At 42.7% G+C, this 255,343-nt stretch overlaps 4 protein-coding genes and 3 long non-coding RNA genes across 17 annotated transcripts; 5 read left to right on the forward strand and 2 right to left on the reverse strand.

Moving 5' to 3' along the window:
- The first annotated feature begins 485 nt into the window (after window positions 1–485).
- Window positions 486–20,718, forward strand: ECHDC3 (enoyl-CoA hydratase domain containing 3). The gene is made up of 5 exons (XM_082385687.1): window positions 486–885; window positions 5,667–5,788; window positions 7,183–7,280; window positions 11,483–11,683; window positions 16,870–20,718. The coding sequence occupies exons 1-5, from the start codon at window positions 716–718 to the stop codon at window positions 17,179–17,181; spliced, it is 903 nt and encodes a 300-aa protein (XP_082241813.1). The 5' UTR covers window positions 486–715; the 3' UTR covers window positions 17,182–20,718.
- A 779-nt stretch (window positions 20,719–21,497) lies between these two features.
- UPF2 (UPF2 regulator of nonsense mediated mRNA decay) lies at window positions 21,498–230,477 on the reverse strand (the record flags this gene model as incomplete). Of its 11 annotated transcripts, XR_014242608.1 has the most annotated exons (25): window positions 230,357–230,477; window positions 225,083–225,459; window positions 221,824–222,603; window positions 210,894–211,054; window positions 207,838–208,035; window positions 207,201–207,350; window positions 205,833–205,936; window positions 200,624–200,709; window positions 188,705–188,813; window positions 180,478–180,591; window positions 178,261–178,377; window positions 173,676–173,861; window positions 171,353–171,556; window positions 170,354–170,629; window positions 167,834–168,017; window positions 162,449–162,588; window positions 156,616–156,720; window positions 156,209–156,307; window positions 150,707–150,874; window positions 146,191–146,332; window positions 144,746–144,866; window positions 54,492–54,545; window positions 35,156–35,283; window positions 24,856–25,888; window positions 21,498–21,990 (listed from the first exon to the last, which is right to left on the reverse strand). XR_014242608.1 is itself a non-coding variant. In XM_082385282.1 (23 exons), the coding sequence occupies exons 2-22, from the start codon at window positions 225,439–225,441 to the stop codon at window positions 54,533–54,535; spliced, it is 3,816 nt and encodes a 1,271-aa protein (XP_082241408.1). In that variant the 5' UTR covers window positions 225,442–225,459; window positions 230,357–230,477. The 11 variants fall into 11 exon arrangements, 4 of the variants coding, with proteins under 4 accessions (XP_082241408.1, XP_082241409.1, XP_082241406.1 ...); XR_014242607.1 differs by lacking the exon at window positions 24,856–25,888; XR_014242609.1 differs by lacking the exons at window positions 24,856–25,888; window positions 35,156–35,283 and adding an exon at window positions 42,128–42,207.
- On the forward strand, window positions 54,597–98,901 carry PROSER2 (proline and serine rich 2). The gene is made up of 4 exons (XM_082385588.1): window positions 54,597–59,358; window positions 77,817–78,036; window positions 95,499–95,751; window positions 97,463–98,901. The coding sequence occupies exons 2-4, from the start codon at window positions 77,899–77,901 to the stop codon at window positions 98,434–98,436; spliced, it is 1,365 nt and encodes a 454-aa protein (XP_082241714.1). The 5' UTR covers window positions 54,597–59,358; window positions 77,817–77,898; the 3' UTR covers window positions 98,437–98,901.
- LOC309625646 (uncharacterized protein) lies at window positions 101,824–112,201 on the forward strand. The gene is made up of 2 exons (XM_082385686.1): window positions 101,824–102,743; window positions 104,080–112,201. The coding sequence occupies exons 1-2, from the start codon at window positions 102,126–102,128 to the stop codon at window positions 104,395–104,397; spliced, it is 936 nt and encodes a 311-aa protein (XP_082241812.1). The 5' UTR covers window positions 101,824–102,125; the 3' UTR covers window positions 104,398–112,201.
- On the forward strand, window positions 139,451–144,579 carry LOC309625738. Its single transcript, XR_014242721.1, has 2 exons — window positions 139,451–140,896; window positions 141,005–144,579. It is a non-coding gene; the product is annotated as an uncharacterized lncRNA (long non-coding RNA).
- LOC309625747 lies at window positions 193,448–198,015 on the reverse strand. Its single transcript, XR_014242729.1, has 2 exons — window positions 195,702–198,015; window positions 193,448–195,391 (listed from the first exon to the last, which is right to left on the reverse strand). It is a non-coding gene; the product is annotated as an uncharacterized lncRNA (long non-coding RNA).
- A 576-nt stretch (window positions 230,478–231,053) lies between the features above and the next one.
- On the forward strand, window positions 231,054–240,540 carry LOC309625707. Its single transcript, XR_014242677.1, has 2 exons — window positions 231,054–231,169; window positions 232,054–240,540. It is a non-coding gene; the product is annotated as an uncharacterized lncRNA (long non-coding RNA).
- Window positions 240,541–255,343: the final 14,803 nt, after the last annotated feature.

Consider the following 255,343-nt stretch of genomic DNA (forward strand, 5'->3'; position numbering starts at 1 on the left):
TCTGGGATAGGATGGGTAGGATAAAGCAATTTGTAAAAAGGTGGCGTCCCTAGCTCACATCATTCGCTACCTGCCGACACTTCATTTTTTCCTAATCTAGGCAAACCACTATGTTCTTGGTGTTGTAACAAAAAGGAGCAAGCTACACCACTCCTCGCCTCCTTTAAACCCTTTCATCTGGGCTTGCAAGAGAAAAACCCTCAGAGCGCCCCTGCAGGTTTAGAGTCGTTCACCCCAGAACCAAGCCCTCAACTCCTCCCGGGAAGGGCGCCAGGGACCAGGGGGCGGGGCGGCGCGGGGGGAGGGATCAGAGGCGGTGTAGGGATATCGGGGGCGGGGCTCGGGGGTGGAGCAAGGGCGGCCGGGGCGCCAGGGGAGGGGTTACGGGGGGCGGAGAGTCGGGGCGGGGCCGGAAGACTAGGGGGCCCGGGCGGTGGGGCGGGGCGGCAGGGACCCGGGGGCGAGGTGACGGGGGCGAGGTGACGGGGACGGGGACGGGGACGGGGACGGGGGCGGGGCGGCGGGGCTGGGTCCGGTCTGGGTGAAGAGTCCGGTCGAAACCTGGGCCTGCGATTCCCGACTCGGTTTTGCCCGCTGCCCGGAGCGGTCGAAGCGCAGCTGCCCGACTCGCCCCCGCGCCCCTCGGAGTGCCCAGAGCCCACGGTCCTTGGCGTTGAGCTCAGTGGCGTCCGACCCCGGCGCGTCTCTGGCCGCCATGGCCGCCGCCGCGGGCCTGCGGGCCTTGGGGGCGAAGGGGTCGGGCTGGCTCCGGCGCGGCCCGTGGCCTCTGCTCACCGCCGGCTTCTGCAGCGGGGGACCGGCCGGGATCGGGCGGCCGGAGCCGGGGTCGCGCCCCACCAGCACGCGGCAGCGGGACGGCATCAGGTCAGCAGCCCGCGGGCGTGCGGGGCTGTTCCCAGGGAGGGTGGCCGGCGGGACCCGGGAAGAGAGAGGGGCGGAGGAGGCCGGGCTGCCGGCCGCGCCACCCCATGCGGAGTACAGCGAGGCTCGGTCAGGGGTCAGCTCCGCCAGCCACGGAGCCCAGTTTATCCATCACAGGGGATCGGTCTGGCGGAGAAGTCCGACGTGGAGGGAATCCGCGGATGCTGCGTTTACAGACGTCCCTTGCCTGGGCCCAGTGGCTTTCGCGACCCTGCAGGACGCACACGGAGGATTTAAGTGGGGCTACCTGGGAGGGCTCCAGCACTGCCCCTAAACCCAGGCCAAGTCGACAGGGCAGTTGGGCTCAGCGTGGGCAGCCTTGTGGGAGGCTCCCCCGCTGCTGTACCTTTGAGAAAGCCCTTCAGTAGAGGGTTCTGTGCCTCACAAACTTGACCTGGCTCCGAGGCGAGGTCAGGAATAACCGAGCCGCTCCTTGGCCCTCATCCAGAAGTGCCCACGTGAGGGCAGGTAAATAAATAGGCTGAAGGACACAGGGTACTGAGCTCTGCCCTTTGGCTCAACAAGCCTAAAACCCTTTTACAAAAACATACCAGGGCACACACTTGAAAGTGGACGGTGGCGTGATAAAGGTAGAAGGCCCCAGCCCCATCCAGGCCTCACTCTGACGTTTGCCTGGCCAGGGCAAGAGTGCAGAGGGAGGCCTAGGTAGCATGTCTGAGTATTTAGACCTTACAAATCAAGCTGTGAAATATGTTTTCTTCTCCTCCCCTCACAAGACCTGGAAGGCTGTGTTTGAATTTACAATCCCCAGGCTCCTAGGAACTCCCCCAAAGCAGGGAGAGCCTGCAGCTTTGTTATTTTCTTCCCACCCTGTGCTGCCTGCCTGCCCCACCTCTCCACCCCTCCCTCCTGCTGCTCTGCCAGGGGCTTGGCACACAGGTCTGCAGACACCCCATGCAGCATGCCCACAATCTGTCTAATCCTTCACCCCCCACAGACAGCTGCTCACAGCCACCCTCTGGGCCTAATGGTGCCCACTGCAGAGCCAGGGAATTCCAGGGTTTCAGGTGACTGGGGCGGGCTGTGGAAGAGGGTGGTGATTTCCAGGTGGGCACATCCCAACTTCCCAGTGGACTCCTTGCTCACCTGGAGGGGCACTGCTAGAAGAGGGGCCCGGGCAGGGGCCCTTCTTGCCCATTTTCAAGGGCACTTCTGTTTTTGCCAATCTGGCCCATTTGGCATGGCAGCCAGGCAACAGAAGATCTCGTTGATTCTCCAGAGTTAAACATGAATCAGAAGGGGGGGACGGTGGGAACAATCTATCACACATGCTGGGAATGGTTTAGTAGGAAGGAAGCCCGGAGGCCAGCACTAAAGCAGAACTATGTCAGGCACTAAGTGGGTGAGCTGGAGCAACTCACTCAAGTGTCTCTTTTCAAAGCTGCTTCTCTCGGTGACAGTATTGCCGCGTAGTGAGGGCCAGCTCAGAGTTGGGTACTGTGCTCGGCGCTCCACACTCCTTATCCTAACCCTTACTACAGCCCACTAGGTAGATGACGTTATCCCCACTTGACAGTGAGGAAGTGGGTTCAGAGAGGTAACAGCCTGTTCTAGCTCACATGGCCAGGAGGTAGGGTTGCCAGGAGCCAGAGAAAGGCCCATCCGCCTCCAAACTCGTCCTCTTGCCGTGCCATCTCAGGGTACTCGCCACTTAGGTTTAAAAGAGATGCCAAAAAACTAGACGAGGTTAAAATCCACAGCAGTTGGTGGAACTGGCCGTGAAAAACAGAAATGCTCTTTTTGGTCATGAATTCAGTCAACAGATACGTGTTGAGTGTCTCCCCTGTGTGGGAATCTGGCAGTGTCTTGCCTCATGGACCTTCTGGTGGTTTACGCCGATAGGATGGCCTTCCGACAGCTCACTGCGGCATCTACAGGGACCATCTCTTGCCCCGTGAATGGAAAGTTTACACTTTTTTTTTAAATAAATTTATTTATTTATTGGCTGCGTTGGGTCTTCGTTGCTGTGCGCGGGCTTTCTCTAGTTGCGGCGAGCGGGGGCTACTCTTCGTTGTGGTGCATGGGCTTCTCATTGCCGTGGCTTCTCTTGTTGCGGAGCATGGGCTCTAGGTGTGAGGGCTTCAGTAGTTGTGGCACTGAAGTTGTGGCTCAGTAGTTGTGGCTCACGGGCTCTAGAGCGCAGGCTCAGTAGTTGTGGCGCACGGGCTTAGTTGCTCTGCGGCATGTGGGATCTTCCCAGACCAGGGCTCGAACCCGTGTCCGCTGCATTGACAGGCGGATTCTTAACCAGTGCGCCACCAGGGAAGCCCCGGAAAGTTTACACTTTTATCACCTGCCCTAGTGGTGACCTCACTCTTAAAGAGATCCTCTCTCAAGAGGGGTGGTGTTAAAGCTCCAGGTGCAAGACATCCCATGTTCTGAACCAAGGTAGCCACTGGGGGAATTCAGACGGGTGAGATTCTGAGGAGGTATTATCCACTGGGTTTGATATCCTGTGGAATGAGGAACGGAGCCATTGGGTCTCAATAACCAGTTGAACCGCAATCCAGGATGGCTTTCTGAGATAAGCAAAGGGGGAGGGGCCGGTTGGGTCACTGGGGGAAGACGCCCAAGGGGCAGCTCGGTGGAGGAGTCCAGGAAGCAGGCCGGTGAACTTGCGGGTCTGGAGCTCAAAGAGAGGTTTGAGGTGGGGCCAGGACTGGGCGTGGTCAGCACAGAGGCGGTCGGTAGCTGATGCCAGGGCCCCGATGAAGTCGCCTGGGAGGAGTGTGTGGAGCAAGAGGAGGGCCAAAGAGGGGGCGCTGAGGACCGTGGCATCCGGGGGTGAGAAGAGGGCTGGGAGCCCATCACAGGAGGAGAGAAGCACCAGAAGAACGGGAGGAGGAACGCGTTTCCAGAAGGCGAGCAGGGTCACAGCGCCACTGGGTTTGCTTCTGGCAGTTGGGAGAGTCTCGGCAGCAACAGCTCTGGTGGCGTGGGAGCCACAGAAGCCTGGTGACCCTGGGTGAACTCGCAGTTCAGAGCACTCCGGCCAAAGGATTAACGGGACACACGACACATCAAGGGCATTTGAGGGCTGGCATCTTTTTACACAATTTTGCCTGAGGCCTTAGAATTTAATTTAAGCAAATGTCACCCATGGGATGGCAGCTTTTTAGGTTTGTTATAGCAAGCACACTCATTATTTTATTGGAAGGCTTATCAGCAGTCTCTCTCCACCACCCCCAAAATATGGTTTCTGGGGCTATAAGCATATCAGCTACCAGTCACTTTTGTACTTGGGAGAGAACATATTTATGAGAAACCAAACAACGGCTATCACAGCCACCTGAAGATGGCAGCAAAACTGAAGTGGCATTCCAAAGAAAATGGTTATTCTTAATAACGCACTGAAATAAATTCAGTCATCGAAGTGGTTTCCCAGAAAACAATGGCACAGAGGCTATTTATTGAGGATCCAAGTTGACACACAACAGTGGAAATATCAGATTCAAAAAAGAATGAGGGGCTTCCCCAGTGGCACAGTGGTTAAGAATCCACCTGCCAATGCAGGGGACACGGGTTCGAGCCCTGGTTGGGGAAGATCCCACATGCTGCAGAGCAACTAAGTGCATGTGCCACAACTACTGAGCCTGCGTCCTAGGGCCCACGAGCCACAACTACTAAGCACATGTGCCACAACTACTGAAGCCCGTGCGCCTAGAGCCCGTGCTCTGCAACAAGAGAAGCCACCGCAGTGAGAAGCCCGCGCACTGCAGCGAAGAGTAGCCCCCGCTCACCACAACTAGAGAAAGCCCGCGCGCAGTAACGAAGATCCTATGCAGCCAAAAATAAATAAATAAATAAATTTATATTTTAAAAAAGCCACTTATTAAAAAAAAAAGAATGAGGAAGGCAGAAAACGTGGGCGGAGATGGATGGGAAACACATAGAAAATATATAACAATCATCTGGTGTCTGGCTCATTGCCCATTCCGTATAAGAGCAAAAAGAAGACATTTCTGTGTTTGGGCAGTAAGATGACAATCCAGGTTATTATCACCAGCACGTGGGGTACTTTAAAACAGCAAGCAGGCCTTTGAACACCAGCTTTTGGGGGATGACGTCCAGGAGGCCCTCTTGCTGCGCAGTTCTTCACTTATCACCCCATTCTCAAACAGGAATGATTTTTTTGAATTACAGGATGTCACTATAGAGAAGGTGAGACAGTGTTGTCAGATATGCATACTGGCATCTGCACCTCAGCTGCCTCTCCCGTGGGGTGGGTGGGAGGAGATTTGGGGCCGTATTTTCTCTCTTGGCTCCTTCTCTAACCTATTCTTTCTGAAGAACAATGGAAAGAAGCCAGTTGAAAGTAGCACTGGGTGTCAGACCCCTCCGGCCCCCGCCGCTGTCTTACAAACCTCGCAGCCACTCAGTCTGGGCGGTGATGATTTTGGAACGGCTGCGTCTTGCCCTTTTTGTGGAGGTGGCAGTAATGGTTCTGACAGCAAACTTGGAGAAAAAGGGAAACAACTCAAGGGAAGAGAGAGAGAGAACCCCACCTGCATTTCAGGTAGTCTCCTTGTCTTGACTTAGCTGTCACTCCCGAGAGTTAACAAACCCTCTCAATGGCCTCTGAGCGCCCACAGCTCTCTTTTCTGGGGTTTTAAAAATAGCTCCCAAATTAGAAAGGAATTGCAAAGGATCCTTACTTGTTTTGACTGGCACATGACCCGGTAATTATAAATTGTTCTTCGCAGGAGCATTGTCTTGAGCGATCCAAAGAGAAGAAACGCGCTGTCACTGGCGATGCTGAGATCTCTCCAAAACGACATTCTTCATGAAGCCGAAAGCCAAGATCTGAAGGTCATTATTATTTCAGGTATTGATCAGATGTCCATCCTCAGTGTTCTGCAGAGCCCAGAAGAGGTGTCTCAAAATTCTTTGGTTAACTAGGGCATTCCCTCATTTAATGGGAGAATTGTTTTGAAGCTCCTAAACTTGTGCATGGTGGGAACCTTGGTCCTGACACTACTAACTGTGGAAATTATGGCAAAGATTACTGTGCGGTGAAAATATGTCTTTTCCTTTCTGTTGGATACTAAACATTGCCACTCGTGGCTATGCTGGTCTTCCCATCAAAAGCAGAGCGTTGATTTCCTCATGGACCTTATATGATGGGTTTAATCGCCAATCCTTTTGGTGGTAGACTGCCTAGTCGGCTAGGACCAGGCTGCTAGGACACTCGATCGGTTTGTCTTTCAGTTCTTACCAGGCTCTCAACTGAGATGCGCAGTCTTCTTCAACGGTGCCAGAAAAGGTGCCCTATTTTGCCCAATTCTTTCCTTGCTCTTTTTCCAGGAAGAATTTTTGCCAGATTATCTGGTGATGATGGCAGTGGTATAAATGACAGCCACGTCAGTATTTTAAAGCATCCACAGACGAGTAATATGGATGGTGCTCTGTGATGCTTTTTTTTAAAAAAAATTAAGGATCAGTGTTTCCGGAGAACGTGACCTTCTTATCAGTGGTTGAATATACATTTTCAACTGTTTCATGTGGTGAAGAGAAAAGAAATAGAGCTGTTTGAGGTCAGCAGTCAGGGGGGGCGTAACCCGGATGCAGCAAAGGCAGCTCACTTCCAGACGGCACCATTTCCTCCCTTGCTGCCTGTCAGAACCGCCAGGACAAGAGGAAACATGAAGAGGTGTTACCGGCTTCTCAGTGGAATTACATTTTGCTGTTGTGGTTAATGACAACAATGACAATAGAACCACGTCCTCAGGTCCCTTGTTTATAAAATAAAGGGGTTCTCTTTCACACTTTGACCTTCCTGACTCCAGCCCCAGGGGTGGCCGTTGTCTACAGGCTAAATGACAGGGGCGCTGCTGAAGGCCGGGTGGATTTATGTGGCCCTGGGTGAGTCTGTGTACTCAGGCCAGACCAAGTCCCAAAACAAAAAGTGTGGCACCAAAGGGACGACTCTGAAAAGAGTACCGTCGCCTTGGTCACTGAGCCGTCTCCTTTTTGCAATTGTTGTTTTCACTGGTTTCCACCAGGGACCTTTTAGAAAATAGACGCCTCACCCTGCACTGTCATCATAAAATACTGGCTGTAGCTTTTCAGGCGAACTGGAATTATTCTTATCAACATCGGGCCATTAACTTTCTCTAAGTGTCCACAGCGTCCATACGATCGCTCCCTGAAGTCGTTCATCACCCCAGCTCTGGCTATTTACATCTTTGTCTTTTCTTTGCTCAACTGGAAACATTGCAGCTGAGGGCCCTGTATTTTCTTCTGGGCATGATTTAAAGGAACTGACGGATGAGCACGGCCCAGATTATCACGCTGAAGTGTTCCGAACCTGTTCTGAGGTAAGCCAGGGTGACAGTTGACATTGCAAGCCTGAGAGTGATAACTGTATTAAATATTGAATTAGGCTTCTAGTTTACAGATAAGGTCTTAAGCTATGGGACGTCACCACTGCAGAACTACTGAAACCTCTATGGTCATCGGTGAATGCTTCATCCAAGCAACTATTTGGTGTAGACTTTTCAGAAGTGACCGTGGTTGGCTTTCGATCTTGCCATAGGCCAAAGAAAGGAAAACATATGCTGCTACTCAGAGTTGCCATCTCTACCTTAAGGGGGTATGTCTTGGTATCCATGTCTTAAGTAAGAGGTAAAGGGCAGAAAGGTACATCTTTAGAGAGGAAGAACCTAAGATTATTAAAAGTTTTAAAATTTTAAACTAAAACACCTCTGTTAATGGCAAAGAGAGCATTCATAACAATAATGACTTTTAAAATTATTTTCAAACCCTTCTTTCAACTAACCTTTATAATCACTGCCTCCAAGTAGGAAAATTAACTTCTTCATTTTTACCTCTACTCCATCTTCTGTCTCTTTAACCACATTAAGGAGGGAAATTGACAACAGATATAGGGGAGGAAGAACAAAAGTTGGGGATGACTTATAAATGCATCAAATCAACCCAGATAATCAAAAATATAGAATCCAACTTTAAGTAACACATTGTTCATTTAATGAGCATCTATTGAGCACCCGCTATATGCATACTTGCAAGATACTGAGGGAAACAGAAGGAAAAAAGAGTTTCCAGCCGACCTGAAACTGGAAATCTAGTTGAGAAGGAAGACATATAAAGCAGTTTCATAACCTAACCCTAAGATTACTTCACCTAATTTCTCCTTCATACATTGACTTAGTCATTCATCTCTTTGGTTATTAATGTTATTAATGATTCAACAAATATTTAGCAATACCTTCAATGTAGACCAGACAGAAGTGAGCATCAGAGAGGGGAAGGGGAAGGTGATTGGGATACATTCTCGTTTTCCTTGCCCTTCCAGAAACCCCTTAGGAGATCAGATTATAGTTTCTCATTTCGTGGAGGGACAAACCGGAAAAGTGACCAACTTGACTTCATGGAGATGGAAGCAAGTCAGAGCCAAGACTTCAGTCTTTTGTTTCACATTAATGATGTTTATGGGACATTCCGCTGTTGTGTTTGCCAGGACTTGGTGCTTTAAAAGTTATTTTTCTACTAATACCTCGTATGTTTGGTCGAAATAGAAAATCATCATAGAGAACCAGTGGAGCCCTTCCATCCTCCCTAAACGGCCTGTTTTGGTCACTTTTCTGTGGTATCTTCATGAACTGAGATCTAAACAGCAAAGGGCCACAGGGGAGCTGAGCTTCTTCCCCGGACAAAGGCCAGATTTTCTGGAAGCTTCCACCCCACGGATGCCTCCAACTCACTGAAAAAAGACGCAAACAGGACCTCGCCCCGATGTAGTAAAATAGGAGTGAAAGTACACTGACTTCTTTAATACTTTTTCGAAGAAAATCAAATTGCCCTGGGTAAATCTGAACACCATGAACTTGTGCGAGATTTCAGTTTGCAAGTGTAATCAGCAGGCAGATTGGAACAGAATGAGCTAGGTATTTCCTCGTTCAGTTTATGCATGAGAACAGGTGATGGTAGAAAGGAAGAAATATCTGGATTGTCTCCGCATCTAAATTCTGTATCAGATTTGTCACAGACCACAAGTGCCGCATGATGGTTAGTTATTTACAAATCAGAAATGGGGCAAATTGAGAATGAGAAGAAACACCTGGTCAGGGAAGAACAAACGTCACCTTCCTCGGGCAGATGTGCGGGGCTTTCGCTGGAGGCCCATCCTGGTCTCTTCTTTTGTCCCGTTCAAGTTTGAAGGTGGAAACCCTGGTCCAGGAAGAGTCTTCCCTCCTCCTCACACCCACCACTGACGTGACAAAGGGACAGGGCCACTTGCTTTGGGAACGAGCGTAGAACCCTCCGTGATGCTGTTCAGTGAGACTGGGGCAGAGTTAAATTTATGTCCCATTTTGGAGTAGGCAGGACCAAAACAAGTACTGAATTCAGGAGGCAAAACAGGAGGACTAATCATTCTTGACAATCAAGGGATTGGTTACCCAGCTGGTGTATTAGCTAGGTTCCCTCTGTCTTTCCTGAATTGCCCTCTAACTTTATTTAAAATATTTTTTTAATTATAAAAGTAATAGATACTTCTCATAGAAAATTTGGAAAATCTAGACGAACAAAAGGAAGAAAAATAAATTACTGATACTACACCCATGATCATACCATCCAGAGAGAACTGTAAATAATATTTTGCTGTATTTCTTTTTCATCCTTTCCCATGTGTACCCATTTGTTTGAATGATCATACATGGGTGTGATTATACAGTATAATTGTATAATATCATCATAGCATTGAATGCTTACTATGTGCCAGGTGATATTTTGAGAACTTTTAGACATGTTAATTTACATAATCCTCCTGTTCTGTAAGGTTGTTACTGTAATTATACCCATTTTACAGATGTGAAGACTGAGGGATAGGCAGAAAGTAAGTGATAGATGGGGTGTCAGCCCCCAGCAGCCTCGCTCCAGACCACCATGCTGATATTTCTCTCAGAAAATTTCATTGTAATGAGAATGTAGCATTCCATTGCATTGGAATATATTTTAGTTTATATAGCCATTTACTTATTTTTGTATATTTATATTATTTATAGTTTTTACTATTATAAAATAATGATTTGGTGACCATCTTTGTCCAGACAGCTTTTTGCCCTATTTCAGATTATTTCTTAGAATTCCTAGATCGAGGGTAGGATATTTTTTAATGTTGGTGATCTACTGGATCGCCTAAGTATTTCCCACCAGCTTGTGTGGAATCTCAGCCCTTCCTAGACGACAGGCAGGAGACAGACTGTGTCACCCAAGTCACAGCCAACTGACTCTTCATACCTTCAGTTGATCAGGTGACGGATGACACTCAGAGCTGCAACAGTCTTTTCTGTCTCTGCAGTCAGGCCTTAGACGCTCTTGTGCAGCCTGCTTGCTACTATATCCACTGAGAAGCAGCGCTGCCCCTCACCTTCCCCATCCTCACGTATGTGCACGAACCCCCTATACCCTCCAGCAGTTTGGGGTGCTGGTACATATATGTGCATTCCTCTGGAGGAGGGTCATTAGCATTTACCAGATTCTCAAAAGGCGACCCCCCCAAAGTCAGGAATGTGATATCATATCCCTAAATATATAATTGGTCATTTTATAATAAAGCTGACAAGTACCAAATGTTCATGAACACAAAAAGTAAGTTCCTTAGGCAAAAGCTTGGAATCCGTGAAGGTCGTTTTCCTTGGAGCAGTTGCGTGGGAAGCAAGCCCAGGTCCCCGCCTCCCCTCCCTCCTGCCGAGGTCGAAGGGCAAACATTTATACACTGAAGTCACCATAGTAACACAATCTGATTAAAGTGTCATGGGAAAAAATGGAGAAATTAGCCAAGTTATTTCATAAGCTGCAAAACTAAGTTAAAGTTCTGGAGATTTTGGGGGGGAGGGGGGTCTCACCTGAGCCAGTTTCCAGCTCCTCTCTCTGTGCCAATGCATTTTGGAATTTTGTTTATTTTGATGACAGCGGGGTGTTCCCCACCATCTTAATGGAATTGAGAGAGTATCATGGTGGTAACTGGAGAAGTAATTACTAAGGAAATTACCTCCCAGGCCCTTTCCCACCTGTTTCAGACTTTTAACACAAGAGCTCCACGCAGGCACCTTTGGGACAGAACTGCTTGTTCCCCAGAGGTCAAAGTCAGCCCTCTTCTGCAGCAGTGTTGCTAGGGGAGTGGTTGAGGGGACAGCATCCTCACAGAAGTCATGCTGGGGGACAGACCAGGGGCCTGGAGTCAGACAGAGGTGGCTCAGACCCCATAGTTCCCCTTGCGGATCTGGTGGCCTTAGGGGGTTACTTCCCCCGTGACCCTTGGTGTCCTGGTTCCTTCCTCCTGGATCTCAGGAAGACCAAATCATACAGTCTGGCTCACCGTCGATATTTAATGAAAGTTATTCTCTTTGTGACGTCCCCTACCCTTTTCATAGAATCTGATACACTGATAGCATAGGAAAAGGGCTCTGAAAACAGTAAAGTCACATAAAATCCTAAGTGTTCACGTCGCACCTCACTCTTGGATGGAAGTGAAGCAGGTGTGTTTGCTCCTCAGGTCATGGTGCTGATCCAGAACCACCCGGTCCCCGTCATTGCCATGGTGAACGGCCTGGCCTCTGCCGCCGGGTGTCAGCTGGTTGCCAGCTGTGACATTGCCGTGGCGAGTGACAAGTCCTCCTTTGCCGCGCCGGGCGTGAACATCGGGCTCTTCTGCTCCACCCCCGGGGTGGCCCTGGGGAGAGCGCTGCCGAGAAAGGTAACTGAACTCCCTGCACCCCCTTGCTAGCTGTAATCCTCCAGTGCCTGTGAGGGTGAGTTCCAGAACTTTCTTGTTGAAAGTACCATTTGATTCAGGACATTCTGCCCAAAGCAGAGCTGGCTGAATGTACTAATGTCTCATGTTGGGAGGTTATCCCAGTGGCTGTCAGTTTGTAAATCACTGCTTTTCATTCTTGCCTACCCCTCAATACAGCTGGTTAGGTTTTTAGATATGCTTTGTTTTCATAAAGGTGAACATTTTTTGCACTCTTATTTGAAATGCAATTCAGACACAGTTTTGTTTCACGGAAAGGTTGCCCATGAGCTATAATAGCATGGTGACATATGCCAGTATAAGAGGCTAGGACACTTTGTCGCTGGCTTCCTGTTTGCCAGCAATCTCTCTCATTCCAGAACGGACTAAAAGTAGCTGATACACCAAGTGTGTCAGGTTTGCAGTGGTTGCAGGAATGTCCTGTACATGGTGTGTCAAATCTGCCCCAGAAGGAGCTGCATTGCCAGAGTTGTTCTGTCATTGCTAACCCGAGTCAAGTCCACTTTCTTCACAAAGCTTTCCTCCTTCCTATAACGTCATAAAGAATGTTTACTGAACAGCTCTTAAGTGGAAACCGGTGGTTTCCTTGTTCTAGAAAAATACATCCTTATTCTCAACTGGAAATCTGTTTTCAAAGGGGGTGCCAGAGTCATAGCAAGTAGGGAATCTAAATTGCTTTCTAGAATATATTAACCATTTTAGCATCAACTAGGAAAATTAGCAGTTGCTCATATGCCGGAGGCACAAAAGAAATGAGCGCCAAGGGAAATCAAGCCACAGGACCAAGAGGTTCAGGGGAGCACACCTGCCTTTCATGCACCTCCTCATTAGCTTTTACAAAAATGTGTGTTTGTGAGAAAATTCTGGTGACAGATACCTACAAACACACACACTTATGAAAACCAGCTGGATGTGGGCTCCACATTGGAAAAGGTGACCCTCAGAACACAACAGCTTGCTCCAGTGTCCTCAGACTCAGGGGGGTGTCTGGATCCCACCAGGATACACATTTACCTTAAATGTTATATATTCATTCAATAAATACTTCTTAAGTCCCTGCTTGGTGCCAGCACATTAAATTAAAATGCATCACAAAGTTATCGTCAGAGCTTATGAACGAAGTATCTTATAATTTTGCAAATCAAATCTCCAGGCCTTTTGCACATTAAAGGTGGTTGCTTGGCCAACCTGCCACTGTTCAGCTTTGACACCTAACATTCTGGAAGGTTACATGTTAAAGCATTTGAAACCTTTAAATCAGCCCTACTTTCCGGATAAGAATATATTCTTTCTCAGAACAAACTTTAGGACTTCCCTGGTGGCACAGTGGTTAAGAATCTGCCTGCCAATGCAGGGGAATGCGTTCAAGCCCTGGTCGGGGAAGATCCCACATGCCGCGGAGCAACTAAGCCCGTGCGCCATAACTACTGAGCCTGCGCTCTAGAGACCGTGCTCTGCAACAAGAGATGCCACCGTATAGAGAAGCCCGAGCACCACAACGAAGAGTAGTCCCCGCTCGCCACAACTAGAGAAAGACCGTGCGCAGCAACGAAGACCCAACACAGCCAAAAATTAAAAATAAATTCTCATTTAAAAAAATCTTAAAAACAAACTTTAAAAATCAAGGCTTATACTTGAGTCCCAGAAACTTACAAATTGATCATATGTGTCAAATTTTAAATTCGTTTTTGAGAAGAAAGAAGGAAAAATTTTTTTGACAAAAACAGGGCTTAAATTCCCAGGAAGCCCAGTTCTCAGAACCATGTTGCATAAATCTCACCTGCGTGGCCCCCCCAGGAGGAAAACTAGGGATTCACAAAAATCTAAAACCGACCAAAACACACCCGCCTGTCGTCAGTGCTTGGCTGCACCCACAGGGACGCATCCATACACGGGCCGCCAACTGCGTGGGTGACAGGCCAGCGTCCCCGTGCACATCCGCCGGGAAGCAAAACTAGCAGATGCCTTTGCAAAGTGTCCCGGTTGGGAAGCTCCGCCCCTTTCACACGGGTGAGGCGGCAGGTGTGGGTCGCCAGTGCCCTCTGCTGGTCACCCTCGGGAACTGCCCAGCTTGCGGAGGACGCTGCCTTTTGTCCTGCAGAAACCGTGGCGAGGAGCCCTCGGGTTCCAGCCAGACTGAGCCTGGGCGTGAATCATTTACCACGTGTGCAAAGTGTCCCCCTCCCCCGGCTTGAGTTAAATATGCATCTTCGTTGCACATATAGACGACCTGCCTGGTGCAGCTGCTCCCTCCCCCAGTCAGAGCTGGTCTCGCCCAGCCCCTCAAGCAGTGGGTACCAGGGTCAGGGGGAGCATGTGAAAGACCAGAGCCCCGGCTTCCCAAATGAGTCAGGTCTCCGCGGGAACACTTGCTTCCCCCAGTTTACCCACAGTAACTCTGTGCCTCTGCGGAATCTGAATTCCTAATTGTCTGATTAGATCAGAGTAGAACTTGCAAGATGGAGAGGATGTTAAGTGAAAGCCTTGCTACCCAGCCCGCGTGCAGATCACCAGAGAGCCTGGGAACCGGGGGTCTCAGGCCCCCCTGCCACCCCAGACCCACCGCGTCAGAATCTGCATGTTAACAGTGAAGCTGTGGCCACCACAGGCGTATGTTCAACAGCCCACCTCACGGAAGGGCTGGGGTCTCAATGACTCACCGGAGGTCTCCCGGCTGATGAAGTTAACCCATGATCCCCTGTCAGGTCCTTCCCTTCCGGTCCTGCCGAATCGCAGCCCTAATGCTGACGCACCACCAGCTAGTTCTTCTCCTACACGTGACTTGAGGAACCCCAGAGACCCCTCTGCTTTAAATAATCAGGGGCCTTGATACCTAAAGCCAACATTGGAGATTCATACAAATTTACAGGAGGAAGAAGCCTGTTAATAACAGGCACTGCATTTTCTAGGGGCCTCCTGGGTGCCCCGCACTGTAGTATAAGTTTTACACAGCTTTCTCCAATCTTCACAATTCTGCAGGAGAATGGGAATCTTTACTCCCATTTTTTCAGATGAGGAAACATACTCAGAGGGTTAAACTGCCCCCTTAAGTTCGTGTAGTTGGTAAGTGGGATTGGAACTTGGGAACATCAGACACCAGGGGTCAGCCTTGAAGATCAACCTTGGCTTCAAGCGCTTTTTGTTGCTTTTAATACAGATACTCTGGGAAGAGGAAGTATAAAATCACCACCTTGTTAGGGGGACCCTAACAAGGGTTGATTATAGAAAAGGATGAGAGGAGGTATTTTCTTCTCTCATCTGAAGTTTCAGGGGAAACAGTAAGTAAAGATTGTGCTAATTCGCCATAAAATAGGCTTTCTTTTTCTCAGGGAATGCCACTCTATTATCTAATCCGTGTGGGTACAACCCCTATAAATCAATGTGGTGCTAAATAGCATTACCCCACCAGGCAGGTAAGGACACTGATGCCAGAGAGGGCCATGAACTAGGTAGGACCAGGTAGGAAGTTGAAGGCGGGCCAGGAACCTGAGTGCCCGCGACAGGGGGTGACTCTCGTGTTCTCTTGCTCCTTCCCCAGATCGGACGCCCTGGCCTCTGCCCTTCACTGGGACTCGCTGGGAGTCTTCAGAGGCGTCTTACTTAGCAGCCCTGGATCAGCCACACCGGTTTTTAGCTCCACATTCAAACAGGCACTTCAGACATGCTTTGCAGTGACAGTGCTGTTCCTGTTCAACTATGAAATAGCCTTGTAGCTCCTGCTGCCTCCAACATATCATCATGAAATTTCCAAAACTGGACAACATTGGGATTTAGTCCTCTCCCCTAACTGTAGAGGAGAAAATGGGGCCAACATCGCCTTGTCCCTGGTGGCCAGTCCAGTCCACTGTGTGCTCCATCTGTACCCGCCTTCTGGCCTCTCCTCCTCCACCAAAGCCCAATCGCTCCGTGATACGATCTAGTCTCATGATTAAAAAAAACCACCTTAATCGGTGGTTCTAAACTGGGAGCAATATTGGCGCCAGGGGCCGTTTGGCAGTTCTTTGATTGTCACAAGTTGGGACAGGGGTACTACTGCCCAGTAGATAGAGGCCAGGGATGCCACAAACATCCTACAATGCCCAGGACAGCCCCACACAACAAAAAAATTATCTAGTCCAAAACATACAATAGCCCTGAGGTTGAAAAACCATGACTTAAGTGCTGGTGATACCACAAGCTAGTCCAATGATCTGTAACAAACCACCCTCAACTCAGTGGCTCCAAACAATAGTAATTTGTTTAGCCCGTGGAATCTGCAACTTGGACAGGGCTCAGAGAGGAAGGCTTATCTCTGCACCACAAGGTCCGTGGCCTCAGCCGGGAAGATTTGAAAGGGGAGCATGACAGCTGGGGGCAGTGGTCTGAGGGCCCGCCCGTTCCCACATCTGGCTGTTGAGGCTGCCTCTCAGCTGGGACCTCGGCTGGGCTGGTCAGGGGCACACACAGCACAGCCTCAGTGTGGCTTGGGCTTCCTCACGGCGTGGCAGCTGGGCTCCAAGGCTGAACAGCCGGAGAGAAAGAACCAGTGGAAGCCGTGTCACCTTCTGACCTGGCCTCTGCAGGACTGTGGCATCACCTCTCCTGTACTGTGTTTGCCTCCATCCATCCACTCCTTAAATCAGTCACCAGTAAATATCCTGGCACTGCCTACTATGTGCAAGGTACTCTTCTGGTGCTGGTGATACAGAAATAAACAGAACAGTAAAAAAAAAAAAAAAAGCCTCTGACCTAGTGAAGTTTTTGTGCCAACAAAGGAGATAATACAATAAACAAAATGAATGTGTAGAATATATAGTAAATGGTGGAAGTGCAAAGGAAGAAAATGCAGCCAGAAGGGGGATGGTGCTGGGGTATGAGCTATGATTTCAATAGAGTGGTGACACGTGACCTGAAGGAGATGAGTAGGGCCCCCCCCTCTCCTGGGTGCTCATGGATCCCATCCCTGGCAGGAGTCTGGGGATGGAAGACCTCAGGGGTGATGGGGGACATGGTGTTTGAGGAGCAGGTAACTGGGCCGAGCGTCAGGGTACAAACGTCTCTGCAGAGTGAACCGGGGCGGGTGGGGCCTGGGTGGCGCTGGGTCGCAGGACGGCCGGTGCCTAAATAACGGCCCCTGTCCCCTCCCACAGGTGGCCTTGGAGATGCTCTTCACCGGGGAGCCCATCTCTGCGCGGGAGGCCCTGCTCCACGGGCTGTTGAGCAGGGTGGTGCCGGAGGAGCGGCTGGAGGAGGAGACCCTGAGGATCGCAAGGAAGGTGGCCTCGCTGAGCCGGCCCGTGCTGTCGCTGGGCAAAGCCGCCTTCTACAGGCAGCTGGCTCAGGACCTCAGGACTGCCTACCACCTCACCTCCCAGACCATGGTGGACAACCTGGGCCTGCCGGATGGCCAGGAGGGGGTCAAGGCCTTCCTCCAGAAGAGGAAGCCCGTCTGGTCACACTGAGCGGCCTCATCAGAGGAACCGGGGGCCGTGAGCCCAGTGGGCAGCGCTCAGGGCTCCCCCCCACCGGCCCCACCCGTGACCTTCCGACCCCCAGATGCCACCGCTGCCTCGTGACTGTAGCAGAGCCAGCCTGCTTTTCCGGCATCAGTCACGTCTCAGTGCACGGGGTCTGGGTTACGAGCCAGCGCTCCCTGGGGAAGGGGTGACCTGGAGGGTCGGGTGCTAACGTGAGCGGAAGGGCTGTGAGCACACAAGAAAGCCCGTGTGTGATGCTCCTTCCCAGGACCTTAGGGGAGGGAACGCCCCCCACCAGGGGAGAAGGTGAAGATAAAACTGAGACGAGAAGGAAGGATTTCAGCCCGACTCTGTGACCGGAAAGGGCCCCCAAGGTGGAGGTGGTGCCGGTTGCCCACGACGGGAAACATTTCAGATCTCCACGAGATACTCTCCACTCTGAAAATCTTCTTGATTCTATTGAGAAATAATCATGCCTCTGGCTTTGGGGTAATCTTATGGGATCTTTTAAAGATTACCTATTTAGAGAGACTGGTAATTTTAACTTCCCAACCAGACTGTAAGCTGGTTGAGAGAAGAAAATCAATGAACTCTTTGATGCCTGTGCTGATGGACGTCTAGTAGGTGCCTGGTGCTTCTGTAATGAAGGTCCCTGCCATCAGGATACTGGGAACCCGGACCCTGGGCTAAACCTGAGGATAAAAGCATCAGGGAGAGAAAGGAGGGACGCAGAACACACATTCTCCCCCACGAAGAATCCTCTGGAAACATATCCAAACTCTGCTCAGCTTCTGGTAAAGAATCCAGACTAGCATCAAGCATTTGAGTTCCCCAAGGTGGTTTAGGACCTAAACATCTTACTTTCTGGCTTCTGGTCCAGTTAGGCCCCAGAAATGTCCTAGACCTCTCATCCGCCAGCTCACATCTGGGGCTGATCATTTTTTTTAAGGCCAATTTTTTTTTACCTGTGAGTAGAGTGGCCGTAAATGTAATTAGTACCAAAGACAGACACCCGTGAGGCTCTACCCGGTGGTTCTCATTCTAATCACGGGGGCAAGCAGCCCCTGGAAGGGAGGTCCCCTAGTGGGTTTCTACTGAGATTGGCCTTTTTTTTTTCTTTGCCAGAGTTTAGAAAGGTGAAAAAGAGTGTTTTCTTGGAGGGCTTCCCTGGTGGTGCAGTGGTTAAGAATCCACCTGCCAGTGCAGGGGACACGGGTTCGAGCTCTGGTCGGGGAAGATCCCACATGCCACGGAGCAACTAAGCCCGTGCGCCACAACTACTGAGCCTGCGCTCTAGAGCCCGCGAGGCACAACTACTGAGCCCGCTAGCCACAACTACTGAGCCACAACTTCAGTGCCACAACTACTGAAGCCCGCGTGCCTAGAGCCCGTGCCCTGAAACGAGAAGCCACCGCAATGAGAAGCCTGCGCACCACAACGAAGAGTAGCCCCCGCTCGCCGCAACTAGAGAAAGCCCGCGTGCAACAACGAAGACCCAACGCAGCCGAAAGTAAACAAAATAAACGTAAAAACGAATGTTTTCTTGGAAAGGAGGAGCTTGTTACTGAGAACGTTCCTCAGAAGAAGAAAGATCATCAGAGCCACCAGTCCCTGAAGCCTGGTACACACCAGCACCCCCTGTACATCCTCATTCAGTCACCACCAGAATCCAGCAGAGCGGGGCCACCATCGCCTCCAGCTTACGGATAAAGCCGTGGATGCCCTCCCCCCCACCCCCGGCTGCCCACCTTGTCGGGGAGCCTGGGCTGGAGGGAGGCCGGCCTGAAGACCTGGCCCCTGCCCCTCAGCTTTCCAGAACCCAGGGCTGGGCTAAGCGCGCCCCCTGGAGGACTTCGCCAGTGCACCGGGGACGTGGGATCTGACTATTGGCAAATCACCAGTGGAGTTTTACCACGAATCTGATAAACAACTGTCTGAAATTTCAACCCAGGCTGTGAAGGACTGGCCGTCATGATCTGCTCAAAAATAATCCGCGGGTGGGGCCCTGCGGGTTGCCCCCCGTGGGAGTTGCTGTGTGGCTGTTGATAGATCCCACAGTGAGGAGAGGGTGTTATAAACTCTGGGCTTTGGAGAAAGCTAGCAAAGCCTTCTCACACGTTCCAAGGAAAACCAAGTTGCCTTTCCAGTTTCTGTATGAGCGGCACCATAGCCTCCAACCAGGAAATCCTCTGGCCTCTAGGCTGGCTTCCCAACCTGCGAGCTGAAGTGCCTCAGGGACTCGCTATAAATCTTAATAATCGCCGGAGCAGAAAATAATCCAGAAGGAAAATCTGCTACCCAACCACCAGTGTCATATTAATTCACCCCCAAGGCAAATATAAATTGGGGCTTAATTTGCATCTCTGCTTCCTTCCACTGGGATATTGAATGAAAACTTTCTGATCACCACACAGATGACTGCTTTTGGAAAGCCTCGTGTGTTCATCTTTCCCTCTGTACCATTTACTGCTCAGGGAGCTTTGCTGAGCTCAGCCCAGAAGACCCCCCACTAGTAGATTCAGGGACTAGAAAGTCAGTGAAAGGGGCCTTTGATTCTGCACGGCCTGGGGGAGAGAGCATTCCCAAGGCCGGCCTCGGCCCCCCAAAAAACAAACAGATGGCGCGAATAAATGACTAATTTTACACCAACAAATGGGGGGGCCTGCCAGGAGATTTATTGAGCCGCAACTCTTGACAGGCAGCCCTCGGAAGGAGCTCTCTCTGCTCCCCTGGTATGTGCAAGGCTCAGAGTAGTTAAGGCATTGGCCACAGTTGAGCCAGCATCTATATGACTCTGAATCCCGTGCCTCTGACACCACACCGCAGTCCTCCCAATGTACCGAAAAGATCACAGTTCCAACCTGGAGAGACGGACGACCAACACACTCAAAGGAAACCAATCAGAAATGGCAGAGCCAAGGCAACACAGCTTTGCTTACCGAGGGGATGCAGGAGAAGCACAGATTCAACCTCGAAGAACACCGAGTTCAAGTCCGAGGATTGCCACCATCTAGCTGTGTGACGGTGCAGGTGACGGAGCCTCTTTCAGCACCCAGGTCCCCTTCTGGGACCTTCTTGTCCTCCCAGTTCTGACACTGCAGATTCTACAGCAGTGGAAACTTGCTGTGAAACCAGAAACAGGCAGCTTTGCTCAGAGAAAATGCTCTTTTACAAAAGGAGATGGGCCCCTTTCCCGAGAAGTGGTGAACAGTGAAAACACCTGATTACATTGGAGCACGAGAAATCCATTACGGAGCCTCGGAGCCTGGGGGCCACACCTGAACCTTTTTAAAATGTCCGGCTGGGAAGCACCTACAGAGTGAAATCGGCAATCATCCTAATTTTGTCTAGGGGCCCCCTTTCCTCTCTCCGTCCTCTGAAAACCCACTGCACTAAGCTTTTAAATTGTTTTAAAATATTTGACCAATGAGTGATTATTCTTTCCTGGCAGTCGTTAAGAGGCCAGAGTTCAAATCAGCCTTATTGAAGCTCACCTGTTACTGTTAATAAACTTACGAAATTTCAGTCTTGCAGGGGTTTTTCTTTCATGTTCTGGAGCCCAGAATGTATTTTTCAGGTCCCAACCAGAGGCCCCCCGAGAAGCTGGCAGGCCGTCCTGGGCCTGCAGGATGGGAGGGCCCGGCACCCTCTGGCTCCCCGGGGGAGGGGAGGCCGCTGTCCCACAGGAAAGGGGGCGGGGAGGCTGGGGGCCCGGTGAGTCCGGTGTTGTGGGGTTTATGCTCCTCTGACGTCCTCGCTGATTTTCATAGCGATGTTTCCTTCCAGGCTGCCTTTCCTGCCTGGGAACGTCTCAGCTCTGACCCAATTTGCAAGTATTTGTTCACAGATTTAAGAAATCTTTCCCTTTTCTGTTGTATGTTTTCAATATTTACCTTACCTAACTCTGTATTGAGATGGTACTGGCCACGTTTAGAAATTTCTAGGAATCTAGAAACAGGAAGAAAAATGTGTTGATCAAAGTGGAGTGTGATTTAAAGCTTATCAATGCTTCAACTGATGTAGTGATTGCTCTGTGCCAGGCACTGTTTAAGCATTTTCTGGATGTTAATACATGAATCCTCATAAAGTCTCTATGCACTAGGCTTTATGAACCCCATTCTACAGAAAAGAAACTAAAACACAAAGATACTAAGTGACTTGCCTGTCATCACACAGCCGGTAGGGGGCTAGGTCTGAAATCTAGGGGGGCCGGTTCTGAGCACGGACTCTCCCCCAGGCCACCCTGCTACCCCTCTTACTGGCTTTGAGGTGACGGCGACATTCCATCACTTTGTAGACACTTCTGTTGTGCAGGAAGCACACTGAATTGTTCTTTTTAATCACAGTCTAGTGTATCATGCTCCCTGCCCCCGAACAAGAGTGTGCGTTCCTGCAGGGCCACATCAGTCCTCTGTTGTTTATTTCTCAGCGCCTGGACACTGCCCGGCACAGCATAGATCTCCCATGAGACTTTCCGGGTCCAGCTGAATGCAGCCAGGGTGCAGTTTCCCCACACACACCCTCACCCCGTCCAGGCTTGTGACACAGACATGAGAAATTTCTTAAAATTCTCAGACCACATTTTCTAAATCAGTTTTGCAAAGTTGAATAGCTCAGCAAAACATGAATTAAATCCATGTTTTCTCTGTAGGTCCGTGGAAGTTGACGGTGTCTCTGTGTAGGTCGGTATTCAGGAGTTACTTTCGATGAATTCAGATCCAGGGTTCCAAAAAGCCCATTTTCTTTCTTTAAAGCACAGCTGAAGCATGTTTTGGCCTCCAAATGCTTACACTTCTGGTGATAGAACAGAGAGAAAATATATGGTTGGTTGGCAAGGGGAGAAGACAGCTAATTGATTTGCTCTTGACAGACTCTATTGAAATGGTTAATATGCCTATTTAAACCAAAATTGGCTCATTTGTTACTGCTGTCGTATTATTCTGATCCTTTGATAATTATCCCTTAAGTTACCCAGTCTGTCCAGTTTTCACGCATGAAGTTTCTTCAAGGCCCAGTCCCATATCAGCAACGCCGCCCGGTCCCTAAAGGAGGATGGACAGTTGCCAGGGTCACTCACTGTGCCCCTCACCCCACCCAGCCCACCCACCCCAGGGACCCCTCACACCTGTCCTCCTGCCAGTCTAGTGGTGAACCCCACACACACAAGTTACCATGTTCCCGTGAAAGCAGATTTAATTTCCTTTATTTCAGTTGCATGGATTTTTTTTCCCCTGCGTCTATTTCCAAAAGAAACAGTTGAAAGCATTTTAAAACATCACTGCATGTATTTATTGAGTCTAAACTGCAGACGGGGCTTCCGTGGTGGCGCAGTGGTTGAGAATCTGCCTGCTAATGCAGGGGACACGGGTTCGAGCCCTGGTCTGGGAAGATCCCACATGCCGCGGAGCAACTAAGCCCGTGAGCCACAATTACTGAGCCTGCGCGTCTGGAGCCTGTGCTCCGCAACAAGAGAGGCCGCGACAGTGAGAGGCCCGCGCACCGCGATGAAGAGTGGCCCCCGCTTGCCACAACTAGAGAAAGCCCTCGCACAGAAACGAAGACCCAACACAGACGTAAATAAATAAACAAAAATAAACAAAAAAAAAAATAAACTGCAGAGCACTGTGCAAGGCACCATGCGATGGTTTTTTTTTAAGACAATTCCGACCCTCCAGGAACTTAGTCTAGTAGATAAGTCATGACCATGTTAAAACTCAAATACAAAATAGCTGTCATGCACAGGAGTCAGGTAGTTGGGCTGCCTCTGTGCCCACGCCCTGTGACTCGCTGTGTCATGTGGGGCTAGTCCTCTAACCTCTACGAGCCTCAGGTTCCTCATGGTTAGAAGGGGGATGATAGTGATACCTGCCTCCTAAGTGGTTGGAGGATTAACGTAGATGAGACTTGATGACCACCCCCACCTTGTCCCCGTGACCCACCTCCATATCACGTGCAGCTGTGGTGGGCACTTTCCACAGATAACAGCTTTCCCCGTTATGAAATGAGCTGTGTTCCCACAAAGTTCATATGTTGAACTACCCCTGTCCCCCAATGGGACTGTATCTGGAACTAGGGCCTATAAGGAGGTAGTAAGGTTAAATGAGGTCATAAGGATGGAGCCCTAATCTAGAAGGATTAGTGTCCTTATAAGCAGAAGGAGAGACACCAGGGATATATATGCACAGAGGAAAGGCTGTCCACAAGCCAAGGAAAGAGGCCTCGGGAGAAACCAAACCTGCCCACACCTTGACCTTGGACTTCCAGCCTCCAGAACTAGGAGAAAATACATTTGTTTTTAAGTCCTCCAGTCCTCCAGGTGTTCTGTTACAGCGAGCAGACTAAGACCCGCCCCCAAGCACTTTGTCTCCGCCTCTGCGGTGGTGCTGGCCCTCCAGTAACAGGCTCAGCCTTCAACACAAACCCCACAGTGGCGGGGAGGTAAGGCCTCCAGGGACACCCCTCAACACAGCAGGTGGGGTGTGTGGATAACCGCCCCGGGCCCTGGCTGTCGGAGGGCGAAGCTCTCAGGTGCGGGGCTGTGTCTTCTCAGGCAGGACCGGCAGGGCTGAGCCCACCACCCATAGCACTGACCTGCTCGTTAATGCAAACTTCATCTGCTTTTCTCCTTCCTGCCTCACCTGGTCCCACGCCCTCATCTGTGCTTCCTGGGATGACCTTCCAAATAAACTGCCTTCACACGGGCCCTTGATTCGGGGTCTGCCTTTGGGGAACCCAAACTAAGTCAAGGGATAGATTCACATCAGTCACTCAGGGAACACCCCCCATCCCTCACAAAAAAGTGGAAACAAGATTTAGCCACAGAAGACACGTTACAGTGGGGCCATCTGACCGGTTGCTAAATGAACACCGTAGGCAATAAGTATTACAGGAACCAAGAGGAAAAATCAATTCTGGTTCATTCATGAGCAGATGGAATCTTCTACGTGAAGCTTTAGCTTTTCAAGCAGGAAGGGATCTCAGCGCCCTTACAAACTGTGACATCACACAGACAAGGTCTAGATGACTAAAAAGATACAGACCTAGCCAGCCCTGGTACTCAATGCAGGATGTTCTGACCAGAAGCTGGGGTGCCCTTCCTGGTGACATCCCCTCGAGACTGTCAGGGTGAGCCGCCCCATAAACAATCCAAGCTTTCCGGAAGTTTCCTTAGCAACGTTCAGGGAAAAGGCTGAGCAAGTGTGTGGTCCCCAAACTCCCCTCCCGTGGCCCCTGGAGAAGGAATTTATGAGCTGCTGCATCTCTAGTCCCTTCCTTGACATTTACTGGCTTTTTGATGAAGGTTAGAGCAATTTTTCTGTCAACAGCTTCTCATTAGGGGCCTGGTGATGTTCCTTGTGACCATTATTTTACTCGGCATCATGCCTGGTCACTGTGAGGAGAAGAGGTTCCACTTAGAAAGCATCCGTCTTTGCAGCAGCAAGGAGCTCAGGTAATCCTGCTTAAATACTCCTCCGGGCTGACAGCGCCCCGAGGCTTGTGTACTGAACTCAGACAACCAGCCAGCCTGGCGTGAACCGCTCAGCTTCTGGCGTGCTGCCTCCCCATCTCTTTATAAAGACATATTTCAGGTTTAATTCTCTGATTCTTTTAAAGATGAATTATGGAGAACTTGTTGGTGAAATAATCACTAGGACTTACTTCTCAGAGACCACAGGTTCTCACCACGAATGACAAGTCTGCCTTGGAAAAGCCTGGAACCAGCAGGTGTTGGAGGAAGGTGTCCAGTTCCCCTGACAGACTGTTTATCTCGCCCCTGAAATGCAGTGTCTGCACACGGTGATGCTTTAGGAAAGCAGCTGGAGACGTCTGAGGCTCCTGTCATTCACCCTTCATACACCCTCCTCCGCCTTCCCTGCCACCATGAATCTAGCCCGGAATGGCTATTTTTCCATTTTTCCAATGGGTCTGATCTTACATGGGTTTTTTATTCTGAACAATTTCAAACACAGGGAAAAGACGAGAGAATGTGGTAATAAACTACCATGTACTCGTGGCCCAGCTTTCACAATCCTCAGTGGATAGTTTATCAACCATCCTGGCCAATCTTGTGTCATCTGCCCCATGCCCACTCCCCCCCGGTCCCCACCCAGACTCTTCTGAAGTGGATCCCAGAGTCACCTCCTCAGAACAGAAAGGCACTGCTCTCACCCAGGAAATTCCAAGGGATCTGGGAGCTCTGTGTATGAAACCACGGTCAAGGAGCAAATATTAGGACAAAAGATGCTCCTGGTGCGCTTATCACTCAGGAAATGACAAGGGTCTCAGGAGCCCTGCGCCAGGGCCTGGGGACAGAGACCAGCATATACATGTTCTCTTATCTCACAACAACCCCTTGGATGTCTTTCCCTCCTGTTCCCAGGGATCATTTTCCAAAATAACTACCTCCATGCAGACCTGGGACTCAGGCTCTGCTTTCCGGGGGAAACCCAGGCTGAGATGCCAACCAGGGGAGGGGCCAAGGGAGTTCCAAGAATGCCAGCAAAGGGAGTCCCAGGGTGACCACCAGGCACCAGACCCTTGCTCAATTAGAATCTCTGGTTCTCAGCGCTTGGAGCTGCAGTTCCAAACTTCTCCAGCAGAGGGCAGTGGTAGCTTAGCTCTAGATGGACATCGCCACGGCCTAACTGCTGCCAGGTTACCTGGACTGGAAAATCACATCTGCTTTTTAGTCCTGAGAATAAAAGAAACATATTTAGCAGATTCAGTACTAGTAAAGTTAGTTAGATGTCAGTTCATCTGAGGCAGTGGAGAGGAAGAAGCTCATAAATATAATTGTTTGCTTTTTTTTTTTTTTAAATAATAGAGTCAGGGGACCTCATGGTGTGCTATAAAGATTGCTCCCTGCATTTTTATTCCTGGGTGGTCATCAGACGAAAGGCTCCATACCAGGGTTTCTCAGGCTCAGCGCTGTGGACATTTGGGGCCAGACAATCCTTTGTTGTGGGGTTGTCCGGGCATTGCAGGATGTTTAGCAACATCCCTGGCTTCTTTCTACCCATGAGATGCCAATATACCCTCCCCCCACTCCTTGTGACAACCAAAATTGTCTCCAGATTTTGCCAAATGTCCCCAAGGGGGTGGAGGGACAAAATCACCCCAGTTGAGAACCACTGCCCTGGATGATTATCTGGGCCAGTTAGTTTATCAGCGAAACAAAGTATTGATGCTGCAAATGAGGCCAGAACCATGATTTCAAGCCTGCCTTGGGCTGTTAATATCAAAGGGCAGCGTTTACTGAGAGCTTTTTGGGCCCTGGGCTAAGAGTTTCTGTTCTAGACCCAGGCCCACCTCGGAGCAGAATTCAGCACCCTCCACTCTCCCCAAACAGATTCAACTCTCAGAAAGCATTAAAGGAAAATGGGAATATTCCTGAAGGTGACCTGAGGAGACAAAGACAAGCCTCTTCCTAAGACTCTTCCTTTGACGTTTCTGTCCTTGACCCCAAAATTCCTTTGCCAGGCCTGGTGGGTAGAGAGGAAAATTCTTCTGTCTTCAGCCCCAGCTCACCCTGCACCCCTCACAAAACCATTACTCCTCCAGCGCACCCCATCCCAAGACTCTTATCAAAGTATCCCCCCATCAAACAAGTTTCTTGCTAACATGGAGGATTTTTCTCCATATTGTTACACCTTCATTCACCTCATTTTTATAGATGAGGATGCCGAGGGATTGTCCCCAAAATCATACAGCCAAAAAGTGATGGAAGCAGGACTTGGACTCCAGACAGAGAAGGAACATCTGTCAGGGCGCATGATGCTTTCACGGGCTTGGAAAAGTGTTTTCGTGTTCATTTCTTTTAAAATCAGAAGAATGTCATTATAAAATATAATTTAAGATTTTTTCATGGAGGAAGGAGCGCATCAAGGCATAAGTGCCTGGGGTCCCGTAAAGTCATCCTGCACCCAGACATTGTGCTCCATTTTTGGTGAGGGTGTAGCTGACACACACCTGCTTGATACAGAGCCAGTCTTGGTCCAGCATAAAACTGACCTCAACATTGGGGGAAAAATGTAAAAGTACAGGTCTTAGCTATTATGGGGTCAGTGGTATCATTTTCATAGATTCATTTATTCACTCAACAAACACTTCAAATGGCCTGCTGTAAATGAAAAGATAAAAATTTAAAATATTATTAAACTTTTGCTTTAAATACTATTCAATACATTAGTTCTAAGTTATGAAAAATAGAGATTTTTTTTTATTTGACACTAAATCCTGAGGGACCGTGGTCTCACTGGATATTTTTCCAACACTAGACTTGGGGATGGGGGGGAGTCATGATCCTTCACTCATTTTACTGCACCATCTCTGTGCCAACTAGAGGTGGGGTGATGTCTTAGTTTGCTTGGGCAGCCATGGACTGGGCAACTTAAACAACAGAAATTAATTTTCTTACAGTTCTGGAGGCTGGAAGTCCAAGACCATGCCAGTCAAGGTGCTGGCATTGTCCCATGCTGGTGAGGGCTCTTCTTCCTGACTTGCAGATGGCTGCCTTCTCAGTAGGTCCTCACATGGCAGAGACAGATCTCTGTGTCTCTTCCTCTTCTTATAAGGGCACCAGTCCCAGCGGATCAGGGCACCATCCTTATGACCTCGTTTAACCTCAATCACCGCCTTGAAGGCCCCCATCTCCAATTCAGTCACATGAGGGGGTTGGGACTTTGACATATGAATTTGGTGGTGACAATCCAGTCCACAGGCTGGTGAGTTGGTCAAACAATTTATAGCTGGTATATTTTTAGTATTTAATTGCAAGGCTGCTCTAAACAATCAAGGAGGAAGGGTGTAGTTCTTTGAGCATTCTTCCCCAAAACCTCACCTCTTCTCTGCTCCTTTGCTCCAATTAATGCAGAATATAATGACGTCATATCCTGATGGCAGTCTCTTCTTTCATGGCTGGAGCTGGTGGGTAATAGGGGTTATTTCTGTTTGGGATGAGGTAGGATGTTTTGGGTTAGGTTTGGGTTTCTTCTTCTTCCTTTCTACTCTGAGAACAAGAAAAGGCAGGATGCCTGCCTAGGAAGGGTGGCAAATTACTGTGGAAAGAAATTCTATCAGAACTGACCATTCCATTCAGCAGCTAACATTTTTCAGTAGTCTCTGTTTTCTGCTAAGCTCCACTTCTCCACAGTTGACTCTGATTCTGAATAGTCCATTTTAATGGATATACAAAAAAGAGAAATAAGATTTTTTGAAAATGTATTTAGTGGGGGCACAAAATTATACCATTAATTGCGTTTTGTTTGGTCTGATCTTACATTCCCTGAGCACATAGTCCTGCTTGGCTGAATGCCCCTCTTTCTATTTGCATAATAATTTCTTGACATTCAGATGATTCTCAGATGTTTAATCTTCCCTAACCACCCAATCTAGAGTCCTCTGGTCATGCCATCCACCACCTCCCTTTAATTTCCTTCTCAGCACCTACAACTCTGATTTTCTTTCTTTACTCTCTTTTCTTTTCCCTCCCTCTCTTGTTTATTTTTTTGCACGAGAATATAAGCTGCACGAGGGCAGGGACCCTGACTGTCTTCTTCATCTCTGTACCTCTCATTTCAAGGACATGCCTGGCATAAAGTAGGCACTCAACCATTATTTGTGGAATGCACAAATGAACGAGTGAATGAATGAATAAGATCTCAGCAAGGAGGAGAAGGCTTTTTATCTTGGTTCAGCAGTTTCTAGCTTTGCTTGGAGAGCTCTTTACAACCACTGAGAGGATTGCAAAAGGAATCAAGGCCAAGGAGAAAGAATTCTTAACAGTGAAAGAGAGAGAATATAGAAGCAAAGAAGCAAGGATGAAGCATGGGAACTCAAGAATTCCCCTCAAAGGTGAAAAACCTGTACCATGAAAACTATAAGACACTGGTAAAAGAAACTGAAGATGGTACAAATAAATGGAAGTCTATTCCATGCTCATGGATTAGAAGAATTAATACTGTTAATATGGCCATACTACCCAAAGACACCTTGAGAATCAGTGCAATCCCTATCAAAATTCCAATGGCATTTTTCACAGAAATAGAACAAATAATCCTAAAATCTGTGTGGAACCACAAAAGACCCCAAATAGCCAAAGTAATCTTGAGAAAGAAGAACAAAGCTGGAGGCATCATGCTTCTTGATTTCAAACTATACTACAAGCTACAGCAATCAAAACAGGATGGTACTGGCATAAAAACAGACACTTAGATCAATGGAACAGAATAGAGAGCCCCGAAATAAATCCATGCATATATGGTCCATTTACAACAGGGGAGCCAACAATATACAATGGGGAGAAGACAGTCTCTTCAATAAATGGTGTTGGGAAAACTAGACAGCTATATGCAAAAGGTATTGGGTTACAATATGTTTAGGGCTGGCATTATATAACATAATGTTGTATAACAAAGATAATTAATGTTTTTTGTTTTTGTTTTTAAATTTTTATTTATTTATTTATTTATTTATTTATGGCTGTGTTGGGTCTTCGTTTCTGTGCAAGGGCTTTCTCCAGTTGCGGCAAGCGGGGGCCACTCTTCATCACAGTGCGCGGGCCTCTCACTATCATGGCCTCTCTTGTTGCGGAGCACAGGCTCCAGACGCGCAGGCTCAGTAATTGTGGCTCACGGGCCTAGTTGCTCCGTGGCATGTGGGATCTTCCCAGACCAGGGCTCGAACCCGTGTCCCCTGCATTGGCAGGCAGACTCTCAACCACTGCGCCACCAGGGAAGCCCAATTAATGTTTTTTTATTAGAGAACTACTATGCAGTCACCCAAAAAAATTTTGTAGAAAGAGGCACTGCAGGAAATAAAAAGAGTATACACAAGGGTCCTACTTGTTCGAGTTTCCAAGAGTGGACTTAAAGCTATCTTCACTTCGTTAGCTCAGACGCAATTGTCAATGATTGTCATAATTTCCTCCTAGGGCCATGCATGTTAGAACCACCTGAAATGTTTCATGCCAGACCTGTTGAAGCAGAATCTCTGGGTTTGGAGGAATGCAGGTATTTGCAATTTTAACAAGCTCCTCTGTTGATCCTTATACATTATATCAAGAGGAAGAGAGAGAGACCAAAAATTATCCAGTACAGAACACACAAGTTCACATTTAATAACCCTCCTCCACTCCTGTGTTTGTTTTGTCTAGTCCTAAAGTTGCTTTTATTAAGGGAGTTGAGATACTCACCCATGAAACTTATTTGTTTTTTTAATGCTGCTTTGATTTCTCAGTCGGGCTGGGTTTACATTGCCCTTGGCGTCCTCCCAGAGAATTTTAGTGCCAGTGAGAAAATGAGTCTGCTGCCCCCTTTACTTATCCCTTCCACTTTTTGAGCACGATGTCGTAGGAGGTCCCCAACTTTAGACATCTGAAACTCAGAGTCACGTATAGAGGCACGAGTTTGGACCCTGGCTAGACTTCAAGAGCAACAGAAGAAAAGCAAAAGGAAAACTCCAGGGAGAGTGGACCTTCCCCAAGGGCACTGAGGATGCTGGCAGGCTGCAAAAATCAATTTCAATAACAGTGACAAACTTTCCAGATGATGTGTCGTATTAATGGCCATTACCTCCCTGCTTAAACTCCTGAACAGGCAGGGATTTGAAATGAGGATCTTGCAAGAAATGGACATACCTTGAAGATAAGATCTATTCTTATAAGTTGTATAGAGCACCCCAAGTAAGATACGTGTATAAAGCCTCATTAATAACAACAGTAGGGACTTCCCTGGTGGCGCAGTGGTTAAGAATCTGCCTGCCAATGCAGGAGACACGGGTTCGATCCCTGGTCCCACATGCCTCGGAGCAACTAAGCCAGTTCACCACAACTACTGAGCCCACACGCTGCAACTACTGGGCCCGTGCTCCACAAGAGAAGCCACCGCAATGAGAAGTCCGCACACCGCAATGAAGAGTAGCCCCGCTCACCGCAACTAGAGAAAGCCCACGCGCAGCAACGAAGACCCAATACAGCCTAAAATAAATAAATTTATTTTAAAAAATTAAATTAAAAGTAATAAATAAATAAAGGTCATAGTGTTAAAAAAAAAAAAGTAATAACAATGGTAGTTTAAGTTCTACTCAGTTCCAATGAGTTTTTGGTGTGTGTCAGAATTCATCAACCAATCAAGTACACAAGTGCCCACCTTCCCCCCAGAGGGAAAGTCAATAACAAGAGACACGCTGAGGGCCCACCTCCAGCTCTGCCAGCGCCTTCTGACTACTCAGCACTGCCCAGCAGGTCCCAAAGCACCAAAGAAGCTCCACTCTCACCTGCTTGACACTGGGCTTCTGCACATGATTTCAACTAATAAAACCATCCTGCTCCTTTAAATTTTCTAGTAAATGTTTGAAAACGATTGTGTATCACACTCCCTAATGTAAAGAACTTAAGGTCAAAAAAGAGAAATTACCCACCCAAGAGTCAAGTAGCTCCATTAATGGCAGGTGTAGGATGTATTCATTTATTCTCGCTGCTGTAACAAGCGACCACAAACTTAGAGGCTTAAAACAACTCAAATATATTACCTCACTGTTCTGCAGGTCAGAAGTCCAAAATGGCTTTCACTGGACTAAGACCAGGGTGTCAGCAGGGTCGCGTTGCTCCTGGAAGCTCTGGACAGAACCAGTTTCCTTGTCTTTTCCAGCTTCTACAGGCTGCCCACGTTCTCTGTCTCGTGACTCCCACCAGCGATCACATCACCCCAACCCCTGCTCCTGGCATTACATCTTCTCTGGCTCTGACCCACCCGCCTCCCTGTTATAAAGAGGCTTGTGATTATATTGGACCCACCTGGATAATCCAGGCATCTCTACCCATCTCACAATCCTTAACTTCATCACATATGCAAAGTCCCTTTTGCCACGTAAGGTAACATATTCACTGGTTTAGGACACGGACATTTGGGGGACCATTATTCTGCCTGCTACAGAGGACCAGAACCCAGGTTCCTTGACTCCCAGCCCGGGTGTCCCTATAGCTCTCAGGCTGTCACTACCCCTTGGGCTCCTCAGAGTTCAGGGTCATCTCTGAGGTTCAAGGATAGAAGCTGGGTTGCACAGCAGCAGAGGATTTCCTCTTGAAGTGGCGGCTTTACCACTGTGCACACGCCGCATACCCCTGCTACCCCGTAACCACCCCTACATCACGTCACTCCTCAGAAGGAAGGGGCTGGCCCCTGAGGTTCAGGAAGCATCTTGGTGGCTCACTGAAAAGGGCTGGGGGTGTAACGATAGTGCTGCTGACTATCGTGAGGGTACCTCTCAGGAACCTGAGTGTGGTGGGATGAAGCCCCCTGATATCTGCAAGGCCCTGGGAGCAGCCCGAGGGCTGGTACAAATGCCCACCAGCCGTGCTGATGAGAAGCCAGCAAAGAAGGGAATCAGGACGAGGAGAGTAGGGAAGAGAGGAGCAGGCTGAGCTGTGGTGTCAGTAGGTCTGTGTGAGGCCAGGGCAAAGGAGCCTGTGCTCAGGGGGACAGCGAAGGGCTGGCCGCCCAGCGCTGCCCAGCGGCTGAGTCACCTCCACCGACCACTCAGAACCCCCGCAGCCAAGAAGGGTTGGCTGGAGAAGAAACAGAAGAGGACTCCGCCCGGAAAACATGCACCAGCAATCCTGCCAGCCTCAGTGCCATAGAAATGATAAAATTCCAAAGGTGTTCCCACTTTTCTACCACCACAGGCAGAGTCTGGGAAGGCTGGGGGGCCTCAGAGAGGAGGAGCCGGGTGGGAGGAGAGTGACAGAGGGGCGTCAGCTATGACCAGGGAACCAAGCCCCATCCGCCTCCCCAGTGCTGAGCAGACTAACAGGAATACCTGCAGCCAGAGGCGGGTTTTCCTTTCTCTTGGGAAAGCCAGCTGAGAATGCGTCCATGGTAACTAGGGATGAGGGATGGAGAGTCTGCAAGCGAAGACAAAGTATCAGCTGCTCATCTAGAGAGGGATAATAATTAACCAGGAGGGTCCCCTTCGGTCCAATGACCCCAGGAGACAAGTGGCAGGGTCAGAGGGTCGGCCTCATGTGTGTGTGACCTGGGCAGCCCCCCAGGGCCCCCACCCAGAAGGACCTCACGGTTGGGTTCAAGCTCGGCTGTCACCATCTTAAACTTATTCATCATTTTGAAACCGAACAGGACCCTGCGAGACTTTCCCGGGGGGCAGACCCCTATGTCCCCCACCTCTTGTTTGTAGAAAAGCTTTAGCCTCCTAGGCCTTCCCCAAGTTCCAGAGAGCAAATTTAATCAGAGAAGTGAGAAAACGCAGAAACAAGGGAAAGCAGTCGAGCAAGACAAAATAATAATAGTTTAGCCATAAAACAAAGTCAAGGACCCTTAGTTCCTTCTCAGGTGCTACAGATAATATCCTGAGCCATGTCCTTGAGTTGTTTTGCAGATACTGAAACATCCACCAGGTGGAAACTGCTGACCAGATAGACCCCAGACCGGTTGGAACCAGAAGGTTGATGACATTAACTCCCGAAATACCACCCTGTTGCATCACCACCAACCAATCAGAAGGACGTACACAAGCTGATCATGCACCTGGGGACCCTCTCCCTCACGTTGCCCTTAAAATCCCTTCCCCTAAAGCCATCGGGGAGTTCGGGCCTTTTGAGCATGAGCTGCCTGGATTCCCTGCTTGGAGCCTGCAATAAACGCTGCACTCTCCTTCCCCACAGCCCGGTGTCAGTGGGTTGGCTTTGCTGCGCGTCAGGCAAGCGAATCCAAGTTTAGTTCAGCAACAATTTTTGAACAAGAGACCCCCTCATTTTCATTTTGCACTGGCCCCCTCAAACCATGTAGCTGGTCTCCGGGTGTATCATGTAGGATACATTGTGTCTGTGTAGGAGGAAGGGTGAAGAAGGAATAAAATGCTCAGCGTCTCACTTAAGAGGTAGATCTCTTTATCTATTCATTCAGTCAGACAAAATTCAGCAGAAAATTCTCTCCCACCCTCCTCCCAACCCCCCCATGAAGGTACATACATGTACAATCCCAGGCTTACCCCTCACACAACTGACCACACCAAACTGCAGTCCCCTGATGTCCAGGTGGGATCAGGCCAGCATTTAGGGATGCTGAAGGGTATTTCATAGCTTTTCAGGGAAATAGTCTAATGCTCAGCTGATAGGCTCATATACATTTCTGCCAGGGCTCAGGCTCTTCAAGAGAAGAGCTAAACGTCAAAACGAGTTTGAACGTTTGGAATTTAAGTTTTTTCACAGATTCAACCACCACCATCAGAATAAGATTTTAAAAACAAAGACGAAAGGAAGGTAACACTATTTTTTAAAAGGTGAAGAATAATTTCCTTATAAGATGGTTGCGAAATTTCATTAAACTGCACCTAGGATATTGCCTGTGTATGTAGAGGCTAAATAAACAAATGTTAATTCCCTTATTCCCTTCAAAGCCCCTCTTTGTACACTCTTTCTTCTTTTCTTCCAATCTTGCTGAGTAAGTTACAGCCTTAAGCTGCCCCTGCCCCTGCGCCTCGGTTACCTAACGTGATGGGCTGAATCATAACAAAACTCCTATGCTGAAGACCTATCCTCAGTACCTCGGAATGTGACTGTATTTGGTGTTGGGCCTTTAAAGAGGTGGTTATGATAAAGTGAGGCTGTATAGGTGGGCCTTAATCCAACAGGACTGGCCTCCTGACATAAGAGGAGATTAGGACACAGACAGGTACAGAGGGACGACCACGTGAGGACACAGGGAGAAGACGGCCATCTACAAGCCAAGGAGAGAGGCCTCAGGAGAAGCCAACCCTGCCCACACCTTGATCTGGGACACTGAGTCTACAAATGTGAGAAGATAAATGTCCATTGTTTAAGCCACCCAGCCTGTGGTACTTTGTTGTGGCAGCCTGAGCTGACTAATACACCTAACATCATCCGAGTTATGGTTCTTGGAGAGGAGCAAGCCTACACTGCCAAGAATGATGAAAACTCTCTTACCAGGCAACGCCTTGAAGAAGGGAGCACTGCTCTTCAGGAGTCTAGCTGGGTGCCTTCCACCAGGTGTTCGCTGGGTGTCTTTTCTCCTGGGAGTTCATTGCCTCCTTGTAAATAGAACCCACTGTCCCCTGAGGAGGGAAGTGGGGGGTGTATTTGGGGTCATCAGTCACTCATGCCAGCCCAACGTACCCAAATGTTCACATGCTCCTGGGCCCTGTTCCAACCTCAAGAGAAGGCCTTTCTTGGTCTTACAAGCCCTGAGCAGCAAAGCACACATGGAGCCAGTCTTCTGCCCGAGGACCAGGCTGAATGAGCCCCCAAATTCTGAATAAACTTCTGGTCTAATGGGCTTTACTTGTGTTCCCTAAGGAAGTTACAGACCAAGAGTTGGAAATGGAGGAGGTGTCTTAACATTTGGGTCTTTATCATTCCTGGCAAAATTATTTGGAGCCATGAAATCTGGATCAAGGCAGGAATGTCCAGAAGACCTTATTATACCATTCCTGAAAACAAACACTTCCACTGAGTTTTCTCATTACCAACACTGTGTTAAGCACTTCACATACATTTTTTTCTCCCAAGCAAGATTTCAACACAAAGGAGCCAGCCTGCATTTAGAAAAGTACCAAGAGTCAGGCCTGTGTATTTAGGGTGTCAGGGAAAGAGCTTTTCCAGGGGAGCAAATGCTTTGTCCATTACCATGTCCATTGCTTCTCCCTGGATTTGCTCCCATGTACCTGGATTCTCAGGTATTTAATGGCTCCTTTCTCCTGAGCCCTCTCCCAACATATATTATTTAATAATATTAGCTTTTAATTAATGTGTCTACTTATACCCTGTCTTGTTCTGCAAAGCAGTTAAGGCAACTCATAGACAGATATACTGCATATGGCAACTAGCATTCATCGATTCAACATAAACGGAGCACTTCCTATATTCCAGGCACTGTGCTAGGTCCTGGAGAAACAGCATTCACGTTCTACCGGGCTCTCCTGGGTCTCTCCTGCACATGTGCATAGTTTCCCAGCCAGCAGGGATGTGTGGAGAGCCCATCTCAACCCTTTGGCTGTCCCATTCCAAGATTTTCTGTTAAATTTGTAGCTGGTTCACCACTTACCCTAATCAGGAGCACATTCTCAAACTTGCAGAGATGTGTTTTCCCCATTTGTTTCCTGCCAAGTTCTCTGTTGCTGTCAGTGCTATAGCTTTTCACCCTCTGCTCAAAATTGATTTGACCCCTTTGGCAGTAAACTTGATATTTTTTTCTGGTCAGCCCCTTGCTGATAAAACAGTGGACAGAACTGGGAAGAGGGCTGGGATGGAAACAGACCAGACAAAAGGGCTACAGACCTGTTCTTGCCTGAAGCTGTATCCATTTTTCATGAGTAAATGCTTCTCAATTTGTTATCTGCCTTTGGCCAATTTCCAAAGCACAGAAATGGTTGATTCTGACAATACTGTCCAGTTTCATACTGCCTGGGGAGGAGAGGATTTACTGACCATTTCATGTCATGATAGCTGGAAGTTTGGCCTCTGAAGTTTGTTTTTTTTTTAATTTTTAATTTTGATGGGGCACAAATTTCCCAGTTTTCTGCTGTTTCCACTGTCCCTATGGTCCTACACTTGTTCTGCTTCATTATCCGCCTCACCCTTGAAGGCACTGAGCTTAGGAATTATGATCCACAGTGGTGACACCTAGACAATGTCCTAAAAGTGCAATGGAATGTACAAATAGTGCTCAGGCCTGTGTGCTAGATTCTCTGGAATATAAAAGCATTCAAGAGAAGGTCCTTGTCTTCAAGGCCCCAAAAATCCCGGGGGGAGATGGGGAGCATGGATACAAAGAGATAACTAACAATGCAATGGCTGGAGTCCACCTTAGGCACAGGGACGGACTTCCCTGGGGGTCCAGTGGTTAAGATTCTGTGCTTCCACTGCAGGGGGTGGGGGTTCCATGCCTGGTCGGGGAACTAAGATCCTGTATGCTGCATGGTGTGGCCAAAAAAAAAAAAAGCACAGGGATGTCCTCTGTAGGCTGGGAAGGACAAGAAATGATTTCTCAGGTTTAGGACATACAGGCCCTTTATATGATTTGTCAGGTTTCTTGTCAATTACTAAATATTACTTTGGTACTTGGAATGAAATTATTTTCATTGGAGGGAATAAACTAGTGCACCTTAATAAAGAGAGAAGAGTTTGGGAAGTGGAATACTAGGGAGTGCTAGATGTCACCTTGCTGCTGGTGGAACGTGGATAGTAAACAGAATCCCGTGCCCCAGCTCTGCCACTCCCGTGCTGTGAGATTTGAGAAATTCATTTCTGCATCTGTGCAATGAAGAAGGGGTGGGGAAGTGGTAATCATTTTTGGTTCAAATGCCCTGTGCTTCTAAGGGAGGACAGAACCTTTTTTCTACAATCTCTAGAAGATATGATTATGTTTGTTCCCATGTATCACAAGGATTAGTCACTAGATTTGCCCAAAGCAATGATCCCCAGAATGGTTAAGCAGGGTTTCTGAATGTTTTAAAATTTATTTTAGTAAGAATATTTTGAAAACCTGATGAAGTTATGACATCTTTTCTAGGCGAAAACATCTTCCTAAACATACAAAACGTTGCCTAGAATCACAGGGAACTGACACCCTCAGGTTAAGGACTCTTGAGAGAAAACAACGAAAAAGAGACCATGATGAGCTTCGAAGCCCTGGATTCAGCTCTGGCTGTTGTAGGCTTCTCATTCTTTTTAAAATAGTCAAAGAAAAACCAAAGTGAAGGTCTGAATTAAAAACTAACCTAGGAAGATCTGTTGTAGAAAATGAAAATTTTTCATCGCTGAGAAAGGCAGACTATAAAGAACAAGAAAATCTCACTCTTCACAGAATCCCAGGCCGAAGGGAGGAATGAAAAATTAAAGGCATTAATATTTATCACAGCCAGAGAAGGAAAACCTGCAGGAAATGATGAGCACGGCTGCAGCAGCAATTATAACCAAAGACAGGAAACTAAAACAGGAAGCTTATCTCATCAGTTAATTTCAATGCAACACTACAGGGGGGGTATTTTGGCCAGATGCCTCAAAGGAACCCTTAATCCTTCCACAGGAGTATTCAGAGATCATCTGGCGAGTTATTAATGCTCTCTCAACCTCTTCTCTTTGCCCTCTCCCTTTTGGAAAGTAGAGAAGGAATCTAGCTAGGTTAAGCGAGCATTTTTTTTTTTGGCCATGTTGCGCAGCATGTGGGATCTTAGTTCCCCGACTAGGGATCAAACCCATGCCCTCTGCAGTGGAAGCTTAGAGTCCTAACCACTGGACCGCCAGGGAAGTCCCTAAGTGAGCATTTTTAATTTCAACTCCTAGAACATTACGTTGTGTTCATTTTGAAATCATCTTACAGAGAAACAGCCTACAGGCTAAGGTATAGATGTGTCTGACAGAAGAGAAGAAGCAGAGTCCAGGGGTCCAGCAGGGCCATGGGTTTCAGACTCACTGCTGCTTCTGCTGCCCAGGGCTGCCTCCCAGGTCAGAGGTCAGAGGTTAGAGGTTATCAAACACCCAGGGCAGGGACTCCCACGTTCTGCAAAGTCATAGGCACCACTGTCATCACCTGCTCCCAATACTCCTGCTGTATTTACAGGCTCCCTAGTCACTCAGGGAGAACGGCATCCTGCAGAAGGACAGAAACCACAGTGCAGAAGGACTCTGGGGACAAAAATAAAATGCAGTAACTTGTGCGTTGTTCTCTTTCAGGTCAGTGCTTTTTTGCTATTTAGAAGTCTGCTGAGAGACACCCCTAGCAGTCCAGTGGTTAGGACTCCCCGCTTCCACTCCAGGGGGCGCAGGTTCGATCCCTGGTCAGGGAACTAGTATCCCACGAGCCGCTCTGCACAGCCAAAAAAAAAAAAGAAATAGAAGTCTGCTGAAGCAAGCAACATCAAAGCACCCCATGTCCTTAGTCTCAACAGACTGTTCTCCGCACCCAACAGCGATGTTTTGAATACTGAGTCAGATCCTAATATTCCTTCAGAATCCTCCAGACAGACCCCACCTCTCTCTGAAGGTAATCAGAGCCCCTGACATTGTATATGAGGCTGTGCTCCTGGCTTTCTTTCTGACACCCGCTCCCCCAGTCCCTGCACTCCAGCCCACTGGCCTCCGTGCTATGTCCTGAGTGCTCTAAGCTCACTCATACCTCAGGACCTCTGCACACACTGTTCCCATGTCTGGAGAGCTCCTTCTGAATCCCTCAGTATCTGCAAGGCTCACCCTCACTTCTTTCAGGTCTCTGCTCATACGTCACCTCATCAGAGAGGCCTTCCCAGCCATGCTACCTAAAATAACAGCACTTGTTCATCCCTCCCTTAACCTTCTTTACTTTTTCCATAGCACACATCGTTACCTGGCATTCCTATAGATCCTCTGTGTTTTTAAATTGTAACCTTTCGAATGGGGATTTTTTTCTTGTTCCCCAACTATATCCCTAAGACCTAGAATGTGTCTGACAAATAATAGACATTCAATAAATATTTTTGAATGGATGCTATTGGTTATTCTGCCTAGATGGGTGTATAATGGTATTAACTATCTTCTTTTTAATAGTGAAATATCATAATACAACAGTGCATACAATGCGTATGTACACTTTAAAGAATAAGTGCGCACCCATGTATTACCACAAAGTGTACCAATGATATATTCTGAGGTACCAAAATAGATCTTCTATCAAGTTCAAGTACTAAATTCTTTCCCGTTATCAGTCAATTAGAATTCTCTTTGGTGCAGATAGCAGAAAAGCTGACCCAAAGTGGCTTAAACAATAAGGAAATTTATCATATAAAGTCTCATTTAAAAAATCCATAGGCAGATACATGCACCCCATGTTCATAGCAGCACTACTCACAATAGCCAAGACATGGATCAACCTAAATGTCCATCGACATATGAATGGATAAAGAAGATGTGGTACATATAAACAATGGAATACTACTCAGCCATAAAAAAGAATGAAATAATGCCATTTGCAGCAACATGGATGGACCTAGAGATTATCGTACTAAGTGAAGTAAGTCAGAAAGAGAAAGACAAATGCCACATGATATCACTTATATGTGGAATCTAAAATAGACACAAATGAAGCTATCTGCAAAGCAGAAACAAACAGACGTAGAAAACAGATTTGTGGTTGCCAAAGGGGAGTGAGGTGGGGAGGAATGGACTGGGAGTTTGGGGTTAATTGATGCAAACTATTACATATAGAATGAATGGACAAAAAGGTTCTACTGCATATAGCACAAGGAACTAGATTCAATGTCCTGAGATAAACCATAATGGAAAAGAATATAAAAAAGAATATATATATGTAACTGAGTCACTTTGCTGTACAGCAGAAATTAACACAACACTGTAAATCAACTATACTTCAATTTTTAAAAATTCATAAGTAGAAGGAGCTTTAAGCACTGGTTGCTTCAGGGTTTACAGGGTGTCACCAAGTATTGTTTTGAGTCTTCTCTCCATTCTGCCTTCCTTGGTATGAGCCTCATCCTAAAGCTGACTCACTAATGGTGGCAAGATGACTGCCCATAGATGCAGGCTGTGTGCTTCATCTTTCATGTGCAAGAAAGAGCATCATGAGCTAAAGATGCTGAGAGCACTCCGATTAGACTTGTGTGGGTCCATTGCTCACCTCTGGGCCAACCACATGCCTAGGGGAATGCAATGTGCTCACTGGCTTAGCTGAGATCAAGTGCTCCAACCTTGGATCCCCAGGTAGAAACACATGAATCCCTGAATAGAAACCAGGGACTGTCGGGCATAGAGAACAGACTCGTGGTTGCCAAGGGGCGGGGGGGGAGGGAGGGATGGATTGGGAGTTTGGGATTAGCAGATACAAACTATTATATACAGAATGGATAAACAACAAGGTCATACCATAATAGCACAGGGAACTATATTCAATATCCTGTGATAAACCATAATGGAAAAGAATATGAAAAAGAATATATATATATATGTACACTGAATCACTTTGCTATACAGTGAAAATTAACACAACATTGTAAATCAACTATACTTCAATAAAATAAGTTAAAAAAAAAAAGAAATCAGGGACGATTGGAAAGGTGTAATGCAAGCTGGGATGGCATACACAAATGTCCACTGTACCTTTTTCACCAAAGAGTAGTTCAGAGCCGATTTTATCCAGCTGTAGACATATTCTAGCAAGCTTCCTATCTGCTCTCCCAGCCCACAGCAAGTGGACAGCACTCGAAGCAGATAGATTGACAAAAACAGGCAACGGCACCAAGTAGACACAAGATGCCTAAAAACATGATCATTCAGCCACAGGGCAAAAAGACCAACACAGCAGCCCAGTGATACCCTCATTACACCTCAGTGTGACAGGAATGGTATGATGACCCTGAGGGATAAAACCTTTAAGCTGTATCCAGTGGACAATGTTTAGGAAGATAAAAGGATGTTTAATGGATTTGGAAGAGATTCTATCAAAACATTAACTATTAAAATGAAGACACTCAAAGAAATGTTTCGGTTCTCCCAAACGATGCCAACTAAATGAATGGCTGTTAGCTATAATTATCAAAATTATAGTGAGATGAGAAGCCATACTTTCCACAATTTGGCGGAATTTCTACCTATTACAGACCTATTATTAAAAAGAAAATTATAACAATTTAATGAGCAAAATGAATGGGTTTTTTTTTTCATAAAAAGCAATAAGTAGTTCCCTCCAACCTCAAAAGTTAAAAAGGGGAACTTAAGTCTCAGGTCACTGTATTTCCCACTTCTAGTAAGTATGTTGGAGCTGGCAATTTAACAAATACTTACTGAGAACCTGAATATTTTTTTCAACTTGAATGTTCCTGATGGTTTTTTGAGCAAGGAGGCAATGGCTAGCACGACCCACAGTTTTGCACATGGAAAATCAAGACTCTAAGTAGTGAAATAACTCACTTTTGGGGGAGCATTGAGTCCACTCAACAGGAAAACTTCCAATATTGTCCCTGTGTTGGGCCATTGATTGTTTTAAGGTACTAAAAACAAAAACGAGAGGAATCAAGATCTGAGAATGAGTAAGACACAGGACTCCGTCTGGGGACGCCACACTGAAGATTTTGTTCAATTTTTCAACTCAGTTTTGCATCCCACGGTCCATAATTTTTTTCTTTTCAATCTTCTCCTTCTTTAACCAGGGCAGCCTTAAGAGCAGAAATGGCCAGCAGTCCCCAAAGTGATATAATCTGAGGGCTACCTAGGAAAGGCCTTTACTCCAAATGTTTTCTCCACCACTATTGTGAAATTCCACCAACGGAGAGCACTGCGGGAGGGACAGGTATTCTGCCAACTTCAGGGGTCCCCTAATACATTGCATATATTCCTGGGAGATATAACAAGACCCTGGCGGTCAAGGCCCTGACCAATGAGAAACAAGTTGGGTGGCTGGGCAAGGCGCGGGTGAGCGTGGGAGCTGAAGCTGGGAGCAGAGGTTAGACGAGCTGATTACTATTGTCTTAATCCAGCCTGACCTACAATTGTCTGTCTCCACCCCCTGAGGCTTCCTCCCTAATCTAGAAGAGTCCACTTTAGCTCCTGTCATTTCAGAGCAGTCCCTCAGGCTCCAGGCTGTGCCTCCCTCTCCTGGGCCTTGTGCCCGCTCCCCTAACAGCTACGCCTCAATACACCTGTATCGTCTGCTCAGGATGCCCTGACACAGTAGCACAGCCTGGGGGCTTCAACAGCAGAACTTTATCGTCTTATTGTCCTGGAGGCTGAAGGCTGAGATCAAGGTGTGGGCAGGGTTGGTTTCTGCTGAGGCCTCTCTTGGCTTGTGGACAGCTGTCTTCTCCCCACATCTTCACGTGGTCTTCCCTCTGCGTCTGTGTTCAAATATCCTCTTCTTATAAGGACAGCAGTCCTATTGGATTAGGACCCACCTTAGTGACCTCATTTTAACTTACCCCTTTAGAGGCCTGATCTCCAAATACTGTCACATTCTGAGGTGTTGGGGGTTAAGATTTCAACATGTGAATTTGGGGGGTCATAACTCAGCACACAACAATACCTGACTTTGAAGAGTCCCCTCAAAGACCCTTGACTCCCATCCTGAAACATTGCCCCTACATCCGTTTCAAATTTATCAGAGCAGGTTTCCTAGATCCAGGATTTTCTAGTCTGAAGTTCCCCTGGAGAACATTAGGCAGGACACAGTGCCTTTAAATTGGGAGACCAACCCTGCAGGCAATTCATGGGTTTCTTTATTTGGTCAGAATTAGAAGTGGGTTCTGCAGGGGTATCTTGAATTACCCACAAGATGACTTTTAGTCTGGATTGGGCATCTTTGGTGATGGGCACCCTGTGACTTTCTGAGAAGCTGTAGACCCAGGTGAAGACTATCAATTAAAGCATTTCAGAATTAAAAGGAGAAATTGCACCACCATGGAAATAAAACCAAAAGTCCTTGTTCCCTCTGCTGGTTGAATCCTAGGGATTACGGAAATCCGACGCTGGCAGTATTAGCCCAGATCTTTGATGGGGGCCACCCCTCTGGCTCTATTTCACGTTTCGTCACCTGGGCTGCATACCTTTCAAAGAATGGCCTTTAGTCAGGGTTTGCAGCTCTTTGCCCCCCAGGCTGTAGGAACAGCGTCACTCTGAGGCCCCTCATGAAAAGCAACTCCAGGTCTTTCAGTCCTTCCTTTCTGGGCTGTGTGACTCCACCTGATTCTGGGAAAGAGCCTCGCATCCCCCCATCCTCCCCCCACGCCTCATCCCACCACTCTCGCTGCTGGGCTGGTCTCAGAGTCCAGAGAGCAGGAGGTAAATTCTATACGTAGTGACATCACTCAGTGGCTCCAGCAAACGGCAGTGTCCCCTCCACGTCCCAACTCCCGGAGCATCCAGGACCAGACAGCAGCCTGACACACCCTCCTTGAATCAGGGCCTCACAAAACACTATCCCAGCAGCCTCGAGGCGTTCACAGACACGGCCTCAACTCACCCTGGAGAGAAAGCTTCCCATGCTCTTTCCATTCCCCGCGAAAGAAGGGAACGAAATCCCCTCTCCTAGGAATCCTTAAAAATAGGTGAGAGGGGCTTCCCTTGTGGCCCAGTGGTTAAGAATCCGCCTGCCAATGCAGGGGACACGGGTTCGAGCCCTGGTCCGGGAAGATCCCACATGCCGCGGAGCAGCTAAGCCCATGCGGCACAACTACTGAGCCTGCACTCTAGAGCCTGGGAGCCACAACTCCTGAAGCCCCCATGCCTAGAGCCCATGCACCACAACAAGAGAAGCCACCGCAATGAGAAGCCCGCGCACCGCAATGAGAAGCCCGCGCACCGCAACGAAGAGCAGCCCCCACTCGCCACAACTAGAAAAAGCCCACGTGCAGCAACGAAGACCCAACGCAGCCAAAAATAAATAAATAAATAAATAAATTTATTTTAAAAATAATAATAATTAAAAAAATAGGGGAGAGGTTCATCTGTTGTAGCTGGAGGATGCGTGAGGCCGAGTGGAATGTCTCCTGGGGCCTGGGGGATCCTCTGATCCAGAACCCAGCCGTGTGGTTTAAACAGCCCTGGTCACCTCCACAGGGAACCCCCAGGATGGACCATGAACCGTCTCCTCTGTCGTGACTGCCTGGACGCTGTGCCCTGTCTCCTCCTCAGCGCCTGCACTCTTACCACTCAGCTATTCCAAGAACACTGGCCCTGCATTTTGTTCATTATAGTGCATCCCCTGAGGACATGATGCTCTGAGAGGCTAGCGCTCTGGCCGCTCCCCAAGCTCCTGTGGGCCCTCGTGAGGAGCAACACGCATCAGTGACACAGGACCTAGCCCGTCTCTCCCTGCAACCTCCCACCGCATCCTCTCCTCCCACTGGTTCCATCACACCTGCTGCCCTCTGAGCAGTCATCTTCTTGCTCCCTTCCTTTGGCCGCCAACCTTCTGCCTCTGCCTCTTGACCCCTTGTCTCTTCCTTAACCCCCTTCAATTCGGTTACCATCTACTCCAAATAAGCGGTAATTTTCAAAATGGTGTGTTCCATGCGCCAGGGGCTCAGGGGGAGGAAGGCATGGGCCTGGCCCCTAAGAGATCAAAGATCTTCTGACCCACTGGTGAATGCTCAGTTAGATGGGGGTAGAGACAACCACGCCGCCAGGCAGAATGTTTCAAGTGCTATAGAAAGAGAAAGAAAGATGGAGCTTCCTTAAAAATACTAAAAATAGAGTTACCATATGATCCAGCAATCCCACTCCTGGGCAAATATCTGGAAAAGATGGAAACTCTAATTTGAAAGGATACATGCACCCCACTGTTCACAGTAGCATTATGTACAATAACCAAAACATGGAAACAACCTGTGTCCACTGACAGGTGAATGGATAAAGAAGATGTGATATATATACACAATGGAATATTACTCAGCCATAAAAAAGAATGAAATAATGCATTTGCAGCAACATGGATGGACCTAGAGATTATCATACTAAGTGAAGTAAGTCAGACAGAGAAAGACAAATATCATATGATATGACTTACCTATGGAATCTAAAATATGATACAAATGAACTTATTTACAACACAGAAACAGACTCACAGACATAGAAAATAAACTGATGGTTACCAAAGAGGAAAGGGGGGCGAGGGATAAATTAGGAGGTTGGGATTAACATACACACACTACTATATATAAAATAGGTAAACAAGGATCTACTGTATAGCACAGGGAACTATATTCAATATCTTGTAATAACCTATAGTGTAAAAGAATCTGAAAAAGAATATGTATACGCACACACACACACACACATATATATATAACTGAATCAGTTTGCTGTACACCAGAAACTAACACAATATTGTAAATCAACTATACTTTGATTTAAAAAAAAAAGAAATATATATTTACGGCAAAAAAAAAAGAGAGAGAGAGAGAGAGAGAAAGGAGGAGGTGGGGATTTTGGGGGGACGTGCAAGAAATCTCCATGAAGGAGCCACACTCAAGCTGAGCTTCAAGGGCCAGCAAGATCTTTAAGGGTCCAGAATGAGAGCAGCTCTGGCAGATTAGGGCGCAGGTTCAGGAAGCATTCAGGCCACAGAGGCAGTGAGGGTCTGAGTGAGGAGGGAATTTGGGGGCCAAGCAGAGGAATGCAGTGCCGAGGAGGCTGGGCTGAGCTTGGCGTGTGTGAGCAGGCCTCTGCTGGAGGAGCCTTTAGCGGGCAGCACTCACACATCACAAACAGGGGCTTCGCTCCAACTTGTCCACTTATTAGCAATGAAGGAATTGAGTCATTATTACAATAGATCCCCAGGTTCTGTTATGCCACGCCTCATGGTCCTGTCCCACTTGTGAAAAAACAAAAGGAGATAGTTCAGTGGCCTCATAGTGAGTAACTGACTTCAGCATCTTAACAAGAGCAGGGTCAGAAGTCTCCATTCTGAGAGTGGGACTGACATATATACACTAATATGTATAAAATGGATAACTAATAAGAACCTGCTGTATAAAAAAATAAATAAAATTAAGAAAAAAAAAAAGAAGTCTCCATTCTGATCTCCCACGAAAAATGTACAGGCTTGTGCCCAAGTGAGCAAAGCCTGGGGAGAGGGGCGGGTCTCTGAAGTCCAGGGGCTGCTCCAGCAGGATCTGAGGAGCCCCGTGCCTTCCTACCTCCACCCGACATCCACGGTTTCCTCCCAGTTTGTCTCCTAAGAGAACTGGGTCATCACTTCACTATCTGGAAATGGCTGCCAAGAGGGCTCTGTCCCCAGAGGACAGTATTCACGGGTGACACGGAAGGCCTTCAGAGAGCAGACGGTGCCCAGGAGATAGTGATCAGACCCCAGGGCGGTGGTCAGCCCACAGCTGGCACTGACATGCCACACAGCCTTGGCACCCGCGGATGCTACAGTTCCAGTTACCAGATACTTTTTCACTTATTTAAAGATGTCCGGGGGCTTCCCTGGTGGCGCAGTGGTTGAGAATCTGCCTGCTAATGCAGGGAACACGGGTTCGAGCCCTGGTCTGGGAAGATCCCACATGCCGCAGAGCAACTAGGCCCGTGAGCCACAATTACTGAGCCTGAGCGTCTGGAGCCTGTGCTCCGCAACGAGAGAGGCCGCAATAGTGAGAGGCCAGCGCACCGCGATGAAGGGTGGCACCCCGCTTGCCACAACTGGAGAAAGCCCTTGCACAGAAATGAAGACCCAACACAGCCATAAATAAATAAAAAATTTTAAAAAAAATAAATAAAGATGTCCGGCCAATGCCACCCTACAGGTATGTCTTCGCTGGGCCAGAGGACAAAGGCTATATTTTTTAAAAATATATTTAAATAGCTTTTTATTTCCCTAATCCAATGTTTATGGCTTTCTTCAATTGTCTGAAAACTATTTTGCCAAAAATTACAGTGTGTTATTCTATTACCATCTTATTGTAATAATACCCTCCTTTTATAACCACTCCACCTGTTGGGCAGTGTCCCTGAATTTGCAAAGGCCTTTTCCTGAAGAAGGCCACAGATGGGGGAGCGAGAACCATGTCCTTCTGCAGGTTCTCTTGGGGCCTCAGTTTCTCCTCCTGAAAATGGGATATATAATGTCATCTAGTTAATGAATTAGTATCTGAAAAATATTTTGAGATTGAGGTGTGAAAACTGCTATAGGACCAGAGCTATAGATGTAGCTTTTAAGCCACAGAAGTGGTCTTGTGTGTAATCTGAATATTCTTAACGCACAAAAGGAGCTTACAATTTAAAGATATCTTTTAGTAAATCCGTTTATGAAATGAAAAATTGTGTAGCCCTCTTAGAAATGTCTCAAACATTTGGAATTTCTTAATACAACATTTTAACGCAATGTTAAGTCAGAGTGGCTTGTTATTTGTTCTGCCCTCTGCTGATTAGATCAGATGAATTTAGCTCTAGAGTCAGACCTCAATGGCTTCAACTATTCAATTTATGAATCTAAGCAGGCCTGTTCCTCTTCAGTGCTCATAAGCACTTCTTCCCAGGAAAGGAAGGGGAAGGGAAAGCCAATGAAAATTAATTAATTTTGCTATTTTTAGTAAATGTGGGAAATGGGCTGATGGGAGACAAAACTCAAAACCTATTATGGAGCTGTTTGGATATCAATTACCCCTGTTCCCCTCAAATAGATGCTGGAAAATGGGCATATTTAGATACCCTGTTGGGCATAATTATTCTCCCACCATAATACAGGTTTGGCAGGGATGGGCCATCTGTCCTGCCCGGGAGAGTCAGCGTGAAGCAGACCGCGTCCCTTCCCCAGCCAGCTCTGCCCCTTACCTGCAGGGTCTTGAATCTATTTTTGTCACCTCTGTCAGCCTGGCTAAGGGCTTCCAAATAAAACCGAAGGAAGACGTGAAGATGGCAAAAAAAAATGAAGTCTGGACAGCATGAGCCTGTAGCCTTACCTTTTTGTAGCTTCTGTGGTCTTGCCTGAATGAAGGGCTTTACTCTGTGCTGGAGGAGGTGATGCCTTAGGTAGGTTAGCCTTACTCGTGGAATTATTGTTTTGGATTTCTTTGGTACATGGAAGCACAGAATCTTTTCACAAGTTTATAATAGTACTTTGTATTTGGCATTCAGTAATTCTTTATGGAACACTTCGGGAAAATGTTGTGGCACGTTCCATCGAAATAATGGATTTTTATGTCGTTCTCAACCTTTAGCTGAGACACAGCTTCTATTTTGTTGTCGTCCCTGTAGCCTTCCCTCTCAGTGTCTCCTCAGCTGACTCCACTCAGATGAATATTTTATAAGACAAGATTTCCACATTTCTCATGTTTATGACTATTCCTAAAACTCTCGTAAAGTTTGTACTTTCCCCCAATACTAATTTAATAACCTTGAAAATAGTCAACAGTATGAGCACAAATTCCTTAATTGGCTTTACAGAGAGAAAATGCATGAAATAGTACTGCTACACCCGGTCAACACAGACTCAGGAACGGCAGCTCTGGTGAAAAGCAGAGAGCAGTGGATTAGAACAGCCACTTTGTCACTTACTACACAAGTGAGATTGAGCAAAGTCACTGAACCCTTCTGAGCCTCAGTTTCATCTGTAAAATGGGAATAATCACTGTCAAGAGGATCAAATGTGTGTGAATATGTTTTGTCAACCATGAAGTGGGATAAAGATGTAAGGGTTCTTATTATTTATACCCCTGAAATGTGAGCAAGAGGGGCTCCAGGCCTTTTTTTTTTTTTTGGCCGTGCCATGCAGCTTGCGGGATCTTAGTTCCCCGGGCCCCTGGCAGTGGAAGCACAGAGTCTTAACCACTGGAAATTCCCTCCAGGCCTTCAAAAGAGCTTAAGAAAGAAGGTCGGGATCTGAGAGAGAAGATTATGAGCCCAAAAGATGAGGGCCAAACACTTAGCATGAAAAACACACGTCACTGGTCCCATAAGGATGCTAACATGTATGAAGAACAGGCACCTCATGCCCCAGGTCAAGTGTTGTTTGTGAAGATTCTATAATCCAGGCAACTCCCTGGCCTCCAACTTCCTGAGGTCACTCTTTCACTTAATATCAAAATGAAATGCAGTTGGGGCTTCCCTGGTGGCACAGTGGCTGAGAATCTGCCTGCAAATGCAGGGGACACGGGTTCGAGCCCTGGTCTGGGAGGATCCCACATGCCACGGAGCAATTGGGCCTGCGCGTCTGGAGCCTGTGCTCCGCAACAAGAGAGGCCGTGATAGTGAGAGGCCCGCGCACCGCGATGAAGAGCGGCCCCCGCTTGCCGCAACTGGAGAAAGCCCTCGCACAGAAACGAAGACCCAACACAGCCATAAATAAATAAATAAATAAAAATGAAATGCAGTCATTAACAGCTGAATCTAGAATACTCTCATCTATTTCTCTAACATATCCAAGAGCACATGGGTTTGCCTTCTCACCCACACTGTCACCGATTTCCCTGCTTTCCTCTGACTCCAAACCATTAACTCCCAGCCCTGCTTTAACCGTCCTTGCTTTCCTGAAATCATGGGATATGACCCTTTCCGTTCCCCCAAAGCACTGCCGGCGTTACATGGTTTGGGAGCAGCAGAGAGAATTACCACACGGTGTGCAAACACTTCAAATCCAATGTCAGACATCGCTGCGCTCTCCAAGTCCCATCACTTTCTACATAGAGAATGTTTTATATCCACATCTCTCCATAGGCCCTGGTTTTCTTCCATGTTTCTAGCTAGCCCTCCCCACCCCCATTCCTCTAGACTCTTCCATTTCCTTCTTCAGGATCCCGACCCCCTTCTTGAGATACCAGTGGATTACTCCTATTTCTGTATCAGGCAGAATGATTTAACTTTTTTGTGTGTGTGTCTATACTTCTCGCAACTCAAGCATCCTAAGCAGAGAGCCTCACCTTTCACAACCCAATAGGGATGATGGATGGATGAATGAATTTAAATTTAATGAGATGCCCAGCAGACAATTCCAAACAAGGTTCCTGACCACAGTGAGAGGAGGCACTCAGTTTGTTAAATGAAATAAATAATGCCCAGAGGTGAAGATTGTTCAGGTCATGGTCATAGAAGCCATATTTGAGACCAGGGTGATGAATGTCTTTGCCCAAGGAGAGCAGAGTGAACTCTGCTAAAGACTCAACTTTGGGAATTAAATACTTCTATTTAATGGACAGTCCAAGCTCCTAGATGCCTGTAAGCTGGGACGAGAACTCAGAGAAGACAGCTTCAGAACAGTCGTGGGAATAGAACCTGGACAGCCAGGGTTTAGGAAGTGAATGGAGGTGGAATGAAGAAGGCAGTAAATGTATTTAGGCTGCTGCACTCTTACGTGAATCATTTTCAAAGCTAGTAAGCATTTTAAGAAAAAAAACTCTATTCCTGTAACTGGTTTACAGAGGATTTTCACCTTGTTGGGGACGTAAGCACGGAATGGTTTCATTGCTGTCAGCAGCTGCTCTCTGCTGAATCCCCATTTCCCACCAGCGATCAGATTGGCCAGATTTAATAATCTGCCTAAGATTTTGGGTTATTAGACCAGTCTCATTTTTGTATTTAAGATTCAATTCTAATTATTAAACGACGATGACAAAGAAAATAGCAAGTGTTGATGAAGATGTGGAGAAATTGGAACCCACATACAGGCATTGCAGGTGGGGTGCAGCCACTGTGGAAAACAGTATGGTGGGTCCTCAAAAAGGTAAACATGGAATCACCATACGACTCAGCAATTCTACTTCTGAGTATGCACCCAAAATCACTGAAAGCAGGGACTTGAACAGATTTTTGTGCACCCACATTCACTGCAGCATTATTCACAATAGCCAAAACATGGAAACAACATAAGGGTCCATCCACAGAAGAATGGATTTAAAAAGCATGGTCTATACATAAAAAGGATTATTATTGAACTATAAAAATGAAGGAAATTCTAATACATATTATGACATGGATGAACCTGAAAACATACTACGTGAAAGACGTCGTCACAGAAGGACAGACACTGTGTGATTCCATTTATATGAGGTCCATAGAGTCGTCGAAATCGTAGAGACAGAAAGTAGAACGGTGGTGCCAGGGGTGTGGGCTGGGGCATGGGAGTGAGGATTTAATGGGGACAGAGGTTCAGTTTGGGATAATGGAAAAGTACTGCAGGTGGATGATGCCGGTGGTTGTACAACATTGTGAGTGCACTTAATAGCACTGAACCGTACACTTAAAAATGGTTAAAATGGTAAATTTTATGCTATGTATATTTTACCACAATTTAAAAAAACTTTTTTTAAAGGTTCAGTCCTAGGCATTCCATCTCAAACTCAGTCGCCTGGCCCATCGGCCCCCCAGCAGCTTCCTGGTTCTGCCCTTGGGGTAATGTATGTTCCCGCACATAGAGCCCCAAGAACTGGAGGGTCCCCTTCCACACGCTTGGATGGACTTGGAGAGTGGGGTGGGTGTAGCTGCCCCATCTTCCCTCCAGGCTCACTGAGCTTGCAGCCCTTCAAGCCCGAGGGAAGGGACCGCTCTGAAATCTCCAGCCTGGCAGGTCACAAGCCTTTCAAGTCTGTCCCCAAACCTCAGTGGGAAGGACACACTGTGCCATGCTCCTTGGCTCCCAGAATTCTCACTGTGACCTTCTTACCCCGCTCAGCTCCTCGTGGCCTGGGCGTAACTACGAGGTCACCCTAGCAAGAGTCTAATTCCCCGTTTTGCTGAACCCCAATCTTTATGAGTGATTGTCTTAGGACTCTCGCCCTGACTTGGCTGTGGGGATTAAAGGAACCCCTTCCCCTCTGTGGCAGGCAGAATTCTAAGCTGGCCCCCAAGATTCCAGCCTCCTAAGCATGAGTGGAGCCTGCAGATATGATGGGATGTCACCTCTGTGATTATGTCACATTATGTGGCAAAAGGGATTCTGTGGATGTAAAGTCCCTAATCAGGGACTTCCCCGATGGTCCAGCGGTTAAGACTCTGCGCTCCCAATGCAGGGGGCCCGGGCTTCGATCCCTGGTCAGGGAAGTAGATCCCACGTGCCACAAGGAAGAGCCCGCGTGCCGCAACTAAGACACGGCGCAGCCAAAATAAATAAATAAATATTTTTAAACAATAAAATAAAGTCCCTAATCAGTTGACTTGGAGATGGTTAGAAAGGAGACTGTCCTGGGTGGATAGAAAGGGAACACAGCCCCGCTCCAGTCTCCTGTTACAGCCTCCCACCGTGAATACTAACTGCATCTCCACAAAGCTTAGGACCTGCAAGCCTCTTCTTAGTTTGGAAATGGGGCTGGGGGTGTAGCTGGCAGTAGGGCCAGCTCAGAAGTGTTGACCGTCAGGAAGTCCTGAGAAGCTGGTTAGTTCCTGGTGACTTCCTGAATGGGGAATGTAAGAGGTAGGTATTTTGGTCCTCAGGGCAATTTTAGGACAAGAGGGGAAAAAATCCCACATTTTATTACTCCCAGTGAACGGTAGCATTCGGTGTGATTTCCCTTTTCTTTTCCTATTGTGATTCTCTGTAGGAAGAGGGTTATTTTTTTCTTTAATCCTATTTAACAATCGAGAAATTGAAATAAGACATTTTAAGCTTATGAAAGAATTGCCGGTTTGATTTTCCCCATCCTTTCCTCCACCAGTATTGCAACTTGGAAATACAATTGAGACCCACTGTCTGAGCACCTGGTGGCATCCAGGTGGCACTGAACAGAGTTACTGAATCTGTAAGCTGGGGACAGACCTGGGCTCCACGGTCCCACTAAGTGGTTAACGAGCCTGCTCAGAGATTCCTCCGTTGCTCTGACTGTGACACTAGGCACATTTTGCTCCCTCAAAATCAGGGAATTAACATCCTTAAGTTCAGGGTCACCTCAAAGAAGAAGTTATGTCTTGGGTCACAACGGAATTGTATAAAAAAAAAAAGTCAGCCCTCAAACGTAGAAATCTGGCGTAATGAAATCTTTTAACTGAAATGGGTTTAGAAGAATTCAACTTAGCAGAAGGTAACACAAACTACAAACGTTAAGTATTCCAACGCCCTGTACTCATCTCTCCTTCCAAATGTCTGTGACACAAACAGAACTGGTTCTCACTGGGTCCCGGCTCTTACCTAAGACCCACCTGAGGCCAGTTTCAGCCCATATTCAAATCTCCTGAGAATAAGGTTCACTCCAAAAGCACTCGTGAGGAGTGGAGGCCTTAGTGAAGCTTGTGGGAAGACGGACAGGGTTAAAATACACTTGCACAGGAAACTTCCCAAGGCTCTCCTGTCCCCCGGCTCCCCAGACACCGCAGGTGCCTGGAGCCATTTCCAAGACCCTGTCGGCTTTGCATACTCCATCTGTAAACCGAAAGCTAGCCAGAGATCAGCGAAAGCGAAGCAAGTTATCCTCAGCCAAATTTCAACCACCCCTGAGTCCTCAGGCTTATCTCTGGGGGGATACGGTTCACTTACCATTGTTTTATTTACAGAATCACTTCTATTTCATCTGGGGATTAATAGATGGTTGGTGACTAACCAGTTTATCATTTGAGTCTTGTCTGCATCCCACCAAGCCCTCCTGGACCATAAATTCCCTGTAGACAGGGAACTTATCCATACTGTTCACTGTTGCATCTCCTGGATTTTACCCCTAGTAACACCTGGCACAGAAGAAACCACAAGTAATTTCTGGATGAAAAATGAAGGGCTCCATACGTTCTCTCTTCCTGTTTGGACCTCAGTCACTTGGCAGGTCCTAAAGCGTGAATGAACAGCACTGCTTCACCAGGGATCTTTTTAGAACCTAGCTTCTCTTTCAGACTCTTATCATTGAGTTCAGATAAAATTATTTACCATTTTCTTCCACATTTGTTTCTTCCACATGTATTTCTCCTTCAGAATATCGACCTGGAATACAGACAAGGTAGCATGTTATCTACTTGCTTTCAGGAAGTATGGAACCACTGTATTATCTTTTAAAGTTTTTCTTGAAGTTTGTCACCAAAAAACCCCCAGGTTGTAATTTCCTCATTTGCAGAATAATTATTTCTTTTTTAAAATCAATAAATTTCACTAGCAAGTCATCCTTGAAGTCCATCAATCTCCTTCTCTTCCCTCCTTCTATTATCTACCAAATATTTATTGAATGTTTGACATAAGCCAGACTCTATGCTATGCACATTGGCATTTATTGTCTCAAAAAATTTGTATTAGTCTGTATTGATTTATAACAGTAAATATAGAACCACAACAGAAAATTTGGGACATATACAATACTATAAATAAGAATCACATAATCACAGCCAGAAAGAGTAACTGTCATCCTTTTGATATATTTCCTTCTAGTTTTTGAATATATACATGCATTTTTCCAGAGCTGAAACAATAGTTTACACACAATTTTGTAATGTTCTTTTTTCCCCTTTAACAATATATTTAGGTATTTTCTTATGTTCATGAAAAATACCTCATTTTTAATAGCTGCATAATAGTTCACTTAAACTTCCCCCTAATTTTGGATTTTTTGGTTGTTTCTAATTTTCTGACATTACAAAAAAGGAGACAGTGCACAAATCTTTGTGCTCATTTCTGATTATTTCTGTAGAATCCCTAGATATGGAATTATAGGCCAAAGTATATAAACATTTTTAAGGGTCTTGAAATATTTCACAAAATCACTTTCTCGTAAAATTATATCAACTTCTGCTCCCACTATAATATATAAAATTGCCCATTTCATTGCACTCCTGCCAGTACTGAATGTTAGAATGTTTAAATCTTTTTCTAATTTAATAGATGCAAATATTGCTTACTATTTTAATTTTTTCAATTACTGGGTAATCCAAACACTTTAAAATATAATTACATATACACACTAATTGTTTTTATTTTTTCTTCGAGGAAATTTTGTCATTGAGTTATTAGAGTTTTCTTATCAATGTGTGTGTACTCTTGTATTGAGGATAAAATGAACTGTCAGGGCTTCCCTGGTGGCGCAGTGGTTAAGAATCCGCCTGCCAATGCAGGGGACATGGGTTCAAGCCCTGGTGTGGGAAGATCCCACATGCCGCGGAGCAACTAAGCCCGTGCACCACAACTACTGAGCCTGCGCTCTAGAGCCCGCAAGCCACAACTACTGAGTCCACGTGCCACAACTACTGAAGCCTGCGTGCCTAGAGCCCGTGGTCCGCAATGAGAAGCCCACGCACCAACGAAGAGTAGCTCCCGCTCGCTGCAACTAGAGAAAGCCCGCACACAGCAACGAAGACCCAAGGCAGCCAAAAATAAATAAATAAATAAATACAATAAAAAAAAAAAAAAAGAACTGTCAGATTTGTTCTGTTTTCTATTTTCACAATATTTTTGGTTGTCACAATTTAAAAATTCTTATGTAATCTAGTCTACTGGTGATTTCCTTTATGATTTTTCTATTTCTTTTCTTCCTCCATCTTGAGATTACATAAATATTTGCCTAAATTTTCTCCTAGTTTTAAAGTTCTTTAATGTAGCTGAAATTTCTTTTAGCACATAATGAAATGTATGAGCTCAACATGATTTTTTTTCAAATTACTAGCTTTCTCAAGTCCATTTATTGAGAATCTGTCCCTTTTTCATTTATTTTAGATGACTCCATCACATATTAAAATCTACAGTATATCAACACTGGCTTTTTCTGGCTTATCTATTCTATTTTATTACCTATATCATTCAATATCTACTAATATTCTATTTTGATACTTTAAATTATTATTTTATACTGTTTAACAAACAGGGAAATTTCCCATCTGTTTCTTCATTTTCATAATCTTCTTAACCCTTCTCATCTGCTACTTGTTCAAGTAAACTTTAAAATAATTTTGTTTTAGCCTCCCAAGGTAGGTGTTAATAGCTTCATTGTACAGTTGAGGAACTGAGTCTCAAAAAGAATAAATAGCTCAAGGTTACACATATTCTAAGTGGAAGAGGCATAAAGCAAAATCATGTCTTTTGACATCTCCTCTTTCAGCTCTAAAATGCTGTAATTTTTAGTAAACTCAGGAAGCTTACTCGCTAACTATTCTTTCTCCTTTCCTGTCTACCTCCCTCTAGTGGTCATTATAAATATTGCAGTTTCTCAAGCCAATTTTACACAGTAATTATACAATAATAATTATACATTTAGCTTAAATATTTAAAGTTTACTTTAAAAATTTTAACTTAAACAAAGTAAATAAGAATAATTGTCTAATATTTTGAGCCATGTATCACCGGCATTTTCTTAGCAAAGACCAGCCTCAGAAGAATTTAGTAACAAGTCGAGTGAATAGAAAGTAAAATTTTGTCAATTTCATGGATTTTTAAAGTAGTAACAACAGCAGGTCCAAAGACCCTCCAGATGTTTCTTCGTTCTTTTCTCCATTGACGTTATCTAAGTACTTTTAGGAATAACAATCTTTAAATTCCCCCTCTAAGCCGTTTCTTGTTTTCTTACCTCACTTTATGTCCTTTCTCACCTTCTAGTGCCTTTGGGTAGGTTCAGTTGGCACAGAGTAGGGCAGGGGTGCAGGAGGTACTGGAAGGCAGCCTGAGCTCAGGTACTCACGCTGCGCCCTGGCCAGGTCTGCACCGGCCCCGTGGAAGGGCCACCTGTTCGCAATTCCCACAAAGATCGGGTACGAGCTAGCAGGGCTGGCCTCCCCCCGCTACCGCCTTGGTTGAAACCTCAGTCTCATTTTCTTCCCTGTTCATTTCCTGTCCGCCACACCCCCCCACCCTTTTTTTCTTTTTGTGCCTTTTTCTTTTCCCTTTCTTCCTTCCTAATCCCATCATCCTTCAATTTCTTCCTCCCTATCTCCTCTTCACCTGGAAGAAAAGATACCGTGTAAAATTTAATTTGTACACACAAGATAATGTGTACATTAAAAATGTTAAAGCTAAAGAACTAAGCTACACATATGTTTATACATCATAAAAACTTAACCAAGCGAAAAGAACACTACTAAAAAGGAAAAGTAATTCTGGGAAGCACTTATAATGTCTTTTTTTCTTTATCTGAATTTGTGAAAAACAGGGGCTGCCTATATTACCTCTCACCTGTGGCTATTTAATACTATTTAACTTTTACTAAGCCAATTCATGATACATGCATTAGTGTTTAGCTATATGCAACAAAATTTAAGAGAAAAAAGAACATGAACAGAAAGCTTAGGTCCATTATTCAATGAGGATTAAGGACTGACAGAATTGATTCTCTCCTGGATTTGGTTCAGAAAGAGGGGAATAATAATGCTTGCCTAATTAACTAGTAAGTGCGGTAGATTAAAGTGCTTTGTAAACAATAATTAAAGATACAGGGAGGGGCTTCCCTGGTGGCGCAGTGGTTGAGAGTCCGCCTGCCAATGCAGGGGACACGGGTTCGAGCCCTGGTCTGAGAAGATCCCACATGCCGCGGAGCAACTAGGCCCGTGAGCCACAATTACTGAGCCTGCGCATCTGGAGCCTGTGCTCCGCAACAAGAGAGACCACGACAGTGAGAGGCCCGCGCACCGCGATGAAGAGTGGCCCCCGCTTGCCACAACTGGAGAAAGTCCTCGCACAGAAACGAAGACCCAACACAGCCAAAAATAAAATAAATAAATAAATAATTTAAAAATATTAAAAAAAAAATACACATACCTTTAAAAAAAAAAAAGATGCAGGGAGTTAGATGAGGCCAATGTGTTATTAGTGAAAAAGTTTTCTTCCCTTTAATCAGGTATCTCCTCCTGGGAGAGCAAAAAAATGATATAAGGACTAAAGAACTGGGGCTCAGCCCCGAGTGCCACCAGTGACTCAGTCATCCTGTGCCACCAACCACTTCCTTAGTTTTCTGTGAAATGGGGATAAGCACAAACAGCACTTTGCAATACGGGTTTTATAATGTCTGCCATCTGAGTATATATCAAACACTATAATTAACAAAACCCTATAACTCTTGTTTTCTCCTTTCCTACAGAGTTGTCCCACCCCATGGAAACACCGGTAGCATTAACTTCCACCAACTTACAGAAGCCTTCCACAACCAGCTATTAACCTCAGTGGATATTTCCACGGTGATAAAGAAGAAATGGCACCAAGGAATGGGGTCAAAACCTCTTGGACGAGTTTCTTCTCCTTTCTGAACTTCAGTTTTCCTCCTCTGTAAAATGGGGATAAGAAATTGGGGATTGTTCTAAGGATTGAATGAAATAATGTGTGTGTTAAATGCCTTGTCCAAGGGTAATAAGAATTCGATACGTGGTAGTCATGATTGTCATTAAATGTAAAATAACCTCTCAAAACGGACTAAGGAGGGGAAAAAAATGTCCCGTCTTATTCAGAGCTTCAAATGCAAATCCCTATTTTTCCTCCGAGTGTTTAACTCAGAGATGGGGCTGGAGTTTCCTCAGATCGTCCGCAATTCAAACCTCGCACCGACACCGAGAGGCGGCTGCGGGGCGGCGCCGGCGCGGGGGCCTGTCCCTTTAAATGCCCCGGGCGCGCGCCGCGTGAGTTTGGGGAGGGAGCAGCCGAGACCCCGTCGGGCGCGCGCACGGGCGCGCGCGGCGGGGCGGCGCAGAGCGCGGGGGCGCGCGTAAGCGAGCGCGCGGCAGGGCGGCCCGGGAAGGTCTGCGCGGCGCGCGCGGGCGGACAGGCGAACGGGCGGCGCTAGGGCTCGGCTCCCGCTTGCGGTCCGGGTGGGCGCTTGCTGGGCTCCTGCGAGGTGAGTGCGGGCTTCTCGATCCCAGACAGGGTCGGAGGGCGGGAGGGCGTCCTGGCAGCCGATCCCCTCGTCCAACACGTCGGTGAGCCGGGCGACGTTTGCAGCCGGTCGGGGGAGATCGGGGCTCTGGTGGGGTCCAGGGCGGGAAGGGAGATCCCCTTTGCTAGCGAGCCGGCTGCCTGCGCTTCCCGCGCGTCCCTGCGGGTGCCCTCCCGGCGGGGATCTCTTCTGCGCGCTCTCCCGCTCCTCCGCATCGCGTCCCTTGGAAGTTAGGAAGAGCTCTGGCGCCGTCCGAGGGGCCGTCGTCGACCCGGTGGCCTCCCACCCGGGAAACCCGGGGCCTCATTCGGGATCACGGGGGTCCGCGTGCGTCCGGCTCGGGGGCGGTGGGGAGGACGCGAGGCTTTCCGACTCCGAGGTTGTCCTGGCGGCGGGCGAAGGTGGTCCGTGGCACGGTTCTTGCTTTTCGCGCAGAGAGGTCCGGGTTGTCCCAACACCCCTGCCCTGTCCCCACCGCTCTCCCCGGAGCCCCACTTGCCGCCGCAGACGTCGAACTCCCAGGGCGCTGTGTCCCTTCCCCCGCGGAGAGGAGGGCGGGAGCCTCATATTGGCAGGAGGTGGCCGAAGCCACCTGTTAAACTTGGGTCCTGCGCAAAGTGACCAGTAGATTTTCGTCCCCACCCCCGCTCCCCAACCCCTGACCCCCAACAGGTAACTGAATCACGCGGGAACATGTAGTGTCAGCCGGTGAGCAGGGGCGGGAGGGATTAAAAAAAGAGAAGGCCATGTGGCCGATGTAACGCAAATAAAACAAACTCCAGAATTTCTCCAAAGCTTTGAAAGTTTCCCAGTATTGTTTTACGGAGTCTAAATTTAAGCACCTAGCCTTTTATTTTTTTATTTTTTATTTTTTTCTTAAACCGCAGGAACTAACATCAGAAAACATTCAACTCTTTGCCAGGACCTACTTGGTGCAAAGCGAAAACTTAAAGGAAAATGATTTTTGTGTCTTTTCCCCCTAAACACAGTAGAACATTCAGGTCTGTTGCTGGAGACTATAGAAAGAAGGTTCCTCTGGCTCCAATTTTCATGCAGAACAATTTTTTAAAAATCTACATTTCTGAAAGATATAGAAACACCAAATCAGATATAAGTGTAAACGTGAGGAAAATGCTCAGAGGAGAGCCTAAGTTTATTAAAGATGCTTTTCTACTTTTTTTTTTAAGCACTACATTCTTACTGCTCTAGCATGCACTGAAAAGTCTGCCCTCAAAGCTCAGTGTCTGAATGTTACAGATTGTTTTTCTAGGTGGAGGAGGTATTTTGGTTTATGAGGCCAATGTGGAAATACAAACAAATGCCCTGTTTACTTGGGATTGGGCGGGAAGGGTGGAAGTTGTCTAAAATCTCTCTTGCCAAACTTGACAGCGTATGTATGGAATCTTGTGTATTTTCTTGCTCAGACCAGTAATAGCCATTTTAAAGGAACTGGGTATATGCCTTGGTAACAGCACTTCAGAGCTTTTTTTACATTTTGTGGGGGGGGGAAATTTTGGATACTGATAATTTAAAAGTAACACATTTTCTCCATTACTAGAAATCAGAAAGCCAAAATCAGATAATTTAGAGAAGGCTGGAAAGAGGAAAGATGCTTTTAAGAAAACGTGCGGGTGTTTGACACCACGATGGCTCCCTTTGTGGCGGAGGGCGGGATTTGCTTGTTTTCGGGCAGGCCCTGCGTGTTCATTAATTCATTCAGCAGTATTTTCAGGCCTGTGTGACCACCTGCAATGTGCTGAGTGCTGAACTAGTCAAGGGACATACAGACACATCTAGATAACAGCCACACGGCCCAAACAGATTAAAACCAGATCGAGTAAGCCTTCATCAGGAGCTGAAGATACACCTGGCCCTGGTTCCAAAGTTCTCAGACACCTTAGGAGCCTGTGGTTGGCACCCTGTGTTGATTGTCAAGATCATCTCAAGTAACTACAGGAGACAGAGCTGAGCCTTGAAGCCTGGGGGGAGAGAGGGGAAAGGCTTGGATGGAGCAGAACTGAGAACAGGGCATCCTCTGGAACAAGAGTTCAAGTGCGTCTTATCCGCTTGGTTGTGGATGGCCGCCAGTAGTGCCGTGGCATCCTAGAAGCATCCCAGAACCTGAGCCGCTGCCATCACTGGTGGAAGGCGGCTTTTCGTTTCAGTTTCCACTGCCCTCTCTGGTGGCAGTGTTGTTGGCTTCCCTGCTGCCTGTGTGTTCTCAGGAGGATGGGCTGGGCAGCTCTACCCCTGGGACGCTGCAGCCTTCCCCTCTTGAATCTGAGTGGGTCCAGCTTCTGTTCACATTGACACAGTGGCGTCAGTACAGTGCAGTCACTGTAGCCACCTCTGTAGAGAACCACCCTGAAGCTGCACTTCTCAGTAACTCCGTTGTCCCACTCCCAGACCCGCAGCATTAATCTTGAATCCTGTTTTGAGAAAGTAGGTGCTGGGTTTAAAATCCGTGCAGTCAGGATCGGTAGCAGAGGAATGTGTAGGGCAGAACATTCCGCCTTATTGGTTAGGGATGTGATTGCTCCTTATGAATTCGTATCTTCAGACTGGATATTTCCAAAGACCCTACCACTGGAAACACTTGGTTCTCTCTCTTTTTTTTTTTTTTTTGGTAGTAAAATACATATAACATTGAATTTATCATTTTAGAGTGTACAAATCAGTGGCATTAAGTATATTCACATTATATGTGTTTGAGAAGAATGTGTTTTCGTTCATTTTGTTCTGTAGAGGTCTACAGATATCCGTTAAATGAACCTTATTAATTGCATCATTCCTCACTAACTTTGTGTCTGCTTAACATGTCAGTAATTGAGAGAGGTATATGAAAGATCCCACTAGAATGGGATCTTTGTCGATATCTCCTTGTACTTGAGTTAAAAAATATTCTGAGACTATTTGTATAAACAGCTTTCTATTTTAATATCTAACAGTATGCATTTGTAAATTTATATTGTTAGACATGCAGTGTCTAATAGGAATTGAATTTTTATCATAACATAGTTACTTTTATCACTAGTGAGGATTTTTGCCCTAAAGTCTATTTTGTCTGATGTAGTATAGCCAGAAGTGATCTTTTAATTGTTGCTGTTGTTAATATTTGCTTGATGTGTCTTTTCCCATTTTAAAAAATTTTCTTTCAAATATCTTTACTAAGGTATAATTGACATTCAGTAAACTGCACATATTTGAAGTGTAAAAAGGTACATTCACAATGTTTTGCAACCATCACTACTATCCAGTTCCAGAGCTTTTTCATCACCCCAAAAGGAAACTCCATACCCATTAAACAGTCACTCCCTATTTCCCCCCTGCTCCAGCCTTGGCAACCACTAATCTGCTTTCTGTCTCTATGGATTTGCCTTTCTGGATATTTCATGTTAATAGAATCATACAGCATATGTCTGGCTTCTTTCACTTATGATGCTCTCAGAATTTATCCATGTTGTAGCATGAATCAGTACTTCATTCCTTTTCATGGCTGAGTAATATTCCATTGTAGGAATGTATCACAGTTTGCTTATTCATTCATCAGCTCATGGATATTGGGTCATTTCCACCTTTTGGTTATTGTGAGTAGTGAAGTTATGAGGAATCACCAAATTGTTTTCCACGGTAGCTGCACCATTTAACGTTCCCACTAGCAATGTTGGAGGTTTCCAGTTTCTCCACATCCTCACCAACACTTATTATTTTCCATGTTTTTGTTTTTATTGCCACCCCAGTGGGCATGAAGTGGTGTCGATTTGCATTTCCCTAATGACTAATAATGATGAGCATCTTTTCATGGGCTTGTTGGCCACTTCCAGATTTTCACTGGAGACAGGTCTATTCAAGGACTTGATTCTCTTTTGTATTAGCTTTTATATCACCAGCATCTTGCATGTAAGTATAGTTATTTTTATAGGACTTGGTTTGTATAGTGTGTACCTTCTCAAACCCTCATTCTATTGTTTTGGTTTTGTTTCTTTCTCTGCTTTCTCTTTCCGGCTTCTGCTGCTCCTTCCAGGAGACCAGTTGTCTGACTAGTGCTTTTTTAATATTTAATATTCTACCTATTTTAGTTATTGGTCCGAAGGCCTGGGCCATTCGTCTCTTCATTCAGCAGTATTTGTAGGCTGTTGGGCCACCTACCATGTGCTGATCACTGAGTCGTCATTGGAGATATAAACCTACTACTCCTCATACGCTTCTCTTTTGGATGTTTGCAGATTACATTTTATTTGTTAAAATAACTGATTCATAGAGCCTGGCATAGGGAAAAAGAGCAGTACTTAACTCTCTCCACCAGAAGTTTCAGTACCAAATAGCCGTGTAACCATCGGGTTCACCACTTTACCTTTGTGGACCTCGGTTTCCTGGTCTGTAAAACTGGGGGCAGGACTAAATGACTTCTCAGGCCCTCTCAGACCTTGAAACTGGAGATTATACATTCACTATTCACCACAGCTCTCCCTTACAAATGAGTGTATGTAAAATAGTTTATTTTGTAAAACTTAAAGGAATTATCTTGTGTGGGGAAAAAAAAAAGATGCCTGTGCTCCTTTATACTAGACAGGTGAGTTTGGTCAGTTGCTGTTTTCCAGAATGGCACATTTGACATTTTTTGTGAAGATTCAGAGGGTCTGAAGAGCTTTTGTGAACATTTAAGTTCCTTCCATGCTGGGCACAACTGGGAACATAGAGGTCAATGAGTGTGGTCCCCGCCTTCAAGAATCTTGTGATCTAGTAACAGAGATATAGGTGTCAAGTGGGAGTCTATCTCAGAGGCCCACAGGTCTTCAGGGAGCGGAGGACAGAGGTACCCTTTCTTTCAGGAGGATGTAACGGAACCGGGCCCAGAAGGGCAGGATAGTGGGATGTCAGAATGGTAGAACCGTGGCTTTGCTCATCATGCCAAGAAGTTTAGCCTTGAGTTTGGGGGCATGAACCGCTGATGTGTCGCGAGTGGCCTGTGTTCTGCTGTGGACGAGACGTTTGTCCACTGAGGCAATAATTTGAGTTGAGCTGGGGGTTGAGGGTTGAGGAAGGGAGGATAGAATGATGAAGGAGATAAGACAGTACAGACAAGGCGATGGCGCTGAAAATGTCCGATGTTGAATAGAAGTTCTGGTGCAGAAAAAGTCCGAAAAAGCATTCTTCTGGAGTGGAAACCTAAAGCCTAAATCCAACTCTTTCTGACCTCAGTTTCCTCACGTAACTTGTCCTCCACACGTACTAGAGAACCAATGAATTTGTGGTCTGAGCTCCTGCTGATACAGGCAGCTTCACTTCATCAGTCAGATTGTCTGTAAAGTGTGTGTGAGGTGAACCTGTTGTGTATTTTTCCCCCCTATTCATTCCTTTGTGATTTCAGAGGTATCATCTGAGGAAAAGCATTTTAGTATCAATGTGTAATAAAGCCATACTGCAACCAAAATTGCATTTCAAGGAACACTTCGCTCTTTTACAATGTTAATTATCAATTCAATTCCAAAACTGTTAGGTTAACCATAGAAAACTACCTATATTCAACTATTTTTGACCTACGCCAATGGCAGCTTCATACAATTCAATTTACTAACTGCGGGCCAGGGGTCTGACCCTTCCCTTCTCAACCGCTAGAAGAATGTTGCCGGGAACTTGAAAATTCACATAAAAATACAGAGTGTTCAATACTGTATTTCCTACCGAATTCTCATGTCAGTCTTGTTTTTGTTTTCCAAAGTGGTGAGGAGCCGGACAGCTTCAATAGCCAAGAGGTCTTTGTCAAATTTTGAGTAATTTGAGTAATTATCAAATTCCACTGTTGATTCATTTAAGGTGCTGAGCTTTCAGAGAGGCTGATAGGGGGGCCTTGAAATGCTGACATCAGTATCATCTTAACTGTTGGTTAGAGTCATCCAGTTTTTTCAACAAACATTCGGCTGTCCACATTTCTTTTCTTTTTTTTTCCAGTTTCTTAAATTGAAATATAGTTGATTTACAAAGTTGTGTTAGTTTCAGGTGTACAGCAAAGTGATTCAGATATATATATATATATATATATATATATATATTTTTTTTTTTTTTTTAAGATTCTTTTCCTTTATAGGTTATTATATAATACTGAGTAGAGATCCCTGTGCTATACAGCAGGTGCTTGCTGATTATCTGTTTTATACTGGTTGTCCCCATTTTTTTTTTTCTGGCCACGCCCCACACCTTGTGGGATCTTAGTTCCCTGACCTGCACCCCCTGCATTGGAAGCACGGAGTCTTAACCACTGGACCGCCAGGGAAGTCCCCCATTTCTTGAAAAAGTTCTGAAAGCCCCTTGTCTCTTCCCCTCTATTAAAACTGGGTAGGAGTTTGCACCCAAGGGCCTGGATTTGCAGGGAGGGAGTTGAGTGCTTTGTTCCTGGGTTGCAGGAGGTGTCCAGGAAGAGGGAGGAGAGAGACTCTGGAGATGCACACACAGGGCTGGCAAAGAGATTGGGGAAGAGGGGGTTCAAAGTCTGACGCAGTGGACTGACCCAGCAGGAGGTCTTGCGGGAGGTTTGCCCCCCTCGGGTTTGGATTTAAATCTGTTCAGCCTGAGATAAGAAATGTAAATCAGATCTTGGCTTCCAGTCTAACCAGGTGTTGTAAATACCAGCGCAGGATGAACATGCTCTCGGCCAGCTTTATTTTTGCTGTGAGGAGGAATGAAAAACTCAGCTAAGAATTTTTTTGAGCTTCTCAGAAGAAAGAAAAAGCATTATAAAACAATAAGGTATAATTGTTATGACAAGTAAGAAGGTCTACATTTTAGCTCCCGGGAGTAGGGCATAGTGCATGCTCTGGTGATGTTTGCTGAATAAATAAAGAGAAAGCACACAAGCTTGTTTAACGAAACAAGAGCAACTTAAGCTGGGATCTTTCCTTTGATTTTTTTTTTTTTTAATTTGTTAAACAATCCAGAAATGCAGTAGGCATATAGAATGTAAATTTTTTTAAATGAGCCAAAAATCAAAATTTGAAGTGTCTACCTTTGCAAACATTTCATCAGATGTAACTAGATTTTCCTCCTGTTGATGCTTTTCTGTTTGCTTCTTCCTGGGTCATTACTTTTTGTTATTAGTAACAAAACTCAAATCTGGTCAAGGTTTTTTCAGGTGAGGATTTACGTTGGGAAAATCTGATTTCCGAATCTTCTGTTCAGTGGTAGTACACTGGTGGTGGGAGGCTTCTTCCCTTGGGGCCTGTTAACCAGCCTACGGGGCTGAGGCCTCTGCTGTGAAAGTGTTTGCTTACCAGTAGGCCAATCAGTTACTTTCATGTGGCATACGGCCTTAAGTAAATTAATTACTGCTTCCTATTAATAGTTGAAACTATTCACAATTGAGAAGATCTGAAACCAACCTTGTTTTTTACATTGTTCAGTAAGAGCTTTTCCAAAAATAACCTCTAAATGAAAGCATGCTAATTCTTCTGGAGAAGTAAAACTACCAGCCTTTGAAGTGTTTGTCTTTAATACCCTTGAGTGCCAGTTAAGAGTTTAAGGTCCTAAGTTCTTGCAGCAGACATTTTCAGAAGTAAGGGAAAAAACCATTCAGAGAAAAAAGCGAAGGAAAAGGAATGCTAAACCATTGACCATGTCAACCGTTTAAAACGCCAGACAAAATTAAGCCTCCGCCCCCAGCTCTCCCAGCAACAACCAGCCTCTACCTGAAAAAGATTTCCCTTTGATGTTCTGTGCTGGGATCCAGTTCTAGTTTGCTAGTTTGCTGAGTGAGTATTTTTTGGAAGCATTCTTTTCTTTCCAAGGCTTTTGTTTTCTGGACACGGAGAAAGAGCCCATACTAAAGAATAGTTACTACTTATTTATTTTACTTCAGCTGTTTATTTGTGTAGAGGCCCATTTTAGAAGTTAATGTTGGTCATGGTTACACCTGTCCATGTACACGTGTGTGCATTCATCCTGATACTTATCACATGTTAATATCGGGAAGCATTACTGGCTTAGTGTGTCCGACGTTATTGGTGCCAAGTTTGTAACAGATCATTATTCGTGTTTAAAGTTACTCCCCTCCTGCTCCACATTTGCCCTTGATTGGAATATAAAGGTTGACTGAGAGTAATTTCTCATAAATTTCAAGGCTTTGGTCTCTGAATATGATAGAAGGATAAAGGACAGTTACTGCAACATGGTTAACATGTCTGAAACAACTCCTACGTGTTCAAACTTTTCTTCTACATCAAAGGTCTGTTTTAAGGATACTCTCATGGTTTTAGAGTTTTAAAATATAAATTTTGTGTTCATAGCAGCACTATTTACAATAGCCAAGACATGGAAGCAACCCAAGTGCCCATCAATAGATGACGGGATTAAAAAAATATGGTATATATGCAATGGAATATTACCCAGCCATAAGAAAGAATGAAATACTGCCATTTGACGCAGTGTGGATGGACATAGAGAGTATTTGCTTAGTGAAATAAGACAGAGAAAAACTAATACTATATGATATCACTTATACATGGAATCTAAAAAATAATACAAATGCATGTATATACAAAACAGAAACAGACTCACAGACAGAAAACAAACATGATTACCAAAGGGGAGAGGGGGGAAGGCAGGGACAAATTAGAGGTATGGGATAAACAGATACAAACTACTATACATAAAATAGATAAGCAACTAGGATATACTGTATAGCACAGGGAATTATAGCCATTATCTTACAATAACCTATAATGGAATATAATCTGCAAAAAATACTGAATCACTATGCTGTACACCTGAAGCTAACACAATATCGTAAAGCAACTGTACTTCCATACAAATTTTTTTTTAAAATAAATAAAACATAAATTTTGGTTAAGTAAGAAATACTAAGTCAATATTTTGGGATAAATATTTTCCAAAATCCTGTGGCTATAGTTTTAGAAAAAGAGAGAGAGCGCTTTGCCTGCAAGTCTAGTCTAACTGAGGAAAAGGAATTGCGAGCATAATGAAATCTGACGTGATGAGTTGTATCAGAGGGACAAAGGTGGCATCATGTGGTTAACACGTGGTGGAGAGTAAGCAGTAGGTACTGGACGAGCCAGGCGAAGGGCAGCATCCCGAAGGAAGGCTAGATGGGGTGTGCCATCGTTCATGAGCCAGGCTTTGAGGATGGGGAGGAGAGGGACAGGGAAGCAGTCCAAACGTGGCTCACACCCGAGCAGAGCCTGAAGGAGACCCGGCTGGATAAAAGGGTGCCTATTGTGGGAATAAGTGTGAAGAGACAAGGTGAGGCCAGATTCCAGACACACTTTAAAGCCCTAAGTTCTTACAGCTCCTTGGCAGGATTGGTTAGGAAAATGAAAACGGTGCCCACTTTGATAGGCCTGTGGTCCCAAAAGGAATCCAGAATTTCAGAAAGGTTAATTAGGTCTTTGCAATTCACTGGTGAATGTTGCACTGAATCTTTTTTTTTAAATTATTATTATTTTTTAAAATTTTATTTATTTGTGTTTGGCTGCATTGGGTCTTAGTTGCTGCATGCGGGCTTTCTCTAGTTGAGGTGAGTGGGGGCTACTCTTCATTGCAGTGCGCAGGCTTCTCATTGCGGTGGCTTCTCTTGTTGCGGAGCACGGGCTCTAGGCTCGAGGGCTTCAGTAGTTATGGCACGTGGGCTCCGTAGTTGTGGCTCATGGGCTCTAGAGCGCAGGCTCAGCAGTTGTGGTGCATGGGCTTAGTTGCTCCACAGCATATAGGATCTTCCTGGGCTCAAACCCCTGCATCAGTGGCAGGTGGATTCTTAACCACTGCGCCACCAGGGAAGCCCTGTTTTATTTTTAACAAAGTTTTTGAGGGCAGAAAACTTGGAAGAAAATGAACTACAGGACCCCAAATGACTTTTACCTGCCTACCAGGTCAGCTCTGTACATTTGTGTCTAAATGTGCATCTTTGGTACTGAGAGGGATGGGAGGGGCCAGAGACTGTCCTTTATGTGTGAAATGGGAGGTGGGACTGAGAGTTGTGTTGCATTATCAGGTGTGTTGTCATAACTAGAGCACAATCATTTCTATGGAGTTCATCTATAAATTATTTTTAGGGGGAGAAATGAAATGATTAATTTAGTCTAAGAATTTTATTCAAGCCGTAATTAAGTTGAATAGTAGAAAAGAAAGAATATCAGGACTCCGTTTCCTTTTAACTTATGGATTAGGTTAATAAAACAATATAAAAGAGTCTTGGCATCAATTACAGCTTCATCTTCTAGGTAATTTCTCATTATAAAACTCATTTTTGTTAATGCACATGACTCCCATAAAAACAAGAATGAGCAGAGAACCAGACAGAAAACTATAGAAGCTATAGAAAACTATAAAAGTAGGACCCCTGTCTTCTTTGTTTGTGTAAATCAGAGCAAAGTACATCAGTACGTGTTCAGACAAACAAAGGTTGTCAAGAACTGCCAGCATTAAGGCCAACAATGGCTATTTTGTGTTTTCTGATTATTTCATCTAAGAGTGTGTACGTTCCATGAAAAATGGCTTTCTTTACTTTCGCCCACTGCTTAACCATAGGAAAAGCCCATGAGTGGTAATGAGCTGTGATGACTCAGAAACAGTTCCCACTGGGAAGCTCCTTCATTTTTAATGTCCTTGAAGGTCAAGAAGAACATATCTTTTTGAAAGAGGCTTGGCTGTTAAATCATCATATTGGGATTTCTCAGGATATAGTCTTCAAGGTAATTTCTGTCCTAAGATTCTTTTTCTAGGTTTGGGAACAAATCTTCCCAACATTCCTGTGAATGGAGAGTGAGATAATGAAAGACTGGGATGTAGGTTTGCACATGGGTCTGGCCCTTGTGGATGGCCCAATATGAGAAGGGGGTGTTTTTAAAAAGCTCATTTCTCCTCCTTTCCCAGCTAAGCTGTGCTTCTGCTGACTGTACCGTAGCTGTGGTGGTTCATAGTGGTGTCTAGACAGGAGTCGGGGTCTCTAAGCCTGGATCATAGCCCATGGGGTTCAGAACCCTAAGACCCAACCTTTCTTTCCTTTTGTGAAGCGTTTGCCTTGGCTGTGAGTTGGAGCAGTTCTCTTTTTAAAGTGTAACGCAGACATGCTAAGCAAAATTAGTTCCGCATCACTTGGTTAAGGAGGATCATTTTCCCCTTCATTTTCAGAACTGCAAAGACAATAATCACCCTTGTGATTTTGTTTAGCATGTCTGCAGGGAATCTAAGTCTCAGAAGACGTGATTCCCTTCCCCCCACCAAGTGGGACAAAGCTTAGTAGTTGAATGTAAGGGAACTTATCTATTTGTTCCAGTTTAGATTCTTAGGTAAATTGGATCTGGTCAACCTTTCCCTGGCTAATTTTGAGCTAAATTATGATCCAAGAAAAGTTTAAATTCAGGGTTTCTCCTTCCTAGTTAAGCCAGACCGCCTTCAGCCGTTCCCTCCTAAATTGCCCCAGGGTTTCTAGATTATGGGTGTCTCCTCTGCTTCTCTCATTAAATCCAAACTCATCTGTCCTGTGTCATCTCCTGAGATCTGGACTTTTCACAGTTTCCCAGGTGATAAAATGATCTGATAAATCATTATTATTCAAACCTGCAGGAAATCTTCCTTATTGTTTTTCGGGCAGTAAGATGTGTGTAAGAAAACAGTGTCGTGGAGCAGACCAGGTGTAGACTATAGTACAGTCGATGTGTGCCCCACCCCCCATCCACCCATCCGCACCACTGGGATGTGTCCCTGGTTATGGATGTAAAATACAGTGCTGTGTGTGCTTTAAATGTATACACATGGATTGTGCTGCACTCCATACATTTCAAGATCCATCCACACCATCGTCCAATTGATTGCTTCTGACTGATGAACAGTATTCCATTGTAAAAGATTTACCTTGTTTTTGCTTATTCTTGGAGTTCATCTTTTGTTAAATCTTTTCCCAAGTAATATAATGTATATATACATATATGCATCTTTATTTTATGCTATTTTTAATTAATTAATTAATTAACTATGGCTGCGTTGGGTCTTTGTTGCTGCACGTGGGCTTTCTCTAGTTAGGGTGAGCAGGGGCTACTCTTCGTTGCAGTGCGCGGGCTTCTCATTGCGGCGGCTTCTCTTGCTGCTGAGCACCGGCTTTAGGCGTGCGAGCTTCAGTAGTTGTGGCACGCTGGCTCAGTAGTTGTGGCTCCCGGGCTGTAGAGCGCAGGCTCGGTAGTTGTGGCGCACGGGCTTAGTTGCTCTGTGGCATGTGGGATCTTCCTGGACCAGGGATCAAACCTGTGTCCCCTGCATTGGCAGGAGAATTCTTAACCACTGCGCCACCATGGAAGTACAATTTTATGCTATTTTTTTTTTTTTTTTTCTGATGTGGACCATCTTGAAATTTATTTATTTATTTATTTTTGGCTGTGTTGGGTCTTCGTTTCTATGCAAGGGCTTTCTCTAGTTGCGGCAAGCGGGGGCCACTCTTCATCGCAGTGTGCAGGCCCCTCACTGTTGCGGCCTCTCTTGTTGTGGAGCACAGGCTCCAGACACGCAGGCTCAGTAATTGTGGCTCACGGGCCCAGTTGCTCCGCGGCATGTGAGATCTTCCCAGACCAGGGCTCGAACCCGCATCCCCTGCATTGGCAGGCAGATTCTCAACCACTGCGCCACCAGGGAAGCCCTTTTATGCTATTTTTAGTGGTATCTTTTTAGTTGTTGTTTATGGCTAGTATATAGAAATTGATTTTTTTTTTTTTTTTTTGTATATTGGTTTATCCCCAGTGACTTTGTTAAACTCTTACTGATTCTAATAATTTGACAGAATTTTGGAGTTTTCTACAATGACCGTAATTATCTGTGAATAATAACATCTTCCTTTTCAATCCCTATACATTTTTTTTCTTGCCTTATATGTGGGTTATGACTTAAGATACAATATAGAACAGAGGATGGGATGGTGGTAATGGGAGTGGTTTTAATGTTTTGCCATCAAATATGATGTTTGCTATAATTTTTATGGATATCTTTTATTGGGTTAAAAAAGTTCTCTCTTCATAATTTGTGAAGTTTATTTTTAAATTATGCATAATATTAAATTCATCCAATGCTTTTTGTCATCTATTGAGATGACTGTATGATTTTTCTCCTTTAATCAATTAATGTTGTACTGTATGTTGGAAAATCAACGTATTCCAACCTTGCATTCTTGGGATTAAGTCATCTTGGTCATTATTTGCTTTCTAGATCCAGCTTACTAATAATTTGTTTAGGACTTTTTGTATCTATGTTCATGAATGACAGCAGCCTATAATTTTTTCTTCTTTATACATTCTTGGGTTTTGGCATCAAGGTTTCAATAGCCTCAAAATGAGATGAGTTTGTTTCTACTTCTTCTCTTCTCTGCAAAAGTTTGTGTAAACTTACAGTTATTTGTTTCTTGAATGTTTCATAAAACTCTAGTAAAACTTTCTGGATGTGCTGTTTTCTTTGTTGTAAGATTTTTATATAATGATTCATTTTCTTTAATGATTATATGACTATTCAGATTTTTTCTTTTATTCTTGGTTTTAGTTTTAAGGAGATCTTCTCTTAGGAATTTGTTCATTTCATCTATCTTTTCAAATTTACTGGCATAAAATTGTTTATAATACCCCCTTTTCAATACCTGTGGCATCTATAGTTATGTTTCCCTTTTCATTCTGATATTGTTTGTCTATTTGTTCTTGATTAGTTCTGCCAGAAGTTTGTCAATTTTATTAGCATTTTCAAAACAATAAATTTTGAAATTTAGTTCTCTATTGTATGTTTTTCTATTTATCTAATTTCACATTCTTTTTTCCCCCTGTCTATTCTGTGTTTATTCTTTTGGGTTTTTTCTAATTTAAACATTACTTGCTTGGTTCATTAAATTCCAGCCTTCTTTTCTAACATTGTAAGCATTTAAGTGATGTTTTAGCTACATCCCACAGGTTTCAATATGCAGTATTTTTATTATCATGTAGTTCTAAATACTTTCTACTTTCTAATAATATTTCTAAGAGTTACTTAGAAATATAAATTCCTAATGACATGGATTCTTCTGATTATCTTTAGGTCACTGATTTCTAATTTAATTGCTTTGTAGTAAAATAATGTGTTTTCTGATAACACCAGTCTTCTGAAATTTGCCGAGACTTGATTTCTGGCCCAGGATGCCATCAGTTTCCATAAGTATTCTATGTGAACATGAAAAAATATGTATTAAGAAGTTGCTTCACTTAGTATGTTGTAAATGTCGCTTAGATCAAACTTGTTAATTGTGTTGTTTAAATCTTCTTTATTCCCAGTCTGCTGGATTTATCTATTGTTAAGCGTGGTGTGCAGAAATCTCCCACTATAATGGTGGGTTTATTACCTCATGTTATTTATCTTTGAGGTACATGCAGGTAAATCGAAATTTTTATCATTTTGAAGTAATCCTCTTTGTTTCTAGTAATTCACTTTTGCCTTCGTTTCCTTTGTATGATCTTACTGTAATGATTCCAGCTATTTCCTGTCCATCCATTTCTCCCTCCCCACAGGCAGCCTTTGTTGGAATTTTTCTCGTGTATCCTTCCAGAAGGATTCTATGCACATCAAAGCATAAACATAGATATTTTTCATTTATTTCCCTATACACATGGAAGTATACTAGACTCTGTTCTGTCCTTTAGCTCTTTCCACACTCCAGAATGTGTCCTGGAGAACACTGAGCGGCCCCCTCCTCCTTTTAAATTGCTTGTCCTGATTGCTTTTAGGTTCTCCCCTCTGGTGCTGTCGCCCTCCCAACTGTTGACAGAGTCTTCTTTCTCACCTATAAATGTGATGCTGCCTCTCTCCAGGGCTCCCCATCACCTGTGGGTGAAGTTCAAGATTCAAGTCCCTCCTCGCTCAGGTCCACTTCTCCGTGTGCCTCTATTTGCACTTTCTCCCTTTTCCAGCTCGTTCTGTGTTGTGCTTTAGCTCATTTCAGGGCTTCACCCCAGCCACTCACGACTTTTCAAATAGGCCATGTGTTGCTTACTCTGTTTCTATGTTTGGAATGCCCAGCACGGTTTGTTTAAACCTGAAATCTCAAACATCTCTTATTGCTGGCCTTTCTGAAAGTCTCTGAGCCCTCCGGGGAGTATGGGCACCTTCCCCCTGCTCCCATGTGCCCTATCTTGGCGCTGAACACGGTGATGCATCCGTCCTCCATTAGAGTTGGCACCACGTGGCAGAATTCCTTGTGGAACTTGATGAAAATGCACATGCTCAGCTGTTACCCCCACAGATGTATTCAGTAGATCTGGTTCTGACCCATTGCTGGATTAAGTTCCTCTGGGGAGGAGATGCCTCTTACCCATCGGTCTTTCTCTAGTACCTGGAATCTGCCCCATGTGAAGTAGGAGAACAGTAAACATCAGAAGAACATGCTAAGACTAGAAAGGAATATAGGGTTCTAAGTGAAGCAAGGATTGATTGATAGGACGAACTTTGATTCTGCAGCCTGTGGGGAGTGGGTTGAAGGTGATTGCTTTTAGGAGAGTGGTGACATCACAGTGGTGTTTCAAGATTAATTCATCAGAAGAATATGGCAAAAGGATGGCCAAGAGTGGAAAAAGCAAGAACAGTCAGATGTGGTAAAAATGGTCCTGAACTCGGGAGGGGGACCAGAAAGGAAGTGGATCCAACTGACATTGGGCAGAAAAACTCAACAGGGCTGGGCAGCTGGTTGGTTATGAGTGGCAGGTACAGGGAGGGGTCAAAGATGTCCCCAAAGCTGTTTGTGTGACGAGGCTGAAAGCCACTGTGCCTGAGGATGGGTCTTTGACAAGATGACTCATCTCTGGGGTTTGGTGAATAGTGGAAGGACCTAGCTCCTTGGGCTGCTCTGCAGACCTGACTGTGGCCATCTGGGACTTTGACGGATTGGGGTGATAGTGGGAGGAGGGCTGGATGTCTTCCATCCAGGCCATTCTAGGTCTTTCTGGAATGTACAGGGGAGGATGAAGAGGAGGAGCTGCCTTCCTCTCTGGCTCCAGTGCACTCACTTTGGAGGTTCCCTTGCCCCACCAGCTCCACCAGTTCCACCAGCACCATCAACTCAGATGGCTGCTGTGCCCTGACCGGCCATGCTCGGCAGACAGAGATTTACCAAGACTGTAGATCACTTGTGACCTTCAACCTTACCAGAAAAGGATGTTGCTAGTAAATACCGAGCAACAAACACAGGAAGCCTAAGAGAATAAACAGAAACACGCACACGCGGCTCTAGTTTCCCTTCGTGGCGCTAGCTTGTGGCGCCCCCGTAGTGAGCCTGCTCTGCGCCCTCTGGGAGAAGTCGGTTTCTTTATCTATGGAGCCCTCTTAGTCTGACCCTGGCCTCCCTTTTCTAAAGTGCACTGTTAGCAAGCACAAAAAGTGAGCCCTTGTTTGGGCAAGGAGACTAGATACTGTGAGGTGGTCATGACCTCACAGACTCACGGCTCTGGCCGCTCTGTCAGACGGATCTGCTCCTGCTTCTTCATCTCACGCTCTCCCCTTTCCAGTGCAGACCTTGCCCACCCCTGCTCAGAAATCCACTCGCCATAGTGGCTCACCCACGCAATTCTATATTTTTGGCTCATGGGGAACTAGGACCAGGGAGCCCCTGGTTCTCAATTCCTTAAGAGATGAAAGAAGATTGACAGCTTGAGCCTGTGAAGGATATTGAACCAAGGTTTCCACTTTCTCCCCAACAGACTCTGCCTTCTGGAGAATTCTGATTAGCTTCCTCATCTACTTTCAAGGGAATAATTTGTAGAAGTCTAAACACTACAGTTTTACAGCATCAGAATAGCTTTTAAAATGCTAGTAGCACAGGAGAAACACGTGCTCTTGGATGGTGTAGGCAGTTACCACCCTCCGCCCCACGGAGGGACCCATGTGCTGTCTCACTGCACAGATCCGGAGCCAAGTTCCAGGTCCTGCCCCACCGAGCACACGGTCCCCCGGGTCCCTCACTGGAGGTGAATCAGTACCTCGCTTCCCATGTTTCCTCTCACTGTTGTCAGGGGAAGACTCACTGCCCGCCCCCCCCACCCGCCCCCCAGATGGCACCTATGGTGGTTTTAGCTCACGTGCCCCTCAGGATTCTTTAGGGGCTCATAAGGCCACCTGGTGGTGCTTTCAGTCTAGGGAGGGGTGAGCATCTATTTCCTCACTTGCTGTAACATCAGGTCATATGTAATGGACAGGAGGTATATTCCCTTATTCCCTACTAGCCTTCTTTGGTCTTCTGGAAGGTTTTGTTGAACTTAGTTGTCTGTTGTTCAGGGACTGAGCTGAATTTCCTGCTGGAACAGTCAGAGGACTGTATGAGACTAGGGCTCGGGGGCGGGGGGGGAGGACAGTTTCAGTGTCCTTGTTCCTGAAAGTGGGAACATGAACTTCCCGATGGTATTAACTGATGGGACCTTAGCATTTTATGTAGAAACTGCAGTAGCATCATGGCCTCCAAAGAGTCTGGAATTTCAGAGATGTCAACCAAACTTCCATTAGTAATTTGTTAGCTCTTGTCACTTTACCTCAACTCTGAACTGTAACGAGGCTGGAAAGGGAACCATAATGTTGTGGTGTCTGAGGCAGAAAAGAATAGAATTTATAAGCAGTACAGGGAAAGCCTGAGTCTGAGTGTGACGGAGCGTGAAAGTACAGACCCGAAGAGCAGAGGACGGCGCCAGAACATTATTTCATCAAATTTTCAGCACCAAAGAAATTTTTAGTACACCCATCTTTCCTTAAAAATAATTCTTACTACTACTCAACCATAAAAAAGAATGAAATAATGCCATTTGCAGCAACATGGATGGACCTAGAAATTATCATATAGTCAGACAAAGACAAATATCATATGATATCACCTATATGTGGAATCTAATATATGAACTTATCTACGAAACAGAAATAGACTCACAGACATAGAGAACAGACTTGTGGTTGCCAAGGAGGAGAAGGGTGGGGGAGGGATGGATTGGGAGTTTGGGGTTAGCAGATGGAAACTATTATATATAGGAGGGATAAACAACAAGGTCCTACTGTACAGCACAGGAAAATATTGATATATTCAATATCCTGTGATAAACCATAATGGAAACGAATATAAAAAGAAATATACATGTATGTATAACTGAATCACTTTGCTTGTACAGCAGAACTTAACACAACATTGTAAATCAACTATACTTCAATAAAAAATAAAATAAAAATAATTCTTACGTCTTCATAATGGAGAAGGAGATAAAGGAGAAATGGAAATGAGCATCACCAAACAAGTTGACTTCAGGGGTCCTAATTATCTTAGTCCTAATGGTCGAGGCTGTGCACCAGCCAACTGTATCTCGTGACGCCTGTTCGTCCTGGGGGAATGAGGCCTTCGCTGTCTGAGCTCACTAACCCTTGTCACCTTGTGCTTACTCCTCCAGAGGTGACCCACTACTTAGGCATGGGACACCGGCCCCTTCCCCACTTCCTGTGATTGAGCCAGCAGCTGGGGTTACTGTGGGGATGCCTGTTCATCACCAGAAGTCAGACTCTTGGGAGATGGACCCTGACTTGTTGCCCGGCTGCAGGCTCGGTGACCTGAGCAGAGGGAGCAGTCTGGAGAGTCGGACCAGCAGCTCTCGTTCCAGAAGTCTCACTCTGGTGAGTCCCTGTTTCTCTGGTGCTCTGTGTGCTTGAATGTTAGCTGATTTCGCCCCCCTGTCAGGAGTATCTTACAACATCCTTTTGGGGTAACTAGCTTGACGTCTTGGAATACTTGCTCTCTGAAGCGGCATTTCAGTGTGAATCGTATTAAGTTTTGCACCAAATCCAGAGCAGTGATAACTTGGCTGCTAAGACCCAGAGCACGCAGTGCCTGAAGGTGGCCACCAGCCCAGGCCAGGGCACCTGCCTTTCAGGTCCAATGACTGGAAGAAGGGAAACACCTCACAGGATAACATCAAATTCACTTTAAAACAGATGTTTAAGTCCTTCACAAATATAAATGCTTTCCTATCCCTTTCTCTCGGCATCCAGACCTTTACATAAGTGTCAACAAGCTTTGGGAACTTTCACAAAAAGTCTTTAAAGTTAAGAGATGATCTTTTGGCCCTCCCCACCCCTCAGGGTATTCACCTTTCGGGATGGAGACCTTCATATTCATAGAGGGAAGGACAGGAGAGAGTCCACCTTGGATCTCAATAATAATGGTCCATTGTTCATCTCAGCCCATCTTCAATGGGAGCACAAATTTTCTAAAGATACACCGATCCCTAAAATTAACCCCAGCTATGCTGAACATAAGAAAGAAGTGTACAGAGGGCAGTTAATAGTAACAATAGAATTTTATAGGCTCCTACTTGCATATTTTCTTTTTTTCAATCACCATGGTAAGTATGTAATAGATATTATTTGATTCGCCAAAGGAAAAATATATTATAAATTACTCTCTGAATATCTGAGAATCTATAAATCCTTAAGAATAGAGAATTTGGGACTAATTTTTTAATTTAAAAACTGTATTTAAAGAAAATGTTAGGGGCTTCCCTGGTGGCGCAGTGGTTGAGAATCTGCCTGCCAATGCAGGGGACACGGGTTCGAGCCCTGGTCTGGGAAGATCCCACATGCCGCGGAGCAACTGGGCCCGTGAGCCACAATTACTGAGCCTGCGCGTCTGGAGCCTGTGCTCCGCAACAAGAGAGGCCGCGACAGTGAGAGGCCCACGCACCGCGATGAAGAGTGGCCCCCGCTTGCCACAACTAGAGAAAGCCCTCGCACAGAAACGAAGACCCAACACAGCCGTAAATAAAATAAATATAAATAAAATTAAAAAAAAAAAAAAAGAAAAGAAAATGTTAAAAGAATAGGTAGAAAGACATACAGATTAATACTCCAGTCATTAGTGGGGTCTGTTCTCCAAAGCACAGTTAGGAAGCAGCTCTGCTCTGATGTAGAGGGTGTTTCTAAAGCATGGCGTGGATAACTTAGGAACCATAGTCTAAAGGGCTGCCCTGTGTGCGTGGGGAGGGAATAAAGTCGAGAATGGTCGTCAGATGACCTCGGTCTCTGAGGAAATGGGTATAGTGCATTATGAGTCAGTGCTCGAATTATTTTCTTGCCTTTCACATTCATTTTCTTATTGAACTTGAGGCAAATCTCTTAACATCCTTTGTACCATGGTCTCTTTTGATAGAAAGTTGAAGTAATACCTGTTCTGTCTCTTCCTGGGAGAGACCATAACCCCAGGTGTGTCAAGTGCGCTGAATTTGAGGCAGGAAAGTTGCTACTTTTCTATCTCCATTGTAGTCATATAGGGTCCATTCTTCACATGAACCAACTCGTACCCACTCTCACCACATCCTCTGTGGTGGGTCAAACTTATATACTCCAAAGACAGAAAGGACTTGATTGAGCTCTGCAAACCCGTCCATGGAGGACTGCCTTCCATCTGTTCTATGTAGGTGATTTATCCCTTTGCTCAAATACTGAAGCACTGTTCTTGGAGGTGAGGACAGAGGCAGAGCTTGCATTCTAGTGGCTGTGGTCCACCCTGACAGAATAGGCTGCAGATTTGCTTCCCCAGGCAGCAGACTCTGAGATGGACAACGTTACAGCACAGGAGGCTTATTAGGGCTGTTCCTGGGCTCAACATCTGGAAGGAAGAGGAAGCAGGATTTGGGCAGAGAGAGAAGCTGGGCTGTGAGGCAGACCCGACAGAGGCCTTAGCTGTTCCTCAGGAGGCCCTGGCGCTGCTGGGCCGAGAGTGGAGCCTGGATACCCACTCTGCCATCAGCCCTGGGATGGGGACATCCCTGGAGGGAGGCACGACCTTGACAAGACAGTTCCTTTCAGTTGGAGACAGTTCCCAAAGGGGACTGAGGGCCGCCTGCCAGCAGCATTCCCAACAGATGGGGGACCAGGTCCTTCATCCCCAGGGTGACCTGGGGGGCGCACCACACTCCCTACCATGAAGGTATAGGAGAAAAGGAACAGAGCCTTTTAGAGGGACCGAAGGCACCAGAGCAGCTATAAGATGTCTGAACTAGAAGAAGCGAGACTGAAATGAATTCGGGGAGTTTACAAGAGACCACCATATAAATACAGCTCTTCACAGAGTGTCCGTCTAGGCAGGTGGGGTGTTCATTCCATCACCTGGCAGATTTGGAGAATATGCATCATTTTGACTCTTTGTCAGAACGTCAGACCCAGGAATTCATCTTCAGAGGCAAAAGCTCTTCTTTGAAAGGAAGTCTACTAAGTTTCAGCTCCAGAGTCACAAGGAGAAATGGTTTATTATAAAACTCTTTTATCATGGATGTATTTTTTGGTAAGATACGAGAATTATCTTTAGGTTCAAAGACAGAAAAGACTATAAATCTCTTACACATGTAAATCTCAGGAGGTCAGGATGGGCGAGGTGAGCAGTGTTATGCCTGTGAGCCACCTGTGCTGGAAGGGCTTTGTGAACCTTAGTGCTGGGCTAAGTAGGTTCCACAGTGGAGTCGAGTACAGATCAGAAGGACGTTCCCCAAGATATTTATAATTTCTCTTAAGTCCTTCCAGAAATCCGTATGCATTTTTCAAGTTGCTTTCTTTACTGATACTAATCAGTATCCTGAAAATCGGCTCAGAATAGTAATAAACACAGGATACTGGAGACATGCCCGGGTTCAAATCCAATCGTGCCTCCCTCTGGAACCTGGGAAAAGTAACTTAATCACTTTCTTCATTAGTTATTTTCTTCATTAGTTTAAAAGGGTGGGGAGTGAGTGGGATAATAATTCTTCCTCAAGGGTTACCCGTAGAGATGAAATGCCCAGCATCTAATCAGTGCTTCCTAATTACTGGTACAAGCTCCTGTGAGTGCCCTGTTAGCCCCAGGTAGAGAATAACTCCACTTCATCCTGCCCCGTCATCTTGTTTGGATCTATGCTTTCCCATCTGTCCATCTCTTATCAGTAGCCTTCTGAATTTCCTTCTTTGACCAGTAAAGATGGGATGGTAAAAGGCAGTCTAAATTTGGGGAGGGTCTATATGTTTTTATTCTAAATCCTCAGTCTTTTTATGACTTGTCTTTTTAGAACGACAGTCAACTGTAGTAGTTTCCCCACTCCCTGACCTCATAAAAGATTTGTCAGTAACAGTGTTTTTAGGCCTCCAGATTGTATGGGATTAAATGCACCCCTTGGAGGGCTCTTTAAGTAAAAGATAGTTCCAATTTATAGAAGTGTGTATTTCTTTTAAGCAACGGTTATTTTTAAAAAGAAGATAAAACATTAATGCCTAAAGTTAAATGAGAGTATTGTAAAGTTTTTAAACACTAGTTGAAGTGTGGCCTGGAAGATGACAGATCTTTGCTTTTTAGAAACCTTTCTCCTGAGCCGGTACAAGTTAAAAATTAAAATAGCTGCTTAGGTAGTTTTGTTGTGGCTATCCACATGGCCGCCGTCATGACCCAGGCTGTTCTAGGAGGGTGAAGTATGTGAACTTTTTATCGCTCAATAGGCTAGTTGTGGTTGTGTACGTGTATTGTTTTTCTTGTAAGGAATTCTTCCTCTGAACATTTTCTAGCAATATGTATAGCTAGAACTAGAACAAACTGTCCAGAACTTCCCTGGTGGTGCAGTGGTTAAGAATCCGCCTGCCAATGTAGGGGACATGGGTTCGATCCCTGGTCCGGGAAGATCCCACATGCCGTGAAGCAACTAAGCCCGTGCGCCACAAGTACTGAGCCTGTGCTCTAGAGCCCGCGAGCCACAACTACTGAGCCCACGTGCCGCAAGTACTGAGCCCACATGCCACAACTACTGAGCCCATGTGCCTAGAGCCCGTGCCCCACAACAAGTGACGCCACCGCAATGAGAAGCCTGCGCGCTGCAACGAAGAGTAGCCCCGGCTCACCGCAGTTAGAGAAAGCCCACACGCAGCAATGAAGACCCAACACAGCCATAAATAAATAAATAAATAATTTTTTTAAAAAAAGAGCAAACTGGCAAAATCCTTGTATACTTGACTAAGAGGGTCTCTTTTTCCTTTGAACTGTAAGAAGGACACCTTCAGTACAGTACAGTTGGTAGTGTAGTTCTGGAACTTACCACCTCGAGAGGTGATGGGGATTCAAAATAAAAGGTTCAGGAAGGATTTAGAGACATTCATAAATGATAGCTCTTTAAGGTGACAAAGGAAGCTTTGGGTATAACGTGACATATTCTTAAGCTCTTAAGGCCAATATCTCAGACACACATCTCATCAAACATCTGGGGTGCACTGCCAGGGACCAGTACTGCCTCATGCCAGGATCCTTAGGTTCTTCTTCTGCACATGGTCTGAAGCCTGCTCTGCCCTGCAGGCACCCTGAAGCTTCCTCCAGAAAAGAATATGATTTAACTAGCTGAAAAGAGGGGATGCTCTTAATACCCATAGGAATTAAGGAATTTCATAATGTGTGTGCCACTTTGAGGGTGGATTGGAAACAGCCCAAATCCCCAAGCGTACTTCCTATTCATTTTTATCTCTAACTTGGGCAAAACCAATGATCCAAATTCATTGCTGAGTTTTTGGAGATTTGATATTCAGTGAACTGTCTTGAAACCCTGCCTGGTCCCTTAGCAGACAAATCTTATAGCCCTCAAGTCACATAATAAGCCTGTGATCAGACAGCGGTCGTCAGCTCCTGATCATCCCTTCCTTCTCCAAAGCCTCTGAGGTCGTTTGGCCTCACCCATAGGTCGTGGAAGAAGAAGGTAAAGCAAGCGGGGGCGAAGCCGTCTCCATGGCTGGCTCCGCCTGAAGTCTAAGCAGGACACTAGGAATCAGACATGCTTGTCACCAGACAGTTTCAAGGAGAAGACACAGAACAGAGGCGTGGGAAGGAGAAGCAGACTGGCCAGTAGTAACCACATTGTCCTTTCGGCTCTGGCTTCTTCCCCAGATTGAACCCAAAACTTCCTGGACAGAGCAGCTATTTTAAAACAAAGCTAAACTGCTTTGAGGAGAGTTCAATTCAGTAAACATGCAGTAAATGGCTGCTACATACCAGATTGGATAGGTGATGGAATAAAACTCGGTTTTAATCTTTTTGGGAACTCACAGTTTAGTGACACGACAGCCACGCCGAGCTCTGGGACGTGTGACAAGCTTATGTGGGGTCTCACGCACGACACCACGCGCTTAAGGCGTTTCCGTCTCAGTCGGGACCGCTTTATGACCTTGCCAGTTCAGAGAAGTTTAAGGCGGCCAGGGAGCCCAGCGTTGTCCTTCAAAGCCATGATTCTTTCCATCTGTAATCAAAACTGCACACATATCTCATCCCCTGCGGGCTTGTCTGTGTCTCTTTCCGGCCACAAGTAGAGGTTTACGTTAACCATAGTGAAAAATTACAACAGGGACTAGTTAGAAATAACCCTAATTAAGCCCTTGTAATGAAACCGTGGGAAAGGCCACATGCACTTATGGTCTTTCTTATGAGGTTGCCAAAGTAAAGCGTGGCATTCACAGGGGGGTCGGAAGCACAGAAGACGCTGATTCCTATTTTCTTCTCGCTACGTTGTGTTTCAGCTCCTGGGGAGCGTCTCTCATCACCTTGGGTTTTTAAGTCAATAAAGCCTTGCTCAAGTGTCAGGGAGATCATTTCGGTGTTTGTAGAAAGAGAATGTAACCATCAACTCACATTCTGCCCGAACAAATACCCAAGGCCGCCTACCTGGGAGAGTTGGGGGTTAAGACATCTTGACTCATCTCAAGAAATATTTTTAGCCATCATAATCTTTCTTAAATTTTCTTTCTGGGCTTCCCTGGTGCACAGTGGTTGAGAATCCGCCTGCCAATGCAGGGGACACAGGTTTGAGCCCTGGTCCGGGAAGATCCCACATGTCACGGAGCAACTAAGCCCGTGCGCCACAACTACTGAGCCTGTGCTCTAGAGCCACGAGCCACAACTACTGAGCCTGCGTGCTGCAACTACTGAAGCCTGTGTGTCTGGAGCCCGTGCTCCGCAACAAGAAAAGCCACCACAATGAGAAGCCCGTGCACTGCAACGAAGAATAGCCCCCGCCTGCCACAATTAGAGAAAGCCCGTGAGCAGCGATGAAGACACAACACAGCCAGAAATAAATAAATGAAATTAATTTATTTAAAAAAAATTTTTTTTCTTTCTTTCTTTTTTTTTTTTGGTTGAAGATATAGATAAGTTCTGCTGGTTCTTTTTTTTTTTTTTTCCTCCTTCACAAGGAGTTACCACTGTTGTCTTAATCTGCCATTAAATCCAATTTCTTTGTTTAAAAGAAAAGCAAAACAAAAGGAAAAAAGCCTAAGAACTGAATTAATTCAGTGCCTTTTTTAGGCGGGGGTTATTTTAGTATGAGTGTTTTAAGCCTTCGACTTTTTTGTTCAGCCAAACAAACAAAGGTTTTTTCCTCTCTTCCATTTGCCTATAAACAAATCTCCTGTCCCACATTTGTACTCCCATAGGTATGTCTAGGATCACTGACTTTTATCACTGCTGGTCACATTTGTTGTAAGAGTTGGTCATCCAGCCAGGACCGTGTTCCTCTCAGAGCTCCATCGGGACTAGAGGGACAATTTTGCTGTCATCTTTGCAGGACAGGATAGATGGCACCAGGCCGGGACTCTGTCCTCCTCCTCGTGGGAGACTTGTTCAGCGTGCGTTCCAGTTACGGCAGTAGATTTGGCGTTTTGAATTTCCTGGTTTGAATACATTGGAAATTATTTCTTCACCATCATAATACATAGATTAGGGCAGAAATGCAGTAGATTTGGCGTTTTGAACTTTCTGGTTTGAATACATTAGAAATTATTTCTTCACCATCATAATACATAGATTAGGGTAGAAATGTATGTACTCCCAAGTTCTTGAAGCAAAACAGTGTTTCCCTGAGAGGCTTGTAGACATCACCTGCAGTCAGCATGGTAGGTGGGGTAGCACAGGTGAGGGATGGTTTTCTAGACCGTTCTTTTAGCATCAGGATATTTGTAGCCTTAAAGAACTTCCCTTTATTCCACATCCCAAATTGGCGCATTAAAAACTTCATTGATAGAAAGGGAATTAAAAAAAATTTTTTCTGCTGTCAGCCTACTACCTTCCAAATAATAGGGACAAATGTTCGTTCTCTTCCATTCACCCCTTTCCAAGAAAGCTGCTATGTTTTCTTATCTTCATTTCCTCTCTGCTTAGTTCTTTGGGAACTGAGTTAGCAAATCTCTCGTCCAATAGCACCAGTGGTCAAGCAGGGCCCACCCTGGCCAGGGCACCAGCTCTCTTCCCTCCTCACATGGGGCCACTGGGCCACTGCCTTGCTTTTTTTTCTTAAATATATTGTAACAGCTTTATTGAGGTGTAATTCACATACCCTGTGGCTCACCCATTACAGTATGCCATTCAGTGGTTTTTAGTAGATTCACAGAGATGTGCAACCATCATCACAACCAAATTTAGAATATCTTCATCACCCAAAAGAAACCCCATGCCCACTAGCAGTCACTCCCCGCTTCCCTCCAACTGCCCTAGGCCCTGGGCAACCTCTCATCTGCTTCCTGGCTCCATAGATGTGCCTGTGCTCGCTGCCTTGCCCTTCAGGCTCTGCCTCTTCCCCGAGGCCCACGTCTTCCTCTTTAACGTCCCTGCCTGAGAGAGGCAGTGGCAGCATCTCCTGGGAATAGAGGTGTAGACAGGAACTCTCTCAGCCAAGGGCCATGTGCCCCTTTTCTGACCCTGAATTCCTGGCTCACCAGCCCTTGGCACTGCAGCTTTTCTCTGTTTCTGCTTCCTTTCCTCTCCTAGGTACAGGCAGAGTTGGGGTTCATTTGGAGGGCAGCTTCTTGTTTGGGGAATTAGGCAACAGAGTCCACAGCGTGTTTGGCCCCGCCCCTTAGGTCAAAACTCAAGGCCAGGCTGATCACCAACAAGTCACCTAGCCTGTCCTCCAGCCTCTAACGCTCGAGAGACACCTTGGATAGTTGACGATGCAAGAATCTGAGTCTGCCAGGACTTGGGGCTCTGACCGCTGACCGGCCTGGTTAAAACTGATCTATGGGGACTTCCCTGGTGGAGCAGTGGTTGAGAATCTGCCTGCCAATGCAGGGGACACAGGTTCAAGCCCTGGTCCGGGAAGATCCCACATGCCGTGGAGCAACTAAGCCCATGCACCACAACTACTGAGCCTGCGCTCTAGAGCCCGCGAGCCACAACTACTGAAGCCCGCGCGCCTAGAGCCTGTGCTCCGCAACAAGAGAAGCCACCGCAACGAGTAGCCCGCACACCGCAACGAAGAGTAGAAGCCCCCGCTCGCCGCAACTAGAGAAAGCCCACGCACAGCAATGAAGACCCAATGCAGCCAAAAATAAATAAATAAATTTATAAAAAGAAAGGGAAATAAGTAGAACAGAACAGAAAGCAAGCAGAGAACTGGTTCTGGCCTTGGCCGCTCTACAAAATAGTTGTGCGACACTTGGAAAGTCATTACATTGCCTCTGCACCTGGTTTTCACACCTTCAGGTGAGGGAGCTGGACTGATTGATCTCGGTGTTGCATCTGTCAGCCCGTGAGTCTTGTAGTTTGTCGCACAACATAAAATGGTTGAATAGGAGCTTCCCTTTCTAAGCTTATTTTCCAAATGAAATCTTATGTTGGGACTCCTTGCTTTGAGGTTGGATTGGACGTGCGGGGTTTATATACCCCATTCTCACTTTTGCCACTCACTTAATTGGGAAATGGGCGTGTGTCTTAAGCTGATGGCATGTTACAGGTCAGTTGCCTATTTAATTCTACTGTCTGTCTAACCAAAGAGGAATCATTATACCCAGCCAAAGTATCAATAGATTATCTAAAATCTTGGGAATAACCCTAGTGAAACACTGAGTTGGGAAGGTCAAAGTAGGAGGTAAAGGGTAGAGAGCATTAATTTATTTCCCCAAGATGTTTAATTCAACAAATTGTTGGGGCTAAGACTTTTTTGGTTCTGGTTGTTACCATTATCACATCACCCTAACAACATCCATGGTGGATGTAATTATTAACTAGAGGGATCTTTGTCATGCTAAGAGCCCTACTCATTTTAGACTTGCAGGGTTTTTTGTCGTGGTGGTGGCTGAATCACCGAGCTGAACTTCTCTGCATGGAGAGAAGAAAAACGCAAAATGTCTTAGGGTGACTCTGGGAGGAGCAGGGTTGGTGTGGTGTGTGCTGAATGATGGGCACAGGGTAATCTAGCGAGACTCAGGCTAGATTAAGAGGAAAGAGGAGGAAAGAGGAGGCAGGATGCTCTGTGCCACCCGCCAACCCGCAATAAGTCTAGAAAAGTCACAAAACGAGTAGCGTCGCTGGATTTTTTATGAAAGTTTCGTGTTCTGGTGTCCAGAGGGCCAAGACAGACCTACATGGTGAGGAGGCAGCTGACACTGCGGTTACAGTGACTGCATCCTGGACACGAGACAAACTCTCAGCTCTGTGCAGAGTTCACAGATGCCTCAGACATGGCTCTTTCCTCTACATATAAAGTCCAGCAAAGGTGAAATGCATGAGTGATGAACAACTACAGTAAAAAATAGAATTTTATACGAAGAGTCGATTCTTCCGGTTAAATAACCCTCAACTCCATCTGCTTCTCTCTGTTCCCATCACCATGGCTCTACTTTAGGTGACTTTTAACTTTTGTCTAAATTGTTTCCATATTCAGTTGTCCATACTGTTTCCTATTTTCCACACTATAGCCAATGTGATCTCTCCAAAATATGTATCTAACTACCCCTGGTCCCTTTTTGTTTAACTCTCGCCCACTTCTTTTAGATTACTGACAATCATTACATCTCCAGAGTTTTTCCATATCAGACCCCCTGCCCCAAAAGTGTGAATTGACACCCATACTATGTTTTCCTAACTCACCACAGTCACCTTGTCATAGCCATTTTGTCTACTTTCTTGTCTGAAGCCCTCATTAGACGGGCTAAACCAGACAGCAAGAACATTATTTACACCCTCGTATATACATTGCCCGATGCTTACTAGATGCTCAAATATTTGAATTCATGATTCAGTGGGTGCTATGGGAGTAGGCTGGAGGTGTGGTGACATTTAAATTGGACCAGGAAGGACAGGTGAGATGTGGCTGTGCAGTCGTGGGCATTGCTGACAGAGAAACAGGTCTAGGAAATAGCAAGTGATTTGATTTGATTATAGGGCAAGAATTAGCAAACCCCACTCTGTGGACTAAATGTGGCCCCCCGCCTGTTTTTGTAAATAAAGTTTTATTGTAACAAAGCTAATAAGCTCATTCATTTACATATCACCTGTAACTTTCACACTGCGTTGACAGAGTTGAATAGTTGCCACCACTAAGACTGCAAAGCCCCAAATATTTACTATCTGGCCATTTACAGAAAAAGTTTACCAGGCCTGCTATAGAGTATAAAGGGGAGAGGAGTAGGAGTGACATTTAAAAGGTAGGTAGGGGCTTCCCTGGTGGCGCAGTGGTTGAGAATCTGCCTGCTAACGCAGGGGACACGGGTTCGAGCCCTGGTCTGGGAAGATCCCACATGCCACGGAGCAACTAGGCCCGTGAGCCACAACTACTGAGCCTGCGCGTCTGGAGCCTGTGCTTCGCAACAAGAGAGGCCACGATAGTGAGAGGCCCGCGCACTGCGATGAAGAGTGGCCCCCACTTGCCGCAACTAGAGAAAGCCCTAGCACAGAAACGAAGACCCAACATAGCAACCAATCAATCAATCAATAAAAAAAAATAAATAAATCTTAAAAGCAGAAACCTACCATTTAAAAAAAAAAAAGGTAGGTAGGGTGGCCACCGCTCGCCGCAACTAGAGAAAGCCTGTGCGCAGCAACGAAGACCCAACACAGCCAAAAGTAAGTAAATAAATAAATAAATTTAAAAGGTAGGTAGGGCCAGATCCTGGAGTTCTCAGAATGAAGTGTAAACCCATTAGTCATATATTCTGTAGACATGAAGGACTTATAAGATTTTAACCCTGGTTCTTTTGTTAAAACCTATTCCTCTCTTCTTTGGCTCATTGCTCAATAAAAAGTATTAAATAAGGAATGCCTTGTGCCCATTTTCCCCTGTAGTATCCTGCTACTCTTCTAATGTCCCTTCACACGGATCCTCTTATTAGAGGGAAAAATTGAAGTTCTTAAGGGCTACACAACTGCTAGATATGTAAACTGATAAACTTACAGAGATCTAGTTAATACGAAACTGTTACAATTTGAACTGGAGAAAAATTTTCCTTAAAATCACTCTGTTCCCTCCCCCCCAGCCCCACCCAATCTCAAAAGAAGTGGAACAGAAAGATATGCCACGAACTAAAATCTAAGGGCACACTGTTTCCTAAGTTCAAACTTAAAAAAGGAAATCCATACAAAATCTGATTATAATGAAAGGAAAATTATCATCTGTCTTGTGGATATATATGCAAAAATTCTAAACAAAATGTTAGCAAATCAGATTCAGTGTTGTATAAAAAGGCTAATAACATCACAACCAAGTTGGACTTATTCCAAGAATGCAAGGTTGGTTTAAGAGTTGAAAATCAATCACCATACTTCAGTACATTAACAGAATAAGGGAGAAAATTGTGACAACTAAAATTGTCTCCAGACATTGCCAAATGCCCCAGGGAGGGTAAAATCATCCCCAGCTGAGAACCACTGCAATAAATGAAGAAAAAGCCTTTGACAGAGTTCAAAACCCATTCATTATTTTAAAGACAAACACACTTAGCAAACTAGGAATAGAAGAGAGCTTTCTTAATCTGATGAAGATCATCTTTTAAAAACCTACAGCAAACACTGTGCTTAATGGTGGAATATTGAAAGCTTTCTCCCCAACATTGGGAACGAGACGAAGATGCCACTTCTGTTCAACTAACTGGAGGACGCTGGTGGTACGATAAGGCAGAATGAAGAAAACGAAAGGCATGAGGCATGGAAAGGAGGAAATAAAAACCTCTCATTTATAGACACCACTGTTTATGTAGAAGACCGAAAAGCACCTTCAGATAAACTATTAGTACTGTGCAGCAAATTTGTTAAATTTGCTTATTTCAAGGTCAGTATATCTTGTATTTCTATAGACCAGAAACATTTAGAAAATGTTAAAAGTGATGCCATTTCTAATAGCATCGCAAAACATCAAATACCTTAGGAGGAGAGATAACAAAATCTGTAAAATCTCTACACTGGAAACTACAAGATATTATTGAGAGAAAATAAAGAACCGGATCAAGGCATATCAAACGTTAGTTCATCAGTATTACCCAGAGGGTCTGTTGAAAGAGATTGAAGGCCCAACCCCTTAAAGTTTCTGATTCAGTAGATCTGAGATGGGGCCCAAGAATTTGTATTTCTAACAAGTTCGCGGGTGCTGCTGCCACTGCTGGGTGAAGGACCACACTTTAAGAGCCCCTAATCTAAATAAGTATACCATACGGATAGAAAAAATATTGTAAGACATCAGTTCTACTCAACTTGAAGAACTTCCATGGAGTCCAATCAAAATCCCAGCATGGGTGTGTGTGTATATTTTTGTGTATATGGAAACTGACCAGCTGATACTGGAAATAAAAAGGGCCAGCACAGACGTAAAGAAGAACAGCAAAACAGGAGGGCTTCAAACTTGGGACATACTATAATGTTATAATTAAAATGGTGTTTTATCATTGTACAAACAGACAAGTACACAAATGAACAGAAAAGAGAATCTAGAAACAGATGGACTCATGCACTGTCACCTGATTTACAACCAAGGGGACCTGCAGTGGGGAAACGATAGTCTTTTTTTTTTTAATTTATTTATTTGGCTGCATTGGGTCTTCGTTGCTGCGCACAGGCTTTCCTCTAGTTGTGGCGAGCAGGAGCTACTCTTCATTGCCGTGTGCAGGCTTCTAATTGTGGTGGCTTCTCTTATTGCAGAGCATGGGCTCTAGGCACGTGGGCTTCAGTAGTTGTGGCACACAGGCTCAGCAGTTGTGGTTCGTGGGCTCTAGAGCGCAAGCTCAGTAGTTGTGGTGCACAGGCTTAGTTGCTCCGAGGCATGTGGGATCTTCCTGGACAAGGGCTCGAACCTGTGTCCCCTGCATTGACAGGTGGATTCTTAACCACTGCACCACCAGGGAAGTCCCAAAACGATATTGTTTTCAAGCAGTTTTGCTGGAACAGTTGGGTATCATTGTAGGAAACAGCGAATTGTGACCTCACACCATACACAAAAGTTCATTCCGATGAATTGTAGAACTAAATATGGAAGTTTAAAAACAACCGTGCTTTTAGAATAAATAAAAGCAGGTGGATATCTTCATGACCATGGAGTAGGTAGTGGTGTCTTAAATAGGACACAAAAAGCTCTAAAGAAAAGACTGATACATTGTACTACACTAAAATTAAGGACTAGTCTCCAGAAGACCCCCATTAACAGAGAGAAAAAGCAAGCCACTGGGTAGGAAAAAATATTTGCAATAAATACACCCACAAAGGATTTGTATCAAGTATGCATAAAAGAACTCCTACAAATTATTTCTTTAAAGACAACTTGATAGAAAAATAGGCAAAAGACTTGAACAGGCACTTCATAAGAGGATCTCCAAACAGCCAGTTAAGTATTATGAGGAAAAGAATCTCAACACTGCTGTCTTCTTGGGAATGTACTGAATATCAGAAGGAGATGCTACCACATGCAGGGCCATGCACCAACCAGTGTGTGTTGGTCCAGCCGCTTGCGAGAACTGTTAGGCTATGTCTACCAAAGCAGACACGTATCTTATGACCCAGCAGTTGTATATAGGTATGTATTGCTTCTCTTCCCAGCAGTGTTCTGTTCTGCTACCTAAGCCATGCTGTAGTATCTCTTCCCAGCAATATTCTGTTATTCCTGTTTACTGAACCCATGCCATAGACAGTCCCCTTTTCCTGAGTCGACTTCCTTCAGGATTCAGCTAACATGGCCAAGCTAGGTTGAGAAATTTGCATGTGTTCTTGTGCTAATCATCCCCCAGACAAGTATATACTGTGCCTGAAACTAAAGAAAAGTCTCTAAACCTCTGGACACTGCAGGCTCTGTGATGGGCCTGGATAGGTGGGCATTTGAAGACCTCTCAGATGATGGTATGAAGTGCATTATTCTATACCACATGGACCAACTCTTAGTCACCTTTGCTTCCACTATATTTTTTCCTGTTGTTTTATCAAAATTTATTTTCATCGTAGAGACTCAAATACTTTTATAAGGTTTAAAAAAAGCATTAGTCTTACTTGTACCCCTCCCCCCATTTCTGACTCACTGGAGGCAATGACTTTTAACTCTATCCTGTTTGTTATTTACCTTCATTTTCCCCCACTATTGACATTTTATCCTTTCAGTACTTTTTGTATTTGTGGATATATGAAGTATGCATATATTGATATTTAAATCGAGGCAACTCTTGCTTATCTGCATTTTTTTTTCACTTAACATTATATTCTTTGGACAACACCATTTAAAATGGCTGTATAATATTCCATCTGTGAATGTGCCCTGATTTGTTCAACCATACCTTTATTGTTGGACATTTTAGGTGGTTTCTCATTTTCTTGCTACCATAAATACTGATATAATTAGTATACCTGTGTCTGTGTGTGTGTGTGTTGCTATAGAGGAATTGACTCACAGATACATGCTTTGTCTCATAACTTTAGTTTTTCCTGTGGTTGATAATTGCTTTGGTTTTATTTGCTTGCTTTGTTCATGTTCTGTGTGGCCCCATGGCTTGCTCTGAACTAGGCTGGTTGTTCACTGCACAGCTGACATCCTGGGGACAGCACCGTTATCCTGGGGTTCCCTCGCTTTCTCTCATTCTCTCCTATATTCTGGCTCCCAGGTTTTTCTTCTTGGTTCCTCCCTTGTCTAGGGGAACAGCCCTACCTCCACCCCCCTGCAGTAGCTTCCTGAGAAAGGCATGCATGGGAGATCTGCTGGTTAGACCTTGTGTGTCTTAAAAACACCATTATTGGGACTTGCCTGGTGGTGCAGTGGTTAAGAATCCACCTGCCAATGCAGGGGACACAAGTTCGAGCCCTGGTCCAGGAAGATCCCAATGCCGCGGAGCAACTGAGCCCGTGCGCCACAACTACTGAAGCCCGCGCGCCTAGAGCCCGTGCTCCGCAACAAGAGAAACCACTGTAATGAGAAGACCGCACACGGCGACAAAGAGTAGGCCCCTCTCACCACAACTAGAGAAAGCAGCAACGAAGACCCAATGCAGACAAAAATAAATAAATTAAATAAATAAATTTAAAAAAAACCCAACACACCATTATTCTACTCTAACTTTAACTTGATTATGTACGAATTCTAGTTCTGAATTCATCTGGAATTTTAAAGGAATCACAACATTGTCTTCTGGCTTCCAAAGCTGCTGCTGAGAAGTCTGTTGCTGTTCTGACTCCTGATGTTTTGTTATGTGACCCGTTTTCCACTCTGGGAAGCTTTTAGGATCTCGCCTCGTCTCCCATGGCTGAAGTTTCAAGGGATGGGCCTTGGCATAGGTCTGTTTTATTCCTGTTCATCAGGTTATTCTCACGACCCTTTGATCTGGAAACTCACATCCTTCTGTTCAAGGACATTTCCTTGAATAATTTTACTTGTTTACTTTGATCATTTCTTCCCCTCTATTTTTCCTCATTCCTCTTTCTGGAACACATTATTCAGATGTTGGCCCTCCCACTCGTATTCTCTAGTTTTCCGCTTAAAACAATTTTTTTTGACTTTTTATTGTACTTTTCCGGTTTCTCTACTTTATCTCTAGGTTTCTGTTTCATTTTTTTTCATAGTTTTAATTTCTAAGAGCTCTTTTCTGCCTTCTAGTTTTTAAAAATAGCATCAGATTCTTGTTTATGGTTTCAGTCTCTCCTCTGATCCCTCTGACGATGTCCATGATCATCTTTTTGGAATTTTCACCATCCTGCATAGTTTGTTTCTTGTAAGTTGCCTTTTTTTCCTTCTTATCTTGTTTTGACGTGTCTTTCATGTTAAAGGTTTTTCTCAGCTGCTTGGTGACCATTAGCTATATGAACACACTTAAGAGTAGAATGTTAAGAAACTGATTAAGAATTCTGTGCTGGGGTTTGTTGACTGACGCTCATGTCACTGGTAGAGTGGTCTTGCTGAGCTGTTTCCCTGGGGAGCCCAAGGTGTCCACCTCTTGGCTCTTGGACCATTCACTTCCCCAGAGAAGACCCTTCCAATCCTCTGTCCAGAGGGTCAGTTTGATTCCCTGACTCCCAGTTTTCAGTACGGTTCTTTACCACGAACTTGGCTTGATGCCCCCCGGTTTTACCTTCTTTAAGAATAAACATCTAGTTTTCTGCCTGGGTGACCTGATGGCTTCTGAAAGAGACTCTCGTCCAGTTCTGCTCTTTTAAATGTCATCTTAGCCAGACTTCCAGAACTGCCCAGCACCTCCCCGACGCTGTGCTGAGCCTTGTGAGGGCTCTCCATGCCACAGCAGGTTGATTCCGGCCCCACCCCCAGCTGCTGACTAAAATTCACCTTTCTTGGATCCTCTGAGTCAGTCACCACCTGTCCTTCTGCTGTCTACCTTCCCAAATGTTGTTGCTATCACCTCATTTCCTATTCTATTTGTTTTTGTGACTTGTATCTTTAAAAAAAGATAAAGCCCATTTTTGTTTTAGTGAGGTTTCTGGAGGGAGAGGAGATAAATATGTGAGTTCACTCCACTGTCTTTAACTAAAGATTCCCCCCATTGCTATTACGGGGAAACCAAGCATATCTGTTAGCAGTAAGTTGAAAAGACCTCTTCCAAGGAGATACTGAAGAATTGCTTTCTTGTCATTGGCTCACGAGGAACAAAAGTGTCTAAGATCCGTAATCTGCTACACCTTTTGGACAACCTTCTTTCTCATGCAGGTCGAATGGTGAGGGACACACAGGCAGAGGTGCGCCAGCGGGGTTGCCTGGGTGGTGCACTCTCCCCAGACGGGAAATTGGAGGGTGCCGTGAATTCCACCCCAGGCTCTGTATTGATCCCTACATTGTTGTGGGGTTTTTTTCCCTTCAGTGAAACCACTGTTGCTTTTATTCCTCATGTCCAAACCTTTTGTACAGGATGATGAGAGCCTGAAGTACCTCACACATGAGGAAAAGGACGTCCTCCTGTTTTTTGAAGAGACGATTGATTCCCTGGAAGGCGACTTTGAGGAGCAGGTGCTGTGTGATGGTGATGCTCAGGGCCACTCTCCGCGGTCTCTGGAAGAGAGCGCTTCTGGTCCCTCCGAGCCAGAGGATGTCGTGGACTTAGTGCAGCTGGGCCCTGGAGCCGGGGAACCCGAGAGCCCTCGGGATGTGACGGAGGCAGCAGGTGAGGACCAGAGAACAGGTCCCCCACCTCTGACGTGGCTTGTCGTGTGGTACCAGACACAGAGGCCCTCCTTTCTGTCGTGTCCTCTGTGTTTCCAGCCAGTATAGTAGCTCGTGGGGCTGATCAGATTTTTGTAGGGTAGAAGCATCCTCTTGGTAGTCTGATTGTCCAACCAAGTAGGTGCTTTCATGGCATATTAGGATGAAAACACATGGAAGGGAAATTTCAAAAGGGCGAGAATAAAGAATGAGACTAATTGGGGAAACAAACATTGCATACATGGATAAAAGAAAAAAGAAAACTGGAAATGGCTTCAGGAAACAATCCCATTCTACAAAGAAAATATACAAAGGATTTGTACTTTAGCCTTTGAGGTTGAATCTCAATTCTTGTGCAAGATTATACCCCTATTCCAAGGTGGGAGTGTTTGAACTGCAAAGTCAGTTGGTTCAGGAAAACAAAAATGACCAGAACAAAAATTCAGCTCAGCATCTGCTTTGTAAAGTTTGCTTGATTCAGGGTGGCATCAGAGGAGAGGTATGCTTTTTGCCCCTTGAGTTCTGTGATAGAACCAGAGGGACATGGACAAGGTGAAAACGTTCTTCCAATTTTTTTTTTTTTTCCTGGTTGGAAAAGATATTGGAAATGTGGACAAGGGGATAAGGATTGGAAAAGATGAGGGAAAAATAGGAGGGAAAATATCTTTGCTCTGTTGACTACAAAATACTTCCATTTGTCACAAGCCTCTAGAAATATATCCCCACCCCTTTATTTTTTGTAAGCAAGGCTGTGTATTACACAGAATTTCATGTACTATTGGTTATATGTTCCAAATATGGGGCTGAGTTTGCAGCCAGCTCTTCAAAGAAGAGACTTAATATGAACTTCCCCTTTTTATCACTTCTTCTTTGAAGTTTAGTTCCTAAAATTAATTTGAACCACTGATCCCTTAAAAATGTCAGATCATATAATTGTGCCAAGGAAAACATTTTTTTGAAAGTAAGCCACTTGCCCATCAATTCTCTAACATGATGTTTTCATAACAATTTTAAGTGCCCACTCTGTGGCAGGCGTTGTGTGAGATTCTGAGGATACAAAGATAAATATAATACATAGCTCCCAATTTTGCAGCAGACACGGGTGTATAAATACTAGTGCAGAAAAGTGTTAGGTGATCTGTGATCACGTATGTTAGGATATAGTAAAGAATCATACGCTGGTGTATTAAACTGTACTGGAGGCTGTCAGGAAACATTTCTGTTTCTAGAGGAAAGTGACACATCCAATTATCCTTCATCTAGAAAGACCTGAGGGAGGGGTTGGTGGGTACCACAAACTTCCCAGCCACCATTACCCCTTTGTAAAATCCCCCGTAAGGTAAGCTGTTGTTTCCTCCTGTTACATGTCTCAGGATGATGGCTCCTTAGAAACTTGCTTTTACCGTATGCTTCCCAGGTACTGACTGTTTCTGGCTTGCACATCTTTCACCACTGCTAATTCATTCTTTCTCGTCAGGTGATTATGAGAATCATATACTATGTTCTCTTTCGCTAGTCCAGGGAATAGGGTAGAGGGAGTTTAGCTTACAAGAGGTACTGTTGAAATTGGTATTGAATCCCTTTGAGACTTTTGTAGATTCAGTGAAAAGGAAACGTGATGCATTTATTTCTGCATATGGTGGTAGCTTATGAGGATCCTTGCTACTTTTCAGGGGCTGGCGCTGTTGGAAAGGAAGACACCCGTGTCCTCAGGAAAGAGGATGCTGAGAAGTCTCCCCCCCCAGACCCCCCAGGTCCCGAGGCCCTGCCCCTGCCGCCTCCCTGCCCTGTCCCCGCAGCAGCCCCGGCCCACCCCGGGAGAGAGCCCCCTTCTCCTCCAGCAGAGCACCCCAAACTGGCCCGCTCGGTCCCCACTCCGCTCGTCATCGCCCAGAAGATGTCTGAGAAGCTGGCAGGGAACGAAGGGCTCTCGCCCACATCCCCGACCAAAGAGGGCAGGCCTGCAGGATGGAGGACGCTGACTTCCGTGGCCCCTCGACACGGAGAACACTCGCTGTGGCACAGACACGCCGCACAGCCGGCGCCCAAGATCCACCGCTTCCCAAGCAACATCAGCGTGACCAACAGCGCGGGGAAGGCCTTCAATAAGACCATCTCCAAGGCCGCGGTCAACGTGCAGGAGCGCAAAGCCCAGGTCCTGGCCAACATCAATGGGGTCTCCTTCCTCTCCGTGGGGGAAACGGAGGACCAGGCCCCGAGGAGCGAGCCCGCCGAGCAGAGGAGAAGTGTCTCCCCGGAGCAGAGCCAGCCGGGCCCGGCCCGGGAGGCTGTTCCCGCGCGGGCAGGGGCGCACGGCGGCCAGCAGTCCAGAGGCGTGCAGACAGAACAGCCCCTGCCGATGGCCAACGGCTTCCAGAGCCTCCACGACATCCTCAAGAGCCATCCCGGGCCCTTTGTCTCTACAGGGAAGACGGTCACCTTCCGTCCGGACCCGGCCCTCCCCAGCAAACTTGCGCCCCGGCAGCCGGACTGCGGCCAGGACGCCAGGAAGCGGTCGGGCTCGCTCCCCCGGGCTGTGGGGTTCAGACCCCAGGGCATCACTGTCCAGTTCTCGGGCCGCGGCTCCACGGAGGAGGCCCGTCGGGAGGCCCTGCGGAAGCTCGGCCTCCTGAAGGAGAACTTGTGACGGAGAGTGGGCCGCGCTGGGGGAGTTAGGGTGACCAGGTACGTGTGGCCGAACATGGATGTGCGCATGCGCACAGCGCAGTAGCAAAGCCCGGACTGCGGAACCCCGTGGAGGACGAGCGATGGGGGCCCAGGAGTCAGCGGACTGGCTGCCCCGCTCTGGCCCGCATCCGAGCTGGGACATACTTCCGAACGAGAGCGTCCCGCACCACATCTTCCCGTTTCCAAGAGCTCGGAGAATAACCTTGAACACCTACAGGTTTCAGTGATTTGTAAATGCCTTATGTGTTTTGGATCTAGGAGGAGGGGGATTGGGTCTGATTTTTTTGTTATTGAGTCTCTAATCTAACCTTTTATCCGAAGTGCATGACACGAAAGCCACTTTAGATCTCTCATACTCGTTTCTCTAAGAAAGGGACCGTTCCCTCCTTTCCAACAAAATAAAGAAGTGCTTGTTCAATTTTCATAGTGTCTTAAAATACTGTTTTGGTTTTTTGTTTGTTTTTGAAAGGTGAAAGACAGTATGTTAGCCTAAATATGCCTTTGTTTCTTGGTCTAATTTGGTTTGCCCAGGTTTTTTTTTAATTGAAAATTGAAGCCTTTAGAGTATGATTTACTGTAACGTTGAGTTATGGGAGTGGAATGGAAAGGTTGAGTTTGGAAAAGGTGGTAGTTTTAAGAAAGTAAGTCTCATCAGACTACAGAGTCTGTGTTACTGGGAGATACATATATGAGCATGTACTGTGTATATACATGTACATAATATGTGTTTATAGGTACATATATGTTATATACAGATATAGATGATGTGCACACACACATTCATTATTACATATAAACTTCTTAAAACCCTATTACATAACTACAGGATGCAAGCACTTCCTATTCTTTTGATACACAAGCCATCTCAGTATTGAGATAATGACACAGGAATTGTTACTTCCTAATAAGGAAGTCTTTTAAGGACACATCTCCATAACTTTTCAGGGAACCAAAGTGCTTTTTCCTCAACGTGTTCTGTTCCCAATTAAAGTAATAGTCCAAATAAGCTTCCAACTAAGCAAGAGTGTTCCTTTGTTAGTGAAGTATGCTTTTAAAGATGTCATTTATCACCTAATTTTAATTTATCACCTAATTTTAGTTTTGCATGTTCCAAGGTGGCTGTTAAACAGAAGAAACAAAAGATTCTTAACATCCCCCATGTTCTGTGAGCAAGATCTCAGGATTAATTTAAAAGGGAAAAAACAGCAAACTAAGTTACACAGCATGAAAAGAACTGGTTTTGTCCCAGACAATGTCTTACATGCTGAGTTGTAACCACAAGCATTATTATCAAAACTATTTTAGGCTGGAGTCTAAAACCTCTTAAAATAGACCCGGAAGGACCACACTTGAAAGTCACACCCTTTTGTTGTATGTCTCAGCCACTGTCACAGAATCTGTTTCTTTCCTGTTGAGTATTATTTAAACTCAAACTTCTAAATGTGCTGTGAAGGATTTTTTCATAGTATTAATTTGCCTTGTAAGTTACATAAAATGATTGTAATGTTTTCCTTAGAACGACAGTATTTAGTGTCTTGCCCAGGCCTTGTCCTGTTGAAATAATCTCATAGATTCTTGATGGTCTTAATTTAAATAGGTGCTTTGATCTTACAGGTTCTTAAAAATAGTCTTTATTTTACTCCTGTTTATGTTGGATTTGTTTAAAGGATTCTTGGGCCCTGTTATTTCCTTTTTATATAGCGAGATGCCATGTTACACAGTGTTTAAAAAGAGGGTCTTGATATGGCTAACATTTTAAATATCCCGTATATTTGAGGATTCTTTCTCTTTTTCTTATCCTATGACTTCGTTGTGATTAAGGTGAACTTGACTATATGTTAGTATATTTGTTCTCATAATGGCATTTTTGAAAAATAAATTTAGAGATCTTAAGTATAAGCAACTTTGTTTTTGCATTTTATACTTATTCTCAGGTATTTTCTTTTAAATGGTTATATCCTTTCCTTCTGTTTGTTCATAATCTTTTCTACCTACTTATTCATAATTATACTGACTGTTACTCTGGCCATTTCTTGTGCCCAAAACCCTAGTAATTAAAGCCATATATTTTGTACAAGGTTCAAATTATAGCTGCTAATGAACTAACCTATATTCGTATGTATCACCTTAACAAAAACAATTCGTTTTCTGAGGGGCATTTGTTTCCTTGCAATAACTCTGTGATAGGACGTTCTTAAAGGGTCATCTTCAAGGGAATCTTAAGGACCATATGTCAAAGCAAACTTGTAACAAAAAGGAAAGATGAATCTTAAGTGCTCAGTTTGTTTTTTTTTTCACGTGATGCTTGTAAATCAGTCCATTTTAGTCTCCATTAAGATAAAGATGAAACTCTTTACCTTAATACTTAAAATCAGGAAAAAAAATTCTCCTCTGCTTTTAGGCAGGTATGTTCAAATGGCCAAACCAGAGTCTCCTCTGCAAAGGGTAATGCCCTGCAGTTACCAGGGTAACAGAGTCTGGTCCAGTGCCCTCCTCCTCCTCCTCCTCTATTTGGCTAGCGTGCGTGCTTATCTTCACAAAATCGGTAGAATTGTTGGTCTTCGGTTTTCTCTCCCCAGGGTCATTCTCCTCTTATAAGGCTTGTGGGGGAGAAAAGGCAGAGGTGCGGGTGTCCCTCCAGTGTCTCTGAGTCTCTCAAGATGCATAGGGCTCCCCCAGAGCTGCATTCTTGCTCTCCTCCCCCCACCCCCTGACTTCAACAATACAGGATTCTTTACTCAGAGTTCCTGATGGGTACCTCCCAATGTAGGCTCCCCATTTGAAACAAGTTTTCGTGAAGAGCTTCATGGAGTTGATAAGTCAGGCCTTATGGAACCCTGAGGATTGACTGACCTTTTTATTTGTAAAAAAAAAAAAAAAAATCAGAACTGTATTCTCTGAAATAATGCCATTTGCAGCAACATGGATGGACCTAGAGATTATGATACTAAGTGAAGTAAGTCAGAAAGAGAAAGATAAATACCACATGATATCACTTATATGTGGAATCTAAAATATGAAACAAATGAACTTATCTATGAAATAGAAACAGACTCACAGACACAGAGAACAGATCTTTGGTTGCCAAGGGGGAGGTGGGGTAGGGGAGGGATGGATTGGGAGTTTGCAATTAGCAGATGCAAACTATTATATACGGAAGGGATAAACACCAAGATCCTACTGTACAGCACAGGGAACTATATTCAATATCCTGTAATAAACCATAATGGAAAAGAAAAATACAAAGAATGGTATTCTTTTTTTACTGAATTCCCACAGCTCTGGCTGTGAGGAATTTGACCTTTCAGAGGATTTGATGGTTATGTTTTTTATGCAGATGATCTAAGAAATCAGTTCTTTCTGTTTATTCAAGAGGAATGAAGAGAGAGAAACAAGATAAATATGAAAACAATTTACTCTTATCAAGAAACTTTTTCTGAAACGTTTGTCACCAAGTCACCATGTCCTCTGAAGGAGCAGAGGTAGTTTTTCGGTGTTTTCTTCCCCCCACCTGTGATCCAGGAGGAAGGGGAGGCGCGTGGGGAATGCTCACCTGTGTGAGGTTTGTGTCTTCATTGAAATGACAAGTCACCAAACAGGTTTTGTTTCTTCTCTTCACAACAAGGCTCTTTTTCCCTGCTTCAAAGTATGGGGAACGAGTTCCCATATCCTTTCCTAATCTACTCGCTGGACAGGCCCCGCTTTCAATATCTGAGAAAAGAGAAGGCAGGGCTGTCAGCTGCCGAGGCCTGGGAAAGTCGGAGCCCTGCTTGGACCCTTCCAGGGCGCGCCCCGTGCCTCCTGCTCGCTGACCACGTCCTCTCCTGCGCCTGCTGGCCCTCCCCGGCCAGAAGCACCCTCTTCTCTAGAAGAAAAACACGCTGTTGGGGAACAAATCCACCTGTTTGCATGAGAAGAGGCTGGGCCACAGGATGGTGGCCAAAGGGCACCTCCCATCCCGCTCTTTTCAGCATAAAAACCTTTGTGAGTGATGGTTGCAATCCTTCTAAAATGTCTCTTGACTCAAAAAAATATAATAAAACTCTTTCCTACACATTCCAAATTCGTAAGACTTCAGAGATGCCAGTCACTGCTGTCACCAGCAGGCTCCGTCTCCCTCCTGCTTACTGTCCTTCTAGCGGGGGCACGGATGACCCCCGGAGCCCAGTGAGGCTGCCCCACCAGGTACAAGCCTGGCTCTTAATGATGTACTTCAGCCTCGCGTCTTATCATCTAAACTGCATGAACGTCCTCTTCAAAAACAAGGTAAGAGGGGGTAACGTGGTGGTTTCCAGAAATAACCTAAGAGCCTGAACGCCAGACAAACCCAGTATTCTCTGACCTAGGTGGGCAGAACCATAAATCGCCCTAAGGAGCGGGGGGTGCCCAGGGAATCCTGTGATCCTGGGATGCCCTCTGCCTCCTGATTCCTTGGCAACCCCCTGGATCTGTCTGCCATAGGCCGCCACCAGCCCTCCTGCTTTGGGGGGCGCACTAGGGTCTAGGAAGCCGCCCTGTCTCCCGGTTGAGTTCAGGGTAGGCGTTACTGATTCTCACTGCTTCTTCAGGATCCTTGAGGCCAGCTCTTTCCCCAGCTGAGCAGGACTTCTGAAGTTCGGGGAACGTTTTGTAAACCCATCCTCGTTTTGAGGAGGCCCCGGGTTTACTTTCTGGGTGTGGGAGCCCCTAGCTTGGTGGCTTAGGCTCAGGATTCTGTGATGCACCGCCCCCCACGTCCGCCCCACTGCCCGCCCCCAATAAAGGCGGCCACTGCGATGGTCCGACCAGGGCTAGAGGTAAGAATTCACATTTGGAAGCTGAGGTTAATGGAACTTAGTCATTGATAAACAGGTCACATTTCGTAAACTTCAACCTCCAAGTATTTGTGCATGAAGCAGAGCTGCCAAGGGCAGTAGTAACCTAAGTTCTGGAAATGCCTTTAAGGGGTGGGGCTGAGTCAACAGGGACTCCATGTGTCCAGGGAGCTGGCAGCTCGAGCACGTGTGTGCCCGAGGGCTTCTCAGTGGCTGGCTGGCTTCTGCCCTTGGCATACTCTGCCGCTTTTGTGCGGCTAGACTCCCTTTGAGTATTGAGACATGCCTAAGAGGCTTGCCCTTGTTACTAAAGATGCTTTCGGGCCTCTGTGGCCTTTAAAGATATTACATAATTCCTCATGGAACCATATCCCTGACAAGTCGCTGTGATGGCTGTGCTACAAGGGTCTCTTTGGCTTCTAACTAGTTCTATTGTGCAACCGTTTCCTGGACCATTTATTCAGTGTCTAAGCATTTTGAATTTGGGGAAAATAACCTCTGTCTTGTGAAGACAAGTTCAAACAGCAGGAAGGTGCAGGGAGGACTGTCCATGCAGGTAATGTGGTAACAGCCGAGGTGCCTCACCTTCCCCGGGCTTGGTTTCCAAACCCAGAGCTCTGGCCACATGTGACCGTGCTCTTCCCAGTTCCCTGTCCATGTGTTTGTGAAACTCTGTAAAGCTCTTTGTTTTATCAGTCCCATCTTAATGGCCAAATGAACTGAATGAAAGTGTTTATAAATGTGAAACAAGTTACCTGAAACTCGTTTTCTTTTTTTGTGAAGCTTAGGAGGTGTCCCAAGTGGTACTGAATGTGACAGACACTGCGGGAGGTGCTAAACATCACTTAGTCCTCGTGACCACGGGCCCCTCTCCTCTTCACAAGGGCCTCGTGGGGGCCACGGGGGCCGCCCTAGTTGTGCGGGCTGCAAACCCCCTGCTTCCCCCACCTTCTGTGAAGCCACCCACGCTGTGCCGGCCAATGCCGTCCACACGCCCACCCCCACCTTCCCTTCTCCCGAACACCTCCTCTTTCGCTCCTTCAGCGCTTCTCCCCTCCCTCCCTGGCCTGCCCTCTTGTGCCCGTCTCTCACGATGCTCATCCTGATTTGTACTCTCGTTATGTTTCAGCCCATAGGGCCGGGGCTTGTCTCCGGGGATGAGAGGAGAGATGGGTAAGCCTGTGTTGTTTGGAAGTCAGGCTTGGTGGAAAGAGCATGCCAGTGGGCTGCGTGGGACCTGAAAGAGGAAAGTAAGGCAGGTGGCATCCCTGGGCCTCCCTGCCTCCCTGCCAGCCGGGCAGGGGTGCCTTGAATCACCACGTGTGACCTCTGCCTTGGGGGATCAAGTTCAAAGCAGGTCCTTTGGCTGCATCCCTCCTCCTTCTCCCTCCCTCGGGACTTGGTTCTGGAGCCCAGAATTGCCAGGGGTGGTTCCAACACCCCCCGGCGCAAGACTCCCACGCACGCGGCTGAGTGAGTTCACTGGCGTAACTGCCCATCTGCTCCCTGGCAGTCCTTTGAAGTCATGCTTGTTACTGGAAAGGCAACCAGGCCTCAGGGAGAGTCCAGGACCTGGCTCCACGGGGCTCTGGGCAGGGCGGCCGCCCACACCGGCCTTGGCCTCGCCCCCGCGAGAGGCCACCAGCTCAGAGTGGGGAAGCCTCGGTGCCGCTGGGGTTGGACTCTTTCACCACCGTAAATTCCCAGCCACACTGCAGTTGGGACACAGCTGCAGCACGAACTGGTGGTCTCTCTCCAATCGTGTCATAAGTTATGACACTTCTGCCAATACTTATAAATGGCATTCTTGAAGTTTTTGCCTACATTTTACTGGGATGTGCCTGCTCTCAGAGAACTGAGCATCTCCTTGCCTTGGGAGGGTCTACACTTCATCTAATAATGTTGCTATTGTTTATTTTTTTGTAAATTTCTTCTAGGAATAAATCCTTTCTGTGACAGTTCGGGCCAGATTTTATAATTGCTCAATTCGATCTTTTAAACCAAAAGTTTTTCTCATCTCAATCATCCACCTCACAGAGTCTTGATTCCTAAAGACCATTGGCTGTTTCTAGAAATCAGATCCACCTTCAAAGGTATATTTTGCTCTAAGTGTACCATTCAGATTCCACACTGACTCTGGCCACGCTTTACAAGGGGCAGAGACAGCTGACAGGGCTGAGTGTGTCAAACTCGCAAACAGAAGAGACTAGAGAGCCCGTGAGAGTGACCCCAGAGGCTAAGAGCTATCACAGTAGATAGTTTTGTGTGGCCACAGAGATCACACCACGAGAGATTTCCACTCAACACGGGGAATTCATAGCATTAAGAGCCGACTGAAAACGGAAAGAGTGGTTGGTACACAGGAGCATGAGCGCCCACCTCCGTGGAGGTGTGCAGACACGGGGCAAGTGCCCTGCAGAGGAAAGCGACCAGAACTGCACTCAGCGGCACTCCTTCCAATTCTGAGATTTCATGACGGGTTCACATAGAGCAGGCTTTGTCATTATCCTGACCTGACCCAGCCCTGCAATTGCTGTAAGACTTAAACTCCCTCTCTGAGCCTCACTTTCTTCATCGGAGAAAACGGGGTGAACCGTAATCACCTCATAGGGTTGTTGTAAGGAGTGAATGAGACCACATATGTTAAGTACCACACACCACCATCATCATCATCACCATCACCATCATCATCATCACCATCACTATCGTCATCACCATCATCACCATCACCATCATCACTATCATCACTATCATCATCATCACCATCACTATCACCATCACCATCATCACCATCACTATCGCTATCATCATCATCACCATCATCACCATCACCATCACTATCACCATCACTATCATCATCACCATCACTATCATCATCACCATCATCACCATCACTATCACCATCACCATCATCACCATCATTATCGCTATCATCATCATCACCATCATCACCATCAAAACCACCACCACAAAGGCGGAACGGGAATTCCTATAGAGCTTCCAGAATGGCTCTGATCAAGCCCAGCAGCATGGAGGGGTGAGCAGGTCCTGGCCTCACAGCCTGGTTCAGAATCTACCATTCACTATGGTCCCATTCCTACATGCAGTCCAGTGGTTACTTCAGTAAAGGAGTGAGTTTTAGATTTAAATTCCACTGCCTATTGAGAAACAGGGTTTTGCCACTTTCTAAAAATAGGTCTCCAGTTTATTTTCCTTCTCCAGGGCTGGGCAGGTCTGGCTTCCTGCTTAGAAACACATGGGAGGACTCCCCATCCAAGCTCACACTTTTCCACGTCTTCTCTCCTCTCCCTGCAGAGCTCCTCTCAGAGCTGGGCTCCCCCAGCGCCCCCCAGGGCCTCCTCCCAGAGGAGGAAGTGCCCGGCCCAGCCCAGCACGCGAAAGGCTCCAGGGAATACTGGGGGATTGTGCAGCCAGGGTCCCTTGGCTGCCACAAGGCTGCCGAGGAGGAAGTGCTTTTTCTGAGTTGCCGGGCTGGCCGAGCCCTCGGACTTTCCGTCCTGCCCAGCACACTCCCAGCCAGTCCCCAAGGAGGGCAGTGGCCTCGCCAGCCAGAGCTTCCAGAGCAGCCCCCACAAGGTAGGTGGAATGATCCAGGCCCCAATTAAACCTGCCTCAGGTCAGGAGGCTCCCAGGGTGGCCCCCCTTCCTCTGCAGCACCACCTCCACCCTCCTCCACGTTCTAGGTGGATGGGCCCAGTAGCTCTTCCTCAGGCAGCTCTCAGCCCATATTGCTCCCAGTCAGTCTCCTTCCAGGATGGAATGGTAGGCCCTCTCTCCCTCCCAGAAATGTCCTCCTGGGGCCTTCCCCTGCAAACTCAGCCCCTGCTTCCTCCAGCCAGACCCATCACCACCTTCTCAGGACTCCTAAGGCGGTGGGGATCTTCGGACGCCACCTGGTACCTCTTAGGGAGGGCAGCGTTCCATAGGAAGACCTGGGCTTACGATTCGACTTCAGCTCTCACCAGCTGTATGCACTTAAGGTGGTCAGGTGAGAGATTTTGAAAGACTAAATGAGATAATGGGTGTGCAAAACTTCCAAAAACTGTTAAGAGCAATATAGTCTAGGGCAGTGGTTCTCAAAGTGTGGTCCTCTGACTGGCAGAATCAACATCACCAGGAAATATGTTAGAAAGGCAAATTAGCAGAGTCACCTCAGATCTACTGAACGAGGAACTCTGGAGGTGGGACCCAGGAGTCCGGTTTGAACAAGCCCTCCATGTGATTCAGAGGCCTGGGCTAGTACACAGAAAACAGGCTCCGTCTTCTAAGGTGCACAGGTGGGGGAGTGAGCGGAGATGCAGAAGAGGTGCTGGACTGTGAAATCCTGGAGGGTAGGGACCATCCCCAGTGCCTAGTGTGGCATCTGGCACATAGTGGGTGTTCAGTTAACAGCTCTCACACTGAATAGGTGTTTGAACATTAAAAGACCGGAGGAGCTCTGAAGTCTTCCAATGAGTATATGTTACTTTTAAATTTTAGAAAGCAGGTGATCCTGTTTGAGGGAGAGAGACAGAGACAGAGAGAGACAGAAAGAATAGTAGACTTGGGCCACTCTCTTGGTCCTGCCCAGGGCGGCCACGGGGGAGATGATCCACAGGAACCCTCACCTAGAGGGGCCAGGCCACGCTTCCTGCATCCTTGCCACGCGGCTTTGGGGTGTCCCTTGAGTGTATCAAGTAGTCACATGTTGGTCGTGATCACCATCCATTGATTCATCCTACGAGTATTTGAGCACCTACTACATGCTGTCCCAGGGGCTGAGGAGACAGCTGTGAGCAGGGCACACCCGGTGCCATCTTCTCCAGCTGGCAGTACAGGGAGGAGACAGACAAGTAAGCAAGGTAACTGCAAGAATGCAATATTGTAAAGTGGAAGTCCGGGGCCCAGGGACAGAGGAGAGGGCAGTGATCAGGGAAGGTGGCCAAGCTGAGACTTGAAGGGCACGCAGGGCTCACAGGACTACAAGGGGAGCAGTGTTGTAGGCCGAGGGCACTGCCGGTGCAGACCCAGAGGCAAGTTGGGACTAAAGCAGTTAGGTGGGGAGGGCACCGTGAGGGGCTGTCGGTCTCCACAGTGACTGGGATGAAACCTTGTGTGAGGCGGGGCCTCAGAGCAGGGGAGGCAGTCCCTGCCCATATGGCCTTGTGGTCTAGCAGTCATTCAACAAACACAGGGCACCTATCCAGGCACTGGGGACACAACTGCACAGAAACAAAGCACAACACACACCCTGCTCTTGAGGAGACAGAAACCACACAAAGCCAAGGACAGTGCTTGGGAGAGAGGTAAGCACAAGGCATGGGCGGAATGCCTAACAAGGAGAATGGGCAGGGCGGAGGAATGTGAAGGCGCTGTCATCGCCAGGCAGGAGCGCGCTCAGCCCTCACATCATCCCAGCCACTCAGGGCTCTGTCTTCAACCGGATGGTTCCAGAATCCCGCTTTGCAATCAAAGAAAGAGGAAATTGCCAAGCCCTCACAGGAGGAACAAGACAAAAAGAGTACTATGCTCTGCTATGCTACTACTCTCCTCTAGGGCACGTATTCTACTACACTATCTATACTATACTATACATAGGATGCTATGCTGTAATAATACCATACTAATAGTAAACATATTCTATTATACTATACATGTTATATTATACACACTCACTCTACTATCTAAATAGCCTAATGCCTGACACACAATCCACACTTAATAAATGTTTGTGGGGACTTCCCTGGTGGTGAAGTGGTTAAGAATCCACCTGCCAATGCAGGGGACACGGGTTCGAGCCCTGGTCCGGGAAGATCCCACATGCCACAGAGCAACTAAGCCCGTGTGCCACAGCTACTGAGCCCGCGCTCTAGAGCCCGCAAGCCACAACTACTGAGCCCACATGCCACAACTACTGAAGTCCGTGCGCCTAGAGCCCGTGCTCCGCAGCAAGAGAGGCCACCGCAATGAGAAGCCCGCGCACCGCCACGAAGAGTGGCCCCCGCTTGCTGCAACTAGTGAAAGCCCGCGCGCGGCAACGAAGACCCAACACAGCCAAAAATAAATAAATAAAATAAATAAATTTTAAAAAATAAAAAATAATAAATAAATAAATAAATAAATGTTTGTGGAAGCTAACGCTTCTCCAGCTAACAACAGGGAGCCCTGTTTCTTCTGCTTGGCCTTCAGGGACTGTGAGATAAGAAGAAATATATATATTGGTTTCTGCCCCCAATTCCTGGCACAGAGTTCCTAAAACGCTTGGGATTTCCTGGGTGATAGCAGTGTCCTTTGTTCCAATGAGGTGGCTCTGGGTGGGCTCCTGGATGGGGGCCGGTCACCAGAAGGACCCAGCCATGATTAGAAGCTTGGAATTTTCAGCCCCGCCCTGCAACCCGCCACACCCCATTCTCCAGGGAGCGGAGAGGGGCTGGAAACCGAGTTGATAATCGATCATGCCTATGTGAGAAGCCACCATAAAATCCCACTGGGCGACTGGTGAGTTTCCAAGCAGATGAGCACAACCACATACTGGGAGGGTGACACACCCCAGCTCCACGGGGACAGAAGCTCCTGCGCTCGGGACCCTCCCAGACCTCGCCCTCCGTGCCTCCTTATCAGACTGTTCATCTGTATCCTTTAATCATAAAATAAACTGGTAGAGTAAGTGTTCCCCTGAGTTCTGTGAGCTGTTCTAGCAAATAATCTAATCCAAGGGGGAAGAGGTCATGGGAACCTCCAGTTTGTAGCCAAATCAGACAGAAGTCGTGGGTAACCTGGGGACCTACTACTTCTGATTGGCATCTATAGAAGAGAGGGGGGTCTCATGGGACTGAGCCCTTACCCTGTGGGATCTGACACCCTCTCCAGGTAGACAGTGTCAGAATTGAGTTACATTACAGGACACCCAGCTGGCGTCACAGAGAATTGCCTGGTGGTGGAACCCCCCTGCCACATCTGGTTTCAGAAGTGCTGAGTATGATAGCAGTGTGCAAGTAAAGGGGGGAACATAGGACGAAAGAAATGAGGTTTTTCCCAATACAGGGCCCAAGTTCTATGCCCTGAGAAAGCCACTTTTAAAGCTGGTTCTCTCTCCATCCAAGTACCAGATCTGTCCAGATAATTCAGAGGGAAGTGGTAAATCACAGGCCGGGGACAGATGCTTCGGGTGAAACGTCAGCCAGGCTAATGACAGTTAATGGAGACTGAAGCCCAGACACCAGCCATACCTGCTGATCCTCTAATGAAGAAGCAGGCCTGGTGGGCGTGCCTGCTGGGCTGGCTGCCTCTGGGGGCCTCATTGTGAGTGGGTCCCAACAAGTCATCCTCTGAAACAGGACTTTGAACAAAACCCACCTCGGATTCACACTATTTCTGAAAAAGCGTTTGGGAGAAATGCCTTGCAGGGGGTGGGAACAGTATGTATAGTGAAAATGAAAATGGCGCTTGGCCCAGCCCTGCCACTAACAAGCTATTCAACCCGGCCCAAGTCACCTCCCACGGCTCCATTTCCTCATTGTATTAGTCAGGATAGATTAGGCTGTGCTGTGGTAACAAATAAACCCCATGATCTCAGTGGCTTAACAAAAGTTTCTTTACTCAAAGTCACTTTGTGGGCCAGGCATCCCTCCTTGTCACGTGGCTACAAAGTCAGGAACACTTGGTCTCCAGGGGCCCCGAGCAGGGAAGGAAGAGGCATCTGGAGGGTCTTGTCTGAAAGTGGCTGACATCACTCCACCACATCACCGACTGGACTCATCACGGGCCGCACCCCACCGCGGAGGCCAGGAATGCAGCCCCTCCCCAGGAGGGGGAAGCGCACAGAGGGTGCCTTCACTGCTCAACCGTTAAATCCACGGATTCAGTCATCACATTTCGGGAGGGGCCCCTAGTATGTGCCAGGCATTGCATCAAGTGCGGAGCTACAGAGATTTCCCTGTCCTTGTGAAGTTCAGAAGGCAAGACGCACAAAAGGATGCAGTGCTACAGTCCCACACAGGTTACTGTGGGGCGAGCAAAGAGGCACCTGGCCCAGCCTGGGCAAGGAGTGGGCAGCCAGTGCAGGCGAGGGTTCCAGGCCAACTCTGAAAAACCGTGTTTGCTGACATATACATATTTGTGTCTGTTACAAATTTAAGTGATGTAAAGGATGTATTAGCACACGATTTACAAATAATGCTTAAAATACACAATACAGGCTCACCTCGGAGATATCGCGGGTTCAGTTCCAGACCCCCAAAATAAAGCGCATGTGGCAATAAAGTGAGTCACACGATATTTTCGGTTTCCAAAAAAATATACCACATATAAAAGTTATGTTTACACTATACTGTAATCTATTCAGTGTGCAATAATGTTATGTCTTTAAAAAAATGCACATACCTTAATTAAAAAATACTGTATTGCTAGAAAGCGCTAACCATTATCTGAGCCGTCAGTGAGTCATACTCCTTCTGCAACAGTGACATCAAAGATCACTGATCGCAGGCCACCAGAACAGACATAATAACAATGAAAAAGCTTGAAATACCGCAAGAATTACCAAAATGTGACACAGAGACAGGAAGTGAGCAAATGCTGTTGGAAAAATGGCACCGATAGACTTGCTCGATGCAGGGTTGCCCCAAACCTTTATTCTGTAAAAAAAATGCAATATCTGCAAAGCACAATAAAATGAGGTCTGCCTGTACCCCACACTGTAAAGTCCACACAGCCAGATGGTTCTCACAGGACGCACCCAGATTTTTGCCAAACCCTTGCATTCAACCGCGATTCGACAAATGGAATTGCATCCCCATCAGCTCTTTCCCCAATAAATGTATGGTCCTCAAATCTGACATGTGATCTGGTAAACAACTTCTCGCTTTCATATGAATTATATTTATTAAACTGAAAACTTTTTTGACCTGAGTAACTTCTTGGCTGAATCAGATAACTGTTCTCAAATGCTGGGAAATAGTCCCTCCGTTTTCTGTGTTATTCAAAAATGTCATGGCTACGGACACAGTAAGCTTTTCTTTGTTAATTAATTAATTGATTGATTTATTCATTATTTATTTATTTTTGGCTGCACAGGGTCTTAGTTGTGGCACTCAGGATCTTCGTTCTGGCATGCGGGATTTTAGTTGCAGCATGCGGGCTTCTTAGTTGTGGCATGCTTAGTTGTGGCATGCAAACTCTTAGTTGCAGCATGCATGCAGGATCTAGTTCCCTGACCAGAAATCTAACCCAGGCCCCCTGCATTGGGAGCGTGGAGTCTTAGCCACTGGACCACCAGGGAAGTCCCTGGACTAAGTAAGCTTTTAAGTTTAATCTGCATTATTAACATTTTCCTTCTTACGTCACCTTCTGAAGTACCAACAACCAACAAAACAATAATTCCAGCCCTGGTGTATAGCACTGGCCAATGTGGATGGTGTAATTACTCCCACCGTGGACAATCTCCAGCTACCACTCTGACGTCATTGAAGACACAGTCGGGAAGAAATGCAGGAATCACTGAGCCTGTGGTATTACCACCAAACAGACAAAGTGGACATAAATATCATCAAAAGCATAGAAAACAGTAATGTAATCAGGGACTGATGAATTTAGAGTATTTATTACCTTGTTTAATTGTAAGTTCATATCATTTCACTTTAAGATGATGACAGGTGAGGACTTCCCTGGTGGCGCAGTGGTTAAGAATCCGCCTGCATTGGCAGGGGACACGGGTTCGAGCCCTGGTCTGGGAAGATCCCACATGCCGCGGAGCAACTAAGTCCGTGTGCCACAACTACTGAGCCTGCGCTCTAGAGCCCACGAGCCACAACTACCAAGCCCGTGTGCCACAACTATTGAAGCCTGCGCGCCTAGAGCCCGTGCTCCGCAACAAGAGAAGCCACTGCAATGAGAAGCCCGCGCACCGCAACGAAGAGTAGCCCCCGCTCGCTGCAACTAGAGAAAGCCTGTGCGCAGCAACAAAGACCCAATGCAGCCATAAATAAATAAATTAATTAATTAAAAAAAAAAAAAAGGATGATGACAGATGACCTGAAAAAATCCCTGAATATCTAACAGTCAGTCCAGTCAACCAGGAGAGGCTGGCTGTGGCCCACGACCAGAAGCAGGTCAGGGAAGACAGGAGGTCTGCCTGAGCTGAGTGAAAGCAAGTGTTGCTGGTATTCCAGGAGGAAAAGGAAGGAAGACCATGCAGTCCTGGGGAGGGCATCAGTTGGGTCAGGGTGGTATGAGGTGACAGTACTGGGGCAGGGTGATCCCATAGCCTCGCCCACTGGAACCAACCCCTTTTATTTTCAAAAGCGTCTCGTGTGGGATGAAAATGATAACAGGTGAAGACCTGTAGCCCTTTCGGTCCCCATGTAACTGAGCAGGACCTTCTGGGGCCTTCCTGGGACAGACACCCCCCCTACCCACCACCATGCCTCTTGTTTGTAGAAAAACTTTAGCCTCCTAGGCCTTCCCCAAGTTCCAAAGAATAAATTTAATCAGAGAAGTGAGAAAATGCAGAAATAGAGGAAAAGAGTCAAGCAAGACAAAATAATAATAGTTTAGCGAACATCAAGGACCTTTAGTTCTTCCTCAAGGGCTATAGATAATATTCTGAGCCATATCCTTTGAGTAGTTTTACAGATACTGAAACCTCCACCAGGTGGAAGAAGTTAAATGTATGCTGCCCACAAGCACATAGACCTCAGACCAGATAGACCCAGAAGGTTGATGTTGGTGACTCCTGATAACCTCACCACCAACCACTCAGAAGAACGTCCACGAGCTGATCACACACCCGCAACCCTCTCCCTCACCCTGTCTTCAAAAACTCCTCCCCGAAAGCCATCAGGGAGTTCGGGCCTTTTGAGCATTAGCTGCCTGGACTCCCTGCTTGGGGCCCGCACTAAACGCTGCACTCCTCTTCCCCACAACCCGGTGTCAGTAGGTTGGCTTTGCTGCGTGCGGGTGATGGGGCCCAAGTTTGGTTCGGTAGCACCCAGAACCTCGGTTTGGAGCAGGAGTCAGCAAGGAAGGGCTGGTGGGCAGAGAAGCCAGGCTGGAGGAGAAAGCAGGAGGGAAGGAGATGGTGGTGGGGAGAGTGGAGGGCACGTGCTGGGGGGCTAGGATGACAAGTGAAGGTGCGGGGCTGGCACCTAGAGACAGTTTCTGTTCGGGAGGGGCTGAGCCCTGAGGCCCCCAGGGCTGGGCAGGCCGGCCTCCCCCAGGGGAACCCGAGCCCGCGTGCCTGTTACTCACTCTTGGTCTCACCAAGCCCGCTGAGAAAGAAGAAGGGTAAATGCAGGTGAAATTCAAGCGTTTGACCCCCAGCTTTCTGACAACAAGGGAGAGGTGGGCAGGACCAGGGGCAAAAGGGGTGCAAATGCCCCGCATGGTCGATCTCCCGTAGGCGGCTTGGAATTCCCAGGGCAGTGACTCTGAGGCTGCGTTTGTGGTTTTTTCCACAAGCCAGTTCATGTCCACCTCACTTTCTTCCCAGCCAGCAACCCTCCCAAGTGCCGAAAACGCTAACCCCTCCCAGGCCCTGCCGTGCTCTCATTTTCTCCCCCATGGAACAGGGGATGGCTGGCCCTTCCCTGGGGACAGAGCCAGGAGGCAGCACAGGGCCCAGGCTGCAGCCTCCTGCTCCCCACCCCCTACTACCCGCCAGCAGTGAGCCCTGCGTGAGCCTCTGGGTGAGCAGTGCAGGACGGATGGTTCCGGAATCGAAATGCTCTGAAACCTTAAGAGTCTTTCAAACCTTCCCTAAATAAGGCAAAGAAGTTAGGGAACAATATTTGGCCTTGAAGCAACAGGGGAGGATCAAGGGCTCTTCAGGCTTTGGGACATGTGACTTGTGACTTTCATGGCAGCGTTTTATAAAGAGAGCTTAATGGATGGATAATACATTGGAGTGTTGTTTGGGGACTCTCTCTGTGCCTTTCTCTGTGTAGATAGGTGATAGACAGAGTAGATACATAGATAGATAGTTGTGATGGATGACGGATGGATGGGATGGATAGATAGAGTTCATAGACAGATAGATAAATAGATAGTTGTGATGGATGATGGATGAATGTGATGAATAGATAGATAGACAGAGTTCATAGACAGATAGACAGATAGATAGATAGGCAGACAGAGTTCATATATATGGACGAACTTATTTAATCCTCACGTCAGCCCCGTGGGGTGAGGCAGGTACCACTGGAGCACAGCTAGGTAACTTCCGGAATCCCTCAGCTGGTAACTGTCAGAGCTGAGATTCGAGCCCAGGCAGGGTTGTTCTTCATGACACTGACTGCTTTCCCACCCAGCATCCTGCGCTGGTCTTTTCTCACCCCCTGGGACTCACAGGAGCTGGAAGTCGTGGTGCACGTGGCCTTGGACCCAGGGTAGGCCAGGTGGTGGGGCCCACAGTTTAGACAATCTGGGGGCCCCTCCTTAAGGCAAAGACTACGAAATGGTGATGACTAATCGCACAGGCTTTGGATGTGGCCATGCCCGGGAGGGGCCCTGGGTTTTCAGCTCTGTTGGCCTCGTGTAAACGGGCCTCTGCCCTGGTGACCTCTGGGGCTGTCAGTCTCCAATTATCTGTGCGAGGGATTCCGGGATTCTTTCTGTCACTGGCACATTGTGTGTCTCTCTTCTGGGAAAGAGAAATGATAGCCCAGGAGGGGAAACCACACAGGGGTCTGAGGGAAAACCCCCAATCACCCGGCATCCCCTCAGCCCACTGCTGAGAGGAGCGCCGGAATCCGGGACCCTGGGTGGGGCCCCGTGTGTGGGCCGCTCTCAGCCATGCAGGCCCGAAGCTGCTGGCACCGGCCTGCTTTCAAAAGCATGAATAGCCAAGGGGAAGATGTGGAAAATTTCCTGCCAGACCTGAAGGTGGTGGGATCATTAAAATGTAACCCTCTCAAGGTCACGCGTGTGGCTTGAAGCCCAGAAGGAGGAGAGGACCAGGTTCTCTCCTGAAGGCTGTAAACGACTCTTCCTGTGAAGAGGAACAGACGGGGTCACAGGTGATCCAAGCCGGAAAGCCTCAGTCCCCAGGGAGTCCATGTGAGGGGTCAACTTTGGTTTCTAAGTCTCAGAAATCGTCACCCCGGCTAGAATGTTCTGTGTTACCAAAGGCTCTCCCTTCCCTCACAATGTCATCCAAGAGCCACAGGGTGGGGCTGAGCAAGGCTAGGTGTCTGTGCAGGTAGGGGGCACAACGCTGGTGAGGAGGAGGGCCACTGTGGGGTAGGTGGTCCAGCGCAGGGCCTCAGAGCCTGGGGGAGGTCGGGAGGGGGTGGCATCCTCAGGGGGGAGCGGTGTTATGATGAGAGGCTGGTCACATAACGGGAGTGACCGAGGAGGTCGCTATGTTAAGGACAGTGGGAGCCAGCTCTCTCCCCATCTGAGAAGGTGCTGAGAAAACTAGAAGGAACCCTTTGGTGTCAGGTCGGAATCGGAGATACTGGTGTGCCCTTGAGGTATTCAAGTGATGTCGACAGAAGCAGGAATAAACACAGATGTAACTGCGTGCAGATGCACGTGTGTTTACACACACATATGTTCCTGAGCTCAGTCCACGGACACTGCAGTATCCACGAGTCCACGTGGCGCCCAGGCACCATCGGGAAAGAAAGAATGACTCATGACACTTGTTAGAGAAGGGAGGTGAGCCACTCGCTCCTACAGTGGGGGATGAACAGACTCAACTCCACCTCCAATGAGGACCAGTGGCGGCTTATATCCCAGGAGCAGAGTGGGGGTCAGAGGACGGAACATCACTATGGGGAAACATCAGGGGTGTTCAGGCTACATCAGCTCAACACAACTCTTGCTGAAGGCAGGCTGGGTGATAGGAAACCAGGTTAGGGATGAGGAATTTGATCACATAGTGAGGGTGGCCAGATAGCAAGGGGGGCTATTTAGGTAAACTGACCTAGCACGGTTCTTGCTCAAACTGGATTCTCCAAGGACAAAGAGGGAAGCCCAAAGTCGAGCCCAGAGGAGAAGGCTCAGAGGAGCTTTGTCACCATTCATTCTTCACTAAAAAGCGTCAGGGCTCCTGGGAGGAGTGGCCGGCTCCAGAGCTTGGGACTGGAAACCACAAGATGCGCCTAGAACATATGCTTGTGCCAGAAAGTGAGGAAGTGAGTGCTCAGAGAGTGATGGGGACATGTCAAAAAGACATAGAGGTCGGCTTGAACGGGCTCCCATGGACCAGATCTGGGATGATTTGAGCATCAGGATAAATAATGATAATAATGAGTCATAACCCACTGGATGAAATAGGAAACCACAAGTCCACGTGTATGTTAATTGATTAATTACATTAATGAGTTATATTTACCTGTATATTTAGAATTAATTATTAACCATAATTATTTGATGAGTAACTGGTTAGGTTACATAGTTTCAAAGTATTTCCCCACAAAACACTTAACAATTAGAAACGAAAACTAACATCAGTGGAGAAGCTCGGCAGACAGACCTTAATCAGGGGTTGGGTCGGTTCCATCAGTGATGGAACAAATGGAAAATCGTGCAGCAATGAGAACAGGTACCACTTCCGTTCCTACCAAGATTTAGACCCTGAATCTAAGCATGAGGCAATACCAGAAAACTCAAACTGAGGGACAGTCTATAAACAACTGAGTCTGTGATGCTCAAAAGCGTTGAGATCATGTAAATCAATAAAAGACTGAGGAACGCCTCCCAGGCAAGGAAATCAAAGAGATGCGACCACTAAATGGGACACAGGATCCTGTACTGGACCCTTTTGCTACAATGGACATTACTGGGAAGACTGGATGGTAGGAACAGGACAGACTGACTTCTTCATTTGATGGTGATGTTGGAGGAGAATGTCCTTGTGTGTAGAAAATACACACCAAAGTATTCAGGGGTATGGCCATCATGTCAGCAGTTTATTCCCTAATGCTTCTGGAAACGTATCTATACCGTACTTGCCACTTTTCTGTAAAAGTGTGAGAGGTTGTTTCTAATGAATCAGTCTTCACAGAACTGCAGTTCTCAGAGATGGCAAGGAACTCAAGAGATCAGACAGTCTGGTCCCTTGCCTGGGGGCTGGAAGGGTTTCTTGCCCCCGTTTCGCAGACAAGATGGTTGCGACAGAGCAGGTAGTGCGATGGGCCTTTGGTCGCTCATTCCATGAGTGGGGCTGGAGGAAGAGACAGTGGGGAGAACAGCGCGGGGCGGCCACCCCGCACCTTTCCACGGAGCCCCGCTTCCACTCTGACCCTGCATTGCACCCTGGAGTCCTTTTCTGACCAGGAAATTGCCACATGGAAAGCAGGACAGAAAAACATAATAGGAGTTAGGTGTGCACTTGATGGTCAGGGCTCAACCCAGACGGCTGGGGAACCTTCTGCCCGTTTTCAAGGTCCTCCCAGCAAGAAAAGCTCCCGCTGCAGCCCATGGGGGAGAGCTCTGGGGAGAAGGAATCCCTCAGGAAAAGCCTGCTCCGGGAGACAGGTGGATATTACCTACGAAAGGACAATGAGACAAAGACATTTATTTCAGGGGAGGCGTCTCCGGAAGAAGCAGGCATGGAGACAGGAGGAGACACACGTGCTGTCCGACGGAGGCTGCCCGCGCCGCTCTAGCCCTTGACCATGAGAGACCGTCCTGTCTGTGCCTGGAGGGGTCAGGCCCCACGAGACCGACTTCCCCTCACTGCACCCGGCTCACACGGAGCTGGACGCCAGAGTGCCGGGCTTGTCCTTCAGAAGGAGAAACAAGAAAAGCTGCTAAGGTCTCGTGGCTGGGATGTGATAGCACAGGCGGGCTGGCTCTAGAAACACAGATGTGACACCAGGCTGGAGATTCTTACAGCATTTTCCCCTAAAGTCAAACTACTTGAGACATCAAATCAAAGAGGGCAGTCATCTTTAGAAAAGACAATCTGCCTTAAGCTTGAATAGAGTTTTCCCAGGCAGATGCCTGGGGACAGCAGGGATACTGCCCTCGGAGGCCAGGCTGAGGGGACAGCTGCACACATGCCTGGCAGCTGCATCCCTGCCTTCGTTTTTTGGCTGAGCCACTTGGAGCATCCTTCTGTACGAGGGAGGCACCATGTGGCCTCAGACACTGGGCATTCAGGACCCCTTTGGCAGAGGCCAGAGACGTGGGAACTCAGAGTCCTGTGTTTAAAAGCCCTGTGGCCTGGAGGGCGGTACAGCACGGCGGTGAACTATACGGGCTCTGGAGTCAGAACTCCTAGACTCCAGTCCCAGCTCCAGCGTTTATGAGCTTGGGCCTGTGGGGGGGTCACCTGGTGTCTCTATGTCTGGGTTTCCCAGCTATAAAATGGAGATCACCATGCCTACGGGACGGGGCGGGAGAGCCACAGCGGGCTGGTCCTTGTGAGCACCAGCCACCCCTACTCCTCCACCTCTCAGGGCCTCCGCTTCCTCATGCGTGTAGGTGAGGAAACCGTTCCCACGCTGAGCAAGGGACATGGAGGGTGAATGTCTTGCATCTCTAGAAGGTTCTCTGTGTATGTGTGTTCTCCTTCGTTTCTCTTCTCTGCTTTCCTGGGTCTGGCTTCTCTACATATAGGAGGGAGACAAATGATTATCCCCACTTGCCCCCCAGAGAATTCACACCAGCTCTCAATCCAGAGATGGGTCTGCGAGGGCCTTACTGGTCTGTGGGACTTTCCTGCCCTTTATGCTGTGTTGTGGCCAATCGTGACCCCCGTGACTGACAGAACGCAGCCAAGGACAGAGGGAGGTGGGAAGGGTGCCTAGTGCACGCTAGAATCAAAGGGTTTGGGTGGAGATCAATAGCCCGGGAAGCCCTTCAGGCATCACGAGGAATGTCATCACCATCAGTCCTGGAGCCCACGGGTGCCGAGGGGCACTGAACGGAGGCACGCTGGGACACCAGGGGATTTCAGGAGGAAAGAGGGGGAATTCCAAAGGGTGACGCCAGTGCCCCCAAGGGCGAGGTCCATCCTTGCCCGGGTTCCAGAAAGCAGTCCTTAACAAAACACTACTGTGTCTATTTCCTTATTCACCCATCTCACCATCAGCGTGATTCATCTCATTCCTCCAACTTCCACTGACATTATAACATTGGGAATCTTCAGAGCAATCTCACTGCAGCAAAAGTCATCAGAGAGCAAATATAAACTTTGGAAAACAGAAGCAGATTCTCTCAAAAGTCAACTGCTGTGGCTTTGACTTTGAGACAGCTGGACTCTAGGGAACTTTCCCCCTTTAGAGATGCGGGGCGTATGTGAGGCAGAGGATAGAGGCAGAAGGAGGACGGGGTCCGGGCTGCTGCAGAGCTGAGAGCCTTCACGCAGCTCCCCAACTCTCCCTGTCCAGCTCTTCTGTGTGACCTGCTGGTGGTGGCCCTCTTCCCCAATTTCCAAGCTTTCTCCTTTTTCTTTCATATTCTCAAGTCCACCTTCGTGCTCCTTGTAGTTTTATTTTGTCCTTGTAGCCTGCGCTCTTCAAGGTTTCATGAACAGTTTTCACCTGTGATTGCTCAGAGCTTTACACCTGGTGCAGTCATGTTTGTACTTCTTAAAACTTTTAAACCTTTAAGTAAACACGTGCTCAGAAACACAGGGCAATCTGGTGGATGCCCTAAAAGCTCTGTGTAAGGGTAACATGGGTTTTACACTTATACGAAGTCTAACCCTCATCTCAAAAATATTCTTTAAATGTACAGAGAAGCATGTAAGTCTCGTAGAGCAAGACTTACCAACCTGTCGACAAGATGGTAAATGACCGGGAGGGGCTGTCCTGTCATCACCGATGTTCCCACAGTCCATGGCTAGAGTAATCAGGTGGGAACTGTGCTCCTCCGAGCCGTGAGGAAACAAATTTAACTGCTGCATTTAACTACTGCAAATTTAACTACTGGAGAGTAGACTCTGTTTTGTCTTTAAAATCCAGGCAAATTTTTCCTACTCTATAACACACCTATGTTTATTTTCATAGATAATTGTTTTCTCATCGTCGAATAAAATGGATGTTCCAGGGCGGTGCAGCGGGTTATCCTCCGGCTTTGTCTGCCCCCCCCGGAACATCACCAGGTATCCCCAGGGATTCATGATCCCAGTTTCAGAAGCCCAAGACTGAGGCCATGTGGAGCTTGTTAAAAGGATAGAGAGAAAGGCGGGTGGCAGAGCACTGAAGGGCTGCCAGTCATTTACACTGTAGTCTAAATGCACTCCCCTTTCCAGAGGAGAAGTTTCAAGGTCAGGAAAGAGGAGCAAGGAAGAGAGGTCCAGGATGTGTAAGGGCAGCAGAAGGTACAAAGAGGAGGGAGGAAAGCTGGGGTTAGCAAAGTCAGCCTTCACCTCTGCGTCTGGCCCAGGGCCAGCCCTGATCCTCTGACATCAGTGAGCAAGCATTTGTAGCATTTGTCACACACCTGCTGGCCCCAGAACATTCCATCCTGAGGCCCCTTGTCAGGAGAGGGCTGCGTGGAAGCCCCAGGGAGACCAAGACCCGCTGGGACCTGGCTGGGAGTTCAGGCCACAGTATTGATCAGCCCGGGAGAGCCTTTCAATCTCCAGGCACCTCTGGCTCCACATTAATTCTCAGCTTCTGGGCTGCCCAGGGCCCTGCCCTTAGGGAACAGGAGGCCCTGATATGGGGTAGCCAGACCCACCCAAAAGGTGACTTCCAGGCCAGGCCAGAAATGACATCATGCTCCCAGCGGTGAGAATTTACACTTAGGGCCCAGAGGATGGGTTGCCGGAATGTTCCCTGTGCTGTCTTCACTTCCGGCTGCTACACTGGCTGCCAGCTACACACCCAGTTCTCGGGGGTCTCGGGAAGGGGCTCAAGCTGAGATTAGAGCAGCCTGTCCCGTGCATCGCCGGGACCCCAGAAGCCCTTTCAGCTGAGGATGACTTTGGGCCTGTTGGGAAGGGAGGGGGCCTCCCTGACACCCCTTGGCTGAGTTTGTGACGGGAGAGGGCACGGAGTCCACTTATTCGAGCTGAGTTTATTGTTTAGGGCCAACAAGGATCCCTCAGAGGTAAGACTGTGCCATACAGTTTGAGCCTGGACCCCCTCACGTCCAAACGCAGACTCGCTGTCTTCACTGCTGAGTAAGCAGCGGGCATCTCGGCCTCGGGCGTGATTCCACCTCAGGTGGGCTGCGCTCTGACCAGTACCCGGCAGGAGTTCCCAGGCTAAGGTCTGGACGTGGGTCACCTTAATTCCTTCTTGTGACAAACTTGTGCAGTAGTTCCTTTATTATCTCTGCTGAAGGCTGAGGAAGCTGAAGGTTAGAGAGGCCAAGGTCCAAGGTCACAGAGCCAGCAAGTGACCGGGCAACACTGGGCACAAAACCCATCTTCTGATACCTGCACACCCAGTGCCCTGCAGGTGGGATGAGGAGGCTCCAGGGACACACAGGCTGGTGAGGCTGCGTCCCCACGTCCGAGGTCAACTGGCCAGGTCAGGGGCACCACGCAAATATCCTGTCCCCAGCTAGGTAGATGTAGGTCAACGGTTTACAAGAGCTCATTAGAAGGGGTTACAGCCTCCATCCCAGCAGCCCTGAGATCTAAGTGACACATAGAACAGGACCTGAGGGCCAAGGCGAGGTCACACCCTGCTCGTAGAGGCACCCTGACCCCAGTTAAAGGAGAGCCCTAGGATGGGAACAGATTCTGCCGCTTCAGCAGGAAGCAGGGCCTTCCTCCATCCACAGAGGCCCCTCTGGTCTTCAATGCACTCATTTCTTTAGTAAACCAGGTGCCAGGGAACGAGGGCTACGTGCCCACTGACCGCTCTTCCCAAATCAACAGTCTCCACCCAGGGCTGCCTCCCAGGGCCGTGGGGCCAAGTGTTTGAAGCTGGAACTGAACCAAAACCTGGGTCCCGCCATCACTGGACGTGACACCCCCTCCCTCATTCCCCTCCCCTGCCCACTAAGGGTGGGCACGGCCAAAATAAAGCCAGCCAACCCCACCAGGCCCGGCGGTTCCTCCGCTGGCCGGCAGGTCCATAGGGGATGTGGCGGGGGGGTGGAGCATGGGCGCCACAGAGCATGGTTTTCTCCCAACACAGTAACAGGTGCCAAGAGGTGTGTGTTCTAAAAGTCTTGGAATCTCTTTATAGAGAAGGTGTGGTTTATGTTAGCTGTGGCTGCACAGGCTTGGGGGCGAGCGGGGACCTCAGCAGCAGACAGCAGCCCCCTCCTCCCCACCTCCACCCCACCACAGATGCCCTTCCTGACTCTTCCTTCTCCAGGGGGCTACGGCTTTATTACACGGAGCCAGAAAACATTGCGCACAGGTCGCAATAAGGCTGTACTAAGAGCAGGCCTCTCCAGAGACGGTGTTCTCCCACCACAAGTCAGGAGTGACAGTGCTCAGAGAGGCAAATGCTCTTTTTGTTACCCTACAGGACAGGTCTCAGAATTCCCTATTTTCCTAAAAATGGCACTTGTGGGTCTGAAAGGGATTGCCCAAATTCATTTTTCAATGAAGACATCATTTTCTCAAAAAAAAAAAAAAAAAAAAAGCCTTTTGGGTCTGGGTCAGTACAGAACGTTGTTATCAGGGGTGGGTTGTGGAGAGATTAAGAGAGAGAGCGGGAACTGACACAGAGCAAGCAGGCCAGGAGAGCAGAAGGTGGACAGGGAGAGGATGATGGGCCTCTCAGCCGGGCTGCGGCCGCTCCTCCCCTCCCCCAGCCCCAGCCTCAGCCCCTGACCTCCAGCCCAGCCGGCTTCCCACAGCTCCTCGCCGCTCTGCTCCGGCCTGACCTTGCCCACCCAAATGCTGGCCCCGCCTGCAAACACAAACAAGGCCACTTATCTGCATTGCCTAACCAAGGTAAACAGCCCTGCAAGGGCCCAGGCCCTGCCCTCACCCCCAAGGTCGGGCTGCTGGGCCAAAGGTATGCAGAGGGAGATTTTTTTCGGTGACTATTTCCTGCTGGCAATACTTTTGGATTCAAGTGGTTTCGGTTGAGTAGTTCCCTAATTGTCATCAAAGAATCCTAAGTCTAGGAGGAGCTTGAAGCAGTTATAAGTCCATTCCCCTGCCCCTCTGCCCAGCTTTCTGCCACTTTCAGAGGAAGAAGCCCCATAACTGCCACTGGCCATACTTGGCAATGACTCCCCACTTTTTCAAACAGGAAGCCTTTCTGAGGTCTGAGCTAAATCCTTCTGGTTTTGGGTGGGCCTATTCCCCTCTGCTCCTGTCTCACATAAACAGAGGGCTGGTTCCGGAGGGCACGCCTCCACAGGCCTCACCACACACCCTCAACAGCTAGAAGACACTGTCCCTGCCCCCACACATCTGGAAGATGATGGGCCTGACTTCCGGTTCTGGCTATGCTGCCAGCCAACTGTGTGACCTTGAGCAAACCACTTAACCTCTCTGAGCCTCAGTGTCCTCATGGGTTAAAATAAGGGGGCTGGACTAGAGGGTCTCTTAGGCCCTCTTACCAGTGATTTATGTCCCCCTAAATTCATGTGTTGAAGCCTCAAATAACCCCCAATGTGACCTTATTTGAAGATAGGGCCTTGAAGGAGGTAACCAAGGTGAAATGAGGTTGTTAGCGTGGGGCCCTGATCCAACAGGGCTGGGATCCCTATAAGGAGAGGAAGAGACACTAGAGCACCCTTTCTCACTCCCACAGATGCACACAGGAAAGTCCGTGAGAGGGTGGCTGACTGCAAGCCGAGGAGAGAGGCCTCACCAGGGCCCGGCCCTGCCAACGTCTTGACCCTGGACTTCCAGCCTCCAAAACTGTGAGAAACAAATGTCTGTGGGACTTGGTTATGGCAGCCCAGGCAGACAGGCCCTTCCCCTCTGCCATCCTGGAGTCAGTAAGATGGCTGGAACCCCAGTGGGAAACTCAGCAACTCCCAGTCCCTGCCTCTGGGGGTTACGGGGGCTCTGTCTTCTATGTCATCTCTGGCAGTGAGTTTCGGCTTCCACAGCATTCTTTCAGGAGTAGATCTTTCCCATCTTTCACCTGCCCCCAGACACCACCCCAATCTCCTCAGAGCCCATGAGGAGCTGAAGGGATGGGGTATCAGAGAGAGAAGGGGAGAGAGAGAGGGTGTGTCTGTGTAGGGGTGGTGACTCTGTTTGGCAGTGTCCCTCTCCTTGTGTCTTTTCTCTCCCTCGTCCCCACCTCCAGCTCACCTCTATGCCGAGCACTACTGCCATGTCTGTTTGGTGACCTCCTTCCCAACCTCGCTGGTTGCGTCTTTTGGCCCAAAGAGGCAACCAAGGCCTTTGGCTAACAGACACCCATCCTCTGGTTACGATCTTAAGTAACACTCCCTTGGTCCACAGCCGGCCACAGTGCTCTAAAGCCAGGTCTCTGGCTCCCGCAGCCCTGAGACCTCTCTGTGAAACTGAGCAGGACCCAGTGGAGCCCTCCCGGGTACAAAAACCCCTCCATGTACCCCGTTTCTTGTTTGTAGAAAAAGGCTTTAGTCTCCTAGGCCTTCCCTGAGTTCCAAAGAGCAAACTCAAGCAGTTACTAATTAGGGAAGTGAGCGAATGCAGAAACAAAGGAAAAGCAGATAAGCAAGAAAAGTAATGACAAGAGTTCAGCTATGAAACAGAGTCCTAGTTCCTCCTCAAGGGATACACATAACAATCTGATGCACATCTTCAAGTTGTTCTGCAGAAACTAAGACACACCCAGCCCCCGCCCCCAACACACACACAAACATGCAGACCCCAGACTGGCTGGAACCAGAAGGCTGATGATTAAGATTCCTGAACCATCACTCTGTTACCCCGTCATCAACCAACCAGAAGAAAGTCCACAAGCCGCAACCCTCACCCCAAACGTCACCTTTAAAACCCCTCCCCTGAAAGCCATCAGGGAGTTCAGGTCTTCTGAGCATGAGCTGCCTGTTCTCCATGCTTGGAGTCTTGAAATAAAGGCTGTACTTTCCTTCACCACAATCCAGTGGTGAAGACTGGCTCTGCTGCACCCCAGGCAAGTGGACTCAAGTTCGGTTTGGTGCCATCTGGAGCACCTCTTGCATACCTGGAGCCCGAGCAGCCATAGCAGCATCTCCCTGCCTCCTGCAGGCCCCATTTAGCACCCTCTCCTCCACATCCACAGGTTCTCCTCTAGCCCGTCACAGTGACACCCCCAGCACCCCCTCTTCTGCCTCCTGGTGGAGGTCGTGGTCAGCGCCCCACATCACCAGAGCCCCGGGTGGTCCCCACTCGGCTGGCCCTTCCATTTCCCTCTCCTGCTCAGTGGGTTACAGCTCTGGGCTCTGGAGCGCAGCCGACTTGGCTTCATCCAGGCCCCATTAGCTGGGTGACCTCAGGCAAGCCACCAACCTCTTCAAGCCTTGTTTCCTCATCCTTACAGAGGGGACCCCTCCCAGGGCTACTGGCCTGTGTAAAGAAAGAACTGAGCACGGTGCCTGGGCACATAAGCATCCACAGACTCCAGTCACGGTTACGGCCTCGGAGAGTGGGCCCTGTGCTGTGGCTGACCACACCCTACCCATTGGGAGACAATCCTCAGAGAGGTGGGGAGACACAGCCTGACCTTGGGCACCTGCGTAAGCTGGTTCTCCAACCTTCCCATCAGTTCTGAGAGCCATCTCAGAACTAGTGCCATCATAACCAAAGCTAGTCCCTATTGTTTGGTGACCAGGGACCCCACTGCACCTCTGGAGCCTCCGCTGGCTGAACACCACACCCCATCAGCCCCAGGCTCACAGCCGTGAAACACAAGCACCACACACTGCCCGCCTCCGGCTTTTGCTTGAGTGGCTCCCTCTAACCGGGAGAGCCTAACTGGACTCTTCTTTATCCAAGTAACTCCCACTGCTCTTCAAAAGCTCTCAAGGGTCCCCTCCTCAGGATGCCCCTCACCCACCCACTTCTTCTGTGCTCACATAGCACCTGCACACATAACACAGTTCATCAATCCCACTGGGATCCCTGCAGGGGAAAACTGGATCTTCTCCATCCTTCCCCAGGGTCTGGAGCATAATATGTATCTAACAAATGTAAGCAGACGGTGGACAGATGTTGGGTAGATGCATAGATGGGTGGATAGATGGATGGGTGGGTGGGTGGATGGATACATGGGTGTATGACAAATCACTGTCCCTCTAGTTGCCCCTGCTCTGTCTCTCCACTGAGTAATTTCCGGGCTAATCTTCCTAACAGCCGGCTTGGTTCATTTCATGACCCAAATACCTTCAGAGGTTGTGCACTGCCTGCCAAATACAGTTCGAACTCCTCAGCCTGGAATCTGGCCCCCACCTACTTTTCCAGTTCTGCTCTCCTTCCCTCCCACTGTTCTCCAGCCAAATCATACCAGACGTTCTCTACACTCTTGCGACTCAGGGTGACTCTCTGACCCGCGCATCAGCCTCACCTGAGAGCTTGTTAGAACTCTCAAGTCTTTTCCCAGACCCATGGAATCAGAATCTGAATTTTCACAAGACCTCAGGCGAGTCATGTGCATATGAGAGTTTGAGAATCACAGCTCTAGGGTGTCCCCAAAGCTCCTGCCAGTCATCTGTCAAAATCCTTTACATCATTTAGGGTTCAGCTTGCCTATGCCCCCCCTACTGGTAACAACCCCCATCCCACTTGCCCTAACCACACCCCCCTACACACACACACACACACACACACACACACACACACACACACACACACGCTGTTTCCTTTCTCTGAAAGACCATAGCACTTGGTTTATGCCTCTCTCATCCCAGGGATCACATTGTTTCTAAAGTATAAGCATTTGAGACTCATCCCTCTGTTGTAAATTATAAGTGTCTGGTGAATAAGGACCTTGTTAGTCTATTTCATGCCATGCCATGACTCAAAAGATGCCTTGCACCTAGCAGGTATCAGACAAATGCATTAAATAAATGAATGGATTAATGAAGGTCAGGTTCCTAATATGGGATGAAGGTCTGCAGGATCCCCACTGGTGGCAGCTGCCCCAGGCATCCTGGGGCAAGAGTTTCAGGTGCTTGCTCCTGCCTTTCTTCCCTGGAACATTTGGGAGCCTCTCAGTTTGCCTGCCCCTGCTCCTCTGGAGTGACGGGGAGTGAGATGCAGCCTGTGAGGGCACAGGACCCTTAGAGGCCATCTGGCTGTCTCATTTACGGGCGTGGTGGGGAGGGAGAGGAGGTCGACCTTGTCAGGGAAGCATAGCTAAGCCTGCAACAGCATCAGCAGTGCTGAGCCCGTCCTCTTCAGCTGTCAGTTCCTGCACTGGAATGTTGGGACAAACTCACAGACTTCCTGAGCTCAGTGAGCTCATCTTCCTCCCAACCCATCTCCTTGGGAAGCAGATGCCCTCACCCACCCCCCACCCCCCCTCTCAGGACCCTGGTACTTGGTCAGTATGTGGTGCTCTCTGTATTATATTACATGGTTAAAAACAGAATGCTTTCTCCTAAGATGAGGAGCAAGGCAAGGATGTCCGCTCCCACCACTTCTACTGGTTACTATATCGGAGATTCCAGACAGTGCAATCAGGTAAGAAAAAGAAAAGACATCCAGATTGGAAAGCAAGAAGTCAAACTGTATTTGCAGATGACATGATCCTGTATAAGGAAAATCCTAAGGAATCCACTAAACAACTACTAGAACTAATTGGCTCAAACAACATCACAGGATACCAGACCAGTGTAAAAAAAACAGACTGCGTTTCTAGATATTAGCAATAAAAAATCTGAAAACGATATTACAAAAACAATTCTATTCACAGTAGCTTAAAAATAATAACGCCAATTCCTATGGAAATCCCAGCAAGATATTTTTGTAGACAGAGACAAGCTTATTCTAAAATTTATATGCAAAGGAACTAGATTAGCAAACAAGCTTGACAAAGAATAAAGTGGGCGGAAATCACTCTACCTGATATCAAGGCTTACCATAGAGCTCACCAAACAGTAATACAGTGTGGTATTAGCGAAGCGACAGACCCAGAGATCAATGGAACAGAATAGAGAACCCAGAAATAGACCCACACGGTAGGTTCTGTGGTTTTCTCGACAAAGGTGCAAAAGCTACCCAATAGAGAATGACAGCCTCTCCAACAAACGGCACTGGAGCAATTGATCATCCATAGGCTAAAAAAAATCCTAAACCTCACACCTTACACCAAAATTAACTCAAAATGGATCATGGGGGCTTCCCTGGTGGCGCAGTGGTTGAGAATCTGCCTGCCAATGCAGGGGACACGGGTTCGAGCCCTGGTCTGGGAAGATCCCACATGCCACGGAGCAACTAGGCCCGTGAGCCACAACTACTGAGCCTGCGTGTCTGGAGCCTGTGCTCCGCAACAAGAGAGGCCGCGATAGTGAGAGGCCCGCGCACCGCGATGAAGAGTGGCCCCCGCTTGCCACAACTGGAGAAAGCCCTCGCACAGAAACGAAGACCCAACACAGCCAAAAATAAATAAGTAAAATAAAGAATTATTAAAAAAAAAAAAAAAATGGATCATGGATCTAATGTAAAACGTACAACTATTAAACTTTTAGGAAAGAAGGACAGCATAAAATCTTTGATATCTAGGGCTAGACAAAGAGTAGAGTTATCAGACATGATAACAAAAGAATCATCTATGCAAAAAAAAGATAAGTTGGATTTCATCAAAATTTGAAACTTTTGCTGAGCAAAAGACCCCTTTAAAAGGATGGAAGGCATGCTACAGATGGGGAAAAATTATTTGGAAACCACATATCTGACTTATATCTAGAATCTGTAAAAGAATTTTAAAAATTCTCAAAACTCAAAAACACAAATGCAATAAATACACAAATGTTTGGCCCTGCTTCTAATTAAATTAGAAAGGCAGAAGACATGAACAGACATTTCACCAAAGAGGATATATGAATGGCAAACAAGCACATAAAAAGGTGCTTAACATCATTAGCCATTAGGGAAACGCAAATCATAACAAGGAGATACCAGTACACACTGATTATAGCAGGTAAAATAAAAAAAAAAAAACAGTGATAAGACCAAATGCTGGCAGCAGTGTGGAGCAACTGCATCTCCCCTACATTGCTGGTGGGAATGGACAATTGTATAGTCACTCCAGAAAATAGTTTGGCAGTTGTTTCTTAAGAAACTAAACATGCACTTACCACATGATCCAGCAATTATACTCTTAGGCATTTATCCCAGAGAAGTGAAAACTTACATCCATACAAAAACCTGTACATATGCTAAATTATACACCTAAAAATGGTTACAGTGGTAAATTTTATGTATACTTTACCAAAATTTTTTTTAAAACTTGTACAGGGGCTTCCCTGGTGGCGCAGTGATTGGGAATCCGCCTGCCAGTGTAGGGGACACGGGTTCGAGCCCTGGTCTGGGAAGATCCCGCATGCCGTGGAGCGGCTAGGCCCATGTGCCACAGCTGCTGAGCCTGTGCTCTAGAGCCTGTGAGCCACAACTACTGAAGCCCGCGTGCTCTGGGGCCCGTGCTCCGCAGCAAGAGAGGCCACCGCCATGAGAGGCCCGCGCACCGCAACGAAGAGTGGCCCCTACTCCCCGCAACTAGAGAAAGTCCATGTTCAGCAACGAAGACCCAACACAGCCATAAAAAAAAAATAAAATAAAATAAAATTTAAAAAGCCACCTCTTTCTTAAAAAAAAAAACTTGTACAGAAATATTCATAGAAGATTTATTCAGAATAGCCTCAAACTGGGAACAACCCAAACGTCCTTCAGTGGGTAAGTGGTTAAACTCTGGGACATCCATACATTGGGGTACCATTCATCAATAAGAAGGAACCACATGCACCAACTTCGGTGGATCTCAAGGGCATCATAGATCCATCATTGATCCATACTGTGCGGTTTCATTTACATAACACTCTCAAAATGACAAAACTACACAGATGAAACCAGGTTAGTTATTTCCAGGTACGATGACTAATTTTATGTGTCAACTTGACTGGGCTAAGGGATGCCCAGGTTGTTGGTGAGCCATTATTTCCGGGTGTGTCTGTGAGGGTGTCTCCAGAAGAGATGAACATTTGAATCAGTGGACTGAGTGAAGATCCTCCTCCCGCATGTGGGTGGGCATCTGCAAGTCCACTGAGGGCGTGAAGAGAACAACAATGTGGATGGAGGGGCACCTGCTCTCTCTGCTCGAGTTGGGACGTCCATGTTCTCTTGACCCCAGACATGGGTGCTCCTGGTTCTCGCCTTCTGACTCAGAGTGGGTCTCAGGCCTTCAGACTTGGGATGAACTGAAGAACTGACTTTCCTGCTTCTCCAGTTTGCAGATGGCAGACCGTGAGATATCTGGGCCTCCGTAATTACAGGAGCCTACTCCTATTATAAAATATCCCCATATGCATCTCTTTTTATCCTTTTGGTTCTGTTTCTCTGAAGAACACTAATACACCAGGGGTCAAGGAGTAGCACATAGGAAGGAGTTCCTTTGTGGTGCTGGAACATTTCTGTATCTTGATGGTGATGGAGTTACACAAATCTACACATGGAATCCCATTCTGTAGAAACACACACACACGTGCATGTGTAAAAACTTGTGGAAACTGAATGAGGTCTACAGTCTAGTTACCAGTATTGAACCAATGTCGGTTTCCTGGTTTTGATATTGTACTATCATCATATAAGATGTCACCCCTGGGGGAAGCTGGACCAAGGGTTTGCAGGACTCGACTATTTTTGCAACCTCTGGTGAGTCTGTAATTATTTCTAGATAAAAAGTTTTTAAGAAGTAAAATGGGATTAGGGATTCTGTAGTTATTTTAGAATTCCTCTCCCCGTAACACCCAGGGTGGCCTGGCTTTCATGCACTGGCTCTCCATGCTTGTTTGCAGGTTAGAGCAGCAGGCACGGAACACCGCGGGAGCTGGTGCAGAAACCCCAGTGGACCATGGAAGGGGCAGGACACCAAAGTCACACGTTGTTGGCTCTAGGGACCTAAATACACAGATCTTCTCTCCCACCCTCCGCCGCTCCTAAGGGAGTGACCAGATGGCTTCCTTCCGAGAGGGGCCGTGTGGGCCAATGGCACCTTCCAGTTCCTACCGCAGCGGGCAGTAGAGAGGAGGGAAAGAGAGGCCCAGGGTGGGTGAGGTCTGCCTGGCGCTGAGGCTGCGGGAAGCTGGGGGCTTGCAGAGGAGGCCCGGGCCTCTGGGAGGGCCAAGGGGAGGCTGCGGCCAGGCAGCCCCAGCCTGATCCGGGTGTGCAGCCACCAGCCCTGGCGCCTCGGGTTTCTCTCCAGAGTCTCTCAGAAACAATGCAAAGCAAACAAACAGAAGTCAGATTAAAAGGAAAGGAAAATCCAGGTCAGGCAGAACAGAGAGACATCCGTTTATAGTCGGCCCCATCCCACCAGTCTGCACGGGCCCGGCGGGAGGGTCCCCTTGCTCCTCACCCGGCCCAGGCCCAGGGCCTGCGCTCCAAAAGCACAGCTGGACAGCACTCCTGGAGAAGAGGCCCCGGGGCCCCCCTCCACTTGCCAAGGGCAACGTCATGGCCTCAGCTCTCTGGCCGAGACCTTTGCCTGCCCCCACCTGCAGACAAGGAAGTCTCCAGAAACCAGGTCCATTTGGCAGTGGCCATTTTCCCCGGCAGTCTGTGAAAACATCATGCAAACCCTCGAAGGGAGGTGGGGGGGAGCCTGCCGGCAGCTCCAGCTCCGTGAATGACAGCGCCTGGGGACGGGCTGCACCCACCCCCTCCCTCCCTCCCCCCTCCCTCCCCCCTCCCCCCCTCCTTCCCTCCCTCCCTCCCCCCCAGGCCCCACCACCACAACCGTGCAGGCCAGGACATCCTACCCGCTCCCACACCTACCCATCAGGCAGCCCTCTCCCCTCTACTTGGAAATCTGCCCCCTCTTTCTGCCACCACCCCATCGTCTCTTGGCCAGGCCCTGGCCATACCCTGCTCCCAGGTCTCCCCAGTTCTACTTTAGCCCCTACAATCTGACCTCCACTCAGCAGCCAGATGATCCTGTAAAGTCAGAGCAAATCAATCGTATCACACCCAGAAGAAAATCCACGCCTCCCTCTGGCTTACGAGTCCTCTCTGATACGGGCCCTGCCTCTCAAAGCTCTGCGTCCACCTCTCACTGGTTTTTCCTTCCATTCCTCAAGCAGGCCATGCTCGTTCCTCCCTCTCTGACCTCTTGTCTGGAATGTGTATCTTCCAGAGGGGCTGATCCTTGCCATCTTGGGGGGTCAATCTCGAGGGGCCACCAGTCACGGCACCTCACCCTGCACAGCACTTGGGCTGCAGTCCGGTCTCAGGAAAGCAGAGACTGGGAAGAAGGTTAGAGCACGCGATGCTCATTAGGGAGCACGCTTGGGACCAAGAGCCGTGGAGGGGAGCCAGCAGGACGGGCAGAGGGGCAAGGCGGCTGTGATGTGGGCTTCACGACAGCTGGACTGGCCCTTGGGTTGTCTGACTTGGGCCGAGGATGCCAGACCTTCGTGCTCCTGCTCCATCAGCCCTTTCACGTGGGCTTCCGCAGGCCCCCTCCTGCGCCTACAGCTAAGTCCATCCTAGAAAAGGGCCTTCGGCATTGCAGTATCCATCTCAGCTTCTCTCATTTTGGTATTTTTCTTAATTTTTCATTCCTATGTGTCTCTCCCTCCAAGAATGGAAACTCCATAGAAGCAGGATTTGCCTTGTGTGTCACTGGGACGTCAGCCTAGCACGTGGTAGGTGTTGAGCGAATGCTTTACATTCACGACCACCCTGGAAAATTCATCATTTGATTCTCATTGCACAAATGACATCAGTGAGGCTTGGGTTAAGAAACTCACCCAAGAAGTGGCAGGAGCAGAACCCCGGGTCGCTCTGTGTGGCTCCCCCGCCAGCGCCGCCCACCTCACCAGAATCAAGGCAGGGGCAGCGCCATGATGGCCCCAGGCTGACATGGGAGGCTGCACATTCTGTGCGTGGCTTAGAACAAGATTATAAATTACTGGGGGATTTGGGCCATTCCTTACAATCCCTCCTAGGCTCGGTGTTCAGTCAGTGGCCCCCATGCACGCAGAAGTCATAGTGAACCAGCCCTACGTGCCCTTCTGCTACACACACAAGCAGGTGGTCAACCTGATTAAGCTGAGGACAACTCTGCTTTCTCTTTTCAAATCCGCTGCCTGTTCTGCTCTGTCCGCTTCTTCTCCATTGCCGATGCCTCCTCAAAGAAGCCTGGCAAAAAATCCCACCTTCAAGCACGGAAGTCCTGTTGCAGACATGGCAGGGGAGGTGTTTGGGAACGTGGCCACACACACTTCCTGGGGTGGAGCAGATTCCCTGGAATTCCCGTAGTTCGGGGGAAGCACGTGTTGAGCACCTCACAGGGTCCCCCAGTCCTAGCCTGGTACTCCTATCAAGGGGCTCTGCATGCCTCTTGCAGAACAGTTGCTGAGCACCACCCTCCAATTAACCTCATCCCCCTGCCAAGGGCAGGTGGGCAGGCAGAGGTCCCTTTGATGAAGCTCAAGGAAAGCATCTAAATTAAATCAGGGATGAGGGGACAGCAAGGTTTCCTAGAGGAGGAAGGCCAGTAGCACAGCCGGGCAGTAAGGAGCGCACATTTCTGGCAAAGGAAACGGCATATGCAAAGGTGTCATACTAACACTAGCCACCATCAGACAGACCCTTCCTATGTGCCACGTGATGAGCTAAGCACTTTACAGATACCATCACTTAATTTCACAGAATTTTTCACATTTCTTGTCTGTCTCCCCTACTAGAACATCAGTCCCACGGGGGCAGTGATTCTTTCCCCACCTCTGTATCCCCCATGCCTGGTATACAGGGGTCAATCAATCTTTCTCTTCTCATGGTCGCCAAGTATTCATCTAAATGTTTAAATCCATGAATCTAATCAGACTGACTATACAGTATCAATAGGAAACCAAAGACAGGGTAATAGCATGAGCACCTGTACACATACATGCACACACTCAGCAGAATTTGAAATGCTTTCCCCAGTAACTACAAAACTAGAGCTGCTTCCAAGGAAACAAACATTTGAGTAATAATCCAACCATTTCCAAAGTTACTCCTCCAGAAAGAAGAATTTCTACTGAGATAACAGAAGATGGCTGACTGTCCCTTGTACTTCGTCCAAAGGTTTAAAAAAAAAATTGCATATAAATAAAAATGCCAAAAACATGATTTTACTTATAGCATGCTAAATATTTTAAAATTGATTCTACCTCCATTCTGTTTTCATTCAAAACAAGTCTAGGGAAGAGCACTAGACAGAGCTGGGGCAGCTATATCCTGGTGCCAGCCACACAGAGTGAAAGAGATGCTTTAATGAGAGGTTGTACAGACAAAACATTTGGAGTTCTTTAAAATCCAAACTTTAGAAATAAACGTATAGCTATGTGGAAAACCTCATGTTTAAAATCTGAGAACCCCAATTATGGATAACTGAGTGTAGGAAGTGCCCCCCACCCCAGGTAATTCTTAAGGCTCCTGCTTGAGCGGCTATGGTTTCACAGAACCTGCCCCCTTGACCACAGATCCAAGGATGGACCAGCAGATCTGTGGGTATGCAGACTTGGTTGCACTGTCCATCAAGTTGTTTCTGTAGCTGCAAGATTTAAAACTCAGGAGCTGTTGGCAGCCAAGTTTACAACGAGTGTTATGGACTGAATTGTGTGCCCCCCCCTCAAAATTCATAGGTTGAAGGCCCAAGCCCCCATGTAACTGTATTTGAAGATGGAGCTTTTAAGGAGGTAACTAAGGTTAAATGGGATCAGAAGGGTGGGGCCCTAATCCAATAGGACTGGTGTTCTTATAAGAGGAAGAGACACCAGGGATGCAGAATAAAGGCCATGTGAGGGTGCCAGCTGCAAGCCAAGGAAGAGAAGCCTCACCAGAAGCAGTGCTTGGGCTTCCAGACTCCAGAACTGTGAGGAATAAGTGTCTGCTGTTTAAGCTGCTGCTTTGTGGTATTCTGTTAAGGCACACCTGAGCAGACTACAAAGGAGCAGAACGCACACACACTGGAGGATCCTGATTGCATTTAGGTATCTTTAAAGCCCAACAATATTCTCATGTTGGTTTCAAACTTTAGGATCCTTACAATAATCTCCTGTGAGTTTAAGTGAATTCAAATTGGGTCTCTTTCATTTGCAACTAAATGAAAGAGGCTTCTGGATAGCTGGAGGTTTACCCCCCATCCCCATCCAAGCACACAAAATTTTAAAACCATTTTAGAAGGGAACCTGAGATACATTTCATCTCTTCTTTTTATAAGAAGATACTTTGTCTTAAAAAAAAAATTTCCCAGGTTTTCCATTATGAGTATTCCAAAGATATTCTATGATATGGCTGGAGTTATTAGGAAATCTGAGGTCTACACCTCTCTTTGCTGTTGGCCTCACCACTCTGGGCCTATTTCCTTTCTACAACAAGTTATTTCTGCTAATCACAAAAATTCTGATACCGCCAATGACTGATCTCACTACGCTGAACGTTAAGTCACCACACTGCTCAGGATGACTCCCCATCTGCAAACTGAGTGTTTCTTCCAGGACTAACATTCTACATGTTCCAGGATTACTACCCCACCAGGTCTCTCGGGGTCCTGTGCCATGCTCTCCCCTTTGGTATTGCCGTGTCCTGCTTATGTGGTTTGCCTTTTCTAGTCTGGCTCCTTGTTGGGCTCTTCCAGCTGCTGTGTGCTATCTGTCCAGCCCCCGGGTCTCACACGGGTCAGGTACTGTATGGGGCATGAGCTCACAGGGCCTGGGCGGCTCTCATAGGCAAGTGCAGAGACTCACCGGGAGAGTGACCCTTGGGCTGCCCAGAGGCCTTCTCAGCTTATTTGTTCCCCAAAAGGCATCAAAGGATCAAAGGGAGAAGTCTGACAGCAAACATTAGGTTTGTTCACATCTTTGCTTACCTTTGGTGGATCACAAGGTAGGGGAAAGAGGCCAAAGACTGACCACGTATGAGAATCAGTCTTCTCCAAAATCCAGTAGGCTTTCCCCCTTATTTATGTTTTTAAATATAAGCAAGCTCCTTGGTGGTTAAAACAGAACCCATCTTACGTGTCACTAATCTTTCGGTCACCAGTAACCTCTCTCTGCTACAGAAATCTAACGGAATAAAGCACAGTGCTGCACACCATCTTATTTGGTCTACTTTCTTTATGGTTACACCTGCTAGTGACCTTGTTTCTTCTAGATGAAAGATGAAAAGTGAATGAAGGTGAATTATCACAGCTGATTTTCAGATATTCTCTGCCTTGTGCATGATACACAGCAGAATTACCCCTGGTTCCCTCTAACAATTTAAACTTGGAAACAATATAAACATGACAAAACTTGTAAACCATTCTCCTCAACACCGAATAGCAAGGAATAGTACACAGGTCAGCAAGGAAGATGGCGATGAGGGTTGGAAAATAGGGTTAAGAGAATTAAGTCGAGTTTTGAAACTTCCTTCACGCCTTCTGGATTGTCTCAGCCAGCCTTGGAATAAATACCTGGAAAGAAATTGAAAACGATGGTTCTCGCAATTCCCTTCTGAACCGCCTGCCTTACAGAGGGGTTTATCAGCCCTGCGGCACACACGTGGGTAAGATCATAAACACCACCCCAGGCTAGACTGTGCTGTGCCAGCATTTTCCATCATAACCAGCTTCAAGCCTGCTCTAAAAATGTTTATTCTATTGGACTCCACTGGCTACTTTTTTTACTGACCCCAAAGGTAAGTTAACTCAGGAACCCAGGAAAACAATGCAAGTAACAGATGCTAAAGGGAGAGCAACAATACTAGTGAAATGCTAAAGAAATCGTCTCTGAGACTATTTTATAAAGAACAGTGATGACCGTGGAAGATACTGATTTACCCATTTAATAGGTTTCCAAAACCCAAACCAAATAAAACACAACCACACCAAATCTAAATTACAACACTTTATTGCAGCATCGGCAAAGGTCAGATTTCTGAAGCTGGTGAAGATCGGGCAGCATTTCCATGTGAAATGTTACAACTTTACAAGTTTTGTTTCTTATTTAATTCTACATGCAGAAACTGAAACATTGTAAAAGAAAAAATGCAAAATAGCTAGAAAAAAAGATGTAATCAAGTTGTAGCATACAGATGTGCTCTTCAACTAAATTTACTATGCCTATTGGAAAGCAAACGAAAGACAACTATCCTAATAAATTAACAGATTGCCAGAAACAGACTAAGAATGCTCATTTCTACTTAGTGGGGGGAAAACAAAACAAAAGAAAAGAAAAACAAAAGCAAAATAAAAGCTCTACTGTTTCCATACTTTGTTTAGAGACAGAGGCTGTAAACCCATGAAGGTCAACAAAATCTCCGGATCCCCTTCTCGCTGTCCTTCGTCCATCTTCTGTGACATCTGCCTGGCACGCTGTCTGTTTTCAATGATACTTACAATGGGCTCAACTATCCCTGTTCTTAGGCTGGTGTCAGACTCCCCTAAGCCATCTGGGTACATGCTTTGTACACTAATCGTCTTCACATTTTCTTTTTACCCTAATAGGCAATGTTACATTACCGACTATGATGGATAAAACTGATTTTTCTCCCTCATCCCTTGTTCCTCTTGAAACAAATTCCTAAACAAAAGCCTTCCTGGTGGATTATCTGGTATCTGGATATCTTTCATCATTTTGTTGTCCTGCATGTAAGTTTTCACTAGAAGATTTTACTGCTTGCTCTATACTTTGCTACTATAGTCCTGGAGCCCCCAAATGTATCTTCTTCCAACTTGGGATGTTCAATTCAGAGACACTGTAACTCAAATCAAGTTTAAACTCAAGTTCATTTCCCCCATACCATTACCATTACAACCGTTTCTTCTTCGGCTCAGTCATCTCACTGACGCTCTTCTTGGTGTAACTGCTCAGGAATCAAGTCAACCATCTCATTTCTTGACTGCATTCTCAAGAGAAGATGAACCCTCACGTGATTTCCATTACAAAAGGCCTTTTCTGCCTTATCTGGAAGCGTCGGCTTGTTCCGGTGTTGGCAGAGGCTGCTGTTTCTGCCTCATGGCCCCAGCCTGTCCCAGGTTTAGATTCGCAACTCTCTAGACCGACATGCTGAGATGTGTCCACTGCTCTCATTCAATTGCTGGAGGACTCCACTATCCACAACATCAGATACAGGACCTAATGAAATGACACGTGCTGCTGGATCAACGTCTCCTAGAGGCACAAACAGGGCAATGTTAAAGAACCAGGACTGAGGACGACCCTCCAGCAAGAAAAGGCCCCTAAAAAAGGCCCCAGCCACTATTCACTGACGTCTGCAGACAAGTCAGTGCTTTTTAAAGAGCACACAAACTCCTACTGGACTAAGACACAACAGGGGCCAGAGGGGCACTAAAAAGAGCAATTCTGATGCTGATCAGAAGGGGGTGGTCCCAGTAGCTCTCCTGCAACTACTTTCTAAGATGCTGAAAATTCATGGTTTGTGTCATGGTTGAACGGTGTACCCTCCAAATTCACATGTTGAAGTCTAACCGCAGTACCTCAGAATGTGACCTTATTTGAAGATAGGGTCACTGCAGGTGTTATTTGTTAAGACGAGGCCAGACTGGAGTAGGATGGGCCCCTGATCTAGTGTGACTGCGTCCTCGTAACAGGAGGAAACCCGGACACAGACACACACCCTGGGAGAACGCCACGTGAAGATGAAGGCATGGGTCAGATGGTGCTGTGGAAGCCAGGGGAGGCCAAAGATTGCTGGCAAAGCACCAGAAGCCAGGAGGGAGCCTGGAGCGGATTCTCCTCTCAGCCTCAGAAGGAACCAACCCGGCCCTGACCTTGGATTTCGGCCTCCAGAAGTGTGAGGCAAACCGTTCTGTTGTTTAAGTCACAAAGTTTACCACGCTTTCTTTTGACAGCTCTAGCAAACTCATACAGGTTGTCTCTCACAAGGCAAGTTGCATTAGCAAGAAACTTTCAAAGAATAAAATGCAAATACGGAAAAGTCTATTTTCAGCTGGATACATCCGTAAGTCGTGCAGAACTGAACTGAATGGGAAAAGGTCAGTAAAAGAAGTATTCTCTGAGAGAAAGAAACAGTTTCTCCCCTGATGTCAAGACAAAGCAATGGTCTAAAACAGAATACTTTAGATAAACGCAATGAATGACAGGAAAAGCGTTCACAGTCTTTGATAAATAAGACACACTTATTATAACCCCTTGCTACTCAGAGTGTGGTCCACACTCCAGCAGCTTTGACATCACCTGGGAGCTTGTTAGAAACTAATCAGAACCAGCAGTTTAACAAGAGTCAGGATGGTTAAAATAGGTATTTTAAAGTTTGAGGAGCGCAGGTATAATCCACACAAATTTATAGCATATAAACCGTATTAATATTAACACTTGCCAAAGATGCTGAGTTTCACAGTTTATTCAACACTCACAGGGTAGAAGGCAACCCTGTCCTGCACTACAGAACACCTTGGTAATTGTGTTACTTAGAGTGCTACTGCCATTTTAACTCATTATAAGCAAATGTTTATTCCTTGTTAGAGCATTCCTGCCCAGGGAGAAGGACTGAAATTTTAACTTACAGCCCTATTTCAATCCTGATTAGAAAATATAAAAATCATTATAATTAATGTCTGGGAGCCTTATCAAAATCTACAGGTAATAAAAACTTAAAACTGCTTTAATAACAGTTTCCAAGTAAATTTCCCTTTATCTGACATATAATGTCAACAATTTAATAACTTTTAAAAAAAAGTACTAGCCAAGTTAAGAGTCAAATTGAAAACAGTTTCTCAGACCTCACTCACAGAACCTCCCTCTGCCTCTTTCCACAGGACTTCAGCACGCAGACACCCGAGGACCACGGCTCTAGATGCACAGGTTCCTACTGAGTCTGGCCCAGCGTTAAAAATAGAAGAAAATAAAGAGGAGCCAAACTACCAAAAGACACCACCCCATCATCTAACATTCTTCCACATGACTACATTTCTTCACTTAAGTTTAAAAAATAGCAAAGAACATTTGGTACTTGAAAGGCTCAAAAACTCACTTTTACACATTTGCTTGTTCCTCTACAATGTTCATCCGAACCTGCATTTTAAAAGCACTGGCTTTGAGAAGACTATAAAACCATAAGACTTTACAGAGGGTCATTTTCAAGAGTGCTGGACAAGTTAGGATTTTTTTTTCCAAGTCATTATTTTAGGAAGAGATTTAAAATAGTTTGTAAAGCAAGTAGCTCAAGAGTTGGGAGTCTCACAAAATCAGGAAAACAAAAGGGAATGACGGTGCTAGGGAGCATAACACAGGAAGAAAGTTTATTAAATGACTAAGCATAGATTCTTTTGAAGTCCCTCTGTCCATTCAACAAATATTTACTGGGCATCTACTATGTACCAGGCACCAAGACCTATGGAGGAGATAAAATGGAAAGCAAGATAAGGCTTCATGTCTGCCCTGAGTCTTCAATCTCCTGGCGGATGGAGACAAGCTAGCAGGTGACGAAGCACAACAAGGTCTGGGGAAACACAGTGAGCCAGGGCAGCAATGTCAGGCTCCCGAGTTTCAAGGGGAGACCTGACGGAGGAGCAGGAGTTATCCGGGGAAGAGTCCGAAAGGGTTCCAAACAGAGGGAGGCAAAAAAGGGCATAACTAGAAGAGCTAAAAGGCCAGCTGGGTGGAAGTAGGGGAAAAAACAGCAAGAGGTAAAGCCAGTAAGGGGAGTGCACCCCCATCACGCAGGGTCGTGTTAACCAAGTGAGGAGTTGGGACTTTATCCCACAAGCCACGAGGAGCCACTGAAGGGTTTAAGCACAAGAGCTCACTGCTAGTCAGATGGCAGGTTTGCACTTGAGAAAGAACACTGTGGGGAGAGCAGAGAGGATGCATTGGAAGGGGTTGAAATTGGAGACTGAGAAGTATATCTGGAGGCTGCAGGCAGTAATCCAGATGAGAGGTGACAGTAGCTTGATCTAGGATCTCCGTGGCGGAGGTGGAATAAACAGGGCCAGTGTGAGAAAGCCATTTACCAGTAGAATCAGAGTATTTGTTAATTAACTACACAGAGAGACTGATGGAGAGGGAAGAGTCAAAAACAAAACCTCCTTCTCTAGTTTGGACAACTGCGAGGGCAGAGCTTCCGTTCACTGGGCTAGAGAACAGAGGAGGGGAGAGGATAGGGAGGGGACACGCTGAAGTCGAAGTTCCCGGGAGACGTCTAGGTGGTTGTTCAGAAGACAGCAGGTGCACGGTCAGAAACCAGAGTGGAGGCTTGGGCTGGAGACCTGGCTGGTAACAGAGCCACGGGAGGGGACACCTCCTGCGAGAGCGCTCGGCGTAAGCGAGGAGGGCCAAGGACCAGCCTGAGGGGCACAGGTATTTCCAAGAGGAGGCAAGGCCACCCTGGAGTCAGGAGACAAGCAGAGGAGGCAGGGAGGGAAGAAAAAGACCAGAAAGGACAGCAGAGCCGCAGAGGTCATGGGAAGAGAGTGTGCCGACAGAAGAGGGGGGCCCACGTGCAGAGCGCTCCGAGACAGCCACCCAGATGGCTGAACGGAGCACTGAGGCGGCCCAGGCCAAGGTCAAGGTGTCAGGGAAGGGGCGGGGAGGCAGATGCACAGTGAGTGCGAGGTGAGAGACAGCCAGCGTGGCCAGTTCCAAGTCTGGCTGACTGCAGGGCTGGAGGGAGGGAAGGAAATCAGAAAGGTAACAAAGAACTTTGAAAAACGACCGAGTAACTGGTAGCAAACTAAGAAAGGCACATCTCTGTGTTCATATACACAACTATAGCAGCATGTTTAAGTTGATATATCTGCTTTCCCATATTTTTATTCCATACTCCTTGAGAAATGCTTGGTGCTTAGACTCTCCATCAATGATTTTTTAAATAAATACATGACTAGGGCAAAATTAGCTGTCAAGTACCTGGACCTGGTTTCTCAACTGGACTATAAGTCTGAGAGTAAAGTCTCTGTCTTCTACTTCTGAATTTTCCACAGTGCAGGACTGAACCCATGGAAGGTGCTGGATGAAATGTAAGCTAAGGGGAGCAAATCCTACTGCAAATAGTAATTATGTAGCAAATGTCATATTTATTGATTCTGTAAAGTCACCCAAACATTGAAAAATTAGGAAACGATGCTACAGTTACCATATCTAAACTGAGAAAGGATTAGGGATTAATAGAAACAATGCTGTTCAGAGATGTTAGGCTGCAATACGGCCGGTGAAGTTGATGAAAAATGTCAAGATAAGAAAGAGGGAGCAGACATTACCAAGAACACAATGGTATATATTTAAAGCTACTCTAAGAAAATGTAAAAGGAGAAAAGTAAAATTTCCATGGCCTCTTTCTTAACCTAGCCGGTTCCACATCTTAGCACAATAAAAGGTATTATTAAAGGACTTTAATGAAGGTCGGGTAATTTAAAATAACCTAGTATCTTATGCCTATTGTACATCATTTGTCACGTGGATTTCTAAAAAAAAACAATTACACTCAATAGCTGTTAAAAAACAGATCCCTAAACTGTCAATGACAAACCAATTTCCTAAATTGCAATTTGATTAGAGTTGTCTGAGCATATCGTTCAAAGAAAAATGTTACCGGGAACACAAATATACTCAGTGAGTAAAGACACAGGCTGGAACATCTGCGTTTTCTCCAATGCTACTACTCTCCTCAGTGGACCATTTCTCTATCCCAGCACCTCTTTTCTACACCTGCTCGCCTGTCTCCAACAACAAGGTGACAACATTTGAGGGCTGCTGTAGAGCCTCAGTCTAAACACTAATACCCCAAGGAAAACCAGTAAGAGCACAAAGCCTATGTCACTTTTGATAATAACCCAAACACAAGACAGAAAACAAAGTTGATAGGTACGGGTCTTTAGATCAGATCCCAGCAAAACTTTCAACAACTTTAAAAAAAAGATGAGTGAGGTCTTAGGCAATATCTAAGAAGATATTAGGCAATATCTTCTATATGAAATACCTTACAGAGTTTTAATTATTTCACATTAAGTAACTCAAGTTTAAGAAGAACTGGCATAGATCCCAGTAGGATATTTTATAATTTAAAAACAAACAAACAAAATACCTCAAAACAAACTCAATCTGCATGACTGAAAGTCTAGTAACAGGTTTTGAGTTTTTGTAAACATTATGATTACATAACACTGGCTTGAGAGATTCTAACAGAAAGCCTGTGACTTCTCTCAAACTAATCTATAACTAGTCCTCAAAAGAGAAAACTAAAAAATCCAAAGAAGTCCACTCAGAAAAAGTGAAAGCCAAGATTGGTGTGGCTGAAATTAAGATTAAAAAAAAAAAAAAAAAAAAAACTATTTCATAAATAGGTTTTCTTTACTCAAATATCTACAACTCAAAGACTTTTCTATTTTGCTAATCATTGGGCTTTGATCATTAGGTATAATCCAGAACTATCTAATTTGCTCACATGGACACCATGAAAAATAGCTAAGGCAGAAATAAGAGAGACCGTCCTACCTCCCACCAGTCTTAAAGATTAGATCTGCATTAGGCGCTCCCTTTGGATGTTGGTAACGAGGCCGCCGCTCCCGATTGGTGTTTGCTGGAGCCGGGCGCTGGGCAAGAGACTGCAGCATTTCTGGAATTAGGAGCAAACAGAAAAGGCATTTAACGTTGGTAAATGTACTCCCAAGAAGCAAATAAAACCCTATGGAGATGAAGTTTATTAGTACTGTCAGGTAGCTGACTAAAGAATAATAACCATTATATGGACTAAAATGATTAAGAAGTACAAGAAGAGCAATCAAGAGAGGAGACATGCTCTTGAGTATCATTTAACATCCAACGCTCCCTTTACAGTCAATGTGGCCACGACGTTAAGTGTTGTGAGGCAGTGAAACAGTGTAAGAAGCAGTTTAGTACAAAAGCTATGGGCATGGCGTTTGGAGCCAGATAATATTAGCTCAAATCCCAGCTCTGCCACATACTAGCTATGCGACTTTTGGTTCAGTTTCCCAAAATGTAAAATGGGAATAATAATAATCACTTATCTCATAGAATTGTTGTGAGGATTAAGTGATTCAATAAAGTACATAAGTGTCCAGCCATAGTAAGCACTTACACTGAGTGTTACCTACCATTATTTATTATTAAGAACATTGGGTATCAACTGAATTGGAAGAGAAGATTCTAGAAGTGGGATTTAAAGATAGAAACCTGGGACTTCCCTGGCAGTCCAGTGGTTAAGACTCCACGCTTCCACTGTAGGAGGCACGGGTTCGATCCCTGGTCGGGGAACTAAGACCCCACATGCCACGAAGCGTGGTCAAAAAAAAAAAAAAATTAACAAAAAAAAAGATAGAAAACCAACTATTTATTTATACAACAATCTCTTGCACAAAAAGCAGTCTGTGAGTATAGCACTATACAGATAGCCATGTTATGGCTCTAAAATCTGGATGCCAGGGGAATGACAAAAGGCTGACTTATGAAGTGTCAGTGGACTCTATATGTAAAGTTCCAGTTAATCCAAGTGTGCTGGGTATGTCTGCATAAAACCGGAATCCTAACTTGATGCCCGCAAATCTGAAGGAACAGAGGGTCCTCGAGACCAGGATTCTCAAGTAGACAAAAGAAATGACATTTGTTGAATAATAATTTGCTTACAGTTGACTGGCAGCAAGAAGCAATTAAAACTTGGTATTATATCACTTGCAAACATAGCTCTAACAGTATAGAACCTAACTGAATTATGGGGGAAGCAAAATATGATGAAAATTACATTAGTGTTACTTTACAAAATAAGTGAGAGAAAAATAAAGACAGAATGGAATATAAAAAACAATCAACTTCTCAGGCTAAATATATACAAACATGACATGAAAAGGTGCAGAATAAAAACTTTGATGTTCTGTACTTTAAAAGCCCAAATTTCCACTTCCATCCTGAAAAAGATTTGATACCTTGATAATCTTCTTGTTCTTGCCGTTCATTGATATCTAGTGTGAGCTTTTTCATTCTCATCCTCTCTTCCTGTTCTGCCTGTTGCTGGTTCCAATGATTTGCAGCAAGTTGGGAAGACATGGGTACATTAAGGATCTTAAACTGAGAAAAAAAAATAATAAAGAAATCAAAAATGGCTTGAGAAAATCAGAGAAAAAAAGATTTCAAATAAATTAGTAAGTAGAATTAAATGAGTTTAGAAAAATAATAATCTTTCCTTCCCTAATAAGTCAATAAAGACAGCATCATCTAAGAACGTAAACAGACAACAGTGTTACTCTACTGGAGACAAACCCATTAGGGCTGGATGGGAAGTGAAGCCATCAAGTTCAACCTCCAGGAAAAGCAGACGTTCCTCTTTTTTGCACCCTGTTTGGGAGCACACATCTAAGCAACAGGGGATCATTTTCCACTGTACAGACCCTATTACATATGGCTAACTATCAGAAAGGGTTTTATACAGCAAGCTGTAATCTGCAGCCTTTTCATTTCTACCCTCTGGAATCAGTTCTGCCCTCCTGAACTATATACTCTAGTCCACCTTCAGGCTTAACAGACCTTCATATTCCAAAGATAGCTGTGACACTGGAAAAGAGAAAGAGTTAAGCAACTGACTGATGAGATCTATTTCTCTATTATGGGGGAGAGTTCTTATCTACGGAATGGTTTGTTTTTAGCAGGATGTCCCTGTTTCAGGACTGTTAACAAGTATTAAACTATAATAAATATATTGTGCATTTGTTTAAAACAATCAAAAAGTTCTTTAAAACATTACATAATGGCTCTATTACATTAAAACTTTTGCTTTAATGATCAAAACATTTTATTTCAATTCATTATTCTAATTCACAGACATTTAAATATAGAAAGAAACTATCAACAGTATTATCCTTTCTTTTCAACTACTTACTTCATTGGTGCAAATTTTTCTTTTCCTACTGACTACAGAAGAAAGTTATTTCTGGGCACAAATCCGGTGCACAAAGAGATCTTTCATTTAAAAACTAAAGATTCCTATAAGGCTACACATTTCACATTTCTAAAAAAACCATTGCACCAGAAGGGCCAACGCCCAAAAGTCAAATAAAGAAATAAAAATCAGAACAAAATATACTTTCTTCTTCAGACCACAAAATAACAGTGATGTTTCTTCAAATAATGTTCCTAAAGTTGAACATTTTCCAAAATTCCAAATAATGTTTATGAGTTGAAAATTTACTTAATAACCAAGTACTCTGAGCTCTCATTTCATGTTTGCTAACATTTTAAAAATAAAGTTCAATAAAAATGTTTCCTTAAACAAAATTTCACGTTTTAAGAAATAAGGACTCACTCCTCATTCTGAAGCTATATAGGTTACACACTATATAATCTATCCACTTTGAACCAAAAATATTTCTTCTAAAACACAGACATATGGTCCTATGTTGACCCATACAATTTAGAATTCAAGACAGCTGAAATGAATTTACTTTTCAAAGCTTCAAAGTTTCTGAAGGTAGGTTTTAATTTTATGCCTACACGTTCTGAAAAGATCAAATGGGGTGTGCAAATTCACAGGTATAGTGAATTTTCATGTGTGCCTCCGAAAAGGGAGGGATGAATGAAGAAAACTGATTATTTACTGTTGTGTAATTTGATCTTCACAGAAAGATATCCCTAAGGCTCCTTTTAAATAAGAAAAATCAAGGCTCAAGAAGTGTGCCAACGTAGTACAAATGTTCAGGAGTTGTACGGGAATAGGAACCAAGGCCTACTGAACTGACGTTGCCACGTACTGCCCTTCACAATTAAATAAAAAACAACCTTCCTTTTTGTGCCAAGAAATCTGGTGATGAGGGGAGAGCGAGGGAGTGGAAAAGGGAAGCTGAGAGCTTTTAAAGAAAAAGAAAATGAATCAGACCTACAATGTGATGACTGAAATAGAAAAGTCTACTCAGAGTACTAAGTCATCCCTAGAAAAGAAAATAAAAGCAAAAACTCTGGGCTTTGAGAATCCTGGTAACCATGGTGAACTAGCAGTTCCAAGTGCTGAGAAGAGCAGTTTTACAAAGATCTCACTCCAACACCAAGTTTAGGGTCTTGATCAAAAACAAACCCTTATTTTTCTAGGGACTGGGTGGAGGATGAGGGAGAGGGGAAATGTGAGGGCTCATCTCTGGCCTGAGGGTGAGAAAGGGGGGGAACTTTCCTAAAAACTTGATAACCCTAGAACCTGCGACGGAGGAAAGTCCTATTGACTAGAAAGGAATTAGTAAGACAGTGTCTGAAAAAGATACAGCAGTGCTCGGAATCGAAATCAAAGTTAACTATTTAAACATGACTCATGATGGAAACCCTGTTCCCAGCCCTCCATTCTGTGATCCTAACTGGTATTCAGTTTTCATATCTCAAGACTTATTTGCACTACAGCAAAATAATGGTATACTGTACAACTTTGATCTTTTGAGTAACAAGATATTACCTGACCAAAGCAGAGATAAAAAAATTAAGGTAGGCATCATCTCCTGGAGGCTGTGCTGGGAGGGAGGAAACAGAGCATCCCTGCCCTCACAGAGAACACCTCATTCCCGGTCTTCTCCGGTCACTCCCGCAGCGGCTGTCTCCCTCTCATAGCCTCCTCCTCACCCGGTCTCTTCTATCTTCTTACCTTGCTTTATTTTCCAACACAGCACTGTCTCCAACCTGACATTATTTCTTTATTGTTGCCTCTCAATACTAGAATGAAAGCTCCCAAGAAAGGAAGGACTTGGTTGACTCCTGCATTTCTGCACATGGAACAGTACCTGGTATGTGGCAAGTCAACAATAAGTATCTGTTAAATGACTATTTAAATGAATGGGGGAGCCAGGTGCTGAACCTGTCTGTGATAAGCTGTGGTAGCCACTGTATTTCATAGACACTTCCATTAATTATAAGATGCACCATTATTTTACATACCACTAAAACAGAAAAAAATGCTGTCAATTATCCCAAGAGTCCACCAACTCTAAGAGGCGGCTTGATTTCAGAAATATTGAAGTGTGGAATTTTTTTTACAGAACTGGTAATATATGATGTATCCTAGAGTTGTATCTGAGAGCCAGGCTCTATTTTCTTCAGGGCACTTTTCACTATCTGCAAATATATTATGCTGTCTCTCTCCCTCAGCTGGGTTGTGCATTCATGGGGCCAGGGGCTGCATCTTGTTCATCACTGTAGCCTCACACTTAGGATGGTATTTGGCACACAGTAGACAATTAATATTTGATGAGTGAATGTATGAATCAAAGTGATAGCTTAGTAGTCAGGGAAATGATTTTGAGGGCCATCTGTGAGATAAGGGAAAGAAGGAAGAGGTAATTTAAGGAGAATGGAGGAGAAGGATCAGGGGTCAGAAAACAATGATTTTTGTTTTTTTCCCAAGAGAAATCTTGGCAAGTGAGCATTTTCTTGAGATTATCTGCCCTCACTCTCCTTTCCTTTCCCACCCTGAGCTTACACATGAAACCCTTCTACTGAAAGTCAAGGTATTTATATCTTCTAACAAATACATATGATTTAAATTTTATTTATTTATCTGGCTGTGTCGGGTCTTCGTTGCGGCACACAGGATCTTCGGTGAGGCATGAGGGATCTTTTGTTGTGGCACACGGGCTTCTCTCTAGTCGTGGCATGTGGATTTTTTCTCTTCTCTAGTTGTGGCACACAGGCTCCAGGGCTCGTGGGCTCTGTAGTTGTGGCGTGCGGGCTCCAGAGCACATGGGCTCTGTAGTTTGCGGCACGCAGGCTCTCTAGTTGAGGCGCTCGGGCTTAGTTGCTCCGCAGCATGTGGGATCTTAGTTCCCTGACCAGGGGTTGAACCCGCGTCCCCTGCACTGCAAGGCAGATTCTTTACCTCTGGACCACCAGGGAAGTCCCTGATTTAAATTTTAAATGTCCTTTCCATTAAAAAATATCCATTCCATAGAAGTCAGATGTGTCATTTGTACACATAATAGATAAAATTATTTCTACCACTGAATATTTATTTATTTATTGGCTGTGTTGGGTCTTCGCTGTTGCACGCAGGCTTTCTCTAGTTGTGGCGAGCAGGGGCTACTCTTCGTTGCAGTGCGCGGGCTTCTCATTGAGGTGGCTTCTCTTGTTGCAGAGCATGGGCTCTAGGTATGTGGGCTTCAGTAGTTGCAGCACACAGGCTCAGTAGTTGTGGCTCGCGGGCTCTAGAGCGCAGGCTCAGTAGTTGTGGCACACGTGCTTAGTTGCTCCGCAGCATGTGGGATCTTCCTAGACCAGGGCTCGAACCCGTGTCCCCTGCATTGGCAGGCGGATTCTTAACCACTGGACCACCAGGGAAGTCCCTATCACTGAATACTTTAAATGTTTCCAGTCTTTCCCCTTGTAAGCAAAAGAGAATTTAGAACCTATAAAACAAAGTTACTGCTTACACTTGATAACTAACAACCAACTGTGAATACACGGCAGACAGATTCTTACCTGCTGTTTATTGCCTTTTCTGGTTAACATGACAAACGGCATCGTATCTGCAGACTCTGCCTCTCCCTCCCCACCACCGAGTGGGGGCCCTTTCCTCAGCTGGCTTTTGAGATGCAAGGGAATGGCAACATCAAGTTGGTGCACTTTAACAGATTCGCCACTTCGTTGCTTAAAGACAGAAATGAAAAAATGTAAATAGCCCAATACATTGCAAACAATTCCTTCAGTGCTATATTTCTTAGAGCCAAGTCGTCCTTCTGAAACCAGAGTCATCCCCCACCTCCAAACCCTTACACACGCCTTGGAAGAACCATATGATTTGGCTCCTATTGATGGCTCCAGCCTCTCCCAAGCTCAAACAAACAATGCTGTAGGTTCTCCTGTTTCCCTGTTCCTTGAGTGCACTTGTCCTCTCATTCACATTCACAGCACACATCTTCCTTTGTAGTTATCATAGGCCATAACTGCCTGCTTATCCATGAGATGTCCCACCTGACTGATGGGGCTCATCACTGAACCCTTTCCCTGGCATTCTATGGTGGTGCTTTACATACAGCAGGTGCCCAATTAATATTTAAGAGTGAATGGAATCTATTAATGTTCAGATTAACTTCCTGCTTATTAATATCAATTATTTTTTAGCATTCACACTGCATTTATCAACCAATTATTTAAACAAACCTTCACCAATGACTTACTACATGTTAGGCTTGGAGATACTAATATTAAAAAGACAGTCTCTACCCTCAAAGAGCTCATAAACTTGTTAAGTAAGAGAGAGAAATAAATTAATTACGATTCATCTGGGTTGTGTATAACGTGTGTTGGGGATGGAGTGACCACATAGGCCTAGCTGAGAGTGGGTGGGTGCTGAGATTTCACAAAAGGTTGAATGAAAATGGGACATTTGAGAACATTAAGACTTCACATGACTTCTTCCAAGCAGATGGTAAAAGAGCAGTTTGAGGGATATGGAGGGAATTTAGGCAGGGGAGGAATAGGCGCAAAAGCAAGGATGTGAAACAGCAGTTGCATTTAGGGAACTGCAAATAATTTTCTAAGTCTGATGAATGGAGCACGAATGAGAAAAGAGCGGAACATGACTCTTCAAAGCTAAGAAGGTAATGCGGAAAGGCCATGAAGGTGTTAAAACTGCTTAACGCTATTTAAATAGTCTTTTGATATAGGTGCCATATATGCAAGAGACTTGCAAATCAAGCAAAATGGTAATAAAGGTGTAAGGTTTTATTGTTTTGATTTCTAAGTTCCAATTTCTTAGAATTTGCTTAAAGTTCTCCCAGGTTCATAAGATTTATAAAGACTTTTTATCAATACTTAAAATTTGAAAGAATCATGTTAGATGAATCTTGATTTGTAAATTATCTTTCTTTCCTGATTACAAAATTAACATACTCTCTTTGTAAACTATTTCAATACAAAAATATATTACCGGGCTTCCCTGGTGGCGCAGTGGTTAAGAATCCGCCTGCCAGGCAGGGGAAAATGGATTCGAGCCCTGGTCTGGAAAGATCGCACATGCCGCAGAGCAACTAAGCCTGTGCACCACAACTATTGAGCCTGTGCTCTAGAGCCCGCAAGCCACAACTACTGAGCCCGCGTGCCGAAACTACTGAAGCCCACGCGCCTACAGCCAGTGCTCCACAACAAGAGAAGCCACCGCAATGAGAAGCCCACGCACTGCAACGAAGAGTAGCCCCCGCTCGCTGCAACTAAAGAAAGCTTGTGCACAGCAAAGAGCCAACGCAGCCAAAAATAAAATTAATTAATTTATATATATATATATACACATATTACCAAGTGCGTCCATACCAATCCCTCCAGCTACCCCCCTCAGCCCGACTCCAAGATGCAACAACTATTAACAATGGGTCATGTCCTTCCAGACTTTTTTCTTGCATATATATACATATATAAACATATACTATATACACATGTAAACAGGAGCAACCATGATGCATATTATTCTATACTAAACATACATGTTTTTCTTCTTTTTGATTCAATATCTTGGGCATCTAGTTGAATATATACAGAGCTAATTATAGGGGTGTGTCTTATTTATTTTATTGGTCCTCTATTGATAGACAGTTTAGACTTTTTTTCTATTACAATGTCACATCTTTGTGACATTATATTTAACTTCATGCACTTGAGAGATTATTATTAAGGGTACTTTTTTAGATCAAATGGCATGCCCATCTGACAGGTTTACCAAATTTTCTCTAAAAAACACTGGACTCATTTACACTTACCAAATATAGATGTTTGCCCACACTTAACCACAATAGATACTGTCACTTTTTAAATCTTAATATCTGATGATCTGATAAAAAGGCCCTTCTTAGTTTGCTTATCTTTTGATTGTCAGTGAGCTTTAGCACGATTTTGCATATTCTTTCCAACAACAACAAAATGAGTCATTCATCTTTTCTCGTTAGTTTGTACGATCTCTTTGGTATAGTAGAGATACTGACTCGTGTTGTGTCGGCTATAGACTTTTCTCCCCCCTGGTTTGTTATTTCTTAAAGGTTTTTATGGCATTCTGTGCTGGAAAGTAATGTAACAAATGGTTGATAAGAGACTATACCACTCACTACCCTTTCACCTTAAGCAAGTTTTTTTGTCTTTCCAAGCCTATTTCTTTAAGTGAAACATGAGAATATGAACAGCATCCAACAGCACTGTATGAAGAATAAATGTAAAGTCTTAATGCAGTGCTCAACAGTTTTCACAATTATTAAGATTTTTTGAGAGATTTGCAATTAATTCTGGTGTGGAAATAAAACAGAAATCCAGCTTTATTTTTATTGACCATTTGTTGAATACACCATTTTCCCTCAACTGATCTGAAATGTTAACTTCATCATGATTAAACTGCCATGTTCTGAGGTCTATTCTGGACTCTCCTCTGTTTGATTAATCTATCTATTCCTGCAACAACCTACTACTGTATGTTTAAAGTGTTTTAATATCTTGTATCTCGACTCACTCTTCATTTTCTACAAGTCTCCTAGCTATTCTATTTGTTCTTACAGATGCTTTTAGAATAATTTTGTTAAGTTCACTCTGCATTCATGTCCCTGTTCTTCTCTCCCCCCGCCCCCACCCCATCCCCAAATGCCCCCCATGGGACAGAATTAGGACTGCATGAAATTTAAGGACCTGATTCATGAAGAGTCAATGTCTTCACGATACTGCATCTTCCTATGATTTTTAGCAAAAGGAAGACATCTGTACAACTGTTCGTTTGGGGTATTTGATAATGATTTAAAATCAGTGCCTAACAGAGGATGAAGTTTTCTCCAGTACATAAACACAAATGCAAAAATGTGAATTCAAAGTTTCCTCCTCTCTGATCACATCCTCCCATCCTTCCAGATCACTTCTTCAAGAGTGCTCAATAAGCAACGATCACTGGACCACATCAAAAGCTCCCATTCCTCTGACTTCCTCAGCTGTTCTACCTCATTTCTAAATGCTGGGCTCCTCAGGGCTCAACGCAGAACCTGCTCCTCTTCTGTCTCCACACTCTACATCTGGGTGAGTCAGTTATTGCCATGGCTTTAAATATGCTCTAACAACTGCTCCGTTTATGTTTCTCTTCTGATCTCCAGACATTTCCACTGACACCTCACAGGCTCCTCAAACTTAACAAGTGGAACTCGGGCTCACTCTCCCGTTCCCTGTCAGAGACCAGCCAGTGGCCCAAAAGCTAAAAGACTTGAGCGTCGTCTTTGACTCCTTGGGCCCCACACACTGCTATCTAATCAAGCACCAAATAAATCCAGTTCATTCTACCTCCTTAACAGCTTTCAAATCCAGACTTCTGTCCATGTGCTCTGCCACTCTCCTAGACAGATGACCATCATCTCTCACCTGGGTTACCACCACAGCCTTCTAACCACCCCCCTGGTTAGTCTCCCTGCTTTTAGTCCTATCCCAGTCTGAACCAGCTCCTTAAAGGACCAGGCCACTCCCAATTACCTGTTCTCATGCTGTGACCCACCCACAGACCGTGTTCTATTAATACTGGCCTTTTTAAAGTTTTTCAAACACAAGTTCTTTTCTGCTTCAGGACCTCTGACACACTGTTTTCACGTTACCCTAATTTTTCACCCAGATGACTCCTCTGTACCTGTCTTGTCTAAAAGTCATGCTCTCAGAGATGCCTTCTCTGATTATCTTATCTAAAGGAGGCCCTTCCTTTACTCTACCAAAGCATTCTTTTAGTTCCTTAGCACTTATAATTTGAAATTACATATTTGTGGTTAAATATCTACCTCCCCCAAAAAGTACATTCTCTGAGAGCAGGAACCAGGTCTGTTTTTATTTACTACTTTATACTAAGCCTGAACAGTGCTAGTCACACAGTAGGCCCAATAAATACTTGCTAGACAAATGAATGAATGAGTAAATCGCTACTGACTCATGTAAGATAGGAAAAACTTCTTTAAGGAGTTAACTGTTTATTACCTCGTCAAAGGGATTATAATGATTATGTTTTATTTGATGATGTGTGCTCCTAAATGACATGAATATAAGGTTTGTTTCATAAAGTAAGAGTTTTCTAGATGTATGAAGAAGCAAATTGGCCTGTACCGCTAATTTATACATTATCATAGCTTCTGACCTTATCAGCATCAGTGAAAGTAAGATCCAGTATTTCTTCTCTAAAGGATTATTCCATCGGCATCTACTCCATAACATCCTCTATCTTAAAAATAACCCTCTTTTAACTCTGACCTTCTCTAGCTACATCCCCATTTCTCTTCCCTTTCTAGAAAACGTCTCAAGTCAGCTCTACCTGTATCCAGTATTTTCACTTCCTCCTTTTCCATTTCCCACTGAGCCCACACTCCATCGGGTTTTCACCTACCATTCCAACAAAAGCCCTCTTCTCAAGTCACCAAAGGTTAAAACAATAGCTATATATAGGACTGAAGTAAACAGTCCATGGGATTTTCCCTCTAACTACAGAAAAACATAATTACCTAAATCACCAGGAAGATGGAGCTTTTTATAAAATCTAGTATCTTAATATCATGAATACATTAAACAATTAACATTTCTTTAAATATCAAATGACCAATTTCCTCTAGATATTTATATACAAGTTATTCAAATTACAAATCAAACTTAAGAATTTACTAAGTTAAATTTCCCCAAATATTTATCTTCTGCAGTTTGACTCCTCAACAAACTGCAAGTGAGGGGTTTTAGAAATAGAGATATGACTTCAGAGAGAAAAGGCGGAGGGTGATACAATGAAGTCACTCTGTTCCAAGTCTTATTACATTTTTTCCATTCTATTTTCAAAGAAATGTGGCAAATCAGGATGTGGGATGCCAGAAGTATTGGCAGCTTCAAACTGTCTAACTTAGAAAAAGCTGCTGCAGAGGTAAATGTTTTAGGTAGGAAACACAATCAAATGTGCTGCAGTATTTTGTATCGAATATTTTGGATTAGAGCAACAGTTAATACCTGAAGATTTTCTAGCATCATTTTATCCAGAGCTTGAATGAAGTCTTCATCTTCTACACAAGGTACATGTTTGAGTCCACCTCCTTTAATCATTACCTCCTTATAAAAACAGAAGAGAAACAAGAATTCAGACCAGAAATTCTAACTGTAATATCTTGTATGGCAGAACCTTTTGTACTGATAACTTTTTCAACATAACTCAAGGAATGAGTGAGCAATATAACATTATTATATATTCAAAGAACTTTTTAATAAAGAAAAGTATTTAGATAGGAAAACAAATTAAAAATGAATTTCCAAAGAAACATTATTTCAATTATCACAAAAACTAAAACTTCAGTGGCTAAAATTTAAATACTATGAAAATAATGCACAATTTCAAAAAGCGAATTTTCAGCCATACGTACAGTATTTTCTTCATCAGTTTCATTCTCCTTATTTGAATCCGTGAGGTAATCTGTATTCTCTTCCTCTTCTTCCTCCCCTTCATCGTCATCATTATCAGAACCCTCCTGAAATTGTTTAACATTTGTAGAAGATTAAAACATTTTGAAAAACATTACTAATTTTACATGCCTTATAATGATGTTAAAATTTCTGTATAATTGTTTATTATTCTCCGATTTCAGCCTTTTATGCAGTCTGGCTAGAATGGTAGGGCGAAGTCAGCTGGCAACATGTACTACATACCAGTAGCTGAAAACCCATTTCACATTTTCCACTGATCTAGTAATACAAAGATCCTTTGTAGAAACTCTTCCTTGAATTCCACAAGGAACGAGTTTCCTGAACCTTTTGTTATTTTTCTCCTCCCTAACTTGAGATTGATTTTCTCATAGTAGTTCTTTAATACCCATCTAACTCTGCAATGAAAGTTGACAATTCAAATTTAACATCGTTACCATTTGAAAGCAATGACACTACATTTTATAAAGCACCTCACTGTATATAAAGCACCTCAGTTTAGAAAGTGCTCTCACAGCATTTTGTTTGCTCTACCTAATTCTGAAGAAGGATGGATAAGCTTTATGGTCCTCATTTTTATATGTGAAAAAACTAAGGCTCAGAAAAGTTAAGTGACTTGCCCAAGGACACGTGCTTTATTAAGCAGAAGAGACAGACATTCTGACTCCCCTTGCTGGTGGCTTTCAAGTACTACATCTCTCCATCCTCTCCTGTCAGTGCCCCCAGCATCTTCTTCTCTCAGCCAAAATTCCTTTTCAAATGGAAGATTGGGCAGAACTCCAGTGAATTTTCAAACAGGCACAAAAAACCCAAAACTATAACCAAAACCAAAACCAAAAAAAAACAACCACACAGGGGCAGCATTCCATCTGAGTATCCTTCCAACACAATTCACTCCCACTCTGTTCCATAGAAGTTTTTTTTAAAAAGACTACACTAAACCCAGCTGCTTCTCATTGTGCCAAGAGAAATAAAGTGAATGAGAAATAATTCCTAAGATAAAACAAATGATTTAAATTTGTTATAACACTTCTAGTATACACAGCAATTGATTTTAAAAATCCAAACAGTGCATTATTACTTACTATAGAAACATTTGAAAACTTTTAGAATTTCTGAAGTGGAAATAGTTGAGGAAAATACAGAAAGGCATTAATTTTTTTTTTCAAATGCATTAACCTTTTCTGACATAATTCTATAATTCAAATTTAAATTTGCAATAGAAATGCTCTTAAATTGGCCCTTGGAAAAAATTAATCATTTCTTAACACTTGAAAGATGCCTCCTATTCAAAAACTAAGCTAAAACGCATTAACTCTTTTCTTTCACCATTTTTTATATTGCTCAGGCATAATAAAACGGATTAACTTTTGAAATTAAAACGCTGAACAAGAATCTCCCTGTCCTAATCCCATGGTCATAATAACCTGTGAGGTGAGGAAGTCAACAGACCACATGAGCTGGTAAGGAAAGCAGGTGGTCAGCACAGCAGAAGTCAAACTGTCCAAGTTCAAATGCTGGCTTGCTAGGACCTGGGCCAAATTATTAACGTATCTGTGCCTTATTTATAACCTAACTCATAGGGTGCCAAGAGAAATGGTAATATGAACACAGTGACCACGCTCAATAAATATTATTGCTATTACAATAATAAATCTTGTACTTTCTCTAAAATGCTGCAGAAAATTAGAATTTTAGCAGAAGAACATTTACTTCATCTTTAAAGTTACTTTTAATTTACCCAGCTGATACTGAGAAGAAAATATTCTAGTTGTTATGTGCTAAGAATAATTTCAAAAGGCCATATGGAGCTTGGAAGAGTTGTGGACCAAGATGGAAAAGAAGAGTACAACTTTTCTGAAGAGTTCCACTCCAGCCCTGTTCTTTCTCAGTCAAGGCAAATATTTATAGAATATCCTACATTGTTCTTACTACTTTATAATCGACCCATCTTCTCTCTTTAAAAATGTTCTCCTCCCTATGTTTGGAGGGTACTGGTGGAAAAGGATGGTCTCGGGTGGGAGAGCAAACAATTCCAACTCCATTTCCTTAAAGTAAACCAACCATTCCCTTCAATTCTCCTCCCAGACAAGGCTCATGAGCCATCCTATTGAACATTTTGTTTTTCCACTTAGCAAGCACACATATATTATGTATAATATCCACTTCGCAACCGGAAAAGAAATAGTTAAAAATGATACAATTTTAAAAATTATAAAGTTCACTTTTGAAAAGGAGAAAATGCGTTTAGAGGAGAAAATATAATACATTACAACTATTCAAATGAGAAATTTATAGGAAAATGAGTCACTCTTTAATGTCACATTTACTGAGGATGTTTAATTTATTAGATTCTTTACCTAATTAGTGTGGTAGCAAAATCCAAAGACAGCCATAAGATTACTCTAAAAATACAAAATGGAAATACTCTCTCATTTCCTTTTGTTGTTATAAAGTACTTAATAAGTCAATTTAAATTATATAATTGAATGTTTCTACGACAAACTCATTTTTTAAAAAAGCAATATAGGGACTTCCCTGGTGGCACAGTGGTTAAGAATCGGCCTGCCAGTGCAGGGACACGGGTTCGAGCCCTGGTCCGGGAAGATCCCATGTGCCGCAGAACAACTAAGCCCATGTGCCACAACTACTGAGCCCGTGTGCCACAACTACTGAAGCCCACGCGCCTACAGCCCATGCTCCGCAACAAGAGAAGCCACTGTAATGAGAAGCCCACACACCACAACAAAGAGTAGCCCCCGCTCGCCACAACTAGAGAAAGGCCGCATGCAGCAACGAAGACACAAGGCCAAGAATTAATTAATTAATTAATTTTGCTTTTTTTAAAAAAGCAATATAGCAATGTCCATCTCTTACACAGAAATCAATTATAGAAACATATTCCAGTTCTAAATTTTTATCAATTTATTTATATCTACTTTAGGGGAGTGGTCAGGTTGGAAAGAGAAAGTGCTGGCAATACTGTATTGTATATTTGAAATTTGCTAAGAGTAAATCTTAAAAGTTCTCATCACACACAAAAAAACACATTTATAACTATGTGAGGTGATGGATGTTAACTAAACTTATGGTAATCATTTCCCTCTCTCTCTCTCTCTTTTTATATATATGTGTATATATATATATATATATATATATATCAAATCATTATGTTATATGTACACCTTAAACTAATAAAATGTTATATCAATTATATCTCAGTAAAACTGGGGGAAAAAAGTGGTAGCAAAATAACAACACAAAGGTGCATTTCTACTGCCTATAAATGCTAACCAATTATAAAAACCATACATTATTATTTATGCTGCCCTTTTACACAATAATTCATTTTTAACTAACAGCAAAGCTATTTGCTATGTAGTCAAATCATACGAAATGTTCATTAATAGCTACAGACCTTCAGGGCTAAAAAAAAAAAAGACTTAGGGATTTCTACTTCTAACTGTAGAAAATCTTAATTACCTTAAATTACTGGTCATTTTTAAAAATTAATTAATTAATTAATATTTATTTTTGGCTGTGTTGGGTCTTCGTTGCTGTGCGTGGGCTTTCTCTAGTTGCAGTGAGCGTTGTGGTGCACAGGCTTCTCATTGCAGTGGCATCTCTTGTTGCAGAGCACGGGCTCTAGGCACATGGGCTTCCGTTGTTGTGGCACGCAGGCTCAGCAGTTCTGGCTCGTGGGCTCTAGAGCACAGGCTCAGTAGTTGGGGCGCATGGGCTTAGTTGTTCCTTGGCATGTGGGATCTTCCCGGACCAGGGCTCGAACCCGTGTCCCCTGCACTGGCAGGCGGATTCTTAACCACTGCGCCACTAGGGAAGTCCCTATGGGTCATTTTTCTTTCATGCTAAATGAAGCTTTTTAAAAATCCAGTTTATGAATCTCTCTTATGAATGCCTTAAATAATTGACATTCCTTTATACATTAAACAACCCATATCCTCTAAACATTTGTATTCTATTTACTCAAGTAAATCAAAACTTAAAAATTTAATAAATTCAATTTCCATAAAACACTTAAATATTGATTATAAATTTAAACTTTTTCAATATTTAATTAAAATCATACTTCTAAATTATCACACTCTCCTAAATGCTTTTAGCACCCAAGGGACACAAAGAAACCATACACATGATATAATTATAAGCTTACAAGGTGAAAAAGTGCTAATTCCATGGTTTAAATTTTATATTCATCAGTATTTTATTGTTATTCTTATTCATCCTGCTTTTTATTTTCTTAACTTTCTAATTTAAATATATATTAATGTAGACAGCATAGCATAAGGAACCCTTACCCATTACACAACAATTATTAGCTAATGGTCAGGTTATAGTTTCTTGTATATCCCTAACTCAATGCCCAGTCTACTTCCAGGTTATGAAGCAAACCCCAGATACTCTATTGTTTTAGGTGGAATTTTTAAAACTTAAGCAGCTTTAGAAGAAAAAAGGAACGAATTAAAACTATTAGGTTGAATCATATGTGAAAATGACATTTTGGTAGGTCCGAAATGGTAAAACAGTCATTTCATATGGTTTGGCCTAACAGAGTCGTAAAAACAAAAGGGCGCGCTGATGATTATGGTACATGATGATTTTCAGATTTCCTATACTATCAGATCTGGGAAAAAGCAAAGTTATTAACATCTAGTCCGCAATTTTTTCATAAAATCTACAGGTTAAAAAGTCCACACTCAAAAGTGAGATTAAGGGGACTTCCTGGTGACCCAGTGGTTAAGACTCTGTGCTCCCACCGCAGGGGGCACAGGTTCAATCCCTGGTTGGGGAACTTAGATCTCACATGCCACACGGTGTGGCCAAAAAAACAAAAGTGAGATTAAGAGGCATAGCAGATTGGGACTTTCCCAGTGGCGCAGTGGTTAAGAATCTGCCTGCCAATGCGGGGGACACGGGTTCGAGCCCTGGTCCAGGAAGATCCCACATGCCGTGGAGCAACTAAGCCCGTGCACCACAACTACTGGGCCTGTGCCCTAGAGCCCGCAAGCCACAACTACTGAAGCCTGCGTGCCTAGAGCCCGTGCTCCACAACAAGAGAAGCCACTGCAATGAGAAGCCTGCGCACCGCAACAAAGAGTAGCCCCCGCTCGCTGCAACTAGAGAAAGCCTGCGCACAGCAACGAAGACCCAACGCAGCCATAATTAAATAAATAAAATTTAAAAAAAAGAAAAAAGATACATAGCAGATGAAACAATTTTTTGTCTTCAAATTGCTTATTAAATAAAAATCCTAACCATAATGATGGATACATGTCATTATACTTTTACCTAAACCCATACAAAGTACAACACCAAGAGTCAACTGTAATGTAAATGATGGACTTAGGGTGATTATGATGTGTTGCTATAGGTTCATCAGTTGTAACAAATGTCCCACTTTGGTGGGGGATGTTGATAATGGGGGGAGGTTGTGTGAGTAGGTACGAGCAGGTGACATATGGGAAATCTCTGTACCTTCCCCTTAATTTTGCTGTGAACCTAAAACTGCTCTAAAAAAATGGTCTTAATAACAGTAATTTTTAAAAATCCTACGATCAGTATTTTCTTACTTGTAAAAGAAAAAAAAACCTCTTAATTAATCCAGCAGTTTTATAATAGATATATACTACTAGTTACATGTACTCTAATAAAACTAAAGAGGAAATCTTATTTTATACATTAAAGAAAGTCTTGGCTCATGTAATCAAAATACTCTTTTACAAATGTACCTATTTTGCTATAAATAAAAGTCATCACCTCTTCCTCTGGCTCATTCACTTCACTTTCATTTCCAGATTGTTCCTCTGTTTCAGCTCCTCCTTCTTCTTCTTCTTCATCCTCTTCAAGATTCTCTCCTTCTGTCATAGAATCTTTTGAGTCTTTGTCATTTACTAGGCCTTGAAGTGAGGAGAAAGTAGAAAAAGACAAAAAAAAAAGATAAAGGCAAGTTTTCCACAGTGAGTATTACACCACTTAAAGTATGTATTAAGATAATTCAACAGCCATTTGCTCAGAATAAAATATGAACAGAATTTAAAGCTATTTTGAGAACCATTTAAAAAACTTAATTAGATCTTTATTTCAACAAAGGAGCACTGATACATTTCTTAACCACTAGCCAAAAAAAGAAAATTTTTCTTTCCCTTTCTCAGAGCTTCAAACTGTTTATCTCAGTCTCAGATGAACAAAGGCAAACAGTAGCAGCACATAAGGTGCAGCTTCAGCCACATACAATGCAACCTTGGTCACACTTTTTATCAAACGATATTTCAAGAATCTCTAAAAACTCAAGGATATAATAAAATTATATCGCTTTAATGGAGAAGTCACATTTGACTATCAATTTGAATGTCTGCAAATTAAGACTGAGGGAAGGAGGCAAAGCTATATGGTGACAGATCTAACAGCTGTGTCACCAAAGAGCTTGTTTTTTTCTTCAGTAACAGCGTGTTCCTCCAAAGGGAATTCCCTGGCTTGAATCTCTTTCCTCCTCCTCATGTTCATCCACATTTTGCTGCCTAGTCAACTCTTCTTTATTATCATTTGAGTTCCAAACTACTCTCTACTTTCAAGATGCACATACTATGGCCTCATCTGATCGGACTTTTCCCCACGCTCCCTAGTCCTAATCAAGCCTTTTCCTGTAGTTGGGGTAGACTCTTCTGTGTCACAAAGTACACTACCTTGCATTCGTGATCATCAAATTGCTTCTCCATATAGAATATCGTTCAATATGCACTTTCAAATCCTATACATTCTTCAAATTCAGTCTAAGTTTCACTTCCTGCATAAACTCACTGAGTACTACTTTTCCTCCTACTTACTCTAAAGCACTTGGAGAATTGATCACAGCACTTTACATTTAAAGATACACCATGTAATGGTTTTTCTAATGATTTCAATACATGTTACATCAGATTATAAGATCCTTGAGAACAAAAAACTTTTTTTATATATTCAAAACTCATTAGAGGCCATATATTGATAAATACACAGTAGGTGTTTAGTAAATACTTGTTTATTCACAGAATCTTAGACAATTAGAGCAGACAGAAACTTTAGTGACAATGTGATTTAACCCTTTCATTTTATGAGGTATACTGAAGCCCAGAAAGTTTGAATAACTAACACAACCAACAAAAACAAAAAATTACTCCAGTGTCTGAAGTCTAACCAATTAAGAACTGACAAAAACACAGATGTATAGCGTGATGAAAGTAGGTATATTCAAGTTTGGAAATTAAAAAAAAAAAAAAAATTGAGAAAAGATGGATAAAGCTCAGAGAGATCTGTTTTAAAAGAAAAATAATACTGAGGGAAAAAATTGCTATCTCAGATTGAGATACCATTAACTTACTATTTTATTTATTTATTTATTTGGAATTTCAGAAGCAATATATTGGGCTTTTATGTTATCAAAGGCAAAAAATTAAAAGTCAGGACTATATAAATCTAAGCACTCTCAATAAAAATATCACAGTGCTGATAAACTCACATGGCCTAATATACCATTATACCTTTTTTATAGCCACTTTAAAATACGTGTCATGGGAAGAACTCTAATGGATAAGTAGCTTTGTTTTGATAGCCGTACATCTAATTTGTAAGGAAAATACTACTATTTCTAACACATTTTCACTTGCATTGCAAGTTAGTTTCAAAAGCAGTTTATAAATATATTTTGCATTTGCTAAGCTGTAAAATAAACTGTTCAGTTGCTGACCTCTAGGACACTGTCAATCTAAAATAAACAATGCAGATAAAAATGTACAAAGGACATATGGTTAATAAAATGTAAAATCTAGACAGTAAAATATTAAAAATGTGGGTCAGAATTAAGTGTACTTGGGGACCAAAATCAAATACTGTTCTCTTGAATTTGAGCTGCTTGGTGCCTCAGTTTTCCTGCTCATAACAGACAGAGTAATAATTGTAATACTCCCTTTCAAATTATTTCTCTGTTCACTAGACATGCTGAGTATTTTCCCCACATACTTAATATGTCAGAAAGAGCACAGTCTTTGAATTCTGGCTCGATTGTTAACCTAGTATTTTGTTTTGGGCTTTACGTAACTCACTTGTCAAATATGAACAACATTACCTTCCACTTTAATTTTGGCAAACTGGAAGTACTCAATAAAAATACCAACTCTTCCCTGCCCTCCCTCATTTGATTATGTTACGTTCATCTAACTGTTGTGTGTCAATTTGCCTGTGCTCTTTATGTAAGTGATAATAACCTGGCACAGAAATTATTTTCACTTCAATCCTAGTTATTTCTTTCATCGTACTAAAGTTTTAAACACCCAAATCTGCCAACATATGTGTGCTTTCTTGCATCATTTTAAAATTTAGGAAAATTACCACCTCTCCGAATATCTGATGATCAGATCTATTTTTAACTTTTAAAAAATAAATATTTAACTCCTCAATCCATCTGGAGTTTGATGACATAAGATGTGGCTCTATATCAATTTTCCCCCCAAATGCTCACCTGTTGTTCTTATCCTATTTTTAAGATTCCTATTTCGTCATACACTAAATTGTTTTGTATTTAATTGGGGCAACTTCTGGGCTTTTATTTTATTCTACTGATTTTATTTTTAATTTATGAAATACACTCCTGTTTTATAAGTAATTTATTCATATGACTTTTCTTTTTTCACTTTTATTCTTCCCATTTCTGTTCCTTTTATAATATTTTAATATAATCTAGAACTTCCAAACCAGAATTAAATTACATTGCCTATTACCATTTTGGTTTTGTTCTTAAAGTGTGTCTTACTAGAGAATGGACTTGAGGACACGGGGAGAGGGAAGGGTAAGCTCTGACAAAGTGAGAGAGTGGCATGGACATATATACACTACCAAACGTAAAATAGCTAGTGGGAAGCAGCCGCATAGCACAGGGAGATCAGCTCAGTGCTTTGTGACCACCTAGAGGGGTGGGATAGGGAGGGTGGGAGGGAGGGAGATGCAAGAGGGAAGAGATATGGGAACATATATATATGTATAACTGATTCACTTTGTTATAAAGCAGAAACTAACACACCATTGTAAAGCAATTATACTCCAATAAAGATGTTAAAAAAAAAAAAGTGTGTCTTAGAGCCAGTAATTCTCTCTATCCTGAGAAAACCAAGATACACACAAAAGTAACATAATAATGTTATTTATAGGGGTGCAAAATTAGAAATAACGTGTCAAACAACAGAATTAACACATTCATACAAAGGAAAATAGCCAGTTTTGTAAAAAATTAAATATTTAGAAAAGTATTTCATGTCAGGAAGAAATTTCATAATATATTAGGTAGAAGAAAAAATCCAGTTATAAAACTGCAAACACGTGAAGAAATTTTTTTTAAATAGAAGAACATATAGCAAAATGTTAACACATGACCCTCCGTGCATATGAAATATCAGTGATTTCTGTCTTCTTGGCATTTTTCAAAATTTCTGCCATGAACACTTCATTACTTTTAATAACAGTAAAATGGTTTTAAAAATATAAGAAAACGCTAACTATTAAGTTAGCATTGGGTAGCTATAAGATTGAAATGATAATGAATTTGCAAGTGCTTGAAAACAAAAAACTACCAAAAGCAAGATGCTATATTATCTTATGGTTTATCAACAGGAAACAGATTTAATATAGATTTATTCATGTATATCTTCTCTATGATATTTAGACTCTAAAACAGAAGGAAAATGGGACGACTTGGGAGCATATTGATTCTAGCTGCCACCATCCTTAGAGTGGCATTGGCAAATGGTGACCTATTTTTTTCCTTTCCATATTCTAAACAAGGACAGACTCCTCAAAAGAAGCCCGAAGTCCTTTAATTTAACTCGTTGCTAGATAAAGGATAAAGCATACTGCTCTCTTTACTGCTACCAAACTGGGTATCCAACTAGTATTTCCTCATGCCCACTATACAGAGAGAGCCATTCATAAAAGTCTTTGGGAAACAAGGCTAACACTATTTCAAAGCATATAAAGTAAATGAAATAAGTACGTAGATAAATAAACACTCTACTTGAAATGATCATTTTATACAATTAGAAATCTGAAAAGGAAAAGAAAGTAGATAATTTGGGACAAAGTTCAAAGAACAAAAAGAATCACATATGCCTTTATGGGTTGAGAATTAGGAAAAGTGAATAGTTGCATAATCAGTAGCACCTTTCAAATAATGCTCAAATACATAACAGCAGTCGAATTCTCCAAAAGAGGATTTACCTTGGAGAAAGAAACCCTATTACTATGCTGGATGTAATATGAAAAAATTGTTTTAGAGGAAAAGGATCACCAATGCCTTTGCCATGAAAAGTGGTTTTTCAGATATGCAACATAGTAAATTTATACAATCAGTATAACTGGTCACGGTAAGGGTCTCCTAATAAATAATCTCCTAATAAAATACCAGCTTCATAGGCTGAAACCATATGTCACTTTGAAATGACTACAATACAACATGCTAAGAACTATCAGCAAGCAAACCAGACTGGTAAGGCCCCACCCTGTTCCAGTTATTTCCACTGGCAAGGCTAGTCGGCTCCTACAGTCCTTTACGGGAGCCATTCAAATGCTACCTCTTCTTCCAGAACAATCTCAGAAGGATACTGAGAAAGTAAAGTGACCAATCCTCCTGTAGCACATTTCTCACATGTTCTCTAGTCTTTAGAAACAGAGACAACTCCCCCAGTGACTAGGATCTAAAATTTGGTGGGATACTTTCAAACTTCTAACTGGCACTCCCCTTATATAGTGTCAAGCCTGCACTGTCTTAGGAAATAGTGTTATTGAAAATATATACTGTATATGAGATGCTTTAATCAAAAGTAGGTTTTAAATTAGCAACCTAAAATTCTAAAATTAAGAGAGGCTGACAGGATTATATTTTTTCCATCATTATCATTTGCTTCAAGTTTTACATGACTGTTTTCCTCCAATTTGGGATTATTTAATGAAATCAAGAAGTAAGTCACCCAGGTCTTACCTAACACTATTATGTAACACTCAACATCGAAAAACAGAAAGTATACAAAAGTAAATGCTAACTGAAAACATTATAAAGCAAATTCTAGAAACGATCTGCCAAATACCATCTTTATTTTCTCTCTGTAATTAATTGCTTACCTAGTTTTATTAAGAATTCTCGTTCCAAGTCGTGTACCTGCCTGATGGATTCTTCCAGAGAATTACAGAGTTTGATCTTTGGTCTTAGCAGTTCTAGTGTGTCACTGATCATGTAATCTATGTCAATAGGAAATGGATGGTCTTTTGTCCAAACCTCCAAACTTTTCTTCCACCAAACATAACGCTGACAACAAATGAAAAATAAATTTAGCTATAAGAAATTAATAACAAAATATTTAAAATAATCTGTATCGTGACATCACCTAGTTATAACAACTAAGCTAAAGAGTTGTACAAGACACCTACCATTTTTATTAATGGTCAACAGCAATGATCCTAGCACATTTATTTCCCTCCATCTATATAGTTCCTAAGCCATCTGGTGACTTTAATTTAAATATATTTTTTATTGTTAACTGTCATAACCTTTTTTTAAAGGCAAGGAAAAATTATAAATAAATAAAACAGCAAATACATTTTCAGGTACTGAAACCAGGCAGAAACTCCACTCCCAAATCCCAAATAGGGCTTAAATATTTAATTTTACAAAAACAACCAAATTCAAGGCAACGGTTTTGATAAATTATAATTATTTTCTCTATACTACCTGCTCTGATTTTTTTAAAGAGTCGAAAGTATCTGAAGATAGGGTTTTTGAATATATAAAAATCAGTAATCAACAAGCATTTATTGAACATCTACTGTGTATATGGCACCATTGAGATATTTTCCCTCGTCTCCTAGCTTGGCTCCTTCATTCTATTTTGTACTTGTAATTCTCAAGTTTAACTAAAAAGCACAACCCCTGAATTTACTTGTATATAAACAGGTGTTCCTCTGGGTGTTTAATCTTCCTGTCCAGTTTCTTCTAGGTCTCTGCTACTCAAAGTGTGGGAACTCAGAGCTTATTAGACATACAGAATCTGAGACGTCCCCTACCCTAGGCCAACTGAATCACAGTGTGCATCTTAACAATATAGCCAGGTGATGTGTGTACACACTGAAGTTTAGAAGCACTGCTGCAGGTGAGCCTTTCTATCTGCCTTCCAATATGTAACTGGACACTGTGTTACAGGCAGCACACACTGACTGCATCACCCAGGCCTCACTCACTTCTTACTCCCGTGCCCTAAGTATATCCCTGCTACACATTCCTGCTATTAATCAATGTGGAAAATACTTTTGTCTCTTTCTACTCCTGAATATTTCTGAGTGGCTCTTTTCTCTCTGCCAGTGATGTCAGAGTGAGTGCAAATAAGAACACTCTTCTGAAAGGGATCCTGCTTTAGATGCTGATAGTGATAACTGATATTCTGCAGCAAAACTTTGGTTTTAAATACAGGCAGTCTCCAACTTAAGGCATTTCTTACATGCAACAGAGAATCTGAGTCTCAAATCTTCAACACCCCTTCCCCATTTTTGGCTCATCAATTCAGAAAACAGGAGAGTAACAAGTTACCCTCTAATGCAGAGATAAAGTAATAGGAGAAGGTTACAAACAGCTCTTCCCCAAGAGTAGTTACCCCCACTTAACACCAGCTACTGTATGGATGTATTTTTGACACCTCAAAGTTATAGTTTTAAATTTATTTTCTTTGTCAATGGGTAAATGAAAACAACATAACAGATTAGCTAGAAAGGAATGATCAGATAGAACTGAATGGTACCATTGGTACTTTCAGTAACATCTGGAGAATTTGATAGTGAGCTATTCCCCCTAACCAGTACTTGTAACATTGTATTTGATGGGAAATAATGATTAGGTTCCAGACAACCAAGCTACAGCTAACTTTTGGAACATGAACTGCAGAGAAGTTGTAGAACTGTCTCTGTATTTGTATCTGAATTTAATTTATACTGTACTTGCTCTAAACCACCAGTTTACAAAAGGAACTTCAGATATGGAAAGCACAACCCAAGAGTTTAGCAATGAATGAACAAATATTTCTTTCAGTGTTAATGATGGGTTTTTTTTTTTTAATTTAGAAACAAGAATTTTAGATATAAAACCACAACACAGATGAGTGAGAATATTATCAAATGTATAAATACTACAAGTAATTTGATTAATTACTGTACCAAATACAAAATAATCCATACTATACCAAATTTATAAACTGCACCAAAATAATTCCCAAAATTAATGATCATCAATTATAAAACTTAAAATGTAATCAGAATGTTTATGATAGAATTCATCATACATATATTTTTTAAATTTTTCTTTCTTTTTTTTGGCCATGCTGTGTGGCATGCAGGATCTTAGTTCCCTGTCCAGGGATCGAACCTGTGCCCCCTGCAGGAAGCACAGAGTCTTAATCACTGGACCGCCAGGGAAGTCCCCATATCATATATTTTAAAACCTCTAAAGCTAAGCATACTTGCAAGAAGAATAAATCTCACCTAACTATGAATATATCTTATACATAATATATGAATGCTACAGGGTTTCTTCTCTAATATTTTTGTAACACAAGCAATGCATTAAATGATGCCAACTGCTTATTTCAATTTATATACCTGAAAATACACAAGGAAGCAATCGAGTTTTCGTTTACTAGAACCTCTGTCAAAGTACTGGCCACAGGTATCCAAAATAGTGCACACTAGTCTAATCCTGAAAAGGTGCTCGGGAGGGTCCAGTGAACTTGGAGAGCCATCAGGGTTAACACCAAATGAAGTAAAAGAATAAAGAGTTCTAAAAATAACAGCCGATTCCACCATTCGGTAATTATAAAGTTCCCCTAAGAACTTGGCACTGCTGATACGTCTCTGATTAAATTTAGGTTGATTAACCTAAAGGGGGAAGAAAAAAAAAAGCAGATTTCCATTAAAGAATAGCAATGTGTTTGAGAAGAGGTAAAATTTCCCTATGTCACTTGACAACATCACTCACTGAACAGAGAAAAAATAATGGGTTTTCTTCTTCCTTTCTAATAGGTAGTCACTTCTGGGTGTCCTTTTTCTCTCTCTAAGAAATGTCTACCATTAAAATGTTTTAATAAAAAGAACATGTTAAGTATTAAATTTAATATTAAGCTATTGTTAAATGAATTAATAGTTTATGAAACAGTTAAAATGTAATTCTCCCTATCAGCCCTCTGTAACTTATTTTCTCTGAAATCCATGAATTAAGGAAACAACAAGCATATAGAAAGAGGGAAATTCTTACAGAAATTCTTATCAAATGATTACCAATTCTCCTAATTAATAAATTTATGAATTCCTGTAACACGAATGACAATAGTAACCAGGAAATAATAAAAATTTACTATACTCTTCTAAAATAAGCTTAACTGGACTTGAAGAAAAGGCAAAAAATACTTCAGCATTAGCCTGAGAGAAGACTAGGAAATCTGACACAACAGGGTTTATTAAGAAATCACTATCTTCAAAAAAGTAATAGTAAATGACACCATATGGGGAAAAGAGGGTTTTCAAATCCTTATTTTTCAGTAATAGGACTTTAAGGCTGTCTAAATTGTCCACGGATTCCAATTTGCTGCAGGTCTTTGTTACCTCCATTCCTAATCGAATATCTTCTAAAACTCCATCCACAACATGGATTCCAACATCCTCCTGGTAGAGCACTAGTCCTGCTAAGAGGTTGGCTACACAATGAATGCTGTTATATTTCACATTCCAGATGTTTATCATACAACAAATCACATAGTCTTTCACTTCTTGGTCCTGCCAAGGCAACTTTCGCATCTGTCTCAAAACCTAAATGAAGAGAATTTTTTTTAAATTACTAAGATAAGCACTAAGTAGTCCAAAATACCCTATAATACAAATATTTTATTATGATTATACAGTCACAGAACTTTTGAAATGGAAAATACTTTAGAGATTCTCTACCAGCCTTTTCACTTTAGAGATAGGAAAAATAAGATTTTTCTAATTATTGGTAAAATTTATTCACATTTTCCCTTTATCTTTCCATAACGCCCTTAAATTTCCTAGAGTTTCCAGGACTTCAATCAAGCTAACAGTATACACTCATACTCAGGTCACTGAAAGAAATACCCAAGATTTAACAAAAATAATGTTTTCTTTTGTGCATGATTTGATGTAAGTAACCTCAGACATTTCTTTTTATAAATGAAAAATTTCCAATAAGGAAATAAACCCAAGGTCAACTGGTTAAAAGATCCCTTAAGATGGAGGACACAGGACTTCCCTGGTGGTCCAGTGGTTAAGACTTTGCCTTCCAGTGCACGGGGTACAGGTTCGATCGCTGGACGGGGAGCTAAGATCCCACATGCCTCGAGGCCAAAAAACCAAAACATAAAACAGAAGCAATATTGTAACAAATTCAATGAAGACTTAAAAAAAAAAAAGGTCCACATCAAAAAAAATCTTAAAAAAAAAAAAGATGGAGGACACAACATCAAGACTGACATCACACAGTTTCCTTGGATGTAAAGGGGGGATGATAGGCACTTACTCCATAAGTCTGGTCTAAGGGTTAGACAAGTTAAAGTGCGTGAAGTACGTAGGAATGTGTCTGGCGCATTACAAGCACCCCATAAAAGTTAGCTATTACTTTCAAAATCTCTACTGGTAATGAGATAATCAGCAGAGATCTAGTCATCATCAAGTTCTTTCCATTTTTATTCTGAAAGAAAATGGATACTGCTGGCAGAATGTAAAGTAGTCCTTTCATCTCTACTCTATACCCACAATCCACCTTTCAAGCACTAAATATGTTCTCATATCAGCTTCAATGGAAATGTTAAAGTCATCTCAAATGCATAAGCATTCCATACTTTTCAAACTTTTAGCCAATTCTAAAACAGCTTTCAAATCCTGTTGTTTTAAACAACTACTGTCTCTGGATCCCTGAAGGTGGCTTCAATTTTCAAAGTTGCGCTCATTCGTCATCACCTTCTACCCCGCCCACCCACGACACATGTATTATTCCATGCCTCTTATCCTCCCCATAGGTTTCCTCTGTCCAGAAGTTAATTTGCTTCAATTTTTTTCCTGAAAAGAAAAAAGTTCCATACCATGTTGTTTCAACTTGTAGAGTTGACCAAGAAATGTTTACTCAACATGTCTTACTTAAAAGTGAAAATTCTAACAAGGTAACTACAATAATTAAGGTAACAGGTCGGTGGTTCTTAACCTTTTCTGGAAATTGACCCCTGCTGAGAATCTAAAGAAAGCTACAGACCCTCTTCCGGAAAAATACAGACAGGCCCAGAGATTCAAAATCATTAAGTTCCAGAGGATCACGGGCCTCTTAAAGCCTACTTAAGGTTAAGAACCCCTGTACTGAAAGCAAAATATTTAAAGGCAAATTCTTTACAGAACATCAGAGACAAAGTAATAGTTTCAAATATACACACAGCATCAACATCAAATTCAGAAGAATTACCATTTTAATTAGAATAAGAAGTTACTATCATAAAAGGAAAATAAAACATATGTCCCATACATTATGTATCATCGTATGAATTCCTTCTTGGGATGACTTGTATGGAATCAATCATAATGGAACTTGGGATCTAATCCTACCTCTCCTAAACTCCACTGCTGGGACTTTAACAACTCTGCTTCAATTTCTCCATTTACAAAATGTGAATAATGCAAACTACTTACATTTCCTAACTATACTTTGTGGGGCACTGAAGCAACTGATAAACAAGCTGATCTAGGAAAACTGAAATATATGTCCCTGACCTAAAACAATCTGGTGTAGGGCTAGAAGGAAAGTGCACTGCAATCGGTACTATTATCATTAGGACGAAAAAGAATTAATTTGGTTGAATGTTATATAAGCTTAGCACTACCACAAATCTCAAGTTGACTGCTGTTCTATGATTTCATTAAGATTTACCTTCTCAGTGGTAACCTTGGAGAGATCCTTGTACAAAAGTTTCCGGACATATTCCTGGAGAGGAGGACGTTTCTTTTTCACTGTTTTTTCAGCTGGAGGTGGGTTGCAGTAGTAATATGCATTCTCCACCATTGTGACATATCTTGCATCGAGATGCATGGCTTGTTTCTTTCTCATCATTTGTTCCTAAAATAAAAAGTCTAGTCAAAATACTTTCATTCTAAGGTTTCTTTCTTCCTAACTAAAGTTCTACTCTCAGTGATAAGATTTCAAGATAAAGGGCTAGAAAAGGGAAAAAACAATTACTAGGTATCTCTAAGAGTATGCAAGCATACTAATTGTTATATCACTAATCATGTTTTTAGAACAAATTAGTCCATAACTGCTTGGTCTTAGGCCTTGTCCAATAAAATACTCAGAGAACTCTGTTACAAATATAACTTGACTTATAACTCTGCCAAACTATATGAATTCTACGTAAAACAAGGCTTATATACGAGTGACTGAAATTAAGGACCAACAATATAAATAAAGGGGTGAATGCCTCTGGCTGTTCCACACACAACAGCTGAGAATAACTTTACTCTGAGAGCCTGAGCCATCCAATGTTGTACCCGGTAAATCTGACATATCTCTACAGACAAGAAAACTAAAAGCCCCCAGTGTCACAACTTGTCCACAGCCCTCAGCATCAGCTCCAGGAGGTGATTAAAAACAGTCAATCATCATCTACTTCAGGATCCTCAACCTCAGCACTACTGCTGTTTTGGACGGGATAGTTCTTTGTCGGGGTGTGTGGGGGGAGGGTGCTCTGTGCACTGCAGGATGTTTTGCAGCAACGTTCACCTCTACCCACTAGACACCAGTTGAGAACCACGGACTGACCAGTTGAAGATCTTCAAACAGTACTCCTAGTTCTTAAAACAGCACCACACTAAGTATTAAGATTACTGAATTTATTCAGCCATTCAACATTTTACTTGGCACTTACTATGTGCCAGGCACTACGCTAGGTGCTGGAAGTCACCAGTGAACAAGACGGACATGGCTCCTAGCCTAAGAGTCTGGCGTAGGAAGACAGAATAAACAAGCCAACAAATAAACTAACAACCTTTTAAATACTAATTGTGAATAGTGTTATGAAGGAAAATAACAAGGCCCTAAGATGGAGAGTAATGAGAGCCCACTTTAGTCAGGGTGGCCTAGGGACAGCCTCTCTACAAAAGTGACATTTGAGTTGTGCTCTGAAGGATGACAAAAGGTTGAGAAGAGACACAGAGAGAGCACCTGAGGCAGAAGCAACAGCAAGACGAGAGGCAATGAGGAGAGAAGGCTCTGTTACAGGAACTACATGAAGGCCAGTGTGGCGCCAGCATGGAATGGCGTGAGATCAGCTCTAAGGAGTGAGGAGAGGCTCGGTGAGACCAGATTCTGCAGACCGTGGTTAACAATGCTGGATTTGAAGCCTGTAGAAAAGCACTGAAGAGCTTCAAGCAGGTGTCTGGACTGGGGTGGCAGGTGGTGGCGGGTGGAGGCAAGACTTCAAGCTTTGGAAAGAAGGCTGTGTCTGCAAGCTCAGGGAGGGCAGGGGCTGCAGCATGTTCACTGCTGTAAACCCAGCACGTAAAACAGTGCCTGGCCTAGCACATGGGAGGCTTGCAATTAATGTTTATTAATATACAAAGTAATGAATGAATTTTTTAAAACACATTCAAATCTTTCCCATGGTCTGCCTTTCCATACACGTAAAACCATCGTATACTGGGGGGAAATTCTGCTCTTTCATAAGTTCAATTATGGGTATACCAAGTTTCACAATTGTTTCTCTTGTCTATGAATCTGCTAAAGTATACAGGTTGTAGTCTAGCTCCTCTCCTGACATCTATTTTATAATTTGTGAATGCTTATTAAATGTTGACTCTTCCAGACAGAGAGAACAGTTCCATGTTTAACAGGGCTAGAGATAATGACCTCACCCTGTAAGTTCTTTGGACAAAACATAATGCAACACTTAACTTTTCATTTGTACATACATAACAGTTTTAAACCAAGACTAGTTTCAACCTGTTATGTAGACCACTTTAGAACCTTTTCCCCCAACACACACACCAAACAACTTTCTTTTTTCTTTTTTGATGTAGACCAATTTTAAAGTCTTTATTGAATTTGTTACAATATTGCTTCTGTTTTATATTTTGGTTGTTTTTGGTCTGGAGGCATGTGGGATCTTAGCTCCCACACCAGGGATGGAACCCACACCCCCTGCATTGGAAGGCGAAGTCTTAACCACTGGACCGCCTGGGAAGTCCCCACACCAAACTACTTTTAACATCAGCCAAGAATAATTTTAAATGCAAACCAGTTAAAAGGTTATATATGTTCCCAAACAAATATGGATATATTTTAGATCATCCCATAAGTGTTCGTGTGCTTCAAACCAAACTCTCCATTTCTTCCCTCCTCCTACTCCCTCATCTCTGTGACTGGCACCATCATCCTCTCAGATGCTCATGCTGGAATCCGGGGTCTTATCTTAGGGCCCTTTCTCTTCCTCGTCCCTAGTATCTCACCATCACATCTCATCAGTTCTGCTTCCTAAAATTCTTCATACAGTCAGTTATTATTCCCCATCCCCCCATCCTTACCATTTCTTCATTGTTTTCCCCATAGGTTTTGAAAACAGCCGTTTCACTGTTCTGTCTACCTCTGGCCTCAGCCACCTCAGTTATCTCCTCCACACCGATCTTCCTAAAACCATAAATCTGATCATACCTATCCTACCTGCTTAACATCCTTCAATAGCTACTCTCTACCACTGCGGGAAAACCCTCGTTCCTTAGCACAGTGATCACACTCGGGGCTGTGCCTACGTCTCCAGTCTTACCTGCAGCCTCTTGACTCAGTGTATCTCTCTTCTCTGCCTTTGAGACTCAGGTTAGTCTCTAAAATAAACACCATTTTTTCCAGGAAACCTTTCCTGACATACCAAGACTAGATTAAGCGCCTCTTCTATCTATACACATAATACCCTATGCTGACCCACAGTATTATATTGCATCCCCCTCCCTGTGTTCCAATTGTCCATCTGTCTGAGTTATTAGACTGCAAATTCCATGAGGGCAGGAACTATCTTTCTCACTTTTACATCCCACGGGTCTGACAGAAGAGCCAGACTCAATAAACACTCAATAAACACTGGGAAGCTGTTAGGGAAGATCTCTCCTGACTCATTCAGTTTGGCTTAAGTACTCCCTCCATGAGCCCATAAAATCCTCCGCATACCTCTCTCTGTTAAAGCACTTAAACGCTACACTGGAATTAGCACTAGATATGGACCACTTTGAGGATGGCAACTATGTTTTGTTTCTTTGTACTAACCACCCCCAACCAGCCATAACATCCCTGCAGAACTGAGTTCAGTGCCTAACACATAGGAGGAGCCCCAAAAGCGTTATATGATAAACAAGGCTCCTATCCAGAAAGCAAGACAATCAATGATAAAGGCTAGCTGCTTTCGCTACAAGAGGGGGAAAGATCCGCTGAGCGAAGAAAACCAGACGGGCAGGAAGAACTTTGGTTTCCAGCAATGGGATAAGCATCCACACCACCACAACTAGTAAACTTTCCCTAGCAAAAATTAAACATAGAGGGTTCAATATTACAAATAAAATATAGACATTTTTAAAACCTAAGCTTTCTTGGCATCTCTATTACATTTTCATATGCAGTGTCTCATTTAACCTTACCAGCTTGAGCCAAAGAGGAGGAAGAATTTTTTCTGTGTTACAATAAAAATTTGAACTTGGAATGACTATTATATGAATAAGCCTAGAGAGAATGTGGATATAAAGTCCATGTGATGGCCTTCACATTAATATTTTTGTTTACTAGAAATAAATTCCCATGTTTTTTTCATTTTAAATATTGCCAGAGAAGTATTCAAGCTTACAACTAGATTCTAAAAAATAACACACCTAGAGAAAACGACACAATCAACACGTCCGTAAAAGCAACACTGATGTAATGACAGTCTCTTCCCGGGGAGTCCTAAACCAGGGCTAACACTGACACCCTCCCCCACCACACTCTCTCCCCTGCAAAGGCTGCAGTCGAATGCATGGGTATTACCAATAAGCATATTAACTTAATTGCTTAATAAACTTGATGGCCATGCTGGCATCCTAATTAGCTTAAGAAATATCTTCTCCCCCCAAGTTAATTTTTCAAGCTTATGTTTTCCAATTTAAAAAATTTAAGCTTTATAATTTATGTGCTTATGGCACAGTAACGATGTACCAAGAACACCCACAAAGAGGGCTCTAACACAATAGTATTTAGAGTACCTGCTCCTCTGCATCATTTGTAAAAAGTTATCTGGAGCTGAATTTAATCCCCCTTTACAATAGTGTGAACTCACTGGCAGTCAAATGAGAAAAATTCCTACAGCTCTCCAGGAACGGCTGGAGTTCTAGTTTAGGTAGAAGAGTTTAAATGGCAGAGCAAGATAAAAGGCACTCGTCAAAATTTTTAACCCCTGGAGTAAATCAAGAACCTCAACCTCTTGCTAGGATCCTCAAGCCCTTACCAAAAGTACACTGGTCCTCAGGTGAGATTCTGGAGATCTGAAAAGAAATCTTCCACATGTTTCTAGTAGGGTACATGCCATTTCAATATGGTGATGGGAAAAGTCTGATAGAAGCATCTGTAAAAATAATAATGATGAAAAACCAAAGACAACATTTCAATCCTATTAGAGAAAGAGAACATTATGCACCTAATGTGTGCAACAAGTTTTAAAATGTCACTGTAAAAAGAAGAAAAGCTAAACACAACATTGTAAATCAACTATAATTCAATTAAAAAAAAAAACCCAGTCTACTTTAGATGCCAAGCTTCATCACTGGGTATCTTTGTGTTAGGCCATAGAATTTTATCTAAAAACTTCAGGATATTTAATGTCGTTCCTTTTAGATAGATATATGAAAACTAATTTATCAAAGCCCGTTTTATATTTATCAGGAGATGCTATGTATTTAAGCAAATGCCACAGACATAGCTAACATTTTCTAAATAACTTTTTGGTTTTGGTTTATATGACATTTACCTTTAAACTTCTGACAACAAAAGCCTTACTGTATGAAATTTACAAACACATTACCACATTTTACTATTTATCCCCCCAATATTTTTCTGTGCACATTTTCTAAGCCAAAAAAGATTTACACATATCATTTAATAATTTGGTTTTCTTGGGCTAACATGAGTATTTTTCCACGTCCTTATTATCCTTCTATGGCATGATTTAAAGGGTGCATAGTACTTATAATATGAACTATACTAAAACTTAACTGATTCTTATTTATGGGACATCCAAATTGTTTACAATTTTTTGCTACTATAAACAATGGTGTGACATTCTTGCAGATAAATTTGTGCACGTTTATGATTATTTCCTTAAAACAAATGTACAGAAATGAACCTGTGTCAAATAAATGTATATTTTTCCTATATATATCAGTAATTAATATAAAGAAATATACTAATATGTCTAAGTTGTTCATGGCATGACTCCTTTCAATGACAGCGTTGAAAAAACTTTCACAACCTCTCTTAAAGTGCTGTCCAAAGTTCCCCTAACGTACTTTGTAGTCTCCTGAGATGCTCCAAGTAGGTTTAGGAGACTTAACCCCTTGAATATTTACGACGATTATTAATATTTTAAAAACTCTTAAGAAATCATGCAGTAAAGAAAGTTGTTTAACTCAGGGTTTTCCAAATGTATTTGAACCCATGAGAACCATTTTGTGAGACATACCTAGTGATATCTTAAAGAAATCAACTTGATAAAAAATTTGTTATTGTTAGTAATGACCAATTCCAAATGTAGAAGAATTATTTCATCTATGCTGCATCAGCTTTACCACACGAAACTAGTTACTAATGAATTTCTACCTTAATTCTATTGTGGACAAAAAAAAATAATCTGAATAATTTCAATTTTTTTGAACTTGCTGAGACTTTCTTTTTGGTTGATTTTGGTAAATCATCCATGTGCATTTGAAGAGGTTATAAATTCTGATCCAGTTGGGTATAGTGTCAATTAGATTAAGGTTGTTAACTGTGTTGTTCAATCCTGAATACACTTACTAATGTTGTCTGCCTATGCTTTCAGCTACTAAAAGGTGTTTTCAAGTCTCTCACTGTAATTGTGGATTTACTTCTCTTTCCTTGTCAATTTTTTGCTTTATGTATTCTAAAAATACAGTACTGGATGCATACTGATTCAGGAAGGTAACACACTTTCCTATTCAAAGGACCTCATCATCATTATGAACTATGTTTCTTTATTTCTAATAATGCTTTGTGCCTTAAAGCCTACTTTGTCTGATAATAATAAAACCAGGTGCTTTTATTTATTTATTTATTTATTTTTAGTGCTTCCATGGTCTATTTCCCCCATCTTTTTATTTTAGGCTTCCTGGTGTTAATATTTAAGGGCATCTTCCTTGTAGTCAGCATATAATGTTGTTGTTTTAATCAAGTCTTACATTTGTAAGGCTTTTACTTAATGTATTTTGTCCTTCTACATTTCATGCAATTACTGTTATACTTGTATTTGTATCTACCATCTTATTATTTGTTCTCTATTTTGTTCATCTGTTTATTGTTCCTTTTTACTCCTTGTCTTCCTGTAGATTAATCAAATATTTCTTAATTACATCATTTCCCAGCATTTATAAACTGAAGCATTAAAACTTTAGATGTGTCTATTAAAAAATATTTCAAATGATTCACCACTAACCTTCAAACAATGCAGTGTATCATTTTTTGTGAACATCTTAAACTTAGTGAGTTCTCCAATAAAACGAACAGTTTTGTTCTTTGTTTCAATATTGATCTGGTCCTTTTTTCGTACCTACAAATTAAGAGAAGAGACATTGCTTAAATAATTAACACTTTGAAATCTGTGATAAGAATTGTTATTTTAATAAGACTGAATTCACTCTAGATATTTTAAATAAATTTGGGCATAATTTCTTGCCATATTCAAATTATCTTAAGTTAAAGCAAAATAAGCTCTGTGGAACACCAGTACCAGGACATGCTTTGCAAAACTGTTTCATGGTCAAATAATTTGGGGAAACAATGCATTTCATCAGCCTTAAGAGGCTCTCAAATAAAGAAACCTGTTTAACTTAATTTAATTCAATGTTTCTCAAATTTATTTGGCAATATAACTCCTCTTTTGAAATGGTAACAACGACTAGTTTGTTAAATTAATATTATAAGGAATACACTTTAGGAAATGCTGCTTTAAAAATAATAAACACCAAGAGCTCACTTAAGCAAAAATATTAAGGCTCAGTTAGTATATTATAATTATGAACTATATACATTTTTTATTGTAAATTCATTAGTACAATGAAATTTCCAATACAATCACTATTTTTTATCAACAGTCACAGTCGTATATCAAAGTTCAAATCCTTTGCAAATATAAGCCCTCTACTTAGGCACACATTTCAAGCAATATTGAACATAACAAAATCCTATTACAACAGTACCATGTGAACAGACACGTCACGATAAATGTAATTGGATTTAACCTCAGAATTACATTTTCACCAGAAAACCAAACCTGTAGTCTAGAAGCCTTTTCTGTGAAAAACAATAACAATAATACGGTAGTGCTTTGAACTAGTTTAGTGTTCCTTATTTTTTCAGAGTACTATCCTATCTTATTTGTTCCACATAACAACACCCTGAGAAAGGAGCAAAAGCTGTATAATTCTGATTTAATAGTTAAAACAACAACAGTAGAAGAACACAAAGCTGTCAAATGACCTGACCAAGGATCAGTACCAAAACCAGACTCCAAACTTGTACTTGAGAATTCCACTGCTCCATCATGTGCTGGGATTCAAAATAAGTCCAAACCTCACCCGCACCTGGACAATTAGTAACAATCTTTTACGTAAGTATTAAACTTCTACATAGACAGCTTACAATTAATGGAATTTATCATCTTCCTTTTTAAGGACCTACTTTCTATAGCAAACAGAGGTAGGTGTTTAGACTTTTTAGATCTTCAGTGATAATTCTTGAACAAAACCATGCTTACTCACTTAAATCAGAGGAAATTAGAAACTCACTATAACTATATTTAATCTAAAGCATCAATAAAACTGCAACTAAAAATAAAATCACAAAAACTCAACTTACAGAACTTTAATCACGTCATTCAAGCATACAAAATAGCTTTGAGATTAGAGACAAATAGAAAAAACTAGAACTAGACTCTACTTTAATTAGTCTATTAAACAAAGTAATATTGAATAAATTTGACTATTTATTCTAGCCTTGCAATTTAGCCTTCATAAAGGTGTTTTCACAAATAGGTGTTTGATAAGTACTGCATACAAAAAGCTCCTCTTGGGACTTCCCTGGTGGCACAGTGGTTAAGAATCTGCCTGTCAATGCAGGGGACACGGGTTCGAGCCCTGGTCCGGGAAGATCCCACATGCCGAGGAGCAACTAAGACCGTGCGCCACAACTACTGAGCCTGCAATCTAGAGCCCACGAGCCACAACTACTGAAGCCCGCACGCCTAGAGCCCATGCTCCACAACAAGAGAAGCCACCGCAATGAGAAGCCCACGCACCACAACGAAGAGTAGACCCCGCTCGCCGCAACTAGAGAAAGCCCACGTGCAGCAACGAAGATCCAAGGCACCCAAAAATAAATAAATAAATTTATATATTAAAAAAAAGCTCCTCTTTTAATTTATCTTATTTTGTGAACTCCGACGCAAGTTTCACCTACACTCCAGACTAAGAGGGTAGACTCTGGACCAGATCTGCTAGGTTTAATTCCCAGCTTTATCACTTACTGTTACTTAAACTCTGTGCCTCAATTTCCTCATCTGTAAAATGGAACTAATGAAAGTAACCTATATCATACAGTTATGAGTCTTAATTAAGTGAACTGATACATACAAAGCACAATCAATAGTGACTTAGACCACGAAGAGTTCACTAAGTATTAGCCATTATTAATATTATCCACATTTGTACATTGTATCACTAATACATTGACACAAAATCAATGTTCACTGAGTGAACAAATTAATGAAAATGCTTAATGTTTATATACATATTGCAGTGACGTGAAAGACTAAAAGATCTACAGTCACAACACCTGAGGTCCTGTGGTCATTTCATGCCATTTGGGGTGGGGGTAGGGGTATATAATCTTGAACAATTCATATAAAACTCCCTGAACCTACTGGCTCACTTGGTAAAATAAAGATAAAAACAAGGATGATGATGATGGGGCAGTAATGATGATAACTATACTTCACTTGATACTAAGCAATTAACGTCTAGGACAAAAGAGTATACACACTTTAAAATGATGCTTGAGAAGTGTTTTAAATGATGCTGTAAAATACTTCTGAGTGAGAAATAAAAGTGGGAAATTGTACATAAAATACAAAAGCATCCATCAAAAACTACAGAAGAAAAAAAGTAAAGAAAACATACTAAAATATTAACAAGGTTTGCTTTAAGTGATGATATTATGAGGTTCCCCCTCCTTTCTTTCTTCTTTATATATTTTCTAAATCACCCACACTGAGCATGTATTTCTTTTACAGTTAAAGAAATGTAGAAATAGAAAAAGTATAAAGAAACATTTGAAAAATGATATACTGAAGGCTGAATCTTTAGAGGGAGTAGGGCTGGGAAATACATATACATGTTTTTAAAAATCTCCCTGGGTGATTCTGGATGCACAAGCTCTTAACAACTGTGCTGTGGAGATCATACAATTTAATTATTACTGAGCATCACAGTTTACAAAACACATAACATAGTGTATCATTCACAATTATTCCTAAATATTATTGAGGTTAAGGAGGTACAATCTAACTAACATGACAAGATTGTAGAATTTTTAAATGAAGTATTAGAAATCAATTATCTCACTCCCTCATTTTCAGATGAAAAAAACTGAAGGCTTTTCAAAAGACTGTGACATACAAAACAGACTTATTCTGACTTCTCATTTAATATTTTCCAATCTCATTTGTTGACTCTTTAGGATCAAATGGTATGTCAAACACTTCTGCAAAAGTAAATACAGATGAATTAACAATGTAAAATTTTCTATATATTTTTAGTTCAATAATGTCTCAGATTTTACTTACATAATCAAATTTAGCAAAAATGCTGCTTACAACTCATTTATTAATAACAGCTGGAATTGAGATTACTCAAATAACTAAATTCATACACATTAATAAAAACTCTTCAGATATGTCAAGATACAAAAGTAAAAATTTCCAAGGCCTATCATTCATTATTCCCCTGGAGGAAGAACCCTTTGCCCCAAACCGGCCCCTCTATAACTTCACCCAAATATTATATTTTCTGTCCTCCATAATTTGCTCATTTTGTTTTACATAAACATTCAATCATTCAACTAATTTTTTGGAAAATCCACTACACTCTAAACACTAAGTAGGCACTGGGTTTATAAATAAGTAAATTTGCCTTCAAAGAAACTTATTTATTTTATTCTAGGGACCACTGATCTCCAAATAGGGAGGGCAAGACTCCTGATCTACTGGGGTGTGGGGAAAAAGAAATGTTGAAACATCTATTTATGTTTTTGTTTTTTATCTCATACTTTCAAAGTTATTTTTGTATGTTTTATGATATACATAAAATATCTGGTAGAATTACAAATGCATATAATTTATAAATAAATATGCCTATACTGGGATATGTGGTCAACTTATTTTACCAACAGAGAGGCTTGATCAAAAAAGTTAGAAGATCACCGATTTCAAAAATGTCCATCAGTGAGGGTGATATGGCTATATTTAAATAAAAGTTGTCTTCTCCATTATTAAAGAAGTAGGCCTTGCTAAAAATGTGGAGGACACAGAAAACTAAAAAGGAAAAAAATTTCGCATAACCCCACTATCCAAAGACAGCCACTGGTAGCATACTGATATACAATTTTTTCTAGTCTTTACTTGCCAAGAATTTTAACATAACTATAAACTTATTATGTGTAAGATTTTAGAGCTTGCTTTTTTTCCCCTTAAAAAAAGCACTTTCGTAGAGAATGGACTTGAGGACACGGGGAGGGGGAAGGGTCAGCTGGGATGAAGTGAGAGAGTGGCATGGACATATATACACTACCAAATGTAAAATAGCTACCTAGTGGGAAGCAGCTGCATAGCACAGGAAGATCAGCTCAGTGCTTTCTGACCACCTAGAGGGGTGGGATAGGAAGGATGGGGGGAGACGCAAGAGGGAGGAGATATGGGGATATATGTATATGTGTAGCTGATTCTCTTTGTTATAAAGCAGAAACTAACATACCACTGTAAAGCAATTATACTCCAATAAAAATGTTTTTAAAAAAAAGCACTTTCTCTATGATTTGAAAACTTTTTGGTAAACAAGACTTTCAATGGTTCTATATCATTTCAGCATTATGATTATATGACCATTTTCTTAATCCACTGTTGGACTTCTAGATTAGTTTCCTTTTTTTCCCTATTACAATTCATGATGTGAATAAAGCTTTCTGGGGTACTTAGAATTGTTTACTTGGGACAGATTCCCAGAGTTGTCCACTGTATGAATGCCTCTAAGGATCTTGAAACATGCTGCCAAATTCCTTCTCCAAATTCCAATCTCAAGTATACGTGATGGTTTCTCATTGTTATTACCTTCACTAACCTGTTAGTCAAATTAGCAAATCCGTTGCTTTAACTAGAATTTCTCTACCAGGTGAGATTTCATACTGTTTTGCTAACCAGCGTTATTTCTCAGGTGAGGTTCTTAAGCACGGGACAAATAGGATCAATTGTGACAATATGTTGGAGCTGGATAGAAGCCAGAGATGGGAAACCTGGTGAAACAGCTATTCTCCTAATTCAAGCTACAGAGAGTGAAAGACAGCAGCACTGGGAATGAAGGAGAGACGCTAGCCTTGAGGAGGTGTTTTAGCAGATATATCAATAGAATTTGGCAAATTTGGCTCCCGAATGTCAGAGGGGTGAAAGTAGATGTACTTCCCTCAGTGATTAGATAAAATATATTGCAAATTTATAGGGAGAATATAGAAGCTGGTATAAGAAAGTGAAGGATAAAGACATTTTTGAGAAGAAAATGAGTTTTATGGATGTATTTAGCTAAAAGTACATGAGAACTTACTAAGCACCAGGAGAGAGGTTCTGGCAAGAGATATATACGTGAGGCTGCTGGGAAATAGATGCCACCTGAACCCCAGGTAAACTGTATTCCATCATAAAGGAGGGTGAAGGAAGAAAGTCTGGGGAAGGAACACCAACATATAAACTCAGCTGGAAAAAAGAGCAAAGGATATTGAGGAGAGCAGTCATAAGTGAGAAGCAGGAGAGAGTGGTGGTAAAGAGGTAATTATTATTATAATGACATCTGTGTGATGAGCTTTATATGAATTATCTCATTTAATCAGTAAGAACAATCACATTTAAAAAGATACAAATTGGGACTTCCCTGGTGGTGAGGTGAAGAAGAAGAATCCGCCTGCCAATGCAGGGGACACAAGTTCGAGCCCTGGTCCGGGAAGATCCCACATGCCACTGAGCAACTAAGCCCATGCACCACAACTACTGAGCCTGCACTCTAGAGCCCGCGAGCCACAACTACCGAGCCCACGTGCCACAACTACTGAAGCCCTCGCGCCTAGAGCCTGTGCTTCGCAACAAGAGAAGCCACCGCAATGAGAAGCCCGCGCACCGCAACGAAGAGCAGCCCCCGCTCGCCGCAACTAGAGAAAGCCCACGCGCAGCAACGAAGACCCAACGCAGCCAAAAATAAATAAATAAATAAATTTATTAAAATACAAATTATCCCACTTAACAAGCCAGGAAATCGAGGTATGGAGCACTTAAGTAAATTGGCCAAAGTTACAATGCTAGTATGTGGTAGAGTCAGAATGAGTTTCCTAAAAGGCAGGGGAGTCCAGCAATTCAGAATCTGCAGGGACATCAACTAGGATGAGGCGATTAGGAGGACACTGGTGGTTTCTGCCAGGGCGCTATGATGGTAAAACAAAGGGTAAACGTCAGAAGTGCAAGAGACACGTATACTCTACAACATCAAACAAGAAGGAAATGAAAGAGGATGGGAGGAGAGGTGCAGTTGAGGAAAGTTTTCCTGTTTTTATTTTAAGGATGGGAGAGTGTTGAGCACATTTATTGCCTGATAAAAAGTCAATGGCAAAGTCTGCAGATCTGAGGGTGGGAAAGGCTAGACCCTGGAGGAAGCAGAGGTGATCGATGACATCAAGTGCCCTCTCTTCTCTCCCCTGAGAACAGCAGTTCCCAAATATACTCTGGAATCCTGATACTCTTCTAGTTGTAATGAAACCTTACAACAATAACAAAAATGCCAATTCCCTCAACTCTCACCCCAGTTTTCAAAGATGGGATGGGAAGTACACATGAACAGAATTTTCTTAATTTTAGGTTTCTCACCAAAAGCACTAATTATGCTTGGTCCAGCAACTCATGTTTTGTTTGACTGTAGCTTTGGTGGAGGGGTGTACACATGTAACTCATACAATGCAGTCATACTGCCTGCTAGTAAAACAGTGTCTTGTCTGTATCTGTATGATGGGATTAAAATACCAACAATATGACTTCAGACGCATCTGCCCCCGAACTAGCAGCATGTAAACAGTGCGTCTTTTGAGTGACTGTATATTCAGCCCCTTCCAGAAGGCTCACAGTGCTCATTACCCTATTAAAGCTTTGAGAATTCTTACCATAAAACAAAAGCAAAATGGTTTAACTTCCTGGATCTCAGTGTTTCCAAACTTCTCTAGACATAGAAACCTGTCCTTGATTAATATTATCTATGAAAGTCTGAAACACAAAAAAGCTGGCCCAGAAAAATCTTACCCACAAATCTCATACTAACAAATTAACAGCCATGGCAAGAAGCCTTTAGAGGCCATTCCACCCCTCACACAGACTTTTGCTTTCTCTGGACTCAAGGCACTGACTCTCCAACAATTCATTTGGCAATTAAGCATGCACTTCCTTATAATATCAAATTTATTTAGGGTTTAAATTTTTATTTCACTCTTGCTCTTATGAGTATTTATGCCTTATCTTCCCAATTACATCATGAGATTCCTGACCTCAGGAATTATGTCTGTTCTGGTGCTCAGCCATACTACCGATTTGTGTATAGCTAGTGCAATGAAATGCATACTGAGCAGAGCAAACATTTATTTGCATTCCAAGCAACTTGCTATATAAAGCTAAATTTTACAAACACAATTTTTCCATGGGCATACATGAACACTTGCGTTTCATGTCTTTTCAAATTCTACCAATGTTCACTTTCAGTCACCGCTGAGGTATCCTTTTACTCCTTTCAAGCCTGTATCCACAAGATGGTGGGGTAACATGGATTTGGGCGAACCACTCATGGGCACTCTATTAAGAATCTTTCTTCAAGCTAAAGATTCTTAAGGCAAGAATCAATAAAAACATGGTCTATGACAGCACTCACTGAGATCAGAGCATTTACGCAACTTCATGTGCCCCAAACGTTGGACCCCCAACACCTAAATAGGCATCCTACAGGCACTGTGTGCCCTGACTTGTCATGGCCAATCCTACATTTCTTCTGGGAACACCAATGAGGCCTGCTGGCTCTCTTGACCTTGGAGAATGTTTTTACTTTACAAAAGCAAGAAGTGCAGAACCTACAATGGGAAAACAAGGTAGCAGCAAGAGCTCATCTCCAAATTGGAATAGCATTTATCAATTTCAAGCTTTGTTGAGTAGATTTACATTTTAAAAATTTAGAAGTCCATATATTCTGAACTGTTATACCACTATCAAGTTTCAAAATGTGCTTACCAATAAAATAATAATATTTTTAAACTAAAGAATCCTCACTCATAAGTGTGTATATATATATATATTACAAAATAAATGCTTAAATACATACATGAAATCTGAAATCCCCCCTCAGCATGGAACAAAGATCCTCTGCTACATCAGACATGCAGGGATGCAATGTAGCAACCAATCTTGCATAAAATGGTAGCAAATCCAACCTGCAAAAGTTATATGTGATATGTGTAAAAGGAAAGGCATACCAGAAATAACTCATTTTAAAATTTAAACTTTCTCAGATATATTCACACATTAAATGATTATAAAAACTAATAATAATCATACAGACATGCCTATGTATTGCCATCATAATGAAGTATTTGGAAATTCAATTTGCCTTGTGAAAGTTTATTAATAATCTGGTATTTTCCATTCAGTACATTTACTGCACATCTGCAATTTTCATCAAGTACTCAATTTTGATAAAATATGAAATACCAAGCAAAGAAAACATGGCTTAAAGTTTTAATCACATAATTACTGAGTAAATAAACAAAGATAACTTAAACAGTATAAAACAATCCTTTTAAATCATTTCCTTCATTTATCCATGGATAAGTTATTTCAAAACCTCAATGTAAAGTAAAAGGGTAACCAATAACCAAAAGGGTATCTAAGAAGTCAAAACAAAAAAAAAAATCACAAAGCCCACACACTAACTTATTCTACCCATTACAGAACCCACTCAGATTCTCACACGGGGCTTCTCGATTCTTACTCAGGACAGTAAACGCAGATCTGCGTTTCCTCACGCTGCTGCCCCCTTTCATCACCGGCGCACTTTCTCATCAAATTTGGATGCAACTCCAGATTCCAGCACGCCAGGCAGCCACTACTAATCAGAATCAACACACAAGCTAAAAATTTATTTTCCATTCCTGCCACAGACATTATTTTATAAAACTTGATTATCCAATGATTCAACACTCAGCAGACCAGACTCTGAAGATGAGAAGCCGTGAGGAACTAATAAAAGCAGCTGCACTGACAGCAGCAAGTAATGAGAGCTGACAGGGAGGAAGTAAGCAAAAAACTAGAAAAATTCAAAGCAAGAGCTCAAAAACTACGACAACCCGAAGCCATTTAGAACAGACAAATAATTCTACAAGTCTTACATATCCCTGAATATATCACTATACTACAGAACATGAAAATGGTGTGATCATCAGAGAAAACTCTGCCTACCATGAAAGGCTGAGAATTAGACCTGGAAAACTCAGAAGGGACATAGTGAAGGAAGGAAGAATGGACATAAATTTGAAAGGTGGAGTCAAGGAGAGGAAAGTGCTCAAATTCATGCCTAAGGAGCCTCAAAAACTTTGTATTCCTCTTTGACCATTATAATTTCCTTTAAAACTTATCACGTATTTCTTCTTACCAATGTGCCAGGCCCTGTCCTAGGCATCCAATATCCATTATTTATCTTGTTGATCCTAATAACCACCCCATCAGGTAGACATTAGAACCACCATTTCGGAAATAAGACTACAGAGGTTGAGAGAAGTCAAGAATATGGTGGCTCTGTAAAAGTACCTCAAAAAATTTTAAATGCATTATACCCTTCTTTAAAGAAATGAGAAGTACAGTCCGTTATGTAAAGAGCTGAATCAAAACATTTAGTGTTAAGCTTTATTTTAAATGTTTCTTTAAATTATTTTAAAAGTTTTATCGATTGAAGGTTAAGTTCCTGTCACACAGAAAATGCACACATGTGGGTCACATTACTCCTTGCTGATGTTACAAAAAAGAGGTATCCTGTAAGACACTCTCACAAATATGTAATAACTTTCCTAACATCTGCTAGTGCAGGAAAAAAAAAAAGCCTAGGGCAACTGCACACGTAATTTTCATGCATAATAGATGGATTCATACTAATACCAAATTTACTTTCTAAATTTTCAAACTTTAGTTAGAGTATTATATTTTAATATATTATTATATTTTAGTTGGAACATTAGCTTTTCCATATCCACTTTAGCAACAAATACTTTTTTTCTCAGTTCATGATCAATTACAAATATAGAACTTTAAACCTATGCCCCAGGTTCTACCCCTCCCAACTGCCACAACTACAGGTCAGAAAAATAAGACTCAAGAGTTGAGGTCACGGGATAACAAAGAGTAATGCACTGGGAGTCGGGAGGCTCAGGTTCTAATTCTCTCAAACAGCACTCTGTGACCTCATGAATTGACCTGACCTCATCTCCTACTATTCTGTCCAGTCTCACCAGACCCCCAGTAATCCTCAGAGCCTCAGCACTGGCTCTTCTCAGTAGCTGGAGTCTGCTTTCCCCAAATATCTCCACCACTTACTCCCTCACAAAGGTCAAGTCTTAGTTCCAATGACACCCCCTTCATGAGACCCATTCTGAATACACCATTGAAACTGCAAATCCATCCCACCCCTAGCCCCTTACCCTGCACTATTATTTTTTTAAATAGAGTTTATCAGCTTCTAACGTATATAATTTACTTACTTGTTCATAGGTGCTTGATAGATATTTCTTAGATACTGTCAGCTTTTATTCTAAAATATTCTTCATATTAATGAAGTATCATCCAATTTTTATAAGAATAATATTAAATTTGATCAAGTTTTATATTTTATCAAACAAGCACTAGTTTATCAAATATCTTTTTTTAAAATTAATTTATTTATTTATTTATTTTTGGCTGAGTTGGGTCTTTGTTTCTGCGCGCGGGTTTCCCCTAGTTGCAGTGAGCAGGGGCTACTCTTTGTTGTGGTGCACGGGCTCTAGACACGCAGGCTTCAGTAGTTGTGGCTGGCGGGCCCTAGAGCGCAGGCTCAGTAGTTGTGGCACACGGGCTTAGCTGCTGCTCAGCATGTGGGATCTTCCAGGACCAGGGCTCGAATCCGTGTCCCCTGCATTGGCAGGCGGATTCTTAACCACTGCGCCACCAGGGAAGCCCTATCAAATATCTTTTATGCAGTCAATGGGATAATCATATAGTTTATTTTCCCTACTGCTGTTACATATATTAATAAGTTTCCTGTTTAAAGTAGCTTTTCATTCCTAAGATCAATCCTCTTTGATCATGCTGGATGTTTGTTTTTAATATACTATTAAATATAATTTGTTAGTGTTTTACTTAGAATTTTTATATCGACATTAGAAAGTGAGACTGGTCCACACTTTTAACATCCTCGCTCTTTTTTTTGTTAGGATTTTGCCTATTTCTTCATATTATGAAATGGGAAGTTCTCCTTCCTATGCTCTGGAAAAAACGATACAGCAAAGAAATTACTCTGATAACTTTTTACATTTTCTTCCATGATCACTGGTCTATTTAATTTTGTCTTGATTGAATCAATTTTGAAAATGTGTATTTTTTCCAAAAAAATTACTTGTTTCACTGAGGTTTTCAAGTGGTTTTTTTAAACTTCTAGTATATCATCTGGCTTATTCTTAAACTTTTTAATGTTTTCTTTATATTTTCTAAATGGTTCTCTACCTGGATTTTTTTTTTAAGAATTAGCTCCTGAGTTTACAAAATTAATATTAATCTTTATTGTCTTTTTCAATGTATTTTTCAATAAAATTTGAGATTATAACATGTAGAAGCAAAAAATTTTAACCAAACTATGTCATTTCCTTTTTTCTTCTTTTCCTGGGCAAGTCACCTATACTTTGCTTCATTTTTTTTATTCTTCCAATTGGCTCAATCTAGTGATACTTCAAAGCTTTTTCCCAGCCCCAAAAGTAAGGTGGATAGAGCCACCCATTTTAAAGTAAAGCAGCCTGTGCTATCCATGCAGAGTAACATCAGTAAACTAAGAACACAGGTCAACACTTTCAGCTTCAACAGGAATTTAAAAATTAGTTTAAGGATCCCCTAGACGATCTTAACTCTTTTAATTAAGCCTTTCCAGGGCTTCCCTGGTGGCGCAGTGGTTAGGAATCTGCCTGCCAATGCAGCAGACACGGGTTCGAGCCCTGGTCCGGGAAGATCCCACATGCCGCGGAGCGGCTAGGCCCGTGAGCCACAACTACTGAGCCTGCGCGTCTGGAGCCTGTGCTCCGCAATGGGAGAGGCCCACGCACTGCGATGAAGAGTGGCCCCTGCTCGCCGCAACTGGAGAAAGTCCTTGCACAGAAACGAAGACCCAACACAGCCAAAAATAAATTAATTAATTAATTAATTAAAAAAAAAAAAAAAAAGCCTTTCCAAGTAGATAGTAATCCTAGTTTTTGTTTCTTTCATAATTGGTCATATGGAAGTAAAGCCAGATATTCCATTTCTCAGAATCCTCTACTAATAAACTCACCAAATCCTTCTCAAACTAAGAAATCCCTAAAATTCCTTTTTCCACTATACTTTTTACAATTAAATGGATAGTTGATACTAAATGTCATCCTGCCCCACTTAAATCTTCCAAGTTCTGTGAATGTTCATTCCTTACTTCACAAAATAAGATCCCCTATGATGCAAATAATACAAGAAATTATATATTTTTTCAATGTTAGTCCTATTTAAGTATGTTTCTGTCTTTTCCACCTTCCTACAAATGCAAGCCCAAAGGGAATGGAGTGCTAAATGCTATATTAATCACATGAAAGTTATAAAACACTTTAATCAACATAAAAAGCAAATTTCTGTGTTAAATTTTAAGCTAGATATATAATTTATTTTATTTGACTTTTCTAAAAGTGAACTAGAAAATAAACTTAGATCCTTCCTTTGAAAACTGAATTTTATAATCTTCAGAGAGTGATAATTATTTTTACCAACAATTAATGAGTGAACCATTTAAAAAGAATGTTTTTTTCTTAAATAATAATAAAACCTTGCTTATACTTTCAAGGTCTCCTAAATCACACATTTAAGTATCCTACAAGCAGTTAATGATCATCAAGTAAGTAAACATCCAGTTACTAACTACAAGTAAGAACAGGAAAGCAGGATAACATACTTTTGTTCCTGAGGGGGAAAAAAAAGGAATCTTAAAGGCTTTTATTTTGTAATCAATCAGCTTTCAAAAAAAAAAGTCCAGCTTTTTTCTGTCTCTTTAAAATCTAAAGAATTTAACTGTTGAAAGCTATTAATTATTTCTGTGTTCAAAAATGTCTAGAAAAAAATTAATGTAAAAGAACACTGTTACTGTTCAATTAAAGAATACAAAGGTTTTTCTTCATAGGAAACACCAAAGCAGATGATGATTTAAAAAAGAGAAAATATAATAAAAGATTGGGATCATTTACTCTGAAATAGACAACCAAATGCTCCGATGACTTTTTCCACAACATTCACGTTCCCAATTCAACAGTGCCATCAAGTGGTACAGCATGCTAACAGATTTCCCAAAACTCAGTTTCTCATTTTTTAGCAAGGGGAGGTCCAATTATAAAGTCTCTCACAAAAACTCCAGCAAACGCTCCTAAAAGCTGGAGCAGGAAAAGCTGTCCAAGACTTAAGTGAAGCACTTCACCTTTGAAGAATATTCTGTTTATATTAATGTAAAGAGATTCTGAACATACATCCATCTGCTAAAACATGGCAAAATCCATATGGCTTCAAAGTCACTAAAACCAATACCAGGTCCATCTATATTCAAAACAAGGCACTAAGACATGCTTAAGTACGTTCCCTGATTCTGGCTGACTTCACACCTGAAAGTTTGCTTAGGTGAGGGAACCTCTGGAGGGGCTAGGAGTGTTCTCTATATTGATCTAGGTGTGGATATACACATATACTTAAGATGTAAGCACTTTATGTCATATGATCCAGCAATCCCACTGCTGGGCATACACCCAGACAAAACTATAATTTGAAAAGATACATGCATCCCTATGTTCATAGCAGCTTGTACAATAGCCAAGACGTGGAAACAACCTAAATGTCCATGGACAGATGAATGGATAAAGAAGATGTGGTACATATATACAGTGGAATACTACTCGGCCATTTGCAGCAACATGGATGGACCTAGAGATTATCATACTAAGCGAAGTAAGTCAGACAGAGAAAGACAAATACCATATGATATCATATGTGGAATCTAAAATACAACACAAATGAATACATCTATGAAACAAAACACAAACAGGCTCACAGACACAGAGGACAGACCTGTGGTTGCCAAAGGTGAGGTCAGGTGGGGGAGGGAAGGGTTGGGAACTTGGGATTAGCAGATGCAAACTAGTATATATGGGATGGATAAACAACAAGGCCCTACTGTATAGCACAGGGAAATATCAATATCCTGTGATAAACCAGAATGGAAAATATGAAAAAGAATATATACATGTATAACTGAGTCACTTTGCTGTACAGCAGAAATTAACATTGTAAATCAACTATACTTCAATAAAATTTTTTTTAAAAGATGTAAGCACTTTATGTGAAATTTCAATTATATGTGTGGACAGTTATACTACAAATTAACTGTAGGATGATATATAAATATATAATTAAGGAGGTTTCTAGTAGATTTCTTTTCTGTGGATTCCTTCAAATTAACAGTCTAAGAGATATAATGCCAGCCTTTTGAGATTTTTTTTTAATTATGTATTTAATGAAGGAAGAACACAACTGAAAGTTAAAACAGTGATTCACATCAGATATTTAAGAACTGTAAAGATGGAATAAATCAATTTTTAAAACTTTTGTGCTGCAAATGATACCAAGAAAGTGAAAGACAACTCACAGAATGAAAGAAACCATCTGCAAATTATATCTGATAAGAGACGTGTACAAAGTATATATAAAGAGGGCTTCCCTGGTGGCACAGTGGTTGAGAATCTGCCTGCTAATGCAGGGGACATGGGTTCGAGCCCTGGTCTGGGAAGATCCCACACGCCGCGGAGCAACTAGTCCCGTGAGCCACAACTACTGAGCCTGCGCGTCTGGAGCCTGTGCTCCGCAACAGGAGAGGCCGCGATAGTGAGAGGCCCGCGCACCGCGATGAAGAGTGGCTCCCGCTTGCCACAACTAGAGAAAGCCCTCGCACAGAAACGAAGACCCAACGCAGCCAAAAATAAATAAATAAATAAAATTTTTAAAAAAAAGTATATATAAAGAACTCATACAACAATAATAAAAAGACAAATAAAACAACTTAAAAGGAGGTAAAGGATTTGAACAGTTTTCCAAAGAAGACATACAAATGGCCAATGAGCACATGAAAAAATGCTCAAAATAATTAGCCATTAGAGAAATGCAAATCAAAACCACAATGAGGTAAGATTCCACTACACACTAAGATGGCTATAATCAAAATGGGGACAATAACAAGTGTTGGTAAGGATATGGAGAAACTGGAACCTTCATACACTGCTGTTGGGAATGTAAAATGCAGCCACTGTGAAAAACAGTTTAGTGGTTACTAAAAATGTTAAACATAGTTACCCTAAAACACAGCAATTCCACTCATAGGTATATGCCCAAGAGAACTGAAAACATAGACCACACAAAAACTTGTACACAAAGAGTCACAATTGCATATTCATAATAGCTAAAAAGTGGAAACAACTCAAATGTCCGTCAACTGACAAATGGGTAAACAAAATGTGGTATATATCCATACAATGAAATATTATTCAGCCTTAAAAAAGAAGGAAATTTTAATACATGCTATGATTTGGATCAATCTTGAAAACCTACTAAGCGAAAGAAGTCAGGCACAAAAGGCCACATATTTTATGATTTCATTTATAGGAAATACCAGAATAGGTAAATCCATAGAGACTGAAAGTAGATTAGTGGTTTCTTAGGATAGGGGAGAGAGTGGGCAGGGAGGGAATGGAACTGCCTGCTAATAGATATAAGGTTTCTTTTAGGGGGACAAAAATGTTTCAAAATTTTATTGTTGTGATAGTTGAATATATTTAAAACACTGAACTGTATACTTCCAATGGGTGAACTGTATGGTTATGTGAATTATATTCCAATAAAGCTTGTTTTTTTTGTTTTCTGCTTTTTTTAAAGAAAAGAACTGTAAAAACCTTAAGAGTTATCGAGTTTAGTGCTTCCTAAACCAAACTATACAAACTAGGTAAGACAGCTTAAATTCTCTACCACATACACACACATATAAAACCTTCGGGTCCTCACAGTCATAGGCACTCAAGTAACTATTAAATGATTCATTCTGGTTTTTATAGTCGGCTCAGGCTGGAGGGGCTAAACGGATAAAGGAGGGAATCCTGGCCATAGAGAAGAATAAAGACATTCACTAGGATCCATGTCCTTTGGGGGGAGGGGAGGGAGATGCCACACAAAGAGAGAGGTGCCCCTTTTTCTAAAAATGTTTGTGGAATGTTCATGAAAACTGACTATATAAAAGGCCGCAAGAAAATTTCAAAAAATTCCATAAAACAAAAGTAACACAGTATTCTCTAATCACAGTGCAATAAAAATATGAATTATTAACCAAGCCAGAAAACAAAACAAAAAAGTCCCACTACCTGGAAATTTCAAAACTCTCTCAAATATCTCCTTAGGTAACAATGGAATAACAAACTGAAATTGGAGAATTTCCAGAAAACATAAAAATAGAAATCACCACATGTCAGAACTAAGAGATACAGCTAAAACCAGGGTCAGAGGACAGCAATATATAATATTAAATGCCAAAAAAAGGAACAAAATGAATGAAAGAAACCAAAAAAGAAGAAAATAAAGGTAAAATCCAAAAATAATGAGTAAGAAAACAGTAAAACAGTAGAATAAATACATAGATAATCTAGAGGCTGGGTTTTGTGTGTGTGTGTGTGTGTGTGTGTGTGTGTGTGAAAAAAACTAAAATGAATAAACCACTAGCTAACATAATGCAGAGGAGGAAGAAGAAAGGAAAGGTATTATACAACTACAGGATTGTTTGTAATGGCAAAGACTGGAAGTCCAAAGTGGTTAAATACAGTACATTCATAAAAAGAAACACTGCAGCTTTAAAAAGAACAAGAGAAATCTTTATGTATTGACATGAAAAGATTTCCAAGATATACTGTTAAGTGAAAACAGTAAAGTTCAGAACAATAGGTATAATAAGTTGCCCTTGTGTAAAAAAGCAGGAAATATAAGAATGTTTGCATGTTCTTGCACATGCAAAAGCAACTTTGGAAGGATGCAAGAATCAAGACAGTGGTTTCCTACTGGGAGGAGTAGGAATTGGGTAGATGGGGAGACAAGGATAGGAAAGATATTTTTCAGCACCATGTTTTATACTTCAGTGTTTTGAGTCCTATGAGTGCATTACTATTTTTTTAAATAAAATTTTAAATTTGCATATGACCAATATTAATTCATCAAATATTTTCAAGCCCTTACTGTGTATCAAACACTACACTTGATGTTGTAGATGTTCAAAATGAAAAGATCTAGTCCTCTTTTAAAGGGCCCATATTTTTAGTTTCATAGGCACAAACCAACACTGACCCAATATGCCTAATGTAATGTGCCGAATTCTTTTTATGTATGAAGACATTAAGTCGAAAGTCTATTAAAGAGCACCTATATATACATAAGGGAAATAAAGATGGTTGTTCAGAGAAGATAACTCTTATGCTAAGAGTTCAAGACTGGAGATTTTCCAGTGGAAAAATACAGGATATCCCAGATAGAGCAGAAAGCAGAGGCTTGGAAGCAGAGAACAAAGGGTATTCAAGAAATCATTACAGATCATGATTTTCCAAGAAGAGTGGCTAGAATGACGACTGAAGAAGCTGAAAAGGGGCTAGATGAGAAAGGGCATTGTAAATACCAGGTTACATAATTTTATCACCTTCTGTCTGTGAGGCATTGTGTTCAGTGCTGAGGATAAGAAGTAAACGTGGCCTCCCTCCTGCAGCTTAGTCTAGACAACAATGTCCAGGGAAACCAAGAAACAGGTTTTTTCAGTAGTCTGATGCGTGACCCTTCCTGTCTCTGGTTCTGTTGCCTCTATCAGAAGTGCTTTCTAGGTTCCCTCTCCTCATCCATCCCTCTCCTAGCTCATTCCTTTCTCAGGTCTCGGATTAAATGACCCTTGTTCCAGGCAGCCTCTCTTACTGCCGAGACTAAGTCAATCAGTTCCCCGTGTTATATACTTCAAAGCATGCTGGGATTCTTCCTGTCAACTGCACTTAGAATTCTCTTTCTTCCTCTCAAAACTGTAAGCTGCATGAATACGAGTTGAATCTGTCTTGTTCACCACTGTATCTCCAGCACTAATCACAGTATAGAGTAGACCCTTAGTTAATGAATAAATTTTAGAACATAATTTAACCTTTCCTGATCACTCAGGCTGAATATAAGAAACCTAAATTATTATATTTATATATTTCAGGTATATAAGACTATGTGGTCTCTTCCTCATAGCTCCAAAAGGATATACATTTTAAGTACTTGTATCTTTATTTTCTTCTCTCCTCTCAAACCATAAATTGTCACTTCCTACTACTTTCAAGTCTGTTTCTAGAAGATTCCAACTACTTCTAATTTGCAGCTAACTGCTGAGCTAAGCACATAAATCCAGTTATAAAGAATGTAACTGGCATAAAACCAAGTAATAGTATATAGTTTTTCAGGAGTTTTCTCCGGGGTGGGGGAGTGGGAAGGAATGGGGACAAAGGGAGACAAGATGCTCTCTTATCAGTAAACTATTTAATATTACTGCATAATTTCTTTTGTTAACAAAGCCTTTTATTTTTGCTAAATTTGGTTCATTCTATGCTAGAAGTCCACATAATTGTTACTACGTTTCTTCATTCAAATAAACAGTTGAAAAGACAACTATGAAAGTAAACACTCCACTGTATAGGTAAAGAAAAGAATCACTTTAAAAAACTGGTCCAAAATATTAAGGAAAAAAATATTTGAGTTTGAAATTTTGAGTTTGAAAGTAGAATGTGTCTCACAATCAAAGGCTTAAAAGTAACTGGCAATATTCTTTTCTTTCTTAGTTGTACATGAAATAATGATGCACCTCATAACTGATGGCACCTAAGATTTGATGAAATGCAGTACATAATTTTACATAATAAAAATAATTCATCTATGATTTTCTCAATTAGATAATTCTCAATTATCTACTCACTATATTAGCACATTCCATCTCCCTTGTCCCACTAAAATGAAAAAACAAATGCTCATTAATGCTGCTGCTGACAGGAGATAAAAACCAATATAAAGGAAAAAAGTAGTGATTTGGTTTCACTGCGAAATGTTACCATTTAAGAGACCAATGAATGAACCATATTAAAATTTTGCTTAAGAAATATTTAGTGAAGTCCCTCAGAATCCGTATCTTCTGGGGAAAGTATCTATCTTAGCTATGATGTATGTAATCATGATAATAGTTAACAAAATCCTTTAATTATTCACTGTTGAATAAACAGAAATGGATCTCCTCCAGGTTCCTAAGGTCAACAATCTATGACCTGTTGTGGTCCTAAAATATGCGGGTGAAGTAGGGGTTTTAATTTAGTGTAAGTTAGAGCATTAGAATTCTCTACCAGCATTATGAAACGGAATATGTTTCTTGAATTACCAGCAACATAATCACTAATGTGACTTCCAAGTCCAAACTAGCATAATTACAAAAAAAAAAAACTTGAAATTTTTCATTTAAACACAACTCTTAAAAATTAGATACAATCAATTTAGTCTGATCTTTCCACAAAATAAAAACTCTCCAAAAAAAAGATATACCATTTATTATTTTTTCTCCTCAGAGGCAAAAGTGCAAACAAGTTGCTTCTAGCAATGATTAAGTTATTTAAGTTCCTATAATTCTTAAATTTTTTCTCTCAAAATAACAGGAAAGCATCAGAAGAAATATTCCCACTAGAGCTCATGAACAAAAATCAGTGAGAAATAAGTTCTAGAAAATATGCTAACAACAATGATAATAAGTTCTGTTGACAAGGGATATTTTCTAAGAGATAATTAAATAAGAACTTAGACCTTACAATCATCATTGCAGGGTAAAAACACTAAGAAATTACTGTTGTTTTTTTTTTTTTTTACCTACCTTTGTCTGGGAACTATAAAGAGCGCCCGGACCAGCTTCTTCCTATTTGCTTTTGTGTTCATGTTCATGCAAAAATCCATTGCTGCCTATAGGAGAAAAAGCAAACTTTTTTCTTAAAAAAATATCCATTTAGCTACTGAAAGCAGAAACCCTGCATGCTACAATGGATTTCTAATAGTTCCTAAACAGTTCACAATGGTTTTAAGACACTAGTATTATAAGCATATCCCAAACTTTAAAGATCACTAAGCTTAAACTCCTCTCTCCTTTTATATCTCAAAATATATGTTTCATAAACTTTTTAATTGCAACCTAGTGTTAGAAACAGAACTTCAAGTGAGTAGATTGAAGACCCACCATGACATGTTTGGCAAATAACTATATGAAATGTGCAATCCATGCTTTTGATCTCATAAATCAATGTTAATATCAGGAAAGTTTTCTGGTAAAATGTACAAAGTAACAAGAAGCCAGGAACCAAGAAAATTACTAATGCTAATAAGGATAACCAAAAAAGAATAAAGACCAACTATGTATGAGACACAGACACAGATTATCCCCAGAAACATGTAAGAGTAAGTGCTTCAACACTGAGTAAAAATGTTTACTGTCAACAATCAGATCTGGTAACAAACTAAAGAAACCACATCATAGGACTATAATAAATATCCATAATTATTATTTAGTATAGCAATCCACTATTCTATATTTTAATAACAAAAATGTGTTCAATATTTCATCAATATGTCTAACATCTAATATAAGTGTAGAAGAAAAGCTACGAGAAGTGTATGTTCCGGGAAGCCATTAGAAAACAAAACTATGAGTAGTTGGTATTTTTTAAATACAGGTATATATATTTTTTAAACATTAAAGATTTTCAATATACATGGTTTAAGAAAATAACAAGTTTAAGTTATACTTTAAAAAGAAAAAAACTATTATCAAATATCCTTTTGGGTATCTCAAGTATTTTCCTTCCATAGGTTCACATGATTATTTTATCATTAATCCCAATCTTTAGGTAGATTTGAGGATCAGGTAACAAAGATCCTCAGATTTCCCTACAAAGGGTTTCAACTCTTCAACAATACACTCACTGAAACACCTCCCATTTGATTAAAACTTTTGCTGAAAAAATGACACAACTAATGGTGATTAGATTCAAACCCAGGAAACTAACTCACATTGAAAGTATTCATCAAGATTGAAACTGTCACTATTAGTCAAAAGTAAAACCAATGTAAATTTTTTCTTCTGCTTGTAAAGGGAGTATAATAAATTTCATTAAAGTTTATATTTTATAACATTAAAGCTTCTTACAGCTAATTAGAATAACAAAGAGAAAAGGTGAAAATATACTAAAGTTCCTTCAAGTAATTCGCCATATGAAACACTGAAAATTTCTGGACTAGTATAAGAAAAATCCCAAAGGTCATGTACTCAGAAAAGAAAATTGGTTAACACTGGAAAACTTCACACACACACACACACACACACACCCCCCTCAAATCAACATTTTTTGAAAAATATAAAGAAAAAATTTTAATGGCTAATAATGGCCTATGTTTCAACATAAACTAGGAAACAAAAAATAAGATGTACTTCAATAACTATTTTAGAACATTATCCTTTAAAAGGCAATAAACACTTTTCCTACCACAATAATCAAAGGCCAGTTAGATGGAAAAAGACTACAATGCTCAAAACTGCAAAGATTAGGAGTTCGTAAAACATGTAAATGCCTGGTACACACAGTGGTGGCTCAATAAATATGTAGAATAAATGAATAAAAGACTACATGAAAACCGCCAGAATTAATAAATTTGAGGAAATTAAAAAGAAAAAAAAAGCTTCACATGTATATTAATTCTTAGATTTAACCAGCCCTGCCCTTTGGGGAGAAATGAAAGCAAAGGAATCACTGGGGTGGTGTCTGTCTGCCTGGGTTACAAGTGCTGCCTGACAACTCAACAAGCAGTTTTTGAAAACCTGTTTCAAAACGTTGTAAGTAAACGAAAGACAGTTCAACAATCATTTTTTATTTTTTTAAGTAAAAATAAACTCTTCTGATCATCAAATGCATGCAGAAATAAGCATCACCATGAATGACATTACCTGCAGAAGTCACCTAAAAGAAATCTTCACTTCGGGTTATCTATTGTTACGTAAGTATTGAATTCAAAAGAATTCTTAGATTTTTCTATTTCTCAACTACTTTTCCCTCTTAAGCCATTTGGACCTCTGCCAATATAGATGGAAAAAATTCCTTTCATGAGGAAGCTGACTCCCAGGAGGAACCCACTGGGGTCCAACAGGGCAGGGTAACCTCCTATTTTCCATCTGAACCTCCAAGAGCTAACCCAGAATTTAACATATGGTCATTACTGAGCTGGGCACTGCAGGATACTTTCCAATACAGATTCACATGAGATCTTCCCACTCAACTTTCAGGATAGCACTCAAAATGGCTGCAAGGGTGTGGCAGGCATGTCAAGGTATCTCTCATCCTGCTGATAGCCAGTGAATATATGAAAATTTAGCAGGGGAAAAATTCAATCATATCCCAACCTTAGGAAAATAAGCAGTTGTTTAAAAGGTAGTCTCTGCTATATTCTAAGATGAAAGAAAAAAAGACACTATCTCTTCAGAAAACAGAAATAAATGCTGTAATTACTAAGTTTTTGAAAACTGTACATTGACCTAATTACTCCAAGAGGTGATTAGCCAATTTGGAATTTTTTTCAAGCCTATTTGATTATATGAATAGTTACTGAAACACATCTAAATTATTTGTAGAAGAGCTAAACAAGCTGAAAATCAAAAAACAACTTGATGTCTGTAGTACTCTATAGGGAACCCTCAATACATTATGGGGAGAAAAAAGGATAAAAGATTACATTACACCTTGACTTAAAAATGATTTAAAGCAATGATTTTCAAACTTTGGGTCTCAAGAGTCTTCTACACTCTTAAAAATGATTAAGGACCTGAAAGAACTTTGTTTTTGTGGGTTAATATGTATATCAGCAGTTACTGTTTTAGAAGTTAAAACTGAGAAATTTTCAAAATATTAATTCACATAAAAATACCAATAAATCTATTAGTTGTTAACATTTTTTGGAAATTTTTTTTTTTAAGTTTTATTTATTTATTTATTTATTTATTTATGGCTGTGTTGGGTCTTCGTTTCTGTGTGAGGGCTTTCTCCAGTTGCGGCAAGCGGGGGCCACTCTTCATCGTGGTGCGCGGGCCTCTCACTATCGCGGCCTCTCCTGTTGGGGAGCACAGGCTCCAGACGCGCAGGCTCAGTAATTGTGGCTCACGGGCCCAGCTGCTCTGCGGTATGTGGGATCTTCCCAGACCAGGGCTCGAACCCGTGTCCCCTGCATTGGCAGGCAGATTCTCAACCACTGCGCCACCAGGGAAGCCCCGGAAATTTTTTTTTAATGAAAAAAGAATTTAGTGACAGAAGAGTGGTACTCTTCCAGAAGATACCTTAAATTCTCATATCTATAGATTCTCGTATCTACTTATGCACTCAATCTGTTGTGACATGTTGTTTTGGATGAAGTATATGAAGAAACTCCAGGGACTTTTCCGGTGGTGCAGTGGTTAAGAATCCGCCTACCAATGCAGGGGACACGGGTTCGAGCCCTGGTCCGGGAGGATCCCACATGCGGTGGAGCAGCTAAGCCCGTGCACCGCAACTACTGAGCCCGCATGCTGCAACTACTGAAGCCCGAGCACCTGGAGTCCGTGCTCCGCAACAAGCCCACGTGCAGCAACTAGAGAAAGCCTGCACGCAGCAACAGAGACCCAATGCAGCCAAAAATAAATAAATAAATTTATTAAAAAAAAAAAAAAAAAGAAAAAGAAACTCCAGTTTCACACACATATGTAGCTGGAAAGGGAGGCATATTTTAAGATCATTTTCAGTAATTATAGATATTCTTTGATACTTCACCAAAACTTGACAAGTGGTAGTTTCTTAACCGTTAGTTGCAATGTGAAATCAATGCAATGTGTATCAACTTCTCATGCTCTGCTAGATTAAAATCCATTGGTCTATCTTGCACTGAGTGAATTTTTAATATCCAATCAAGATTTTGTTGACCTTATGTACTGGTAATTCAGAACAATGGTTCACTGAGCTATGCAGATCTTCCAAACACTTACATAGTATTTTTAAATTACATTATTTAACATCACCACTCATCTTATCAGAAAAGTTTCACCAATAAAGCCTCTTCAGAAAAGAACTGGGAAGATGTCAAGCTTATGGTGGTGGACATAAGTTTTCCAAAATTCTAATTTTTGCTGGAAACTCAGATTTGTCCACTGGCAATAAATACTTTTAGTTGTTTCTCTTGAAGTGAGAGGCTCACCTGTTCATGTTAGAAAAATGTCTGCTAAACACCCACATCTGAATAACCACAGTTTGTCCATCAGTTCTTTCAAGTAAAAACGGTATTCTATGTAAAAAGCAACTAGTTTAGCTTGCAACTCAATCACACAAGTGATTGAGGCAACCTTTTCTTGAGGCAACCTTGAGATAGTATATTGAGATAGCATATGTGCTCTACACGTCCTTCTTATTTTATCAAGTTAAAAGGAAGTGTACTCAAAGACTGAAATGAAACAAAATTACTCCAATTTTTATGGATTCATCAGAGATTCCTAAGTGAAAGGAGCATTGTTCTTTTAATTGCAAATGCACGGCAATGGCTACTAGTACATTCTGCTACCCATGCAGCTTGATTCGTGTTAAAATGCCAGCAGCTTTACCCATCATCACTTTTGCAAATGTCAAAAACAGTGAAAAAGTGGGGAAAAAAAATCCTAGTATTAGTATGGAAAGAGTTTTGACCTTACAGACCCCCTGAAAGTGCCTCAGAAGATACCAGGAATCTACAGAGCATACTTTAAGAACTTCTGGTCTAACACAGTATTTCCCACACTGAGGAATCCCTATGTGAAGGGGAGAGGTGTCAAGCTAACAGGATTCTAGAGACAGTTCCACCCCCAAACACAACATCTACAAACTGGCTCCCACTGTATGTGTTTATTTTGAATTCCCATATCAGATTCCATTTGAAGAAATGGTTCATTCTACAGCCAAAACAGTCCAAAAACCATAGACGTTCCTAATTAGAGCTATCCTACAAGGTCTACGTGCTTGAGTAAAGTCACACAGAGGCAATCATACCTTGTCTATCAGATCACGGTTGACACAGTTGGGCAATTGCTGGAGAAAAGCATCTACTATGAGCTTGAGATGAGATCCAGTGCTGGCTTCTTCATCCTCTTGTTCTAATATGAAATTGGTTTTTAAACAGGTTTAAATATATATATACATAAATAATATAAGAATAAAAACATCCAGTAAGAAGTTATCTGGGGCATAGATAATCTAGAGCACTTTTCTTACTCATGAAAAAATGAAGCATTTTTTGAGATATTACCCTAGAAAGTGTGGGTATCTTTAGAATCATAACCCTAAATCACTACTGTCTTTCAGATATCAACTATAAAAAGGCAAACTTTTACATGAGAAGTCACAAGTTGCATGTAGTTTTATAGTAGATCTGCTATTTTTATCTGTCACGCATCCCTTCTCCCATGTCTTCAATTAACAGTACGATCATCGCTTGCCCTCGAAGGCAATCCATGGGATTCTGATGGGGAAGGGTGCTGCCCAAGCACAGACACCACCACTCCTCTCGGCCACAGGCAAGCATGACACAGGACTAGCCAAGTCCTTCCATGAGGCTTATACACAGACAGTGGAAGACAAGCCCTCTTTTCTTCTGATGTCACTAACTGGTTTGAGCCAAGGGTAGCCTCCAGCCATGCCTCCCTCCCTTCATGACATGGATAAACAGAATCTGCAGTAGGAAACAATGAAGCCCATAGAGAGAAAGGCAATACTGACAGAAGGTATCTTTCTAATAAAGAATCCTAACTAATAAAGAAACTTGACGGGAAGTATTCAGGAAATAATTAACAATGTGATATTTTTATTACTAAATATAAAACATTACTCAATTATAAAGACAGATAAAATTACATCAGATGAACTGATATACTAATTGTCTTTTTATCTCTCAACTTTCAAATATACTTATGTTAAGACTGTAAAGATTATATCAGAATTAAAATACATTAAGGACAATGCTAGCAAGTAGAGAAGTGTAAGAAATATCTATTAAGATTCAGATTATCACTAAAGTTTGTAGTCACATAATATAGGACATGTAGTATTTCTGTTCCAAATCAAATTCCAAAAAAGTGATGGCCTAGAAACAACAGGGAAACAAGGAATAAAAGAGTAAAGACCCATATTCTCAGGCAAGGGCTTTGTGTAGAAACACTAATCCAAACTTGGGAATTCCCCGGCGGTCCCGTGGTTAGGACTCCGTGCTCTCACTGCCGAGGGCCCGGGTTCAATCGCTGGTCAGGGAACTAACATCCCACAAGTTGCAGAGCGTGGCCAAAAATAAATAAAATAAAACAGACGTTTTAAAAAAAAAAAAACAACTAGTCAAAAATTAAAATTTTTGGCAAAAGTGTTTACCTTGCTCATCAAGAAGTTTCTTTGTAAGATCTTCAGCTTCATCTCCACCCTCTAGCTCCAAAGTGTCATCATTAATCTCTAGGTTCTCCAACTCAAGCTCCAAATCATCAGGACTTGATACCTCCTTATTATCCTTAGGTTCCTTTGCCTCTGTTTGAAATCAAAGAATCAGTACCTCTGAATTAAAAGTCATATTGAAATCCTGCTGCAAAAAATACAAAGACTCACAAAATCTGCATCGTTTGTCTTAGAATCTACATTTATACCTGGCAAGAAATTTGATATATTCAGATTTTTTAAAATACATTATGCTCATTGAGAACAAAGACCATAACTTCTTTGATTCTGTATGCCATCTGTTCACTGAAGAAATGAACAGATGGATGGATTGATGAATTGATGAATGGAGACATACATGGCATGGGGATCTGTGGTAAAGATGAGGGGAAGATAAAGCTGATTAGATAAAGTGGACTTAAATTAATTAAGATGTCCATATTATTCTGTCATTCATTTAATCTAGTGACTCAATGTTCGTATTACAAAACTAGTAAATAAAAAAAATTTTTACAAATATTATTTTGAAACTAATCTTTATAGCACTTTAATATAAAAAAATTTGTCCTCCAGCATTTACCTTTGTAATCATCCTTGTTGGACTCTTTATTCTGACAACTTTTTTCATTATCTTTAAACAAGATGGCTGGAACAAAAGCTTTCAAATCAATGAGGTTCTCATAAAAATTCCGAGCATCTTCATCTTCCCATATACCACCTTCCAAGTCATATTCTCCAGGTTTACCAGGTGTAAATATATCAATTCCAGGCCTATGCTCTACAATAAAATAAATCACAAGGAATTAAAACCAATGAACCTTGAATGTTTTGATTAACAGACGCTTCTTCAATCCACAAGCACTCTGGACTGTTCATGTAACCATCTTTACCAGAAAATCACAAACTGTGTTTTAAGTAAAGCTCTAAACCAGGACAGACAAGAGGAAAGCGTAGGATAAAGATGCATTTCTCTTAAATGTTTTAAGCAACTGATATGAGATTAAGTAGCCATTTGATATATTAGGCCCACCTTCATAAAACCTAAAACCAATTTAAGAAATATATAAGCCTGGTCATTCCTAAACATCCAGCTTAAAGTCCCACCTCCCCTATGATGCATTTTTTTAAGACTCGCAACCCTCTGTACAATTTATATCATAATTATCATCACAAGTTTATGGTTTATCTTACCATAAACCCTTAAAAGCAACCCCTTTTGGTATTAACTTGGTATAAGACAGATTGCCATAAATGGTCAATTGATAAATAACTGGAAAGGAAGGGAAGGAATGATGAGGAAATATATAGATATTTCAGTAGAGAGTGGAAAACCATGTATAACACACACACACACACACACACACACACACACACACACACAGTCTACCTTACATACAACTACACTTTCTTAAACTCAGAACATTAAAAGTAACTGATTTCCTACTTCATGATCATGAGACCATTCATGATTATATCTATCCTCACTGTACATCTCTCCAAACTAGAGAATGATCCTGCAGATTAAAATTCACCCTGAGGGGTTCCTTGTTGGTGCAGGGGTTAAGAATCCTCCTGCCAATGCAGGAGACAAGGGTTCGAGCCCTGGTCCGGGAAGATCTCACATGCCGAGGAGCAACTAAGTCCGTGCACCACAACTACTGAGCCTGCGCTCTAAAGCCCGCGTGCCACAACTACTGAAGCCCGTACACCTAGAGACCATGCTCCGCAACAAGAGAAGCCACCGCAATGAGAAGCCCGTGCACCGCAAGGAAGAGTAGCCCCTGCTCGTCACAACTAGAGAAAAGCCCACGAGCAGCAACGAAGACCCAATGCAGCCAAAAATTAATCAATTAATTAATTAATTTAAAAAAAAAGAATCTAACAGAGCAGAAACCAGAATTAAAAACAAAACAAAACAAAAAAATCCTGAGAGGGACTTCCCTGGTGACGCAGTGGTTAAGAATCCGCCTGCCAATGCAGGAGACATGGGTTCAAGCCCTGGTCCGGGAAGATCCCACATGCTGTGGAGCAACTAAGCCTGTGCGCCACAACTACTAAGCCTGCGCTCTGGAGCCTGCGAGCCACAACTACTGAAGCCCGCGTGCCTAGAGCCCGTGCTCCGCAACAAGAGAAGCCACCGCAATGAGAAGCCCACGCACCGCAACGAAGAGTAGCTCCCACTCCCCGCAACCAGAAAGCCCACATGTAGCAACAAAGACCCAACGCAGCCAAAAATAAATAAATAAATAAATAAATTTATTTAAAATAAAAAATAATGATGGCAGAACTTTGTCAACTTTGTTACACAGCATTTACATCTACATTGTATTAGGTATTATAAGTAATCTACATGATGATTTAAAGTATATGAGAGGATGTGTGCAGGTTATATGCAAATACTAAGCCATTTTATATGAGGGACTTGAGCATCGTTGGAGGTCCTGGAACCAATCCCCTGCAGATACCAAGGAAGGACCATAAATGTATTCACAGTATACAACGCGTATTTTCTTATTGAGGATGTAAAATACAAAATACCTTCTTGTATTATAAAAGGACACTTCACAAATATTTCACTTTTAAGATTTTTAAGTAAATAGGATTTTCAGATAGTTTTAAGATTAATAATGTATTAGCATTTATCTACCGAAAGTAATTTTTCAAGTAGTTGGTGTGATATGTTAGAATAGTATATTAGGAGCCTTACCAAAAAGAAAGTTTAAAACACCTTCGAAATAATACGGAAAGTAACTCATCTTACAAAATGATAAACAATTTATCTTATAAAACTGCAAAGTAGGCTTTAGTTCTAAGTAACAATTTAAGATTATATACCATTCAAAACAACTAAATTATAAATATAAATAAGCACAGAAATATTAGTATCCCAAATGTCCAATTCACCTTATTACCTATCCAAGATATAAAGTAAATCTTTCTGTAGCTCCAACTATGATTTAAGACAGGCCCCTGTTAGACACAATCTAAGGATATCTATTACAAAACAACCTGAAGGGACTTCCCTGATGGGGCAGTGGTTAAGAATCCGCCTGCCAACGCATGGGACACAGGTTCGAGCCCTGGTCCAGGAAGATCCCACATGCCGCAGAGCAACTAAGCACATGTACCACAACTACTGAGCCTGTGCTCTAGAGCCTGTGAGCCACAACTACTGAGCCCACGCGCTGCAACCTCTGAAGGCTGCGCACCTAGAGCCCGTGCTCCACAACAAGAGAAGCCACCGCGATAAGAAGCCTACGCACCACAATGAAGAGTAGCCCCTGCTCACTGCAACTAGAGAAAGCCCACGCACAGCAACAAAGACCCAATGCAGCCAAAAATTAAATAAATAAGTAAAGTTATTATTAAAAAGAAAAGAACCTGAAGAAATTCATCATATCATCATATGAGTTAATTATTATTCTCTAAGTGCAAAGCCTTTTCCATTCAGAGAAGCATTTCAAGTAGATTTTCAATGTTCTTATTAGGTCTTAATACTACTTCTTCATTTAAAAAATTTTAAAGACATTTCAAAACATCCATTTTCAATATTACACATCTGAGAAGACTAAAGATATAAGTGATTAGTGCTTACTAAAAAAAAAATCACAATGTTTGTTTTTAAGGATATCTTACCTTCTGGTGTTGGTTTGTCTTGAGGAAGATCTGGCATATTTTCATCCAAAAGGTCTGCTAAGGATTGAGAATTTGCCAGCAGCTTCTGATAAGACATAGCAAATTCCTCATACTGTTTATGTCTATCTTCGCTTAGCTCCCCTTTAGAATGTAGAATACGCCTATAAACAAATGAAATAATCTGATAATCTTATCAAATAGATGGGATCATGTATTATTACATTGGGAATGTTCTATAAAATTTGACTTTATCACACAAGCTTATTAACACAATCTTATTTAACAACTTATTTTTAATACTTAACTTTCAAGATGTATCTGAAATTAAAACTTGTACATCAAATTCACCTGAACAATTAAAATTTTTTAAACAATTAAATTTTCACATTGGTTCTTCAGAAAACATGAAGTGTGATTAACAATTATGCTTGCAGAAATATAAAATTCAATAGTATGGGGGCTTCCCTGGTGGCGCAGTGGTTGAGAATCTGCCTGCCAATGCAGGGGACATGGGTTCGAGCCCTGGTCTGGGAAGATCCCACATGCCGCGGAGCAACTGGGCCCGTGAGCCACAACTACTGAGCCTGCACGTCTGGAGCCTGTGCTCCGCAACAAGAGAGGCCACGACAGTGAGAGGCCCATGCACCGCAATGAAGAGTGGCCCCCGCTCGCTGGAACTAGACAAAGCCCTCGCACAGAAACGAAGACCCAACACAGCCAAAAATAAAATAAATAAAATAAATAAATAAATTTAAAAAAAAAACAGTATGCCACTAATTTTTAGTATTTTGTTACAGCCATATTCCCATCAGACATACAAGTTGGTTTTCAAAAACAGCACGTTATAGAAAGAATCAGTATCTTTAAACTTTCACAGTGATTTGATTCGAGATTATGTTGAAAAAGCCTACATCTTCTGTGTAGTCAATTCTCAAGCTACTGTGCAAGCACTCGTTATTTATCCATTTAACAAATATTAACTGAGCAAACCCACTTAATCAAGGCCAGGCCGCCCTGAGGAGCAGAGGACACAAGTACTCCTGCACTCTGCAAACAGTTCACTAATAAGCCACCCATAATTAGAAATGTAAAACTAATGAAAATTTTCAAATTGTATAAAGTAAAAATTTTACTGTAGTAGTTTAGATGGTTGAAATGTCTATAGCTGGACCCAATTTTTCTACAACTAAATATTTATGTAGTAGTGTAACATCTGAAATTTATCAACCTTAATACAAATACAATACGGATTTCAAAAAGTCAATTATAAATTGTAAATTAAGTCATTTTCAAAAGTAATATTTAAAAGTATTTTTTATTCCTTGTTTTGAGTTTCCTTATGAACAGTGAAGAAAATGAGTTAGAGAGTTTTTTGTGTGTTATCTCCTTAAAAGTTATAGAAAATGAAGTAGAAAATCCATGCCTACACTTATTTATCCCTGCTTATTTGGAACAATTTCCAAAGTTTCCCATCTTATCCCATTCTTATCCACAGAAACTTTTGTTTAAATGCTACAATATTCCAAATAGCAACATTTTCTATTTTTAGGAATAGCAGTTCCCATTTACAAGCACAAGATAGATCAATAAAAAGATCAATTATTACTCATTAAATCCAATTCTTTTTTTCCCCAAATCTGGCCTATTAGGATCTAAAGTGAGAATTTTTCATTCATTTTCTTGTGATTTAAATACACATTAGACAATATCGTTCTACAAATAGATAAGTAAAATGCCAAGATAGTTTAACCATAATAATCCAGGCTAAAAAGTATTCCTCTAACAACACTGTCACTAAAGAACAGTTTCTTTCTCTCTTCTAACATATATTTCAGACTAACTTTACAGGCAAGAACAAAGTTTCTTTCAGTAAGTTTTATGAAAGAATTTTTTTAATTAAAGCAAAAACCCAAGCATTTAAAAATATTCAAGCCATGAAAGAAATGACTGACATTACTTTAAATGAGCTTGTTCGAACTTTTAATTAGAAGTCATGTCATTTTTGAAGTTAAAAAAGCCATTAAAATTAAATAATTTGAATAAATAATACTCAAAGGCAGGCTACTCTAAAATGTTCTACAATTATTAGGAAAAATGTTAATTAATAAAAACTTGAGTTTATTCAGAAACAAATTATGTTAAAAGGGATAATAATAGTTCCAAGGGATTTCAAAACCTCTAATGACAACTAAGATGCAAAATTATTTCAGCTTGAAACGAAACTGGAAAATATCTCAAAATACCATGAACCTGGAACTTTATTTCTCTAACAAGTTGACATTCTGGTCATCTGAAGAACATACACCCAGTTTAGGTTATATAATATTCACTAAGGATTTATGACATACAAGCTGTAGCAAGGTGGTGACTATTTTATATCAGAACAGAAAATGAACTCTTTTTTCCAGTATCAACTTCACTTTCAAACTTTTGCCTGGGACTTTGCATGGGTAAATTAAAAGTGACTGAATTCTATGAGGGGTCCCTTTGTATGCATTCAGTTCCTTTCCATTTCTCCTGGAACCAGTCAAAACTTTGAAGCTTCAGAGATATTCCTCGTCCTCCCAAAACCTCAATTCCACGATTAAACTCTTAACAGTACTAATTTACCTAACTACTTAATTTATACGTGTTTAGGTTATTGTTTAATGAGACTAGTTGGGGGGGGAGGGTTAGATTTTGGTTGACTGGTTTTCTAATCGAATCTTATACTACGCACTCAGAAAGCAGTACAGGATACCAATGAAATGGCATTAGAAGAGTTCTGTTATACACAAAACTTATATAGTCATATGTACTTTTTCCTTACCATTTATTTAATATACATTTCCTAAACATCTGACTAATCCTACAGTATGTAATAAGACTATAGACTTCAAGCAAAGAAAGAACCCATCACAGGTACCTGAAAATTCAAAATCCCTAGTTATTTAGAGGTTCTAATGAAATTTAAATGAAACAGTTTCTAGTTAATGTACTATATAAGTCAGTTTTTATAAGTTTATGAAGTCCATATGGAAGTTTTTCAGTTTGATTAAATTTTAGACCTGTATGAGGGAACTAAATATACACAGCACCTTTGACCAGAGTACCTTTTCTGTACATCAGTGTAAATCTCACCAAAATTTCTTATGTAAATTCCATGGGAATATATCACTAAGCAAAATCAAGCTGAAGATATGATTCATCACATACCACTTTAATTACAATCTCTTCAGAAACACATCTATTACACAAAGCTGCTTTGAAGCCATTATTCTGAGACTGTCATAAACCAGAGGTCAGCAAACTTTTTCTGCAAAGCGCCAGATAATAATTATTTTAAGCTTTGCAGACCATATGGTCTTTGTTGCGACTACTCAACTCTGCTGATATAGCACAAAAGTAGCCACAGACAATATGTAAACAAATGAGTGTGACTATGTTCCAATAAAACTTTATTTATGGACACTGAAGTCTAAACGTCATATAGTTTTACTATTTCACAAAATGTTCTTCGATTTTTTTGAACCATGTAAAAAGGTAAAGACCATTCTTAGCTCACCGGCTGTACAAAAACGAGTGGTGGGCCTAATCTGGCCTGCAGGCCATAGTTTGCCAATCCCTGTCATAACTGGAGATAACGGAGTATCACTGTTAAATATATTATAAACAAGTTCATTCTCTCTCCTGGTATCACTGAACGATAGGGAGGAAATGGTACCATAAAGATATGAAAAGTAAGCAATGAAAACAAAACTAATTCCAAGTCTTAGTCACTGTAATAAAAAAATAAGAAAGTAGACCTCCTTCACCCAAAATATGAGCTATCACTATCTGGGAGGACCCCCTAAGGTACATCAATCCTTGATTTCTGGAGTGTTTTTTATATTACATTTAATATTAATTTAACTTAATATTGTAAAACTGACAGAAAATTTCAAATAGTCCATTCTGGAATCAAGCATTATATCTCATAAATAAGAAAAGCCACAGATGCCTCAAAAAATTCTAGTATTGAGACATTCGGTTTTCTTTTTTTCCATTTTTTTCATTTTTATTGTTATTGCCTGACTTTCTTGCTATTTCTTTAATTTTGTACAGTGTTTATTCTGTTGTTTTGTATTGTTTTTAAAAATGAATTTTTAAAATAACCCATGAAAGTTTAAGAAGTTTAACATACAAATTTTCAAAATCATAAAAAGGCACAAAGAGAAATTCTCATTCAAAAACCCTTCTGAAGGATTGAGCAGGCAATATACTGTTAATGGTGAACTAACATTTACTGAATACTTACAAGGTGCCAGATACTGTTATTAAATGCTTTTACACATACGAGTTCACTGCATTGTTCACATGTAGCTCAAAGGTAGAGTGCTACTGTTATCCCATTTTACAGAAGAGAAAACCAAAGCACAGAGATGTGAGGTAACTTGCCCAAAGCTACAGAATGAGTAAATGACATCTAAAACTTGAACCCAAGCAGTCTGGCTCCAAAGTCCATTCTCATAACTACTGGATTATACTGCCTCTCAAATAAAATTAAAATTATCCACTTGGTACCTTATTTTGAATTAGGATGTCTCTCAAATGCATGTATCAAAGGCAAGCCTTCCCACATTGAGGTTCTTGTTTTATATTCTATTTTGGGTCCTTCTTTTGTTTGGATTTGACTTTGTAAGTCCTCAGTAGCTAATGAGTTTACTAGACACCTTAAAAATAAGTACTAGGACTTCCCTGGTGGCGCAGTGGTTAAGAATCTGCCTGCCAATGCAATGGACACAGGTTCGAGCCCTGGTCTGGGAAGATCCCACATGCCACGGAGCAACTAAGCCCATGCGCCACAACTACTGAGCCTGAGCTCTAGAGCCCACAAGCTACAACTACTGAGCCACGGGCCACAACTACTGAAGCCTGCGCACCTAGAGCTCGTGCTCCGCAACAAGAGAAGCCACCACAATGAGAAGCCCGCGCACCACAACCAAGAGTAGCCCCCGCTCACCGCAACTAAAGAAAGCCCGCGCACAGCAACGAAGACCGAACACAGCCAAAAAAACCCAAAAAAAACAAAAAAGAGTAGCCCCCGCTCGCCACAACTAGAGAAAGCCCACGCACAGCAACAAAGACCCAACGCAGACAAAAATAAATAATTAATTTTAAAAATATATAACATTAAAAATAATAATAATAAAAAAATAAGTACTAAATGCAGATGAAAATGAGTACTATGGAAGATGTGAAAAATACAGAATGAAAAGGTAGGAAAGAACCTGATTCTATCATTTGCTATCCAAGTCACATTGGGCAAGTTCTTTAATCCCTAAATCGGATCTATCACCTTCAAAATACAGGTATTTCTTTCAAGGGTACTGTGAGGATCAACTGGAATCATACATCTGATGCACTATATCAATGTAAAACAGTATTTTCGTGGGAAAAAAAAAAAAAATGCCAGAGCTCACTGTAGAAAATGCAAGAACTTCAATGCCAAGTATTATTTTGATCTTCTATTAGCCAAGTTAAAAAAGAAAAAAATCTTGAAAAGACCACAGAAAATCCATTTTAGCTTTGTTCTTATGCAGTCATGCAAAACAACATAGAACACATGGCCAAATCTTGAAAAAATAACCATGAAGCAGACCCATGAAAAACTACTAGGTTTCACTTTTCATCTCCTTTAGCGCTCTGTCAAATTCTCATGAGAACTTGAATTTTCTTGTGGTTTCATTTTAGAATTTGGTTATAGATGTTGTACAATCTTATATGAAAAGAGACTAGAGCAATAGTTAAGCATAACTGTACCCAAATATTTATTAACCAACTATGTCAAAGTCATTGACTCAGAATTAGAAAATATCTGGAAGGAGGTAACAATTTTGAAGCACTTATAAAATTGTTAAAGCCTCTGTAAGTCTAAAGCACAGTGATATAACATTTTAATAGTGCTTAAATATTACTACACAATTTATTAAACAATCTCCCTGTAAAGGCAAGGTACAACTTATCTGGAAAGAATGTGAAAGGTAAAAGCAACACTATTTAATTTCAGGTTGATGTGTTTTCAGGTTTCAACACTATTAAAGTAATGCCTCATGAATTTACAATAATAAAAGAAACCTCTGGCGGGGGAGGGGAGGGCGGTGATGAATTGGGAGATTGGGATTGACATATATACATTAATATGTATAAAATGGATAACTAATAAGAACCTGCTGTATAAAAAAATAAAATAAAATTCAAAAATTCAAAAAAAAAAAAGAAACCTCCCTGGTTTTATTAACAAGGGAAAAGCCTACATTCTACCTCCATTTTTCTTCCTTACTAAACTTTAAATCATTTACTGCTGTTGGACTGAGCATGCAATCATGAAGGTCATAATTCACCAGTACTGAAAAGAGAAACATACCCCCACTCCCACCAACTAAGAAGAAAAAAAAAGAAATTAAGACACCTCAGAATTATTCAAGCAAGAATTCTGACTTAATATCTGAATTCATGATTTCACTATACTGCTAGAAATGAACTGTTACATAATTAACATTAAGTTACATCTAATAAAATTAAATCATTTATTCACCCAATTTTTATTAAATGCCAAAAAAATACTAGGTTATGTTACCTTAATGAGAATAATATCTCAAAGTACAAAGCATTTCAAGTATAAAGAGCACTGAACATAAAAAACAAAGCAAGAAGTAAAGCTATTAATTCTAAATTGGCAAATATTACTAAATGATCTTTTAAATGTGTAAATATTAATTTTCATTCCCCAGATCAAACACTTAACCAAATGCATTTTAAAAATAAGATTTTGTACTTAAAGTATGAAAAGCTTATAAATTCAAATTTATTAGAATTCACCCAACGCTAGGGTCAATTGTATTGCTGGCTGACAACTGTAAATCCCTCAGGGGGCTAGAAACAGAAGTAGCTATCTAAAATCTATCAGCCAAGATAACAGCTGAGATTCGATAGGTCTTATTCAGTCACCTTCTTCATTCATTCATTACAGTGTTTTTCAGAAAACACCAGAGATTTTATTACTTTATTTTTTTAAATTGGTTAAATAAATTTTTAAGTAAAGACTTTAATGAGTACAGACTAACACTTCACAACCCCTAAGCACGGTGCCATCTCCCAAGTTAATTAAAATGACCAAGAGCATTTATAATCCATAGACTGAAAATACAGTCACTTTTTTAAAACCATCATTATTGAGATATTGAATAAAGGCTTAAAGTATTTCAACTATGTATGAGCATTAAATACTCACTAGCTTGGCACTTAGATTTCTAGCATTATCATGCGTAAGAGAAACCTTACTGGGAAAAAGGATTGCCTATGATTTATTCCTATGATACAGAAAAACTTCACAACACCTACTGGATAATGATTGGGAGGGAGAAACTTTTGGAAACTGGTCATTTTAACTGTAATGTACCCTCTTAGAAGGAGACTAACATTAGGCCAAGTAGGGACTCTGCACTAACCAATTCCTCATGTCTTCTTTGCTCAGTCAGGCATTTAAATCCTCACTACAGAGGCTGCTCAAGTTGAAGCTATCCTAAGGCATGAGTGACTTATTAAGCTATATGCCAATTATTTTCTACTTTGTGATTAAGATTCTCACATTCCCCCAAATTATTACATCTAATTGGACAGTCTCTGTGATAAAATAACTGCTACCATGCTAAGGTCAATTTACACTTAGTAAATAACCTCCTCTAATAACCAACCATAGTTAATAGTTCTGTATTAAAATGAGTAAGTTTCTAGGAAAAGGCCACAAAGCTGTGCTCTCAACACGAGATCCTGTTCAAAATTTTCTTGCGTGACTTTAATAACAAAAAAAAAAAAGGTCTGCTTATCTAATCTAAATGTGACCAATGCATAAGTACAATTAATAATATACACATCATTGGGACTTCCCTGGCGATCCAGTGGTTAGAACTCAGTGCTTTCACTGAAGTGGCCTGGGTTCGATTCCTTGTCGGGGAACTAAGATCCCACAAGCCGCGCAGTGCAGCAAACACACACACACACACACACATCGATTATCATTAGGCTAACATAATATGCCAGAAGTATCTAAATAAAGTTTCAAAGAGGTAAGTCTGTATTAGGTATAAAAAAATTATTTCACTAGTTCAAGGTGAAGAACTGGCTGGGCAGCAGTTCCTCTGAGAAATTAGTCTTTAGGTGTAACAAAGAGTCAAGACTGACAAGGCAGCTATAAAAACTAATGGAATTGTAGGTCATAAGCAGATAAGAAGGCATCCAAAACAGACGTCCTAAGAACAGTGAAGTGTCTGGAAATCATGTAGCATACTGAGGGAACCAGAGGTATTTAGCCTGGAGAAGATGAAAGGGAAACATCTTGGCAGTCTGCAAATATTTGAGACATCCTGGTGTAAAAGAAGAGACATGTCACATGCCAGTGTTTCTCAAACTATCTGCCATAAAGGAATAATTTTCTTTCCAATCACAGCACAGCTATAAAATACAGTGACAATATCATGGCAATGGAGAATTGCTATCAAAACGTCTAAATGCTTAGTCTAAAGTTTCTCAGCTTAATTCATTGTGAACAGGTAAATAGTTCATGGACCCCCACTTTGAGTAGCTTTATTCCGTCTGTATCAGAAAAAAGAAGTAAATCAAAGGGAACCATTATATGGGGCGTTAAACATCAGCTTGAATTCCTAGCAAATAGGTGTGTCCAACAGTGGAATGGCTCAGAGCACTAAGCTCGAGAAGTTTTCAGAAGGATAATTTGTCAGATAATCTATAAAATGGATTCCATTTTGCATTGGAAGGATGACCGGATTAAATGATTACAGACTCTCTACCCTATAAGCTTCTGTGAGGCCAATCAAAAACACACACACAAAACCCTTAAAGTAGCCAATAAAAAGTAATCAAAACATACTTTCAAAATCAGCTGTGATGTATTAGGTAGGACACACAGGAAATGGAAAAAGTAGAAAACTTGGGGAAAAAAAGAAAGAAAAAACACAAAACCTTGGGGCTCCCCTGGTGGCGCAGTGGTTAAAATCCACCTGCCAATGCAGGGGACAAAGGTTCGATCCCGGGTCCAAGAAGATCCCATATGCCACGGCGCAACTAAGCCCATGCTCCACAACTACTGAACCTGCACTCTAGAGCCCGCATGCCACAACTACTGAGCCCATGTGCCACAACTACTGAAGCCCACACGCCTAGAGCCTGTGCTCCACAACAAGAGAAGCCACCACAATGAGAAGCCCGCGTACTGCAACGAAGAGTAGCCCCCACTTGCCGCAGCTAGAAAAAGCCCGCGAGCAGCAACAAATACCCAACGCAGCCAAAAATAAAATAAATAAAATTTAAAAAAGAAACGTTAAATATGTGAGAATTATTAATAGAGGACCCTACTTTCCTTTTTAACCCATTACTGGCTATACAAGTATATTCTGAAGTAGCCTCTTCAAAGTTTAAAACAGTCCTTGCTAGGGCTCCCCTGCTGGCACACTGGTTGAGAATCTGCCTGCCAATGCAGCGGACACGGGTTCAAGTCCTGGTCCGGGAAGATCCCACATGTCGTGGAGCAACTAAGCCCGTGCGCCGCAACTACAGAGCCTGTGCTCTAGAGCCTGCGAGCCACAACTACTGAGCCCGTGAGCCACAAATACTGAGCCTGCGTGCTGCAACTACTGAGGCCCGTGTGCCTGGAGCCTATGCTCCGCAACAAGAGAAGCCTCCACAATGAGAAGCCCACGCACCGCAACAAAGAGTAGCCCCCGCTTGCCGCAATTAGAGAAAGCCCGTGCGCAGCAACGAAGACCCAACACAGCCATAAATAAATAAATAAATTAATTTTTTAAAAAAAACAGTCCTTGCTATTCAAAAGCAAAAAAAGAGGATGCTTTTTTTTTAAGAAACATTAAGGAGCACCACTGCCATCTTAAATTCTCACCTCTTAGTGATCTTCAGCCACCAAGGATTTATCCATATAGTCTCTGCACCTATCTTACCCCTGACCTAACTGAACTACTGGCATATACTATGGCAGTCTTTTCTGGTTGAGTCAATCACCTTCTAGTGGTAACTACTTAAACCAGTCAGTCCTCCCCAACTACAGGCTTATAGGAATAAGTGTTCTGACCCCTACATACATTTTAAATAGCTGCAGAGTATCCAACCAAAGGCTACTGCTGTTGCCTCCTTTCTGTACCCCTTCAGCCCTCCTCCAAATCCAACCCTCCATAAAGTTGACCTAATACCCACCAACTGCATCAACTTTTAGCTTGTTGATGCCTTCTAGGTGCAGACGCTACACAGTAGTCTACAGTATCTTGTAACTGTCAAAGGTGGCCTAAATCAGGGACACACAATCCTTTCCCTTAGAATTTTGAATGGATGTCCCCAGGAGAAAGACTCCCATAAATGCAGAGTTGCACTTGAAGAATTTTTTCACAGCTACTTTGGTACATTATTTTCCAAATTTCTAATCTAAAATATCACTGATAATGAATGACTTGTTCTCTTAAAAAGCGAGTATCAACAGTGACATCAATAAACTAAAATACAAAACAATGAAAGCAAACCTGTTATAGAGACGGAACAGCAAAACACACAGAATAATAGCAGATAAGTTAAAGTGACAGAAAAAGAAAACTTATCCCTCAACATTAAGGAGTTTTTTAAATGACAGGAAGAAAACAGATCCACAAAGTAAAAATCACCACATACTTGCCGGATTTCTTTTAAAATCAGAAACAAAATCTATCGAAGACTCACATTTAAACATGAGTACTTAGATTGTTACACTGTGAAATTTTCCTGGAATGTTAAGAAATCACCTGCAATGAGCCCTTTTCCAAAAGTTCTTTCAGTGGCATGAAGACTTTAAAATTTTTTAAGTATGAGCTCCAAAATAAATTCTCATTTCTGAGAAACATTTGAAAATCACCTGTTTTGTCTCTCAGTATTCTGTAGCTCCCTGTGGTCCCTTTTCAGGTGTTTGGTCAAAGACGTAAAGTATTCTTTTAAAAGATTCTGGAAAGGTTGCTGTTTCTCTGGACTAATTATCTCACTAGGAGGAAAACTCAAATTAAACTTCTCTGCAGCACTCTTTACTTTCCTTGGTACAAGTCCAGCAATATCATCTCCACAATGTCGACAAAAACTAATCACCACAGAAACATGGGTATGGGATTCCCGATCAGCATTAATAATATTCTTTAGCTGTTCATAGATTACGGAAAGACCTTCCTTGTCAGTGAAAATCCCAACTATTGTCAATTCTGCAATGAAACGCAAATCAGTTCTTAACTTGGTAATGTTAGGTGTTTTCTCTTCTTTCCTTGCTTCAAAATGTTTTTTCCAAACCTGAAGAAGTGATGGGGCAAAGTCGGCGTAACGCTGGTGAAAGAGAGAGCATAAGTGCACAGCACAATTCACATCAGATATTTTTAGCTTTGCTTCCACAACAGAAGCTACAGCCTCTGCAATGTACTTGCTTAAATTTAGGCCATTAAAATCATGGGACAAGGAGTCTCTCTGTTGTTCCGTAATAGTTTTTAGTTTCTTGACAAAAGCGGTATTTTTCTTCAAACTTGAGTCTAGTCGGCTAAAGAAATTTTCCTCTGGTCGGTTGTCTGGAGCATTTTGGTTTTTGCTACGAAGTTCCTTCCTTAACTGATGTCGTTCCCAAGCCTCCTGATGAAGCTGAAGGGATTCCTCTTTCTCTCTATATAAAAAACAAACAAACACGTAAGTACAATACCCTGTATATTTTGAAGCATCACTGATGAATCCTATAAGAGTGAAAGCCAATGAAAAGGTGATCAGAAAAGCAACAGAATCCAAGAGGAACAAAAGATGCAAGAGGCCCTTTCACCACTTTAAAGACATCTGATTAATAACTTAAGATAATGAGAACCCATTCTACTGATAACACCAAAAGTGGCAGATTGGAGGATTCTGAATAACTAGATTAAAAATCATTCTGCCAACTGGCAAGCTAAATGGATAAAACACTTTTGTCAACTGTAACTCAATAAAGCTGAAAAAAATAAATAAATGAATAAAACACATGATGCTTAATATGAAAAAACATAAAGTAATACGTTTGGGAAAGATATAAAACCTAAAACAAATAAAAGCATTGGGAAAACAGAAAAACAAAAAATGTCCACAAAGAATATTTTAATTAAAGAACAAACATTATAAAAGAATGCATTGAAATGTTTTGAGATGTTAAGTACCATTTCTCCATACGTCAGCATTAAACAAACCTTTATTAATAAAAGTACTTGCTAGGTTTAGGTCTTAAAATTCAAGTGTAATTAAGAAAGCTTGTATAGGAACCAGAAGAACTATAGGATAAAAGCACTTTAATAAAAGGTTAACAGACTCAGTGTATCCTGAAAAGAATAATTAAAAACAAATCTACCTATGTTTCCACTAAAAAGATGGGACATGTTTAAACTGTAGAAGTAGTAAAATAACTTGGGCAGGAGTGGGAGAGTGGAGACAATCTGACTTTGAGGTTTCTGAGATACCAAAATATGTAACTTTAAAATATGAATTTCTAATAAAATAGATTTTCATCTTTCTGAGATAACCATCCCTGAGCTACCCTATAATTCTATGATTTTTCCACTAACAGCCACAATATGTTAACAGAGAGTTGCATCTACCACTGGGAACAGGGACATGTGAGTATCTCTTGGAAGCCTCCAGCCACAGAGAAACACAAGATGAGCAGTGAGAGTACACGTTAAGAAAGCATAACTCATTACGTATATGCACTCAAGAACTCCATTATCATCTTTATTAGAAACACTTTGATATATAATGAATACACACACACACACACACACACACACACACACACACTTAAGGTATTTATTTATTTATATTTATACATTTACAGGTGAAATAATGTGATGCTTTAAAATACTCCAAAGGAAAAAAATGCAAATTGTTGATGCTGGGTAGATGGGGAGGGGTGGTAGATCATTTCATTCTACTTTTTGCACTCTTGAATTTTTCCCAGTAAGAAGTTGGGGTTTTGGTTGCTGTTGTTTTTTTAAGCTCTTTGTATAGGAGGGGTGAGAGAACAAAACTTACAGTGAAATTAAATATTCTTGTGAATTGTTTTTTTTAAAACTAAAATAGAAAATAAGCAAGAAACTCTCAAGAATCATGGTTCTGAATATTCCAAAACAGGTCACTACTACTGCTTTTCAGACCCAAGGTTCCAGTTCCTCATTAAAAATAGAGGTACAAAAGAACTTTGGTAAGAAAGTAGGTAGCTGAGCTGTTCTAGAGATTCATGAAAATTCATGTTTGCAAACAGCTTTTTAAATTATATATATGAAGGGAAGAGCTCCTGCACTATTCAACAACTGTCATTTCTGCTACATCCTGGTAGTCTTCCCATGAGGTCTACCTCATTTTTCACCAGTTCATTGTATCACTTGCACAGATTTACATGGTTAAGAATAGATTTAGATAAAGGGAAGAATGGGAGGCATTATGGAATTGTACTTAAGGACAAAGGTTTTAAAGTCAGCCCAGCATAGGTTCAAATCCCAGCTGCTCTACTGCTTACTGTGACCTTAGGCAAGTCATTTAACCTCTTGAAACTTCATTTTATTAATCTGTAAAACGAGGATCACAAAGCTTACTTCATTAGACTGCCTTGAAGACATGTACTGATACAATCGTAGTGCCTGGCATATAATAAGAACTCAACAAATAGCAGCCATTTAGAACTAAAGATTTTCGGGAATTCCCTGGCATCCCAGTGGTTAGGGCTTGGCACTTTCACTGCCAGGGGCCGGGCTGGATCCATCCCTGGTCAGCGAACTAAGATCCTGCAAGCCCCATGACGCGGCCAAAAAGAAAAAAACAAACTAAAGATTTTCAACTTAGAAAGATGGCATAAGGTACCATGAAAAAAAGCTTTTTTAAAAAACAAAAACAGCCCAGATTGCCCCACACCTCAAAAAATACTCGTTAAAGATGACTATTATTTAACTTAAAGAATGAAAGCACTGTAAGCATGCCGCTCAGTAAAACTAACAGAACAAGTAAATTAAGATACTCCCAACTCTCAAGAAACCGCACCCTGGACGTTTTATTTCAAATAATCACTGTTTTTCCAAAACATTCCAATCTTCCCATTCCTGCATATCAATAGTTAGAATAAACGTTCTTACTTCAACTGGGCAGCCTCTTCTTCCTGTTGACGTTTCACCTGCTCTTCTTGCTTCTTTCTCTCTTCTTCATGCTTCTTTTTTTCTTCTTCCTCTTTTTTCTTTAATTCCTCCTCTGCCTTCACCTTTTCTTCTTCTTTTTTCTTGCGTTCCTTGTCTTCTTTTTTTCTCTTATCTTCTTCCAGTTTCTTCTTCTTATCTTCAGGGACCTTAATAACCTCCTTCTTGGCGGTAAGCTTGATCTCCTCTTTTGGTTTCTCCCTGCTGCTCACTGGCCGCCTTTCACTGCAGTCTTTTTCCTTGCTGTTTAGTAAAGATTCTTTTTCTTCCATACTTGCTGGCTTTTTACGCTCAGCTGGCATTATGTTACCCAGGACAATCTGTAAGAGTAAAAGAATGTCAGCACTGTAGACGCAGTGATGTTTTTTAGTGACGTGACACTATTTTGTTAAGCAGAACATATTAATGCAACTTGGCAATTGTGAGAGATTAAATAAAATGCATGCAAAACGAATACTATTTCAGTGATAAAATTCCATATTCTATCATTATTAGTCATGCCTATGTCTAAGTATTTTTTTTCTTTCTACTTTTTATTAAGGAAATAATCAAACACAAACAGAAGTGGAGAGCACAACATAAGGAACTCCATGTAACCATTCCCTAGATTCAACCACTGTCAACTTCAAAACAACATATTTAATCATAAATACTTCGGTATGTATCTGAGAACATTCTGAATCAGTTTTACCCCCCACACTTCACAACCATTAAGAAATGCTGGTGACACTACTTCATACAATATTCAATACAGGTATCTAAGTGGGAGCATAAACGAGCTCTTGCCTCCTATGAAGACTCATAAATTTCACCTCATTGCTCTAACCTTATCAAACTTTCAAATACAAAAACTGTTAACTATCCCAAACTGGACTAGACCTTTCATCTCTTTATTAGTATTAGTCAAAATTAGTTTATAAATAAACATAATAATGATTATAAAAAACTGTATATTCTCTTCTATATCGGCCAATACAAGGGCCACCAGCCCAGGGTTTCTCAGCCTCAGGACACCTTGGGCAAGACAATTCTCTGGATGGGAGGAGGGGGACGCTATCCTGTGCACTGCACAAAGTTTAAACGCAGCATCCCTGCCTTCTATCCAGCAGATGCCAGTAGTATCTCCCCAGTTTTAAAAACCAGAAATTACTCTGGACATCACCAAACGTCCCCTGGGGGGAAAATCACCACCAGTTGAAAACCACTGCACTAGCCACATGTGGCTACTCACATTGTAAATTAATTAAAATTAAACAGAATTTGAAATTCAGTTCTCCAGTCACTATCAATATTTCAAGTGCTCAACTCCACATGTGGCTAGTGGGTACGGACAGTGCAGATATAGAACATTTTCATCATCACAGAAAATTCTTTTGGATAGCACTGGTCTATAGTACAGGCTCCATACAGTTAACCGGAAATAAACTCTGCAACAAAAAATGTATTCCCCAGCAAAATTCATGATTTTCTTTTCTAAAAATACATCTCTACTTAGAACTTAATGTCCTCATATAATTTCTTTTATGGACAGTACTTCATGTTTTAATTCCTAAATCATCTGAAAGTTGTACCCAAGAAAATCAAAATACTTTCCATTTAAGAAGTATAGAATTACTTAACTACCTAGTTGTTGTTTTTTTACAAGCTAAAGACAAACACAGTACTCTTTAAGTATTTTCAAATATAGGTTTTAAATTACATCAATAAAAACTAGGTTAGCAAAGAAAACATTTGCAATAATATTTTATAAACACAAAACATTTATTTCAGCCCTCTAATAAAATATTACCACAGAAAGACAAACTAAGCCACCAGAAGCACTTTCAGTAATTTTTGGAGGCACATGTCATAGTCTGTACCTTCTCTCAGCCACCTCTTCCTTTCCCTTTTTCTGTTTTTACTCTTACTCTCCTCCACTTCCATGTTCTATGCATTTTTTTTGGACAATGACACCCAAAGGCTTTAGTTAACACCACTGGTGGAACTTGAACAAAAAAAGGCTGTTAATCCTGTTTAAACAATCATTAAAATATATAAGAGCATAACTACGTATTTACGTGGTAAGATACTGTTAATATTTATATTATCTGGGAAGTGTAGTTATCAATTTCTCGTGCAGCTTCAATTAAATAACCACCTTTGCCCCAAAACAAGCAAACTTTCAAAAGAGAGAATACTAAAGGCTACTACTCACTGGTACCAGAGTAAACATCTTACATACATCATCTCATTTGATACTAAAATCTTTATGAGGTGGGTATTACTTTCCCTATTTTATAAATGAGTAAATGGAGACCTGACCAAGTAACTTGACCAAGGCCTCCACAGCTAGTGACAGACTGGAATCTGAACTCATACTCCTAAAGTTATGAAGAACCTTTAGAATATGAAACTGTCAGCTGGAAAACTTGACAACAGATACTGACTACAACAAATCAGAATTACACATCTCAAAGTAGAAAGAGTCCCTGATAATGGCTATGCAGTTTTCACATGATGTTTTAACTTCTGGCATATTCTATGCTAAAACATATGGGGACAGGTAATTCCTAGGTAACAAGATAATCTTACTCAGGAATATTTGTAATTCTATGCAAAAAATAATAATAATGTTTATACAGAATTTGTATTTTCTGTTGTGAAGCAGCAACAAGCAACATTTCAGCTGATACAAGGAAGTGTAGTTCTCAGGATATAAAAAAGAATGGCATCAAATTTTATAATTAATGTCTCATCTATGAAGATGAAATTAGATATTAAGTTCTGTTAAAACATTAAGAAATTCACTTGGAATCTGACAAATTCATAAAGGATCATCATTTATTAGCACAAGAGTCTCCCAAACTTTTGTGACTCTCCACAGTACTTAATTATTCAATAGATTTTTAAGTGCCTTCTACATCAAACTGTAGTAGTCATTCATGAATAAAATTCTGCTCTAAAGCATGGCAAAACAGATTCTCAGTAAGACCCTTAAGTCTTGGGAGTGGTATCTCCTTTGAATCATTTCATCCTTGTATTACAAACATATACCCAAAGTACACTTGGAACTAAATTTCAGTGAACAAAAAATACGATGGAAATCTAAAGGTTCATGTAAAGGGATCAACGCAATATGTGAAAGTAATATGAGCTTTAAAGTCAGTCAGACTTTTAAGTTTGCATCCCAACTCTGCAAACTGCTAGCTATGGAAACTGGGCAATGTAACTTCTCTGAGTCTATTCATCAATAAAATGGACCTGTTGCTACCTCTCTGGAATTACAGACTTCTTAAATTTCTAAATCAGTAGCAGCATGAGGGAGGCATTCAACAAATGTTTATTCTCTTCCACAGAGAACACTGAAAAGTTCATCCTAAAATGAGAGATTTTTCGAGTTAGGAGTACTAGATTTTACCTACTCCAATTCTCAATCTTTACGTTGAGTGACCTGCCCTAGATTACACAACTAGTTTAGTGGCTGGGTTCAAACTCTGTGTCCAGGGCTCTTTTCCACTATACACCCTGACTCTAAGATTTAGAAAGACAAATAAAAGATACGAACAACATGATTCAGATCAGTATGCATTTGTACCACATCAAGTTTCAAAAATTGAACTGTGTTAAATTGTATATAATGAAACGCTCGAATTTCTTTAAATTATTTTAATAAACTCATGCTTTAATAAACATCTATTTTACCTAAAATGTTTCACAAGTTTTTCAAATAAAAACTAAAACTTTTAAATAGATTCTATCTCAAAATAAGGTAAAAATTAGTGACCTTTTAATTAGATATGATTAGCTCTTACAATGACTATAATTACATTCACATAGTCCTTAAAAGGAAGCCATGCTTTAAAACCACCTTCCTAGCTCCCAAAATAGTGTCTTGGCCCTTGGGCTGTATATTTTGTTTGGTTTTCTAAATATACTCTGAACTTCCAGAAAAAAGTAAAAACTACTTTACTGGCAAAACAGGTACTAGCAATGGCGTGTACGGGGAGAGTGCAGAGGAAGGGGTGTTTCCCTTTCAGAGATATTCCTTTGCAAACTACCATATGGACGATGTATGAAATCACAAAGAGACTGCTCTGAAAATGCTCCAGAGTAAAAGAGTGCTGTTTTTTCTTTTCATTCTGGGTTATTCATTCAAAATGTTCTAAGGGCAAAACCGCACAGGGGCATTACCTCCCAGTCTTCGACTTTAAAGAACGTCCTCAGTATAAAAGGACTCTTTCAAAGCTTTTACAAATTTCACCAGAGTTCAAAAACGATTTTCTCGAGGAGTTGTACAGTTCTCATCAACACGCATCAACTCCGCTAAAGGAGCAAAGTGAGTGATAGTTTTCCTCAGGTCTGAGGCATCACTGCGTACAAGTCCCAAGGGAGCCAGAGAACTGACGGTTCGGTCCAGAGTGTCCCCTCAAGCCTGAAAGCTGGCTCTGCCTGGCCAACCTGGAGACCAAATACCCGCGATCGTCCGGTTACTTCAACAGGGCCAACAAGAGAAGACCAGGAGGCCCGGCATGAAGGCAAAGTGAGGAATCACCAGCCCACGGGACTAAACAACAAAGTACACCCACTAATGCCTGCCCCAAAACACCCAAACCCCTTCCCCTACACCCTCGTCTCCCACAACCCCCTGCTCTTGCTCCACACGCCTCTGCCCGACACGCTTCCCCGCCACAGCTCCCCTTCCCACGGGGGTCCACGGTCACCTTCGCGCACCATCCCTGCCCCAACCCGAACTTCGCACCCCACACTCCCTCACCGACGGAGCCCGACACGCTCCGGCCGGTCTCCCCGCTCCACATCCTCCCACACACGCACCCTCCCCACTTCCTCGCCCTCGCTTCCCTCCCGGCTCCCCGAGAGCTTTCCCCAACCTCCCCTCGCTCTCCTCCACACCCCCAAACCGCCGCAGCCCGTCACGGCGGGCTCCCCGCCTGCGGCCCCGAGGCCCGGCCCGGGCATGTGGGGCAGGCACCCCCTCGACCGCCCCTCCTGCCTGCCCCAGGCCAGGAGCTCCCGCGTTGATGGGAGCCTCCGCAGGAGAGGGGTGTGAGAAGGACGACGCCGGACCCGCGGTCCGGCTCCTGCTCGCCACCCCCGGAGCGCTGGGGTGCGGAGGCGCCTCTTGGGTCCCCCCGGGAGTAGGAGTCCAGGCCGGTACCCCCCAGCCCCGCTTCCTCCCGGTCGTTGGCGCGGAGGGGAAGGAGGTTCCCCGGGACTCACCTCGAGCCTGTTGTCAACATTAGCCCCGGGTTTCCCAGCACCAACTCCAGCGCTCTGGCTCTCCCCTCCCCTCCCCCCACCTAGCTCGCAGCCGAGGGCCCGCCTTCCCTCAGCTCCCCCTCCTCCCTCCGCCCGCCGGCCCTCCCGCCCGCCACTCACCAGCGCGGCCGGGCTGCGAGTGGGGGCGGGGCGGAGGGAGGTGGAAAGGAAGCAGCTATCCGTGCGATTGCCAGATCGAAAACAGCCCGGGGCTTCCTTCCGCCGGGATCCCCACGCGCTTAGCTTAGCTCCGGGGTGGAGAATCGCGAGTAAATTCTCAGATAGGTGCCACACACATAGCGACTGCTTCAAATTGCCCGCTCAATGACGGGAGCGAATTTTTCAGACAGGCAGTCCTCAGGGCAGCCACAACCACCACCTCTAGCCAGGACCTTAAGGGAGGGGAGGAATGTTCCGAGGACCGGAGGCAGGAAGTGGATTGGTCGCCAGGAAAGGGAAAGCGCCTGAATTGGAGGTGCGCAAGCGCAGGCACTGAGGGTGGGGGGGGGAGGGGAAGGGGAGGAAAGCGAGAATGGGGCGGGGCGGAGCTAACAGGAGGTGAGGAAGGGTGGTGGCACAGTAGGCGAGTTACGGATCGCCATTAGGGACAAATTTAGCCACGTGATTCTCATGGGAGTTTCCTGGAGCTAACGTAAGGAAGAGGTCTAAGAAGGGAAAGTTTGATTGGACTAATTCCTGGGGTGAGGTTAAAGATTTAGGAAGTTGAAAAGTGAAGAGGCTAAAGAATATGGCTGGTGAGGAAGGTACAAAGTGGTAAGGAACGGGTCTAGATTTAAGAAAGTCCCGTGGGGGAATTTCCAGAAGCAGTTTTAGGTGTTCGACCTAAAAGTACCCCAGGGTGAAGAAGAATCAGGGCTTTTTTCATACAGATCTTAGAAAGTACCCTGTTCTAGCAAGCAACTTTTTAAAATTACAGTGGAATGACCTCCTGGAATTATTGAATGGAATCACCAGGTTAAAAAATTGGCCAGTCTTGCTATTTCTTCTGAAATGTGAGACCAAGTCAACTTTAAAAAATGGCTCAGCTTATCTAAACAACTTATTTTTTTTTAAATTGATGAACTCGTGCATCTGGCCTCCGATTTTTATCAAAACGGTGCTAGGGTTTGCCAACAGAATCTGACTGGGTGTTAAGTACAGGCCGGCTTTGACTGGTCAGGAGCCAAAGGAACAAAAGTGCAGAACTGGTCTTGATTCTTGCTTGATGTGCGGCGCCCCGCCCACAAGATAAGCTACTAGCAACCTCAAATCCTTGACGCAGGTCTAGGTTCACTTGTGTTGCTTTTGCCCTTTGCCTCTATTTACTGTTTTTTACTTACCGTTTATTCTTTTTTTTTTAATTGTTGAGGTATAGTTGATTTACAGTGTTATATAAGATTCGGGTGTACAACATAGTGATTCACAATTTTTAAAGATTGTATTCCATTAATAATTATTACAAAATGTTGGCCATATTCCCTGTGCTGTACAATATATCCTTGTAACTTATTTATTGTACATCGAATTTATACCTCTTAATCACTTACCCCTACCTTGCCCCTCCCCCTGGCCCCCCTTGCCCTACTGGTAACCACTAGTTTGTTCTCTGTGAGTCTGTTTCTCTTTTGTTAAATTCACTAGTTTGTTTTCTTTTTTAGATTCCACATACAAGTGATAACCTACAGTATTTGTCCTTCTCTGTCTGACTTATTTCACTAAGCATAAAACCCTCCAAGTCGGGCTTCCCTGGTGGCGCAGTGGTTGAGAATCTGCCTGCCAATGCAGGGGACACGGGTTTGAGCCCTGGTCTGGGAAAATCCCACATGCCGCGGAGCAACTAGGCCCGTGAGCCACAACTACTGAGCCTGCGCATCTGGAGCCTGTGCTCCTCAACAAGAGAGGCCGTGATAGTGAGAGGCCCGCGCACCGCGATGAAGAGTGGCCCCCACTTCCCGCAACTAGAGAAAGCCCTCGCAAAGAAACGAAGACCCAACACAGCCAAAAATAAAATAAATAAAATAAATAAATAAAAAGTGATAATAAAAAATAAAGGAATTCCTTTAAAAAAAAAAACCCTCCAAGTCCATTGTGTTTTTGCAAATGGCAAAATTTCGTTCTTTTTTTATGGCTGAGTAGTATTCCATTGTATGTATATACCACATCTTTCTCCATTCATCTGTTGGTGGCAACCAATTAGGTTGCTTCCACTTACCATTTATTCTTAGCATGCAAGTTGTGCTTCCAAACTGAGTGTTGATGCCTCCTGTACTTAGAAAAAAAAAAACTACCAATAGGCCCATCATTTAAAGGGTAGTGAAAGAGAAAGAAAGACAAATACTGCTATTTTGTACCATTGATGAACAACTATGAGAGAAGTGTCCTAAAACACCATACTAGCAATAGCCACCAAGTTCTCATCAAAATTTTTTTTCTCATTTTGTCTGATTACCTTAAGAAGATTCACCTATGCTGATAGGTGATAAATAAATCCTTCTTCTCAATCCTTTGCCTTTCATTAGGTGTTAAAAAGAAATCAGGTGTTAAAAAGAAATCATGTGAATACAGGGATCAAAAAAGGAGAGCATTTTATCAAGCATTTGCTATTTTACATTTGTTATTTTAATAATCACAATAATCCTGTAGGTAAATATAGAAACTGAGTCACAGAAATATTAAGTAATTTATTCAAGATCACTAAACTAGTAAATATATTACCTACTATCATACTGAACACTAACTCCAAAACTTAAGCTCTTTTTGCTATATCCCACTTAATGCACATTTTTACATAGACTGAAAATGCTGCCAATCATTTTCTTTCCAAAGGAAGATGTCAAGCAAGCCACTGAAAACCTTCTGATGTGGGGATATCATTGAATCTCTGACTGGAAAGAATACATTGCCCTGAAGAAGCCATCATTTTTGCATTCTGATAATAATTCAAACTTCACTATTTCCTGAAACTACATTATATTAAGCATTTAAGTGTTTATCTAGATATTTCATTATTTGAGAAGATTCTCAGAAATGTCCATTCTTCTCCATTTTGCCTGCTTCACTTGACAGATTATACTACATGAAAAAAGAGGGGAATTCCCTGATGGTCCGGTGGTTAGGACTCCACACTTTTCACTGCTGAGGGCCCAGGTTCAATCCCTAGCTGAGAACTAAGATTCCCACAAGCCGCGGGTGCAGAAAGAAGAAAGAAAGAAAAAACTGATATATACATATGCATATATATGTACTTATACATAAGTATATATATATATACTTATGTATAAGTACATATATATATATATACTTATTTATTTACATACTTTTTTTCTACTTAAAACCTAGTTATAACGCTGCTTCACAGAAGAAAGTTAAGGCAAAGGAAAGAGATTATAATTTATAGGGCAGGACAAACCCTGAGTTTAAAAAAAACAGACATCATGCATGTGAGAGAGACAGCATGGTGCTCTGCTGGGGGTGTGCTGTACCTTGAACAAATGCAGCTCTGTCTTTTATATGCCAATGTCTAGTTTGACTAATTTAAGCTAGTTTAAGGTACCTGTTTGTTTCTTTTTCCCCCACATTTTACACCTGTTTCTTTTTCTTTTCCATTACGGTTTATTACAGGAGATTGGATATAGTTCCCTGTGCTATACAGTAGGACCTTGTTTATTCATCCTATATATTATAGTTTGCATCTGCTAATCCCAAACTCCCAATCCATCCCTCCCCAACTCCCTTTCCCCCTTGGCAACCACAAGTCTGTTCTCTGTGAGCCTGTTTCTGTTTCATAGATAAGTTCACTTGTGTCATATTTTAGATTCCACATATAAGTGATATCATATGGTATTTGTATTTCTCTTCTGACCTACTTCACTTAGTATGATAATCTCTAGGTCCATCCATGTAAACTACCTGTTCCTTTAGGCACCCACCTCTTCATGGTATATTTCTGGCAGAAATTTTTCAAACTTTATTTGTCTCTCTACTTAGTCTCTAAAATGAATGTGTCGAAATATATCCATTCAGTAAAAAGCCTAGGGGCTTCCCTGGTGGCACAGTGGTTAAGAATCTGCCTGCCAATGCAGGGGACACCGGTTTGAGCCCTGGTCCGGGAAAATCCCACATGCCACAGAGCAACTAAGCCCATGCACCACAACTACTGAGCCTGCACTCTAGAGCCTGCAAGCCACAACTACTGAGCCCACGTGCCACAACTACTGAAGGCCGCACACCTAGAGCCCGTGCTCCGCAACAAGAGAAGCCACTGCGATGAGAAGCCCGTGCACCGCAACGAAGAGTAGCCCCCGCACCCCACCACTGGAGAAAGCCCGCACGCAGCAATGAGGACCCAACGCAGCCAAAAGTAAATAAAATAAATAAATTTATAAAAAAGAAAAGAAACCTAAGTGTATTTAAGCAAATGTAAGTATAAAGTATATAGAACATGATACTAGTCAGCAAACCATATTGAAATTTCTCATGAAACTGTAAGGCTGAAAATCAGTTTACTAACACTGGCTTCTATTAATTTCACCAAAATAAAAGTGAAGCAATGTGAGGTTACTCTTTTTTTTTTTTAGTTTTTGATAAACATGGTTAGTCAAAAAAGCAAATTAGATCATAAGACTTATAAAGTGCTTAAAATACTGCATAGCAAATAGTGAAAGTCAAATAAATGAAGTTATAATCCAATGCACAAGGTAGATAGTAAACAAAAAAATTAAATAGAATAAATGCTACAAAGGAAATAACAGGGAAAGGACTTCCCTGGTGGTCCAGTGGGTAAGACTCCGTGCTCCCAGTGCAGGGGGCCTGGGTTCAATCCCTGGTCAGGGAACTACATCACGCATGCAGGCCACAACTAAGAATTCGCATGCCGCAACTAAGAAGCCCGTATGCCACAACTAAAGATCCCGTGTGCTTCAACTAAGACCTGGCATGGCCAAAATAAATAAATAATAAATCAATAAATATTAAAAAAAAAGAAATAATAGAAATATAATGGTGAGGAACTGGAGAGAGAGAATAAGGTGGCTTCTCTTACAGTGGTCAGGAAAGGCTTCTTTAATGATGCAAAGTTCAGGCTAAAACCTGAAGAATTAGATGATCTGAGTTATCCAAATACAGATATCAAATGGGCAGTTGGAGCTCAGAGAAGTGTACTGGCACAAAGATGATAATTTGAGCACCATCAACATAGCTAATATTTACAGTCATAAGAAAGGGAGAATCCCCTGGTGGTCCAGTGGTTAGGACTCTGTGCCTCCACTGCAGGGGGCACAGGTTTCATCCCTGGTCAGGGAACTAAGATCCCGCATGCCATGCGGTGTGGCCAGTAAATAAATAAAGTCATAAGAAAGAACGAGATCAAAGAAAATGTAATAAGAGAAGAAGGTCCAGGACAAAGCCCTGAAAAACTTCCAAATGTAGAGGTTAGGTCCCTAAAAAGGTGACTGGGTGAGGAGAGGGGAAAGCTGGAGGGTATAGTGTTGTAAAAGCCAAAAAAAGAGATGCTCCAGGAAAGGAAAAGTGGTTAACTGTCTCAAGTGTTACTGAGAGAACAGGTAACATCAAGACAGAAAAGAGCTCACTGGATTGACACCATGGGGCTCAATATTGACTTTGTCGGAGGCAGTTCAGTGAAGTAGGGGGGACAGATTGGAATAGTTCAAGACTAAGCTGGAGATGGAAAAAGTGAAGACAGGTATTTGAGACATTTTATTGTGAAGAGCGATAGAAAACTATAACTGTGGGAGAATATGAAGTCAGGGAGGATTTTGTTTTTGTATCTTTTATATTGTTTTTGTATTTCTTAACGAAAGATATAGAGAATGTATACTAATGGGAATGATCCAATAGGGAGGGAAATATTGGGGATGCAAGAGAGAGAAAAAAAAGATAACAAAGGAGCAAAATCTTTGTGATGGAAAGGAATGGTATCCAAAGTACAAGTGGAGGGACTTCCCTGGTGGTCCAGTGGTTAAGATTCCACACTTCCACTGCAGGAGACACAGGTTTGATCCCTGGTCAGGGGAACTAAGGTGTCACGTGGTGAGGCCAGAAAATTTTTTAAAAATAAAGTACAAGTGGAAAGAGTGCCTTTGATAGAAGCAGAGGCATTTCTTCATGATACTAAGAGAAGACAAAGACGATGGATACGTGTACAGATAGGCTTGTAGATTTAGGGGGTGGTCCATGAAGGACTTCTTCCTTGATCATCCCATTTTCTCAATGAAATTTGAGGCAAGCTCATCAGCTAAGAGTAGGTTGAGGGAGACATTGTGGGAGGTTTAAAAAGAGGAGAAAATAGTGTTTCAGAGCCAAGTTCATGTGCCTGACACACAGTGAGACCAAACAGAAACGTCAAGTTTGGAGCAGAGAAAGTTTTATCGCAAGGGCTGAGCAAGGAGAACAGGATGCTCCTGCTAAAAAAGTTCAAACTCCCCAATGGTCTTTGGCAGAGAGAGTTTTTTTGTTTGTTTGTTTTCTTTTTTTGGCTGCACTGAGCAGCTTGCGGGATTTTAGTTCCCCGACCAGCGATGGAAGCCGGGCCCCCAGCAGTGGAAACACGGAGTCCTAACCACTGGACCACGAGGGAATTCCCTCAGGGAAGAGTTTTTATAGGCAAAATTTGGGGGGAGGGCTGCAGGGTGTGTGACAATCCTCTGACTGGTTGGTGGTGAGGTAACAGGGTGGTATTCCAGGAATCTGCCTTCTGGTTCCAACCATCCTGGTATCCAAGTGTTTACACTCAGCCTGAAGTTACCATCCTCCAGCTGAGTGGGGGCCTTAGTTCCTGTAGAAGAACTCAGATATTTATATCAGGATGTTGTGTATATTTCTTGAGGAGAAACCAGGCCCCTGCCCCTGGGGCTGCGCTATCGTTTCTTTTTTTTTTTTTTTTTAACGTTTACTGCCTCTCTGTTTATTTTATTTTATTTTTTTGTTAGTTTCTGCTTTATAACAAAGTGAATCAGTTATACATATACATATGTTCCCATATCTCTTCCCTCTTGCATCTCCCTCCCTCCCACCCTCCCTATCCCACCCCTCTAGGCGGTCACAAAGCACTGAGCTGATCTCCCCGTGCTATGCGGCTGCTTCCCACTAGCTATCTATTTTACGTTTGGTAGTGTATATGTGTCCATGCCAAGCTCTCACTTTGTCACAGCTTACCCTTCCCCCTCCCCATATCCTCAAGTCCATTCTCTAGTAGATCTGTGTCTTTATTCCCGTCTTACCACTAGGTTCTTCATGACCTTTTGTTTTTTTTTTCCCCCCTTAGATTCCATATATACGTGTTAGCATATTGTATTTGTTTTTCTCTTTCTGACTGAGTGAAGTAAGTCAGAAAGTGCACTATCGTTTCTTCACTGTCTTTCCTTTGTTTCTGCATTCCCTTACTCCCCTAATTAGTAACTGTTTAAATCTGCCCTTTGGGACTCGGGGGAAGGTCTAAAAGGCTTTTGTACCTGGGAGGGCCCTACAAAGTGTGAAAGCAATGGAGATTGCCTGCAGAGCCAGTTGAGGTTTGTGGTCGTGAATTTAAAGTAAAACCATCCAGCCTACATATGCCAATTTCTCCAGAAGAGATGGACAATTAGATTTAATCAGGGTTGTGGCTTTTTTTTTTTTTTTCCGTGAGAGTAATGAAAGAGAAAGAGACAACTACTGGAATTTGGGTGTTTGCAAAAGAATGATTATAAAGAGGGATCTTGGGATCTAAGCTGGGTGCAGAGGGAGGTTAAGGGAGAGGAGGTATGTGCCTGACGGTGGATGGGGTTAACGGATTGACAGGAGTACAGGTTGTAAAGAAAACAGTAACAAAAGAGCTTGACTTCGGTGAATTAATGGGGACAGACAAGGACATAAGAAAGTGGTTCTGAAGAATTGCGGTAGCAGGAGGCAGGCAGAAGAAGCAAGCCCAAAGGGGCCAAGGCTCTTGAAAGCACGGAAGAGAACTGGTGTGGAAGCCACAAAGGGAAGCAAGAAACATGCATCTCTGAAGCCAGACTACATGAGTCCAAATTCTAGGCCCAACATTTACTAGCTACTCGAAATTCACATCTTTTTATTCTCGAAAATTGTGATAACAGTACTTTTTTCTAGAGTTTTGTGAACAGTAATTGAGGTGATTTAAATAAAAGCACTTAACACAGTGTTCATAGTTTATGCTCTGTGTTAGCTATTACTAAATCATTTTGGAAACAATAAACACTATCAACTAAATGGCTTTGCAATTTGAGTAAATAGTGCTTCAGTGGCCCTTTCTTTGCCCTCCCACTGGTGTGAAACCAGTGCACCTGGGAGTTTTTACTCCCGCATTACTTATCCTGCTAAGACAGTGAACTCTAAAATGAAGATTTAAAAGAAAGGGGGAAAGTCAAATCACCACGCTGCACATTTTACTTTTCTTGCAATTTTGTCAATTATACCTCAGTAAAACTGAGAAAAAACAAAAAGGAGAAAAAAGGAATTGTGTGCTCAGCTATCATAACCAATAATGACAGAGGTTTGTAAGTATCACCTCTAATTCTGGTTTCACTTCTATTTGTCCAGCAGAATAACCATTTTCAGTATTCTTTAGGAGAACTAATGGGTAAGTGGTGAGAAAGCTAACCCTATGTCATCTACGTGATCTCAGTTCTTTAATTCCTTATATTTCTAAGTCTTTGCAGTGGGATAACTGTGATGAAATATACCACATATACTTCAAAACTAAAATGTCCAAAACTGAACTTAATATTGGCCTCCAATCCCATCTACTTCTTTTTCTATTTTTATTCTTTCAGTTAATGGTGCTAAAGAGGATCAGACAGGCCACCCCCAAAATATGTCTTCATCATAAGGATTATTTTCAGCAGAAGGCAATTGAGAATCAACAGATGCAGGAAGAGTTCTCTAGGACTCTCCTTATCTGCCTAAATGCAAGACATGGATTTCCCTTTGTGAAAGTGTCTACCCCCAACCTCAACCCCAGCAGCAAGAAGAAGAAAATGACTCATCACCAGAAATGTAGAGACAACACCCAGATGGGTTTGCATAAACAGATCTTACTGAAATAATCCTTATCTTCCGTTAGTTCCCCCATATATTTCCTGGTGACGTCCCACAATTTGTCATTCCTTGAAACCCAAGCCCCCTTTCCTTTGTTAGGTTGGTACCTAAGCCCCGAGTCTAACTGCTTCTTTGTGTTTCACTTCTTTTCTGCGAACTCTTATGCACATAAATATAAGTGAAAATTGTATGCCTTTTCTCCTGTTAATCTGTCTTTCCTTAGTTTAATCTGCACACTCGCAATTAAAGAACATAAGAGGATAGAGGAAAAGTTATTCCTCCCCAATCGTTTCTTTTTTTTTTTTTTAATTTTTTTGATGTGGATCATTTTTTTAGTCTTTATTGAATTTGTTACAATATTGCTTCTGTTTTATGTTTTGTTTTTTTGGCCGCAAGGCATGTGGGATCTTAGCTCCTCGCTCGACCAGGGATCAAACCTGCACCCCCTGCACTGGAAGGCAAAGTCTTAACAACTGGACCTCCAGGGAAGTCCCCGCAATAGTTTCTTAGTCCCAACTCACCGTCTCTTATCCAAATGCAATCAGTATGTCTTAAAAAGATCTTGCCTCGGTCCTCTCCCACTGCCATAGCCTTAGTTCAGGCCCACAGCAACTCAAACCCACACCATTGGCAACCATCTCTTCTTCTCCTTAATTGCTTCCAATCTTGCCCCCTCCTGACCTTAGAGAGCATTGTTTCAAACACAAATCTAATTGTTTAACTCCCGTGCAAAACACCCTTTAATGGCAATAGTCTCCAAACTTCTTTGGTCATACAACCCTATGGGGAGGGGAGGAGGGCAGATACTCCCAACCCATGTCTATTTACTTAGATATAAACTGTGTATATATGTAATACTACACAAATTTATACATTATACTACATACCCCAAAGTAGAAGAAATTTAAAAAAACAAGTTCTAATATTTTGGCCTAAATGGATCATTTTGCACACCCCCTAGTGCCAAGCCACTTTAGAAGCCACTCACTTACAAGGTAAAATTCAGTCTTAAGCAGGAGCCTTTAATACAATAGCTCTTGCCTGTATATCTAGTCTCATTTCCTGCTGATTCTCCACAGGTCTGAGTTCTAGCCAAAGTTAATAACCTGCGTGTACTGGACCCCCCTCTTCCCTTGGTGCACATATTATGACTTTGCCTACAATGCTCTTTCTCCCATGACTGTTTTCACACTGGTCGCTCAAGCATTATTTCCTTGGGGAAGCCATTTCTTATCACCACCACCCCACATATATCAGATTATGTCTCTCTCCCTACCTGGGTTCCCATAGCAGCCTCTGAACAACTCAATTGCAACACTCACGATATTATATTGAAGTAATTTGTTTATATTTGTTTTCCCATTAAGACTGTGAGCTCCTTGAGGCTATGATTGGTAGCTTATTAGTCTTTGTGTCCTGGGACCACAACCACATTTTTTTTTTTCACAATCACATTTTGATAGAAGAATTAAAAGTGATGAATATGAAAGGGATTAGAATATACCACCTCAAAATATGCCACTTTGGCATATGGATTATTTTGAGCTGAGGGCAATTGAGAATCAACAGATGCAGAAAGAAAACTTCTTGGAGCTCTCTTTATCCGACTAAAAGCAGAAACTTCTGAGAAATAAGGACTGCCATAAATACCCTCCCTGGGAGATTTATGGATCTGAAGAAGATGGAAAGCCAACACCAAGATGAGTCTCACAAACAAGCTTTATTCAAATAACCCTTATATAGGTTATTTATATAGGTGATATGTCTTAAAGGGGTTCCATTTGTTATCCCATATATTTGCCTTCCTACAACTTTCTGCCCCTAGAAGTCCACACCCCCCCCTTTTTATATATCTAGTCACCCTTTGTTAAAATGGTATATAAGCTTCTGAGTCTGTTTCATTAGGTTTTCACTTCTTTTCTGTGTAGCCCCATGCATGCAAAATTAAAAACATCAATTAAATTTATATACCTTTTCCCCCTGTTAATCTGTCTGTTGTCAGTTTAATTCACACACCCCAGGTGTTAAATCTAAAAGGGCAGAGGGAAAAAATTTTCCTTTCTTACAAACACTTTCTTGGAAGAGAGAGAAAAACCTGTGTACTTATTCAGGAATGTGTAGGATTAAACTAGAGTGAAAAGAACAGACTATTTTAAAGACTGGAATTTCATTTTTATTTACCAAGCAATATACCAACTCTTAACAGTCCAAATATAGGATTACATGTCCCTTTTTGTGATTTCCATTAAAGGTAATTCAAGTTTTTAACACTGGGTGATTAAATGGATGAATGGAGAGAAATAAACAGACACTTACTTCTTTCTTAATGTGTATCAGGCATTAATCCATCCAATGATTCTTTTTGAGAGACACTGTTTTTCTTGTTTTTATAAATGGGGAAACTAGGGCTTAACACAGTTTAATAATGTGCCCAGGATGACACAGCTACTAAATAGAACCTCAATTCTGGACTATCTGATCCCAAAGTTCACAGTCTTATGTAATATTTCCTCTTATTCTAGGGTGGTTTCTCCACCTTATAGAACTGAATACCATACACATGTTAATACAAATGTCCCTTTTTACACAATCAGAATATAGAATGAGAAAAGACATAATTTTATAATCTAGTCCTAACAAGACCAACCAATACATATAATGATAATAATAAAAAAAAAAATCTCTGCCTGTGTCAGACATACCAATGAAAGTGCAAAGGGAAGAGAACTGGGTCTGGTCTTACAACCCCACTAATGTCCATGGAATGCAGTGAAGTAGGGAAAGTGGTTTGTAACCTGTCTGTGACTCAGATGTTTCATTTAAAAAATGAGTACATTAGACGTTATGATCCCTAACCTCATTATTTTAATTTAATTTCGGCATCACACCCCGTCATGGCTTCCAAGTGTTTAAGTATTCAAAAGAAAAGCGGTTGCCTTCATAACCCAGGACAATATTGTCACATTGAGAAATATAGCTGGAGAGAATAAAGGTATTACTCAGAGAGTCCTCTGGCATCACCTCACTTCTTGTGTCAGTTGCTAAGGGACAGGTAAAGCAGTAAGTGTCATTTCTAGCTTATTTGTCTTCTGGAATGTTCTACACTGCAGACGTGATACTATATACATTATACTTCCCTACCTTTTCCCCATGGAAGCTGTAGAAACAGCCATTCTGTTGTGTTTTACCCTCATTCATCCAACTTAAGGAAAGACTCATTTAAACAGGGATGTCGGGGGTGGGGGGGGGGATAAATTGGGAGATTGGGATTGACATATCCACACTACTGTACATAGAAATAGATACCTAATAAGAACCTACTGTAGAGCACAGGGAACTCTACTCAATATTCTGTAATGACCTATATGGGAATAGAATATAAAAAAGAGTGGATTTATGTGTATGTATAAACCGACTCACTTTGCTGTACAGCAGAAACTAACACATCATTGTAAATCAGCTATACTCCAATAAAAAATTAATTAAAAAATAAAATAAACAGAGATGTCACGGGAATTCCCTGGCAGTCCAGTGGTTAGGACTCTGTGCTTCCACTGCAGGGGGCACAGGTTCGATCCCTGGTTAGAGAACTAAGATCCCGCAAGCCATGCATGGAACAGCCAAAAAAAAAGAAAAAACTTAAAAAAAATAAAATAAAATAAACAGGATGTCACTTTGTATTAATGGTCTCATACCCAACATTTAATATCCATTTAAGAAGAATAATAAGCTAATAACCATAGCTGTAATCCTTTGGGCAGAGTGTCATAGCATCCCATGTAAGAGTTACATGAGAGAGTTCATGACTGATAGGCCAAGAGGATGAACACTGCATATACTTCAGTCAAACATTTCTAGAAATGGTCATGTGGGTATGGTAGGTGGCCTCCAAAATGGTCCTCAAGGGCTTCCCTGGTGGCGCAGTGGTTAAAAATCCCCCTGCTAACTCAGGGGACACGGGTTCGAGCCCTGGTCTGGGAAGCTCCCACATGCCGCGGAGCAACTAAGCCTGCGTGCCACAAGTACTGAGCCTGTGCTCTAGAGCCCGTGAGCCACAACTACTGAGCCTGCATGCTGCAACTACTGAAGCCCGCTTGCCTAGAGCCCATGCTCCACAAGAGAAGCCACTGCAATGAGAAGCCCGTGCACTGCAACAAAGAGTAGGCCCCGCTCTCCACAACTAGAGAAAAGCCCGTGCACAGCAATGAAGACCCAACGCAGCTTAAAATAAAATAAATAAAAATTTGAAAAAAAAAGAATTTCCTTCCTTAAAATAATTAATTAATTAATTAAATAAAAAGGTCCTCAAGGATCCCTTCCTCCTGGTATTTACGCCCTTGTGTAAAGCTCTCCCCTTGAGTGTAGGCTGGATTTAGTGACTAACTTCTAGTGAATATAATACAGCGGAGGTGATGGGGTGTTAATACCAATATTAGTTTACAGAAATACTGTGGTTCATCTCCCCATACCTCTCCCTGAGGACAATTGACTGCCATGTTGTAAGCTACCCTTGGAGAGGCCCACAGGGCAGAGAATTGAGGGAGGCTTCTGGCCAATGGCCAGTGAGGAACTCAGTCCTGCCAACAAACAAATGAATGGAATGAAAGTTGATTCACCCCTGCTTGAGTTTTCAGATGAGATTATAATCTCAGCCTGCAGCCTGACTGCAACCTTGTGAGATGCCTTGAGCCTGAGGCCCTGAGCTAAACTGTGTCTGGATTACTGACCTACAAAAACTGTGAGGTAATATATGTTTGTCATTTCAAGCCATTAAGTTGTGAGGTAATGTGTTATACAACAATAGATAACTAGTAGATGATAATCATTATAACATTACGTGTTTTTTTTGTTTTTTTTTTTGGCTGCACAGCATGCGGGATCTTTGTTCCCTGACCAGGGACCAAACCCATTCCCCCTGCAGCGGAAGTGCAGAGTCCTAAACACTGCATGGCCAGGGAATTCCCTACATTACATGTTTTATACATATAGTTAAACAAATATATTTTATAAGTATGACATATTTCAGACTTTAAATCTGGCCTATAGTCTTCTTCTTCATAAACACTTTTTTTTTTAACCCCACTTGACTTCAACAGATTCCTGAATTAACCACACAGTTTGTTTTCATTCATTCATTCATTCATCCATGCATACATCTATTTTTTTAAAAATATTTATATATTTATATATTTATTTGGCTGCACCTGGTCTTAGTTGTGGCACGCAGGATCTTTTAGCTGTGGCATGTAGGATCTAGTTCCCTGACCAAGGATCGAACCTGGGCCCCCTGCATTGGGAGCGTGGTGGCTTACCACTGGACCACTAGGGAAGTCCCACATCTAATTTTTTTGAGACTTTATTTTTTTAGAGCAGTTTTAACTTCACAGCAAACTGAGAAGAAGATAAAAACTTTTCTCATATACTGCCTTCTTCCCACATATGCACGACCTCCCCCATTATCAACATCCCCACCAGGGTGGAGCATTTGTTATAGATGATGAACCTATGTTGATACACCATCATCACCCAAAGTCCATGGTTTACATTAGGGTTCACTCTTGTTTCTGTATTCTTACATGTAACCATCTTCGTAGTATATCATACAGAGTACTTTCCCTGCCTTAAAACTTCTCTGTGCTCTGCCTATTCATCCCTCCCTCCCCTCAACCCCTGGCAACCACTGATCTTTTTATTGTCTCCAGTTTGCCTTTTCCAGAATGCCATATAGTTGGAATCATACATTATGTGACCCTTTCAGACTGGCTTCTTCCACTTTGTAATATGCATTTATGTTTCCTCCATGGCTTTTCATGGCTTGATAACTCACTCTTTTTAGTGCTGAATAATATTCCATTGTCTGGATGTACCACGGATTATTTATCCATTCATCTACTGAAGGACATCCGGATTGTGTACAAGTTTAGCAGTTATGAACAAAGCTGCTATAAACATCCATGTGCTGGTGTTTGAGTAGGCCTAAAGTTTCAACTCATTTGGGAAAATACCAAGGTGTGTGATTTCTGGATCATATGTAAGAGTATCTTTAGTTTTGTAAGAAACTGCCAGACTGACTTTCAAAGTGGTTGTACCATCTTGCATCCCCACCAACAATGTATGAGAGTTCCTGTTGCTCCAAATCCTTTCCAGCATTTGGTATTGTCAGTATTTTACGTTTTGGCCATTCTTTATGTGTGTAGTGGTGTCTCATTTTTTTTTTCTTACTATATCACTGGTTTGTTATAAAAGGATATAACTCAGGAACAGCTAGATGGAAGAGATGCCTAGGGCAGGGTACTGGTAAAGGACCAGGAGCTTCCGTGACCTCCATCCTCCCCACATCTCCATATGGTCACCAACCTCTCATTGTTGTTTTAATTTGTATTTCCCAAATGACATATGATATGGAGTATTTTTTCATATGCTTATTTGCCATCTGTATATCTTCTTTGGTGAGGTATCTTTTAGGGTCTTTGGCCCATTTTACAAATCAGGTTGTTTGTTTTCTTATTGTTATGTTTAAGAGTTCTTTGTATATTTTGGATACCAATCCTTTATCAGATATGTCTCTTTTTTTGAAAGACAAATACCATATGATATCACTTATATGTGGAATCTAAAATATGACACAAATGAATTTATCTACAAAACAGAAAGAGACTCACAGACAAAGAGAACAGACTTGTGGTTGCGAAGGGGGAGGGGTGGGGGAGGGATGGATTGGGAGTTTGAGATTAGCAGATGCAAACTATTATATATAGAATGGGTAAACAACAAGGTCCTACTGTCCAGCACAGGGAACTATATTCAATATCTTGTGATAAACTATAATGGAAAAGAATATGAAAAAGAATATATATATATATGTATAACTGAATCACTTTGCTGTACAGTAGAAATTAACACAATGTTGTAAATCAACTATACTTCAATAAAATAAATTTTAAAAAAGATATGTCTGGGAGGGTGGGAGGGAGGGAGATGCAAGAGGGAAGAGAAATGGGAACATATTGTATACGTATAACTGATTCACTTTGTTATAAAGCAGAAGCTAACACACCATTGTAAGGCAATTATACTTCAATAAAGATGTTTAAAAAAAAAAAAGATATGTCTCTTTTATAAGACTTTATATTTTTAGAGCAGTTTAAGGTTCACAGCAAAATTGAGGGGAAGGTACAGGATCTCCTAATGTACTCCGTGGCCCGACACATGCACAGCAGCCTCCCCCGTTATCAACATCCCTCACCTGAGTTAGACATTTGCTGTGGCTGATGAACCTACACTGACACATCATAATCACCCAAAGTCCATAGTTTACATTAAAGTTAACCTGTGGTGCTGTACATTCTGTGGGTTTGAACAGATGTATAATGACATTTATCCATCATTATGGTCAGATATGTCTTTTGCAAATATTTCCTTCCATCTGTGTCTTGTCTTCTCATTCTCTGGACAGTGTCATACATCCAATTTTGAAAGTGTTACTATGTATCAATCACTGTTTTGGAAATAAAGTAGAAAAATGAAAACAGCACTATTACTGGCCTCAAGAAAGACAGGCAGAAACTGATAATGGCAAAATTGCATGAAAGCCCCACTATTATTCTAGGCCATTTCATTGTCCATGTAGAAGACTCTATCCTGTATCCTAACCTCATTGGACCTTAACTTTAGCTCTGACAATTTTAACTTCCACCTCACTTCAGCATCATATATAACTCTATCTTCTCAATCACTTTCTTACTCTAATAATAATAATAATAATAATAATAATAATAATAGTGATAGCTACCACTTATTAAGCATCTACTATGTTCTAGTCATGGACTTTATGTATTTTACACAAATACTTAAATACTTTACAGGTAAGTATATGGATTAAGAGTTAAAGGAATCTGCCTAAGGCTTATGTAGTAAAGTGGATCAGGGCATGCCACCCCAAATATGCCACTTTGGCATATTAATTATTTTAAGCTGAAGGCAATTGAGAAACAAATTTCCCTTTGTAAAGATGACCTAGAGTCCCATTTGTAAAGATGACATAAACTTCCCGACTGCCACACCAGTAAGAGGAGAATGATTCTTACTACCAGAGAGGAATTGAATCTGCATAACAAACCGTACCAAATAACCCTACCACACTTTTCGTAGTCACCTTTCACAATGTACCATTCCTAGGAGCACAGATCCCTTTTCCTTTGCCTAGTCACTTCTCCATAATATATCACTCTTTGTTAAAACGGTATATGAGGCCCCAAGTCTAGTCACTCCTCTGGGTTCTCATTCTTTTCTGTGAAGCCCCCATGTACAAAAAGTATTAACACCAATAAAGAAATATATGCCTTTTCTCATGTTATTATATCTTTTCTCAGTTTAATTCACAGTCCCCCAGAAGCGGATGATGAGTAGATAGAGAATAAGTTTTCTCCTCTCCTACAGTAGTAAGTGGCAGGGCCTGGATTCAAATCCAGATCTCTGTGGCCCAGAGCTCGTATTTTTTTCTGCTAGGCCACACTGTTCTTTATCCTTTGAAAACACATTCTGGCAGAAAAGCATTATACAATTTTATACTGGCACCCAAGTCTAAGGGTGAGTTATTTTCCTCAATTTAAGAACCGGTGAGTAGAAATTGAAGATTGTAATTTAAAATATGCTATTTTATTATAAGCTCTGTTAAGAATGAATATTTTAGAAGGACAGATCTCTAAAATGAATAGTGTTCTTTATAATACAAAAAGTGTCATAGCAATAAGGAAGATAATGGATAGTATTAAACCTTAGGCCTGAAAAATTGGTTAGTATTAATCTCAGGCCTAACAAACAGGATTTAGGTCCTATCTCTGCTGCTTATTAGTTGTGTGTGCCTGGGGTCTGTCTGACCTCAACTCTGCAAAATAAAGATACTATCCACTTTAAAGAGTTTTCTGAGTTCTAGACACATATGTTTAATTATGTGCCAGATACCTGTACTCAGGAGTCTCATAAACATTCAATATTGCTTTGTCCAAAATGGAATTAATCCTGCCTCACAGCCTTCTGCTTGTCCAGTGCACCTTCATCCGTTAATGGCACCACCAACCATACAGTGGCTCAACTCAGAAGCCAGGAGGTCTTCATCTCCCCACCTCCCCTTAGTTTTCATATCCAATCCCTTTATCCTATATTCTTCTTCTTTCATTAATTCACGTACTCAACATTTTTTACTCAGTACCTACCGTTAAGTTACGTGTTCAACAGTAAATTAGGTGCTGGGGATAGAACAATGCCGTAGACAGACATAATCCCACACTCTTGTCATTTACAATTTAGTGGGAGAGCCACCCACAAAGGAGTCATATCATACTCACATTTAAGTTACACAAATTTAATCAATTATTTAGTTATGCTTGGGAGGGTAGAGAAAGAGTCACTGAAATCCTCTAACTGGGCAAAAATTTAGATAACTATAATTATGACATATCTGGTGCTCAGGAAACACTTAACAAAATTGTACTAATATAATAAGGAAATTTGTGGAGTACTATGAGGGCATAGAGTAGAACTAAATTAGCCAAGGAGGCCAGGAACACTTTCTTTTTTTTTTCAGGAAGTAATTCCAAGTCCAGTGGAGAAGGAGGGTAGGAATCATCCAGGTATATGTGTTGTTGTGGGTGGGGAGGAAGAAGAGCCTTCCTGGAAGAGAGCATAGCTTGTGGGAAAATCCTGAAGTAGGAAAAGTATGGATGTTTGAGGAACTGAAAATAGTATCGCTGGTGCACATCGAGAACCACAGAAAGTGTGGTTCTAATTAAGGGTGGAAGAAGAGGCAGGCAGACAAACCACAGCAGACTAGGGGTTGCAAACACAAGTGGCTATAGGTGCCGGCAAGCAGACCACATAAAGGTAAGAGTGATGGTGTCTGAAAACTGGCACCCATACGCCCCATCTAGAGAGGCCAGCCACCACTCAGCTCATGCTGATTCCTGCCATGGAGGACAGTGGGTCCAGTGTGGCCAGATCCTTCAGCTTTCTAAGAAAAACCACAAATCTGGACTTGAATATGCAATCTTCCACATTTTTAATAAAAGCATCCAATTAAAAAAAAATTAAGACACTCTGATGGCAAACAAAGCATATATAGGCCGTTTATTTTTTTTATTTTTGGCGGTGCCACACAGCTTGTGTGATCTTATTTCCCCAACCAGAGACTGAACCCACGCCCTCGGCAGTGAAAGCACCGAGTCCTGACCACTGCACCAACAGGGAATTCCCCATATCAGCAGTTTAGATGGGACTTGTGGGTCACCAGTTTGCAAAATGATCATATTTTAATATATCATGGAGTTTAGTATATCATGAGTTCATAATGAAACACAAAAGTGAAAATGTCGGGTAAGCAGTATTCCACATATGTGGATCCTGGGTCCAGAAGAGAGATTATGCTGGTGATTTGTATTTGGTGTCATTCCTTTTTTATTGCTAATTAAAGTCCTGAGTGTGAATGAGATTACAAAGGAAAAAGGGTTTGTGTGTGAAAGTCTGGCACATTGAAGTTTCTAGCTGGAAAATGGGAAGATGAGAGTTTTAAAAAATGAGTCTAGGGACTTCTCTGGTGGTCCAGTGGGTAAGACTCTGTGCTCCCAATGCAGGGGGCCCAGGTTTGATCCCTGGTCTGGGGAACTAGATCCCACATGCCGTTATAACTAAAAGATCCTGCAGGCCACAACTAAGACCCAGCGTAGCCAAAATACGTAAATAAATATTTTTAAAATAAATAAATGAATAAAAAATGAGTCAAGGTTGGCGATCTATAAAGAACTTTTTAGCCGTAATGAGACATTCAGACTTTATCCAAAGAAGAACAGAGGACTTCCCTGGTGGCACAGTGGTTAAGAATCCACCTGCCAATGCAGGGAACAAGGGTTCAATCCCTGGTCCGGGAAGATCCCACATGCCGTGGAGCAACTAAGCCCCTGAGCCACAACTACTGAGCCTGTGCTCTAGAGACTGTGAGCCACAACTACTGAGCCCGTGCCCCACAATAAGAGAAGCCACTGCAAGGAGAAGCCCATGCACAACAACAAAGAGTAGCCCCTGCTCACGGCAACTAGAGAAAAGCCCACGCACAGCAACGAAGACCCAATGCAGCCAAAAATAAATAAATAAATTTATTTAAAAAAAAAATAGAAAGAGAGAAGAACAGAGAGTCATGAAAAGGTTTCAGGCAATAGTGATGTGAATCTGTTATTAATTTATAAAAATAACTCTGACTCAGTGTGAGAGGAGCACAGCAAAGCAAGGAAAGACCCAAGACAAGAAGACAATTTAGGAAGCTACTGTGGAACTCCTGGAGAGGGGTGCTGATGGCCGAGACAGGCAATAGATGGAGAGTGAACATATTTGAGAATGATTTTGGATGTACTTAAGATCCAAAGATGGGACCTGTATCATCTTTATTCCCAGTTGCTTCCTCCTTTTTTGCAAATTTCCCTGCTGATTTGAATCCATGCATTAGGGATGTGCCACACCTCTGCCCCTTCTCAGCATCATCTGTCAACTTCCTAGTCACTTCTTTTAATTCACTGAAAACTCTAACCTACGACTAGGAGTCTTCCTCTACTCCGAGTCCTGCCATTTCCAAGGAGATATTAATGTCCTTATGGCAACTCGTCTAAACACCTGTTGTCTCAGTTCCTTGACCTTCTCACCTCTGATGACACTCTTCCCCACTCCACTTTAGCCAACGAGCTGGTCATTATCAAAATTTGCATCACTGCTACAATGATCACTTCAAACATTCTGTTTTCTGTCTACAACCTTCTGTTCCAGATGTGATTCTCAAGCACCCCCAGTTTACCTAGTCTTCAGCCTCATTGGAACTGCCAACCCACTGGCCCCTTTCTTTTGTCAACAGCCCATTCTTATATTTGATAGCATTTAAAAAATGGTAGCCTGGAGCCCATGTTTTATTATTTCAATCGTCCACTAACCAATATCTTAAATGTCTTTGCCTCTTGACCTTTCTATCACATCTGCCTGGAAAAACTTCAGCCCTGAATGAATCCAGTTATCATCCTGAATTTCTCAGTACCAAGGCAGGAGAAAAATCACAAAACAGCAGAAATTGGTATCTCTCTATATTCATGGCCACCAACCTCAACCGGGTGAACTTCAAAACTTTAAAGACAATCTTCTATTTTCTGCTACTTTCCTTGGTAACAATTTCATACTGTCTCCACCTTTCTCAACTCTGACTCGTCTTCCCACTGCCCAGCACCTTCTCAGGTAATTCTTTTGGGAAAATTATCCAGACTCGTAGTTCACATAGAAGAAACTCCATCACCGGTCCACAACTCTGACTACTTTTGCCTCATCTTCTCTTCCTTCCATCTGAATTGATAGAGAATGACTTTTCTCCTTTCTAGCACCACCTGCGCTCTGGATTCTGTCCCCTCCCCCCGCTCTCATGGACTTCACTCCATGGGCTTATCCCTCTCTCCTGTATTTTCAACTTAATATTTTGTAACATCTTTCAAACATATTCTGGACTCTCTCTTGTTAAGAATGTAAAGAGAGAATTACCTGGCAGTCCAGTGGTTAGGACCCTGTGCTTCCACTGCCAGGGGCCTGGGTTCAATCCCTGGTTCCCTGGTTGGGGAACTAAGATCCAGCAAGGCACATGGTGTGGCTACATAAATAAATAATGTAAAGAAACAAAAATACCTCACTCATCACATCAGCTATATAATTCACTCTACTCCCTTTCAGAGTGAAGTTTCTCAAAACAATTGTCTGCCCACACCATCTCCACTTCCTCACCTTCTATTCCCTTCTCCTCTCACTCTGGTCTGGTTTCTGCACCTACTACACAGTGAAAACTGCTTTTGGTAAAGTCACTTATGCTCTCGTATTGCAAAATTCAGTGGGCACTTTCATTCCTCCTCACACTTGTCCTGTGATCAGGTTTGATATGGTATCAGCCATTTCTAATTTTAGTGTAAAAAATGATATTTAGAAACCACAATCTGGTTATTAGGAGAGCTTATTACCACTGGAATGGCCACTGCTTGTAGACTTTAGGGGGGCAGAGCTAGAAAATATTTTTTTCTTTCATTTTTTTTTTCTTCCTTTCCTCTTTTTTCCTTCTTTCAGCAATATTTATTGAGTGCCTTCTGGATGGAAGGACTGCATTGAAAGTGTTGATATCCACAATTTTATTTATCTATTTCAATGTTGACACTTAAAATATTTTTTATTATATTGTAAATAAACAATATAATAAATATTTATTTATTTATAATAAAGTTGTTAAGAACATTCTTGTGCATGTCTTTTGATGCCCATTTCTCATGGGTACTGCAGCTCAAAACCTCAAGACCTCTTCAAAAAGAGATTGCAATAGCTTCCCTTCCAAAGGGAAGTATTGAAAATATTAAATCCTGGGTAGGAGATACAAAGTTTTGAAAAAAAATTAAATAGTGATTTTTAACTTATGTTTTGAAAAACACAAATGTCACAAAGTTCAAAAATTACAAAAGTGAGGGCTTCCCTGGTGGTGCAGTGGTTGAGAATCTGCCTGCTAATGCAGGGGACACGGGTTTGAGCCCTGGTCTGGGAAGATCCCACATGCCGCGGAGCAACTGGGCCCGTGAGCCACAACTACTGGCCTGCGCGTCTGGAGCCTGTGCTCCGTAGCAAGAGAGGCCACGATAGTGAGAGGCCCGCGCACCGTGATGAAGAGTGGCCCCCGCTTGCCACAACTAGAGAAAGCCCTCACAGAAACGAAGACCCAAGGCAGCCAAAAATAAATAAATAAATAAATTAAAAAAAAAAAAAAAACAAGCTTCAGGTGAACCGATTTGTCCTTTAAAAAAAAAAAAAAAAATTACAAAAGTGAGAAGTAAAACTTCTTCCCTCCCCTGTCCCCAGCCTAACAATTCCCCTCCTCAGAGGCAATAATTTCCAGCATCTTCTTCAAGAGATGCTCTATGCATAAAGAAATACACACACATGTACATGTGTATAGTTACCTTTACAAATTTTTTTTAAATTAATTAATTAATTAATTAATTTTTGGCTGCACTGGGTCTTCATTGCTGCACACGGGCTTTCTCTAGTTGCGGTGAGCGGGGCTACTCTTTGTTGCGGTGCACAGGCTTCTCATTGTGGTGGCTTCTCTTATTGCGGAGCACGGGCTCTCGGCATGTGGGCTTCAGTAGTTGTGGCGGGCGGGGTCAGTAGTTGTGGCTCACGGGCTCTAGAGTGCAGGCTCACTAGTTGTGGCACACGGGCTTAGTTGCTCCATGGCATGTGGGATCTTCCTGGACCAGGGCCCGAACCCGTGTCCCCTGCACTGGCAGGCGGATTCTTAACCACTGCGCCACCAGGGAAGTCCCACAAATTTTTCAAGTTTATATATTTTAATGCTCTAATGTAAGCATTCTATGCATACTGCTCTCTGCTCTTGCTTTTTTCACTTAAAAATATATCTTAGGAATTGTTCCAATTCAAGGCATAATGAGCTGCTTCATTCTTTTTTATGACTCTATAGTAGTCTGTTGTAAGGAAGTAGTATAACTTATTTAATCTCTTATTTTTTGATATTTAGGATACTCACAATCTTTTAAAATTTAAGTTATAGACAATACAACAGTGAATATTCTTGTACTCAGTTGTGTTCAAGTGTGTGTATGAAAGTCTATCCTAGACTTTCAAATTCCTAGAAGCGGAATCACTGGGTTAAATGAAACGTGCATTTCTAATTTTATAAGATATTGACAGTTTTCCCTCTATAGAGTTTGTATCATTTTACATTTCCACTAGCAATGTATAAGAGTGCCTATTTCTCATATATTTACCAAAACGGTGGGCCAGCAAACTTTTTGAAACATTATGAACTTTGCCAATCCACATCAAGAATTCTTATCCAAGGTCCACAGGCCTCAAGAAATTTATTCCAGGGACTTCCCTGGCAGTCCAGTGATTAGGACTCTGTGTTTCCACTGCAGGGGGCACGGGTTGGATCCCTGGTAGGGGAACTAAGATCCTGCATGACACGCGGCCAAAAAAAAAAAAAAAAAAGAAAAGAAAAGAAATTGATTCCAATTTTTGCCTTCCACCCAAAGTCCCAACTTCAAATGTCAGTCAGTGAGACCACCAGTTCACCTACATGAGAATCCCCACTCCAACTATGCACTTTTACCCCTGGTACATTCAGTCCCCTGATCCAATCAACATTTCAATTGCTATGTATTGCAAGTGCTATGAATTCTCCCTTGCCCCATCACTCCATCATACCTGCCAGGCAAAAATCCATCCTTAGTTAAATACAACTCCTGCCTACCCTGCACCTGCAAAAGGAGCTGAACATATCTGGAGAAAAACTCACACTCACTCTGTCTTGTCTGAGTCAGGTCCATAACCACAAGTCTCAGTGGGCTCTTGGCATCCCCCAAATCATGACATTTCTGGGTCTGTTCACTTTCCCATCCCACTGCTTCATACCTTTTTATCCCTTTCAGACGTCCTCCCATGTCTTTTTACTCCCACTTTCTGCTGTTCATCTTGCTTAATATTTCACCAAAAAAAAAATAGAAGCAGAAAAAAACTTCATCGTCGTTCCATGATCAAATCTATCAGCCTACCGAAATAGATACGCTTATGCTCTGCCTTTCCTACTTTTATATTCTATGAAGTGCCCTTGCTTCAGTCCAAGGCTAACCTTGTCACTGTGGGAGATTGGAGATCCCCTTCTCTGGGATATAAAGGGACATTGATCTCGTAATTACTTCCTTCTTTTTTACTGAAAGCTCTTTTAACCACCCAGTTATCCTGTATCTACCTTTCCACTCCCATCTCTCAATACACACCCAATTCGCCGGCCTCTTGGAATCACTTGCAATGCCTTGCAGCCTC

The sequence above is a fragment of the Balaenoptera borealis genome, assembly GCF_965194805.1.
Source record: "Balaenoptera borealis genome assembly, chromosome: 3".
Taxonomy (NCBI): Eukaryota; Metazoa; Chordata; class Mammalia; order Artiodactyla; family Balaenopteridae; genus Balaenoptera; species Balaenoptera borealis.

What these genes read in the sequence shown, in the direction of transcription:
- LOC309625646 (XM_082385686.1), top strand. Translation starts at nt 102,126, where the DNA reads ATGGGGAACGAGTTCCCATATCCTTTCCTAATCTACTCGCTGGACAGG. An exon ending in ACGTCCTCTTCAAAAACAAG is followed by an intron (nt 102,744 to 104,079) that starts GTAAGAGGGGGT and finishes TGTGAAGCTTAG; the next exon opens with GAGGTGTCCCAAGTGGTACT.
- PROSER2 (XM_082385588.1), top strand. Translation starts at nt 77,899, where the DNA reads ATGCCTGTTCATCACCAGAAGTCAGACTCTTGGGAGATGGACCCTGAC. An exon ending in GTTCCAGAAGTCTCACTCTG is followed by an intron (nt 78,037 to 95,498) that starts GTGAGTCCCTGT and finishes CCTTTTGTACAG; the next exon opens with GATGATGAGAGCCTGAAGTA. An exon ending in GGATGTGACGGAGGCAGCAG is followed by an intron (nt 95,752 to 97,462) that starts GTGAGGACCAGA and finishes GCTACTTTTCAG; the next exon opens with GGGCTGGCGCTGTTGGAAAG.
- ECHDC3 (XM_082385687.1), top strand. Translation starts at nt 716, where the DNA reads ATGGCCGCCGCCGCGGGCCTGCGGGCCTTGGGGGCGAAGGGGTCGGGC. An exon ending in CGGCAGCGGGACGGCATCAG is followed by an intron (nt 886 to 5,666) that starts GTCAGCAGCCCG and finishes TGTTCTTCGCAG; the next exon opens with GAGCATTGTCTTGAGCGATC. An exon ending in GAAGGTCATTATTATTTCAG is followed by an intron (nt 5,789 to 7,182) that starts GTATTGATCAGA and finishes GAAACATTGCAG; the next exon opens with CTGAGGGCCCTGTATTTTCT.